At 42.4% G+C, this 288,358-nt stretch overlaps 2 protein-coding genes and 2 pseudogenes across 2 annotated transcripts in view; 3 read left to right on the top strand and 1 right to left on the bottom strand.

The window, feature by feature from the left end:
- Nucleotides 1-80,704: 80,704 nt before the first annotated feature.
- On the top strand, nucleotides 80,705-201,966 carry EFCAB2 (EF-hand calcium binding domain 2). Its single transcript, XM_056133017.1, has 7 exons — nucleotides 80,705-80,894; nucleotides 107,602-107,686; nucleotides 162,838-162,910; nucleotides 196,767-196,846; nucleotides 197,433-197,475; nucleotides 197,587-197,653; nucleotides 201,791-201,966. The coding sequence occupies exons 1-7, from the start codon at nucleotides 80,864-80,866 to the stop codon at nucleotides 201,904-201,906; spliced, it is 495 nt and encodes a 164-aa protein (XP_055988992.1). The 5' UTR covers nucleotides 80,705-80,863; the 3' UTR covers nucleotides 201,907-201,966.
- LOC130040913 (small nuclear ribonucleoprotein E-like) lies at nucleotides 115,649-116,088 on the top strand (annotated as a pseudogene).
- A 10,609-nt stretch (nucleotides 201,967-212,575) lies between the features above and the next one.
- Nucleotides 212,576-213,066, bottom strand: LOC130016281 (desumoylating isopeptidase 1-like; annotated as a pseudogene).
- Nucleotides 213,067-269,548: 56,482 nt separating this feature from the next.
- The window catches only part of KIF26B (kinesin family member 26B), a 510,214-nt gene continuing 491,404 nt past the window's right edge, over nucleotides 269,549-288,358 (top strand). Inside the window, exons 1-2 of the mRNA XM_056136915.1 lie at nucleotides 269,549-270,175; nucleotides 271,014-271,415. Of these exons, the coding sequence (XP_055992890.1) occupies nucleotides 270,113-270,175; nucleotides 271,014-271,415 (465 nt within the window). The 5' untranslated portion in view covers nucleotides 269,549-270,112. The remainder of the gene's footprint in view (nucleotides 270,176-271,013; nucleotides 271,416-288,358) is intronic.

The following is a 288,358-nucleotide window of genomic DNA, read 5'->3' on the forward strand; positions in this document are numbered from 1 at the left end:
CATCTGCTTTGCATGAGGAAGGCCCAGGTTTGAATCCTGGCAATACATGGTCCCCTAGCACTGCCGGGAGCAACTTCCAGCCACAGAACCAGGAGGAGCCTCTGGGTACAACTGGGTATGGCCCAAAACCCAAAAAGAAATCAACAAAATAAGGTAAAATTTCTTTTAAAAATTTTTAAAATATATTAGGAAACAAATCACTGTCACTGTCACTGTCCTTGGCAAATGACACAGTGTCCCTGATTGTCGATCGTCGATGGAGGTCAGAACTCCAGATTGCTTCTCTCACTTGAGAGACGCGTGATACTCCAAGCATAGCTCTTTCGATTCCTCTTTGGGAGACCCGAATAGTGTTCTAATCCTGTTTTCATAGGGCCCAGGTCTCTAAGGTGTATGTTAATGCAGGAAGAACAGTGGAGTCGAAGAGATGTGCCCGGAGCCGGAGGTTCTTCGTCCTCTTAGCTATTTCTTCGATGCTCTTGAAGGCATTCCAAGCCACTCTCTTCCTCCTGTGCAACTCAGGTGTCAGGTAATTCATCATGTTGAGTTCTCGACCTAGGTACACATAACTGTTGCATTCGGAGATGTTTGTTCCTTTGAGAGAATAAAATCCAACTCCCAGAAGCTTATTAGACATCTTATTATCTAGTTCTTATTCTGGAGGACCTGGCAGGCTACTGAAAGTATCCTGTCCATACGGCAGAGTCTGACAAACTTCCCGCGGCGTATACAATATGCCAAAAACCAGTAACAATGATGGATCTCATTCTCCTAACCCTGAAAGAGCCTCGAATGTGGCACTTTCAAAATCTCAGAGCTTGGACGAAGGAGGCATTACTGGTGCCTGCTCGAGACAATCGATGAACAACAGGATGACAGTGATACAGTGATATTCTAAATGCTCAATAGCCATAGCAGAATAGAATGTTTCCATCATCATAGAAGTTCTTTAGGACAGCTCTTTTATGTACTGTTTTGAAGGTACAACTTGCACCAAGGAAGTAACTCTGCTCTAAACATGGCTCAATGGTCAGACTTAATAGAAATTTGATGCAAAAAAAAAGGAACAAAAGTGTGTGTACAGACTAGAGATGTGGCTCAGAAGTAGGAGTGTAAAAGTGTGAAGCCCTGGGTTCAATCCCTGGCACTGCTGCTACCCCAACCTTGAGAAAAAAAAAGTATGTATGTCAGTTTGTGTGTGTGTGTGTGTGTGTGTGTGTGTAATTCACACCGTAATTTATGGACACAAGCATATACAGTCAACTCCCAATTCATTATTTTTTTTTTCATGCAACAAGTCTCACAATGGAGACATTACTGGTGCCCACTCAAGCAAATCGATGAACAACGAGAGGACAGTGCTATAGTGCAGTGCTACAAAGTCATTATTTAATGTTCACTGTTTTGAACCATATAAATAAGAATCAAATGTTTATAAGCAACAGAAGATAGCAAGTCAGGCAAGTCAGGGTACATTGGGCCCTAGGTTTGATCCCTAGCAACACATGGACTCCTGAGCACTACTGGGTATAGCAGTAGTAGCCCGGATCTCCCAGCACAGGTTGGCCCAGGCACTGAACTACCGGAAGCCCCCCCCTCCAGGAGTGGTCTCCAAGGCTCCCAATTCATTTATTTACTTAACAAATGGACTGGAGCAATAGCACATCGGGTAGGGTGTTTGCCTTGCATGCAGCCAACATGGCCAACCCAAGTTCAATTCCTCCGCCCCTCTTGAAGAGCGGCAAGCTACTGAGAGTATCTCGCCTGCATGGCAAAGCCTGGCAAGCTACCCGTGAGCTATTCAATATGCCAAACACAGTTAACAAGTCTCACAGTGTTACTGGGCCTGCTCGAGCAAATCGATGAACAACGGGAGGACAGTGACAGTGACAGTGACTTAACAAATATTTATTGAATTTCTGCTATGCTCTAAGTACTATGTAGGGGGGAAAAAGGATATAGATGACATAGTGCTATGGCTTCCGAGAATGTGCAGGTTGAAGAGAAATAAAAGCTATAGCCAGAATGTTATAGGACACTCATACAGCTACATGGGGAATTTGCTGAGTCGTTGTTGGAGGGTTCCCATGGAGTATACATGAGTAACAACCCATGAGCATTCATGTATGAAAAATAAAATAAAGTCACATACACAGTCAAGAAGTCAGTTGAATAATATCTGAAAGAAAACAATAACTAGATGCACTTATTTTATATTATATTCATTATTCTATATACGGGCTGGAGTGATAGCACAGTGGGTAAGGCGTTTGCCTTGCAATTGGCCAATATGGCCGACCCGAGTTCGATTCCTCTGCCCCTCTTGGAGAGCCCAGTAAGCTATCGAGAGTATCTCACCCGCACGGCAAAGCCTGGCGAGCTCCCCGTGACGCATTCAATATGTCAAACACAGTAACAACAAGTCTCACGATGGAGATGTTACTGGGCCCAATCAAGCAAATCGATGAATAATGGGAGGACCATGACCATGACCGTGATTCTATATACAGAACTTCCTCTCATTTGAAGGCTATCAGCTGGTAAGTCCTCCATTAAAAACTGTTAGGGGTGAGAGTCAGAGAGACAGCACAGAGGGCAAGGTGCTTCCATTGCATGTGGGGTAAGGGGCTTGCATTGCATGTGGCTGACCCAGGTTCAATCCCCATCATCTCATATGGTCCCCTGAGCCCCACCAAGAATGATTTCTGAATGCAGAGTCAGGAGCAACCACTGAGCATTGCTAGATGTAGTCCTCCCTCAAAGAAAACTGTTAGAGCTGTAAGAGAAAGGGAATTATTGCCTTTTGCCCAAATGCTATGTATATGGTGCCTAGGACCTCTTCTCCCTTTCTCAGCTTTCACGTTGCTCTTAAAGCCCACATTAGATGAATAGTCTTTGATGGCAGTGATAACTTTGTCCCAGTTCATTTCTTTATACTTTGAACATCTAGTAATTGAGTATCTGCTATACACAATTCACTACACTAGTTATTTAATTAAAAAAAATCTCTGTGGGAGGCTGGAATGGATACAGTGGGTAGGGCATTTGCCTTGCACGCAGCTGACTGGGTTGGATCGCCAGCATCCCATATGTCCCCCGAGTATGACCAGGAGTAATACCTGAGTGCAGAGCCCAGTGCAATTTCTGAATGCAGAGCCAGGAGTAACCCCTGAGTGTTGCCGGGTATGACCCAAAAAGCAAAAACAAAACAAAACAAAAAAACCTGTGGGGATAGAGTGATAGTACAGTGGATAGCACACAACCAACTCTGGTTCAATCCCTGGCACCACATATGGTCTCCTGAGCTCTGCCTGAACAGAGAGCCAGGAGTAAGCCCTGATCATGGCTGTATGTGGCTCAAAAATTATAAAAAGATCCCAGTAAAGGCAGAGGAGAGGGACAGATACAGAAAGGCCTCTCTCATATGTGGTATATAAAATAACATACTAAGGGCCAAATGGCCTAATGTGTGAGTGGAGAACTAGGAATAACCCCTAAGCATTGCTGGGTATGACCCTGCCTCTCTCCAAAAAAAATCCACACTATCTTAGCATGATCAGGACATCTCCCAAGGATGCATTCTCAGAACTTAGTGGTTCTTGAGGGATTATGTGGTACTGGGAGTTAAACCCAGAAGACTGCATTCTAGTCCTGTGTTCCAGTTGTTGAGTATCTCCCCAGCTCCTAAAGGAGTAATTTGTTTTGTTTTAATTAAAATAAACTTTTAAAAAACATTTTGGGGCCACTCCTAGAGTTATTCAGGTCTTACTCCTGTGTCTGTGCTAGAAGCTCTGGGGACTGTATAGGGTATCAGGAATCGAACCAGTTCACTACATGCAAGGCAAGCACTTCACTCACTCTCCATCACCCAAGACATCTTTTAAAATGTAGATAATAGCAATTTTTTTTGTATTCTGAGTAGCTAGCAGAGCTTGCCCTCAGAACAATAAAAAAAAAGAAATAGTTGAATGTCTAATAATTCATCTAAGTGATCTTTTAAAAATGTATTTAGGGGGTGGAGGATGGAAGTGATGGGATAGAACCTGGGGACACTGGCTCTGGGAAATGTACACTGGTGGAGGAATGGGTGAATGGGTGTTGGAATAGTGTATGACTGAAACCTGGTTATGAACGGCTTTGTAATGGTCTATCTCAGTGGTTCAATTAAAAAAATTTTTTAATTAAAAATGTATTTAGTCTTCCTGCTTTACAATAGTGACAACGATAAAGTTTCATGCCTAATGTTCAACATCACACCTCCCACCAGGTGTCTGTTCCCTTCACCGTCTACCTCTTAAAACCTCTCCTTGTCCCCAACATTTCTCCATTGGGGTAAGTTCAGTTCTGAAGATCACTTCAAAATTTCTATTACTTTAGGTCATGTGGCCCTCACTATGAGAGTTTTCTTTCTGTATCTGCCCCTGCTCTGCCTTCACTGGTATCTTTTTGTTGTTTTGAGCCACATCCAGCAGTGATCAGGGCTTACTCTTGACTCTGTTTCAGTGATCACTCATTCCTGGCAGATTTCCAGAGACCCTATGCGGTGCTGGGGATAGGACCAAGTCACCTGTTCAAGGTGGGTGCCGTAATGCTGTGTATTTTTTCTGGCCCTTGCTGTGATCTTTTGAGGACCTAGCTAAACCTCTTCAGCAACTTTCTACCACCTGAGGATTGAGAACATAACTCTCAGCTGGGCCCTTCAGGAGGTCTCCTGGGGCCTCTTTGGTGTTATCTCAGGCTTCTCTTGCTTTATGGGTGATAGGGGAGGGAGGTGGGGGTAGGGTTGATGTCGGTGGACCCCACAGGTGGCCCTAGGACAATTACCTTCTCCCACTCCGCCTCTGCCACCAGGGACCCGCTGGGAAGACTAGGACCGGTAAAGTCTGTGATAAGTCCCTGCTCGGCATGGGCCTGAGCCCCACCAGCCCCATGAGGTAGCCGTTAGGCCACACTTGAAGTCCGCTTGGTCTTCTTGGCACGGGAGTTGATCTCCACCACTCGATTTCTCAGGAAACCATGGACTCAGGCTGGAGTGAGGATTCGCTCTTTGCAGGAAAGGAAAGTCCCAGGCCTTATCCAGGGTTTTGAGGGTTCTTGTCTTGCTCGCATAAAAGAATTTCAGGAGACAGAGTAACATGCTCAAGAAAGAACATGGGCTTCTCCAAGGGCCCCTACACACACCCCAGCGTTAGATAGGAAAGCATAAAAGTACACATCTCAAGAGGAAAGATGCGGGCGACACATGTGCTCAGATATCACATGTGCTCAGCCACATGGGTGTGAGCAGCACGCTGGCTCAGGCAGCATATGCGTTCCCTTCCTTTGTTCAAGGTGTCTTTTATAGAGAAATTCTGGAGACTTGCAGGGGCTGGATCACATTTTAATCAGATTAAGGGAGAGGCCCGAGGGTTTGAGGAACTCTATGGGGAGGGGTCCAACCTCCTCAGGGTCTGCTGAAGGTCTTATCAGATCTGTTTTCTGTATCCACAGGGTGGATCAGTCTTAGGATTTTGCTCCCAGAAGTTTTGTTGACCAAGTTTCATTGCTGAGGGTCTTTCCCTATCTACCTGCCTTTATCAGGGTCACCCTGCTGTTCCCAGTGCTGCCCCTGCTGGAGGTTCAGCAGGTTTGACTAATACCCACTAATAAGGTCATCTTGAAGTCCTGACCAGTGCTGTCCTCCAGACCATTGTATTCCCAGGGCAGCTGGCTCCTCTCTTCTCCTAAGGCTGTCAGTCATTTGAGCCTACTTCAAAGCAATGTTAGCAAAGTAAAGTGACTGCTTGCTTGGGAGTCTGTTCAGCCAATTTTAGCTCTTCACCTTTTGTTGCTGGTCATGTTTTTCTTCTTTCCTATATGGTACTCTCAAAAAGAGCATTTCTGTGTGTTCTTTCTGTAACCTAGATCTTCCACACAAGGCAAATTGGGTTGACCCAAAGGAACTCATTTACTGAATTAAAAAAAAAAAAACTATGAAAAAAGTGCTGGAGGGCCAGAATGATAATACGGCAGGTAGAACATTTGCCTTGCATGCAGCACACATGGGTTCAATCCCCCGGCTGTTCATACAATTCCCTGAGCACCGCCAGACTAGGAGAGATACCTGAACATATAGCCAGGAATGAGCCCTAAGTACCACTGAGTGTGTCCCCAAAACAAAAACAAACAAACAATAAAAAAAAAACTTGTTGGATGGTGATTGGAAAATTGTCTAATGGATTCAAGAGTTTCTCTTTGATATCATCAACAACTTCTGGAGCTGGTGTTGTTGGTGCTAGAAATTGAGTCAGTGTCTTACTCAAGAAGTTTGTTTTCTGGGGCTAGAGAGATAGCACAGCGAGTAGGGCGTTTGCCTTGCACGCAGCCAACATGACCGACCCAGGTTCAATTCCCAGCATCCCATATGGTCCCCCAAGCACCGCCAGGAGTAATTCCTGAGTGCATGAGCCAGGAGTAACCCCAGAGCATCGCCGGGTGTGACCCAAAGAGAAAAAAAACAAAACAAGAAGTTTGTTTTCTGCTGTGTAGTTATTGGCATTTTCTATTTAAATAGGATAATATGCATCGTTGGAATTCTCAGGTAGCAGAATAAACCAGAGAGGCAGGATTGCCCAGTGTGTCTTGGGACCTAGGAACTGGACTCTCAGGTACTAAATCCCAGCTACACAATTTTTAGTTGTGTGTCTTTACACAAGATGCTACGTTTTTGTTTTCTTAATTACACCAGGGATATAGTAGTAGTTTACCTTTTCAGGCTGTTGGAAAAATTTTCATGAGTTAATGAATATTAAGCACTTAGAGCTTATGGAAAGCAGTCAGTTGATGTTGTCTACTAGCATTATGTTCTATTTTGCCTAACACCCTTATCATCCTTTTGTGTAAGTTAATGGTTTTCAAATATTTTTGCCCATGGCCTTCAGTATGAATTAGATTTATATTATAATACTCCCACATGAAACACTAATTTTAAGTTTTACAAGATGTTAATATTTTTTGGTATTCATTGTGCTCTGTTAATTTCAATTCCCTCTTTCAAAAGCTATAGGCAGTGTTCTATAAATTAGATTTTATGGTGCACTAATGGACTGTTTGAAAAACAGTGCTCTTGGACAATGACTGTAGCTCAGCAATAGAGCACTTGCCTTACCTGTGACTCCAGCTGAACCTGGAATTGCAAAAGGCAAGTCCCTGGAATTGCAAAAAAAGAAAAGAAAAGAAAAATAGAAACAAATCCAAACCCTGGTCCTTGATACCTGTAATAGGCATAATAATGTCACCCTAACACCCTAACATAACCCTAATCCCTGGAACCTCTGAACAAATTGCTTTAGGAAGCAAAAGAACCTTACAAATGTGATTAAGATTGTAGATTTTGAGATGAGAAGATTATACTGGATTATTCAGGTGGGCCCAGTCTAATCACAAGAATTCTTAAAAAGTAGAGAAACTTTCAAGAACATATCCATGTCAGAAAAAAGAGACATAACATTGTTAGGGGTTTTGTTGGTTTGTTTGACCAGGCTTGACTATGCTCAAGGGTTACTCCTGGCTCTGTGCTCATGGGTCATTTTGGGTGTTACTTAGGGAACCCTCTGTGGTGCCTGGGATTTAGCCAGGGTTGGTTGTATACAAGGTAAGGACCTTTCCCACTGTACTACTCCTCTGGCCCTGAGATGTGACAATAAAGGATTCAGAGATGAAAAATGACTTAGTCTGCCATTATAGGCTGGACATGTGAGGAATTCATGAGCCAAAGGGCAAACATCCTCCAGCACAGTATTTCTCTGTCTTTTTCTGACCTGGATCCATTTCTTCCTGTGGCTCCGTTATCCTACAGGTTAGTCCTTTAGTCTTATATATAGCCCTGAATTTCCATGGCTTCCACCTGTGTCAGCCTTGGAATATCCTGGGATTCCCTAGGGGCTAGTTAAGAAACGCTCTCTAGAAGTTGGAAAGTTTAAAGAAAGAGATTTTTCCATAAAGCTCCAAAAAGAAAATTTTGGAGTCTACTCCTGTAGACTGATTTTAGGCCAGTGAAACCTAGGAAAGTCATCTGTTGTATAAAGGTAAAGGTAAAGGCCCTCCCGTTGATCATCGATTTGCTCGAGCGGGCCCAGTAACGTCTCCATTGGAGACTTTGTTGTTACTGTGTTTGGCATATCGAATATGACACAGGGAGCTTGCCAGGCTCTGCCGTGCGGGCGAGATACTCTCGGTAGCTTGCCGGGCTCTCTGAGAGGGGCGGAGGAATCGAACTCGGGTCGGCCATGTTGGCCGTGTGCAAGGCAAACGCCCTACCGCTGTGCTATCGCTCCAGCCCCTGTTGTATAAGACTGTAAAATAATAAATTTGTATTATCTAAGGCATCAGACATGAATATTATACCAGTAGTAGGAAGTGAATATGATACCTAAATCAGAATCCTTGACTTTACCTTTGACAATTCATTCCTTTTCACTGAACTTTTTTCAACAAATTACCTCTTCCTTCTTCTTTTGCCTTTGAGTATCTTCAGAATAATCCATATGCTTTTTCAATTTTCAAGCCAGTGGCCCATATTTGGGGCCCACTTATCTTTCTCTTGGACTAGAAAACCTCCTCACTGCTTTTTCTAGTTCTAGGCCCCATCTGTTCACACCCGCCTCCTTCTGGTTTCCAGAGTTAACTTCCTAGACTACCAATATGAAAACCCTTTGGCACTTTTGACACCTTGTCAGGCCTACAGAATAAATCTGAAATCTAAAGAGTGATAGCCAAAGCCCTTTGGATGATCCCATTCAAATCTATGAGGTCACAGTTCCTTTCTGCAATTTTCCCTATTCTGGTTCCTCAGAATATTACTATTTATAGTTACTTTACCAACTCAGACTATTAGAGCTAGTTGTTTAAATTTTTTTTTTTGCTCTTAAAATTTTTGGTTCATAGAAGCTAAAGAAGTCTTGCCTGCCCCTTAGCCAGATTCTTTTGCATGCCAATAAAGATTTCAGAATTTGTCATTTATATTGTGGCTTTCCAATCACTCTAGGCTTAATTTTTTCCATAATGATATTCATGACACAGAGAACTCTCTTATTTCATGTTTAGAGAAAATAAACAAATTCACCAGGCAATATGATTTTATTGGTATCTTTTAACAAACCTCATTTAAAAAGCATATCAACCTGGGGTTGGAGAGAGAGAATAGCCTATAAGGCCAACCTGGGTTCTGGTTGCATGCAGATAAGCTGGGTTCAATCCCCAGCACCCCATCACATTCCCCTCACTACCACCACTATCAGGAGTACAGAGCCAGGATTAAGCCCTGAGCATTGGTGTGGCCCCCCAAACAATAAAAACAACAAAAAAATCATATCATCTTGCTGGATCTAACATCAACAGTCAGTGGAAACTAGTACATGATGTTGCCCTTCTGTGAGTAGAATCTGAGCTACATCTTGGTGCTAGAAGAGCTAAGAACCAGAACTCAGTTTCATGCAAATAAGACAAGGCACTATTACTAGCACTTTCCCTCATTATTTATTATTATTATTATTATTATTATTTTGGTTTGAGGCCACACCCTGTGGTGTTCAGGACTTACTCTTGTCTCTACTTAGAGATCACTCTTGGCAGTACTAAGGGTTTGTATGTGGCTCTGGGATTAAACCTTGGTCTGCTTGCAAGTTAAGCACCTAAATCCTATTTTTGACATTAAAAAAATTTTGACTCTTCTGGAGAATAACTTAAACATTTATATATGCAGATGTTATGGAGATGTTACTGAGATTCTATGTTTCACCCTTAGCTTTTTGTCTGTAAAGGTAAAGGTAAAGGCCCTCCCGTTGATCGTCGATTTGCTCGAGCGGGCCCAGTAACATCTCCATCGGAGACTTTGTTGTTACTGTGTCTGGCATATGGAATACTCTCGGTAGCTTGCCGGGCTCTCCGAGAGGGGCAGAGGAATTGAACTCGGGTCGGCCATGTTGGCCGCTTGTAAGGCGAACGCCCTACCCGCTGTGCTATCGCGTTTGTCTGTATCCCTTATTTATTTTATTTTTTTAAGGTAGTGAGGGTTGAACCACACCAAGTAATGCTCAGGAGAGATAGTACAGGTTTTAAGGTGATTGCCTTACACACAGTTGACTGTTTTCCATCCCTGGCACCATATATTGTCCTCTAAGCTCTGCTGGGAGTGACCTCTGAGTACAAAACCAAGTTAAGTAAGCCCTGAGCATCACCAGATGTAGCCCCCCAAAACAAACAGCAGCAGTAAAACAGATAGAGATAGCCAGTCACCAGATGCTCTGGCCGCACCCTCTGTCTCATCTCCAGCTCTATTTCCAACAATTGGGAATGAAGCAGGAGACACTGTCATCCAAAACCATATAATAGAGCCCTTCCTGAATCCTGACTCATGTAACCATGGGAGATAATACATAAAATAATGGTTAATGTCCAAAGAGTCAATATATTCGGACAATTTGTTATGTAACAGTAACAACCAGGCTACTTCCTGTTCTTTTTCATCTTTCCATCTCACTCTTCTGAGAGCAACCTCTTTCTGTTCTTTTAATCACTTCTTCTCCCTAGCAAGAACTTCTCAAGTATGAATGTGCTGATGTTGCCATCCAATCAGATGCATTACAATTTTATTGCTTAGTTTGGGAGATGAAGTTATCACTATATCATATTGCTCCCTGCCCTTTTTCTTCCTTACTCACCCAAATATAGATATATCAAAATCTTGGTTGTATCAGAGTTTATTTTTATCTTGTTATATTTACCTCATTCTTATTTACAATTGAGTCAAGTATTGTATTACCATTACATCCCCTCTTACCTGATTTAATTTTTCAATTTCCTTTGCAAGAACCACTATTTTCTACACTCTCCAGTTGATTAGCAAAGTCTCTAAGTAAGACTTTCTACATAGTCAAGCATATCCAGTAGAGGTTTGCTGGATTCCATTCTGCTGGAGCTTCTGGGTTCCTGTTCTTTATTGAACCAATACTACTAGGTACAGTTTCTGGGTTTTCTAGGATTTTTCCAGGCCTCACCTGACTACGCTCAGAGATTACTCCTGGCTCTGTGCTCGAGGGACCACAGGTAGTGGTGGAAATGAAACTTGGTTGAAATAAGGCAAATGCCTTACCTGATATGTACTACCTCTCAGGGCCCTAGGTGTAGCTTGTCTGGAGGCTCTTGGGATAGATCCTTTTTCCTGACTTTGGTATTCCACTCAAAAACTTGTGTGTGTGTGTGTGTGTGTGTTGTTTGTTTTGGGGGGGTCACACCCTTCAGTGCTCAGGGGTTAGTCCTGCCTCTACACTCAGGAATCACTCCTGGCAGAGCTCGGGGGATATTATGGAATACCAGGGATCAAACCGGGGTTGGCTGTATGCAAGGCAAGTGGACTATCTCTTAGCCCTCCCCTCACCCAATTGTATTACTTCCTCTCAATCTCTGTTCATGTCTGTCCTCTTGACAGTCACTACAGTTTCAGCTATTTATATATCTTTTCTGTCATTTAGAGCCAGCTTCAGAAGGCAGTAGACAGAATCACTTGTGCTGACTCTGCCATATTAAATCAGCAATCTCCCTTCTTAAGCTTTATAATATTATTGTGATTAAATTCTATAATTCCTGCAAAAGTGCTTCCAAACTTTATAATGTTAGACAAATGAGATTTATTATCATTTGCTTCTTTATTTGGAGAGGAAGGACTCTCAGTCAGTGCTCAGGGGACCCAGAGCCCCCTCCCCGCAATTTTTGACTTACCAGGTCGGTGACACAGTGCAAGGCTGTGATGCTGCTCTGGCCTTGCAGTGCTGCACTCAGCCGTGTTTGTGCTTGTGTTATTTTCTAGCCGCTCATTTTTTTTTTCTTTTTCTTTTTGGGTCACGCCCGGCGATGCACAGGAGTTACTCCTGGCTCATGCACTCAGGAATTACTTCTGGTGGTGCTCAGGGAACCATATGGGATTCTGGGAATCGAATCCTGGTTAGCTGCATACAAGGCAAATGCCCTACCCGCTGTGCTATCGCTCCAGCCCTGCCTCATTTGGTTCCCAAGAGATCTTTTGTTTGAGAAGAGGTGGGTTGGACCACATGGAGTGGTGATCAGGAATCGCTCCTGGGGGGTGCTGCGGGACCATGTGGTACTGCGAATTTAACAGGGCTGGCTACAGGCAAGGAGGTGCCTTAATCCCTGTACTCTCTCTAGTCTTTAAGGAATCTTGACAGATTTTTCTGTTATGACTTTCCTCTCATTCTGTGTGTGTGTGTGTGTGTGTGTGTGTGTGTGTGTGTGTGTGTGTGTTTAACTGGGATAGAACTCAGGTCCTCACACATGCAAAAGGCAAGTGCTTTATTGCTCAGCTCTATCTTCAGCCCCTCTTACTACTTTTGACAATATGAGCATTTCAACAAACGGCAACTACACACCAAAAACAACCCTTAAAAATCTTAAAGATTAAAAACAAAATGTAAAAAAAAATGTGCCTGATTATATGTGTTATATAAAACATGTTGAAAACACAATACTAAGTTGCAACCAGAAGGAAATGCATCATGCTGGGAGTTCTGACACCAGTCTTTCTGGCTCAGGTCAGAGCATCTGCCCCGAGGGACCCACTCAAAGCCCACTCATGTGGGTGGGCTGCTGCTCCTTAGACCTCCCAGCACTTTACATCTGTAATTGCTTTCTTCTGTCTTTGTTTCAGTCTCCAGCTGTGGACTCTGAACATCTCATTTGACTCTATCTTCGGTACCTAGTGCGGTGCTTGTGCTTAGTAGTTTCTAAGCATTGGAGACAACCAAATACAAACACTATTTTGGAAAAATACTTGCAAGAGAATTTCTTGGCTAGTCCATTTTAAATAGTAAAAAAAAAAAAAAAAAAACCAACCGAACAAACAGGGATCATATATTTTTTCCTTCCCTACAAAGACCAGGTTCGCACAAATTTCTTTCCCTAAAAGAATACCATCTGACAGATTGCTTCATATTTTCATGCAATGGAAAAGGGACAGAGAAAGAAACTACAGTTCTGGCAACACTAGACAGCCCAGATACAAGTGTTGAGCATAAAGGAGGAGGCAGCGTGGATCCTGGCAGCTTTCATGTTCCATGAGAAACACCTGCTCTGCTGGCAGCCTGGAAAGAAAGACCCAGAATAGCACAAGCACACCCACTCACGAAAACGCAGGAACTCCCCAGTACTGAAGGCATGTGGGGAAAGTCAGGAGAGAGGCCTGGTGGGCTCACTTGGACAATTTGCCCAACACCATCTAAAGGAATTAGATTTTGACTGGTAGAATACCTACCTTACATGGGCTGGACCCTGGGTTTCATGGGGTGCTGCATGCTCTCCTGAGCTCTGCAGGCAGTAGCCCCAACAAAAACAAGGACAACAACTGGGAAGAGAATGAAATTCAACACATGTCTTTCTCAGAGGCAGCTCAGCCTCTCAAGGCCACCCTCACAGAAAGCAGCTAAGCCTGCAGGTCACCCAGAGAGGCCTAGCACACAGGAAGCACGGGGCCAGGAGAGTATTGAGGCCACGCAATTATGAAAATGCTGAGGAATATGACATTCCTCTTTTGGCGACCCCACAATGAGTCCTGCACTCTGACTCCCAGGGGAATGGGGCTAGGCATAAAGAAGTCAAACTAACGTAATGAGAGAACAGCAAGCAAAACAAACAAGCCAAGAGACCCCCAAATGAAACAAGGGGCAAGAGGCAGAATCGGTGTTCTGAAGGTGTTATTATTAACCAGCCTGAACAACTCTCCTTTACATTAATCTCCAAAACAGTCCTTTGAGTTGTTCCTTGACCTCAATTTTTTTTATTTGTTTATTGTTTGGGGACCACACCTAGCAGTGCTCAGGAGTTGCTCCTGGCTCTGTGCTCAGGGATCGCCACTGGAAAGGTGATTGATTAGCAAAGTTCCAGGGATCAAATCCTGGATTGCAGTGTGCAAGGCATGTGCTCTAACCTCTGTACTTATTACTCTAGCCCCAACCTCAATTTTTACTTACTTATTTTGTGTGGTGCCAGGAATCAAGGCCAAGCTCTCACACATGCCAGGTAAAAACTGTCCCAGTAAACTACATTCCCTGTGAGATCTTCCTTGAGAAATTTGGGAACTATGGCATAGTAAGTCTTCCCTTCCCCTCACAGGGGTTCACCTTCAACATTAGTATCTAAGAGACCAGAGAACACTTAATTTTTTTTTAAACTGCTTCCCCTTCACACCCCAGTTTTTGGGCCACATCAAGAGGTGCTCAGGACTTACTCCTGGTTCTGTGTTCAAGGATCACTCCTGGTGGTGCTTAGAGATTTGTGGTACCAGGGATCAACCTAGTCAGCCTCATGGCAAGGCAAGTACCTCACCTGCTGCACTATTTCTCCAATCTTCAAACTGCTTTATTTAACCGAAGTTTCCCTGAGCACATTTCAAAAAGTAAGAAATATAACCATCTCATAGAACCATAGAACCGTGTTTTATTTTTTGTTTGCTTTTTTTTTTATTTATTTGGGCTGGAGCGATAGCACAGCGGTAGGGCGTTTGCCTTACACACGGCCAACATGGCCGACCCGAGTTCGATTCCTCCGCCCCTCTCGGAGAGCCCGGCAAGCTACTGAGAGTATTTGATATGCCAGACACAGTAACAACAAAGTCTCCAATGGAGACGTTACTGGGCCCGCTCGAGCAAATCGATGATCAACGGGAGGGCCTTTACTTTTACTTTACTTATTTATTTATTTATTTATTTATTTATTTATTTGGAGGAGGAAAACACACCTGACTGTGCTCAGAGCTTACTCCTGGCTCTGTACTCAGAGACTACTCCTGGTGTGCTTAAGGGACCATGTGGGATGCCAGAAACTGAACCCAGGTCAGCTGCATGAAAAGCAAGAGTCTTACCTGTTGTACTTTCTCAGAACCATGTTTTGCTGACCATAAAATGGGAACCACTTGCCTCCCATAGACAGAGGCTAGGGGTTGGGGGTGGGATATTGGAGGATGGTGGGAGGGAAACAGGGGTCATTTGTGATGAGAAATGTACACTGGTGGAGGGATGGGTGCTGGATCATTGTATGACTGAAACCCAATTATGAACAACTTTGTAATGATCTATCTCACGGGTATTCAATTTAAAAAAATTTTTTTAATGGGAACCACTTATTGTAGGCAGATAGGTTTGGGGACCCCTGCATAGCAACAATAAGAAAAAAACATAAGCAGAGATTTTCTAGCTCTAAAGTAGCCCAAAGGCATGAAGACCATTCCTTTAACATGCAAATCCTGTTTCTCCTCTTCTGAGAGAAGAAACAGGTACCACCCAAGTGTAGAAGAGTTTCAGCCAGAGAAGAATAGACCCCTCAGAAAAGGAAAAACTACAGAAGAAGAAATTATGAGAGGACCATCAACAGTGGAAGGCTTCTTGTGATAACACCCAGATTAACTTTTTATATGCAAAATCCAGGAGGTTGGGCAGAGCACACCTGGCAGGTCTCAGGGCTTCCTCCTGGCTCTGGCTCAGGAGACACTCCTGGCGGAGCTCAGAGGACCATATAAGATGCCAGGGGATGGAACTCTGGTTGCCACGTGCCAGGTAATCTTCCTACCCGCTGGACTTTCTTTTGCCTCCACCCCAGAGAAACCCATTTGGAAGAACTGCATACAATCTCCTTCCAAAGCCATTCAGGCCTTCTCTTCAAGCCCAACTTTTCCGTTGAACACTTGCTTCTCTCTTTCTGTGCTTGCCTTTTACACTCTGAAGAAGTCCGTGTTCTCTCTTGAATACACACTTCTCCCTTTCCCTCCCCTCACACCTCTGTAAATAAAAAATATGACTGTAATCAACAGTTAAACAGTTACGTTCACAGAGTTTCACCGCCCCCCCAAATTCTCTGTACTTTGCCTATTTATTCCTCCCTGCTCTCAACCCATAATAAATCATTTTCACTGACTCTATTTTTTTTAACCTTCTCCAGATGACATGTATGTGGAATCCTTATTGTTTTGTTGCTGTTGAATCTTACTAGATCTCTGTAAAGATATATATATATATATATATATATATATATATATATTTACTTTTTGGGTCACACCGGCGATGCACAGGGGTTACTCCTGGCTCTGCACTCAGGAGTTACTCCTGGCGGTGCTCAGGGGACCATATGGGATGCTGGGAATCGAACCCGGGATGACCGCGTGCAAGGCAAACGCCCTACCCGCTGTGCTATCACTCCAGCCCCCTGTAAAGAGAAATTTTTAATTATTATATGTTTATCATGTGTTATTACATGATTTATGTTAAAAATTTGAAGTCATTTGAGAATGGTGTAAGCTACATTTTGAAGAGGTAACATTAAATAAATTTTTTGTAATAAAATTTTTTTGAGGGGCCGAAGCAATAGTATAGCGGGTAGGGTGTTTGCTTTATACACAGTTGACCTGGGTTCAATTCTCTGGATCCCATATGGTCCCCCAAGCAGTTCTAGGAGTAATTCCTGAATGCAGAGGCAGGAGTAACCCTAGAGCATTGCTGGGTGTGACCTCCAAAAAGCAAAAAAGTAAAAATAAAATATTTTTGAAGGCCTGGAGAGATAGTACAGTGGTTTGGGAGCATGCCTTCCACATGGACATCTGGGTTCAATCTCTGGCACCCCATATGGTTCCCCAAGAACTCCGAGGAGTACTTCCCAAGTAGATTCTAGAGTAACCATAACCGGGTGTGGTTCTAAAACTAAAAATAATAACAATCACTTGATCATTTGATCACTTGACATCCCGTTACTCATCAATTTGCTCGAGCGGGTGCCAGTAATGTCTCCATTCATCCCCATCGCTAGGATAACCCAATGGCATCTGCTCGCACCAGGAACAAAGAAGTGTCTCAAACCAATCGTTCAGGGTCTTGACAAAGAAGTTCGACCATCTCGTATGTGGGCGGCCACTCGATCTTTTGACATCCCGTGGAATCCAGACAGTAATGGATCTAGTCCAACATTTGTGCTGCTGGGCTAATCTTTGGTGTTATTAGAACTATGTCATCAGCGAATTGGAGGTGGTGTAGTTACTGACCGTCTATCTTCACTCCCATTCCTTCCCATTCCAGTCGTCGCATGATGTTCTTGAGGGTGGCACTGAAGAGTTTCGGTGAAATGGTATCACCCTGCCGAACCCCTCTCTTGACATGGATGATCACTTCCTTGTAGAACGGTGAGATCCTGGTACTGAATCCTGGTACAGCTCACAGAGGATCCTGATGTATTGAGTTTGAACACCCTGTCTGGTTAGGGCTTCAATGACCGTTTCAGTCTCAAAAGAATCAAAGGCCTTCTTTAAATCAATGAACATTGGAAAAAACGGCATCTTGAACTACCGATAAACCTCAATGAGCTTGGTTACTATGTGGATATAGTCGATCACGCTGAATCCTTTTTGGAACCCGGCTTGCTCGCATGGTTGTCCTTCATCTAGTGTTCTGCTAATCCTACTTAGGATGACTTGAGTGAACATCTTGTAGACAACGGACAGCAGGCAGATCGGGCGATAGTTGCCAATGTCATGGATATCTCCCTTCTTGTACAGTAGAATGGTCCTGCAGTTTTTCATTGGGACGTAACTTTGCATTCAGACAGGTAGCGTGGGAAGAGCTGAGCCAGTGTATTGATGAGTACTTGCTGCAGATTCTTCAGGTGTTTGGGTCTGACCTTATCTGGGCCAGTGCTGCTCGCTTCTTTACCAACGAAATGACATGTCGGATTTTGGAAGGGAGAATGTTGGGATCGACATATCCATCCTGTGGAATTTAGAATGTTGGGCAGGTGGATGTGGCTATCAAAGAGATCTGAGTAGAAGTCATGGATAATCTTCTCCATTGCCCTCCTGAAAGATGTAATAAATCCATCAGGACGTCGGAGGGCAGTCATCTTGATCTTGTAGTTGGTGAAGACCATGGACGGTTTTGGTCGACATGATGAACTCAGACAGTCTCTCACTCTGTTAGTTTCACTCTAGACCATGAGTCCCAATGTGGAGTTCTTTGGCCGATCTTCTTGATCCTATCTTGGCATTAAAATCACCAACAATTATCTTATAGAAGGTGTGGTCTTCATACAACTTCTCTAGCTCCATGTAGAACTTTTCAATTTCTTCTTCATCATAATCGAATGTTGGTGCTTAGACAACAAAGATAGAAACTGCTGGCAGTGAGCCACATCTATTCAAGTGTAATCGTCCAATTCAGATTGTTAGGCATTCAAATGAATCAATGCCCATAGCCAAGTTTGTTTTGACAAGGACACAGACACCACCGACGCCTCTTTTGTCGCATGTTCTGAGGAACAGTTCTTCTTCAGTGTCGAAAATGGCATGATGTGATTGATGCCTTCTCGTCTCGATCAGACCAATGATCTTTCATGCTTGCACCATCAGGTCCTTGATGGATGCTTCCGATGCCAGCATACATGCATTGAAAGAACAGACGATCATTTTAGTCATTCTTTGTTTTGGCAGCCTAGTTCGGCCCTGAGATTTTATCAGCTTCTCTTTGCTCATCCCTCTTAATGCTGCCATATCAGGGGCTCTTTCAGGGTCAGGGGAATGAGACCCATTGTATTTACTGTTTTTGGCATATCAAATATGCCACGATAGCTTGCCAGGCTCTGCCGTGTGGGCAAGATACGCTGGGTAGCTTGCCGGGCTCTCTGAAAGGGATAGAGGTTTTTAGGGCGGCCTCTAATCATCCTTTCAGGTGCTCCCATGGTTCAAACCATATTTGAACCCCATCAAATATGGTGAGGTAATAATGAAAAATGGATATTCAGTGTCTTATGATGAGTCAGTCCGGAAAGTGGCCTGGAGCATGGCGGTGGCTGAGTAGTGGAGGTAGTGGTGGTAGTGGAGGTCAGCCGATGAGGTATTTATCTGGCTCCTGCAGGGTGGGTCTTCTGGGTGTGATCCCTGGGTTGCTGGAGATTGGTGGAAGCAGGCGGAGGACCTCTGTTTCCGAGTCCCATTGAGCCTGGAGTCCAAGGTCACAAAGTTCCACTTTACCTGGTTCTGTGGGGCTTCACTCATGCATGAGGCTCAGCTTGAGTGGTCCAGAAAGCAGCCTGGAGCTTGGTGGCGGCTGGGTAAAACATTTTTTGGAGGCAGAGTAGTTTACTGTTAGGGTAGAGCAATTCTCAAAAAGGAGTAAGCAGGGCTGGAGCGATAGTACAGCGGATAGGGTGTTTGCCTTGTAGCTGGCTGTCCCAGGCTCAATCTCCAGCATCCCATATGGTTCCTCAAGCATGGCCAGACATAATTCCTGAGCACAGAGCCACAAGTAACCCCTGAGCATCACTGGGTGTGATCCAAAAATAAATAAATAAATAAAACAGAGGAAGGAATAACCACCTTCCATGGCTGGATAATTTCTAAATGATTAATTTGGTTGGTTGGTTGGTTGGTTGGTTGGTTGCTTGCTTGCTTGCTTTTAGAACCACACTTATTTTTTTTAAGAACCACACTTATTTTTAAAAAAAATTTTTAATGGATCACCATAAGATACAATTACAGACCTACAAACTTTCGTGATTATGTTTCAGCCATACAATGATAGAATACCCGTCCCTCCACCAGTGCCCATTCTCCACCAGCAATGTTTCCAGTATGCCCCCTGCCTCTGTAGCAGACACATTCCCTTTTGCTCTCTCTCTCTCTCTCTCTCTCTCTCTCTCTCTCTCTCTCTCTCTCTCTCTCCTTTTGGGTGTTATGGTTTGCAATACGGGTATTAAGTGGCCATCATGTTCTGTCTGTAGTCTACTTTCAGCACGCATCTCTCATCCTGATCAAGCCCTCCAAGCATCCTTTACTTGGTGGTCTCTTCTCTATCTCAGATGCTCTTTCCCTCAGCATGTGAGATCTGCTTCCAAGCCATGGAGCAATCCTCCTGGTTCTTATCTTTACGATCCTTCAGTCTTCTAAGTCTTCCATCATGTTCCTTTCTATTTCCACAAATGAGTGCAGTCATTCTATGTCTGTCTCTCTATTTCTGACTCATTTCACTTAGCATGATACTCTCCATGTCAATCCATTTATATGCAAATTTCATGACTTCATCTTTTCTAACAGTTGCATAGTATTCCATTGTGTAGATGTATCAAAGTTTCTTTAAACAGCCATTTGTTCTTGGGCACTCAGGATTTTTCTGGTTATTGCAAATAGTGCTGCAATAAAGATACAAGTGCAGATATCATTTCTACTGTAATTTTTTGCATCTCTGGGATATATTCCCAAAGGTGGTATTGCAGGGTCAAATGGGAGCTCAATTTCTAATTTTTTAAGAAATGTCCATATTGCTTTCCAGAAGGGTCGAACTAGTCGGAATTCTCACCAGCAGTGAAAGAGAGTCCCCTTCTCCCCACATTTGTGCCAGCACTGGTTGCTTTTGTTCTTTTGAATGTATGCCAGTCTTGGTAGTGTGAAATGATATCTCATTGTTGTTTTGATCTGCATCTCCCTGATGATTATTGATGAAGAGCATTTTTTCATCTGCCTTTTGGCCATTTGGATTTCTTCTCTGAGAAAGTTTCTGTTCATTTCATCACCCCTTTTGCTGATGGTATTGTATGTTTTTTCTTGTAGAGTTCAACCAGTGGCTTGTATATCCTTGATATTAACCCCTTATCAGAGTGGTATTGGGTGAATATTCTTTCCTATTTGTAGACTGTCTGGTCACTGTTTATTTTGAGGTACAGAAGCCTCTTGGTTTAAAATAGTCCCGTTTGTTTATCTGGTCAGTGCCATCTCATCTTTGAAGATGCCGTTAGCTTCAATGTCGTGGAGGGTTTTGCTGACCTTTTCTTCAATGTACCTTATGGATTCTGGTGTGATGTTGAGGTCTTTAATCCATTTTGATCTGACTTTTTTGCATAGTGTTAGGTAGAGTTCTGAGTCCGTTTTTTTTTTTTTTGCACGTAGCTGTCCAGTTTTGCCAGCGTCATTTGTTAAAGAGGATTTTCTTGCTCTACTTCACATTTCTTGCTCCCTTATCAAAGATTAGATGATCATATATTTGAGGGTGTGTGTAAGGATATTCAATCCTGTTCCATTGGTCTGAGGCTCTGCCTTTGTTCCAGTATCATGCTGTTTTAATTATTACTGCTTTGTAGTAGAGTTTGAGGTTGGGGAAGGTGATGCCTCCTATCCTCTTTTTCCCAAGAATTGCTTTAGCTATTCGTGGGGGTTTGTTGTTTCATATGAATTTCAGGAGTGTTTGATCCATTTTTTGGGAAGAATTTCTTGGGTATACTTATAGGGATCAAATTGAATCTGTATCATGCTTTGGGGAGTATTGCCATTTTAACAATGTTAATTCTCCGAATCCATGAGCAGGGAATGTGTTCCATTTCATCGTTTCCTCTTTTACTTCTTGAAGTAGTGTTTCATAGTTTTCTTTGTAGAGGTCCTTTACCTTCTTAGTTAGGATGATTCTGAGGTATATGATTTTCTGAGGCATGATTGTGAATGTGATTGCTTTTTTCATATCACTTTCTTCTCTCTCATTATTTGTGTATAGGAAAGCCATGGACTTTGGGGTATTGATTTTATAACCTGTGACCTTACTATACAAATCTATTGTTTCTAGGACCTTCTTGGTAGAGACTTTCAGGTTCTCTAACTATAGTATCATATCTTCTGCAAATAATGAGAGCTTGATTTCTTCCTTTCCTATCTGGATGCCTTTAATATCTTTCTCTTGCCTAACTGCTATTGCAAGTACTTCCGGTACTATATTGAATAGAATTGGTGAAAGTGGATATCCTTATATTGTCCCTGATCTTAGAGGGAAGGCTCCTAGTTTTCTCCTTTGAGGATGATGCTTGCCATAGGCTTGTGGTAGATGGCTTTGACTATTCTGAGGAAAGTTCCTTCAATACCCATTTTGGTGAGAGTTTTCATCATAAGTGGGTGCTGGATCTTGTCAAATGCTTTCTTTGCATCTATTGATATGATTATATGGTTTTTATATTTTCTTTTATTGATATCATGAATTATGTGGATTGACTTGCAAATGTTAAACCACCCTTGCATCTCCAGGATGAATCCCACTTGGTTATGGTGTATGATCTTTTTGATGAGTTGTTGGATTCTATTTGCTAATATTTTGCTGAGAATCTTTTCATCGTGTTCATTAGAGATATTGATGTGTAATTTTTTTTTGGTGGTGTTTCTGCTTACTTATAGTATTAGGGTGATAAGTGCCTTATAGAAACTGTTTGAGAGTGTTTCTGTTTCTTCAATTTTCTGGAAAAGCTTGGAAAGAACTGGGAATAGGTCCTCTTTAAGTCTTTGGTAGAATTCATCTGGAACTGGTCTTTTGTCTTGGGGAAGACTTTTGATTATAGTTTCAATTTCCTTAATAGTAATAGGTCTATTCAGGTATTCCAAATCTTCTTGGTTCAGCTTTAGGAATCCAGGAATTTATCCATTTCTTCTAGGTTCTCTTGTTCTGTGGCATACAGACTTTCAAAGTAATCTTCAATGATATTTTTATTATTATTTTTTATTTTATTATTATTATTTTTGCTTTTTGGGTCACACCCAGCGATGCGCAGGGGTTACTCCTGGTTCATGCACTCAGGAATTACTCCTGGCTATGCTCGGGGGACCATATGGGATGCTGGGAATCGAACCCGGTCAGACCAAGTGCAAAGCAAATACCCTACCTGCTGTGCTATCACTCCAGCCCCTCTTTTTTTTTTTTTAAATGTAGTAAGTAGTATTGCTATTTATTCAGCCATTGATGAGGCTGATTGAATTGGGCATGAACTCCACACCAATGATCTTTTGAATTTCTTTGTGAACCGCCCTTTTGAGCAGTGCTTAGGGTTATTTCCAGGTCTATGTCCCCAGGGGTTGTTCCCACTATGCTTGTAGAACCATGCATGCTGGAATCTAACCAGGGTCTCCTAAAAAACATGTGCTCAACCCACCGAGCAATCTTTCTGGCCCTTTGCAGTTTAGTTTGTTTGTTTTGTTTTGGGGTCACACCCTGTAATGCTGCTACCACTCCAAGCTCATTGCTGGTGACAGAGCTGGGGAGAAGAGGATATTATTCCTTGTGGTGCTGGGGGATCTTGAGATGCCAAAAATCAAACACGCAAAGTAAGCACTCTACTACTGAGCTACATCACTGGCATGGTTCATTTTTCATCTTTTAAGCTATCAAGGTTTCTCAATCTCTGCACAATTGACATTTTGGACAGATAATTCTTTGCCGTGGGAGGCTGTCCTGTGTGTTAGTGTTTCTCAACCATCTGTTCACAGACCAGTGCCAGTCCATGAGAATAGAAAGGTTGAAAATGATTCCACTTTGGGTTTAACTGCCAGTCTGTGGACTGGGATGCAGAACAGATGCTAAAAGGCTGAAGGTATCAAAAGGTTGAAGTATCCTTCTGTATATTATAGTATATTTAGTAGCATTCCTGATCGCTACTCAATAGATGCCAATAGGACCACCTTTATCCAGCTGTGGCAATCAAAAATGTCTCAGTCATTGTCCTCTCATGGGTTTTTTAACCTTGACTGAGAACCACTAGTCTAAGGGAGATAGCCCTAAGTCATTAGAAAATTTGAAAGTATATTATATCTAGTCATTTCCTTCCACTGACATTTTTCAGCAGGAAAAAAAAAGTCAGACTAGTTGTAAAAATCAAGTAGTTTGTACAGAAACTTCAATATGGCCAATAATGAGGGCTTTTCATCTCATGTAACAAACTGCATTAATCCTTGGCTGGGCTGGTATATTCATGAATCAGATAATAAAATCATCCCAAGGAGCCTATTAAAAGAGTATTCATGAACTCTCATTTGGAGGCTTTAGTATGTCTTCTTTTGATTTACAAATTGTGTTTTTGGGGGCTCAAAGAGATATACAGTGTGGAGGGTCTTCTGCCTTGCACTTGGCAGGTTTGGGAGACCATATGGTATGTCAGGATTAGATCCCTGACATCCTATATAGTCCCCTGAGTCAGTCAGAGGTGATCCCTGAACTCAGAGCTGTAGTAAGCCCTGATCACAATTGGTTGTAAACAACCCCCCCCCCCCCCACACACACACACCAAACAAACAAAAAAACCATCGCAACAGTACAGTGCAAACAGTGGGGCATGTGCTTAGCTGATTCGGGTTAAATCCCTAGCACCACATATGTTCTCCCAAGTACCCCCACCCCAGAATAAAAGCAAAAATAAATACATTAAAATAGTTTTTTTCTTTCAAGTGTTTTTTGGTTGTTGTTGTTTTAGTTTGGGGGCCACATCCAGCTATGCTCAGGGTTTACTGTTCGCATGTGCTCAAGAATTGCTCCTCAGTGACCTCAGGGACCAGGTCCTGCTGGGCAGCACTCAAGGCAAGAGCCTTATCCACTACACTATCTCTTCAGCTCCTCAACTATTCTTTTAAAATGCCCATTGAGGGAAATGTTGCTCTCTTTTAAAAGTAAATAAAAATTAAATACTACTACTTGACTTAACCATCTTACATTGTAAGATCAACTTGTTTTAAAAATAGCTCTCAGGGGGCTAGAGAGACAGCATGAAGGACTGAAGCACATGCTTTGTTTGCAAGAGCCCTGAGTTCAATCTCAGCACTGCATTTCTTCCAAACCCATGGGGAGTGACGACCCAGCACTGAACAGCACACAACAGGGAGTGAACCCAAAACAAAACAAACAGACTGGCAAGAAAGCATGGTGAATTAGGTGCTTTCCTAGCTTGAGGCTGACTCTGGTTCCATCCCCAGCACCACCTGTGGTCCCAAGAGCACTGCTAAGAATGATCCCTGAGCTCAGAGTTAGGAGTAAACTCTGAACACCAACACCCACTCCTACCAAAATAAGCTACCTAAAAACCCTCTTTGGATTGGGGAAATATCTCAAACAATAGAGCATATGTCCAGCATGTGAGAGACTGCTTGTCCCCAAGCCAGTACCACTCAGTGTGGCCTCTGTGTGCTTCCAAGCTGGTCCCCAATAAGTCAGGCCTACATGGTGAAATATAGCCTCTAAACTCTGGTATTCCCATTTTAAAAACCAGTGGGGACAGGAATTAGAAGGATAAGGAGAAGGAGAAGAAGGAGAAGGAGAAGGAGAAGGAGAAGGAGAAGGAGAAGGAGAAGAAGAAGGAGAAGGAAGGAGGGGAAGGAGAAGGAGAAGGAGAAGGAGAAGGAGAAGGAGAAAAAGAAGAAGAAGAAGAAGAAGAAGAAGAAGGAAGAAGAAGAAGAAGAAGAAGAAGAAGAAGAAGAAGAAGAAGAAGAAGAAGAAGAACGATGACAACAACAACAACAACAAAAACAAGAAGAAAAAGAACAAGAAGAACAAGAAGAAGGTGGAGGGAGATAATACAGTGAATAGGGTATTTGCTTTGCACATAGCTGATGTGTTTCCACTCCCGATGTCCTATATAGTCTCCTGAACCTCACCAAGAGTTATGCTTCAGCACAGAACCAGAAGTAAGCCCTGAGGGCCTCCAGGTGCGACGTTAAAAAAAATAAAAATTTAAAAAAAAACCCACCCCCAAACCACCTTGACATCTAGACTTATAGGCCTCTGTTGTAATAAGCTATGGGTTTTTATTATTGTTTTTGCAGTGCTATGGCTGTGTTCGGAGCTTATTCCTGGCTATGTGCTCAGGGATCATTCCTGGTAGTACTTGGAGGACCATGTGTGGTGCTGGGTATGTAACCCAGGGTTGACTGTATTAAGCTATGGTTAATGAGCTACAGTTAAGGGTATGAAGCTGCACATTAAGGCTGGACAAAATATCCAAAGAGGGAATAGACAAAGCACTTTGGAAAGATCCTGGACATCTTTAGTCATTTGGATCATGCAAAACAAAACCATAATGAGAACCCACTTACCACAAATTAGTATGGCTATGATGAAAATGAACATGGAGAGAGGAACGGTAACAAGTGTTGGATCTGGAGAAATTAAAGCCTTCATATACTACCGTGAGGCTGCTTCATACACTTGTAGAGGTGCCTTGCACAACCTTTAGGCATTTCTTCAAAAATTTCAACCTACAGTCACTATATGACTTAGTAATTAAACTTCTAGCTATTTACAAAAGAGAACTGAAAACATACATGACACCAAAGCTTATACATTCACAAAAGCCAAGAAAGTAGAACAACTTAAATGTCCATCAGCCGATTTATGATAGGTTGTGATTTACTCACACAATAAAATATTCAGACAGAGAAAGCTTTAAAGCACAGATATATACTACAACTGAGAAAACCTTGAAAACATTATGTGAAGTGAATGAAGCCAGATTTAAAAGGCCATGTATTGTGCTTTCATTTACATAAAATTTCAAAAAAGGAAAATCTTATAAGAACAGAAAGTGCATTAATGGTTGCCACAGGCTGGGAAAAAGGAAAATGAGAACTGACTACTTCTACTAGGTATGGTATTTTCAAGGTATGGGTATTGATGAAGTTGTATTGGAAGCAGAAGGTAGTAATGGTTGTACAATAGTATGAATATGTTCTAGAAGTATTTACTGGTTTTGGCATATCGAATACGCCACGGATAGCTTGCCAGGCTCTGCCGTGCGGGCGGGATACTCTAGGTAGCTTGCCAGGCTCTCCGAGAAGGATAGAGGCTTTTGGGGCAGCCTCTAATAGCCCTTGTAGGTGTTCCCATGGTTCAAACCATATTTCACCCCTTTCAAATATGGTGCGGCAATCCTGGAAGATAGGCATTAAATGTCTTATAATGGTCCGGAAAGCATCCTGGAGAGTGGCGTCGGCTGGGTAGTGGAGGTAGTGGAGGTAGTGGAGGCCAGCCGATGAGGTATTTATCTGACTCCTGAGGTTGGATGGGAAACTTCCACAGTAGATTATTGTTTAGAAGAGAAGAAGCCAAACAAGCTTTTTCTTTTTTGTGTCAAACTCTTCTAATATTTGAAAAGTAGCTGGAGGAATTTGCATACTTCTGGGTGGTTGACCTCTAGCCTATATCATATATAAATATAGTTTTCAAATTGAATAGGATCTTAATTCCAAATTATGAGCTTTTAAAATTAAAATTAGTATAGTACTTTGAGTGAATAACAATTCTGAGGAAATCATGCAATCTATAATTTATTGCCTTAGGTGTGCATGATATTTGTTGTTAATTGCTCCAGTGACAACCTAAATAGGAGGAAAACAAATGCTTAGTCATTTAGTTATTGTTTTTGCTATGGTTGTTCTTGTTTATTTGTTGCTTTTTTACTCATAAGTATATTCTTACTTTTCTGTTCTTCAGTGTCTATTTTTGTAATAAGGAAATGAGAAATGTGATTAAAGGGTTTGGAAGTTACTTGAGTTGTGAGAGCAATGACTAATACATGGTGAACTCTTAATAAACGTTCACTATTGTTTCTCATATTATTGTATTAAAATACTGAGGACCAGTGATAGAACAGTGGTAAGGCACATGCCTTGCACACAGTTGACCTGGATTTGATCCCTGGTACCCCATATTATCTCCAGAGCACCACTAATAGTGGTCCTACCTGAGCACAGAGCCAGGAATAAACTCAACACCACCGGGTGTGGCTCAAAAATAAAAGAATAAAAAGCACATGCGTGCACGCGCACACACACACATATTTATACGCTTCAAATCTGTCAAATATTTAAATTTTTCATTATTTAAATATTTTTGGGAGGGGATCACAACCTGGTGGTGCTCAGGGCTTACTCCTGACTCAAAATTAAAAGCTTACTCTTGCCAGGACTTACCTGAGGGACCAGATGGGTTGCTGGTGATTGAACCTGGGTTGACCACAATGCAAATCAAGTGCCTTATCTTTCCAGCTTATTGAATACATTTTGTGAGAATAAATGCTGTTTTTCTTGGTGACTAGCAAATCCTTTGGGGGAGAGGGAGGAAAAAGAAATCTTTGTATTTCAACTAAATATATTACAATGATGAAAACTGGACCAGGTGAGAGAATTGAAGTGATTATAGGTAAAGGATAAGGAATCATTTTGTGAAGTTCTTATGGGAAAGTTGTATTTTCCTCTATTAATCATTCAACTATCTTACACTTCAAATATTCACCTGTTCTGCTTACTGGTCCACAGACTGGCAATTACAATCAAGGTGGCAGACCTGTGGTTTTCATTATTATTATTTTAACCCAACGTTTTTCAAGCTTTGTACATCTGTGAACAGATCGCTGGAGCGATAGCATAGCGGTAGGGCATTTGCCTTGTGCACAGCCAGCCCGGCGGAGCTGGGTTTGATTCCTCCGCCCCTCTCGGGGAGCCCGGCAAGCTACCGAGAATAACTCGCCCACACGGCAAAGCCTGGCAAGCTAACTGTGACGTAGTCAACACAGTAACAACAAGTCTCACGATGGAGACATTACTGGCCCCGCTTGAGCAAATCGATGAACAATGGAAGGACCGTGACCATGTACATCTGTGAACCAGAACTGTTCCATAGACCAGAAGTTTGAGGGCCACTGCTCTAGATCAAGTTCAACAGAAAAAAAAAATGGTGAAAATTGTAGGATAATATTGGTTTGTCTTTTCTCCCTTGCCACAGGGTGCTTAGGTTTATCAGGTTACACCCATCACAGTGCTCCCATTCCTCTGTGTTTATCTATAAACTCTTCTCTGGTGCTCTCTTCCCCAACTAGTTAATCACCTTTTCCCCCTAATCAGATTCTGTTAACTTGTAAGATCAGATCCTTCTAAGGACACTGAACTTGTATTGTAAGTTATGTCTTTTACATAGTTTACCTTAAAGCAATGTCCTTTCTGTATGAACACAGGAAGACAGTTAATATTATGCTTTGTAACGTGGGAGTTGATTAATTCCAAATAATATTAACTCCTGGACATCTACTTTCTGAACTCAGTTGTCCTTAGCTCCTAGCACCCCCAAAGCAGAGTCCCGACGAGTGACTTAACGGACCCAGGGCAAGTTGTGAGCTACCCTAGCATTGAAATGGGCCAGGCCAAAGTGCCACGATACTCAACTATAAGTTGAGTGCATGGTCATGGACAAATGCAGTCATGATCCAAAAGCAACGATGAGACTAGGACCCTGCTGGGGTTAGGAAGACTAACCTGGTCTGAGGACTGCGGTCTACATATAGTGAGACGTCCTCAGGAAGAACCAAACTGTAAGTTTATATCTCTTACTGTGCTCATACAGGATGGCATTGCTAGAAATATTAGAAGTAGATTTACTACAACTATTTAAGTGGATTACTAGCTGAGGAAAGAACACACCCTCGTTGGGATCTCACCCTTGAATAGATCTCCTAGTAATCTGGAGTAATCTCTTTAGATGAGATTTTATCCTTGAGTTAATCTCCTGGAGGAGTGGTTTTACCTCTCTTTGTTGATTTGTTAATGTTCAATCCACCTTTGTGTCACCACCCTATGTGATTGCTATATAAACTAAGACTGTAAACTCAGAGGGGGCTGGGACTGACAGAGAGAGAGAAGCAGAAGGGGAGTGGAGATTGGAATAAACTAAATTGATACCGACCAGCCTGACCCTCGTTCCTTCCTTCACCTGCCCATCACCATCAACCTCCCCAGGTTGCGGGGAGAGGCCTGAGATCACCGAACCGAACACAGGTGGCAAGAGAGATAGAGTGCTGCCGGCCTTTTGGAAAACACAAAAATAATGGGAGATCCAGCTTTCTCATCCAGATAAAAATACTGAATGCCCTGAACAAACACAATGGCCTCTTAGTACCCATATTGCAAACCATAATGCACAGAAAGAAAAGGAGAGAGAGCAAGAAGGAAAGTGCCTCCCAGAGAGGGAGGCTGGGGGTTGGGGGTTGGAGTCTCAAGGGATGGTGGGAGGGAAAGAGGGGACATTGGTGGTGGGAAATACACTGGTGGAGGGATGGGTGCTGGATCATTGTGTAACTGAAACTCAATTATGAACAGCTTTGTAATGGACTATGTCATGGATATTCAATTTAAAAATGTTTTTAAAAAAGTAATGTGGAGTTCATGCCCACTCTAATCAGCTTGATCAGTGACTGAATAAATAGCAGTACTCCTACATTAGAAAAAAAAAGAAGAAAAAGAAAACTATGGGAGATTTGCAGAGGACACAAAAATAGGTTGCAAGTTTGGTTATGTAGGAATAGGAGAAATTAGGATATTATAACTATTATAAAAAATAGAGATTAAAGACTGTACATAACAAACTGATTTTTTTCAGTGAAGTAAAATAATTTTATTTAAAGACATTTACTTAGAGAAGTGTGAAGAGAGAGAAATACATGTTTAAGGGATAACACAGAGGGGCTAGAGCAATAGCACAGTGGGTAGGGCATTTGCCTTGCAGGCAGCCGACCCAGGTTTGATTCCCAGCATCCCATATGGTCCCCAGAGCACCACCAGGAGTAATTCCTGAGTGCATGAGCCAGGAGTAACCCCTGTGTTTCACCGGGTGTGACCCAAAAAGCCTAAAAAAAAAAAAGAGAGAGAGAGAGAGAACATGGAATTGCAAACCATAATGCCCAAAAGGAGAGAGAGAGAGAGAGAGAGAGAGAGAGAGAGAGAGAGAGAAAGAGAGAGAGAGAGAGAGAGAGAGAGAGAGAGAGAGAGAGAGAGAGAAGAGGAAAAGTGCCTGCCATAGAGACAGGTGGGAAACTGGGAACATTTGTGGTGGGAAATGTAGACTGGTGAAGGGATGGGTGTTGGAAAATTATATGACTGAAACTCGATCGTGAACAACTTTGTAACTGTATTTCTCACTGTGATTTACTTAAAAAGTAAATCAATAGAAAGAGAGAACATGGAGTGGGTATGGGGGATGGGGGTGGGGTAGAGAGACAGGACTGAAGGTAAGGTGCCTGTCTTGCTCTTAGAGCACCTAAATAAGTACCCAAAATTCCTGATTCCACCAGAAAGTGATCCCTGAGTCCAGAGCCACAAGTAAGTCCTGAGCACAGCTTGGATATGGCCCCCAATCAAAATAAATAAATGAACATGGCTTCTCCAGAAGGCAAAAATCTAGCATAGCTTTTGTCAACATCTCAAAATTGGCCTGGAGTTTTGTGCATACATAAAAGGAACTGCTTGAAGCCCACTTGCTTTGCATGACACAGGAATGGGTCCCCACAACCCAAGTTCTCTGGGAGCTGTGGACTCAGGCTGGAGGGAAGAATTACTCTCTACAGTTTAGTCAGTCCTAACCTCAACTCAGATGTTCCAGGTCTGCCCCCTTCCCCTTGCAGAAAAGCATTTCAAGAGAGGCAAAATAGTTTTTATTGAAAGAAACTTAGGGACAGAGAGCCAGAGTGATATTACAGCGGGTTGGGCACTTGCCTTGCATGCCCAGCACTACATATGGTCCCTGAAGCTCACCAGGAATGATTCCTGAGTACAGAGTCAGGAGTCAGCTTTGAGCACTGCTGCGTGTGGCCAAAAAAAAAAAAAAAAAAAAAACAGCCAAATATGGGGCTGGAGCAGTAGCACAGCGGGTAGGGCGTTTGCCTTGCACGCAACCAATCTAAGTTCAATTCCCAGCATCCCATATGGTCCCCCAAGCACCGCCAGGAGTAATTCCTGAGTGCATGAACCAGGAGTAACTCCTGTGCATGGCTCGGTGTGACCCAAAAAGAAAAAAAAAATCCCAAAAAACAGCCAAATAAATGAAAGAAATTTAGAGAGAGAGAGAGCTATGAGGGAAGACAATGAGAGGATAATATAGGCTTCTCCAGCATGGAAAAAGAGGAGAAAAACATCCCAGCATTAGATAGGAAAGCATAAAAGTACACATCTCAAGAGGGGAGATGAGGGTGACACATGTGCTTGGGCACCACATGTTCCTTGGCCATGTGAGCACAAGCAGCACATGGACTTGGGCAGCATATGCATGCTCTTCTTTTGTTCAAGTTGGCTTTTATAGGGTTTTTCCAAACCTGCCTCATGTGGGGCTTTCTAGCTAGTTAAGAGCCCATTGCTATGTTGGTTACCAAGGTGGGTAGAGTTGGGGTAGTCTTCTTTGAAATTCCTTTTTGTTTTGCATTTTGGGTCACACCTGGTGATGCTCAGGGGTTACTCCTGGCTCTACACTAAGGAATTACTCCTAGCAGTGCTCAGGGGACTGTGGGATGCTGTGAATTGAACCCGGGTCGGCCTTGTGTAAGGCAAATGCCCTACCCGGTGTGCTATTGCTCCAGCCCTTTTCTTTTTTAAAATTTTTATTAGTGAAACACCATGAGGTACAGTTGTAGACTTACAAATTTTTGTGTTTGGGGTTCAGTTATACAATGATCCAGTACCCATCATCCCTCCACCAGTGCCCATTCTCCATCATTTACATTTTTTAAAAAACTTGTTAGTGAAACACCATGAGGTACAGTTGTAGATTTACAAATTTTTGTGCTTGGGTTTCAATTGTACATTGATCAAACACCCATCCCTCCACCAGTGCCCATTTTCTACCACCATGGATCCCAGTATACCTCCCATCCCCCATCCCCCCATCCCACCCTACCTCTGTGGCAGGGCATTCCCTTTTGTTCTCTCTTTCCTTTTGGGTGTTGTGGTTTGAAATAGAGGCATTGAGTGGCAATCATGTTTGGTCTGTAGTCTACTTTCAGCATGCTTCTCCCATCCTGGGAGGATCCTCCCTACACTCTTTATTTGGTGCTCCTTTCTCTGAGCACCCTTTTCCCCTAGCCACACACTCCAGCCCTTTTCTTGACCTTTGTTCCTACTGGATATTCTCTTGGGTGGGTCCAGCCTTCTCTGGTCTGGGCTAGCTCCAGGTAAAGGTCTTATCAGGTCTTAGTTGCTATTGCCATAAGGTGGGTCCTTATGGCCTTAGGGCTAGGTGGTTTTACTATCCCCAGGAATCCCATTGCCCTTCCCTAATCTGTCTGTCTGTCTACACCAGAGATAGATATATCTTTTTTTTTTAATTTTTTATTAGTGAAACACCATGAGGTATATTTGTAGACTTAAAAATTTTTGTGCTTGGGTTTCAGTTATACAATGATAGCTATATCTTTACCTAAAAATTATGTCATGAAGCTGGGTCCTGCAGGGTTGAATAAAATAACATGCCATCTATAGTATATTATATTAAATATATTAAATAATGACCCTGATAATAGTTCAATGGGATGGAAAAGCTTTGCAGTAAGGAGGTCCAGGTTCAATCCTGGATATCACACGGTACTCTGATCATTGGCTAGGAATAGCCCCCAGTACCAAAGCAGGAATAGGACTGAGTACAACTGGGAGTGACCCAAAAATCAGAAGAGAAAAATATGTTATTTGTGGTTGAGGTGTTGCTTGGTGCTTTAAAAAAATTACAGTAAGAAGCATGTAGGGTGACCTGGGTTCAAACCTCGACATCCTACATATGGTCCTCCCAACACCACCAGGAGTGATCCCTGGTCACAGAGCCAGAAGTAAGCCTTGAGCACTTCTGGGCATGACCCCAAAACATATAAAGATATAAAGTCAGTTGGTGAATACTAAATACAGTCTACGAATAAATCTATCTCTAAGTATTGTAGTGGGCTCAGATGCTCAGAATTGAAAGCCACATAACCAGAGACTAGAACGGTCAGTTTCAGTAAGGACATTATTTAGGGAAAGTAAGGAATGCAGGGAGACACCCAGATTATGGGAGGGTCTCCTAAAGCAGGATTCAAAAGAAAGACAGAAGTGCTTCTTTTAACAAAGGTGGGTGGATCAGCATTCTTTATTCTGTCCCAAGAATGCAGACCCTTAAAACAGGGATGAAGATGCTGAGATAATTAATCTTCTGGTGTCTAGATCCAGCAGGGCCTCAGTCATAAGCCACTCTTGTGACCTTCCATACCAGATGATTCCCTTGGTTCAGGTCATATGTCTAATTTTGTTCTGCCGGCTCCCCTTTTGTCCCTATCAAAAGCAAAAACTTGTTTGTTTTTGGACCACACCTGTCTGGGCTGTGGGCATACTCCTGGCTCTGGGCTAAGCGTTCATTTCTGGTGAGCCTGGGGGACTGTATGGGATGTTAGGGATCAAACCTGGGTCAGTTGTGTGCAAGACAATCAACTTACCAGCTTTACTATCACTCTAGTCCCCAGAGTAAAACCATTTTACAGTGTTTTCAATGTAAGAATCTAGGATCATTTTTTAAAAATTTTTATTAGTGAGACATCATGAGGGACAGTTGTAGACCCACAAATTCTTGTGCCTGGGTTTCAATTATACAATGATCAAATACCCATCCCTCCACCAGTGCCCATTTCCCACCACCACGAACCCCAGTATCCCTCCCACACCCCACCCTCCCCTCCCACCCTGCCTCTGTGGCAGAGCATTACTTTTTGTTCTTTCTCTCCTTTTGGGTGTTGTGGTTTGCAAAAGAGGCAATGGGTGACAATCATGTTTGGTCTATAGTCTACTTTCAGCATGCTTCTCCCATCCTGGGAGGATCTTCCCAACACCCTTTATTTGGTGCTCCCTTCTCCATCTGAGCTCCCTTTTCCCCTAGCATGTGTGGCTGGCCTCCAAGCCATGGAGTAAAATTTCTAGGATCATTTTTGCTTTGAGGCCACACCTGGCAGTGCTCAGGGTTTACTCCTGGCTCTGCATTCAGAAATCACTCTGGGCAGTGGTCTGGGGATGAGAGAGGGTGCCAAGGATCGAACCTAGGTCTGCCACATGCAAGGCAGTGCCCTGTCTGCTGTACTAGTTCTCTAGCCCTAGGAGATATTTTGGTATTGTACTTTAATTCCTTGTCACTTATTGTCTTTCTCTAATTCGTGTGATCCCTGAAATTTTAAAAAAAAATCATTGCTCTTAAGAGTACTAAACAGTGCCAATTATTTGTACATGTTAAACTCTGTTTGACGTCTGATAATGTAAGAGCTTGTGAGTTGTGGTTCTCAAGATATATGTGTTTAAGTTAGCTATTAAAATAGTCTCTCAGGAATTCTAAAATTTTAAATACAGCTGAGGTTATTTTTTTTTAACTTTGGGGTCTGGAGGCATCTCTATGGTGTATCATTCTGTGTTGCTCTCTTCCAAGAGATTTACTTGTGAGTCTCTGGATAGTGGCCATTTATGAGCATATATGGTACCAGAGGCAGTTCCTGGGCACGACTGCCAGGTTACCAGAAACACAGGGAGATGTGGGGAGGTTGCCCATTCCTAACTCCATGCGAGCCTGGAGATTTCAGTCACAAGTCCCACACATGTGGTCGTTTTTTAGCAGATTCACTCTGGATGAGGCTTGTCCAAGTCTGTGGGGACTGGCTGGGAGCATGGCGGCAATTGAGTTCTGGAGGTTTTTGGCTACTGGGACTCTGTTGGGGTGGCCACGCAGCATCACATATTCTACACTACAGATGTACCAAGAGTAGCACACCATATTTGCTGGAGTGTAAAGTAGAAGGCAACCTATTTCCAGAGAAGAAAAAAATATATATATGCACATATATGTGTATATATATATATATATATATGTATATACACGCAAGGTCCAAACTTTAACAGTATGTTGGTAATCTTTTTTATAAGGGCTTAATGACACCAGGGTGAAATACAACAATCGTCACACATTTTCCTCTAAGGAAATTTTTTGGATCATTTCAGTGGATTACTTATAACAAACAATACAATACAATAAAATAAATTGTTTAGGTTCTGCTTTAGGGCCAGGGCTTGGGGGTTGGGGTGGAAACATTTGAAATACTATGGTGGGTAGGTATAATGGTGGTGAACTGATGTTGGAATACTAAATGTAACAAATTATTGTAAGCAACTTTATAAAAATAAAATAAAATTTTAAGAAAGTAAGATAAAATAAAATAGGTTCTCAATCTGCATTCTCCTTTTCAGGAATTCAGGAGTTTGATACTGGAGAAGAGAAGAGAAGAGAAGGATGTCCATGGCACTTGGGTTTGGGATGAGAGGATTATAAATAACAACTATATAAGGAAATAATGAGGCAAGCAGCGTTCTTGAGGGGCCAGGTCCTCCAGGGGAAGCTCACGGCGGGGCCCAGAGGACAGGCACACACCCTTGACAACCACTGGCTCACAGGGACTTCTGTAGCTCCCTGCATTCACACAGCACCACGCATCTGTGGGGGGCAACAGAACTGCTCTCCCAGCGCTGCCATCTTGTCAGATTCATGACTCAGTTTCTCCTTCCACACCAACAGGGACTGGGCAGAAAATGTCATTTACTATCCTCCCCCAGCCCCCCTGTACACACATACCTTCTCTTCCTGATTTTTATTTTTGCAGTGTCAGGGATAAAATTCAGGTCTCATGCATGCAAGGCATGTTTGTCAACTGAGCCACAACATCCCTGGACCTTGTTTCTGCTGTTGTTGATGAAGACATGAGTCCCTACACTCTTGTTTGTGGTGCTCCCTGGGCATTGTATTTCTTTAATTGTAGTGCTTTCAAGGGATTGCTATGTTGCACATGCTATTGGGTGGGGTCACAGACCCCAGTGGTTGTACACACCTGCATGTTTGTGCATGTGCGCGTGGGTGCGCGCGCGCACACACACACACACACACACTCACACTTCCCTACATTGCTCCAGATATGGCACTCCTTATTGCAGCTTGGGATGTCGGGTGGCATTCCCAGACAGTAGTGCTGTTGCTGTTGGGACTTTGTTTGACATATGTGAGCAGTACCTGGGATCAAACTTGTGGCCTTAGTCTTACAAGGCAGGCACATTTTAGCACTGACTCAACTCAACTCCCAGGACCTCCCTCCCTCCCTCCATCATTCACTATTATATGTGATATTCACTATCACATACAACAGTCTAAAGCCTGGTCTGCTCAATTTTCACTTGTCATACACAGAACTATTCTGAATTCAGGAATGTAAAGGTTTTATAGTTGTGGGGTCTGTATTTACTCACTGGGATTGTCTTATAAACCCACCATTAAGAGCTTGGGGCTGGAGCAATAGTGCAGAATGTAAGGTGCTTTTCTGGCATGCAACTGAGCCTGATTTGAATTCCCAGCACCACATATAGTCTCCTGAGTGCTGAGCAGAGTGAGGAATAGCCCCAGAATACTGCTGGGTGTAATCTCAAAGAGCCAAAAAAGGGTACTCAGTTTGACATGTGCCTAATAATTTTTATTTATCTAATATTTTCTCATTTTGGAAAAAAGAATAAAGATAAAATGTGCAAAGTAACTTTTTTTTTAATGTAGGAGTACTGCTATTTATTCAGCCACTGATTAGCTGATTGAATTGTGCATGTACTCCACCTTACTTTTTTTTTCATTTTTTATAATTTTATTTATTGAATCACCATGAGAGCAGTTACAAAGTTTTTGGGTCAAAGCTTTTCGGTCATACAATGAAACACCCGTACCTTCACCAGTGCCCATTCTCCATCCCCAACAACCCCAGTGTACCCCTATCCCACACCCTCCCCCTACCTGTGGGGCAGATGATTTCCACATTACTCTCTCTCTACTTTGATCACATTCAATATTTTGACACCAAACCCACCATTATTATTTGAGATTTTACCCCAACACTCAGATCTGCTGAAAAGGCAACAGTAGACAATTTGTTTTCTATTGCTGGTTATGAATAACATATGATGTCGGCGTGGCTGCAGTAGTGTTCTCGTGATTTTGAAATTCCGAAATTTTAACACTTAAATCTCGAGGGATTTCTGCCCAAACCTGCTGGGTTCCGAGATTTCCTCCTGAGTCTCTGGAATCATGTCCATTAAGCAGCTTGATAAGGAGCCAGAAAGGCCATTCGTGGGTGATTACTTGGGGTCTCGTTGGGGTGGGGAGGACAGGACCAGCTCCACCCCCATCCCATGAGGCCCAAAATTCTCGTCACTGCGAGCCCAAACTGTCCAATGTCCAGTGGCCTCTGGAGGATGACGGCCACTGGGCCGCCAAGGGGAACAGGCCAAGGCACGAAACCTATTCCCACCTGGGTTGGCCCAGCACCGGTAACCTACTGCAGGGACCGGATGCATTTCTGCCAAAAGCCGCTGGATTTCAAGATTTGTTTCTGAGTCTCTGGGATCATGGTGGTTAAGCAGTTCAATCAGGAACCAGAGAGCCCATGCCTCCAGTTATATAGCTGAGCTGGAGGTGGTTTGTGGGTGTGTTTCCCACATACCTAACTTTTGGTAGTTTACTTTCTTGGTAAACTTTGCCCCAAGTTTTTGGGGTCTGGCCAAAGGCACAGCAACAATTTTGGGGTATCTGGAAGTCTGACGGCGCCATCAGGCTGCTGATGCACTCGCCTCACAGGTACAGACTGACCTGCTGGCGGCACCATACCCCCAAGCAAAGTAACTTTTAAGCTGAGATTTACATGTAGCGGCTTGATCAAATTTAGTTGAGTGTTTTGAGGTGTGAATACTTTCTGGGCTGCAGGACTGTCTGTGCGTCACAACAAAGGTACCTAATACCTGGTGACTTTTCATTTGTAATGACAGTGTCTGCTGATAGATATTACCTACATCATATGCTCATTGTTGATTTTCTTGCTAATTTATCACCTGTGGTATCAACAACCCCATGATAAGAATTTCTTTATTCCAAAGGTTGCCAAGTAGTTACATTTTCATTGTATTACCCCGTTTTTTTATTGATTGGAAGAATCTCTTCCCAACAATGATTTGATTGCTTTGAGATACAGTTCATATAGAAAAGGCAGAATTAATGTTTGATTATTTACTCATTTTCAGAATAGATCTGCTTCCAAAAGTGATCACTGAGGACCATATTTCAAAAGTGATCATCTTTCAAAAGGATCATCTTTTCTTTTGTTGTTTTTTGTTTGTTTGTTTTTTGGGTCACACCCAGTGATGCATAGAGGTTACTCCTGGCTCATGCACTTCGGAATTACTCCTGGCAGTGCTCAAGGGATCATATGAGATTTTGGGAATCGAACCCGGGTCAGCCGAGTACAAGGCAAATGCCTTGCCCTCCATGCTATCGCTCCAGCCTCAGGATCATTTTTCAAAAGTGATCACAGAGGACTGTGCATAACTCAGTGATGTAGTACATGTGGGAGCCTTGGGATGGTTCCCCGGCACTGCCCCGTTCCACCAGCCACGGCTAGGAACAACCATTATTAAGCATGGCCCTAAAAACTAAGCAAAAAACAGAAGTAGAGAACAAGTGTTCAATGTATCTACTTTAGAACAATGCCATAAATCCCTGGATGCTGTCATACTTGATAATTCAATTACATATTTCTATATACTATAATTATCCATTTACTTTTTTTGGGTTCAACTGTACTATCTCTTCATTCCCTAATCAAGTAAATTTTCCAGTTGTTCCAGTAGTACAGATTCTACCCTTTAAGATTCTAGATTGTCTTTGTTTTCTGCCTAACATTAATTGCTCCAGGAATTTTTTTGGTTTTGGTTCATACTTGATAGTGCTCAGGGCTTAGTCCATATGTAGTTCCAAGAATGGAATACAGGTTGGATAATTTGCATACAAGGCAAGTGCCCTACCTGCTGACCTATATCTCTGGCCCCTGTTGTAGGATTTTGTGTTGAAACTTTTGTTAGTAAGAGATAGTGAATTTTTTTGTTTCTCTTTTGGGCCACACCTGAGATATACTGGGGTTATTCCTGACTTCGCACTCAGGAATTACCCCTGGAGACGATGTGGGATCCCAGGGACCAAATCCAGGTCATTGGCATGCAAGGCAAGTGCCCTGCACACTATATTCTCTCTCCAGCCCCAGTACTTTTCTTTTTGAATGAGTTTCCTTGTTGGTAGCATATTTACATTGCAAAGAATTTACATAACTAGTCTTAGGGCACAGAAGACTTGGAAAATCATAGACATGCAACTCATTCTTTCTGGCCCTTTTGCTTTTCAGGTACAGTTATGAACTTCATAAGGTTTGTATTTTACCTTATATTTATAATTTGACTGTTTATAAATTCCCAGAGCTAGATGTCATATTGGAAACTACCTTGGTGTCATTAGTGGCCTGGCATTGGTTTCTGTGCCAGGCTGAGCACTAGATCAAAAAAAAAAAAATTTTTAATTAATTTTTTTTGTTTTTTTTTTGGGGGGGGGCACACCAGATTGTGCTCAGGGCTTACTCTTGGCTCTGTGCTCAGAGATCCCTTCTGCTAGTGTACAGGAAACCATATGTGTTGTAGGAAATTGAACCTGGGTGGGCTGTGTGCATGGTAAGGGTGTAACCCCTATATCAACTCTGTTAATGATGGTTTCCTGTGCACATAATTCCAACAACAGATTCCTCACCAGTAAACCTCATCTCCTTCCCCCAGGGAATAGTTTTCTTTTTTCTTTTTTAATATTTTTATTTTATTTTACTATTTGGGCTGGAGTGATAGCACAGTGGTTAGGGTGTTTGCCTTGCACAAGGCTGACCCGGCCGACCCAGGTTCCATTCCTCTGCCCCTCCTGGAGAGCCCGGCAAGCTACCAAGAGTATCTCGCCTGCATGGCAGAGCCTGGCAAGCTACCCGTGACATATTCGATGTGCCAAACACAGTAACAAGTGTCACAATGGAGATGTTATTGGGCCCGCTTGAGCAAATCAATGAGCAACAGGAGGGAATGAGTGACAAGTGACAGTGACACTTGTCACTGAGTGACAAGTGACAGTGAGTTCAAGATATCCACCCCCTTTCAGGCAATGCTTCTTTGCCATTTTGTATTCACCTCAGAAGTCCTTGACATCTTCCTTGTTTCTCATATGTTAAGATGATCCAGGGGTCAGTGGAACATACTAAAGGATATCATGGGGAAAATTATTTGCAACATTTATAATGTGGGAAACTCTACAGGACAAACTTTAATTTCTGCAAAGATAAATAGCAGGACCAGGGATATAACTCAGTGGCAGTATGCTTGCCTTGTAGGCGTGAGGCCCTGGGTTCAATTGCTGGCACTGCAAAATGAATTCATATATAGCAAAAGGAACGGAAGAAGGGTGTGAAACCTCAGATGGGAAAGACAGGAAAGAGATCAGAACAACACAATACCTGGACCCTGTTTGGATCTGATGATTTACTATTATTTTTTGGCCACAGACAGCAGTCCTTGTGGGTTTCTTTGACTGCTTGGGTGCCATTCCCAGCAGCGCTTAGGGGACCAGGGTATTGGGTTTGAACCCAGGGCTCCAGCATATAAAGCACATGCTTGCAGTTCTCTTTAGGCTATCTTCCCAGCACCTCCCTTTTTTTTCTGAAACTATAGAAAATAATGTCTGAGAAAATAAATAAAAACGTGTTTATTGGCTTTTTATTTTCCTTCTTAAGGTTGTTGAGGATCAAATCCAGGACTGCACACATGCTAGGCTAGTGCTTTCCTGCTGAGCTGCTTCCCCAGCCCTGTTGGGTGTTTTCATAGTATTTTTAACTCATAGCATAGTGGTAGGGCATTTGCCTTGCACGCAGCCAGCATGGCCTAGCCGGGTTCGATTCCTTGGCCCCTCTCAGAGAGTCCGGCAAGCTCCCGAGAGTATCTCACCCGCACGGCAAAGCCTGGCAAGCTACCCCTGACGTATTCGATATGCCAAACGCAATAACAACAAGTCTCACAAAAGAGACATTACTGGGCCTGCTCAAGCAACTCCATGAACAACAGGAGGACAGTACTACAGTGGTTTTAACTCATCATTAAGACAGGAGAAACAGCACAGGGGTTAAGGTGATTGCCTTGCCCACAGTTGACCCTGGTCCATCCCTGCTACTGAAGATGGTCCCTGGAACACTGCCAGAAATGATTCCTGAACAAAGAGCCAGAAATAAGCATTAAACACCTCCAGGTGTGACACCTCCCAAATCAAAATATAAAATAACACGTAAATCTGATCAAAATAACCTAGTTGTAATAGAAAAAGAAAGCTGATCTGATACAGATGGAGGAAAAGGTCACATGTGGTCCATTGGCTCTGGATATGATGGGTGGGAAGGGGTTTTCCTGTATTCATTTCTCTGGTTTTATGTATGTTCCTTTGCTCTTTCCTTCTGTCCCCCTCTTCTCCTTCTTTTCATTGTTATTATTATTATTGTTGTTGTGATCATTGGAGGGTACATGTACACTAACACACACCACCCCCCCCCCCGCCCACACACACACACACCACTTTCTTGCTGTGGTGCTTACACATTTTTAGCTGTAGTACTCACACATCAGGCTGCAGTGGTCACACACTGTCTCGGGGCTTGAACACTTGCTCACCAGGGATCAAGTTCTTAGTTGAAACACAGCTATGGTAATGATACTCTTTGGGAGTTCCTGTGCTATTCACACACATGCTCACCAGGTGTCTCACTTCTTACTGGGCCCTTCCTTCCTTCCTTCCTTCCTTCCTTCCTTCCTTCCTTCCTTCCTTCCTTCCTTCCTTCTTCTTTTCTCTTTCTTTCTTTCTTTCTTTCTTTCTTTCTTTCTTTCTTTCTTTCTTTCTTTCTCTCTCTCTCTCTCTTTCTTTCTTTCTTTCTCTCTTTCTTTCTTTCCTTCCATTATTTCTCTCTTTTTCTTTCTTCCTTTTTCTCTTTATCCCTCCCTTCCTTCCTTCCTTCCTTCCTTCCTTCCTTCCTTCCTTCCTTCCTTCCTTCCTTCCTTTTCTCTTTCTTTCTTTCTTTCTCTTTCTTTCTTCCCATTATTTCTCTTTCTTCCTTTTTCTCTTTCTCCCTCCCTCCCTTCCTCCCTCCCTCCCTCCCTCCCTCCCTCCCTCCCTTCCTTCCTTCTTGTTTTGGGGCCACACCCAGCAGTGCTCAGGACTTACTCCTGGCTTTGTGCACAAGGATATTTCCTGAAAGGGCTCAGGAGACCATATATGGTGCCAGGAATCAAACCTGTGTCGACCATGTGCAAGGCATATGCCCTACCTGCTCTACTATTTCTATGGCCCCTCACATTTCTTTTTTTCAGTTTCAGTGCTTGCTGGAAGTCACTTATTTTTTTTTGTGTGTGTGGGGGGGTAGTGATTACCAGTCTACAGTGTGACTGGATACTGATAGTGTTCAGGGACCACAGACTATACAGGCGCCAGGCTCAAATGGCAGAGCTGTTGCAATTGTGCTCAGCATATGTGGGACACCAGGAATTTGAACTCATGACCATACGTTTGCAAGACATATGATCTTAGTCCCTGAGCTATTTCTGCAGGTCCTTCATATATGTTTAAGAAGTACATATTAAAATGCTTTAAGTTTATTTAAAAATAGAAATCACCCTAGAAGGAAACAGATATGATAGAACTATACCACATCCATAAATAAAATCTTGCCTAATTCAGAAATGTGCTAGCCGCCTACCAGCTGCAGCAGCAAAGCAAAAAGAAAGACCTGGTAACTAAGCAAGGAAAATGATACCATCTTGTATTATTTTTTAGTCTTTTTTTTTCCTTTAAAATTTTAGGCCATACCTGGTTATACCCAGGGGCTATTCCTGATTCTGTCATCAGGGGTCAGTCCTGTCAGTTCTCTCTCTCTCTCTCTCTCTCTCTCTCTCTCTCTCTCTCTCTCTCTCCTCTCCCTCTCCCTCTCCCTCTCCCTCTTTCTCTCTCCCCCTCCTTCCCTCTTTGTATGCATCTCTCCTCTGTCACACACAGAGATATTTAGGGGTTACTCCTGGCTCTGCACTCAGTAATTATTCTTGGCAGTGCTCAGGAGGCCATATGGGATGACGGGAATCAAACCTGGGTCTGTTGTGTGCAAGACAAATGCCCTATCCGCTGTACTATCACTCTGGCCCCAGATCTGACAGTTCTCAGGGGGCCATATGTTGTGCCAGGGATTTGAAAAAGCATCAGCAACACAAGGCAAACACTTTAACCCCTGTACTGTCTTCCTGGCCCCTATTTTTTTCAGTCTTATTACTTATTTAATATTTTCTATGTAGTCCTGTACGGGATCAATTCTACACAGGATCAAAACCAGGGACTCAAACATGCAATCCAAATGTGTTGTAGCACATTTATAATTTCCTGTCTCAGTATTATTTTTAATAAAGCTAAAAGATATTTTAATAGAAGTATCTATAGACTCTTTTTTTGAAAACTCTTTAACTATAGATATGAATTTAAGGATGCTTAGATAAACATAATCATTTTGTCTGGTTTTATTGAGAAATAATTGATGTAAGTTTAAGGCATGTAGCATGATAGTTTGGTTTACATATATTATGAAAAAAGATTATCACAAAAAGTTCTGATAACTTCCATTTTCTCATATAGATATAAGAAATTAGAAAAGAAAGAAGAAAAATTGGAGGGAAATCTCTGTTAAAAGAACTCATAGAATTTACTCTCTTGACATTCCCACATATCACGCAACAGTGTTAGATGTAGTCATCATGTTATGTAGGGTATATTGGAAGGAGGTGATCAAAACATGGAAACTTCCAGTTAGAAGACAAATAAGCATCAAGAAGATACTGCATCTGTATTATTATTATTATTAGCGGGGATCACTCCTGCTGTGCTTGGGTCACCACGCAGTGCTGGGAATCAACCACAGGATTCTTACACGCAAACTCCAGTCTTTGTGCTATCTCTCTGGCTCTATCTTGTATTAGTAAACTATGCCACAGGCTGCACTAGGAGTTTTATAAGGGTTTAATTCATTTAATCTTCACAACTTCATGTGATTGATGCGATTATCACAACATCCATTTCAGAACGCCCTCCCACCCCCAGAGGTTTAGAGAGATCACTCACTTGAGAAACACAGAAATAGGCTTCAAACTATTGGGTCTGACTCTGGAGTCATTCTATTCATAAGAGCAACATAAATAGAAAACTATTTTTTTAAAAAATTAATTATTTTTTAATTGAATCACCATGAGATACACTTACAAAGCTTTCATGTTTGGGTTTCAGTCATACAGTTATCAAATACCCATCTCTTCACCAGTGCACATTTTCCACCACCAAAATCCCCAGTATCCCCCACCATCCCACCCCTTCTCCTGCCTGTGTGGCAGACAATTTCCACAATACTCTTTCTCTACTTTGATTACATTCAGTATTTCGACACCAGTTCCACTATTATTATTTCGAAGTTTCCCACCGCCACTCAAACCTGCAGAAAAGGCAGTACTAAATAATTTGTTTTCTATTGCTTATGAATAGCATATAATGTCATTCCTGGAATTCTAAAATTTTAATAATAAGGATCTGGAAAGATCTCTGCAGAGAGCTGCTCGGTTCCGAGATTTGTTTGTGTGTCTCTGGATTATGGCCATTTAGAAGCTTAATAAGTAGCTGGGGGCAGTTCGTGGGCATCATCTCAGAGTCAAATAGAAAACTGTTAAGGGTGCCGGCTCTGTTCTAAATGCTTTGTCTATTAGCTCATTCAGTGTTCACAAGAAAGATGCTCACGTTAGCCTCTTTTTACAGATGAGAAAGTTAAGATGGAGTCAGGTAATGTCAGCGTGCAAAACTGCACAATTGGCAAATGGCAGAGCCAGGTTTCAAAGGAGCTTTGGCCTCTCCATGCTCTGCAGTCTCTCACTCTATTAGCTATTGAGCTTCAGTGATTGCTGTCTGTGCAGGATCCTTCCTCCCCAGTGTAATAAACAAGTAAACATCAATCAAGCACTTGCAAGAGGCAATGTCAAAGGGCTAGGGCTGGGAGTTTGTGATGAGCAAGGCACTTTTATTTCCCCCTTCCAGTAGGTTAGTTTCCTAGTTCCTGTGTCTCTGGGAGCAATTAGAAAATAATAAGGTTGGACAGGTTAAAACTCTGAATCTTGAACTACCTTGTTGGCACTTCCATGCTTAAAGTTAGATTGCAGAAAGAACTGATGCAGTAGCCTCAAGAGAATTCCTTTAGAACCTTGCCTTCCTTCCTTCCTTCCTTCCTTCCTTCCTTCCTTCCTTCCTTCCTTCCTTCTTTCCTTCCTTCTCCCTCTCCCTTCTCTTGTTCACTTTCCTTCTCTTTCTTCCTCTTTCTTTTTCTCTTCTCTCTCTCTCTGTCTCTTTTCTCTTTCAAAACCTGTTGGTGCTCAAGGGCTACTCTCAGCTTTGAGCTTGGAGGTCACTGCTAGTTGTAAGGGTATCATATGATGCAGGGACAGAATCTGTATCTCCTGCATGCAAAGCTTTCATTCAGCCCATTGAGCTATCTCTCCAGGCCCTAATTTATAATCATTCGGAAAACAGAGACTAGCTCATGTGCTTCACTGATAGTCTCAAAGCATGGAGTGGATGGGGCTGGAGATAGCACAGCGGGGTAGGGTGCTTACCTTGCACATAGTCAATATGGGTTAGATCCCTGGTATCCTATATGGTCTTCCAAATCCCACCAGGAGTGTGGAGCTAGGAATAAGTGCATGCTGGGTGTGACCTCAAAACCAAACCAAACCAAATAAGAACAATAACAAAACCATGGAATAGGTGCTCATTAAATGTTATTTAAATGAATAAGTTGTGGTTCTAATAGTATGGTGTATATCAGATGGCAATATGTAGAATGGATTAGAGCAAAAGCTCTTACAGGTGGTATGCTTCAAATTCTCTTTGTTTTATGTTGCAGTGCTGGGGATTGAACCCTGGCTTCCCGCATGCAAGGAATATGCTGTGTTATTAAGCCACATTCCTGGTCTTCCAAGATACTTGTTTTCATTTTTTTTTTTACATCTTGATATCTTAGTTTTCTATGAAATAAATACAGAATGTTTTGTTTTAGTTTTCAGTGCCAAGGATTGAGACAGGAGCTCTCATACACAATATATGTGCCTTATTGCTGAACTACACCCCCACCTGTAAAACAGACTGAATAGTTCCTACTTATACTTGTAGAGTGTAGAGCACAGGGCCTGGAAGAGGTCAATGTTGAATATATGTTAGCCACTAATATATTCCATAATTTCTAATTGCCTAGCAAGTAAGGTTATATTAACTCACTAAAGCCTTTATCGAAAAATGTGAAAAATCAGAAGGTATGTATGCTTTATGTATGTATGCTGGCTATAAGGTATAGTGGGACAATAATGAGTACTAAAGCTGGGCCAAAATTCAATGTTCAAAGAATCAGATAGTCTTTGATATCTGGCTATATGGTTTATTGACTATGGAAAGAAATCTAATTCCTCGCCTCATTTTTTCCCAAAGAAACTGTAGATGGGCTCCTGAGACATAAAATATATATGTATATATATATTTTAAGTGAATCACCGCGAGGTACAGTAACAGACTTATAAACTTTCATGCTTACGTTTCAGTCATACAATAATCAAGTACCCACCCCTCCACCAGTGCCCGTTCTCCACCACCAATGTTCCCAGTATCCCTCCCAGCACCACCCCATCCCTCCCCCCACCCCCCGCCTCTGTGGCAGGTATATTCCCTTTTACTCTCTCTCTCTCCTTTTGGGTGTTGTGGTTTGCAATACAGGTATTAAGTGGCCATCATTCTCGTCGACCTAGGTTTGATCCCCAGCACCTTCCACATAGTTTCCTGAGCCTTCCAGGAGTAATTCCTGAGTGCAGAGCCAGGACTAAGTCCTGAGCGCAGCCAGGTGTGGCCCAAAACACAAAACAACACAAAAAATCATTTCGATAGCATAGTGGTAGGGCGTTTGCCTTGCAGGCGGCCGATGCAGCCGACCTGAATTCAATTCCTCCGCCCCTCTCAGAAAGCCCCGCAAGCTACCGAGAGTATCTCGCCCCCACGGCAGAGCCTGGCAAGCTGCCCGTGACATATTCAATATACCAAACACAGTAAAAACAGGTCTCCCGATGGAGACGTTGTGGGGGCCGCTCAAGCAAATCGATGAACAAAGGGAGAACAGTGTTACAGTGTTATAGTGTTAGGCCAAAAAGAATATAAAACTAAGCAGACCTATAGGCCTATCTAGGCTCAAAGATCAGCACCCCTTGGGCCAGAGCGACAGTTGCAGTGGGTAGGGTGCTTGCCTTGCATGAGGCCGACCCATGTTTGCTCTCCGGCATCCCATACGGTCCTCCGAGCCTGCCAGAAGTGAGTCCTGAGAGCAGAACCAGGAGGAACCCCTGAGCATCACTGGGTGTGACCCAAAAAGCAAAAATATATATATATATATATATATATATATATATATATATATATATCAGTACCCCTTATTTAGAGTGTCACAGATACACAGATATTTGATTTATAGTCTTGTTTACAGCTACATCCCAGCACCTAAAATAGTATCTGGTAAATAGCAGGCACGCATATGTGTGATAACTAAGTTAACACAATCACAATGATCTTTTTTCTCTGTTTTTTATTTGGAGAAACCACACCCAGGGATGTTCAGAGCTTTCTCCGGGATCTGCACTCAGAGGTCACTCCTGGCAGGCTTAGGGGACCATTTGGGATGCCAGGGATCAAACCTGAGCCAGCTGCATGCAAGACAGACGTCTTACCCACTGTACTATTTCTCTAGCCCCTAATATCAGAAATTGTTTACTCAAATAAATTTTCTCAAAGATAGTAATTATTTAAAAAAATTTTTGTTTAAATACCATGATTCACAAAATTATTTACAATAGAATTTCAGGTATAATTTAACAATCTAACCTCCAATCCCATCACTTTGTGACTCCAGCCCTCCATCAACGACCCCTGGTTTCCTTCCCTGCCAATTCTTTTTTTTTTTTTTTTTTTTTGCTTTTTTGGGTCACACCTGGCAATGCACAGAGAAAAATAAAAATCATGCAATTTGTTGCTGTGTTGGTGTATCTGGAGACTATTATGCAGAGTGAAGTTAGTGACAAGAGAGGGACAGATAGAGAATGATCTCTCATATGTGGCTTATGAAGAAACACAGCAAAGGAATAACTGATGAATAAACGCAACAGAACATGAGATGCAAACTGGTCTATAGAACTGAGTTTACCACAGCAAGGGGACAGAGGGTTGGTGAAAGAAGAGGGGAGACACTGAGATAATGGTGAAGGAAAGTGGATATGCTGGTGGTGGATAGTGTGGCGTTAGGATGTTATATGATTAGATCAATCTGACACTGTCTGGTATGCATCTGCATGACACCTTCTGAAGCAACAAAAAGCTTAATAAATTCTTAGACAGGGACTTACCAACCCTGAGATCATATATAATAATGCTCACATAAATTTATTTTCTAGATTATTAATTTTAATATTGCAATTTTGTTATCGAATCAGTTTTAATTGTGGAATTGTATCAAAGTTGCCCTTTTTTCTCATTAAAAAATTAAAACATTATTTTTTAAAAAGTAGAACCTTATCATAAATGGTATTATAAATCAAGGTGCTTCAAATAAAAATTTTAAATAATAATAAAAATCTTGGGCTGGAGCGATAGCACAGTGATAGGGCATTTGCCTTGCACGCAGTCAGCCTTGTTGAGCTGGGTTCGATTCCTTCACCCCTCTCAGAGAGCCCGGCAAGCTACTGAGAGTACCTTGCCCACATGGCAAAACCTAGCAAGCTTCCTGTGACGTCTTCAATATGCCAAACACAGTAACAGCAAGTCTCACGATGGATACATTTCTGGGCCTGCTCGAGCAAATCGATGAACAATGGGAGGACCATGACCGTGACCGTGAATAAAAATCTTCGGTGTAGAATCAGGTAGATAACTTAAAGGACTATCTGCCATTTTACCTTTACCTTGTAAGCATGAAACCCCAATTAGATCCTGAGCACCACACACAACCCCCCTGCCCCAGCACTGCCAGATACAGCCCTGGCAACTTCCAAGTACTCCTAGGGTGGCCCTGGTTGGCCCATGCACCACTGAGTCTCAGCATCTTTGAATCACCAGACCAATAATAGCTAGTTTCCCTGGATTTACTGAATGCCCTGAAACTGCTTGGGAGACTCCCCGGTAAATCGTAAATGTAACTGGTACAGCATGTCAAATAAAAAGAACATTAAATTGCAATTAAAACATTTTAAGGAGAATGTTTTAAAATGTCACTTTTGAAAAGCAAGTTAATATTGACTTACCTATTTTATTTTTCCCCCTCAAAGGTATAAAATAGAATTCAGAGACTCAGAATAGAGTATGTAGAATATCTGGGATACAATCCAAACTTGTTCAACAAAAAATTAAAACAACATAACCCATTCTCAAAAGAAAAAAAAAAATCAATATAGGCCAAGTTTGACTTGATCCAAATGTTTAACTGAGAAAAAACCCACCTATCATAATAACTATATCCAACAATGGAATGAAAAATACACTAATAATAAATTCATGTATATAAAATCTGAAAAAATATCTATTTAAAGAGAACCAAATAAAAATTTTAGAACAGAAAATACAATATCTGAAATTTAAATTTCTCGTGTGTGTGTGTGTGTGTGTGTGTGTTTTGCTGGAGAATAAAACTCAGAGAAGGCCTCATACCTGCACATAAGTGTTCTACCAACGAGCCACATCTTTTGTCCCTAAAATTTAAACTCTAAATGTAATAGACTGGCCACATAGCCCTAACAAGGAATGGTCCTTGCACCACTGAGTCTGAGCATCTTTGAATCACCAGACCAATAATAGCTAGTTTCCCTGGTTTTACTGAATTCCCTGAAACTGCTTGGGAGACCCCCCAATAAATATTTTCTTTTTCCTAATAAATCTTAAATGTAATGGACACAGCATTATCAAGTAAACTTGATAATGATGAGTTCCATTTTTTTTTATTTTAATTTTTTTTTGGGGGGGGCAATACCTGGCAATGTTCAGTAGTTATTCCTGGTTCTGTACTTGGGAATTACTTCTAACAGTTCTCAGTGGACTATACAGGAAGCTGGGGATCTGATCCAGGTTGGCTGCATGCACGGCAAGAGCCCTCACTGCTTTACTATCTCTCTAGCCTCTGATGAGTCCCATCATTATTCACTTGATATTTAAAAAAAATTAGGGTGGGAGTGGACCACACCCAGTGTGTTTGAGGCTACTCCTGACTCTGTGCTCAGGGATCACTCCTGATGATGCTCAGGAGACCATGTGTAGTACTAGATATTGAGCTGCATGCAATGCATCTACAATTTTACATCTTGGGAAAGTCTCCTGAGCACAGAACCAGGAGTAAACCCTGAGTACAGCAGTGTATATTCCCCTACCCACTAACAAACAAGGTTGAAGAGATAGCTCTATGGCCTATAAATACTATTTGCATGCAGAAGGCTAAGTCTGGTTTCCCCTAGCATTACATAATTCCCCTATCTCTAAGGTCCACAAACTTGATAATTTTAAAACATATTACTTAACTTTCCCTTTTTTTGGCCACACCCTGAGGTGCTCAGGGCTTACTCCTGTCTGGGCACAATGATCACTCATCACAAGGGGACCACATGGGATACCGGGGATCAAACCCATATATGCCATGTGTAAGGCAAACAACTCCTACTGTACTATTGCTCCAGCCCCTCAGCTATTATTTTTTGAAATAATAATTCTTTTCCTTTCTTTCTCTCTTTTTCTGGAAATAGTAAGATGTGAGTCTATTTCCTTTTTATGTTATCCCATAAAACTTTTTTTCTTTTTCTTTATTGCAGTGCTGGGGATGGAACTTAATCTCACAGATGCAAACCATACACTTGACTACTGAACCACATTCCAGGGGCTACTTCTCTTTACCGCCAAACCCCTATTTGGCCCTTATGTCATCTTCATTGCTTTTTTTTCCCTATTTTTAAAATGAATGAATTAAAAAATATTTTATTTTGGGCACTATGATTTACAAACTGTTAATGGTAAGATAAAATAAGATTTTATACATGAACGATTCCATTTTTCTTTTGTTTGTTAGACTTTTGGGATAGTTTCTGCTATTTTACTTTTTTTTTTCCTTTTTGGGTCACACCCAGTGATGCACATGGGTTACTCCTCGCTCATGCATTCAGGAATTACTCCTGGTGGTGCTCCGGGGACCATATGGGATGCTGGGAATCAAACCCGGGTTGGCCGCATGCAAGGCAAATGCTCTACCTGCTGTGCTAATGCTCCAGCCCCTCCTATTTCCTATTTTACTTTTAAGATTACTGATTTGAATTGGACTTCTTCCATTCTGCTTTGAGCCCCTCTGTTGTGCTTTTTAATTCAGCTAACGTATTGTTCCATAGTTTCTTTTAAGCTTTTCTCAAACTTTCTCTCATATTTTTCTGTTTTTGCTGTGGTTCTCTTACACTGTTATCTTCATTACACTGAGCATCATTAAGACTGGCTAGAAAGAGTGCTCAACTTCATTCAATCTCCCAGCCCCCCCTCAAAAATAAGGAAAAAACTTGAACAGACATTTCAAGATCATAGATATATACATGACCAACAATTAATTATCAGAGAAATACAAATGAAGACCACAATGGTATCTCAACTCATGCATACTGTGATACTTGCTGTGAAAGAAAAAACAGGACCAGAGTGATAGTACAGCTGGTAAGGTGCTTGCCTTGCATTTGGCCTACCCAGGTTTAATCTCTGGCACCACATATGGTTGTTGAGTGATCAGAAGTGATCCTGAGCACAGAACTAGAAGTAAACCCTGAGTACAGCAGAGTATTTTCCCCTACCCACTAACAAACAAGGTTGAAGAGATAGCTCTATGGCCTATAAATACTATTTGCATGCAGAAGGCTGTCTGGCCTAGCATTACATAATTCCCCAAGCACCACCAGAAGATACCTCTGAGTATAGATCTGGTAGTAGCCCTTGATTAACACACACACACACACACACACACACACACACGGCCCAGAAAATTTTGTTAGTAAGGAAATTGAAATGAATAAATTAGTTTTCTAGTCATTGTTGATGAAGTCATAAATTTAAAAAATGGAAAACAGGGCTGGACAGATAGTACAGCCAGTGGGATGTTTGCCATGCATGTGGCTGTCCCATGTTCAATCACTGCTATCCCATATGATGCCCTAAACACCGCCAGGAGTAATTTCTGAATGCATAGCCAGGAGTAACTCCTGAGCATTTCTGGGTACGGATCAAAAAATAAATAGGAAACAGTATAAAGTTTCTTTGAAAATTGCAAATAAAACTACCACACAATCTACTTTGCAGCATATACCAAGAGAAGCTGGAAGAGAGATTTATACACGCATATTTATAACATTATGATATCATTACATTATAATTATGACTGTTATGAGAAAAAACCCAAATATTCATTGATATATGGGTGGATAAATAAGCATAAGAATAGCATAGAATAACTTCAGCCTTAAAGAGGAAGAAAATTCTGGCACATTCTCCAACATGAATGAAACTTGAGTACATTATGTTAGATGAAATGTCAGTCAAGAAAGGACAAATAGTACATGACTACATTTCTAGGAGATACCTAAAGTAGACAAATTTATAGGAAAGGAGAGTAGGATGATGGCTAAGAGCAGCTAGAGGATGTTGAAGGGGAGAGGAATTGTTGTTAAGAGTTTCAGTTCTGGGGACTGGAGCGATAGCACAGCGGGTAAGGTGTTTGCTTTGCACGCAGCCAATCTGGGTTCGGTTCCCAGCATCCCATATGGTCCCCTGAGCACTGCCAGGAGTAATTTCTGAGTGCAGAACCAGGAGTAACCCTTGAGCATTGCCGGGTGTGAGTCCAAAAAGAGAAAAAAAAAAGAGTTTCAGTTCTGTGGGCCAGAGCTATTGTACAGTGAGTAGGGCCTTTACCTTGCATGCAGCCGACCCAGGCATCCCACATGGTTCCCGTCGCACTGCCAGGAGTAATTTCTAAGTGCAGGGCCAGGAGTAACCCCTGCACATCACTGGGTATGAACCCCCCCCCCCAAAAAAAAGAGTTTCACTTCTGCAAGATGAAAAAGTTCTGGAGTTCTGTTTCTCAATAATGTGAATGTATTTGACACTATTAAATTATGTCCTAAAATAGTCAAGATTGTCAATAATGTGAATATATTTGACACTATTAAATTGTTTCCTAAAAATAGTCAAGATGGTATGTTGAGAAAAGAGACAAATAACTTAAAGTCTGTTACTATTTCTTTAATGTACATGTGGTTCATTAGGACCCATGTTCTTTTGTGAATCAAGTACCTGCCATTCAAGCATGGGAGATACAAACATCAGCTCATGCTTAGGATCACAATTTTGTCAAAGAAAAATCTATTATTAGGAAAATAGGATGATACTTCTTATTTTTCATTCTTTGTACACCTGATACCTTTTCTTGCCACCTCTTCTCTGAAGTGATATCACACACTCAAAGGGAAGGAATTACACAGGATGTAATACCAGAAGGAAATTATTAAGGGTCATTTCAGAGATTGTGTAACACTCTCCTGAACAATTTTTACATACATATGTATGTATAGTAAGTACATATTGGGACTTATATGAGTAGCGTGTATAGCATGCATGCATGTACTGAATGTGCAATACATGCATGTATTTAGCACTTGTTTTTACCATATTCTCTCAAAAGACTTTTTTTGGGGGATGGGAGAGCAGTAATCATCCAGTGCCTAGGGTCTACTGGAGTGCCAGGAATTGACCCTCACATGTCCTCTTTTCCAGCCCTTTGAGACTTCTCAGCAGCTCTCCCATGGCTTTTATTTGATCTTTTAAAATAGCCATTTCATAAAGTTCCTCCCCTTTTCCAGCTGACTATATTATGTAATTTGTTGAGTCGTAGAGAAATAACTATAATTAGATCTCACAGGTTTTAAACTATTAAGTGTTCTATCCCACAGGGAATCTTTTTTATTACTATTAAACAAAGACCATCTTATTTAACATTTATGAAGAATAAAAAGATGTGCTTCATGACACTCTTATAACAGGTTTTGGAAAATTTGTTTTCCTTTTTGTTTTTTTTTTTTGTTTACCTGAGACTGTATTATTCCTCATAATTAGTTGCTTGAATGAAATCAAAACAAGATGTACACATTACATAGTTATTATTTTGGGGGGTTGGGGAGGGCTTGGGCCACATTCGGCAGTGCTCAGGAGTTACTCCTGGTGTTGTGCTCAGGAACACTGCTGGTGGGCTTGGGGGACCATATGGGGTACTGGAGATCAAACCTGGGTGGGCCATGTGAAAGACAAGCACACTTGTCTGTACTAGCTCTCTAGGTCTTATTTTTAATTTTTTGCTTGTTTGTTTGTTAGTTTTAGGCCACACTTGGCAGTGTTCAGGGATTACTTCTGGCTGGGGCTTGTGGGACCATATGGGTTTCTGGGGCTCGAACTCATGTCAGCCATATTCAAGGCAAGCATCCCGCCCTCTGTACTATTTCTCAGGCCCCATATGGCTCTTAAATGTCTCTTAGTCTGGCACAAAGTTTCCCATAGTGGGTAACATAGACTTTGGGCACTAGAGCTATACAAAGTGGAGGTATTAGCCCCTGGCACAAACTTTCCTGTTTGTTTGCTTAAAAGAAGATAGATTTTCAAAAGAGGCATTGAGTGGCACCCAAAAGGAGAGAGAGAACAAAAGGGAATGCCCTGCCACAGAGGCAGGGTGGGATGGGGGGATGGGGGAGTGGGAGAAATACTGGGATCAGTGGTGATGGAGAATGGGCACTGGTGGACGGATGGGTATTTGATCATTGTATAACTGAAACCCAAGCACAAAAATTTGTAAGTCTACTACTGTACCTCATGGTGTTTCACTAATAAAAATTAAAGAAAAAAAAAAGAAGGTAGATTTGCAGAAGAGCATTGAGTGGATTTTTTTTTGAAAGGGGATATTGGGTCAAATAGTTTGCAGGAACTTCTGTTCTAGAGTGTTCTCTTATTCCCTCTACATAGACTTTTTAATTTTTTTTTAATTTGGGAAGGCTTTGGGTTTTTGAATCATTTCCATACATACTCAGAGGCTACTTCTGATCCTGGGCTCAGGGGTCACTTCTAGCACTGCTTGGGAGACCAAATGTGGTGCAAACACTGGTTTACTTGTCTTGTACATATCCCATTTATATTTGGCCCTTTATTTTCTTCTGGGTCACTAAACTCATTCTTAATTGTCTCCCTTTCCCACGCTAACCCCCCATCCTCCATTGTCATCATTTCCTAGGAATGAAAGCTCCACTAGATTCTTTTTCTTCTGGCCAGAATATTTAAGAGATGGTATAGCAGTTTGGTGATTCAATAGAACTATCTATGAAAATCAAGCAAAATTCTGGATTATTGCTGGAAACAAATGAAATCTCATTTAAAATGTCACTGTGATACAGCATAAAAATAGTTCAAAGTCCAGTGACAAGCTTCAACATATTTTATAATGTCCTTTGCTAAAGCTGTTCAGCACTGATTACTTTTTTTTTTTTTTGGTCATTGCCAAAGTAGAGTTAGTAAGCCAAGGGCCTAGCTAAACACAGAATGAATATGCACTAAAGAATGAGCCGGTATGTATTCTTTGGTTTTTGAGTTTAATAGATATAAATTCTGCTCAACTTATTAAATATATGATTTCAAAAGGACATAGAATAGATTGTAGAGTCTGTTTTGTTTGGGGCCTATACTCAGCAGAGCTCAGGGCTTACTCTACTCCTGACTTTGCACTCACACACCGTTCCTGGCAGTGGTACTCAAGGGACCATATGAGATGCCAAGGATTGAACACATGCAAGGCAAGCACTCCACACACTGTGTTATCATGCCAGTCCCTAGATTCTATAGATAAGCTGGATAACCAGTCTCAAAAAGGAAACAGAAGTTCAGGATTTTAGGCAGAATCATCCAGAACCAAGGTTGTTGGCTAGGAACATAATGAATAGGAAGCTGGGGTTCTAATTTCACCACCCTCTGTATCAGACCATCTTGACCTCTACTGCTCCTAGATTCTCATTCAGTGAATGAGTTCTAAGCCATCTCTTTGCCTTTGTATCACTTCTTCAAAGTGCAGTGCTCTGGGTGTGAGCAACTAATTTGTTATCCTGCTCATATGTCTACACCCTGATCACAGATGGTTTGAGAGGGAGTACCTAAACTCTTTGGCACCCATGTAGAAAAACTGTTCTATTTTTAAGAATCATGATATATTCTTTTGAAAAATATTTATTTATTTTTGTTTTTGTTTGTGGGCCACACCGAGTGATGCTCAGGGGTTATTCCTGGCTCTGCACTCAGGAATCATTCCTAATGAACTCCAGGGACCATATGGGATGCTGGGGATCGAACTGGAGATGGCAAGCACCTTACTTACTGTACTATCTCTCCAGCCCCTGTCTCATGAAATATTTCTGAAAAAAAAAATCTCAGATAATGCTGTTACTACTGGTCTTTGGTTCACAGTGGTTCCATGTCAGTGACTGTTGTATTTTCACTGAGATATGTTTAAAAGTTCTGAGGAGTGGGGCCAGTGTAATAGATAGTACAACTCGTAGAGAACTTGCCTTGCATGTGGCTGACCTGCATTAGGTTTGCTTCCAGGCATCCCATATGGTCCCCCAACCACTGCCAGAAGCAATTCCTTAGTGTAGAATCAGGAGTAAGCCCTGAGCATCACTGGATGTGGCGCCCAAACAAAAACAAAACAAATTTTAAAATTCCAAGCTGTAATTCTAGCTGCAGATGAACAGGTGGATGAAATAATCTCTGAGGAGCTTTTGATCTCAGTAATATCCTAGATCATCTACGCTATTCCATAGAGCTTTCAAGTTTTCAATGATAGCTAACATACTCCCTCAAATTACTCTCTTGTGCACTAAAATTCCTACTGCCACCAATGATCCCTCATCATTCTAGTCCCTTTTTAAATTCCTTCCTTCCTCCTGTTGTTGGCACATACCTGGCAGTGCTCAGAACTTACTCACGATTCTGTGCTCAGAGACCATTTCTGGCGAGGCTCTGTGACTATATGTGGTTATGAGAATTGAACCCAGATCAGCTGCATTCCAGGCAAGCCCTTTTCTTGATATATTATCTCTTGAGTCTCCAGAGTCACTTTCTTATGCAATCTCTTCATATTGCTATTGCTTCTGTTAACACGAGGGACAGAGTTTGAAAAATACTTTATACAAAGTGACTATTGTGGGATAAGAATGTACTCTCTAATTTTGTCTTGTACTTGGCTATTCATTTCATTCAGTAGCTATATCATACTAATAATTTCAAAAAAATTTTTTTGATCTTTGGTCCATACCAGCAATTCTCAGGGGTTACTTCTGACTTTGAACTTAGGAATCACTCCTGGCAGCACTCAGGGGACCATATGGGATGTCAAGGATTAAACTCAAGTGGGCTGCGTGCAAGGCAAGCACCCTATTATTCATTGTATTATCTCTCTGGCCTCTGTTTCTGGACCAGACCTGGGGTTGTTTAGAACCTACTCCCGGTTCTGCACTCAAGATCACTCCTGGTGGGCTCAGGGGACCTTATGAGGCACTAGGGATTAAACATGGGTTGGCTGCATGCAAAGTAAGCACCCTATATGCTGTACTATGACTCTACCCCCCTTTTCAGTTTTTCTTAATTTTATTTCCCCCATTCAGTTTGTTCATTACATATTGTGGTTTATAATAATAGTGATAAAAATTATTACTAGAAAGCAAGCAAGCAAGAGAGAAAGAGAGAGAGAAAGAAAGAAAGAAAGAAAAAAGAAAGAAAGAAAGAAAAAAGAAAGAAAGAAAGAAAGAAAGAAAGAAAGAAAGAAAGAAAGAAAGAAAGAAAAAAAGAAAAATAAAACTGGGACCAGAGCAATAGTACAATGGGTAGGGTATTTGCCTTGCATGCAGTGGACCTCGGTTCAATCCCTGACACCTCATATGGACCCCTGAGTACTGCCAGGAGTGATCCCTGAGCACACAGAGCCAGGAGTAAGTCCTGAACCTCACTGGGTGTGATCCAAAATAAACACAAAAATTAAAGAGAGAGAAAATAAAAAGAACAAAAGGTATCATAATAGTATTAATATTAGTATTTAATGGGATACCCCTACCACTGAGTACCAATGCCTTTCTATCACTAGGGTCCCTTCTGTGTCCCCCTATTCTCCTTTGCAACCTCAGTTTTAAATATTTATTTTTGTTAAATTTCCTTTTTTTCAGAATTATCATATTTGCTTAATGCAATAGTTTCATCTTAAATGTCCATTTTAATATAATTATTGTGGCTTGAAACTTTGTGGCACTTAAAGACATGATTAATATATTATAAGTATTATTATGGTGAGATGGTTCAAAGGGCTAGAATGTATGTTTTACACGGGAACCCTGGGTTAAATTCCTTACACCACAAGTTCCCTCAAGTTCTACTGGGTGTCACTAGAAAGTAAAAATGCTGGGGGCTGGTGAGACCATTGCCTTGCAAATAACCAACCAGGTTCAATCCCTGGCATCAGGAGAGATCTCTGAGTGCAAAGCCAGGTGTAAGTCCTAAGCACAGTCAGGTGTGACCCCAAAACAAAATTTAAAAAAAAGAAAAAATAAATAAAAATCCTTAGTCACTCATTCATGCATTCTTTGATGGTCAGTGCTATCATTTTATAGTCACTGCTCAGGTCCCAAGCATTAATAAATATTGATCAGCCTATTGCACCTATTCCCCGTCATACCACAACTAAGGACATCAACAATTTAAGGACATACTGTTTTTTTTTTAATTTTTGTTTGGGGGCCACATCTGGCAGTGCTCAGGGGTTACTCGTAGCGATGAGCTCAGGAATTACTCCTGGCAGTGCTGGGGGACCAAATGGGATGCTGGGAATTGAGTCCGAGCCAGCGTTGTGCAAGCCAGCTCTCTATCTGCCCACTGTACTGTTGCTTCGGCTCCCTAAGGGCACATTACTACTTCAGAAAACTTTACTTTCACCAAGTTTCCTTGGGTCTATTTTGTTAACAAATGTCCTCAGTTTTCTGGTATATGTTTAATGAAATGAGTTCCATACTATTGAGCATTGTCCCTTTTCCTAGAGTAGTAGATCCTGTATTTCAAACATAGTGGGTCATGATTTGAATCTTTAGAATTAGGTGTACACCCCAACTTTGCACATACAATAGTGAACCTGTGGTAGGCTTCTAAAATTATTAGTCTCAGTTTCCTTATCGCCAAAGAGGGTAGCAAACTAATCCTGCATCACATTTCCTCTGAGCACCACTGTGAGGAAACCCCTGAGCACTGAGCTGGGAGGTCTCTGAGTAACACAGGTGTGACCCAAAAGTCAACAAACAAACAAATAAGTAAATAAATAAGGGACAACTGTCCAATGAGAGGAAATTAGATTTTTTTAAGTCATATAATTTTTTAAAATTTTTATTTATTTTTTAAGTCATAAATTTATTAATAGATTTTACTCAAGGATTTGCAGATCAGAGAATTAAAAAGTGAATAGCAAAAATGTAAACATCTAAACACTTAAAGTTTGTGTAAGACCAGTGCTTAACTAACCCTGAGCCTAGGAACCTAAATATTTAAATTTTTTATTTGCTTTTTTTTCTTTTTGTTTTTGGAACACAGCTGGTGATGCTCAGGGATTACTTCTGGTTCTGTACTCAGGAATTACTCCTGATGGTGCTTCGGGATCCATATGAGATGTCAGGGATCCAACTCAGGTTGGTCAAATGCAAGGCAAATGTCCTACTTGCTGTGCTATGGCTCCATCCCACTAAATTTCAACTATACATTTAACTTCAATGAAACCATGATTCTAATTAGTGAAAATATATAATAGAGTCTGTTTTTCACTCAAAATTTATACTGGAATTTATTATCATTGTGCAATATGCAAAACAAGATTTTTGCAAGGCTTAACAAATGTAATTTTTTACTTCATTTGGGGGTGGGCCACACCCAGTGTTGCTCAGGACTTACTTACTCCCAGCTCTGTGCTCAGGGATCACTCTAGCAGTGCACAGGAGGTTCCAGGGATCAAATCTGTGTTGCCTGCATGCGAAGCAAATGCATTACGTGCTATACTATCTCTTTGGCCCAGAAGCAAAAAGTTTCCCCTCTAGTTTTTTAAGTAAAGTAAGGATTTTATTTAAGATTCTGAGAGTAATAATTCTATGACAATTTTCTTGTTATTATCAAAGGAATTAATTATAAAATATAAATATTTATATTTGTCTTTAAAACATAGACACAAAGAAAACCTTTGAAACTATCTAGGGAAGGATATCAGGTAGGCGAAGGACAGGGAGGAAAAGAGATTATCTTTTTCTATACAGCCTTTGTACCTTTTGAATTTTGTAGCATGTGTACATATTACTGATTCAAAAATATTTAATCTTTTAAGTAGCAGGAAAAATAATTTTGAATAATACTGTCACTTTCATTGAGAACATCCTTGTATAAGAAGCTCAAAGTATAACTAGCAAAGACAAACTTCTTAGCCAAATTAAATTCCCTAAAAAGTCCTATTCAAATTTGTTAATATATCTGAATTATACTACTTATATAAACCACATTTAAATAAATTTACTTTATAGATGCTTCTAAGGTCTTCCTGCTGATCACTCAAATGAATATTAATTTCAACAAAGATGTCTGATTTACAGTAAAATTACTATGTAAAAATCAGTAAAAATTTGCAAAGACATTAACAAATTTAACAGAAAAAATTTAATGAGGGGCCAGACTAATAGTACAGTGTGCAAGGTGATTCCTGGTACCATATATGGTCTCCCAAGTGCAACCAGGTGTGATCCCTGAGCACAGAGGCAGGAGTCAGCTCCGAGCAGTCGGTTATGGTTCAGAAAATAAAAAAGAAAATAGAAAAAAAAATAAATGAATACAAATAATAAGTTCATTTAGGTTATAAGATTTACAAATTAATTTTTCTAAAATATTTGGAAAATACAACTTTCCCACATAAAATCCTTGTGACTATGGGCCTGGAGCGATAGTACAACGGGTAGGGCATTTGCCCTGCACGCAGCCAATCTGGGTTCAATCCCCAGCATCCCATATGGTCCCTCAAGCACTGCTAGGAGTAATTTCTGAGTGCAGAGCCAGGAGTAACCCCTGAGCATCACTGGATTGACCCAAAAGAAAAAAAAAATCCTTGTGATTATATATTTAATTTTTGCTGAAAAAATTGAACGATGTGTCCTCTGCCCATATTCTCCCACCCCCCCTCACTCTCACCCCCCAACCCCCAAGCAACTCAGCAGTAATGCCCATAAGCCACCCCTGGCTGGCGCCAGACAATCTCAGCCACCATCCAGCTCACATGTCCTTCTCTCCCAGAAAGGAGCAATATGACGTTTGCCATAACCATGCCACCAGACCCCGCACCCAGCTGTTTCACTTGGGGCACCCCAAAGTGGGGCAGGTGAGACCCCTCCCTGCCCCATAGGACCCAGACCCAGCAGCCAAAAACTCCAGAACTGAACCACTACCCTGCACACGGCCGCTCTCCACATGCTTGGCCGAGCCTCACCCACAAGTGAACCTTTCCCTGGACCATGTGACCACATTTGTGGCCATGAGACACTGAAGTGTCCTATGACTAGGACACACCCTACCCATACTTCAAGAGTATCCCACCACATTTGATGGGATTCAAAGTAGGAGGTAATCAATCTTAGAGGGAAATATATTGTTTCGGTTCTGCTTTGGGGTAGGGATTGGGGTTCGAGATGGAAACACCTGAAATATGGTGGTGGAAAGGTGTAATGGTGGTGGGATTGGTGTCACTGTCACTGTCCTCCCATTGTTCATTGATTTGCTCAAGCGGGCCCAGTAACACTGTGAGACTTGTTACTGTGTTTGGCATATTGAATATGTCACGGGGAGCTTGACAGGCTTTGCTGAGTGGGCGAGATACTCTGGGTGACTTGCTGGGCTCTCCGAAAGGGGCAGAGGAATTGAAGTCGGGTCAGCCATGTCAGTCTCATGCAAGGCAAATGCCCTACCTGCTGTGCTATCACTCCAGCCCTGTGGGATTTGTGTTCGAATATTAAATGCAATCAAATATTGTGAGCTACTTTATCACTGTATCACTGTCATTCCATTGTTCATTGATTTACTCGAGCGGGCACCAGTAATGTCTCCATTTGTCTCAGCCCTGAGATTTTACCAGCCTCTCCTTACTCCTTACTCTCCTTACTTTTCCCAACTATTGGAGGCTCTTTCTGGGTCAGGGGAATGAGACCTGTTATTGTTGCTGTTTTTGGCATATTGAATACGCCATGGGGAGCTTGCCAGGTTCTCCCGTGAGGGCAGGATACTCTCAGCAGCTTGCCATGCTCTCCGATATATATATATAAAATATATAAATTTATATATATTTTTATATATAAATATATATATATATTTCCCTCTATGATGATGTGTCATGAGGCCACAAATGTGTTATGGGAGCTTCATTTTATGCTCCCTTCCAGGAGAAGCAGCCATGAGTTCTGGAGGGTGGCTGATGAGATTATCTGGCGCCGGCAGGCGGTGGCTTATGGGTGTGATCCCCGGGTTGCTGGAGACTGGGGGAAGCAGGCAGAGGATCTCTGTTCCCAGGTCCCGTTGAGCCCAGAGTCCAAGATCACAAAATTCCGAATTACCTGGGTTCCATGGGACTTTGCTCATGCGTGAGGCTTGTCCTGAGCCTGTGGAAAGTGACCTGAAACATGGTGGGGGTTATTTAGTGGAGGTTGGCTGCCGGGGCTGGGTCCCTTGGGGTGGGAAGGGCTCTCACCCGTCCCCCTATGGGACGCCCCGAGTGAAAATAGCCTGGTGCAGAGTCCAGTGGCATGGTTATGGGAGCCTCATTTTATGGTCCCTTCCCAGAGAAGCAGCCGTGAGTTCTGAGCTACTTTATAAAATAAAAAAAAATTTTTTTAAATGGAACCATGTGAACAATCAATAATTTACATAAATCCTGTTTACTTGAAACAAATGAAGTAAGAGTTCCCCAAACAAGATTGGGTACAAGAGAAAGATATTAAATATATATGGGGGATGGAGATATAATACCATGGGTAAGGTACTTTCCTTACACATGGTCGATCAAGTCCTCCATACTTTGTATGATTCCCAGATCCCACCAGGAGTAATTCCTGAGAACAGAGCCAGGAGAAAGCCCTGAGCACAGCCAGGTGTGGCCCAAACTCCCCCCACCCCACAAAAAGGAAACATGTTTAAATATTGAGATATTAGATCATATTATTGAAACATTGAAATTTTTATTGTTTCAGTAACTTTTCTGAGGAAGAAAAGTTCGCAGAACCTAAACCTGTATTCGATGATTTGGGAAATGACAAGAAAATAAAAGCCCAAATTCTTGGGTTTGGTTAGTAATTAAAATAATTACCTCAGGATATGCTACATACTAAAAAAAAATCTACAAAAACAGGTAAAGCACCAGACAGAAAATTAAAATTATGTTCTGCATAGATATCTTGTAGACATACTATATTATAGTGGAAGACATGAGTTGTTAGTGAACATTCATTACAAGGTGACTATTGATTTCTTTCAATTTGTGCAGATAATCAGGAGAAAATTATCCTTAAAAAAAAATTTTAGCAGTCACATAAACTGTTGCTTTTACAGTGATTTCAGAGATGTGACTCAGTATTAGAGCACCAGGCTTTCATGTTAAATCCTGGGCTTGATCCCTGGCATTCCAAAAATAAAAAGAGGAAAAGATGAGGAGAAGGCAGAGGAGGCAGGGGAGGAGAGAAGAGAGAGAAGAAGAAGGAGGAATTATAGAAAACTATATATGTGATTTACTTTAGTTTTACAAATAGGGAAGTTGGGGATACTTTCTCAAACTATACCAGATTGATATAATGGTATTACCAACAGCATAAAGTTCTTGACACAATAACTAAGATTCATTAAAACTTCTTGCATCCTTTTTTACCAAGCTCAGTGGTTTAGGTCTCCTAATTCCTGCCCCAAACTGGAAAAAAAAAAAAACCAAAAACCAAAAACCAAAAAACTCTTACCAAGTTCTCCTAAGAAGATGGTCTGATGTCAGGTAGTAAAGAAGACTGTGTCAAGGAGTCACTTGAGCACCGGTGAAGAAAACTCTTACCTCTGTTGGCATTCAGGAAAACTACTTTCAGGGGAAACACAATTTGTGTGACTTCAGGTTACCCCAGGTTACCCTGCAGAAAGCCCTAAGGGTCCTTGAGTCAGAAATCATCTGTGTGGTCTCCTAGATTTCAGTACAGTGATTCTGAAATCTTTGCAAAGTGATCTACATCTGGACCTAACTGATGCAAATGTTAGAGCTAAAGATTTTCCCTGTAGATGTCCCTATCCAGTCCAAGCCCTACCTAGGTTGTGCTGAGATAGCACAGGCAGGGACACCCTCCTAAAGTTAATATTCGGTTAAGCGATTAACAGGGCTCATGAGGTTCCCACGGATGTCTGAGGTCTCTTTGGAGCAAAAGATCCCAACCTAAAGGGTTGGCAATTGTCCTGCTACCTCACTTGACTGTTGCAGCACCTGCTAACAATCAGATTGAAACTGTGCAGAACAAAATGTTTGGGAAACAGCACAGTGAGTCGTTACCAGAACACAGCTTCCTAATTCTTTGATGGTTTCTTTCTTTCCAGGACATAAAGAAACTCAGAACAAGGGGCTGGAGCGATAGCACAGTGGAGAAGGCATTTGCCTTGCACACAGGTAACCTGGGTTTGATCCTCGGCATCCCAGATGGTCCCTTGAGCACTGCCAGCAGTCATTTCTGAAGGCAGAGCCAGGAGTAATCCCTGAACATTGCCCGGGTGTGACCCAAAAAGTCAAAAAACAAACAAATAAACAAACAAAAAACCCTCAAATAAAACCTCAGTGGCATTCTTGTACAAACCTGTTGCTTTGTGCCACATTCAGTAGCAGCAGCTAACATGCTGCTATCTTTCTTCACAAAAATCTTAAGAGTATTAACATTCTCAATTTTCATTGAAATGCTGTTCCTAGGAGAGTTTAGTTAATTTGTTGAAAATCAATTAGCTAAAAAGCAGTAAATGAGGATTTGAACTCAGGACAGACTGGTATGCTCATGTTTATGCCACTCAGTAAGCAGTTTTAAGACTGCAAGTTAAGAAGTGACCAAAGAGATAGTATAATAAGTAAGGTGTTTCCCTTTGCATGTGATCAAACATGGTCCACCAGAGCACTGCCAAGAGTGATCCCTGAGCACAGAGTCAAGATAAGTCTTGAGCTCATAACCTAGAATATGAGTATTGCCAGGTATGACCCCCAAATAAAAACAAGAGAAAAACAGAACTACATGTAGACCATTATAGAATATGTTTGACAAAGGAACAGGTCTTCAGACACACAAGATTTTGAAAGAAGATTTATTGAGAGAAAATGAAAAGCTCATTGCCCATTGCCAGTCATACAACAGATACTCAGTAAATGTTTATTTAAAACCAACAACAATATCTTACATACTGACATATGTTCAGTGGAGTAGGATAAGCACACAATGGTCTGTAGAACTTTAAATGGGACCTAGGGATAATTTTTATGTATTTAAAAATAGGAACACTCACATGGCTCCATAGTAAGTCAGTTGGCCAAGTTAAAAATAGATTCTAAAGATAGCAAGAACAGAAATTCAATCTAAGATACTAAGTCACTGAAGCAGTCACAGAGGTTGCAACAGAAAAATAAAAACATGCACAAAATGTATGATTCATTTGTATGAAATTATCTACCTTCACAACTGATCTGTTCTATCCAGCTCCGGGATGTGGCTCAGTGGTACAGCACCTGTCTTGCATATGTGAACCCGTATGTTTGATCCCCACCATTGTATATTTGTGCTTTAAAATAGAGAATACATATTAGGTGTCTATGACAACATATGAAGATAAGCTAAAAGGACACACTCGGTTTATTTTTCTACAGTAATGTCACTTATAATGACATTTTTGAAGACTTGGTGTTCTTTCACACATATTTCCTTAAAACCTTTAGAAAGTTTTCTTTAAACCCTTAAATGTTTATGAGACCTAAAAAAAAAAAGTGTTTATGAGACCTAAGCTGCAACCTCTGAAATTTTGTAATGTAAGGGGGGGGGGGGGGAAAGCAAAGTGAAAAAATAAAAAGAAAAAAAAAGAGAAAAAATTTACAAAGAACATTTTCTTTCAAAAGAAAGAAAGATAAAAAGGAAACTTTGTAATGTGCCTGTCAAGTTGACAGGCAGGGATAGGGTGAGGATTGGGGTGGGGACAGGATCTGGGAACACTGGTGGAGGGACATTGACACTGGTGGTGGGATTGGTGTTGAAATATTATATGCCTAAAATTCAACTACCAATAACTTTGTAAATCACAGTTCTTTAATAATTTTTTAATCTGAAATGCTTAAATTGTGGGAAAATGCAATAAAATGAAGGTATGTTGATATGCACATGGTTGTACTAGTAGATAATGAGAAAGGATAAGGGACAGAAGTTACATTCACAGCTATTTCTTCTGTGCCCAGTGAGTTTACACTCACTGATTTAGCAAGTGGAGTTAACACTATGTCTTTCTGTTATTTGAAACTCTGGTAGCTGCTATGTCAGATAAAAAATCCAGTCACTGTGCCAGCTATTCTTTCCCTAAAACCTCAAATGGCTCTCAGAAAGGTTAAAGCTTAAGCTCTCCTTTAGTACCCCACTTAAAAATTGTTTAGAGCACACAATTAGCTTTCCTTCAGTTGCTAGAGTCCCCTAGTTGAACGACTGGTATTTTAACGAGGAAGTCATGAAACGTGTGTCCTTATTATTAATTTTTGTTGTTTTGGGGTCATACCCAGCGGTGCTCAGGAATCACTCCTGGTGGGCACAGGGTACCATATAGGGATATCAGGATCAAATCCATGTCTCCTGCGTGCAAGGTAAGTGTCCTATTCATTGTACTGTTACTCTAATCCCAAGAAATGTGTGTCCTTAAATCACATAAGCATATCCCATGAACATCAGGAAAAGAATGACAGATGGGTGACTAAAATAATAGCACATCATGTTAAACTTTTCCAGAAAAACACACATTTAAAATTAGATACATTTGAGGAATGATATTATTTTTGTGGGGAAGTGAGGGACCACATATAGGATTAAAAATAAATATGGAAAGACTCAACATAATATTGATTTATAGATCTAGATGGCTTAGTGGTAGAGCACCTGTCTTGCAGGCATAAAACTGCAAGTTCGATCTCCAGCACTACTCCACATGCCAGGCAAAAACCTTCTGGCATTGCTGTTTGGGATCTGGTGCAGCAACAAAGAGCATGATGTCCAGTGTACCACAAGCGAGTTCAAGCACTGTAACTATAGTGTGCAACTAACTCCTGGCCACCACTGCAACCAAATGTGCAGGCGCCATTACCAAGTGCACGATCCTCAATCATCACAATAGCAACAACAAAGAGAAGTGAAAGGAGAAAAAGAAATTAAAATAAAGATGGAAGGGATAAAAAGATTATAAGTAGGAACATTTATCTTCCTTTAAATAGAAACATGCTATCATCCTTCAGAAAGTATAAAAAGGAAAATAAAGGGACATTGGGTCTAAAACATAGGGATGTGGTTAATAGGGCAGATTAATTATAAGTTTAATAATATTATTAATAATAAGTCAGGAAACCTGAATTCATACCTGTTTAGTTAATACAAGCTACAAACAGTGAGAAGCACAAATCTCACTTCTCTGGACAAAAGATTCATAAAATATCAAGTGGGAGTAATCATAGCTCATATTTGAAAAGATCATTGTGAGTCTTAGAGTCCTATGTGCTCATTATAGACCTAGAATATAGGACCAAAGTATTAGTGATTACTATTTTATAAAAGTAACAGAGGTACAGGCATTGCTAAGAATGAATTACTATAACTGAGGGCTGACATCTCCCAAGATTTACTTTCTGGCACAGAAACAATGAATGTTCATCAACGAAAATTATTCTCACTTCACTAGATTTTAAACGAGTCCTTGAAAACAGGGCATCAAATGAAAGAACAAATATCTTCCATGGTAGCTTTGCACACCAAAAGAGAGATATCTCTGTTCACTCTCTGGAAGAGCTGAGAGGGTAGAGCACTATGTTGTGACTCAGGTACTAAGATACCTATTCATTAATTGAACAAAATTAAGACATGTTTAAATTCCTTACTTTCCGACTTACATAGATCAAGCATGGAAAATCCAGAAAAATGGATGGATGAAAAAAAATTCACAGGACCTATACCTTGAGTGTGATTTCAGTAGAATAACATTATAGTTTATTCATGTTTAACAAGTAGATTTTTTGGTTCAACAAGTATTTGTTTCAGGCATGGGGCAAAAATATGTGAGTTTCAAGGATGCTTAAATCACATTTTTCTTTTCATCATTCATGTCCCAGAGATAAATTAAAAAGGAACTGCTTGCTTTAGATATTTGAGATGAGAAAACGAAACTTTATGCAGAAATAAGAATCACAAGATGGGGCCAGAGTGATAGTACAGTGGAGAGGGCAATTGCCTTGCACGCTTCCAACCTGGGTTTGATCCCAGGTCTCCCATTTGGTTGCCTGAGTACCGCCAGTAGTCATTCCTGAGTGCAGAGCCAAGAGTAACCCCTGAGCACTGCCAGATGTGACCCAAAAAGAAAAAAAAAAAGGAATCATGAGACCAGGGGGATGGCTCAAAGGGAGATAGAGCACATGCTTAGTTGGCATGAATCTTGGGTTTGATCCCCAACACCAGTTAGTCCCCTGAACACTTCCAGGAGTAATCTCTGAGCACCAAATTAGCTGATATCTTTCTCTAGCACTTTATTTTAATAGTAATGTTTTGCTATTCAAAAGCATTAATTGCCATTGTATCTCAAAGCTTTACAGAGATAGAATTTAATAGATTTAAATGGCAAATTGTATGCGACTGCGGCCAGAGAGATAAGACAGTATAAAACACTTGTCTTGCATGCAAACAGCTAGTGTTCAATTCTGGTTTTATTTTATTCTGTTTTTATGAAAACAATGTTGTATGATCAGGGCATAAAGAATAAAATTGCCAGCTCTTGACGTGCCTCAGCAAATAGAGAAAACCTATTAGCTGTTAGCTTGTGTGTCTGCCCACTATACCTATTGGGCTGTGCTGCACACAACAGAAACCTCATAAATATTTTCTGATACGAGTGAATTGCCCTCCCCCACGGATGGAGAAAGAGGCTAAAATGAAGAAGATGGTACCCACCTACACACAGGAGTTAGCTATTGCCTTCCTTTCATTTTTTGGCTAGGAAGGGTTGCTTAATATATAATAAGAAATGAGGACTAGAGAACTGGGTAAATCAGTTAACCAACTTCCTCTTTATTTGACCTCCCCTCTCTCCTGCCTACTGCATAATTGACTTCTCCTTCCCACTAGTCTTCCTAAAAATAACTTCCTTTTCTAACCTCACTCCCCTGCTATAACTCTTCACTCTCAGTCACACCTTTTTTTTTTTTTTTTTTTGCTTTTGAGTATATAACTGACCTGAAAAAGCAAACCTGGGTGGATGTTATCTTCGTATGTCTGTATTGTCTGTGAGGCCCTCACTTAGAGATGGTTCGGCTGATTCTAGGGTAGTTCTAGGGCAATTACTGAGAAATGTGGAACTTTACCGAGGAATTAGCTTTCAACATTAATCTCAGTCTCGGGGGTGTGGGGGCGACTAAAACCTCATGGGGAAGGGGGCGTTCCAGCCTGTTCCTCACGCCCTACAGAGGTCACCAGTTGCCCCCCACGAGCAGCTCTCCGGCATGGCTACGACTCCAGAGCACAGAAACCAATCTCTTAATTATCTGACTTTCAGTAGAAATACTTCCAGGGTTAATAAGTAAAATAGCAGAAATACAAAACCGTGCGGCCGCGACAACATTTAATACTTGAACCCAGCTGTAGAAAGCAAATCATTGCACAATGCTTTTTCAGCATGCCTGATTTGGGGGGGTGTAAACTCTAAATAATAATGGTGCATCTTTTATCAAAGCAATGAATCTAGTCAAAGTAGATAGAGTGTTAACTAGAATTCATCTGCCTCACAGGCATTGGGAGGGGCGGGAGGTGGGGTTTTATTGGGGTTCTTCGAGGTAAAAAATAAGTATTGGTAAAGGGAAATGTGTTTGATATTTGCATGACTGAGACCTAAACCTGAAAGCTTTGTAACTTTTCCCACAGTGATTCAATAAATAAATAAATTATTAAAAAAAAAACAAAAACCATTAATTTCAGTCAATCATGAGTCACAGGTTTTTATTGAGTATAAGAGGCCATCATCACAGCCCATCCTCCATAGTCAAATTGAGATAATAGCACAAGGTCATTTTTGGTTTAATTCTGAAGTTTGCAATGCTTGGGGGATTGCCTATAAAATACACATGTATATTTTAGTGTCATTTGGTGAATAGAAACAGGAATTTTTAAAAATCCAGTTCTTTCCCCTCAACATTGTGTGCTGTATATGGTTGACTGTTCATGCCGTGTTTCTCCCAACTTTTTTTTTTAATTTTTATTAGTGAAACACCATGAGGTACAATTGTAGACTTCCACATTTTTGTGCTTGGGTTTCAGTTATACAATGATCAAGTACTCATCCCTCCACCAGTTCCCATTCTCCACTCCCACCAATCCCAGTATCCCTCCCACCCCCCATCCCCCTATCCCACCCTGCCTCTGTGGCAGGGCACTCCGTTTTGTTCTCTCTCTCCTTTTGGGTGCTGTGGTTTGCAAAAGAGGCACTGAGTGGCAATCATGTTCGGTTTATAGTCTACTTTCAGCATGCATCTCCCATCCTGGGCGGATCTTCCCAGCACCCTTTATTTGGTGCTCCCTTCTCTATCTGAGATGCCTTTACCCCTAGAGTGTGTGGCTGGCTTCCAACTTTTGAAATCAAACAATTCCCGGTCAAAAAACAAAAGCATAATCATCTTATTTCTCAATGGATCTGGAGGAAAACTCATAATGAAGTTGGGTACAGGGAGAGACATTGGAGTATAATCAAGCTAGGACTGTGAGGAATATTACATGGGATGGCACATACATTTAGGCTACAGAGAGGTCATGGGCATCTCCCTGTATCAGATTGTAGGCAGTTAGCACATTTAGACACACAGTGGAAACGAAAATTCTCTGCTTCTGTTCTACTGTACTAATCACTTAATCACTTAATCCCCGTTATTCATCGATTTATTCGAGCGGGTGCCAGTAATGTCTCCATTCATCCCGGTTGCGTGCTAGCGTAGCCCAATGGTATCTGTTCGTTCTAGGAACATGCAGAGCCTCAAACCGATCATTTAGGGTCTTGATGAAGAAGTCTGACCATCTTATAGGTGGGCGTCCACTTGATCTTTTGATGTCCCGTGGAATCCAATCAGTAATGGCTCTAGTCCAGTGGTTGTCTGTAAACCTCATTACGTGTCCAGCCCATCTGATTTTTGATGTCTTGGCAAATGAGACAGCGTCCCTGATTCTTGAGCGTTGACGAAGATCAGAACTTCGGATTCTATCTCTCATTTGAGTGAATCGTGATATTCCAAGCATAGTTCTTTCGATTCCTCTTTGAGAGACCCGAATAGCGTTCTCATCCTGTTTTCGTAGGGTCCAGGTCTCTGAGGCATATGTTAATGCAGGAAGAATAGTGGAATCAAAGAGATGTGCTCGTAGCTGGAGGTTCTTTGTCCTTTTAGTTATTTCTTCAATGCTCTTGAAGGCATTCCAAGCCGCTCTCTTCCTCCTGTGCAACTCAGGTGCCAGGTCATTCATCATGTTGATTTCTCGACCTAGGTATATATAACTGTTGCATTCGGAGATGGTGGTTCCGTTGAGAGCGAATGGAGTGTCAGGAATAAGGCTGTTTCTCATAAACATTGTCTTCATAAGATTCAGCTGTAGTCCGACCTTTCCACATTCACGGTCAAAGTCGTTCAGCATTTGTGCTGCTTGGTTGATGTTTGGTGTTATTAGAACGATGTCATCAGCAAAGCGGAGGTGGTGTAGTTGCCGACCATCTATCTTCACTCCCATGTTTTCCCATTCCAGTTGTCACATGATGTTCTCGAGGGTGGCACTGAAGAGTTTTGGTGAAATGGTATCACCCTGCCGAACCCCTCTCTTGATATGGATGATTACTTCTTTGTAGAATGGTGAGATCTTGGTAGTGAATACGCAATAGAGCTCACGAAGGATCTTGATGTATTGAGTTTGTACGCCCTGATTGGCTAGGGCTTCCATGACCGCTTCCGTCTCAACAGAATCAAAGGCCTTCTTTAAATCAATGAATGTTAGACAGAGCGGCATCTTGAACTCCCGAGATACCTCAATGAGCTTGGTTATTGTGTGGATATGGTCGATGGTACTGAATCCTTTTCGGAATCCAGCTTGTTCACATGGTTGTCCTTCATCTAGTGTTCTGCTAATCCTATTCAGGATGACACGAGTGAATAGTTTGTAGATGACAGACAATAGGCAGATTGGGCAATAGTTGCCAATGTCGTGAATGTCTCCTTTCTTGTATAGTAGTACAGTCCTGCTGATTTTCCATTGGGATGGAACCTTGCATTCAGACAGGTAGCGTGTGAAGAGTCGAGCCAATGTATTGATGAGTACTGATGGTAAGTTCTTCAGGTGTTCAGGTCTGATCTTGTCTGGGCCAGGTGCTCTTTGTTTCTTTACCGACGAGATGGCATGTTGGATTTCGGAAGGGAGAACATTGGGAACGACATATCCATCATGTGGTATGTGGTATGTGGGCAAGTGGATGTGGCTATTAAAGAGATCTGAGTAGATCTGTACTAATCTGTACTAATAACTGTACTAATATGTTTTCTTAATAATAAATAGGTGAAACCTTTGTAAAAGAACAATACATGTGGGGAGAGAGGTCAAAGCTCTGGAGTGCATACTTTGCATGCAGGAGACTCAGGCTTGATCCCCAACACAACGTGGTATCAACACAACAGGGATGATGCCCCAAGCACTGAGCTGGGAGTAGCCCCTGAACACTGCCAGGTATAGCCTAAAAACCCAAACCAAACAAAAACCACACATGTACACATATTTGTAATATTTATTTTTTGTTGGAGCTTTTCCTTTGTCCTATAAGAGCCACATGGACTATTGTTTTTCTGAATAAACCTTGGGAGGGAAAATAAATTTCAGTACTGACAGTACTGAAATAATAGGGTGAAACGAGCACTACACATGCCAACATTCTACCATCTCAGAGAGACTCAAACTTTATGAATAAAGAACCTTATCTATAAAACTTTTATAAGATTATAGGATGTTTATAACATTCATACATGTTAATTTAACTATTCTACTTCCGCATAGGTCATCAATGAAACCCCTAACCTTTAAACTATGCCCCCTAGGGGGCCAGAGTGATAAGAATAGCAGGCAAGGCACCTCTTACATGTGACTGACATGCAAAGTTTGATCTTTGGCAATGCATATGCTCTCCTGGGTACCATTAGGAATGACCTTTGAGTACCACTGGCTGTGGCACAAAAACCAAAAAGCCCAGCAGATTTGTATGTATTCAGGTACAGCAAGGAAGGTGGAGCTAGAGAGATTGAGGTGCTCCAGTCCCCCTCAGTCCCTACTCTTGACCATACTGGATGGACAATGCTTCCTTCTAGAGAGGGAGGTGAGCAGGCCAAGTCCTGAAGCTTGATAGAAAGGGGAAAGTGAAAAATCCAGAGTAATGTTCTGAAGCAGAATGCTCAGGTGAGGTTTTGAGGTTTAGCAGTGAAAAAATACCTTTCCTCTGAGAGAAGTAATTTTGTTGTCTACCTCATAGTTTTTTTTTTTCACATTAATGTGATAATGATACTAGTATCCTTCCTGCAGGAATATTGTGATGTTTAAGATAGACCATGCAGGGCCGAAGCAATAGCAAAGCAGGTAGGGTGCTTGCATTCCTGGCACCCCATATGGTCCCCTTAGCCCACCAGTAATGATTCTGGAGTGCAGTGTCAAGAATAAGTTCTGAGCATTTATTCTGGTCTGACCCCACTTGGTCTGGCCCAAAATACACAAAAAAACAAATAAACAAAAGATAGTCATGCAAAACGTTTTAATATGGTTCTTAGAATATAGTACATTCTTCACATGGTCTAACCACTGATCCTAGTCATTAAATAGTCACTGGTCCACAATCAACAGAAATCAAATCAGAATTCAAGGGAGAACAATAGGTGGCCTCCAAGTCACAAATGAGAATTCACCCCCTAATCATCCTGTAGCCTCAGAGTAAAAAATAAGATATCGAAACCTGAGTAAAAAACAAGATATCCAAAGGGACATGAAAGATAGTGCCATGGGATGTTGCACATGCTTTGCATGCAGGAGGCCTGGATTCAATTCCCCTGGCCTGGCATATAGTCCGCAAAGCACCTCTAGGAGCAATCCCTAATAAGCTGTGAGTAGTCTCTGAGTAGGCCAGATAACCACCCCCAAACAACACACAAAACAATAATATGTCCAATATAATATAATTAATGAACTACATGAATTGAGATTCAATTCTGGGTTTATTTATCTCCTAAAAACAATTTGCTTGATTCTTCTATACAACATTATCTCCTAATGTAAAGTTAATATGAGTGAAACTGAATTTCTTTTTGGAGCAGGAAGTTAAAAACCATCCTAAAGTCAATTACCAACATAAATTTACATTTTCTCTCAATTTGAGGTGAGCAAGCTTAAACATTTATTGCACTCTCCACTTTTCATCTTTCAGACATTGTTTTTCAATGAATAAAAAGAACAGAGTGGGGCCCTGGAGAAGGCTCAAAGAACGGGAGGGTATGCTTGTGCATGCTGGAGGCCTGATTTGGATCAGGACCCTGCAGCACATAGTTACTCCCTGCCTCTGACCACATCCATGTGCACCACTATCAAGAGGCTGTTGGTGTGTATTTTGTAGGGGGCGAGCCTGATGGGGGGACTACAAGGATGAGGGAAAATGGGGAGTAATCCCCAAACAGAACAAAACAAAACGAAGAAAGAAAGAAGAAGAAGAAAAAAAAAACCCAGAGATTCACCAAAAGTTGCTTAGCAATGAGTATCTCTGAAAAGATCTGCTTAGGACCGGAAATGTTGAAGTAATGAATTAAACAGTGATTTTTGTGTCAATGTGCTTTAAAAGGAATCAGAAAAAAAATTCTTTCTATGCGCTTTGATGTTTTTAAGTGGTTAAAAACATTTGGGAAGGATGGTGATAAATTGTTCCAAAAATGTTTGCCCTTATCATTCTTTAAATGTTTAGGTTACTAAGTAGAATACAAAATGATATTGTATACTTATTTTTTAAAATTTTTGTTTTTGATTTTGGGTTACATCCGGTGATGCTCAGGATTACTCCAGGCCCTGCACACAGAAATTATTCCTGGTGGTGCTTGGGGGACCACGTGGAATGCCAGGGATTGAGCCTGGATCAGCTTTGTGCAAGGCAAATCCTTTACCCTTTGTACTATCGCTCCAGCCCCAAAATTGTATACTTATAAAGAAGCAGCATAGAATAGTGGCTCTGGAATCAAAACTAGTTTTCTAGTTGGTGTTCTTATTATCTAAGAATTTATGCAGTCCTGTAAGTGATGATGTAGACCTTTGGTGAATTACTATTTGGGATTTTAAATTGTAAATATTTTTCCCATACTGCTTTTGTTTTCCTTTTTTTGTTTGTTTGTTTTGTTTTTGGGCCACACCTGATATTCTGCTCCTTGAGCTGTCTTTGATTCCTGATAATTATTTTATAAGCTAAAATCCACCTTCCGCCCCCTCCCCCAAGTCCCGCAAAAAAAGGGGGAAAAAAAAGGCAAAAAATCATAAGTGAAGTTTGCAGCATCACCTCAAGCAGATTCTAGTCAGGAAAAAATAAAGGTTTGAAGTCCAGTATGCTGTTGCTAACTGAAGCTCTAGAAGTTCAGCTTTGATCTCCAAGTATTCCTTCCTGGAAGGAAGTAGGGATTAAGAGAGTGATTTCCTTGCAGGTTCTTTGAACTTTTTTTTTTTTGAGAGGGGTGGTGGTTGAGGGGCCCAGGATGGATAGGAGGCACACCCAGAAGTGCTCAAGGATCAATACTGGTGGTGCTCAGGGGACCTATAGATAGTGCCCAAATTCTCTAAACTTTAAAAACATTAAGTTTATGGAAACTCTAAAATAGGGATTTTGGACATTGTTATTTCTATTTCTTTAGTTAATTTTAAAGTGATTATATAATTCATCAAATTCATGAGATCCGTAATAGCAATGCCTGAGAAAAAAATTTTTCTCCTTTATAAAATCATTCCTCATCTGAGGAAATTTCAATTATCACTATACTAGGAATGTAGACACAATTTGAATGTAATTTTTGAGCTACCGTTACATTCACCCTTTCTGGGCCAGAGAGATATTGCAGCGGATATAGCATTTGCTTGTACACAGCAGACCAGATTTCGATTGTTGGCCCCATATATGATCCCCTAATGTCCCCCAAGAAGTGAGTGATCCCTGAGTGTAAAGCCAGAGTATAGAGCCCTGAGCACAATTTGGTGAGGTCCCCAAACCAAAAAGACCAAAAAAAAAAAAACCCAAAAAACAAACCAACTACCCCCAAACAAACCATTCACTCTTTCTACATCATCTACGTATTTTCGGCAACCGAATTAGTATTCAAATGAGACATTTTATATGCCCCTCCTGGGATATAATTGATGCCAGTGTGAACAAATTTAACTCACTACAAATGTAAACATGCAAAGGACATAAATTGCATACATATGCATCCTTCCTGTTGAAAAATTAAGCGTCACTGTTTAAAACTATGCCATTGCTTTTCTGATCTATCATTAAAGTATAATATCAATGAATGGGATCAAAATTAATTTTGAATCTGATTCTGAGAAATTTTGAGAAATCATTGAGTTTAGTTGAAAGAATGCTCTAACAGCACCTGATATTTCAAAGCTACTCAAACTATTGTTCAGAAACAAATTGTACTACAAAGGAAAAGGAATTGTTAGCTACTGCTTACTAAGGTAAGCTAATATATGCAACTGGGCCAAAATGGTTAGCATAATGCAAATGTCTCTCACTGGACTTTGTGGGCTTTCATCTTAGTAACCTGTTTTTTTTTCCCCCTCCTCTGTGGAAAGTTTTCCAGAGAAAGCATATACTTCAATGTATAATTACCAACTGAAAACTATGTATTAAAATTTTAATACGTGTTCTTTAACTAGGCTAAGTAATACGGGTAACTAGTACCTATAAAACTTGTACATGATTAGGGACTGGAGCAATAGCACAGCAGGTCGGGCGTTTGTCTTGCACGTGACCAACCTGGATTGATTTCCAGTATCCCATATTGCCCCCCCCCCCCCCCACCACACACAGGAGTAATTCCTGAGTGTAGAGCCAGGAGTAATCCCTGTGTATCAGAAGGTGTGATAACACCGCCCCCCCACCCCCCCCCCCCCATGCACATGATTAGCTCTCTGAGGTCTCTCAGATGGAATCCTGGTCTGCCATGCAAAGCAAATGCCCTACCCACTTATCTCTCTGGGGTCCATACTTAACCCATATTTAAAAAAAAAACCATACTGTCTTAAATGTACTTTAGGAGTTTAGAGAAGTAGATAAATGTATTTGAGAATAATTAAAATATTTAAAAGCTTTGCTTCTGAAGCTATTGAAAGACTAAATCCTGTCTTAATTTTAAAAATAATTATTTTATACACATAAAAATCGAGATTTCTAGGCACTGGGGTTGCACAGGCAAAGCATTTATTTCCAGGGCTCAAGAGCTTAGTTTGGCAGGCGGAACCAAGAAACAAAGTTATTGCCAATAAACTCGAGGCCCATAGTGGACCACAGAGGAAGAGGATGACAGGAAAACGCCGAAGTATCCGACCTTCCAGAAGGTCATTGTCCTTCCCCAGCTAACAAAAGTGCACTGGTGGTGGTGCATGTTGGAGCAGGGAGAACAGAGGGAAAGGCTTTCCAACAACAAAAAAACGGAGCTGAAAACGTCTTGCTGGGGTGGGGAACCATTTTTCTGCCAAGGGCTATTTGGATATTTATAACTTCGCTGGAGACACCCAGTACAGACAGATGGGGCTTGCGGCAGCCAATAACAAACGGGCCAGCAAATATCGGGCTAGACCATGTGATTTCGGGATACCGTTCTCAACATTAGAGGGAGTGAAAGGTATACCTGAGACCAAAGTTGGGATTTCTTTTATTTCAAATCCTTTCATTATCTAAATGAATAGTTGAGAGTCTTTAAAAACAAATTAACTACACGAGTATTTTTAAGTATATAAGTATACTTATACCCAAACATCAATAATGTAACTAAATCCAATCTAAATTAATATAAAACTAACAATATAAATATCTACGTATATAAATATTTGGTGAGGTGTTAACTCCGCACCTAGTCATTTAATGTAACTTCTAACATAATTCACTTGTTCATATCCAGTTTCAAAGAATGCTGATAACAGTATCATGAGTATTTTTTCTAGAAATAGATTTTTAACGAATGGGCGAGTTTGCTTTAGGGTTTGCTAAGGACTTACAAAACACGAAGGGGGAATTAAAACCGTTAATGAGACCCTTAAGTAATAGTATCTTGCATTTAAAAGGCCTCTTAAAATTGCGTTATAAATTGCTTTTACATAACATTGGCATCACACATGCACATCAAAATCATGCACCATTGGATTTTGCATATATATATACTCGCTTGAACCACATCATTAGCCGTATTGCTGGACCCTTTTTGGAAAAAGAAATTCTAGCACAGTGAACTGAAGCTAAGAGAGCAAGTCAGCATCATCCTACAGAGCCGTTTCAGAAAAGCGGCCTTTACAACTCTCCCAAGAGTAGTTTTTAGTGCGGGACATGTCACATCTCACAACGAAAGACCAGTAGGACTCGGCGCCTTTGGCTACTAAAAACCTATTCTGTAGGAAGAATCGCAGCCTCAGTGAAGCCGCGCGGTGCTAGCGCCTCGGTCACACGGTTTCGCAGTTGTTTCTCTTCTCGGAGGGAGTCGAACGGCCCCGCCTTCCCCGCTTTAGCTCCAGCTCCCCTGGGCAGAGGGCCAGGCGCGGGGCCGGAGTCGAAGCAGCCCCGGCGTCCCCTGCGGGGCGGCGGGATTCTCGCCCCGCCCAGGGGGCTCGGCCAACGCACTCGACCGCCTGCAGTTCAAAAACTAGAGTGAAATGAAAACCGCGGGGCCGGACCACGAGTCCAGTGGGTCTGAGCGCTCGCCTCGCGGCCGACGCGAGCTCAATCGCTCGCCGGCACCCGACAGCGTCCCCCGAGCACCGCCACGAGTGACTCCCGAATGCAGGGCCTGGAGCAAGCCCCGAGCGCCGCCAGGACGGACCCCCCCCCCCCCAAAACAAACAAAAAATAAATCGGGCCACGTTGTACAAACTGCGGGGGCAGGGGAAGAAGGGGCAGCGTGTTTGTGTGTGTGTGTGCGCGCGCGCGCGCGAGAGAGAGAGACAGACAGACAGAGAGATCCTCAAAGGGATCGGAAATCAGAGGAAAGGAAAGGGCTCAGAAGTTCATTATATAAAAAGTTCTTAGTGGGGGCTGGGGCGATAGCACAGCGGGTAGGGCGTTTGCCTTGCACGCGGCCAACCCGAGTTCGATTCCCAGCGTCCCGTATGGTTCGCTGAGCACCGCCAGGAGAAATTCCTGAGTGCATGAGCCAGGAGTAACCCACCGGGTGTGACCCAAAAGGCAAGAAAAAAAAAAAAGAGGTTCTTAGTGCCCAGTGGCTTTTCACTTTTCTTTGGTTGGATCCCGGCGTCCGTGGCGGGCAGCGGGCCAGTGTTTGTGGGACGCAGCGGCAAGGGCGCCCGCCGGGCATCTATCCACAACCCTGTCCCCGGCGCCTCCCGCCCGCGGCCCGCGTCTCCGTCCCCCGGCTCCGCGGCGCCGCTAGGGCGAGCGATGGTCGCCGCGGGGGCCCGCGCCGGGGCAGGGACGCCGCGAGCGAGGTGAGCCCCAGGCGTCTCCCGGGAGACGGGCTCCGCCACAAGATGGCGGCCGAGAAAGAAACGGACGTCTCAGGTAAGAGGCGCCGGGCAGCCAAGGCCCTGCAGCCTCCCGCCCCGCGCGAACTGCCCGGGAAAGCCGCGTCCGCAGCTCTCCGCGGCCGGAAAGCGGGGATTAAAGGCTCCCGCCGCCTTCCCGGGGCGCCGCCTGCCCCGCCCGCCCGCGGCTCCCTCAGGGCCCCGCCCACAGTGCTCGGCCGCTTTTCCGCTCCGTTGGCGGCCCCGGGCGGCCATGGCGGCCTCCTTCACGGCGCGCAGCCGCCAAACGCCGCTCAGGGCCTGTGCGCCCCGCGCCGCATCCGCTGCAGTCGCGACTGTGGACTCGCGGGGGCGGGCTTGTGAGGTGGGGGGGGGGGGAGGGAGGCTGCGCCCAGGTCTCCTGGCGGGCCTCGGCCGGCTCGGGTCCCTGAGAGCCACCGCCACCATTTTGCCTCCTCCCGTGGAGACGTGGGAGGGAGGAGGCCTCTGGGTCCCGGGCGCCCCCTCGGGCGCCTCCAGCTCCCCGAGTGCTTGACCCGCGCAGCGCCGCCCGTCTGGCGTCTGGAAAACAAAACAACCCGAGCTGGACGCGCTGACGCGCGCGGGCACGCGGATGGGTCTCGGGTGCTCGCCGCCTGTCCGCCCGCCCCGCGCCACGAAGCGTCTGGGGCCCGGGCTTGGGGCGTTTCAGGTGTAAACCTGACGCCCCACCTTCATTTCTGAGACTTTTTAACCCTTTGCGACGGGCGACAAGATTGCAAACTGGATTCTTGGTTCTCTATCTTTTTCTTTGCTCGAGGCGGCTTTTGGTGTACGGTGACTGGTAAACAAATCAAAAGCTTTAAAAGCATTTAAAAGCATTGTGGAAAGCCTGAAATTGGGTTAAGATCGTGGAAAAGAAACTAACACTCCCTCTTCGGCGCTTTTTCCTGAATGCGGCCAACACTGTAGCAACTGATCAACCGTTTCTTAAAATGGAACCAAGTGTAATCAGGTTAATATTTACTAGTGACAAGTCAGATTTAGTCACTTGTCCTTGGCGGTCCCAGAAAAACCGAGAAACACAGGAAAATTCCAAAGATAGGGCTATAAATAGTGGCAGTGCTTTTTTAGGTGGTATCCTTTGAAAAAAAAATTGGGGCATAATTTTTTGGGGAGGGGTGGGTTGAGGGTGGAGCATTCTGAGCTCTGCTCAGGGCTTACTTGTGGCTGCGCTCCTGGATATCTCTGGCGAGCTCAGGGGAACTATCTGGGGTGATGGGCATCCAACTTAGGCTGGTGGCATGCAAATCGGCTGTCCCCCGCTGCTGTACTAGCATCAAATATTTTTATTTTGAAAAATGTAAGGAGAGCGAGTGAACGACAAGAGTACCTGCAGTTGTGATAGGGACAGCAGAGTGTACCTGAAAATAATGTGCTGATTTAAAAGAATGCTGAGTCCTAAGAAAATGATTAACTTGGGGGATCCTGAGTGATAGTACAACTGGTGGGGCGCTTGCCTTGCATGTAGCCCACCCTGGTTCAATCCCCAGCCATCCCATATGGTCCTCTAGGCTGCTCCAGGTGTGGCTCCACAACAAAACAAAAGTTAATTGTTTTAAGATTATTGTTTATACTTCCTGCAGGAAATCAAACGACTTTTTTAATTCGGGGGTCTTTGAGGGTCACTAATGTTTGGGCTATGATACTGGGGGATTTCTGACCTGTGCTAGGGGTCCAGTTGGGTCTGTGCATGCAAGGCAAAGTGCTTAAACACCTTGTGCCTCAGATGACTGCCTTTCATTTATTCAATTCTTATATTTACAAAAATCTGTTGATGTAAAGGAAAAGGCATTAGATGAATTAAGTTTAGTATGGCTATATACATATTAAAGTTTTTGATTAGATCAGGGGCTAAAGAGTTAGTAGTACAGTTGGTAGAACAAATGACTTCTGGGTGTGGCCCAAAAGAAAACAGGAAAAAATTATCTAATTTTATTAGCTCATTATGAAAAAGTGTCCTTGATTATGCTGCAGATAAGGTTTTATTTCTCTGCTTTTTGAAAAAATGGTTTTGGGGGTTAGCATTAATGTGAGGGTTAGTTTCCAATCTTTTGAATTGCCTCTCTGGCCTCTACCTTTATATTTAAACTTATTTGGAGGAAAACAGTTCTGTCTAAAATCATAGAACTAATGGCTGACAAAAGCTGGCATTCATTCAGCTGGAATAGGTAACATCTATGGAAGCCTTCTACTTAAGTGAGAACTTTGGTGTGTTGCTTGTAGGAATGGGGGAGCAAAGTGTCAGGGAGTGAGACAGCTACTGCCACTTGCTTGCCTGGGTCTCTTGACCTGAAGGGCCTGGGGAGTGGGTATAAAACTGGAAAGGTGTATGGCATGAACATTAGGACCCTTGCTTCATGCTGTTTCCACAGGCAGCCTTTAAGCGGCACCTGAGAAGTGAGTGGTCCATGTGGAGTGGGAATTCGTTCCTCCCACCTGAGATTGTGGGGGAGGCATGGTTCTCAGGCCAGAGTGAGGATTTGCTTTTTTTCAGGGAAAGAAAAATCAATCCCGATCTCATCTCACATTTCCCAGGTTTGTTGTCTACTCTAGCAGAAAGGAATTTCAGAAGACACAGAGTGAGGCCAAGTTCTCTTATTTAGGAAATATGAGAGAAATTATAGAAGAGGGAACCCCATAATGTAAGAGAAAAGAATTTACACATCCCAGATTGGGATGTGGGTTATTCCAGAGTGGAAGGCCAGCACTTGCTTTTGCAAAGTTGGTTTTATAAAGTATTTACAGATTGCTCTGGCTTGGGGATTTTTGTGTTAGGTAAGAGTTCTTTTTTAGGAAAATGGACTTAGAATTTTTGGTGATCTTCTTTCATATTCTTTTTGTTTTGGGGATTTGGGGCCAGACCTGATGGTGCTCAATGCTTAGAACTGAACCTGGGCTTGCCTCGTGCTGGGACAGTACCTTAACCCCTGTACAGTCTTTCCAGATTTCTTTCATCTTTTCTTTTTTTTTTTTTTTTCTTTTTGGGTCACACCCGGTGATGCACAGGGGTTACTCCTGGCTCAGGAATTACTCCTGGTGGTGCTCGGGGGACCATATGGGAATATGGGATTCTGGGAATTGAACCAGGGTCGGTTGCCTGCAGGATCAGCCCTACCCGCTGTGCTATCACTCCAGCCCCTTTCTTTCATATTCTCACTTTTTTTTCCCCTTAAATTCCTGCCGAAGTTTTTCTTCTAAGTATTTCCAGCCGGGTGCTGAATCCTTTCAGCCTCATCAGGCCTCAGTTTCTGCATCTCCAAAAAGCATCCAGCATTTGTATTTTGGGGCTGACAAAAGGGCTCTTCTTTTTTAGATCCTATCTTGGTTTTGTTACTTCCTAAAACTCATTGCCAGGGGACTGTCATCTGACCACCTGCCTGCCTCCAGAGGATACAAAGTTTTTTGTTGTTGTTGTTGTTGTTTTTTTTTTTGAAACTAAACATTTTTCTTCCTAAAAGGATCAACTTTGTTAGGGTCTTCCTAACAAAGTTGGGGGAGAACACTTGCCTGGTCTGAGCAACCTGTGTTCCAGACACAGTGTCAGGTGAGTGATAGCTTTGGTCTGTGCACAACAGTGGGCCCCACAGAAAGCTTATCAGAAAAGCAGCAGCACAGTCCCTGCCCTGCTGAATCAGAGTGCGTTTTCCCAGACCGACAACAAATCCATGCATATATTAAAGTCCGAGAAGCACTGATATATATATGCATATATATGCATATATATATATACCCCCTTTTGTTTTGTTGGATGGGGGCTACTCCCATCAGTGCTCAGTGGGACCATGTGGTACTAGGGAATCAGACCTGAAACTCACATATGCAAAGCTTGTATTCCCACTCTGAACCATCTGCTTTCAAAAAGTTTTATAAGTTAACTGTCATTATAGTTTGAAGAACACTACAAAATAAAGGTATGTTGTCTGAGGATAAATGAGAGACTAGGAATACCATGTTTGAACATTCAACTCTTATACTTCTCAGCTCTGGTTTCAGAAATTGCATCATCGGATTACTTAAGATTGATCAGGCTTTGAGGATTCACTCTAACTAAACTCATTCCAGAGTGATATGAACCTGAATGAATCATTAAATAAGGACATGGTAATATATTCACTAGAAAGCTGATCTTGGCAGCATTTTATGAAACTTTGGAAAGATGCACTTAGAGTTCAAAAGTTCCTTGATGATAGGCTAGAGAGATAGAACGTGGTTAAGGCATTTAACTTTCCTATGGCTAACGTGGGTTTGGTGCACGCCAGAACTGCGTATGTTCTTTTGAGCACAACCAGGAGTTGCCCCTGAGCACAGAACCCAAGCCACTCCACCCCTCCAACCACAGTTGTTTGATGTTCATGGAATCACCCAGAAGAAAGAATAGTGTTGAAGGATTTATTCATTACCATATAAGCTTCAAGAGATTGGAGACCATTTCTGTTGTTATACTTAGTGTCTTACAGAATACTTAAGCACATCAGAAACCCAATAAAGATTTGTTTTATTTAGACCACTTTGTTATTTATTTTTAATGAATCACGTTTTCAGACCACTTTGAATTAAAGCTGTTTTTATTTTAGCCAATTGATATTTTGCAAAAATCATTTACATATTTACAAGTACCTAAGTCTATTGTTAAGGTGTTTAGTTTTTGTTTTTTCTTTTCCTATTTTAGATCAGCAGTATACTTGTTTCTTCTGCTTCAATGAACACTTTTTTGAGAGCCAGATTGTTTATTGCATACTTCTCAAAACCACTATAAAAGTTCTTTGTAGCAATGTATCTTTTAAGTCATCTTTAATTTTGAACTTTTTTTTTTAAGTTTTACAAGTGTTGAGAATACTGTTAATAAAAATTAAGTCCATGGCAGGAGCTATTATACTTACCTTATAAAATTTTTAAATAATGTACACTAAAATTCTTATGCTTGTTTGTAGCATTTTAATGCTTTTATATATTGTCTTTTATTATCTTTTCCCCTAGATTTAAAATTGTACATAGTGTTAGCTAAGAAAAAAGAGAACTAAAATCTTAAAATAAAGTTAATAAAAATTTTAGTTGATTTCATTTGTTTTCCTGAAAGAAGAATGTTTGAAATAAAGTAGGAAAAGTCAATTTTATTTGTGTGTATGTGTGTGTGTCTGTGGGTGGGTGTTTTGGGCCACACTGAGCTCAGGGCTTACTCCTCGCTCTGTACTCAGGGATTCACTCCTTCAGGTCTTGGAGAACTATATGTGATATGGGGAATAAACCTGAGTCTGGAGCATTCAAGCCAAGGGTTCTTACCTGCTGTAACATAGTGTTTGGGGCCACACCTGTCCATGCTCAGGGCTTATTCCTAGCTCTGTGCTCAGGGATCACTCCTTGCAGTCCTTGGGGAACTATTTGTGGTGCCAGGAATTGCACCAGGGTCTGGTATGTGCAAGGCAAATACCTTTCCTGCTGTACAGCCTCTTTGACCCAGAAAAATCAATTCTGAAGGCCTATCATTCTTCTAAAGCTTTGTTGGTCAGAACATTTTCTTCCTTTTTGTTCTGTTTAAAGGAAGAATTGTTTTCAGTATCTTTAAATCTTGGGCTGGAGCAATAGCACAGCGGGTAGGGCGTTTGCCTTGCACGCGGCTGATGTGGCCATCCCAGGTTCGATTCCTCTGTCCCTCTCGGAGAGCCCAGCCAGCTACCGAGAGTAGCCCACATGGCAAAGCCTGGCAAGCTCCCTGTGACATATTTGATATGCCAAATACAGTAACAAGTGTCACAATGGAGATGTTACTGGAACCACTTGAGCAAATTGATGAACAATGGGAGGACAGTGACAGTGATCTTTAAATCTTATTTTATTGTCTCACAAACACTTTTATTTATTTTTTTGGTGAAGCAAAGTAGTTTTTACTGAAACTTGTTTAGAAAGATGTGAGGAGAGAGAGGGAAAAGTACATGTTGGTGAGAGAACACAAGCTTCTTTAGAGTGAAAATTAGCAAGCTAAGAAACATAGAGAAAAGCAAGTGAGATATGTGTTCAAGAGAGAGCACAGGCTTTAAAAGCAAGCTTCCAAACACTTCTATATAGAACTGTAAGACTTATTTATAATTAAAATCATGTCTATGAAATGAACTGCATAGACATAAGATACTAGGTTTTTGGCACACCTTTGTGTTTTGGGAAGTCATGTCAGTTATTTTAGAAAGTCTCAAATAGTCAAAGGTTCACGCTTAGATTTACTATTTTTGTTGTGCTAAAATATTGTTTCTTATTTTGCATAGTTTGATAATATTACTTAGCAAAGAGCGTCCACTTTAGCGATCAGCTAACTTCTGGATAGATGATATTTTTCACTTAATTTTTTTTAAATTTTGTGACTATTCTCTTAAAACCTAAAGTAAAAAATACCCTAGAAATTACAGATGAATTAATTTTGCATGTCATTAATTTTTCAAAGTGAACTGTGGATAGTACAAAGTGTGGAATAGTAAAACAGGTAAGCTTTGAATTCCAGCCTCCTTAAGTTCTTTCTGATTTTAGTCAAGATAGTAAGCCTTAATATCCTGAAAGAAATAACTATACTTGTTTCTAATATTGGAGGATAGTGTCTTTTTTTCATCTTTATTCCCCTAGCATCTACTACAATGCCAGGATTAAAGAAATGTTGAATGGAAGGAAAGTACTTGGCAAATTCTAGGGAATCTGTGTGATATGAAATCTAAGAGTTAAGAAAAACTTAAGTTTAAAAACTAATTGCTGACATGATATATTCGTGCATATTTTGGAAGTCACAGTCAGTTTTCTCAGTGTTTTTAGCTGATAGATATATAGATGACAAACTGAAGAAGAAAATAACTTATTGAAATATAATGCTATTTTTTCATTTTTGGGGTCTCCCAAACAGTGCTCAGGAGATTTAGAGGCCCTATTGGTGATTTTGGATGATTGGTCTGGCAGTTAATGTAAGAGCTCAAGGATATGATGCTGCTTAGGCTCTGTGGTGTCAGTGCTGGAGATTATCTGGGATACTCCTCACCCCTCCACCCTCTCCCGGTGCTGGGAGCACTGAGGACATGCTTGGAGTGGTACTTAAGGTTTTTCAAGTCTAAGTGGGATGTTCAGTAGGCCATCTATGACCAGAATTGAACAGGGCTGGGCATATGCCAACTCTAACACATTGTCCTGTCTATTGCCTCCTGAAACCTGACTGAGACTTAAATTTGCAGAATATCTGGACTAAAATTTATTTTTTGTGGGGGGGGTGATGGAAAGGAACCTGGGGACAGTGGTGCGGGGAAATGTACACTGGTGGAGGGATTGGTGTTGGAATACCGTATGACTGAAATCCAGTATGAACAGACAGTAACTCGAAAAAAATTTTTTTTACTAATCTATGTCTTTTCAGGAATTCATAATTTAAAAATTCAGTGAGCCCCTATGCTTTGGTTTTTCATTTTAAAATTTAATTTAATTTTTTGACTTTTGGATCACACCCAGTGTTGCCCAGGGACTGCTCCTGGCTCAGTATCAGTAATCATTCCTGGTGGTGCGGGAGGATACGCAATGCTGGAAATGGAACCAGGCTTCATGCAAGCAAAGAATGCATTCAGTCTTTGAGCTGTCTTTCTGGCTCTGTGTTTTATTTTTAGATTTTATTGCTGATATTATTATTATCATTAACCATCACATTTTTGTATGTGGTTCTGGGGATCAAGCCTAGTACCTTACACTTGGAAAACAGGTACTTTACTGCTGAGCTACATCTGCAGCCCTGTTTAGTTTGTTTTTTGGGTGGTGGTGTGGGATATTGATTTGGGTTTGGGCCATACTGGTTTGTGCTCAGGGCTTACTCTTGGCTTTGTGTTCAGTGGTTAGACTTGGGGTGCTTGAGCGACCATTTGTGGTACTGTGGATTGAGCTAGAGTCAGCTGTATATAAGGCAAGTGTCTTTTGGTTTGTCATATACCCCAATGTATTTATATTCATATATATATCATGATCACGACCATCCTATTGTTCGTCGATTGCCTCGAGCAGGCCCCAGTAACGTCTCCTTCATCCCAGCCCTGAGATTTTTTAAAAAAGTGCCATATTCAAGGCTCTTTCAGGGTTAGGAGATGAGACCCATCATTGTTACTGGTATTTGGCATATTGGGTATGCCATGGGAAGTTTCCCAGACTCTGCCGTGTGGACAGGTTACATTCGGTAGCCTACCAGTTTGTCCAAAGTAGGAATGAGATAATAAGATGTCGCGCAGCCGCGAATGCGCGGGTTTTATAGTCTCTGAGTCTTGGCCGTTGATGGGATTACACCGCGCCAGGGGGCCAGTTGGTGGGTGTGACCCCTGCCTACTGGAATTTGGAGGATCTGGGTGGAGGATGCTCAGCCCTGATCCGAGCAGGCTTGGAGATCGCAGCCTCAGGTCTAGACTTTGAGAAAAAGCTTTGTAAACATCTCATATACAACTTATAAATATGAAAAGTATAGTAAAATAACTTAATTTTCAAATACAACAGCAAATTTGGGATCAAAAGACCTGGGCTTGAATTTGAACACATTCTTTTTAAAAGATTTTACTTAGACTTGTTACTTAATTTCTCTGAACTTCATTTTATAGTTCATACTTCTAATGAATCCTTCTCTTAAGTATAGTTAGCCAACTCTAGTGACTACTAGCCTTCACACCTCATTTAAAGGAGCACAGAAACACTAGAAAACATTTGTGAAAGTCAGTCTAGACACGTAGATCCACTATAAGATTTAAATTTATTAAAAAAAATTTTGTTTGTTTTTGGGCCACACCCAGCAGTGTTCAGGTGTTACTCCTGGCTCTACCCTCAGGAATTATTTCTGACTGTTCAGGGGACCATTTGGGATGCTGCAGATTGAATCTGGGTTGACTCTGTGCAAGGCAAATGATGTAGCAGGTATACTATTGCTCCAGCCCCTGCTTTTTTTTTTTTTTTTTTGGTGGTGGGGGCATACCTGGTGTGCTCAGGGCTTAATCCAGGCTAAGAACATGAAATCTGTAGTCAATCCTATGGCTTCAAATTCAGCTCAGAGCTGGGCAAGGTAGCTTTAATTTCTTCATATATCCAGTGGAGAATAGTAGAGCCCATCTCATATGGTGGTGAATGTGGCCGAGTTCATGTATCGTAAGTCTGTTGAATGTCATCAGTCATTACACTGAGTCTGATACTATGTTAGAAATGTTGGAGAATAAAATGGATTTGGGCCTTGCATTTTTTTTTCCTTTTCCTTCATTTTGAGGCCACATCCAGCGGTGCTCAGCTAGTGTTCGGGGGGACCATATGTTGTGTTCAGGGGAACCACACGCGATGCTGGGGGTTGAACTGGGTTGATTGTGTGCAAGGTAAGCTCCTTAATTCTGATACTTTCTCCCTGAGGGCCTTGTATTCATGAACTATATTAAGAGAACCATAACTGCTTAGTTATTTATTCTCTGTTCCTTCCCTGTCTTGGTATTATGATAACCAACACACACTCCATTATGTCCCTTAGTGGGAGTCTCAATTGGACTGCGTGCTCATACCTTTAGTGGTTGTGCTGGCTGCAGGTAGCACTCCTTTAGAACCTCCAGGAGTGATTCCTGAGCACAGAGCCAAGAGTAAGTCCTGGGCATTTTGTTTTGGGGCATAGCCCCAAACAGAAACCCAAGGAGACAAAAAATATTTACTGTCTCACGTTTGCAAGCTGGTGCTTTAGCCACTGCCCAGATTTATCACATAATTAACTACTTTGGGGATGTCATTAAGAAATGTTTGGGTTCCAGAAGAGGAACACCGGCCAATTTTTTGTTTTATTTATTTATTTACTTATTTTAATAAATCACCATGAGATGCAGTTGCAGACATACAAACTTCCGTGATTGAGTTCCAGTCGAACAATGTTCAAGTACCCCTCCCTCCACCAGTGCCCATTCTCTACAACCAGTGTTCCCAGTATCTCTCCCCCTACCCCCATCCCTTCCCACCCTCTGCCTCTGTGGCAGGCACTTCTCTCTTACTCCCTCTGACCTTTTGGGTATTATGGTTTGCAATACCGGTATCAAACGCCCATCATGTTTGGTCCATAGTTTACTTTCAGCACGCATCTACTATACCGAGCAATCCCTCCAACCATCATTTACTTAATGCTCCTTTTTCCATCCCAGCTATCTCTTTTCCTCCAGTGCATGAGATCAGCTTCCAAGCCGTGGGGCAATCCTCCTGATCCTTATTTCTACTGATCTTAGGTGTTAGTCTCCTATTTCACAAAGATTTACTTTATATTCCACAAATGAATACAGTCATTCTATGTCTGTTCCTCTCTTTCTGACTCATTTCACTTAGCATGATAATCTCCATGTTGATCCATTTATATGAAAATTTCATGACTTCATCTGTTCTAAAAGCTGCATAGTATTCCATTGTATAGATATACCAAAGTTTCTTTAACCAGTCATCTATTCTTGGACACTCGGGTTTTTTTTTTCCAGATTCTGGCTATTGTAAATACTGCTGCAATAAACATACAAGTGAAGATGTCATTTCTACTGTACTTTTTTGCATCTCTGGGATATATTCCCAAAAGTGGTATTTCTTGGTCAAATGGGAGCTCGATTTCTAGTTTTGAGAAACGTCCATATTATTTCCAAAAAGGCTGGACCAGTCAGCATTCCCACCAGCAGTGAAGGAGAGTCCTTTCTCCCCGCATCCACGCCAACACCAGTTGTTTTTGTTCTTTAAATTTTCTTCCTTCCTTCCTTCCTTCCTTCCTTCCTTCCTTCCTTCCTTCCTTCCTTCCTTCCTTCCTTTCTGTGTAAGAGTATTGCTATTTATTCAGCCATTGATTAGGCTGATTGAATTGGGCATGAACTCCACCTTACTTTTTTTTTCTTTTTTATAAATTTATTTATTGAATCACAGTGAGAGCAGTTACAAAGCTTTCGGGTTTAAGTCTCAGTCAGACAATGATGAAACACCTGTCCCTTCACAAGTGCCCATTCTTCACCACCAAAAACCCCAGTATACCCCCCCATTCGACACCCTCCCCCTACCTGTGGGGCAGATGATTTCCACATTACTCTCTCTCTCTTTGATTTCATTCAATATTTGGACCCCAGACACACCATTATTATTTGGGATTTGACCCCAACACTCAGATCTGCTGAAAAGGCAACCATAGACAATTTGTTTTCTATTGCTGGTTATGAATAACATATGATGTCGCATGGCTTTAGTAGTGGCTGCGCGATTTTGGAATTCTGAAATTTTAACAATTAAATCTGGAGGGATTTCTGCCAAAACCTGCTGAGTTTCAAGATTTGTTCCTGAGTTTCTGGGATCATGACCGTTAAGCAGCTTGATCAGGAGTCAGAGAGGCTGTTCGTGGGCAGCGACGTGGGGTCTTGTTGGGGCAGGGAGGAAAGGGCCGACTCCACCCCCATCCCGTGAGGCCCTGCGTGTCTCGTCACTGCAGGCCCAAACCAGACTGTCCAATTGCCTCTGGAGGATGGCGGCCATCAAGCTGCCAAGGGGGAGCAGGCGGAGGACAGCACCCTTTCCCCCCTGGGGTCATTACCTCATTTTCTGATGGGATTAGATATTTTCTTCTTGTAGAGTTCAACCAGTGCCTTGTAAATCCTTGATATTAACCCCTTATCAGAGTGGTATTGGGTGAATATCCTTTCCCATTCTATAAATTGTCTTTGTATTCTTGTCACGGTTTCTTTGGAGGTGCAGAAACTTCTTAATTTAAGATAGTCTCATTTGTTTATTTCTGTTTCCACTTGCTTGGTCAGTGGTGTTTCGTCCTTGAAGATACCTTTAACTTCAATGTCGTAGAGGGTTTTGCAGACCTTTTCTTCAATGTACCTTATGGATTTTGGTCTGATGTTGAGGTCTTTAATCCATTTTGTGCATGGCGTTAGGTAGAGGTCTCTGCCCTCCCCTCTTTTTTTGCATGTAGCTGTCCAGTTTTGCCAGCACCATTTGTTAAAGAGACTTCCCTTGCTCCACTTTGCATCTCTTGCTCCCTTATCAAAGATTATATGCTCGTATCTTTGAGGGTATGTGTAAGGATGTTCAACCCTATTCCACTGGTCTGCAGGTCTGTTTTTGTTCCAATACCATGCTGTTTTAATTATTAATGCTTTGTAGTACAGTTTGAAGCTGGTAAAGGTGATGCCTCTCATCTCCCCCCTTCCCCCACCCAGAATTGCTTTAGCTGCTTGTGGGGGCAATTTTTTGTTGTTTTAAATCGGGGGCTTTGAATGTGCTGTTTCTTTTGCAGAAACCTCCTCATTTTTTTTTTTTGTAATAGAAAGTACAAATTAAAAACTCTGAGGTAAGGAGTACAAATTTATATGAGGATCAATGGAGCTAAAATGAGGAGGTGAGAGTGAGGAAAGAGTGGTGTGATATAAGTTTTGTAGTTGACAGAGGATAAGCAGGTCTATCCAAGAACAAGAAGAAAGCTCTGGAAGAGTTTTCATGCAGGATAGTAAAAATCAGTTTTTTTATTTCTGGAGGTGGGAGCGGGTGTGAACACTCAGCAATGCTAAAGGATGACTCCTGACTCTGCACTCAGGAATCACTCCTGGCGGGCTTGTGGTAGTGGGTGGGCGAGGGTGGGAGAGAGCAAATGAGGTGCCGGGGATTGAACCTGGTTGACCATGTACAAGGCCACCTGCCTTACCTGCTATGTTATTTCTTGGCCTATATGCAGTTTGTTTTTAAAAGGTCCTTTGCCTGCCTGGAGCAGGGCAAGGACATGATGGTAACTGTAACTTGGACAGGTAACAGTAGAGAAATGGAAAAAATTTTTGAGTCTAGAGTTCATAAATTCCATTGCTAGAGGTTTGAAGGATAGAGTTAGGGATGGATTAACATCCTCCATTTCAACTTCTCTTACTGAGCTCTACTTAAATCCTTCTCATAAGATTCAAGGAGATGCTGCTGTGGTGCTTTGATAGCATAGACTCGTAACTCATTGGATTTTAGGACATCTGCTGTGTGTTTCTTTTTGTTTTGGTGGGAGGCAGTTTGGACCACACCCAGCAGAGCTCAGGGGGCTATTTCTCACTCTTTACTCTGGTTGCTTCTAGCAGTGCACAGGGAACCATATGTAGTAAAAGGGATCAAATTTGAGTTGGCTTGCATACAAGGCAAACACCTTAACTCATCCTTTTTCTCCAGGCCTGATTTATGTTCTTTGTTTATTCTCTCCCTCTCTACCTTATGCCTTTAGGTCACATAATCTTGACTGGTGATTGCTTGCTTGCTAATCTTGCTGTGGTATTGCCTTGGGGTGCTCACCACTTTATAGTGCTAACTCGCACATTCAAACTTGGTGCTCTCTGAGGGTTACACTCTTGCAGTTCTGGTGCTTGTCAGGGGTGCACTCCTGGCTATGAGTCTCACATGTAATTTTAGTTGTGGTGCTCATTGACGGATGAACCTTTTTACTTGTGCTCACACATAGCTTCCTGTAGCACTGGGGATCACCGACCACACTGAACTCATGACCTTACACGTGCAAGCCTCTGAACTATTTCTCTGCCCTATGTCATCTGAAATTATAGCTTACTATAAATGGTATGTTTTCCTTCTGTTAATAAATTCATTGAATTTTTAAATAGGATGCACTCTTAGCTATTCTTGGCCATGTAGTGTGGGCCTGATGGTTTGGTGCTCACTCAGTGGCAGTGCTTTACTCTCATAGTGACTCTCACAGTGCTTGACTCTCAGAGCTCAACAGAGCACACTGGTGGTGCTCAGGGTTCTCAGGGCTACACCTGGCAGTGACAGGGTAGAGGGAAGGCAAAGTCAGAGATTGGACTGGGGGTCCTGGAACCTCATTCTTTCATTTTACGTTAGAACTCACTGGGCTGGAGAAATAGTACAGGAAGTAAGGTACTTGCTTTGTATGTGTCCACTTTGGCTACAGCCCTGGTTTGATCCTTAGCCCTGCTTATGGTCCCTGAGTTTAGAACCAGATTTAAACCCAGAATTCCACTGGGTATGGCGCCAAAACAGAACAAAATAATATATTGATAGTAGATGATCAGTGGACATTTGATAACTGATAATACAAATTAGCATAAAGCTGGAAGGAGAGTGAATACTGTATTTAAGTATCCTCCACCCTCCACATTTGTGTTGAAGTCAGATGTTTGGTGGCATATTGTTTCTGGATCAAGTTATTTATAAAAAATAATTTTTGGTGAGCCAGACCTATAGTAGGTCAGAGTGCTTGCCTTACACATAACTGACCTGGGTTCGATCCCGGCAAAACATTTGATTTTCCAAGCATTACCTTGAGTGATTCCTGAGCATAGAGCCAGGAGTGAACCCTAAGCATTGCTGGATGTGGCTTTTTTTTTTTTTAAAAAAAAGAACTATACTCTCCAAAATAACAAAAGAAAAAAAATACCAGAATTACGCTCTTGGCTTTGTTTTAAGCAGTCTGTCTCACCAACAATAGGTGTTGGTGCTACTTGAGTCAAACAGAGCAATAACATTATTTATATTTCCAGTTAATTATTCTGGAGGGCATTTCTTTATTTTTCTTTGTTGTGTATTTTAAACAGCTCTGGAGGTAATCATTCCTCCTGGGGCTTATTATTTTATCTTAATTTCTTTTTTTGCTTTTGAGCCACTACCTGTGATGCTCAGGAGTTACTCCTGGCTTTGTATTTAGAAATTATTCCTGGCAGCACTCAAAGGATCATATGAGATGTTGAGGATCGAACTCAGGTTGGTAGGCAGCATGCAAGGCAAACAACCTACCACTGTACTATCTCTCTGGACCCTTGTCTTAATTTCTATTGGCAGGATTTTGAGCATCTAGTTAAAAATTTAAATGTTTATGTTGACATCTTAGCTTTAGGATTAAACTCAGATAGCTTTTTCTTAAAACTATCCCTCCCTAGGATGGGGATTTGGGAGGGGAAGATGAAAAATAATAAATAAAAACTTCTCTATCGTATGTTGTGCAGTAACATTTTATGCATAAATATTAACATTATAAGTCATGTTACCCCAACATAAAAGTCATGAGAATATGATGAAAAACTTCATGTCAATAAAAATAAAAATTTTTGATGCCTACAGAAAAGTTGATAAGCTAGCATAAAAATAGAAAAAAATCTGTTTTTATTGAAAAATAAAAAAAAAACTAGATAATTTGACTTCAATTTGTTTATGACAGCTCCTTTGTTATTTATTATTAATTTCTTCTTTTGAAATTAACATTTTTTTATGATTTAATTTGATCAATGTTTTCTGTGGTTTTATTTTAAATTGATATAATAATTTTTAGCTTAGCGTTTCCACTGCAAAAAACAAATTTAATGTTAAATTGTTGGCTTTTGTTATTGCTTGATATAGAATTAAAGAGAACAGGAAGTGATACATAATTATATAACTAGATTTTATCAGCATAAAGGCATTTTGTTATATTTATATGTTAATTTAGCAGTATTTCTTTTATAATAAATTCTTCTGTTATGTTCTTTGTGGCCTGATATAGTAGATACAGCTAAAAATGTAAAGATTGGGCTGAAGAAATAGTACAGCATGTAGGTTGCTTGCCTTGTGTGCAGGCCAACCTGGGTTCAATCCCTGACACCACATATGGTCCCCCACACACACCAGGAGTGATTCCTGAATATAGAGCAAGGAATAAGCCCTGAGCATCACCAGATGTGACTCCAAAACAAGCAAACAAAAGCCAACAAAATTTAAAAAGGGATATATCCCTGGTGGTGGTCAAGGCACTGTTCCTGGTGGGGTTAGGGGTATGATGTGCAGTGATATGCAGGGATGCAGGGATCAAACTGGAATTGGCTGAGTGCAAAACAAGTGTCTTACCCACTGTACTATATAAGATCATTCCAACTGCTTCTTGCTTATGAGGAAATTCCCTCCCTGCCTGTGGGAGATCTGGCTGCTACCATCCCAGGACCTTTTACTTTCATGTTCAATGACACTATTCAGGTAGAGTAGCAGTCAGAATGGCTAGTGTGCACCTTGTGAGAAACAGTTCCACCAAGTGCAATGCTTATGAGCACTTCCTCACACTTGCATCCTCCTCATTTCCACAGTTACTTAGGTCAGCATCTTTGCTGTCTCCCACCCACCCAGCTTTTCCTTCAATAAGATTGTTGCATACATTTATAGGTAAAGGTAAAGGTAAAGGCCCTCCCGTTGATCGTCGATTTGCTCGAGCGGGCCCAGTAACGTCTCCATTGGAGACTTTGTTGTTACTGTGTCTGGCATATCGAATACTCTCAGTAGCTTGCCGGGCTCTCCGAGAGGGGTGAAGGAATCGAACTCGGGTCGGCCATGTTGGCTGCGTGCAAGGCAGACGCCCTACCCGCTGTGCTATCGCTCCAGCCCGAAAGTAGTGAGTGGTCTCAAGGTCAACCTAAAGTCAACCTGCAGCATACATTTATAATCTACTTTATTTCTTTCATCACAGCTTGCATTTCATCCTGAGACTTCCTAAACCTCTTAAATAGTTTTCTTTTTTTTCTAATTAATTAATTAAATTTTTTTATTAGTGAAACACCACGAGGTACAGTTATAGACTTACAAATTTTGGTGCTTGGGTTTCAGTTATACAATGATCAAGTGCCCATCCCTCCACCAGTGTCCATCCTCCACCACCATAGGTCCCAGCATCCCTCCCACCCCCCATCCTCCCCCATCCCACCCTGCCTCTGTGGCAGGGCATTCCCTTTTGTTCTCTCTCTCTCCTTTTGAGTCCTATGGTTTGCAAGAGAGGCAGTGGGTGACAATAATGTTTGGTCTATAGTCTACTTTCAGCATGCTTCTCCCAAATAGTTTTCTTTTAATTTTGCATATGTTGAAGTCCACTCATGGTGCTAAATAAATTTCTATGGATTTTAATTTTTTAAACATCAGCCATTTAGATTGGTGAGTTTTTATTTGTGATTCCTTAGTGGAACTGTTGTTACATATTTTTTCATAGGCTTTGTCATCATCTTTGATGAGGTCTTTGAACCCACCTGGCTGAGTAATTCAATGCATAGAAGGGCCTAAGCATGCAGATTTGCTTGTGCCTGCAGTGCTTTGGAACCTTCAGGGCTACCTAGTGCTCTTTGGGGTTCCCCAGGTTTATACCTCATGGTGCTGGTGCTGTGGGAGAGGGACAGCATCCAGTGTGAGGGTTTAAACTTGGATCCTGCATCATCTTTCACTGTTGAGTTATCTCTCCAACCCTAGTTTATAATTATTATTTTTTGGGAGGGGTTTGAACCACACCTGGTGGTGCTCAAGGCTTACTCCTGGTGGGCTCAGGAGACCATATGGGGTGCCATGGATCAAATGTAGGTTTGCCGCATGCAAAGCAAGTGCCCTACCAGCTGTACTATCTCTTTAGCTCCCCTACTTGCTGTTAGGGTCGGGATGGAGGTTGGGTCACACTGAGTGGTGCTCAGGACTTACTCCTGCCTCTGCATTCAGGGATCACTTCTCGTGGGACTCAGGGCACCAAATTTTACTTATTATCAGCAGTCAGTGTAGGGGTTCAAATTCAGGTCCTGAATCATCCCTAACTGTTGAGTCATATCCCCTTCCTGAGTTTATAATAATACTTATTTTTTGGGGGAGTAGAGCCATACCTGGTAGTGCTCAGGGGTTACTTCTTGGAGATTCAGGGCACCATATGGAATGCCAGGGATCAAACCCAGGTCAGCCATGTGCAAGGCATACTCCTTACCTCATGTACTATCTCTCAGGCCCCTCAATAATTTTGTAAAAATTGTAAAATTTAATGAGAAAATTAAAACCATATAGTAATAGCCAAGAGGGAGCTGAGAACTATAATACACTTTCTTGTAAACTATAAAATATAGTTGACAGATATCACGTTATAGACGTGCCCGTTATTGCATGCTGTTTCTAGACCTGAACATTCTTTCATCAGGGAAAACCTTTCTATATAATTTAAAAGATCTTTTTAGAATCTGTTAAGACTAAATCCTATCTAGCCCATTTAAAGCCAAGTTCATTTCATTTCCCTTAAGAGGTGAGGATTTTTTTGTTTGTTTTTTGGGTCACATCTGGTGGTGCTCAGAGATTGTTACCCCTGGCTCCTCACTCAGCAATTTCTCCTGGATATGTCTGGGGACCACATGAGATGCTAGGAATTGAACCCGGGTTTGATGTGTGGGAGACAAGCATTCTACTCACTGTACTGTCTCTCTTGCTTCCCTTAAAATGTGAACAACAACAGCTAAGGAACACAAACATCTATTTAGTGATAAAAAGTCTTATACTACTTTGAAAATAATTTTGAAATCTTGAATTCTTTAGAAAATTGAGAAAAATGACTAATCTATGAGAGAGAGAAGGAGATAGGGGGAAAAACTGTCACTGTCCTCCCGATGTTCATTGATTTGCTTGAGCGGGCCTAGTAACATCTCCACTGTGACAATTGTTACTGTGTTTGGCATATTGAATACGTCATAGGTCGCTTGCCAGGCTCTCCTAGAGGGGCGAGGAATCGAACTTGGGTTGGCCATGTTGGCCGCTTCCAAGACAAACGCCCTACCCACTGTGCTATCGCTCCAAAACTAATTTAACAAAATTAAAATTAAAGAAATAAAGGAATAGATTTGACATAGTCCTTGTTTTGTGTTTCTGGGGGGGGGGATATTTAACTGGGCCCAACTATGTACAAGGGAAGCTCATTACCTTCTGTACTAAGCTTTCTGGTTCTGAGAATTTTTTTTAATGATAGTATCTTTCAGATACCAACATTCTTTATTTTCTATTTTATGATAACAAGTTATCAGAAAGAAACCAGAACAATGTTTATTTTCACACAATTTATGAAATTCAAGAATTTGGGAGCAATTTTGTTCTGGTGGGAGTACTGGTTCTGGTGTTATTGTCAGGATGTTGCTTTGGGCTGACTGTTGCCTGGAGACTTCAAGTTCTCACAACATGGGGTTCTCAGTAGGCTGCTTGAATATCCTTACAACTTGGCAGCTGGTACCCCAAAACAAGAGAAAGAGAGTTAAAGAGAGAGGCAGAGAGATAGTGAGAGAGAAAGAGAGAGCGAGAGCACACTAGAGAGATTGTTAGTGACACGTGATCGGTCCTGTATGATGAGAAAAGGGGCATTAGGTATGTGTGAAAACCAAGAGATAGGAACCACTGGGAACCATCTGGAAATTGTTTGCCATATTCTTTCCTTAACCCTACACATTGTGTCATCTTAACTACATTTTTTAAAAAAATTGTTTAGATTTTTTCAATTATTGTTATATTTTGTGGACCATGTGTTCAATAGTCAAAAATGTAGTTGAAAATTTGCCACATACAAGGTAACTACCTTATCTATTCTCCTGCTTTCCTACCCCAGTTAAAATGCATAATTGTCAAAACCAGAAAATATTCAAGGTGTTGTTTAAAGAAAAATCTTTCTGTGAAGCAATAAACAACTGGTATACCCTTTAACAGACTGAAGAGTTATTTATTCATTTAATATGAATATTTTTACCTAGTGGCTGGTCTTCAAGCCTGTTCATATCGGGGCTGAGCATCCTCCACCCAGATCCTCCCTCTTCCAGTAGCCAGAGGTCACACCCACCAACTGCCCCCAGCGCCAGGTAATCTTATCAGTGGCCAAGATCCAGAGACTATAAAACCCAGCTCCCGGAAGCACGCCACCCGCATTCGCAGCTGCACAACATGTTATTATCTCATTCTTTCTTTGGACAACCTGGCAGCCTAACAAATGTAACCTGCCCACACGGCAGAGTCTGGCAAACTCCCCGTGGCGTACCCAATATGCCAAATACCAGTAACAATGATGGGTCTCATTCTCCTAACCCTGAAAGAGCCTTGAATGGCACTTTTTAAAATCTCAGGGTTGGGACGAATGAGACGTTACTGGTGCCTGCTCGAGGCAATCGATGAACAACAGGATGATCGTGATCGTAATCGTGATCGTGATTCTTGCCTTTAAGAATTTCATAATCATAGTGGGCTGGAGTGACAGTAAAGCTAGTAAGGCACTTGCTTTTCATGCAGCTGACCTGGGTTCAATCCCCAGCACCACATATTAGCCCCATCAGGCATGATACCTGAATGCAGAGCCAGGAGTAAGCCCCAGGCACTTGTGTATCCCCAAAACAATAAAACAACAACAAGAAGAATTTCATCATTATAGGGGCTGGGATATAACTCAATGGTATAACATTTGCCTTATTTTGTGTGAGGCCCTATTTCACACCCTGGCACTGCAAAAATTTTATTTTATTTTATTTTTAAGTATTGGGATCACACCAGGCGGTGCTCAGGGGACCATAAGGGATGCCAGGGATCAAACTGGGTTGGCCACATGCCAGGCAAATGCCCTACTCCCCTGTACTATTGCACTGGTGCTTGAAAAAAGTTTTACAATCCAGGACTGGGGCAATACCTAAAAGGGATGGAGCACTTTATATGCAGGAACCCCAACACTGCAAGGTCTTTTGAGTATTATTCTAAGGAGTAGCTTCCCAATGTTGCTGGGTTGTTGGTTCCCCCCCCCCTCGCCATTCCCCCAAGAATGTCATAATCTAGTGAGTATATTTTTAGTGCCTGCAGGTTCTAAGCACTGTGGCAGAATGCCATATATTATTCATTTGATATTTATAGTACTGAAAGGAAGTGCTATTCCCCGATTATATCTTTAAAAGGTCAAGTAACTTTTTCAAAAACTCACAAGAAGAATCTAAATTCTGTGGAAATTTTTGTGAATCTAGGGTTTAGGCTTTGGGAAAAAGAGTAATCTTTTTTTTTTTTTTAATTAGTGAAACACCATGAGGTACAGTTGTAGATTTACAATTTTTTTGTGCTTGGGTTTGATTATACAATGATCAGATACCCATCCCTCCACCAGTGCCCACTTTCCACCACCATGGATAATATCCCCCCACCCCCATCCCCCCATCCCCCCCTGCCTCTGTGGCAGGGCAATCCCCTGTGTTCTCTCTCTCCTTTTGGGTGTTGTGGTCTGCAAAAGAGGCATTGAGTGGCAAACATGTTCAGTCCATAGTCCACTTTCGACATGCATCTCCCCTCCTGGGAGGATCCTCCAAACACCCTTTATTTGGTGTTCCCTTCTCTATCTGAGCTGCCCTTTCCTCTAGAATGCCCGACTGGCCACTAAGCTATGGAGTAATCCTCCTGGTGCTGATCTCAGCTATTCTTGGGTATTAATCTCATATTTTGTTACTTTATATCCCACAGATGAATGCAATCTTTCTATGTCTATCCCTCTCTTTCTGACTCATTTCACTTAGCATGATACTTTCCATGTTGTACCACTTGTATGTAAATTTCATGACTTCATCTTTTCTAAGAGCTACATAGTACTCCATTGTGTAGATGTACCAAAGTTTCTTTAACCAGTCATCTGTTCTTGGGCATCCAGGTTTCTACCAGTTTCTGGCTATTGTAAAGAGTGCTGCAATGAACAAACAAGTGCAGATGTCACTTCGACTATACATTTTTGCCTCTCTGGGATATATTCCCAGGAGTGGTATTGCTGGGTCAAATGGGAGCTCAATTTCTAATTTTTTGAGAATCGTCCATACTGTTTTCCAGAAGGGCTGAACCAGTGGACATTCCCACCAACAGTGAAGGAGTGTCCCTTTCTCGCCACATCCATGCCAGCATCGGTTGCTTTTGTTCGAAAAAGAGTAATCTTTTTTTTTCCCTTTATTTTATTTTATTTTTTTTTAAAGTTGTAGATTTACAATTTTTTGTGCTTTGGTTTAAATCATACAATGATCAGATACCCATCCCTCCACCAGTGCCCATCTTCCACCACCATGGATAATATCCCTCCCACCCCCATCCCCCCATCCCCCCTGTCTCTGTGGCAGGGCAATCCCCTGTGTTCTCTCTCTCCTTTTGGGTGTTGTGGTCTGCAAAAGAGTCATTGAGTGGCAAACATGTTCAGTCCATAGTCTACTTTCGACATGCATCTCCCCTCCTGGGAGGATCCTCCAAACATCCTTTATTTGGTGCTCCCTTCTCTATCTGAACTGCCCTTTCCTCTAGGATACCCGGCTGGCCTCTAAGTTATGGGGTAATCCTCCTGGTGCTGATCTCAGCTATTCTTGGGTATTAATCTCATACTTTGTTACTTTATATCCCCCAGATGAATGCAATCTTTCTATGTCTATCCCTCTCTTTCTGACTCATTTCGCTTAGCATGATACTTTCCATATTGTACCACTTGTATGTAAATTTCATGACTTTATCTTTTCTAAGAGCTACATAGTACTCCATTGTGTAGATGTACCAAAGTTTCTTTAACCAGTCATCTGTTCTTGGGCATTCAGGTTTCTTCCAGTTTCTGGCTATTGTAAAGAGTGCTGCAATGAACAAACAAGTGCAGATGTCACTTCGACTATACATTTTTGCCTCTCTGGTATATATTCCCAGGAGTGGTATTGCTGGGTCAAATGGGAGCTCAATTTCTAATTTTTTGAGAATCGTCCATACTGTTTTCCAGAAGGGCTGAACCAGTGGACATTCCTACCAACAGTGAAGGAGTGTCCCTTTCTCGCCACATCCATGCCAGCATCGGTTGCTTTTGTTCGAAAAAGAGTAATCTTAACCTCAGTTTTCCTTCCAGAATGTTCCTTCTTTGGGAATTAAATTGAGTAAGGATTGTTCATTCACTCACCCATATTCTTTTCTCTTCAAATCAGTCAGTTGAATCAGCTCTTGTGGTCTAATATAAAAATCTTTCTTTGATATTTGTTAGCTTACTGTTGGCTTGGGACTGGGGACATCAGCCTTTAAGTAATCACGAGGCCTGAATTCCTGTAATTTGTAGCCTCTAACTTTAAACACATTTTATCAACATTCTCCTTTCGTTATCTTACTGGAAGAGCTGCTCCTTCTCTTGTTCAAGGCTAATTTTCTTATTTGTACTTATGATACTTATGATTTAATATATCCTAGATTTTCCAGGACCATCATTAGTTAAGGTTAACTTAAGCCTTTTAAAAGCTTTCTTTGTTTCAGTTAAAATTATTAAAGGTAAAAAAGGCCCTCCCGTTGATCGTCGATTTGCTCAAGCGGGCCCAGTAACGTCTCCATTGGAGACTTTGTTGTTACTGTGTCTGGCATATCCAATACTCTCGGTAGCTTGCCGGGCTCTCCGAGAGGGGCGGAGGAATCGAACTCGGGTCGGCCATGTTGGCCACTTGTAAGGCGAACGCCCTACCCGCTGTGCTATCGCTCCAGCCCCGAATTTTTAATTTTAATTTTAATTAAAATTATTAATACTTATATAAAAATACCAGGTATTTTTGAATGACAGTCATATGAGATAGATTTTATACCCTTGAAGGATTTGATATTTGGGGAAAAAACAATAACTGGGAGCTGAAGTGAAAATATAATGGGTAGGGTGTTTGCCTTGCACTTGGCTGACTGGGATTAGAATTCTATCCCAATACTTTCAGTTTGACTACCCTAAATACCTTGTAAAAGTTGAATTATGTCTAATTTATTTTGTTTAGTGTCATGTCTTAAGGGCTCATTATTGTATATATCAGAATTTTATTCTTTTTTTTTAGGTCAACTAATATTCTGTCATCTATATAGTCATGTATTGCTTCACAAAGTGATAACTCTAAATACTTTAGATGATTTTGTTGTTTTGTGACTGCAACAACATCCAACAGCAAAGGGAAGGGGGAGGACTGGGGGAAAGAAGGAAGTGTCACACACATAGGAAATAGTTCCTTCTTGGGTCAGTTTTTATTTTTCATGACTAAATTGTTGTAATTCCTATTCTTAAATCTTCTTCAGAACAATCTGAGTTAATTACACGAGAAACTCTCTGGAGTTGGGGATAAGGCTCAAGTGGTAGGGCATATGCCTAGGATGTGAAGGCCTTGAGCTTCATCCTTGGCATGTCCCCCCATCACTTTCTGCCTCCCGGCCCCGCACACACTCCAGCACCTCCAATATAGCCCTGCTGGCTCCCATCTAGCACTGTTTCTGAACATCACTGGGAGTTGCTCTGGGCCTCCTATGTCTGTCTGTGTCACATAATTCTACAATGCAAGGACAATAACCCATTCATCAATAACAGGATGTCTTAAGTATTCTCACTACAAATCTTGAAACATCCTTTATTTTCTGATATTTTATACTTTTCTATTGAGGCATCACCATTTACAATAGTATTAGTAAGATTGTTTTATGCCTACAAAGCTAGTGCCCCACATCTACCACCAGTGTCCATGTCCTTCTATCACTATTCACAAAGTAACCTACACAGACCTTATAGAATCTGTCCCCTGGTCCACCTTTCAGACCTTAGTTTCTGTCATTCTGCCTCGACTATTCTCGCTGCATCGAAACTCTTGCTGCAGATACTCACAATCTTGGCTCTGTCCTATCCTTCAGTCAGCACAGATGCTGTTTGTCACTGTTATTAATTCAGGCCTTGCAGGCACCAGCCCCCTCATTCTCCACTCTCGTGTCCACCAGACCTTATGGCCCATCCCCAATTAATTTTACTTGCACTATTTGATTACATATTTTACTGCATATATATATATACATATATATATATATATCATAGCGGGTAGGGAGTTTGCCTTGCACGTGGCTGACCCGGGTTCTATTCCTCTGCCCCTCTCAGAGAGCCCGGCAAGCTACCAAGAGTATCCTGCCCGCACAGCAAAGCCTGGCAAGATCTCCATGGCGTATTTGATATGCCAAAAACTGTAACAACAAATCTCACAATGGAGATGTTACTGGAACCCACTCGAACAAATAGATGAACAATGGGAGGACAGTGCTACAGAGCTACAGTACACACACACACACACACACACATACACACACACACACACGTCTCCAATAAACTAGCTTCAGGAATGGAGGAGTTAGAGTCTGGTTAGTTGGTTGATTTGCTGCTGGGGCTTGGACCCACATGTGCTTGCCACTGAATGACATTCTGGTGACATTGTTGCAGTTTGTTCCTTGCTATAATAATCTTAGCACCTAGAATAGTGTCTGGCACATGGAAGGTAGTCAATAATATAGTGAATACAACCAATTTGAATGCTCAGTGAGAGAGTAAGTGCATGTTGAGTTTGTGCGCCTCCGTCCCCATGATGGCTGCCTTCTCTAGGCATGAAAACACTAGAATTTCCCAATTAGTGCCCTGGATTTCCCCCCCTTAGACTAAAACTCTGCTGAAATTACTAGAAAGTCAAGGTTAGGGGGAAAACACAAGTGACAGAGCATTTGCCTAGCATACACAAGGTCCTGAATTTGATCTCTGGTGTGCACAGCTGCTGAGTACTGCCATATATGGTCCTACCCTTCCACCCCTCAACACCTCAAGCACTGCTGGGTGTGCCCCTTCAGGAAAGCCAAAACCTAACCAAACAAAGTACTTGAGACGGAGTTTAGCTGTGCTAGAAATCCACCTCCATGACAGTTTACACATATAAAAATAAATTTAACTGAATACTGGAGATTGGGGAGCATTGTATGTATTTTATGCCTCTTTAAAATAATTTTTATTTGTTCATTTTTGTTTCACACCCAGTGGTATTCAGTACTTAACTCCTGGTTACGCACTCAGGGATCACTCCTGATGGGCTCGGAGGACTATCTGGGGTACTGGCAATCAAAAACAAGCGCCCTACCTGCTGTACTGTTGCTCTGGCCCCTTGAAATTTTTATTGTCTGTTGTGTTCTTTGAGATCTTCAGAGGAAGGTCACTGTCACTGTCCTCTTGTTGTTCATCGACTTGCTTGAGCGGGCCCAGTAACGTCTCCATTGTGACAATTGTTACTATGTTTGGCAAATTGAATACATCACGGGTAGCTTGCCAGGCTCTGCCCCGTGGGTGAGATACTCTCGGTAGCTTGCTGGGCTCCCCAAGAGGGGTGGAAGAATTGAACTCGGGTGGACCATGTTGGCCGCTTGCAAGGCAAACGCCCTACCCTCTGTGCTATGCTCCATCCCAGAGGAAGGTAACTATGCTAAATGACATGATAAAAAGATTATGGAGGTAAGGTGCTGAGAGAGAGTACAAGGGTTAAAGCATGTGCTTTGCATGTACTTACCCCAGTTCAATTCTCTATACTAAATGGTCCTTCAAAACATCCTGAGGTGTGATCATGGAAGCCCCTGACCATTACTAGGTGTGGTTACCAGAGCAGTCTTGGAACCACAGGACCCAAGCAGTTGATTCCTTGCATTGACCAGTTGACCCCACCATCTCCCTCTGCCCTTGTCTCCCCAGCCACTTTGGCTAACAGTTGCTGCTGGGGTTGGGGGCGAGGGCCTGAGAGAGAGAACAGCAGGTAGGGTGCTTGCCTTGCATGCGGCCAACTTGGTTTCATTCTCTGGCATCCCATATGGTTCCCCGAGCTCCTCCAGGAGTGATCTTGAGTGCAGAGCCAAGAGTCACCCTTGAGCATTGCTAGGCATGGCCCCAAACAAAACAACAACAGCAACAAAAAAAGAATTGCTGCTGGGGCCCCTGGTCCTTGAGCACTGAGGAGGCACCTCTCAGACACCAACAACTCACCAGAATAAAAGATTATTATGAAAGGGTTCTGTTATTCCTTAACTAAGAATTTATGGTTAAATTATTAAAACTTTATTTTGAATTTAAAATTTTAAATAATTCTTAATTTACTTTTTTGCAGACACAGTATTAGCAGAATATCAGAAAAAAATTAAAGAAGCTTTTGAAGTGTTTGACCATGAAGAGAATGGTACAGTGGATGTGAGGTCTGAAAAAAAAATTTTTTTATTGTATTTCTAAAATTACTGGTACAATACATAAAGGTGATGAGGGCTCTTTTATTTTTATAGTCACTGGATTTATTGTACTATTTAAAGTAATTATTTTCTTGTGACCTGTAAATGGTTTGGGTCATATCAATACAATTTTTTCTTTCTACACAGTCTGGTCTGTTGGAATTGATACACACACATATATATATATATATATATATAAACATATATATAATTTGCTTCTTCTAATCTATTGACTGTACTCTTGTATAGACTGTGCTCTTGTTTACAGTAGCTTTAGTGCTGGACATGTAGTTGGCACTCAGTAAATATGTGAGTGAGTAAATAGAATATGCGTAAAAATACATAGGAACAAAAACAATCAGTGTTAGCTTGGATGTAGGAAAAGGAACCCTCAGCCACTGCTGGTGGTAATGTCAGCTGGTTCAACCTTTATGAGTATTACTTTAAAAAAATTTTTTTTATGCCTTTGAGCGGGCCCAGTAACGTCTCCATCATGAGACTTGTTGTTACTGTGTTTGGCATATCGAATACATCACAGGGAGCTTGCCAGGCTCTGCTGTGCGGGCGAAATACTCTCAGTAGCTTGCCGGGCTCTCCGAGAGGGGCGGAGGAATCGAACTCGGGTCGGCCATGTTGGCCGCTTGTAAGGCAAACGCCCTACCGCTGTGCTCTCGCTCCAGCCCTTTTATGCCTTTAAAAATTAAAAATTGAGCCTCCATGAAACCTAGCAATTCCACTTTTGGATATCTTCCCCGAGGGCCCCAAATTTCTGGTCAGAAAAGACATTTGTACTGTGTTCATTGCAGCAAAAAATATTCATAATAGCCAAAAATCTGGAAACAAGCCAAATGTCCAAGAACAGATGACTGAATAAAAAAATTATGGTATACACAATGGAATACTACTTAGCTTTAAGAAAAGATGAAATCATGCAATTTGCCACTCTGTGGTTGAAACTAGAGGGAATCATGCTGAGTAAAAACAGCCAGAAGGAGAGGGTTAGGCACAGAATGGTCTCTCTTGTATCTGGGATGTAAAGAAGCATAGTAGGGTAAAAATTGTAGCACTGTAGCTCTGTCCTCCCGTTATTCATCGATTTGCCCGAGTGGGCACTAGTAACGTCACCATTGTGAGACTTGTTGTTACTGTTTTTGGCATGTTGAATACGCCACGGGGAGTTTGACAGGCTCTGCCATGCAGGCGGGATACTCTTGGTAGCTTGCCGAGCTCTCCGAGAGGGGTGGAGGAATCGAACCTGGGTCGGCTGTGTGCAAGGCAAACGCCCTACCCACTGTGCTATCACTCCAGCCATAAAAGGCCCAAAGCCATAGAAACTTAAGAACTGGTCCACTGAACTGGTTTATCATGGCAGTGAGATGAGGCACTGGTGTGAGGGATGAAGGGGGTCACTGAGAGAATGGTGAGAGAGATGTGGTTTTGGAATGTTGTATTCATGAAACATTATCATTGACTGTATCATCACTGTATCATTGATTTACACTGTAAAAGTGTAAATCATGGAGATTAAAATTAAGAAAATATATGAACCATAAAAAAACCCCATAGGTATGTATTATCAAGTCATGAATGAGATATTGGTCGATTTCCTAAATTTTTTTCCCTCTTTTTTTGAGGAACTGTGCTTTACAATACTGTTAGTGATAGTTTTATGTGCACATTGTTCCAACATGACACCTTCAGAGGGTGCCTGCTTCCCTCCATCAATATCCTGGACCTTTCTTTCCCCCACCCCTACCCAGGTAGCCTTAGCCCTAGGTAAGCTCAGTTCTGAAGATCAGCTTTCTAGTTCTCTTGCCTTTGGTTATTTGCTGCTCCCTTTACTGTGTTTCTTCATTTTTATTTTGTTTTTCAGAGATTTTTAAAATTGTTTTCCTCTCTCTATCTTTATCTCTCTCAGAAAATTAATTTGTTTGTTTGGGGACCCCATACAGCAGTGCTCAGGGCATACTCCTGGTTCTGTGATCAGGGTCACCACTGATGGGACTTAGGGACCATATGGGGTTCTGGAGATTGAGCCATAGTCAACCATGTGCGAGGCAAGCTCCTTATTTGCTGTATTATCTCTCCAGTCCCTCAGGAAGTCCTTATTTAATAAGTTTTTTGTTTAATTTCCAAGAATTTAAGCTTCCCCCTCCCCCCGCAATTTTGTTTGTGATTAATTTCCGTTTTCAAAACACTGTGGTCTGAGAAGATAGTTGATGTAATTTTCAGCTTCTTGATTTTATGACTATATGTTTTGTTATCCACATTCCTTCCTTCAGGGGCTGTGTTTCCTTGCTGAGTTTTGCCTCGTTGACCTCTATCCAGCAGTGAGAGGAGTGTTGAAGTCTGCTACTACTATTGTATTGCTGTCAGTTTCTTCCTTCAAGTCTCTCTCCTTAAGCATTTACTTTATTCTCTTTTAATTTTTCAGAGGTTGAATCCAGTGCCTCACGAATGTTAGACATGAGTACTCTACTGCTGATTCATATCTCTGTCCCTTACTTTCCCTAAGTGAGATAGCAAAAAAATCCCCAAATCAAAGAAAATAAAATATGATATAAAGACTTAAATATGGGTGGATCTAGAATGGAGGACATGAGGAAAGACTAGAAATATTGCTGCAATTATTATTATTATTATTATTATTATTATAATATTGTTTTGGGGGCTGGAGCAATAGCACAGCTGGGAGGGTGTTTTTTTTTGCATATTGCTGACCCTGTTCCATTCCTCTGCCCTTCTTGGAGAGCTCGGCAAGCTACTGAGAGTATCTTGCCTGCACCACAAAGCCTGGTAAGCTACTAGTGATGATTTGATATGCCAAAAAGTAACAACAAGTCTCACAGTTTGTTGTGAGACTGGTGCCTACTGAGCTAATCGATGAACAATGGGAGGACAGTGCTACAGGATTATTATTGTTTTGAGCCACACCTGACAATAGTCAGGTTACTCCTGACTCTGTCCTCAGGAATCATTCACTCCTGCCAGTGCTCCAGGGACCATATAGGTTGCCAGAGATTGGGGACTGAACCTGAGTTGGCACATACAAGGCAAGGACCTTATTTGCTCTACTTTCTCTGTAGCCAAGATCTTTTTTATTTGGCAAGAGGGGCACTGGGTGGCAGCACACCTGGCAGTGCCCTGGGATTACTTCTGACTCTGCACTCAGGAATCACTCTTGGAGGGCTCGAGAGACCATGTGTGGTGCCAGTGATTGAACCCTGCAAGGCAAATGACCTACTGGCTGTACTATCACTCGGATTTTTTTTTTCCTTTTTAAATTTATTTTTCTTTAAAAAAATTTTTGAGCAACACTCAGCAGTGCTCAGGGCTTAGGCCTGGCTCTGTGCTCAGGGATCACTCCTGGAAGTGCTTGGGGGCCCATGTGGGATGCCTTGGATTGAATCTGGGTCAGCTTCTTTGTTTGTTTGTTTGTTTGTTTGTTTGTTTTTAAAGAGAACATCAAGGAGTAGGGGAGGTGAAAGGCCAAATTTACAGGAAACTGTGTAAGAATAGTAGAAGCAGAGTGGGCCAAGCCACATACCTTAAAGAAAGGCAATGGAAGTGTCTTCCAGGAGACCAAGCTAAGTGAGGATTATTTGATGGTCTCAAGTCTCCACAGAGCAGTAGGACGTGGTTTTTAAAAGCTGCTGGAATGTTCCCAGGAAAGTGGCTCTGTGTACACTGCATTTTTGAGGCCCTGGCTCAATCCCCAGCATGTGTAATTCCAGGCATGCTGCAGTGAATGTCCTCGCCTGGCACTGCCAGCAACAAAAATGGTGTTGGACAGGTGCTGTCTGATACCTAGTCCAGTTAGACATGAGTTAAATGGGATAAACAAAATCTTTGATTTCTGAGGCATTTGAACTATAGTCTTCCTTAGGTTTTCATTCCTGGGGGTGACAGGAGTGGTGGCAGGATAGAAGCCAGATACATGCCACCAGTTTCATAAGTTTACACTCCATGAAGCTCTGTTTTTTTACCTCCAACTATTTTTTCTTTTTGTTTTTGTTTTCAGGGCCATACCTGGCAGTGCTCAGGGGGTCACTCTTACCACTGAACTCAGGCACCTCTCCTGGCAGTGCTTGGGAAAGTCTATAGGATCCTGAGGATTGAACTTAGGTTGGCTTCGTGCAAGGCAAATGCCCACCCATTGTACTGTAGCTCCAACCACTCTACCTCCGCTATGTTTATGGACCTTACTGTGCTGGAGAAGGCGGAGCAGGGAGGAAATGCCAGCACCTCATCTATCTTTAGCCCCTTTTGAGTGTTGGCCAGCCATTGTCAAGAAAAGGTGAGGGCAGCATTCCGGGCTCTGGCCATGCCTGTGAGGACCACCCAGTAGCATCTGCTCCTTCATGGGGGAATCCTAGCAGGAGAATGAGGAGTGGTGCCATGATGGGAGCTGAGTGACCAAATCTGTGAGTTGACTTGGCAACTCCCACAAGGGTTTAGCATCTTCAGTTTGGGGACACTAGCAGGAGGAGGGAGGCTAGGAGAATACTTTGTTCAGAGTCACATCAGTTTTGTAACCTCCAAAACAGTCTTGCTGTGGCTTGTTGCGTTTCTCCCCAGTCCTCCCACCAATCCCCTCACCCCTACCCTTCTCTCTTCCTTCATTTTCCCCCATCCCCCACCCTCACTTCATACTTATCCTCGCCTTTAGGTTTCATGACAGTAGAAGTGAAAAAATCTCCCAAATGAATCCCTTCGAGCAGAGCAAGAGAACCATTTAGGGAAAAATAAACAGGTTTATAGGACTCATCCCCCCGCCCTTCAATATTAAAGTAATTTTATTGAAGCCCTGAAGACATGTGTATGATCTTCCAATTTAAATTGTCTACCTCACTAAACAGCGAAGAGTAGCATTATTGTTAGCACTAAAACATTAATGCTAAGCATATTTCAGTCACGAGACAGAGCCGCGTACTGCTGTCTAAGCGCTCCTCCTTCTGTTAAGGTATAGAGCGCTTTCAAATTGATGATGCGTGTTCTCAGGCTGCCGGGGGTATGAGCGTCCACTCTTGATAAATCAGACCTATGAAGGGCGGGAGACCACTCGCCCAGTTCTTTACAAAGGGTTTGCAGTGGTCAGAACAGAAATCCCTTTCCTCTGCCGGGGAAACGAAGCTGAAGTCTTGCTGAGGCTAGGGGTAGCCGAGGGGAATGAGGCCAGTTCCTGCCTGTCCTGGCTAGACAGGCCCTCTATAAAAGGATTATTTAACTGGATTTATTTTGGCATGCATCTAAAAGTGAATGTCTAACTAGTCTTTTTATTTTCATTTAAATCACTAAACCCTTGATTTTATTTATTTCATGGTTAGATTGACTTTAGTCTATAGTGTGTTTTCTGTAATTTGGGCTGATTTGGGTTCTGTGTTCTTTTTGATCTTATGCTTTCTGTGTTCTTTTTGATCTTATATTGATTTTAATTTGTTAGGTGCTTTAATACCTGATAAAACTCCTTACTACTCTGTTTTAAAAGCATTTTAATTAAGAATTGAAAGCAGAGAGATTAGATAGTGGGTAGATACGTTTCTTGCAATATACTAATCTGAGTTTGATTCCCATTCTATCCATCCCCTAGCACCACATGGGATCCCCTAAGGAGCACCAGGAGTGAGCCCTTTTCCCAGAGCCAGAAATAAGCCCTGAGGATCACAGGGTGTTGCCCCAAAACAAGATGAAGAATTAGAATTAAAAATAGTGTTATTTGTGACAACTTGGTGATGTTAAGTATGGAGTGAGTCCCAGAGACTTGGATAGTGACTTGGTAGCTAGAGGAGAAGGAACTGTTTTCTGAAACTCAAGTACCATGGGCTTTTTATGGCTCCTCTGTGTGTTTTATCCCCTAGGGCATTGTTTCTTCACCTTTTTCGGACCATGGCCTTCTTATGATCCTGTTTCCTTGGGTTTCCTTGGGCCCCTGTCCTATAGTTGACCCCTAGTCTTGGGCCATGGCCCCCAGTTTATATGATTTTCACCTTGGGCAACCCTGGGATATTTTGCAGACCCACAGAAGGCCCTTTGGTCTCTGTTGAGAAATGCTGCCCAAGTGGAGGTGAAATGTCATGCCCCTGTTGGGCATGTCTGGGCCCACCTGGAAGCGAGTTTTTTGCTGCTGCCATCCTTCCCCCATTCCTGTACTTCCTGTAGATTGAAGACTTCATTTATCATGGCAAGTCTGGTGTTGTAGTTGCCTGGCACCCAGAAGGTTTTCTAGCACGATGTTTTGTTTTTTAGCTTCTCAAGTGGTGCTCAGGGGATTTGGGGACCACTCCTAGCAATACTTGGCTTGGCTGTGAGACCTAATAAGCAGAGCTGGGTGGGAGTGCCAGGACCACAATGCTCAAATGGGGATAAACTTTCTGAAATGGACGCTGGCTGCTTCCCCCAGCTCTGAAGGCTGGAGTTAGGCATCTCGGGCTCCCTTCCTACCTTTGTGACTGTGAGTAACCTATTCACCCTCTCTGCACCTCTTGTTTTACGTTGACTCATAGGATTGGTGCAAGTAAGTTCCCAGGGTGTGGCATGGAGGCCCTCAGGTATCCCCAGAAGAATTTTTCTTTTTTTGCTTTTTGGGTCACACCTAGCGATGCTCAGAAGTTGCTTCTGCTCTGCACTCAGGAATTACTCCTGGCAGTACTTGGGAGAACCATATGGGATGCTGGGGATTGAACCCAGGTCGGCTGCGTGCAAGACAAATACCCTACCCACTGTATTGTCACTCTGCCTCCCCCCTGCCAACACTTTCAAGGGAACTGTAAAGTGAAAATGGCTTTCATATAAATCTAAGTACTTGCTTTTTTCATTCTCATCTTTTCACAAGTGTCTGTTGGAGGGATGGAGCGATATTACAGCAGGTAGGGGGCTTTCCCTGCATGTGGCTTACCCAGATCTGTACCCTGGCATTCCGTACTTCCCCTGAGCCTTTCAGGAGTGATTCCTGAGGGCAGAGACAGGAGGAAACCCTGAGAACTGCAGGGCGTGGCCCACAAAGAAACAAGTCAAACAAAGACAAGTGTCTATTAAAGAATATTTTCTTTCTCCTCGCTGGGGACCCTTGACCCTAGGACTGTCAGGTCTACTTCAGCACATTTGGTGGCTCTGAGGGTTAAGCTCTAGGCCTCATGATTGCTGCAAGCACTGAGCTGTCTTCTGCCCCCTTCTCCCTGGTATCCCAAAATGTGGACCTGCCAGGATTGCTTTGGCATGCATGGGTAGTGCTGGGCTTTGAACTTCTGACCTCTTGCTTGCTGGGCAAGCACACTGATGCAGTAGTTTGTGTCCTGGATCTTCTATCGGATTTTTTTCTCCACCTTCAGTTTCCTTTGCCCTTGTTGCCATGCCTGGGGTAGCAGGCCCCCATAGCAGGTCCAAAGTAATTTATTCTGTATTGCTTATTACACTAAATGGCTAAGGAAATTATAAAAAGAATACTTCGGTAAAATAAAATTTGTGAAAATTGTTGTATCTTCACCGTGGGGACAGTAAGTCCTTGTCTAAGGGTTTACTAAGCTGTTGTTGTTAGACAAGCCTTTCTGTGTTAGTGTTTTTGTTAATCAGGCTTAGTTGGCTTCTACATTACATTCCAATCTGGTGTGCTTCTACTGGAACACTAGTATTGTAGAGTTTGGTGATGTCATGCATTTAACCGGATGATGAGCTTATGTGGCAATAGTGGTAGAATGTGGGTGTGGCTTCCAGAAGTATGGGAGGGGATACAGGGAGGGTTTCCATCACCATTCTGAGAAGGCCCAGTTAGCTCGGCCAAAGAACCCCCTAGTGTACCTGAAATTTTCAGCAATTTGGTGTCTCTTCAATGGAATTCTTTTAAACCAGTCTCTAAAGAGATTCAAAATTTGCAAAATTGTGCCATTTTAAAAGTGAAATTTATTATTTATTTTAAAAATACAGTTATTGCTTTGTGAACTTGCACCATGGCATACCGCGGCCAAGGCCAGAAAGTGCAGAAGGTGATGGTGCAGCCCATCACCCTCATCTTCAGATACTTGCGAAATAGAGCTCGAATTCAGGTGTGGCTTTATGAGCAAGTGAATATGCGGATAAAGGGCTGCATCATGTCTTTGATAAGTATATGAACCTCGTGTTAGATGACGCAGAAGAGATTCATTCAAAAACAAAGTCAAGAAAACAACTGGGTTGGATCATGCTAAAACAGATAATATCACTCTGCTCCAGAGTGTCTCCAACTAGAAACCATGAGTGAAGTGAGAAATCGTTGAGAAGGCGCTACAGTTTGTTTTCTAGGTGTTTCTTTGGGGAAAGTAGTTTTAAAACATTTGTTCATATTGTTTGTATCACTGTTATGTTAATATTCAATGACAATAAATGCTGGGGGATTGTTTCTAAAAATAAATAAATAAATAAATACAGTTATTTTATTAAAATATATTATATATAAACATAATGGTTGTATTGTCTTTTTTTTTAAGTTTTTGGGACACACCTAGCGATGCTCAAGTGTTACTTCTATTTTGTTACTTCTATTTTGAGTTTTTTTGTTGTTGTTTTGTTTTGGGGCCATACTTGGTGATGCTCAGGGGTTACTCCTGGCCATACATTTGGGAATCAATTCTGGTGGTTCTCAGGATCCATATGGGATACTGGGAAGTGAGCCTGGGTTGGTCGCATGCAACCAAGGTAAACACCCTACCTTCTATACTATTTCTTCAGTCCCTTATTATTTTTTGTACATGCATTAATTACTTTCATTTGTTTGGGGTCATACCTGGCAGTGCTCAAGGCTACACTGTACTTGAGGATCACTCCTGGTGGGGTCTGGGGAACCATATGTGGTGTTGGGTATCAAGCTGTGGTTGACTGTGTGCAAGGCAAGTACCCTATCCGCTGTTCTGTCTCTCTAGCCTCTATTTTTGTTTTTAGGTCCACACCCAACAACACTTAGGCTTGTGCCCAGGGGTTACTCCAGGAGTTTCGGGGAACCATGTGGTACTGAGATCAAACCAAGATCATCTGCATGCAAAGCGTGTGTCTACTTTTCAAGGTTTTAGGAGCAATATCTTTTTATTATTATTATTATTATTTTATTTTGGGGCCATAGTTGGTGATTCTCAGAGGCTATATTTGGCTTGCTCCTCAAGAGTTGCTCCAGGCAGTACTTGGGAGGCAGGGACAGAACCTAGGCCTTCCACACATAGCACATGCTTAGCCCTTTGAACTCTCCCACCAACTCCTTATGAGAGTTTCATTTATATTAAAATATTGATAGCCCAGATTAATTAAAGGAGAACAATTCTAAATTATTCAACTGGGGAGACAGGAGAGGGCATGTGCTCACTACATTTGCTCTTGGCACTGAGTATTGTGAGGTTTAACCCCAGTGGCCTCCCAAGCACCACTGGATATGGCCTCAGAGGTCGATTAGGGTGGCTCTGGTGGTCCCTGGGACCGCAGAGTACACGCAGCACTGAATCCTCAGACCCTGACACTGAAGTGCTGGCCCAGTTGGCCAAATATAGCTAGGAGTGACTCCTGTGCCCCCTGAGCACCACTTGGGAAGTTCCCACCATCAAAAAGAAAATATAAATTATTTACCTCAAGACCATAAATTGGTATCATAATGAAATAGCTAATACTATCCTGAGTTTTAAATCCCAAACGAATTTGACCCTTGCATCAAACTGCCAGACCAGTTGGCTGAGAATTGCTGAGAGGGGCCCCTTTGAGCCCTGACCACCACTTGAGAGACAAGCCTCCTTGAAAAAGAAAGACAAAAATTTGAAAGGATACTATATAAGAGCCAAAACCTGGAATTTCAAGGCATGGAATTCCAAAGTATGGGATTCCAAAACATGGACTCAATCATAATATCCATCAAAAAATGACTGAAGAAGCTTTAAGACATATCTCATATTTCTCCGGTCATCTTCTTATATGAGTATACACACACACACATACACACACACACACATTCCTAGTCACACATACACACTCAGCAGAATGCTACTCATAACTAAAAATAGTGTGATTTTGCCTTTTGGGACAATCTGAATGGAACTTGAGGTGATTATACTAAGTAAGATGAATAAGAAAGTGAAAAAATATTACCAGATTTTCTCACTTGCATATGGAATATAAAAACTAAAGCAAGTGGTTGTCCAGTTATGCCACCACTATTTGTTAAAGAGGCTTTCCTTGCTCCACTTCACATTTCTTGCTCCCTTATCAAAGATTAGATGTTCATGCATTTGTAGTTGTGTGTAGGGATATTCCACCCTGTTCCATTGGTCTGCGGCTCTGCCTTTGTTCCAGTACCAAGCTGTTTTAATTGTTACCACTTTGTAGTAGAATTTGAGGTTGGGGAGGGTGATGCCTCCCATTGTCTTTTTCCCAAGAATTGCTTTAGCTATTTGTGAGTGTTTGTTGTTCCAAATGAATTTTAGGAGTGCTCGATCCATTTCTTTGAAGAATTCATGGGTATCCTTATAGGGATCACATTGAATCTGTATAGTGCCTTGGGGAGTATTGCCATTTTGACAATGTTAATTATTCCTACCCATGAGCAGGGGATATGTTTCCATTTCCTCATATCCTCTTTCATTTCGTGGAGTAACGTTTTGTAGTTTTCTTTGAGAGGTCTTTTACCTCCTTAGTTAGGTTGATTCCGAGGTACTTGATTTTCTGGGGCACAATTGTGAATGGGATTGCTTTTTTCATGTTTCTTTCTTCTGTCTCATTGTTTGCGTATAGGAAGGCAATGGATTTTTGGGTATTGATTTTATAGCCTGTGATTTTACTGTACAAGTCTATTGTTTCTAGGAGTTTCTTGGTAGAGGCTTTAGTATTCTCTAGATATAGTATCATATCATCTGCAAATAATGAGAGCTTGATTTCTTCCTTTTCTATCTGGATTCCCTTAATATCTTTTACTTGCCTAACTGCTATTGCAAGTACATCCAGTATTATATTGAACAGAAGTGGCGAGAGTGGGCATCCTTGTTTTGTCCCTGATCTTAGAGGGAAGGCCCCTGAAAATCACAATACCCTAATGGAAAGAGAGAGCAAAAGGGAATGCCCTGCCATAGAGGTGGGGCTGAATGGGGGGGATGGAGGGGTGGGAGGGATAGTGGGTTCATTGTTGGTGGAGAATGGGTACTGGTGGAGGGATGGGTACTTGATCATTGTGTAACTGAAATCCAAGCACAAAAATATGTAAGTCTACAACTGTACCTCATGGTGTTTCACTACATTGCATATGCTGTGGTAGTCACAACCCTCGTTCAAATATTTGCCACCATTTGCCAATATATGGTTCCCTGAGCACTGTGAGCTCAGAGCTAGGAAGAGCCTCTGAGCACTGTTGGGTGTGGCCCCCCAAAACCAACCAAACAAGTAAGCAAAAAAATAAAAAATGAACACCTTGACTCAGTGAAAGCTATGGAGAGACGTGGGTGGTGGTGGTAGAAATGGGTAAGAGGGTCTTTTTAGTGGTGGATTAACATTGGAACTTTGGTGGCGGGTGCAGTGAATCTTCTGTGTGTTAAGAAACTATTGCCCTGAAATACTTTGATATTTCAACCAAATAAGAAACAATTTTTAGGGGGTACGGTGCCGCCAGCAAGTCAATCTGTACCTGTGAGGTGAGTGCATCAGCAGCCTCATGGCAACGTCAGACTTTCAGATACCCCAAAATTGCTGCTGTGCCTTTGGCCAGACCACCTCAGAGCTTTTAGGAAAGCCAGGTACGAGCCGGTAGCGGTGACGGGGCAACTGCAGTCTTATGGGAAGGGGGACGGTACTGACTTGGGGCAGAGTTTACCAGAAAGTAAACGGCCAAAAGTTAGGTATGTGGGAGACACACCCACAAACCACCTCTGGCTCAGCTATATAATTGGAGGCATGGCCTCTCTGGTTCCTGATTGAACTGCTTAATGGCCATGATCCCAGAGACTCAGATATGAATCTTGGAACCCAAAGGCTTTTGGCAGAAATGCGTCCTGTGCCTGCAGTAGGTTACTGGCGCTGGGCCACTCCAAGTGGTAATAGGTTTTGTGCCTTGGCCTGTTCCCCCTGGAGGCCTGGTGACCACCATCCTCCAGGGGCAACTGGACAGTCATGTTTGGGCCTGCAGTGATGAGACACACAGGGTCTCACCACATGGGGGTGGAGCAGCTCTTTCTCCCCATCCCAAGGAGACCCCGAGTCACTGCCTACAAACGGCCTCTCTGGCTCCTGATCAAGCTGATTGATAGCCATGATACCGGAGACTCAGAAACAAATCTTGAAACCCAGAGGCTTTTGGCAGAAATGCATCTGGACTGCATACAAGGTGGCCGCAGGCTCAGAGCTTATTGGAAAGCCAGGTATGAGCCAGCAGTGATGGGGCAACTGCAGTTTCATGGGAAGGGGAGGCGGTACCGGCTCATTCATCACGGCCTACCAAGGTAAGAGTTGCCCCCCATGAGCGGCTCTCTGGCACGGCTATGGCTCCAGAGGCAAAAGGACTTAATCCAGATCCTGGAAGCTTGCGGCAGAAAAGTGAATGGACCATGCGTTAAACTATGGTGCCATGCTTCCCCAGGAGGGAAAGGGTGTTGCTCCCTTCCGCCTTTTCCCCCTTGGCAGCAAGGTGGCCGCCACCTCAGAGCTTATTGGAAAGCCAGGTATGAACCAGCGGTGAAGGGGCAACTGCATTCTCATGGGAAGGGGACGGTACTGGCTCATCCTTCACGCCCTACCAAAGTCATGAGTTGCCCCCCACAAGCGGCTCTCTGTCACGGCCATGGCTCCAGAGGCAAAAGGACTTAGTCCAGAGCCCAGCAGCTTGCAGAAAAAAAGTGAATGGACCATGCATTAAACTACGGCACCATGCCTTTCCAGGAGGGAAAGGGTGTTGCTCCCTTCCGCCTTTTTTCCCCCTTGCAGCAAGATGGCCGCCACCTCAGAGCTTTTAGGAAAGCCAGGTACGAGCCGGTAGCGATGACGGGGCAACTGCAGTCTTATGGGAAGGGGGACGGTACTGACTCGTCCTTCATGCCCTGCCGAGGTCACGAGTTACTCCCAACGAGCGGCTCTCCGGCATGGCCATAACACCAGACACACAGAAACTAATCTCGTAATTATCTGGCTCTTTGCAGAAATCCAAAATCGTGGCCGCGTGACATTATATGATTCTCATAACCAGCTATAGAAAACAAAATATTTCACAATGCCTTTTCAGCAATTCTGATTGTTTGGGGGAAAATTCTAAACAATAATGGTGCATCTTTTGTCGAAATAATGAATGTAATCAATGTAGAGAAGAGTTAAGTAGAAATCATCTGCCTCACAGGCATTGGGAGGGGTGGGGGGGTATACTGGGGTTCTTGGTGGTGAAAAATGAGTACTGGTGAAGGGAAAGGTGTTTGATCATTGTATGACCGAGACTTAAACCTGAAAGCTTAGTAACTTTTCCCACAGTGATTCAATAAATAAATATAAAAAAAAATTAAATTAAAAAAATTAAGGTGGAGTTCATGCCCAATTCAATCAGCCTAATCAGTGGCTTAATAAATAGCAGTACTCCTACAAAAAAATTTAAAAAAGGAAACAATTTTTAAAGAAGAGAAAAATTTTAACCAATTATACACCTTTTAAGTAGCACTGTCCTCCCATTGTTCATCAGTTTGCTTGAGTGGGCACCAGTAATGTCTCACAACAAATTGTGAGACTTGTTACTGTTTTTGGCATATCGAATATGTCATGGGTAGCTTGTCAGGCTTTGCAGTGCAGGCGAGATACTCTCAGTAGCTTGCTGGGCTCTCTGAGAGAGGGATGGAGGAATCGAACCCGGGTCAGCCACATGCAAGGCAAACGCCCAACCCACTGTGCTATTACTCCAGCCCATACCTTTTAAGTAGAGGTTTAATTTTTGGAAAGAAACAAAAGTCATTAAAGTTTCTTAGTTAAAATATACTTATTTACCCTGAATAAAGTTGGATTTTTTTTTTTAAAGTACAAAAATATATCCTGGGACTGGAGAAATTGCTCAAAGGATGAGTAAGCACCAAAGCCAAGTGTGCAAGCATCATGGCCTGCTGTGTGATCCACAGTGAACACCATGGCTGAAAAGCTCAAACTTTGGTCATTGCAACCGCAGCATCAACAAAAACAGCAAAGGGAAGGCAGGAACGAATATTTAAAAGTTAAAGAAACAATATTGAGAAAATTCCTGCTAACCTCTTTTCATCAGCCTTCCAGAACCTCCCAAAGTATCTGCATCTAATGTACTAATATCTAGGCATCACCAGAAGCATTGTGTGCATATATAGTGAAGTGCACTTGTATTTTTCTTAATCGCCTCTTTGTTTTCTTTTATTGAAATGGTTATAGTATAGTGTGATACTGTTTTCAAGGATAGGATGAATGCCATAATGAAGTTCATTTTTTTGACTTTTCAGTAGCATCTGAGCTGGAGCGATAGCGCAGCGTGTAAGGTGTTTGCCTTGCGCTTGGCCGACCTGGGTTTGACTCCTCCGTCCCTCTCGGAGAGCCTGGCAAGCTACCGAGAGTATCCTGCCAGCACGGCAGAGCTTGGCAAACTCCCCGTGGAGTATTCGATATGCTAAAAACAGTAACAGTAAGTCTCACAATTTGTTGTGAGACGTTACTGGTGCCCACTCAAGCAAATTGATGAACAACGGGAGGACAGTGCTACAGTGGACAGTGCTACAGTAGTGTCTGGTATCTATTCATTCCTACATCTAGTGTACAGATGTTCTAAGATGTGGGTGCCTAAGTAGTCCAGTAAACTGTATTCCAGACTTTAGAGATGGAACTTGGTTAATTGGGTTGTCAAAGACTCTTAGGCTCTCACTGTAAACAGAAAAGGACATGTGGCCAAGAAGACATTCTGACAGAATTATTTTGTTCACAAGTTTATGCACAAGGTAGATAGCCCATGGCAGTGTGTTTTGGCTAGCTCTCTGACCAAAGGCCAGGGGAAGTTTTTAAAAGGTTGGAGGGGGCAAAGGAGTAACATCTAAACATGAAGGGGTGAGGACATACATAAAGTTGCATGTGCTGTTCAGTGAGCAACCATGCTTCTGTGTGCACCACAGGTTAAGTCTTTACCTGTGCTAGGGTTTGACTTTTTGTATTAAAATGATGGGAAAAGTCAGGGATGGTGCCTGTCTTAGGCATAGTTTGGTTTAGTTCAATTTCTTTGTTAAGCTTCTCTCTCTAATAATGCCCTTCTTTTGCATTTCTTTGAGATACTCTGCTCACAGGTACATAGGTAGCTTAGTCTTTTCTTTGAGGTGACAAGCACAAGAGAGCAGACTTTGTGTTTGAAGTAAGGTGTGTGTGGTGGGGGCTGGGTCGTATCTCTGAGCACCATCCCTATTCTATCCCAATATGGCATTGTGACAGAAAAATAACATTTGGATTCAGACTCCCCTTTTCAGGCCATGTGTTTGGTTCTTCTGATAGATTCTATACTAGGCATATTTGGTGGTCAGTCGTGGTTGAGTATAGTATAGGCATCTGTCTGTTGTATTTACTAAGTTGTCAAGATCAGGTGCAGATGTATCTGTATGGATACAGAACTGGGAGTCAAGTTTTCTGAGGATGGGCTATTTCAGGGACTGTACTTCCTAAGATTCTGGGCATATAATTCCTGTGGCCACTGTGTGTGTACCCTCTATGGCTTCCAAGTTCTTACTCCTGCAGCTTCAGTCTGTTCTTCTTAACATAGGAAATGAAATCCTTGGTTGACCTAAAAATTGTCAGACCTATTTTATTTGGAAAACTATTCATATGCCTAACAGAGTATAGTTCATGGTGGTAGTATCTTCATTAGTTTCGAAAGACAATACAAACCAGTCATTACTGTGTGTTCAGTTGCCACAGATGTGTTTGGAAATTTCTTTCATCATTCTGGTAGATGAAAGAGAGTTCATCTAACACGTGGTCTTGTCAATTCAGTAAGTACAATAGACAGATGTCAATAATGTAGACAAATCGATATTGACCTCTGGGGTATTGGTATTTAGTCCAGTCTATCATGGGCTGGAGGGATAGCACAGTGAGTAGGGCGTTTGCTTTGCATGCGGCTGACCTAGGTTCGATTCTTCCATCCCTCTCAGAGAGCCAGGCAAGCTACTGAGTGTATCCTCCCGCACAGCAGAGCCTGGCAAACTCCCTATGGCATATTCGATATGCCAAAAACAGTAACAAGTCTCACAATGGAGCCGTTTCTGGTGCCCGCTCCAGCAAAATAGATGAACAATGGGAGGACAGTGCTACAGTGCTATCATAAAGCTCTGGTAGAGAGCTTTCAGGTTGTGTTTGACCCATACTTTCTTTCCTTTCTAGTTAGTGCAAGTATATGGCAGTAGTAGACATAAAGAAAAAAAATTCCTTTATAAAGTACAGAATAAATGAAATGCTGCACAATATTAGCATTTAAACTTAGTGCACTTGAAGAACTGATTGCCATTAAGGTTACACAAGGCTCTTGTATTTCCTTCAGTACTCTGTGATTCCACTTCAACTCCATTAGATCAATATGATAATGATTCTGCTTTTTTTCTTTTTTTTTTCTATTTCAGGTTCTTTTTACTTTGCTGATCAATTTTATATCTACTGTGTCTCTGACCCTGTTACTTTGATTTACTTATGACTTTCAAACAACTCATAATTCTGCTTATTTTTATATCTTCACCTTTTTCCATGGGTATCCCTCTGTCTTTATTTAAAATTTTCAAGGAAGCAAGGCCAGAGCAATAGAACAGCAGGTAGGATGCTTGCCTTGCACATGACTCATGTGGGTTCAATTCCTGACACCACATATGGTCCCATGGACCTAATCAGGAGTGACTCCTGAGAACAGAGCCAAGAATAAGCCCTGAGCACCACCAAGTGTTATTCAAAAAAACAACATAACACCCTATTCAATTTGGTGTGCTACTACTGGTTTATTCATTCCAGGAAGTCCAGAATTTTTAGCTGGGTGGTACAATTGGAGTTAAATTTTTAATTGGGTGGTGGCTTTGTGGATGTGACTGCCAAGGCTTCTGGAAGTACAGGGAGATGAGGGAAGGTAGCCCGTCCCAACTCCAAGAAACCCTGGAGATTTCAGTCACAAAGACCTGCATACCTGGATTTTCAGCAGGTTAATTTCGATGAAGGTTGGTTACAAGACAGTGGAGCCTGGCCTGAGGCATGGCAGCAATTTTTGCACCATGGGAGCACAGGGCTGCTGGGACTCTGTTTAGTGGGCCCTGGGCTGGCCCATGCCCCTCCAAGTGCCCCAGAGATCTCAGCAGTAAGTGTGTGTTTGAAAGATTTTTGGTGAGTAGCTGATCTCTTTTGAGATTTATTTATGAGTCTCTGGAGCAAGACCAGTAGATGAGCTTACATAGCACAAGATTGCTAGGGCTTCTGGAAGTACAAGGAGGTATGGGGAGGTAGCCCATCCTGACTCTGAAAAAGCCTGGAGATTTAAGTCAGAGAGATCCACATACCTGAATTTTCAGGTATGCATAAACGGCAACCAATCTCTACTAACCAGACAATAACACAGAAGGCTTAACCTGTAACAACATCTTAGTAATCCCTCATACAAGGACTTATTGTCTCCCTGGTGAAATATACACTAATTTTCTTCTAAGGAAATATTTTTTATCATTTTGTTAGCATTTTATTAATAAGCAATATAAAATAAATTATTTTGGCCAGTTATGGGGGCAGACTTGAGTGGTGGTTAGTTGGGGAAATTGGAGGCAGTGGTGGAGGGAATGTGATACTGGTGGTGGGATTGGTGTTGGAATATTGAATGATGTAACAAATCATCATGAAAAAGTTTGCAAACCACTGTGTTTTTATATAAAGTGTAGGGGGGAAATTTACATAAGTCGGCCTTATGTCATGTAAATTCCAAAATGTATTAGCACAGAATTTCTTTAAAAGTGTTATTAATGACAGGTAAACATGATTATTATCATAATGAGATCCAAATGAAAATAAAATTTAATGCAATATCCTTTTAAAATTTTTATTTTGGGGGGTGAGGGGATAGGTGGTGGTGGGGCACATCCAGCAGTGCTCGGGCATACTCCTGGCTCTGCACTAAGGAATCTTTCCTGAGGGTTTGGGGAACTCTATGGGATGCTGTGGATCAAACCTGCTGTGTACAAGGCAAGTGCCCTACTCACTGTACTATCTCTCTGGCCCTGTAATGCAATATACTTTAGATTCCAGAGTTGAAAACTTACTTATGTAAATGAGAATAAGCATTTTATTATATTGTATTAAAGGATTTTACTTTCCTTATATACATAAGTTAAAATGATATAGCAATCACAAATTGGCTCTTATTCATTTATTTTCTGATTGTTCCATTTGCCATTTCTTGAAGTTTTGTTGGAACAAGTAATATAAAGTAAATTTGTTTTGTGGCTAAGGTAGTAGGTTGGAGATGGGATGGGACTAAAATGTCCCCCACTAAAATGGGGATATTGGTGGAGAGAAGGTCACACTGGTGGTGTTGGTACACTAAATGCCTGAAACAACTATATAATGAAAACTTTGTAAATCATATTATTTTTAAAAAATTAATTAAAACAACAAAAATTCTTAAGGAAGAAGAAAACTATACTTTGGTGATTTGTAAATATAAAGTAGAGTGCTTTTATTAAATAAGATCTTAAATTATAGATAGTATCTTTCTTGTAGACCTGTAGAGAGAATTGTTTGGACTAAGTAGCTGTTTTTGGCTTAAACAACTGTATCTAAGGAGGTAGATTAAATAGTACAAAGTTTAACAATTTATATTTTAGAAGTCTCAGAAGGATTAAGAATTTGGTACCTTTCTGCCTGTCAGGGTACTGTTGCTTCATGATCCTGATTCAGTTTTATAAACCTAATATTAGATCATTGCAACTCAATTTCCAAGACAGCAGTTGAAATTCCATAATTAACTCGCTGGTTTCTCACCCCATCACAAGTCATAAGCAATGAATAGTAGATCAGAAAACCCAAGCACTGTTAGAAGTTTTCTCAAATTTCCTTGCAGGGAATAGTGAGAAGCCAGTGGTTTTCCCTCGTACATAGAAAAAGTAACTGTCTTCACCACAGTGAGTTGTAACCGTGGAACTCTGTATTTTGTATATTCTAAACAGAGAATGAAGGAAGTGTTATCCACTTCATCCACAGAAATTAGAAGACATGATATCTAAGGAAGCACTTTCCCTCGGGGGAGATGAGGAAGATAGAGCCTGTAAGGTGCTTTAATCAACTATGAAAGGGAGAAGATTTAATTACAGTAGCCCAAGATCCCAAGAAAAATGGGCTCTGTGTGTGTGTGTGTGTGTGTGTGTGTGTGTGTGTGTGTGTTTCTGGGTGGAGGTTGAACTCTGCACCTCACAAATAAAAGTAACTTCTCCTACTGAGCCACATCCCAATCCTGTTTTCATCTTTGAAGAACATGGAAGCACATGTGTGGCGGTGACTGTGTGAACTGTAGTCAGGAAACCAGGCCAGAAGCTAGGCTCTAAGTGCTGTAATTCAAGTAAGCTTCTGGTTAATTTAAAAGGCATGGTAACTACACTGCCCCTAATCTAAAGTCTTCTTCTATTTCATTTTTTTGAATTACTGAAAAGTGACACTTAAGTGTCTCCTTTTTTGCCCCCTGAAAACAACTGATATATATTTTAATTTTTCAGCCTTCCTCTGAGAACTCATTTAAAGTCATCTTGCCTTTACTTGCTCTCTCAACTCTGAGTATTGATGTTTTTAACATGAAGCTTATTATTTCTTCCTTCATCTAAGTTATAAACACAGGCAATAAATTTTAAGTTATAAACTTAAAGCATATCTAATTTAACTCCATAATGCATACTGGCAGTATCTTTGGTCTATTTACCATGGCAAAAATATTAACAAAACATAGTAACTAATTGGGTGGTCTTATCACGAAATAAATGTGTAAAGGGGATTAGGGTGACTGAACTTTCTGGCCTTTCCTAAGGAGTCTGGATTTTGTTCTCTGGGTAGTACATATTTGTACATGCAGAGAAGTGGTGAGATTAGATTTGGATTTTAGAAAGAAAGTGATATAGGAGGGCAGAGAAGATGGCATGTGACTAGAGCAGTGGTTTCCAATTTGGGGGCATGTTAGAATCACCTGAAGAGTGTCTAAGGGAAACCACATAGGGATATGAGCAAAGACTTGAACAGGGAATGAAGAACAAGCTTAAGTGGCACAAAGTCTGGGAATCTCAGAAAGAAATGAAGATCTGAAATAGAGAAATCTGCATACTCTGTCCAAAGAATTATTTTTTCACTGGGGGTGCAGGTTGGATCACAGCCAGCTCAGTGCTTGAATGTCTTCCTGGTGCTACTTGAGTGACTGCAGTTCCAGGACTCTAACAGGAGCTGTCCACATGCACAACAGATGCTTTAGCCTCTCTATTAGCTATCTGGCCCTGCTCAAATAAATCTTAAACTTAGGGGTTGGAGGAATTGGATAACAGTACATTTGTATGTGATGATCTGACCAGTAGTTCAAAAACCAAATGGCAAAGAATAGCATAATGATGGCTCTAAGATTTGTGCTTCATCCTGACAAGATCTGGTGACGTTCCTGAACCCATAACTTAAAACCAGACAGAAGCAAGGATGTCTTCACAAGGCAGGACTTGATTGTGTAAGTGCCTCAGCCCACACTCACAGATGATGATCACCTTGATAACTCAATTTTCCTTGTCTTTCTTTCTCATCTCTGTATTCTCTTGAGTTAACCTCTTCCAGAGACAGTGAATGCAGAATGTCCAGCAGATGCTTGGGTGGAAGGAAGAATTATGGATGGAAAGACTTATATTGTTTCAAAATATCCACTACACAAATGTATTCCATATAAAATAAAATCAAACAAGAACAATAAAATTAATCCATAAACTTCCCTTTACCCCAATCAATGCCTCATCATTGCCTTTCTCTTCATAATTAATAATCTTAATAGGAAAAGGAATTTGCTTTTCTTGGTAACCTTCACTCTATTCAGAATTTTGGGGGTGTGGGGTTTGGGCCACACTGGTGGTACACACGATTTACTCCTAGCTCTGTGCTCAGGAATTACTGTGATGGGTTTGGGGGACAATATGCAGTACTTAGAATTGAACTGGGGTTGACCACATGCAAAGTTAGTTCCTTAACCCTATATCATCTCATCAACTTTCCATTCATGGTGCTCTGGGACTATGGTGCCAGGGATCAAACCTGTGGCCCCTGCATGCAGAGCATGTTCTTCAGCCCAGCACAATATCTTCCTAGCTTTAATCTTTTTTTTTTCGTTTTGGGTCACACCTCCTGGCGATGCACAGGGGTTACTCCTGGCTCATGCACTCAGGGGTTACTCCTGGTGGTGCTCAGGGGACCATATGGGATGCTGGAAGTCGAACTTGGGTCAGCCAAGTTCCAGTCAAACGCCCTACCCACTGTTCTATCGCTCCAGCCCCTCTAGCCTTTAATATTAAGAGTCACTGTCACTGGCACTGTCCTCCCATTGTTCATCGATTTGCCCACTTGGGCCCAGTAACATTGTGAGACTTGTTACTGTGTTTGGCATATCGAATATGTCATGTAGCTTGCCAGGCTTTGCCATGCGGGTGAGATATTCTCGGTAGCTTGCAGGGCTCTCCGAGAGGGGCGGAGGAATGGAACTTGGGTTGGCCACATCTTAAGAGTATACTTTGTAATTTGATTTTTATCTTTCACTATCTTTCCTTTGTAAACTACTTTTTCTCAGGTCACTAGTTTCCTTCTCTTGTTTTCCATAACCTTACATTTTGTATTCATTCAACATTTCTGACTTTTCTTTTTTAACTACTTTTGGAGATAACTATCTCTGTATTTGGCTTATTAATATCCACTAAAATTTTATCTTCATCATTCTTTCATTTCATACCTTTTCCTGGGAAATCTGATTCATACCCAAATGTGGTTATCAACCTGGAAAAGAAATTTTCTTCATTTATTAAATGATTACTTAGTCAAAGGAGAAAATTTAGGACAATGAAATGAAAACATTTAGAAAATAATAATGGAAATGATATTGGAGTCTATGAGAAATGGCCAAATCAGTTCATTAAGTGCCTATGTGAAGAAAAATAAAAACATGAAAAAAATTTAATGTGACACCTAACTCAGTAAAATGAGAGAAAGCAGGAGGGAAGAACTGGTGAATGTAAATGCAAAATCAATGTGGTTAGAAAACAGGGAAATGGTAGAAAATGTTTAAAAAGTTAAGGTGTTTAGTTTTAACTTTTTGGAAAATTTAATAGGAAACAGGAAAATTTTAGACATTATGAGAGAATGCAAACAAAATTTTAAATTTGGCTGAAAAATGCAACTTTCTAGAAAAATATAATTTGCCAAAAACTTATCCTAGACTTGCGTATCTCTTTTAGAACACAACATTGTAAAGATGGCAGTACTTCCTAAATCAATAATATGTTAACTAACTATTTCAACACATTCCCTATCAAATCATAGCTGCCTTTTTTTCCTTCAGTAATTAGCAAACTGATCCAAAAATTTTGGAGGAGTTGTACCCAACAGAGTTTAGTGTCTACTTCTTTTAGGTGGTCCTCAGGGGATTGAACCCAGGGCTTCTGCATACACTCTAGCCATTTCAGTCATCTTCTCACCCTAATGGAAAATTTTATATGGAATCACAGGAATTTTATATGGAATTTATTTTCTAAGGATTTTTAGAATAGTAAAATAAGTTTTGAAAAGGATCAAAGTTGGACTTAAACTTTCTGACTTCAGAATTTACTGTGAAGTCAAAAGGACAGCATGATACTAGCATAACTACATGAGGATCAGATAGATAAATAATTGAAATAGAGTTGAGAATCTAGAAGTAGGCCATTTATGATCTATTGATTTATCACGTAATGGGCAAATCAGTTTAATGGAGAAAGAATAATCTTTTCAATAAATGGTACTGGGACAACTGGATATTCACGTGCAAATGAAATTGGACTCCTAAGACATAGCCTGTGAAAATTAACCAAAAATAGATAAAGGTCCTAAATGTATGAACTAACTTTATATAATCATTACAAGAGTTGTAGTTTATTGTGATTAGGCAGTGTTTTAGGTATGACCTAAACCACAAGCAACCAAAGCAGGAGGTATATTAAATTTCATCTAAATTTAAATGGCTGTGCTTCAAAAAACACCATTAAATAAAAAGACAGCTAAAGAGAGCCACTAGAGAGATTGTCCAGCAGGTATGGTTTTGCATGCCTCTGACTTGGTTGCCATCCCCATATGGTTCCCTGAGCCCTGGTAGGAGTGATCCCTAAGCAAAGAACCAGGAGGAAGCCCTAAAGCCCTAAGCACTGGCAGGTGTGCCTCCAGCACCCCCCCCCCCAACCACACGCGCGCGCTCGCTCGCGCGCGCACACACACACACACACACACACACACACACACACACATTTTCACTCAAAGACTCAAAGATAGCTATAGAGAGCTGGGAATATAACTTAGTGGTAGATCACTTATCTTCATGTTTGGAGGCTCTGAGTTCAACACCCAAATCACCACAAACACAGGAAGGAAGGAAGGAAGGAAGGGAGGGAGGGAGGGAGGGAGGGAGGGAGGGGAGGGGAGGGGAGGGGAGGGGAGGGGAGAGGAGAGAAGGGAATGGGAGAGGAAGGGAAAAGCTACAGAATGGGAGAAAACATTTACCAATCATATATCTATTAAGGATATGGCATTAAAGATATAACCATGTGGAGAAATAGTAGAGTAGATAGGGTGCTTGCCTTGCATGTGACTGACTTGGGTTTGATCCCTGGCATCACATTTGGCTTCAGAGCACTGGCAGAGGTGACTCCTGAGTGCAGAGCCAGGAGTAACCGCTGAGCATTGCTGGGTGTGGCAAAAATAAAAAAGTCTTAAACAATCATGTATTATTTATTAATGTGGATATATTCTGAGAAATGTATATTTGGGGAGATTTTGTTGTGTGAACATTATAGAGTGTTACTGTGTAAACCTTGATGGCCTATACACACCTTGCCTATTAGAACCTCCTTCATTTATTTGGTAATTGACTAAAACTTTGTTACATTATTCATGACAGTACCTAAAAAAGAATAATTACACCTCCATTGTAAAAACACAGATTGACCAGTTAAAAAGTTGGCAATATATCCAGGTAGAAATTCCTTCAGTGACTATTTCATGTTTCCAAAACACACATAAAAATATGCCACATTTCATTATTTCGTAGGGAAGGTAAACCAAATCCACAATAAAATATTGCTTCAAAAAGTGTGCCATAAAACAAATAAATGTAGGTGAAGAGATGGAGAAATTAGAACTCCTGCACTCTGCTGGTGTGAATATAAAATGGTGCAACCTCTTCTAAGACACTGGTAGCTCCTTAAGAAGTTATGCATAGGGGACTAAAGCAGCAGTATAGTAGGGATAGTGCTAGCCATGCACACAGCCAATCCTGGCACTGCATATAGCCCCCCAAGGACTGCCAGGAATGATCCCTGAACACAGAACCAGGAGTAAGTCCTGGGCACTGTTGGGAGTGACATCATTCCCCCCTCCCCCCCCCCCCCCAATGATACATAGTATTACTGCATTATGGGACAATTTAATTTCAGGTATATACCAATTGGGCCATTGCTTACTCCTTAGTTGGGGATCATTTCTAGTGGGGCTTGAGGTCCATAGGGGTTATCACGGATTGAACCCAGATTGGCTTCATGGAAGGGTAGCGCCCTTCTCATTATACTATCTTTTTAATCATCCATACAAAAATTTGTATATGAATTTTCATAGACAACTCAAATATCCACCAACTTAAAAATGAATACAGAAATGTAGTATTCCATATTATTGAATATTATTCATCTATAAAAATATTTATATGTGCTACAATGTGATGATACTAGTAAACCCTCTGCTGGGCCTGGGAAATCATTTAATGACTGGAATGCATTCTGTGCATTCAGGAATCCCAGGTTCGATCCCTGCTACCATATGATCCCCTAAACACCTTCAGAAGTGACCTCAAGCACTGAGCAGGGAGTAATCCCTAAGCATAGTTGGGTCTGAACCAAAACAACAACAACAATAAAATATTGTACAAAGATGTCAAGCACAAAAGACCACATATGATATGAAACCAAAAATATCCTTAGAGACAGGAAGGAGATTAATGATTTCTGGAAGTGAAGGTAATCAACAGTAACCACCAATCGGTTTGGGGGTCTCTTGGGGGTGAATCTAAACATAAATTTTCACAGAGCCAAGAGGCAGATTTTCAGAACCATTTTACCAAGCCTAGCAAGCTACCGAGAGTATCTTGCCCGCACGGCAGAGCCTGGCAAGCTACCTGTGATGTATTCGATATGCCAAACACAGTAACAAGTGTTACAATGGAGACGTTACTGGGCCCGCTCGAGCAAATCAATGAACAACGGGAGGACAGTGCTACAGTGCAGTGCATTTAATCCAAAAGGTTTCAGAGGAGAATATGTCTTTTTTTCTTTTCTTTCTTTCTTTTTTTGAATACTACTGGTTTATTAGTGTTTGTGCAGCTGCTAATGTGGCCACGTGCTCCAGGAAGTGCAGAATTTCTAAGGGGGTGGTACAGTTGGAGTTAGATTTATAACTGGACGTTAGCTTTGGTGTGTGTGTGTGTGTGTGTGTGTGTGTGTGTGTGTGTGACTGCTGGGGCTTCCAGAAGTACTGGGAAGTTTGGGGGTGGAGGAAGTAGCCCATGCTGACTCCGAGGAGAATCTGCCCCAAAACTAGAAAAAATATTTCCAATGGCACTGAATCTCTTACAGAAAATAAGAAGGACACTTTTTATGTTTTAGAAGTATAATATTGATCACTTGATCACTTGACACCTTGTTACTCATCAGTTTGCTCGAGCGGGAACCAGTAACATCTCCATTAGTCCCTAACGCATGCTAGTGTAGCCCAATGGCGTCTGCTCGTTCTAGGAACACGAACAGCCTCAAACCTATCATTCAGGGTCTTGACAAAGAAGTCTGACCATCTCATAGGTGGGCGGCCACGGGATCTTTTGATGTCCCGTGGAATCCAGTTGGTAATGGCTCTAGTCCAGCGGTTGTCTCCAAATCTCATGTGTCCAGCCCATCTGATTTTTGATGCCTTGGCAAACGAGATAGTGTCCCTGATTCTTAGCCGTTGACAGAGGTCGGAACTTTGGATTCTTTCTCTCATTTGAATGAAGCGTGATACATCAAGCATAGCTCTTTCGATTCCTCTTTGGGAGACCCGAATAGCGTTTTCCTAGGGCCCAGATCTCTGAGGCATATGTTAATGCAGGAAGAACAGTGGAATCGAAGAGATGTGCCCAGAGCCGGAGGTTCTTCATTGTCTTAGATATTTTTTTGACGCTCTTGTGTTCCAAGCCGCTCTCTTCCTCCTGCACAACTCAGGTGCCAGGTTATTCATCATGTTGAGTTCTCGACCTAGGTACACATAACTGTTGCATTCGGAGATGTTTGTCCCATTGAGAGCGAATGGAACATCAGGAATGAGACCGTTTTTCATAAACATTGTCTTTATGAGATTCAGCTGTAGTCCACCCTTTTCACACTCACAGTTGAAGTCGGCGAGCATTTGTGCCGCTTGGCTGATGTTTGGTGTTATTAGAATGATGTCATCAGCGAATTGGAGGTGGTGTAGTTGCCGATCGTCTATCTTCACTCCCATTCCTTCCCATTCCAGTTGTCACAAGTTGTCACATGACATTCTCGAGGGTGGCACTGAAGAGTTTTGGTGAAATGGTATCACCCTGCCGAACCCCTCTCTTGATGTCAATGATCACCTCCCTGTAGAATGGTGAGATCCTGGTAGTGAATTTGTAATATGGCTCACGGAGGACCCTGATGTATTGAATTTGAATGCCCTGTTTGGCTAGGGCTTTGATGACCGTTTCAGTCTCAACAGAATCAAAGGACTTCTTTAAATCAATGAACATTAGACAGAGTGGCATCTTGAACTCCCAAGAAACCTCAATGAGCTTGGTTATCGTGTGGATATGGTCGATGGTGCTGAATCCTTTTTGGAACCCGTCTTGCTCACCTGGTTTTCCTTTATCTAGTGTTCTTTCAATCCTATTCAGGATGACTCGAGTGAACAGCTTGTAGATGACAGACAACAGGCAGATCGGGCAATATTTGCCAATGTTGTGGATGTCTCCCTTCTTGTACAGTAGTACAGTCCTGCTGGTTTTCCATTGGGATGAAAAGTTGCATTCAGACAGGTAGCGTATGAAGAGCTAAGCCAGTGTATTGATGAGTACTCACAGCAGGTTCTTCAGGTGTTCAGGTCTGACCTTGTCTAGCTGGGTGCTGTTCACTTCTTTACCAACAAAATGGCGTGTTGGATTTCGGAAGGGAGAATGCTGGGAATGACATATCCATCCTGAGGAATTTGGTATGTGGGCAGGTGGATGTGGCTATCGAAGATTTCTGAGTAGAAGTCATGGATAATCTCCATTGCCGTTCTGGAAGATGTGATAGATCCATCAGGATGTCGGAGGGCAGTCATCTTGGTCTTGTAGTTGGCGAAGGACAAGCGGGCTTTGCGAATGCTTTTCTCAGCTTCTGCCGCATCTGCCAGCACTTCTGTCTTTGAGGTCTTTTATCACTTCTCTGCACTGCTTTGCAAGCTCGGACGTTCACTTGTGGTTGCCTGAGGCTTGCACCAAGCCACATTGGCGAATGAGCTCGAGAGTTTTCGAAGACAGGCGTCTTTTTGTGGCTATCTCTCTCTCGGTGTTCTTTGCACAGTCATGGATGTGCTGAACCAGTCGATCGTATTCCTCATCAATTTTGTCAATAATGGCATCTTCCCATGTTTCTGCAATAGTGCCAAACAGCTCCCAGTTGGTGGTCATTCTAGGAGTTCTCTTCTTAAACTTTGCAGCCCTTTCTCCCTTCTCTGTGAAGTAGAATTTTGCATGAAGGAGACAGTGGTCTGATCCCATTTGGAATTCTAGGACAACAGTGACATAGGTCAGGCAAGACCGTCGATTGAATATGATGTGGTCAATTTCATTGTGGAACCGTCCACTGGGAGACTCTCATGTCCAACGTTTATATTCAGCCTTCTGGAACTGTGAGTTACCATGGATGGTCTTGGTCGACATGATGAACTCAGACTGTCTGTCACCCTGTTCATTCCATTCTAGGCCATGGGACCCGATGTGGAGTTCTTCGGCTGATCTTCTCGGTCCTCTCTTGGCATTAAAATCACCGACAATGATCTTGTAGAAGATGTGGTCTTCTTTATAGAACTTCTCTAGCTCCATGTAGAACTTCTCAATTTCTCCTTCATCATAATTGGATGTTGGTGCGTAGACAACGAAGATAGAAACTGCCACCAGTGAGCCACATCTATTCAAGTGTAATTGTCCGATTCGGGTTGTTAGGCATTTGAATGAATCAATGTTTATGGCCAAGTTCGTGTTGACAAGGACACTGACACAACCAACGCCTCTCTGTCACATGTTCCGAGGAACAGTTCTTCCCCTGTGTCGAAAATGGCGTGATGTGATTGATGCCTTCTTGTCTCCATCAGACCAATGATGTTGTACTTGATCTTTCACGCTTGCACCATCAGGTCCTTGATGGATGCATCTGATTTCAGTGTACGTGCATTGAAAGTACAGACAGTCATTTTTGTCCTTCTTCGTTTTGGCAGTCTAGTTTGGCCCTGAGATTTTATCAGCCTCTCCTTTCCTCATCCTTCTTCGCGCTGCCGTATTGGTGGCTCTTTCAGGGTCAGGGTAATGAGACTCATTATATTTACTGGTTTTGGCATATCAAATAATATTGATACGAAAAGCATAATAAAGATTACATTAAAAACCCTATAGAGCAATCTTCCGTATGATTATCTGTAAAAACTGTAAATAAAATACTGGCAGTAAAATGCAAGAGCTCATTAAAACGAAATGGAGTTTATTCCTAGAATGAAGGAATATTTCCCTGTTGGGAGATATATTAATATATTTCATCTTTTTAATAGAGCTGAAAAGGAAAAATCATAGTATTATCCATAAAGATACTTCTATAAGAGACACTTGTCAGAATTTAACAGATACATACATTTGAAAACTCAATGTGTTAATCAGAATTCTCCAGAGAAATTGAACCAATAGGAGATAGAACAATATTTATTTCCTAGGTAGGTATTTAGATGAGACAGGTAGGTAGGTAGGTATTTAGAAATAGGTAGGTAGGTAGATATTTATGAGATAGGTAGGTATTTATGAGATAGGTAGGTAGGTATTTAGATAAGATCTGATATTGGAATTGGATGTCAATAACTTTTAGGACTGAAGAGATAGTGGAGTGGGTAGGGCACTTACTTTGCATCTAGCTGACCACTAGGAGTAATTCCTGAGTGCACAGCCAGGAGTAACCCTTGAGCTTCACTGGAATGGCCCCCAAAACAAAACCAAACAAACCAAAGGAAGTCTTGCAATTTTCTCTTGATCTGTTGTATGTAAGCTGGAGAGTCAGAAAAGTTTTGAGCATTCATTGAAGCTTATTTTATTCATTTATTTATTTTGGTTTTTGTGCCACAACCATCAGTGCTCAGGACTTAGTACTGGCTCTGTGCTCAAAAGATCACTCCTTTTGGGGCTTGCAGAACCTTATCGAGTTCCATGGCTCTAACCCAGGTTGGCTGCATACAACCAAATATATAAACATAAATTTTCACAGAGCCAAGAGGCAGGTTTTCAGAACCATTTTACCAAAACTTAGAAATGAATACAGAAATGTAGTATTTCATATTATAGAATATTATTCATCTATAAAAAGTATTGATACATGCTACAATGTGATGGGCCCTCTTACCCGTGAAGCAAGGGTTCTATCTACCACTAATCTATACCCCAACCCACTGAACATCCTTCTCTTGGTTTGTAATGCTTTATCATTTAGAATAAAGAATAATGTTATGGACATAGTTTTTTTTTTCTGTTTGTTTATTTTGGGGCCACACCCAGTAGTGTTCAGTGCTTACTCTTGGCTCTACATTCAGGAATCACTGCTGGTGGGGCTTGGGGACCCATTTGGGGTGCTGAGAATCAAATCCCAATTGACTGTGTGCAAGGCGTGCTCCCTACCTATCTCTCCAGCCCCCATGAATATTGTCTTTGTCTTCTAATTTTATTTTACTGATAGGTTTGCTTCGGTTGAATTTCATGAAGGAATTTTTTTGTTGCATCAGGGAGAGAAAAATCTAAAGTATTAAAAAGCATGGATGAATTCCTTTGTAAAATTAAAGTGGGGAAAATAACTCAAAGTAAAATTCAGAACTACAAAGATTGACTCATTCATCCACATTAAAACATTTTTTAGAAGCTAAAAATAATTTTTTAATCAGAGATAGATGACAACTTGAGAAAATCTTAGCAAAATGCTAATATTGCTAGTGTGTAAAGTTAGCAACTCTTAAAAATATCAGATTGACTGGAAATCTCCATTCTTTGACCACAGATAAGAAAGGAATTTAGTATGCTATTATTATTTTTCCTTGTAGACCACATGCGGCTATGCTCCTGCTGGCAGTGCAGGCTTGGGGACCTGTTTGTGATGATGGGTCAGCTGCCTGCAAGGCAAGAGCCCTGCCTGCTGTATTATTACTTGGCCACTTAATAATGTCTGCCAGGCAAGCACCTTATCCCATGTGTTCACTCTGGCTCCTAATGGTCATATCACATAGAACAACAGTCATTTTTCTTTATAGTATAGTTATTAACAGAAATGAACATTGTTAATAGAATTGCTAGAATTGTCACTTGTCACTTGTCCTGGTCATCGATTTGCTTGAATGGGGCCAGTAACGTCTCCATTTGTCCCTGTCACGTGATAGTGTAGCCCAGTGGAGGCTCTTTCAGGGTCAGGGGAATGAGACCCATTATGTTACTGTTTTTGGCATATCGAATACACCATAAATAGCTTGCCAGGCTCTGCCGCGCGGGCGGGATACTCCCAGTAGCTTTCCGGGCTCTTTGAGAGGGCCAGGAAATACTGCAACCACCTATTAATAATTCTAGAATTGCTAGAATTATTAATAGAAATTAACACTTTTTGCAATGTTATATAGCACAGTGGTAGGGCGTTTGCCGTGTGCGCAGTCGGCCTGGCTGAGCCGGGTTCAATTCCTCCATCCCTCTCTGAGAGACTGGCAAGCTACCGAGAGTATCTCGCCTGCACGGCAAAGCCTGGCAAGCTACCCGTGACGTATTCAATATGCCAAACACAGTAACAACAAGTCTCATGATGGAGACGTTACTGGACTCGCTCGAGCAGATTGATGAACAACGGGAGGACCGTGACTGTGACCGTGCAATGTTATATCCTAAACTATAGATTTTTTTGGATTTTCCACTCACCTGTCTTCTAGTATCCAAAGAGCGCTAGGTTATATTTAACTTTCTAGTCTGTTACTGTGTCTTGTTTTGTTTTTGATGCTGGGGATCAAATCCACAGCCTCATACATGTGAAGTGTGCACTGTGCCTTCAAGCCCCAGCCATGGCCTCAACTTTGAAACAAAAAAAGAGTGAATTTATAGACTTAACTTCAGGCAGGATTTTCTGATGAGATTGAGGTAAGGCATTTTGGGCAAGAATACCACTGAAGTAATTTTGTGTTCTTCACAGAGCATCATAGCAGGGGATTTGGGGGCTTGTATTTTGTTTTTAATGATGCTAACCTAGACCCCTTGGTTAAGTTTCTGTTTACCAAGTTTCTGCATCACAAAGTTACTATTTTCCTCTTTGCAACTTACAAGTGTCTGAGGGGAAATGCTTCAATACTATGCAGAGATCCTGTTCTCAAACAGGTCTTCTCTCTTCAGCTTTTGCTTTTTGTTAGCTTTGGTGCCAGGGAATGAACCTAGGGCTTTAAACATTCAAGGCCTGTGCTCTGTGACTGAGCTGCATCCCGGGCCCTCGCCTCAAACTTTCCCCCTGTAATTAGCATCCATTGGCTAATTTTGACCCATAACAATGATTACTATGGTGTTTACTATGTGGTATTTAATTTTTATTTTAAAATTTTAATTTCATTTTTTGGTGTGTGTTTTGAGCCACACCCATGCTTAGTAAACCATATGGTCCTGTGTACTGAACCCAGAGGTCCCACATGCAAAGCATGTACTCCTTTGAGCCACCTCCCCAGCTCCTCAGTGTTATTATTTAATTTTAATTTTTTTATTTTGGGAAATTTTGGGGGAGCCATATCCAACAGTACTCAGGGCTTACTTCCAGCTCTGTGCTCAGAGATTACTCCTGCTCAGGGATATTCTAGGGGACCATATGTGGTGCCAGGGATCAAGTCAGTCCTATCTCTCTTTGGGCCCAGTGCTATTATTTTAAAACTGCAGATCAATGGGCATTTTGTTTGTGTAGTTTATTTATATGGCCACTATTTGACAAAATTGAGTTTGGAATATTTAGACCTTTTACAACATTAAAAATGTGTTAGTAAATAATTGACATTTAAAACACAATTAAGATTCCTTAAAAATAAAAATAGCACAACGGGTAAGGCATTTGCCTTCCATGCGGCCGACCCGGGTTCGATTCCTCCGCCCCTCTCAGAGAGCCCAGCAAGCTACCGAGAGTATCCCACATGCACGGCAGAGTCTGGCAAGCTACCCATGATGTATTCAATATGACAAAAACAGAAACAACAAGTGTCACAATGGAGACGTTTCTGATGCCCACTCAAGCAAATTGATGAACAACGGGAGGACAGTGCTATTTTGAAAAACACAAAACACAAGCATTAATTAGTCTATGATGACCAAAATATTTATAAATAATCTTATAAATAAAATAATATTTATAAGATTATTTATAAGATATTTATAAGATTATTTATAAGATATTTATAAGAAGTATAAAAAAGGCATTTTATCAAAGGGTCAACATTTGAATGTTTTTCTCTGCTATTCACACACTAAATCAGCATGTGTTTAAGAACTTTAAGGAGTTTTACTGGGGCTGAAGAGATAGTACAGTTGAGAGAGCACTTGTCTTGCATACAGCCAACCCAGGTTCAATCCCCAGATCCAGTATGTTTTTTTGAGCCCAACAAGAAGTAATTCCTGAGCACAGAGACAGGAGTTACCTCTGAGCACAATGGATGGGTCCCCAAAAGAAGTTTTACTGGGGTAAGTGGTGAGACATAGAATCTCATAAATCAGATGATGGGGCCCAACTTAGAGTTTTGTTCTGTACTATTATGTTACGAGAAAGAGAATCAAATAGCTTTTCCAAGTTTAAGTTCATTCTTTTAAAATAGGGATTGTAATGCAGGTTGATGTCGGGGGCATGTAGTTTTGGGCCATACTGACTGTGCTCTAAGCTCTGGGATCACTCTTGGTGGGGATTGGGGGACCATATGGGATGCCAGGGATTGAACCTTGGTCCACTACATGCAAGGCAAGTGCATACCCACTGTAAATAACTTTGACTCCCTGAAATTATCTTTTGGTTGAACATTCATCTTCAAACACTAAAGTATCCTACAATTTTTTCAGCAAATATTTATTGAGTGTTTAATATCGATGGATGCATCTGATGCTAGCATACGTACATTTATTCGGGTCTCCCACAGAGGAATACAAAGAGCTATGCTTGGAGTATCATGTTTCAAATGAGAGAAAGAATCCGGAGTTCTGACCTTCCTCGATGGTCAAGAATCAGGGACGTTGTCTTTTTTGCCAAGGCGTCGAAGATCAGATGGGCGGGTCACATAATGAGATTTAGAGACGACCATTACCGACTGGATTCCACTGGATGTCAAAAGACCACATAGCCGCCCACCCACCAGATGGTCAGACTTCTTCATCAAGATTATGAATGATCGGTTTGAGGCTCTTCGTGTTCCTAGAACGAACAGATGCCATTGGGCTACACTAGCACGCGACAGGGACAAATGGAGACGTTACTGGCACCCGCTTGAGCAAATCAATGATTAGCGGGAAGTCAAGTGATCAAGTGATCAAGTGTTTAATATCTAGGTGCTAGAATATAGTAGTGAAAGAGATAGACAAGAGCCCTGCTGTTGGGACGGAGAGATAGTAGAGATAGAAGGTAGGACGCTTGCTTTGCATGTGTCCAACTAGGGGTTCATTTCCAGCATCCCATATGGTCCCCTGAGCACTGCCAGGAATGATTCCTGAGTGTAGGACCAAGAGTAACCCCTCACAGTTGCTGGGCGTGGCCCCCAAACAAAACAGCAGCAACATATTCTTGCTCTCATGGTATTTATATTTTAGAGAAAAGAGCTAGACAATATACAAGTGGGCAAATAAATGAACATAATTTCAGATGGTAATAAGTTCTCTCAAGTTTATAAATTTGGATGATGTAAAAATATGCTATAAACACTAAACAGGATGAAATATTAGAGAATGAAGAGGTGTTAGTAGGAAGAAGTGATTTTGATATTCTAATCAGAGTTTCTCGGAGATAATTCTCAAGTTATTTGTGTGTGGGGGGTGGGGGCACACCTGACAGTACTCAGGGCTTACTCTGTGCTCAGGGATCACTCCTGGTGGTGCTAGGGGGACCATATGTGACACTAGGTATCAAACCTGGGTTGCTTTCACCTTACCTCCTAGACCTTCTCCCTGACCCCTTCAAGTTAATATTGTTAAGATTAGAAGGAGCCAGCCACATGAAGAAGAGGGGAGAGCAAATTTATAGCTCCTAGAAGGGAAGAAGCTTCATGTGTAGAAGAAAAATGTAGAGGATAGTGTAACTACAATGTAGTTAGAAAGCAGCATTAAAAATCATGAAGGGAGGCTAGAATGATAGTACAGCGGGTAGGGTATTTGCCTTGCATGCAGCCAGTCTGGGTTCGATCTCCAGCATTTCTTATGGTCCCCCGAACACCACCAGGAATAATTCCTGAGTGTAGAGCCAGGAGTAATCCCTGAGCATCACTGGAATAACCACCCCCCCCCAAAAAAAAGAAAAACCAACCAAGCAAACAAAACACCCATAAATGTCCACAGTGTCCAAATCTTGTAGAATGTTATAGCCCATGAAGAGGAGTTTATTTTATCAGTACACAGGAAAGCCACGGGAGAGATTTAAACAGGGGAATTACATATATGACCTTTTAAACAGATTGTCCTGGCTTTTGTGAAGAAAATGGATTGAGGTCATGGGTTGTTAAGACCAGAAGCCAAATGACAAACATAAAGGCCCTTGTGATGGTTCAGGGAAGAGAGAATGATGTCAGAAAAAAAAAAGTGGTTATTGTTACTATAACAGGCTGTATTGCATCCACTCCCCCAAATGATCTGTCTAATGCCGTTGCCTCAGAGTAAAAATTTATTTGGGATAAAGTCTTCAAAGAGGTGATCAAATTAAAGTCAGGCCACTAGTTCAGGACTTAATCCAGAGCTATGACCCGCCTTTCCCTCCCCGCCCAAGAGCTGAGCCATTTGGATATTTATAACATCATTCTCAGGCCGTACAATGCAGACAGATGGGCTGCGGGCAGCCAATGAGAAGCATATGTGTCCATGCTGTCTTGCACTCGGGCCAGGCCACATGATTTATGGGCCTAACAGCCCACAGGCCTGCCACTCCCCACCCCTGTGGGCCTAATCCAATCTGACTGGTGGCCTTACAAGAAGAAACTTGGGACAGTGAGCCAAGGGCTGCCTCTATAGAGGACACAGAGAACAGTCATCTGAAAGCCAAGGACAGGGGCCTCAGAAGAAACCACACCTGCCTCGCCTGTACTTTGCTCCTGGGCTTCCAGCCTCTAGCATTGTGGAAAATAAATCTTTATTGTTGGCATCAATAACTGCTTTATACCTTATGGTTGTGGACGAGTGAGGACCTCGTCTTTCTGACTGTGATAGCCATACAGCACCTGCACAGTGTTTGAGCCAGAGCAGATACAACAGTAAAATGATTACATTATTTTTTTTAAATCTCTATATTATTTCTTATAGAACTTTTCTCTTTAATGGATAAGAGAGCCAGGGTTGTTCTTCAAGCACTAGATAGCATATAAGACTATCTATAGAAGAAATAATACCATAACAATTTAGAACCAGAATGTTTTCAAAAAGCATGTGATTGCTGTGGGAAAATGGCCCTTTTACTTGCTTAGAGAGACATTAGGAAAAAGAGACCTTAAAAAAAAAATCACAGTTCCATTTCATGGCTTTTCCAGTATTAGATTAATTTCTCTAAAAATTACTTTCCACAAAAACCCAGTCTGCATTTTATTGTCTGTTAAACTATTTATGATAACCTGGCATATTATAATGTTCAATAAATATTTGTAAAGTAAATGAAAATCATTTTAAATCCTGCTTGGTTTTCTTCTAAGTCGTTTTTTAATTTCTTTAAGCATCCTCTGATACCTAGCTGAATATGGTGTTTAAAAGGAAAGAAAACCACCTTGCCTGTTTTCTTCCTGGTCTTATGCAGAGCCACCTGACATGATGTTTTTTGACCTTAGACCGCCCTTAAACTGAACTCCCAAGCTAGTGCAATGACACTGGCTCCACCTTGTGTCATGAGTATAGTACTACAACCACCTCATTTCCTTGCCTGCCTGCCTCTGACCAAACATGCTGTAGTTATGTAAATCATACATGCTGTTTGTTGGCAACATTAGGCTGCTTTATTGTCATTTGTTGTTCTAAAGTGGTTTCTCCCCCAGGCATATTACTTTATGTCTTCTGGAAGTATAGAAACACATTTTTAGTAATTAAAGGCTTTTGGAGTTTGGGGTTTATTTTTTTCTTTTTGTGGTACCAGGGACCAAATCCAAGGTCTTACATATGCAAACCAAGTGTTTTGCCACTGAATTTCATTCCTGGCCATAGTTTGTAGTTCTTACTAAATGTAATATAGCATCCATTTTAACCAAAGGAATTAAATCTCTTAGCTGGTATATTATTTGGGGGGCAGGTTGGGGGTGGTAGGCATACCTGGTGTGCTCTGGAGTTACTCCCAGTGGTTCATGGAACCGTATAGTAATATACAGTGCTTAGAATCTAATCTGGGCTTCTTGCAGGCAAGCATGTGCTCATCTCATTGAGCTATTTCCATGCTCACCTCCCGCCCCCAGCAGATTTTATAGATTTTCGATGAAATGATTGTATTTGTATTTGAAAACTCCACCACAAACTGAGTTGTTTAAAAACCAAAGAAAATCTAGTGGAATAGACTTAAAAGAAAAAAAAAACTTTTCTAAAAGACATTGATTTCCTGGTTTGTTTTTATACAAGAGTAAGTAGTATTTGATATCTATTCTGTATGTACAATAGAGCAGTGAGTTAGTTGGTTTGAATAGATTAAATGTTGAGAAGATGAACCTGCCAGGTGAGCAGAGCTGGGCAATTCAGGTGGGTGCCAATCCATGCTGTCTAGTTCCAGCTCTAGGGAGCAAAAGAGCTTCAAGGAATTCTGCAAATCGCTCTTTAAAAAAATGATATTAAAATATATGCAGCAAAATTGGTGATAGATCAATATATATTTTATTCATGAACATGAAGTAAACCTAGAGTAAATTACATTATGAGGCTGGAGAGATCACAGAGTGTGTAGGGCACTTCCCTTATACATGGCTAACCCAGGTTTGATCCCCAGCATACCATATGGTTCCCTGAGCATTGCTGGGAGTGATCCTTTGAGCACAGAGCCAGGAGTCAGCCCTGAGCATCACCAGATATGACCCGAAAAACAAACCAAAAAAGAAAAGTAAATTACATTATGAACGAAGGTGCTTGTTTGGATGGCAGAAGGATGCTGAAATTAATACAACTGCACAGGGAAGATTCACTTGGCTCCAACACAAGGGATTCACAGCTCATTAGCATTTTATATGTTTTCTGGCTGTTCTGTATAAAGTGAAAAGTAAATATTCTTATTTTTATACAAAAACAAACACTGTCCTCCCGTTGTTCATCGATTTGCTCGAGCGGGCCTAGTAACATCTCCATTTTGAAACTTGTTACTGTGTTTGGCATATTGAATACATCACGGGTAGCTTGCCAGGCTTTGCCGTGCGGGCAAGATACTCTCGGTAGCTTGCTGGGCTCTCCAAGAGGGGCGAAGAAATCAAATGCGGCTCGGCTGGGCTGGCTGCAAGCAGGGCAAACGCCCTACCGCTGTGCTATCGCTCTTCTTATTAACTATGAAAATTCTTAAAAATTGCCACTTTGGGGCCAGAGCAATAGTACAGCAAGTAGGGCACTTTCCTTGCACATGGCTGATCCGGGCTCGATTTGTGGCATTCCATATGGTCCCCTGAGTCTGCTGTGAGGAGTGACCCCTGAAGACAGAGCCAGAAGTAAGCCCTGAGCACTGCTGGGTCTGGCTCCAAAATAAAAACAAACCCCAAATTTCCACTTTTTAATTCTAGAGCCAGGAAAGTGTTACTTTTGTTCATGTTCTGGAGGTCACTTACACCTGTGTATCTGGTGACTGTACTCTATGTTGGCATACTCTTTTTTTTTTTTTTAAATGAGCAGTGCTTAGGGCTTACTCCTGGCTTTATGCTTAGGGATCACTCCTGGTGGGGCTGAGGGCACCATATGTGATGCTGGGGATGGAACCTGGATGTTTTGGCATGCTCCTGTGCATCTCTTCCCAGCTTCACCTGGAGCACTTCTATTTGGCCATCGGGGGGTACTTTTTCAATTTAGAAGATCTTTTAAAGTTGTTTTCGTTTGGGTGCCACACCTAGCAGTGGTGGTGGGGATTGAACATCCAGAACACCGGCCCAACCCATTGAGCTGTCGCTTTAACCCTGTATTATGTGTTTACACAGTGGAAATACAAATGCTCATCTTCTTCAGGAACCTGTTGCTAACCAGTCCCTTTCTGTGGACAAGTGAGTTTATTTATGCCTCCATTCTCTGCTCTTCTAAAAACCTGACAAAAGGACTTTAGATGAATTCTGAAAATTTTAGAGACCAAACAGATAATATGCCAGGTAAGGCACTTGCCTTGTATGTGGCCAAACCTCAGCTTTAATCCGCAGCACTGCTTATGGTCCCTAGGCCCTGCCAGGAGTGATCCCTGAGCAGAGCCAAGAATAAGCCCAGTACACTGTAAGGTGTGGCTCGAACTTCCCACCAAATTTTTTTTTTTTTGTGCCACTCCAGTTGGTGCTCAGGGCTTACGTCTGTCTCTGCACTCAGTTATCACTCCTAATAGGACTAAGGGTACCATATAAGTTGCCAGGGATTGAACCAAGTTGGGCATGTGGAAGGCATATGCCCTATGTGCTGTACCATTTCCCTTGCCTCTCCAATTTTTTTTTAAGTTTGGCGGGGGGACAGTTTTATTTTACTGCATTGACTTTCATTGATTTAAAAAAATAGTTCTTTGAAAAGGTCATTTTAATAATTTAAAACACTTTACTAAGTTTAGTAAAACTAGAATAGTTCTGAATGGTTACTTTCACATAATTTCCATTTGTTTGATTCAAAACTCTTGTTTAGTAGAGCAAAGTTGGATAGTCAGCCTTCATATTACATATTTTTTTACAAATACTCTATTTCATATTTTGTTTTATTTTCTAGTTTCTGTAAAATACCTTTTTATCTGAACTTTTTTTTTATTACCACCATTTCCTTTTTGTCTCCTAAATCTACATTTTCATCTCTTTCATTGTCTTCTTATAACTTCCTTTCAGTTTTCTTTGTAGACCTCTGTCTCTTCTTCAGAATGAATGTCCTGGAAGTTGGGAATGTGGTTTAAGTGGTAGAGCAATTTGGGGGTGAGGGACAGGTCTCTATCCCCACCCTGATTGACCCCTGCCTGAGCACCTGAGCACACTGGGAGGGGACCAACAGCTGACAGGATTAGAATCAGTGGCCTGATCTTCTTCTGATCACTATTCTTTTTTGCCCTCTTTTTCAGCCTTCCTCTACAGGCCTTTCCAGAAGCTGAGGGAGCTGGGAGTTGTTTGGTTTCCTCTAGAATACCTTCTCCACTGTAACAACAAAGTCTCACGATGGAGACGTTACTGGGCCTGCTCGAGAAAATCGATGAACAACGGGAGGACAGTGATAGTGACAGTGACCTTCTCCACTGACCAGGACTGTGCTTCAGGGCTCTCCTGCCCTCTCCTGCTTTCTTCCATCCTCTTAGTGTAAGAGTTGCTCACAGTATCATGTGCTCTCCTATGCCTCTGATCTTGTGCTTCAGGATGTGGGGAAACAAGCAAAGTTCTGAGTCATCTTTGCTTCTGCTATATTTTCCCTCTCCTCTCCTCCCAGGGATTCATGTTTAGGAACTTGGGAGGCTTCTTGAAATAAATTGGTCTCTTTACATTTTCATTTGAAGAAAGAACACATTGGAAGAGAAGGGCTATTAGTATTTCAAACACCGCCTCCCACCTCCAGCCTCTTTTGCCCTTGCAGTATCTTCTTGCACCTTCTACAAGACCTCTATTGGGCGGTGCAATCTGCAAGAATGCACTAAACTGAAATTTCTTCTCATTCTTCAGTTCTGTTTTTTTTTGGGGGGGGAGGGGCAGGGGGCTCCCAACAGCATTAGAGGCCTGGGGATTGTGCCCAGTGATGCTCAGTCTACAAGGTCCTCATTCAAGTTGGGTTCCTGCCAACCAGGGTCGGTTACAATGAAGGCATGTACCTTATTTCCAGGCCCTGCTGCTCATTTCTTCTTATTTTTATTGTTATAACCACATTTTCATTTAGTAGTATTGTCAACTAGCAGGTTACAAAAATTGTATTATGGTATTGTGGTTTTTCTGGCAGAGCCTGGCAAGCTACCCGTGGCACACTTGATAGGCCATAAACAGTAACAGTGACGGTCCTCATTCCCCTGACCCTGAAAGATCCCCCAATATGCCATCATGCTATACTAGCACGCGACAGGGACGAATGGAGACATTACTGGTTCCTGCTCAAGCAAATCGATGAACAATGGGATGACAGTGATACAGTGATTGTGGTTTTCTTTTTCTTTTTTAAATGATTCTTTTACTGTGATTTACAGCTTATTGATAGTTGTGTTTTAGACATATGATATTTCAACACCAGTCCCACCACCAGTGTCAACTTCCCTCCACCAGTATTCCATATTCCCTTCACCCGCCACACCCCCGCCTGTCACTTTAACAGGCACATTACAAAGTCCCAGTGGTTGCAGCTTATTGTTTTCAGTGTTGTTGAGTCTGTTTTAAATAGATAGCTCTGCCACTCTTCCTCATCACCAGTATGACTGAAGCCCCAACCCCTGTTTGCCAATTCTTCTCTTTTCTTCCTTCCTTCCCCCCTTGATATATTTCCTTTCTGTTTTTCTCCTGTCTAAACTCTGGGGTCAAGGGTAATCTTGACATCCCCTCAATACTACAATAATTTCCTCATCCAGTTACTCTATATATCACAGATATGTGAAGTCATCCTGTGTTTGCCTGTCTTCTTCTGGCTTACTTCCTTACTTAATTCCAGTTCCTGCTGCTCACTTCTAAAGAACCTGAACCCAGGACCTGGCAGATGTCTCGAAGGACTAAAGACCTGGGTTCAATTCCAGGTACCACTTGGCCCCCAAGGAACTTTGGAAGTAACCCTGAGCACCTCAGGTTTTGGTCAACATAGTAACAATAAAAGAAAGAACTGAAGCCTAGTGTTAAAGAAGAGACTGTCATAAATGCCAGTTATTGTCCTGGAGCAGCAGGAAACAGTTCTCAGGGCTGCCTTCCTCCTCCTTTGCCTTACACAAGGGCCTTCATTTTTCCCATATTCTTTTATTAAAGGTGGAAGAGGTAACTCTCGCCCAAAGACGTAGTGTTCCCTGGGTAGCTCATGGATTCTCTGGCAGGTCACTTGACTCCTGGCTACCTCATCAGTTAGGTCGCAGGTAACTTAGTGAAATGGGGAGCAAGGGAGATGGCCTTGAGAAATGTATGCTTCTGCCTTTGCTCAATGTACCTCAGCTGCCCAGGAAATGCCTGGCATTTGTAATATATGTACATATATTTTACATGTATCTACTTGCATATAAATTATACACATTTAACATATTATTATTTTCATTTTACTGGACTGTTTGAGAGTAGAAGTTGTGAATTTTTTCCTGAATTAACAAGTCAGGACTGGTAAAGTCTACTCTGAGCACATGAGAGAAACAGATGCTCATGGCCCACTGTGAGTTCACAATGTATGGTGGTTGAGAGCCGCTTCCTGTTCTCTCTCCCAGACCTCCCCAGGAGAGAGACAGAGTCACAGGTGAAAATGGCCTGTTTAATGCAGAGCTGCTAGCATACTTATAGAACATCTGAAGGGGGTTGAGGTATAGCACCTAGGTGTGATTGATTATTTACAGAGACAAAACATTTGGCAGAGGAAATTCTCTTGGGGAAATTAACTTAAGGAGACACTTTGTCTCCCAGGGACATCTACATTGCTTTTGTCTTTCCCTGGAGCGATAGACTTGCACACAGGGCGTTTGCCTTGCACACAGCCAACATGGCCGACCCTAATTATATATGTTAAACAATTAAGCTTATTTCTTATCAATACTTGCAGTTGTTTGGATAAACACAGTAAGAGACAAAGATCCCAAAACTTAGTTCTCTGGGCTCTCTGAGAGCAAGCAAGGCTTTTACCCTAAATCCCAAACAAAGTCTACTCAGGCCAGTTCAGCTTGTCTTTCCCCATGGGAGTCCTGTCTCTTAAGTCTTAACAGCTTGCATCAAGACCGTGCATTTATGTTTTCTAGACTATCTCATTTCAATGCCGGATAGCTTTGCCACTTGCCCCAGGTTCATCCCAGTCCCATGGTGGGGCCTCCCTTTGGGGTGTTAGGAACTACAGCAACTGACACCTGAGTCAAGTAATTATGATGGTTGCCCAGAGTAGATATATTTCAGAGTTAATCAACTCCCAACTATTAGGATTATAGTGTAAGGGACAGGCCCAAAATGGACTACCACCAGAATTAATTTAGCTTAGCTTAATAGGAACCTGCATTGCAAAATAACTTGTCTTTCAAGGAACAGGTCTAGATAAGCTTTTTCAGATCCGCTTTATAGGAGCCTGCACTGCAAAATAACTGGTTTTTCTGCCCCTGAGCAAGGAATTCAGATACAGGTACTCGAAGGGTGGGGGTCAGACCAGATAACCGGATGTTTCTCACAAGACCCATGTTGCGAGACCCAGGACTGCCTTAAAAACCTGTCAGTTCCTAAGCACTGACGCAAAATGCTGATCTTTAAACTATAGGCTAAGAAGTGATGTACCCTTAATTGGATTGGTTAAGAAAGCATATGTTGTTACAAATCTATTGGCTATGAAATGCGCGGGCTTTGCTGTAACGGCCAGTGAAGGCCTATATAAGATCCCCTTTAAAGAAGTTCGGGGTCTTGCCTCACCTAACTGACCTGCGTGTCTGTGTAGGCGGCTTGACCCTGGCTAGCCAGTCTTACAATAAACTTGCTTGCTGTTTGCAGTCTCTGGAGTTTCTTTGTCGTTAAAGGGAGATCACGATCCGCGCCCTAACAATAGTATTAACGGTCTTTCTGTGTTTAACCAAAGAACATTGCTCTATAGTAAAATATAAAAAGGCTATAGAGAAAATAGAAAAGCAGGTATACAAACACACAGCACTTCAAATACAAAGCACTATAAATACAAAGTCCAGAATTACCAGAAAGTTTGTCTTGTAAGTAATCGAGACTGACTTGGGAAATTAAGACAATGAGAGATAAAACACAAAGGGAAGGTTAAAGATTAACTTTAACTAAATTAGGAATGCTAGCAAGAGCATGGATAAGCTTCTCTGGGAGGAGGAAAAGGGGCAATTAATTGATGAAGCCTAAAACACTTTGGGTTGATATCCAGCAGCCCACCGGTCCCATGAGGCAGCCATCAAGCTGACCTGAAGCCCACTTGAACTGGTCACCCACACCTAAATTCTCAGGGAGCTGTTAACTCTGGCTGGAGCCATGGATTGTTCTTTTCAGGAAAGGAAGATCGGTCCTAATCTCGTCCCTGGCATTCCAGAAACATCATCAAGAGATAAAATAGTGAAATAAAATAATTTTGTTTAAAGAAATGTACTTATGGGTCAGAGCAATAACCACTGTATCTAATGGGCAGTGATTAGGGCACTTGCCATGCATGAGGCTGACCCAGGTTCTAGGAAAGAGAGGTAGGTGTTCAAGAGCAAACTCAGGCTTCACAAGGGAGGAAAAAGCAGAGTACACATCTCAGGTCAAGATGCATGCCAGCCTCCAGGGTAGAGAATGAGCCCTGCCTGCCTTACCAAGTTTTGTTTCTTTGTTTTGAAATTTAATTTTAGGGATTATGGTTTACAGAGCTGTTAATGGTGGGTTTTTATGCATGAAACTTTCCAGCACCACACCCTCCATCCAAGTATCCTCTCCCCTCCTCCTCTGTCACAGTATCCCTTTGGAGTCACAGTATCCCTTTAGGCTTCTTCCAAACAGCCCTTGGCATAGATTTCCCTGCATACAGAAAAGCTAATCTGGCAGTTATCACAGGAGGAAAACAAACAAAATCCAACTTGGACTCTAGCCGGTCTCCTCATAGTCTTATTACAACCTTAGATTTTCTAGAAGCTTCATTTCTGAGGAGGCTCACTCTTCTCTGGGTGAGACCTCAATTTCTGTGGTTCAAGTGCTCCATCTCCAAAGAGCTCAGTCTTTGCATCGCAAAGGGATGTACATGGTCTTCCTGCCTTCCTGTAGGCTATTTCTTGTTGGTTTTATTCACTATCATAATCATCCTGTTGTCTGTCGGTTGTCTCGAGCAGGCACCAGTAATGTCTCCTACCTAGCCCTGAGATTTTAAAAGAGCCATTTCAGTGCTCTTTCAGAATTAGGAGGATGAGACCCATCAATGTTACTGGTATTTGGCATGTTGAGTACAACACGGGAAGTTTGCCAGACTCTGCAGTGTGGGCAGGATACTTTTTGTAGCCTGTCAGGTTCTCCAAAGGAAAGATAATAAGATGGCATTGGTTGGTTTTATTATTTCCCTAAAATTCAATGAACCCTCCAATCTGTATGCCTGTAGTACTTTCCTTTGAAGCAATGGGAGTGTGGCTGATGGGATCTGTGACACGGCCAGTGAAGAAGTAGGGTTCCCCGGTTGTCTGATGTGCAGTGGGGAAGAGAGAGGCAGTCTCGACCACATCCTTCTCTACCCCTCTACCCACCTTGGTCACCTGGGGAAATCTAGGACTGCTCTGAGCCTCTGAGCCCAGACAAAATACAGACCAGCTCAGGATGTGGTTGCAAAACTGCCCCTGGGTTCCACTGGTTCTGCCCTAACACCTGAATTCTCAGACCCGTGGAACCCAGGCTGGAAAACCATGAAAGGAAAGTCAGTCTTTCCAGGAAAGGAAAATAAGTCTTAAATTTTACCCAGGCTTTTCAGGTCTGTTGCCTTCCTTCCCAGAAAAGAATTTCAGGAGGTGAAGAATAGTGAATTTCAGGACAAGTTTATTTGATAAGTAAAAGGAGGAGATAGATACAGGCCTAAGAGAGAATTCAGGTTTCCCCAGAGTGGAAAGCAAATTATACATGGGATGTGCTGGCCTTTCCCCCAGAATGGGGAAATGCACCTTGCACCTTTAAGTAAGAAAGCACACATCTATCTGCAAGGGGGGGGGGGGGGGGAAAGATTGCAGGCAAATGTGCACCTTTCTCTCTACTAAGTTAGTTTATGTACAGTTCAACCAAACTGCCCCAATCCCAACCAAAATCTGTTGCTAGGGTGGTTGCCAGCGAGAGAGCTTGGAATTGTTGATGATCTACTCATGATATTTTAAGTGTGGCCTTATTTCTAGTAGTGGAGCATCAACTCCCAGGGGCCCAGCCTTGCTTGGGGCCTGTAGTTCTGCATCTCTGGCTTTCCTGCCTGGGCTCTTGAGATGGGTCCCGTGTCTCAAATGCCTTTGGGCTGGTTTATGTTCCAGACAATATTTTTCTGGATATACATTATCGCTGGAGCGATAGCACAGCGGGTAGGGCGTTCGCCTTACACGCGGCCAACATGGCCGACCCGAGTTCGATTCCTCCGCCCCTCTCGGAGAGCCCGGCAAGCTACCGAGAGTATTCGATATGCCAGACACAGTAACAACAAAGTCTCCAATGGAGACGTTACTGGGCCCGCTCGAGCAAATTGACGATCAACGGGAGGGCCTTTACCTTTTACCTTTTTTATACATTACCAGAGCTGCTCCACGCCCCCCGCCCCATCTCTCTGCCTGAAGCAGTAGGAAGAGAACAAGCCACCTCAGCTTATATTTTATGAAACAGCATTGAAAACTATATAGTGTTGCATGGTTTCAGTAAGAATGTTGTAACTAATATTTTACTGTGACACTGAAGCTTAAAATATCCTTAATAACCAACTTCTCAAGCCCTGAAAAAGAGAAAAATATTTTTAATTAGGCCAGATTTTTGTTATTTATTACTTTGATTTTAATTGCAGAGAGAGAAAGTGGGGGAGAGAGAGAGGTGTTCAAGATCATGGGCTTTTCTGGAGTGGAAAGACACAAAGGAGAGAAAAAAACACATGCTCAAGAGAGAATGGGCTTGGAAGGAAAAACTAGGATTCGGGTTTTTATATAGTGACAAACCTGGTCCTTTCAATAGAGGAGAAATGTACATAAGAAGTAAGTTAGCCACCCCCCCCCCCCGCAGCCCCCCACCCCCCAGCAGGTAGGACATTTGCCTTGCACGTGGCTGACCTGAGTTCGATCACTGGCATTCCAGGAGAGTACTTCTGGCTCTGAGCTCAGGAATTGTACTGCCAGGAATGATTTCTGAGATCAGAGCCAGGAGTAACCCCTAAGCATCACCAGGTGTGACCCAAAAAGCCAGGAAAAAAAATGGTAGGAAGAGACTGGATATTTGACAGGCTCCTGTTAATTCCAAAGTCTGTACTCATCTAGGATTGCAGTTACGTTTTGGGAGACTGAGAGAGGACATATACCCTCGGTGTGAGCCAAAGGTAAATATTTTTAAAGAATTTTAACACCTCGTAAAATGTTTCAAAAGAATTCCCAGGCCCAGTTAATAACCAGCCTGTTCCCAAGAATGATGTCCACTGGAGGCTGGGATTGTGAGTTGGGTGGGAGCTTCAGGCCTTCTGTTTTCAAGTTTCTCCTTTCGAAACAAAAAATATTTGCGGAAATGGTCTTTGCCCAATAAAAATATTTGAAAATAAGCATTTTAGAACTAACTTTTAAAAGGGAGAGCACTTTTTATTCTTGTCCCTTAAGGCTGAAAGCTTAAGGAGAGAAAAATAGCCCATCGGGTGCCAAGGTGCGAAGGTGGCACTGTAGTCTGAACGTTGGCGATGTCTCCTCCCACTTTTGGTCCTCAACCAAGCCTCTGCCTCTCCCTGTAATAGTATTTGGGGCAGGGGCTTGGTAGGCTCAGGGGATGCCAGGGATCGAACCTGGCAAATTCCCTACCCACTCTTCTATCCGTGCAGACCTGGTACTCAGTCTCTATGAGAACAGACCAGGTTTTCTTTTGTTTTCGAGAGGGGAGGAGGGAGGTTGGCTCACACCTGGCAGTGCTCGCGGCTCACTTCTGGCTCTGTGCTTAGGGGCCCATATGTGGTGTCCAAGATCAAACCCTGGTTGACCTCATGGAAGGCAAGGGTTATTTCTTGTAGTTTTAAAACTGGCTAATTTCCTTATTTGCTTTGAAATCCAAAATATCCAGAAGGTATGCGCTGGAATGTGTTCCTGCAGTCTTTGCCCCTCCCAGCTCCAAGTCCGTCCCCATTTCCAGTCGGTTCCCAGCAGCTTGTATATTTACATCTTTCCTGAGACAGGAGATCATTTCGTTTTCCTTTTAACACATTTACACATTTGGAAGCAAACTAGCTTTTTTTTTTTTTTTGGCAACTTACTTTTCTTACATAATTGTTTTGGATATCATTTCAAATCAGAATATGAAAAAAACTCATTTTTGTTTTCTAAATCTTAATCTTATTGAACTGCAGGCTCCTACATAAAAATGCAAAAACAAGCTTATTTATTAGACACACTATTGGACATTTGGTTTTGCTACAGATGACTTGCATAAAACGAGGAGCAAGGGAGCTGGGAGCCTCCAGAGAGGGAGAGACTGGAGAAATAGTACAGGGGTTAAGGAGCTTTGCCAGCTTGTGATTGACCTGGGTTCCACTCTTGGCACCATGTGCCAACCTGAAGTGATCCCTGAGTAGTCAGGAGTAAGCTCTGAGCACCGCTGAGGAGGTAGGGAGGGAGGGAGAGAAGGAGGGAGAGAAAGAGGAAGGGAGAGAGAGAGAGAGAAAGAAAGAAAGAGAGGAGAGAGAGAGATGAGAGAAAGAGAGAGAGAGACAGAGAGAGACAGAGAGACACACACACACACACACAGAGAGAGAGAGAGAGAGAGAGAGAGAGAGAGAGAGAGAGAGAGAGAGAGACTCCCTTCTGTTACGAGCACCTACTTTGGGACTGTAGCTCCTGAGCTCAGAACCTCTGAGCATCACCAGGTGTGACTCCAAAATAAATAAATAAATAAATAAATAAATAAATAAAAAGAGCACCTGCCCATCATGCATGTTTGTTCCACCTACTATCAAGCTGCACCTGAAGTTCCTCTGGTCTTCATGGCATGGGAACTACTCAGTTGCACCTGAGAAGCCATGGCTGAGAAGGGAATTGCTTTTTGCAGTAGAGGGGAGTCAATCTGGACCTTCAGGATTGGGCTCTGCCCCTTGCCCCAGTGAAGAAGCACAAACTATAAATTCCTCAGAGCCAGTTTAAACAACTTTCTCAACATCTGGTGCCTAAGGCCCAATACCACTCTGCCTGCATATTCTTCCAAGGCCTCCAGTTGACGGCAACTATGCCTCCAACTAGATGAAGACTTCCCAGCCTTCTCTTGGGCAGTGTTGCAATAGGGTTACACACCACCTTCCTGGGCTAGTAGGAATGGGCCACTCTGCCATCTTGGTGGGGCTGTGTGTAGTACATCAACACACGGTATGCACAGCTGGGAGTGCTGTGTACCAACTGGTGGGGCCAGGTGCAGCAAACACCCCATGAGACATGTAGAGATTAGCAGGCCTCCAGTTCCTGGAGCAAAGTGCACCATTTCCTGACAACAGACAAGAAAGTTGCTAGCTTGGACAAATACTTTCAAATTTTGCACCCAAAATTTTATTACACTCCCCTGGGAGCTCAGTCTGTGCTGCCTTCTTAGTGCTAAGGCGTGATGACCCTGTCCTTTTATCGAAGAGATTTATGAGACCTAGAGAATCTGGGTTTCTTTCTTCCTTCCTTGCTTGGGACTACTCTCATTGCAGTGCTTGGGGAAACCAGGCGATGCTGGGGATTGAACTGCTGCATACAAAACACGCACTCCCACCTTTTGAACCCTCTCCGTGGTCCCAGAAATTAGGTATCTCTAACACATTAATATCGCCCTACTTAAAAATTATCATGCTATTCCCTAGCCCTTAGGAAAACTCTCATATTATTGCTTCCAGTACTTTTAAACATGTCTCAAGACTAGTGCCCTTTTTTTGCTCTTCCCTCACTTATAGTTTATGTTCCAGCCATACAGAATTTTTTTTCAGTCCCTTATTTTTTTTCTATGGTGTCACTTCAGGGCCTTTGTATGTGCTTTTTGCTTGGAACAATTTTCTTCCTGTATAGGCATTAAGTAGTTTATTTTTTTGTTTTTGGGCTACACCTGGTGGTGCTCAGGGCTTTCTCCTGGCTCCATGCTCAGGGATCACTCCTGGCATACTCAGAAGACCATAAGGGATGCTGGGGATCCAACCCAGGTTGGCTGTGTGCAAGGCAGTTGCCTTAATTACTGTACTATCACTCTGACTCCAGCATTAAGTAGTTTAAACATTAATTTAAAAGAGCGAAATCTTTTCCGAGGTCCATCTTTTCAGTCTAGGGTAGTGTCTCTTTTCTGCCTACCCGTGACACTTTATCAGCACTTCCCTTCCTCCAATTTCTTTTAATTCTCATATTTCTCTGTTAGAAGATAAACTACAGTGTCTCTAGTACTCTCTCTAGCACGTTGTAGCAACTCATTTGTTTGTTCTTTGGTTTGGTTTGGGGGCCACATCCAACTGTACTCTAGGGCTATTTCTGGCTGGGTGTGACCCCCAAACCAAACCTAGGGCAAACTGGGTTAGTGATTAGGGTTTACTCCTAGTAGTGCTCAAGGAACTATGTGGTACAAGGTGTCAGACCTTGGGCCTTCTGCATGCAAAGCATATGCACTGGCCTTTGAACCATCTCTTCAGCCCCTCATATTGCTTTGTTGAATGAATGGGTAGAATCTGGAATGATTAACTATGCTTTTTTTTTAACTCGAGTGCTATCATTGACTCACTATATAATATTGAGCAAGTGATTTCTTTTCCAAATTTTAGTTTATTTATTTGTGAACAGGGTGAATAATATCTAGGTAAATTGTCATGGCTTTTGTGGTTATCAAGTTTTATACTATAAGTGGAGTATCTTGCAAATATTTAGTAGTAATTTTTTTAAGGCATAGAAAGGCATCACAATCTCATACAATGTACCTAAATAACCTCAATATAAAATTACTTTTTGTTTGTTTTTTGTTTTGAATTTTGGGTCACACCCTCGTGTGCTCAGGGCTTATACTTGGCTCTGCTCAGGGATCATTCCTGGTGGTACTCAGGGGAACATTATAGGTGCTGGGGATGGAACCCAGAGTTTGAGTATGTAAGGCAAATGCTTTTCTCTGCTGCTGATTTATCCCTCCAGCTCCTAGAAGCACTATGTTGAGCCTGATATTAACATTAGAAAGAAACCATGTTCCATAATACCTTAAAAGTTTGGAAAAGAAATTTATATAGTTAAAAATTTCTTGGACAGGTACTAGGGATTGCATTGTCCACATAGCCCCTGAACTTTGATCTCCACCCTTCATGCCATGGCCAGTTTCCAATGACCTCATGGTTGGGTCCTCCAAGAATGTTTGCCTTGACATAACCAGCATTTACCCTTGCATTTCTGAGTCTGAATCCCCTCCGAAGTGCAAAGCAAGTGAGCCTGGAGTACTTTGGACAGGACTCACAGCCCTCTTAGTCTCTAATGTTTTCTTCATTTTTCCCAATTCCTTTTTTCCCTTCTGTTCTTGTTTGGTTGTCTCAAGTATTTAATCCTGAAACATTTATCCTGAATTTATTCTTTGGCTTCTATCATTTATTCCTTGGCTCATGCTAAGCCCATTTAGTATGTGTGTGTGTGTGTGTGTGTGTGTGTGTGTGTGTGTACATTTTTAAAGTTCACCATGTTTTTCAGTCCAGTGATACCTAATTATAGTGTTCCCATAGTTTTCTCTCTCCTTGTTAGTGCTCAGAGTCTCCTGTTGCTTTCCTCTTTTCAGTGAACAGCTTTACCATTGTCACTTTGAAGTCTTCACTCAAGACAGGAGAGCCTAGCATTTTGCAGACCTTTCCTGGCTTTCTTCTTTATTGTGTCCAGTGTTCTGTGGGGGACTGGGACTGATGGGCTTGTTTTGTGCAGGCACGGGTGGCAGGCTAGGGTTCACACTCACTCATTCCATCAGATCCTGTGGGGCTGAGTTTGCCTTGCAGGCCTTGCAGGCTCTGCTAAGATTTAGCAGTCCAGTCCCTCCCAGTTTCTGGCGCCTTGCTGTGTTTTTGTTGTCCTTAGCTCCTGGCAGCGGCCCCCAGCAGAAGCCAGTTGTCCTTAGACTTTGGAGCAGATCTTCTCTCTGATCCTGGCCAGATGCCTGTGCTCAGCCAGAGGGGGTGTTGGTGGGGAGGCTGTGTTCCTGCAGGCAGGTCCCGACTGCCACCCTGGCTCTGAGCATCCACAGTTGCTTCCCTGCTTGGGGCCACAGGCCTGTGTCCACTGCATCTGCAGCCTCCTGAGATGCAGGTCTGATGTCCTGCTCAGGCTTCGTGAGGGTGAGGATTGACCGGGCTGCGGGGAGGTTTGCAGCTTTTTATTATCCTGGGCTCATTCTCTGCCTCTGTCCCTCCCATGATGCTGGACCCTGAAAACGCCCGTGCTGTTCCAAGGGCCCCTCTGTGGGGTCACATATGGGAGCCTGTGGTCACTTTTGTGTTGTTTGTTTAGGTTTGGGGGCCACACTTGCGGTGCTCAGGACTTATTCCAGGCTCTGTACTCACCAAACACTCCTGTAGCACTCAGAGACCATGTCAGGTACCCGGGATCGAGCTCAGCTCCACTGCATGCCTAACCGTGTTACTGTGTCCCTGGTTCCACTTCTGTGTTTCACTGCAGTTTTTGTTTTAGGGTCCAAAGCCTTGCAAGGCCCCTCCTCCTGCATACCCCCCTCCCCCGTTTTAACTTCTAGTGGAGCCAGTTTCACAAGAAGAAATACATTTTTTCCTTGTGGGGTTTTAGCTCTAGAGTCCTACTCTTCATTGTTTTTAATTTGTGTTTAGATCAAACCCGGTGTTAGTCCACTGCTAATCTCAGCATGATGCTCAAGCATCACTCCCTGTAATTCTTGGGGGTGGGGGGACACTATGTGTTGTGGAAATTCTCACTGAGAGTCAGTGAACATCCTGAGAGTTGGGAGAACTCGGGTTTATTACACTGTTGGACCCAGCTGAAAGGGAGGGATAAGGCAAGGTTCAGACTGTGACAAGGACATGCATTGTTAAAAAGCAAGGTTAGAAACCACCTCAAGTACACCCCAATGCATTCTGTGGTTATATGGTGTAGCCCAGACTTAACTGCTTTTGGCAGCTTCTGCTTCCCTTGTCAGTCTGCTTGAAATGAGGGCAGATGTTGATTTTCCTCCATATTTTGGATTGGGGGTTGAACCTGGGTCTCTGGCATGCAGATAATGACCTCCAGCCTGTTGAGCTATCTCTGCTCCCTGTTGTTATGTTTTAGCTTATTAATTAATTGTCATTGATGTTGTTGTCGCGGGCTGGAGCTATAGCATAGTGGATAGGGCGTTTGTCTTGCATGTGGCTGACCCGGGTTTGATTCCTCCGCCCCTCTCCTGGAGCCTGGCAAGCTACCTAGAGTAATCAGCCTGCACGACAAAGCCTGGCAATCTCCCCGTGGCATATTCGATATGCCAAAAACAGTAACAACAAGTCTCACAGTGGAGATGTGACTGGTGCCCATTTGAGCAAATTGATGAACAATGGGAGGACAGTGGACAGTACTGTAGTGCTACAGTTGTTGTCACAGTGACAGAGGTTGTACACATGCTTGGGCTGTGGTGTCTCCCCCACTTTCAGCTGTGATGCTTGTTGGGGGATGGGGGGTCATACATCAGGGTGTCTGGTGCTCAGTGTCGCTGAGATTCACCCTCCCCTAGTCCACAGGGGCTGGCACTCTGAGTAGCACCTAAAGAGTGGTTGTGATGCAGTGCTCACTCCAGTGCTTGATAGGGATCATGCTTCCTGTCCATGCTGCTATTTCCGTGAAGTTCACTGCTCAGCAGGTGGCGCAGTCCTTTCTGTGCTCCCACCCTCACTGCAGGGCAGCTTGAGATTACTAATGGTGCCAGGGATCACTAAGAGCAGGGCGCAAACTGAGCTATCAGGATCGTGATGCTTGGTGCATGGGGCTCACCAGGGATTGAATTTCTTTTCTTTTTTTTTTTTTTTTGCTTTTTGGGTCACACCCAGTGATGCACAGGGGTTACTCTTGGCTCTGCACTCAGGAATTACTCCTTACTCCTTGGGGTGTTGGGGGACCATATGGGATGCTGGGAATCGAAACCGGGTTGGTCGTGTGCAAGGCAAACACTATACCTGCTGTGCTATCGATCCAGCCCCCAGGGATTGAATTTCTGACTCTGTTGCAAGGCCGCCTCTCCAGACCATGGCGCCATTTCTTCAGGCCCAGGACTTCAAGTTGCTATTAAGCTTTTTCTGCAGGACCTGGGAGATAGCTCAAGGGCTAAAGTGCATGCTTTGTGTGCAGGAACCCCAGATTCAAGTCCTGGCACCTCATGGTCCCGTGAATACTACTGGAGCAACCCAACAACCCCTGAAAAATGGAGCTGGGTGTAGACCCTGAGCAATGATAAATGTCATAAAATTGTTTTTTCTATCAGTAAAAGTAGGGAGTCAGTATTGCTTATACTATGCAGAGAGATAAATAAATGAGTGGAGGGGCTGGAGCAATAGCACAGTGGGTAGCGTATTTGCCTTGCACGTGGATGACCTGGGTTCTATTCTCAGCATCCCATATGGTCCCCTGAGCACTGCCAAGAGTAATTCCTGAGTACAGAGCCAGGAGTAACCCCTGTGCATCGCCAGGTGTGACCCAAAAAGAAAAAATAAGTGGTTATTTATGTAGTTAAATTAACATTCAGATATTACAACTTCAATTTTAAACCTTTTAAGTGGAAACTTAATAATTTATTACAAATCCCCTGTCTTATCATCAAGAGAGTTCTGAATGTAATCTATATTTTTCATAGATTATAGTTTTTTGAACCAAATTGCATTATTATAGGGAGGTGGCTATTTAGTTACTCACAAGAGCTGTGGTTTGCGATGATTTGACTTTTGAAGTTTTCCTGGCCCAGTCCTTAGTGCTTCAGTGAGAATTGATGCACTGTGTTTTAGTTATCATGTAGGTTTATGCACATAGAGATTATTCTGCCCAATCTAGCAAGTTGCAGGGTTGGGGTTTGAGCCCCAGTGGACTGGCGCCAGCAGCTTTACAGGAAACTGAGGTTCAAAAGAATTAACACTGAAAAATCAGCCAGTAAGTGACAAGACTTCATTTTCCTTCTTCCTCCTCCATTCTCCTTCCTGAGGAAGTTCTATAATTTTTTCATCTTGACTCTGATAGAGGTTATAATTGCTAAACAAGGCAAACACTTCCTTTTCATTCTTTTGATTCACTTGTCTGCCTTCTTCTTCCAACTATCCGTCATCCTTGTGAGGCAATATTTATTGAGTGACTGTGTTTGATGTGATACATCTGCTCTGAAAAAGTTTAGAGAAACATAGCACTTGTCTCTGGCGGTTTTTTCCTAAAACTGTGTCTTCTTGCCCCCACCAGAGAAATCGGAACAATTGTCAGGTCTTTAGGCTGCTGCCCTAGTGAAGGTGAGCTCCAAGATCTGCTTGCAGAGGTAAGTCGAGCAAAGGAAGTCTTATTCACAGACTGATTTTTCTCCTTGTAAAGAAAACATCTCCAATTGAAGCTTACAACATGCGAAATTGAATGTGCTCATGAAAATATTAGGACAGCTATGAGCCAGCTAACAAGGTCTGAAAAAAGTAATATCAGATCTTGAAGAAGTGGCTCTGATTCAACAATACAGGGGATAATTAAGACCCCACTTTAGAATTTGTCCTCTATAAAATTTGCTGAAGGAAGGGCAGTGGACAAAAGACCATATGCAGAAAGAATAGTGACAAGTAAAAGGAGTAGAATAAATAATATATGTTCAAAAGGCTTAGAAGCAGAAATAGAAATAGTTATATATGTTTGTTTTATTTTGTTTTTATGTAAGCCGGTGCTGCTCAGGACTTCTTGCTCCTTGCTGTTTGCTCAGAGATCAGTCCTGGTGAGGCTGGAGGGGTGTATCATACAGAGTGCCAGAGGTAGAACCCCAGTCAGCTCTGACAAGCTGCATACAAGTCAACCGCCTTGCCCTCTGTATTATCACTCTGGCCTCAGGAATTTATATTTATTGGGGAATAAAACTGACTTTTTTAGTGTGTCTCACAGTGACTCAAAAAAAATCAAGTCATAAATAATGTAATGCTTAAATAAAATAATGTAATCATAAATAATATAATGTAATGTTCATTATTGCACAATCTTTTATTTAAAAAAAACAAGTTTTAGAGACGTGGTTTTCAAATTTTGTTTTGAAGTCACACTCTGAAGAATTCTTGGACTTTTTCAAGGACAGAAAGAGCAGGACAAGAGGAGGAAGCCATGTAGGCTATTCTTACTATAAACAGAATGAAAATAAACTATATGCAGATAAGTGAAAATTAAACAAAACCTGAAAAACAAAAGTTAACTTTTTCAGTAAATAATAAGTATAATACTGGGCTGGAGCGATAGCACAGCGGGTAGGGCGTTCGCCTTACAAGCGGCCAACATGGCCGACCCGAGTTCGATTCCTCCGCCCCTCTCGGAGAGCCCGGCAAGCTACCGAGAGTATTCGATATGCCAGACACAGTAACAACAAAGTCTCCAATGGAGACGTTACTGGGCCCGCTCGAGCAAATCGACGATCAACGGGAGGGCCTTTACCTTTACCTTTTAATAAGTATAATAAAATATCAGGAATTAACAATATTGATCAACTGGTTATGATTTAAAATGGTTTATATGTATCATAAATGATTATAATTGTCATAAATGAAATTATAATTTTTATAAATAAAATAAATTCTTTTCATTTATGAAAACAATTATATAAAACACTTATTTTATGTAATATGACTATTATAACTATAAATTATTATAAATGATTTTTATTTACCTTTTCTTAGGTACATTGACACTTTTTTTTATTTAAAAAGTTTTGTTGGGGAGGACTGGAGCAATAACACAGCAGGTAGGGTGTTTGCCTTGCATGTGGCCAACACGGGTTCGATTCCCAGCATCCCATATGGTCCCCCAGCACCAATAGGAGTAATTCCTGAGTGCAGAGCCAGAAGTAACCCCTGTGCATCTCTGGGTGTGACCCAAAAAGCAAAAAAAAAAAAAAAGGTTTTTTTTGGCTTTGAGGCGGTGCTCAGGGCCTACTCCCAGCTCTGTGCGTAGGAATGGCTCTTGGCAGTGCTTAGGAGACCACATGCAGTGCTGAGATTGAACCTTAGTTGGCCATATGGAGGCCAAGCACCCTACCTGCTATACTATCTCTAGCCCCACATTGACACAGCTCTTGAAAAATACAGATACAAATGCTCATGGATTAGATACAAATACAAATTAGATACAGATACAAATGCTCATTGTTAAGATAGCAGTTTCATCTATAGATTCAATATATTCTCTTTTTTTCCCTGTAATTTGGAGAACATGTTTATGGTAGTCACTTGACTTGATCACTTGACTTCCTGTTACTCATCAATTTGCTCGAGCAGGCACCAGTAACGTATGTATTTGTCCCTCTCACGTGCTAGTGTAGCCCAATGGCGTCTGTTCATTCTAGGAATATGAAGAGCCTCAAACTGATCGGCCAGGTTCTTGACAAAGAAGTCTGACCATAATGTAGGTGGGCGGCCACGCGGTCTTTTGATGTCCTGTGGAATCCACTCGGTAACAGTTCTAGTCCAGCGGTCATCTCCAAATCTCATTACGTGACCAGCCCATCTGATTTTCGATGCCTTTGAAGTGAGACAGCGTCCCTGATTCTTGACCATTGATGGAGGTCGGAACTTCGGATTCTTTCTCTCATTTGAGTGAAACGTGATACTTGAAGCATAGCTCTTTCGATTCCTCTTTGGGAGACCCGAATAGCGTTCCCATCCTGTTTTCGTAGGGCCCAGGTCTCTGAGGCGTACGTTAATGCAGGAAGAACAGTGGAATCGAAGAGATGTGCCCGGAGTTGGAGGTTCTTCATTCTCATAGCTATTTCTTTGACACTTTTGAAGGCATTCCAAGCCGCTCTCTTCCTCCTGCACAACTCAAGTGCCAGGTCATTCGTCATGTTGACTTCTCGACCTAGGTACACATAACTGTTGCATTTGGAGATGGTCGTTCTGTTGAGAGTGAATGGAACGTCAGGAACGAGACTGTTTCTCATAAACATTGTCTTCGTAAGATTCAGCTGTAGTCTGACCTTTCCACACTCATGGTCGAAGTCGGCCAGCAACTGTGACACTTGGCTAATGTTTGGTGTTATTAGAACAATGTCATTAGCAAAGCGGAGGTGGTTTAGTTGCCGACCATCTATCTTCACTCCCATTCCTTTCCATTCCAGTCATCGCAAGACGTTCTACAGTGTGGCACTGAAGAGTTTTGGTGAAATGGTATCACCCTGCCAAACTCCTCTCTTGACATGGATGATCACTTCTTTGTAGAATGGTGAGATCCTGGTAGTGAATCTGTAGTACAGCTCGCAGAGGATACTGATATATTGAGTTTGAATGCCCCGATTGGCTAGGGCTTTAATGACCGCTTCCATCTCAACAGAATCAAAGACCTTCTTTAAATCAATGAACATTAGACAGAGTGGCATCTTGAATTCCCAAGAAACCTCAATGAGCTTGGTTATCATGTGGATATGGTTGATCATGCTGAATCCTTTGCGGAACCTGGCTTGCTCGCATGGTTGTCCTTCATCTACTATTCTGCCAATCCTATTCTGGATGACTTGAGTGAATAGCTTGTAGATGACAGACAATAGGCAGATCTGGCAAAAGTTGCCAATGTCATGGATGTCTTACTTCTTGTACAGTAGTACAGTCCTGCTGGTTTTCCATTGGGATGGAAACTAGCATTCAGACAGGTAGCATGTGAATAGCTGAGCCAGTGTATTGATGAGTACGGATGGCAAGTTTTTCAGGTGTTCAGGTCTAACCTTGTCTGGGCCAGGTGCTGTTGTTTCTTTACTGATGAAATGGCATGTCAGATTTCGGAAGGGAGAACGCTGGGAATGACATATCCATCCTGCAGAATTTGGTATGTGGGCAGGTGGACGTGGCTATCAAAGAGATCTGAGTAGAAGTCATGGATAATCTTCTCCATTGCCCTTCTGGAAGATGTGATAGATCCATCAGGACATCTGAGGGCAGTCATCTTGGTCTTGTAGTTGGTGAAGGACAGATGGGCATTGCAAATGCTTTTCCCGGCTTCTGCCACATCTACCAGCACTGCTGCTCTTCTCTCTTTAAGATCTTCCTTTATTGCATCTCTGTATTGCCTTGTGAGCTCGGACATTCACTTGTGGTTGTCTGAGGCATGCACCAAGCCACGTTGGCAAATAAGCTCAAGAGTTTTCGAAGACAGGCATTTTTTTGTGGCTATCTCTCTCTTGGCGTTCCTCGCACAATCATGGAGGTGTTGAACCGGTCGATCGTATTCCTCATCAATGTTGTCAAGGACAGCATCTTCCCATGTTGCAGCAATAGTGCCAAGGAACTCCCAGTTGGTGGTTGTTCTGGGAGTTCTTTTCTTAAACCTTGCAGCCCTTTCTCCCCGCTCTGTGAAGTAGAATTTTGCATGAAGGAAATGGTGGTCCAATCCCTTTTGAAATGTTGGGACAACAGTGACGTCGGTCAGGCAAAACTGTCGATTGAATATGATGTGGTCAATTGCATTGTGGAACCGTTCACTGGGAGACTCCCATGTCCAACGTTTATATTCGGCCTTCTGGAACTGTGAGTTACCATGGATGGTCTTGGTCAACATGGTGAACTCAGACAGTCTGTCACCCTGTTTGTTCCATTCTAGGCCATGGGTCCCGATGTGGAGTTCTTCAGCTGATCTTCTTGGTCCTATCTTGGCATTAAAATCACCGACAATGATCTTGTAGAAGGTGTGGTCTTATTTATAGAACTTCTCTAGCTTCATGTGGAACTTCTCAATTTCTCCTTCATCATAATTGGATGTTGGTGCGTGGACAATGAAGATAGAAACTGCCAGCAGTGAGCCACATCTATTCAAGTGTAATCATCTGATTTGGGTTGTTAGGCATTTGAATGAATCAATGCTCATGGCCAAGTTCTTGTTGACAAGGACACCGACACCTCCGATGCCTCTTTTGTCGCATGTTCCGAGGAACAGTTCTCCAGTGTCGAAAATGGTGTGATGTGATTGATGCCTTCTCGTCTTGGTCAGACCAATGATGTTGTACTTGATTTTTCATGCTTTTACCATCAGATCCTCGATGGATGCATCTGATTCCAGCATATATGCATTGAAAGTACAGACAATCATTTTTGTCTTTCTTTGTTTTGGCAGCCTAGTTTGGCCTTGAGATTTTATCAACCTCTCCTTCCACATCCTTCTCGATGCTGCCGTATTGGTGACTCCTTCAGGATCAGGGGAATGAGACGCATTGTATTTACTGGTTTTGGCATATGGAATATACAACAGATAGCTTGCCACGCTCTGCCATGCAGGCGAGATATTCTCGGTAGCTTGCCAGGCTCTCTGAGAGGGATAGAGGCTTTTGGGGCGGCCTCTAATCACCCTTGTAGATGTTCCCATGCTTCAAACTGTATTTGAACCCTATCAAATATGGTGTGGCAATTCTGGTAGATGGGTATTAAGTGTCTTATGATGTGTCCTGGAGCGTCCTGGAGCATGGTGGTGGCTGGGTAGTGGAGGTAGTGGAGGTAGTGGAGGTCTGCCGGTGAGGTATTTATCTGGTACCGGTAGGGTGGGTGTTTTGTGCGTAATCCAATCCCTGGGTCTTCCTGTGGTTGGTGGAAGCAGACAGGGCAGGGTAGGGCAGGGCTCCTGGTTTTAATCCCTTTGTCACCTGTGGTTGTTGGGAACAGGCAGAGGATCTCTGTCCCCGGGCCTGTTGAGCCTGGAGTCCAAGGTCTTATGGTAGTATTAATGTTTATATATGACGTACACAGTTACTTCATTCCACCTCCACTATATGCCCATGACCCTTCAATAATGTCCATGTTACTTCTTGTTCACTTCATCAGGACCCTCACCTCAATAATCCATTAGATTCAATTCATTTTTTTTCCCCTCAGGTTTGCTTTTGGCTTTTCTATCACACCAGTGGTGTACAGGGCATACTCCTGAAAGTGACAGTGCCTCCTCTGTGCTCAGGGAGCATCAGGGATCACTCCTGGTGTTTTTCAGGGGATTGGGAATTAAACCTACATGTAAGACAAGTGCTTTCACCCCTGTACTATCACTCCAGCCTAGTACTTTTTGTTTGGTTTGGGTTTTTGTTGTTTGTTATTGTTTTTGGTTCACACCCAGCAGTGCTCTGTACTTACCCCTGGCTCTGCACTCAGGTATCACTCCTTGTACTGCTCAGGGGACCATATGGGATGCTGGGAATTGATAGTATAGTCCCTGCTGTGCAGCCTTAACTGAGAATACCTCCCCGAGACTGCCAGTGTGACCTCAAAACAACAACAACCCAAACCAAACAAAACAAAACATAAATAAACCTTTTAGAATAAAAAAAAGCTGTGTGATATTGGTGAGTGAAAGATTTCTGGGGTTCTCACCATAGCTCAAATTGTAGAGCACATGACTAGCATGGTTGAGGTTCTGAATTGGCTTCTTGGACCCCTGAATACACTGTACAGTCCTGGTGGCCCCGAGACTGCCATGTACGAGCACTACTATACCACAGGATTGAACGGATGGACTGGGCTTCCTATAGTGACCCTGTCCATTTGCAACTCTGGGCATGGCCTCTATTCCTATGCCCTGATTTTGGTGATAGCTTTATGACTATAAAATTACCAAAAGTAATCCAATCCATACATTCTGAAATGAGTAAACTTTATTGCGTGTACATTAAACCTTCATAAAAGTGGGAGAAAACAATAAAGGAACATAAGAGATATTTTTGTTCTACTTCTTCAGTCACTGGGCTTCATCTGTCAGGTTCAGGAGCTGAGCACAGTATCCTGACTGGCGTGGAGTAATGATCCTCCGCCTGCGCCTCCATTCTTCACTCTTGCCCCTTTTGGGGTTGGAGATGTTAAATGGTGCTTTGTTGGCTGCCTTTGTGCATAACCTTATCTCCATACTTCCCTGCAGCTACCCCTTTACTTTAGTGGATGTTCTCTGGGCTTTCCTGCATATTACTGGGCTTCTTGTGCTAATGATTGCCTAAGCCCTAGGAGACAGAAAGTGCAGCTAGAGTGTGGAGTATGGCATTAAATTGACACACTGAGGTCTGTGAGTGCTGCAGTCATCTGAGCCTGCCCAGGGGAGCTTTGGAAGCCAGCCTCAGAGTGTCTGGTGCCTTTGTCCCTGCACATTCCGATGTCCCTGCTGAGCGTTGGGAGAGGGTGGCGGTGTTCTGACTCATACTCTTTTGTCCAGTGGGCCTCTTGAGCCCCTTTTTGTCACCTTGATTTTTCTGATCATCACTGATGCAAATTACCTGAGCAGCAAGTTGGTCCCATATTTTGGGATTCCTTTTAGTTATTGGGTTCCGGGTCCTGAGAAAGCACTCTAAGTCAATGAATTCTTGGACATTCCATTTTAAATTCCAGTGAACTATTAAATTCCAGTGAACTATGAGAGTATAGTGAAGTGTGAGACAATTATCCAAGATCAGGGAAAATGGGCCAGGAGGATTGGTCAGTGATTGGAAGCTTGCCATAAGTATACGGAGGGCAAAGGGCAGGTAGAATAGAGAAGAGACCAGTATGACAGTAACAGTTGGAAATGATCACTCTGGAGTGTTGAGAGTATATATATACATAATATATATAATATGACATTTCAATATCTGTATTATATTTGTATTGCAAACCATAATGCTCAGAAGGAGGAAGAGAGAGAGAAAGACAGACAGACAGACTGTCATAGAGGCGGGGAGGGAAAACTGGAGGCATTGGGAAATGTGCACTGGTGAAGGGATGGGTGCTGGAACATTACATGACTGAAACCCAATAATGAAAACCTTGTTACTGTGTACCTCACTGTGATTCAATTGGAAAATAAAAAAAGAAAGAAAAAGTCATGACAAAGTGGAATTAAAAAAAATAAAAGAGGATAGTGAAGTCCACTACACTCTTTCTGCATATAGTATACATCCTTCTTCCTCAGTACTTCTCCAGCTCAGGAGTCAACCCAAGAATTCAGCCTCCCTGCTTGTGCGGGAGATGGGGATGTTGTCCCAGGATCATCCAGTGCATTTTCAGGGCTGTCCTCTGAAACACAGTAAAAGAGCTGCCTCCTACGAAGGCAGGGTGGGAGCAAGTCCACAGTATCTAAAGAACCTGCTCTCCCGTGTTCTAAAGGGGCTTCATCCAGAGATTTCTGCTACCAGACCCTTGATTCCAATATGTGTATCTAAACATCTCTGGATTTCTTCAGTTCTTAACTCATATCTTTTATTTGAGTATCCTGCCCTCATGGCAGAGCCTGGCAAGCTCCCCGTGGCCTATTCGATATGCCAAAGACAGTAACAAGTCTCACAATGGAGACATTACTGATGCCCGCTTGAGCAAATCAGTGACCAACGGGAGGACAGTGCTACAGTGTTAAACTATGGTTCAAGGCTAAATCCTCCCCACAGCATGTTTGGCATATTCTAGTTTACTGTGAACTGAGAATAGATTTTATACTTTTGCGTGCTCTGTGTGTGTGTGTGTGTTGCTTGGTTTTTTTTGGGGGGGTGAAGAGGGGGGTCACATTTTACTATGCTCAGCTCTTACTCCTGGATGTTCAGGGGCTAAGGGACCATCTTTGGTGGGGTTTGGGGGGACCATAGGATCCAACTGGGGTTAGCCCCATGCAAGACAAACTCCCTACTCCCTAATATCTCCCTGTTATATTTACATTCATCCTTTGGGAGTCTTATCCCTGTTTCTAAGTTGCCAGAGTCTCTTTTTCATTGCAGTTTATAGGGTTTCTTTGAAAGTTATCAGAGAAACCTCTAGCTCACATCTAGTCTTTAACAGCTTAATACTGACCCACGGTTCTCAGTAATATAACTAACATCATGATGTAACATCAGTATCACTGATAGCAAATTTGGCTTTGTCGGCATTGCCCCCATATTTTTCAAATGTTTGCATCATGGCACCTGCAAAGGATTTTCTTCTTCATTGGGATTTTTCTAATTGACCTTAATGAAATCTTCAGCAGTAGAGTCCCAGGAATCATCTGTGTCCCAAATACTACTCATGTCCAAATCTTTTTGACAAGCCTGTCTCAGAACCCTGTCTTCTGCTTGCCTTTCTGCTCATTTCTGGCTCTTATGAAATTCTAGGTGTTCTGAGAAGTAAACATTAAGCATTACATGTTCGAGAGATTTGTTGGGGAAGTTGGGATGGGGAGGGGTGGTGAAGCTGTAAGAAGAAAATCAGAGCCAGGGGAGGCTGGGAGAGCATGAGCATGTAACAGGAGAGAGGGGATGGAGAACGGTGGTTGAACAGGAGTAGCCTTGAATTGCAACAGTTCTAGAAAACATGGCCATTGCAAAGTGCTTGGTCCAAGCCCACCCACCAGAGGAGTCTCCCTTCTTGTAGAATTGGAACTTGTTTCAATATTGTTGCTGCATTCCATCAAGCCTGGGAACAGCCCTGAGGATGGTGGCCTTGGCCCTGCCCGAATGAGTAACATCATTCAATGATGGTTTCTGCAGCTGGAGATCAGTGGGGGGGGGGGGGGGGGGGCATTTCATGGTTGCCAAAGATATTTTTCACCCGGAGAAGCTGTAAAGTAAACCAGGTATTGGATATCCAGAAGAATATGATCAGAAAGAGTTGGCTGCTCTGTGTTTTTACCTCCATCTCGCCGACACACTAGTTTTTGGGATTAGTTCAAGGTAGAAAACTACATAGGAATAAAATGGAGGGCCTCATCAGGCCATGAAAGAATGAAGAGAAACTTTTCTTTAAAAAAATTTTTTTTTAATTGAATCACAGGAACTTTAGCAGATATTTTTCAGTAAACTTCAGAGTGCCTTGATAGTGAAAATTTTGTGACTATATACTTGGTAATGATTTTGCTAGTTTGGGGCTAAATATGGGATATTACATTCAAGGTTCTCATTATAAATTTTGAAAGACTCTTCTGGTCTTCATGCTTCTAGTGAGGTGATTGAGAAAGTGAAATTTTATTCTTGTTTACAGACCTTTGTATGTAAACTTTCCCTGCCCCAGTCCTCTTTCTGGAAACCTAGGCACTATTATTTTGTGTTTGAAATTTCACATTGATTAGCCTTGGTGTTGATCCTCTGTCAAATGTGTACTTGGTGAGCTTTTTCAGACTGGCAACTTCCATCTTTCGGTACCAGGAAGTTTTCATATCATTATTTTGTTAATGATTTCTAATTACTACTGTTTTTGCTTTGTTCTCTCCCTTTGAATACCTATTATTCATTCATATGCCATTGGACTTGATTTCTTATTTTTCACTGTTTTAGTTTTTATTGTTTTTATTTTTTCTACTCACTGGCAGAAGTGAACTCTCCTAGTTTACGTGTTGAGTGACTCCTTTCTATTGCATTTTTTGTTCCTTTTTGTTTTGTTTTGGGGACATACCCAGCAGTCACCTGGTGGTGCTCAGGGCTTACTCCTGACTCTGCACTCAGAAATTACTCCTGGTGGTGTTCAGGGGACAATATGGGATGCCATTGATTGAACCTGAGTGCATTATGCACAAGGCAAGTATCCAATGCAATAAGCACCCTACCTACTGTATTATCCCTCCAGCTCTTCTATTGCATTTTAATATAATGGAGTGATAGCATAGTGGGTAGGGCGTTTGCCTTGCAAGCAGCCAACTTGGCTGACCTGAGTTCGATTCCTCTGCCCCTCTTGGAGAGCCTGGCAAGCTACCGAGAGTATCTCGCCCGCACGGCAAAGCCTGGCAATCTACCCGTGACGTATTCTATATGCCAAACACAGTAACAACAAAGTTTCACAATGGAGACGTTACTGGGCCCGCTCGAGCAAATCGGTGAACAACGGGAGGACAGTGACAGTGACAGTTTATTTTATGCACTGTGATTTGAAATGCTGCTAATGATAGAGTTTTATGAGTACAGCATCCCAACACCACGTCTTCCACCAGTGCCCCCCTTCTCTCCATCACTGTCTCGGGGTCCCCATCACTTACCTCCTCCCCACCATGGTAAGATCAGTTCTCTAGACCAGTTCTAGGTACTGTTGCTCTTGACTATTTTTTATTCCCTTACTATGCTTTGTTATATCCCACATATGAGAGAGATTATTTTGTATCTGCCCTTCTCTTACTGACTACTTACCTTCACTCAGCATGAGATTCTACAGAGCCATCAACATTGCAACAAAAGGCATTATTTCATCTTTTGTTTTAGGACCACACCCAGTAGTGCTTATGGCTGACTCCTGGCTCTGTGCTCATGGTAACATATGGAATGCCAGGAACCGAATCTAGGTTGTCTGCCTTCAACACAAGATCTCTACCCACTGTATTATCACTCTGGCCCCTGATTTCATCTTTTCTTATAACCAAGTAGTCTTCTGTTGTGTCTGTATGCCATGGTTTTTTTTTTTCTTCTAGTCATCTGTTCTTGGACACTTGGGTTCATTTCCAGATTTTGGCTATTGTGAATAGTGCCGCAATGAAAAGGTGTATACATGTCTTTTCAGAATAGAGTTTTTGGAGTTCTTGGCATAGATGCCAAGAAGTGGAATTTTTTGTTCCTTGAATGTTTTAGCATCTTTTCTGGTTTTATATCTCAGAAGGCATGCCGTCCTCCCATTGTTCATCGATTTGCTCGAGCAGGCCCAGTAACGTCTCCATTTTTTTGAGACTTGCTGTTACTGTGTTTGGCATATTGAATTCGTCACGGGTAGCTTGCCAGGCTTTGTCGTGCGGGCGAAATACTCTCGGTAGCTTGCCGGGCTCTCTGAGAGGGGCGGAGGAATCGATCCCGGCTTGGCCAGGCTAGCTGTGCACAAGACAAACACCCTTCTGCTGTGCTATCGCTCCAGCACTGGAAGTTTCTTCTTTTTGAATAACTGGTTCTCTCAAAGTTTGGGTTGGTCTCTTTTTGTTAGTGGTTTTCCTCATAAGTCAAATAAACATTGACTGTCTGTGCATTCCACACATATGTGTATACCTCACATGGTCAGCTTTAACATCAACAGTTACCCAACAGTAACTGAGAATCATCAATATCAGACTTTTCTTTTGTGCTGGTTCACTTCCCCAGAATATTCCAGCATCTTCCAAGAGTTTTCCTGGGAGGAAAAACCATTTAGTGTTTGTTATTGATTGTGTGTGTGTGTGTATATATACACACTATATATATATATGTATATATATATATGATGTCTCTAAATTCTATTCCATTAATCTGTTAATCCAGGTGTCTACTTTTATTCTAATACCGCAGTATTTTATTTCAGTACTGTCTTAGTTAGGGCATGTGGCCGACCCGTATTCGATTCTTCCACCCCTCTCAGTGAGCCCAGCAAGCTACCGAGAGTATCTCGCCCACACAGCAAAGCCTGGCAAACTACCCGTGATATATTCAATATGCCAAAACCAGTAACAAGTCTCACAATTTGTTGTGAGATGTTACTGGTGCCCGCTCAAGCAAATCGATGAACAATGGGAGGACAGTACTATAGTGCAGTGCTACTGTCTTAGTTACTGTATAATATGGTTTGAAGTGGGGTAAAATGATTCCTCCATATTTCTTTGATGATGGTAGAATTCACCAGTAAAGCCAAATGGTAGTTGATAGCTGGCTTTTATTTTATTATTAAAAAATTTTTTTATTGAATCATAGTAAGATACATACTTACAAAGTTGTTCATGATTGGGTTTCAGTTATATAATGTTCCAACACCCATCTATGTCTTCACCAGTGTATACTTCCCACCAGGAGTTTCCCCAGTTTCCTTGTTTCCTTGCCTCTGCCTGTATGGCAGGCGTTTTTCTTCTCTTTGTCTCTGTCTCTGTCTCTGTTCCTGTGTCTCTGTGTTTGTGTCTGTCTCTGTCTGTTTGTCTGTCTGTCTCTATCTCTGTCTCTGTCTCTGTCTCTGTCTCTCTCCTTTTGGGCCTTATGGTTTTCAATACAGATACTGAAAGATTATCAGGTTTATCCCTTTACCTATTTTCAACACTCAGTTCCTGTTCAAAATTATCATTTCTAGCTGTTATTGTCATGTTGGTCCCTTCTCTATCCTAACTGCCCTTCACCCTCCATCTACATGTGGCAAGCTTCCAACCATTGACCAATCCTCCTCCAGTTTACCTTGGCCTTGGATATTAGTCTCTCTCTCTCTGTCTCTGTCTCTGTCTCTCTCTCTCTCTCTCTATATATATATATATTTATATGTATATCCACAAATGAATGCAGTCATTCTATGTCTGTCCCTCTCTGACTCATTTCACTCACCATGACACTCTCCATGTCCATCCATTTATAAGCAAACTTTATGACTTCATTCTTCCTAACAGCTGTGTAGTATTCCGTTGTGTAGATGTACTATATGAATTGGCATATAGTTGTTCACAGTCTTATAATTCTTTGTATTTGTATGATATTCAGTCATCTATTCTTGGACTCTTGGGTTGTTTCCAGATTCTGGCTATTGTGAATAGTGCTGCAATGAACACAGAAGTGCAGACGACGTATCTTTTGTGTGTTTTTGCCCCCTCCCTCCCCAGTATATTCCCAGCAGTGGTATTGCTGGGTCAAATGAGAGCTATATTTCTAGTTTTTTTTGAGGAATATCCATATTGTTTTCCAAAAAGGCTGCACCAGTTGGCATTCCCACCAACAATAAAGGAGAGTTCCTTTCTCCCCACATCCACGCCAGCTCTGGTTTCATTTATTCTTTTGGATGTGTGCCAGTTTCTGTGGTATGAGGTGAGACCTCATTGTCATTTGATCTGTAACTCCCTGATGAGTACTGATGAGTACTGATGAGTACTGATGAAGAGCATTTTTCATGTGCCTTTTGACCATTCAAATTTCTTTTTCTAAAAAGTTTCTGTTCATTTCTTCTCCCCAGTTTTTGATAGGGAGGGGATTTTTTTTCTTGTAAAATTCTAACAGTGCCTTGTATATCTTTGATATTAACCCCTTATCAGAAGGATTTTGGGTGAATAACCTTTCCCATTCCATAGGCTGTCTTTATTTCTTGGTCACTGTTTCTTTTTCTTTTTTTAATTTTGAATACCCATCCCTCCACCAGTGACCATTTCCCACCACCACGGATCCCAGTATCCCTCCCACCCCCATCCCCTCCATCCCACCCTGCCTCTGTGGCAGGGCATTCCCTTTTGTTCTCTCTCTCCTATTGGATGTTGTGGTTTGTAAAAGAGTTAAGCCTGAGTTTCAGGGAGAAACATTGGATGATTTACTTTCCATTGGTCACTTTGTATATAAAAGGAGACTTATGCGGCTGCGTGATTTGGAATAGAAGTCCTGGTTCCTGCATGCCAGAGCTATGCTTATAGAGGCTCATAGTCACCAGGGTTCCATCTGGAGAAGGTGGGATATGGCACCTACCCCATCTGGGACTTCCAGGTGATCTCGGCTCTGTTTGGGACCTGAAGCATTCTCCGAGAGCTGTGGAGCCTCCCAGCAGCCTTTCTTCTCTGCTGCTGTGTGCTGTAAAGATGGTGCTGGGGGGCGGGTTGTGGGCGGGTCACTGTTTCTTTTGAGGTGCAGAAGTTTTTTAGTTTCATGAAGTCCCATTTATTTATCTTTGCTTCCACTTGAACTGACTTGTATTTTAGAGCTTTCCAATTATTGTTTCAATCTCCATATTTGTGATCAGTCTATTCATGTTTTCTGTTTACTTTTGGTAAAAGTCTTAGGGCTGTGTTTTTCTAAAAAGGTACTTTTTTTATAAAGTGAATTGGCATATAGTTGTTCACAGTCCTTTTTTTAAAATTAATTAATTAATTAATTATTTTGGCTTTTTGGGTCATACCCAGCAATGTACAGGGGTTACTCCTGGCTCCGCATTCAGAAATTATCCCTGGCGGTATGGGATGCTGGGAATATAACCCGGGTTGGCCGCATGCAAGGCAAACGTCTTACCCAGCTGTGCTATTGCTCCAGCCCTAGTTGTTCACAGTCTTATAATTCTTTGTATGTGTATGATATTTATGGTGAGTTCTCTCTCTCTCTCTCTCTCTCTCTCTCTCTCTCTCTCTCTCTCTCTCTTTAAAGTATAGCAAGTTTGTTGAGAAATGAAGGAAGGTAAGGAAAGAGGTAAGGTAAAACAGTTGCTCAAGACTTCTCCTGAGTGGAGAGAGAAAGTGAGAACCCCAGTACACATCCCAGAATTAAAGTATGAAAGTCCACATCTCAATAAGGGAGATGTAGGCAACACATGTGCTCTTGCAATATAGGATTATTAGTTGTGCCTCAGTTGCTCTGTTGTAGGAGTGGCTCAATAAACCTTAAGCTCCCAGCAGGAGCAGCAAAGGGTTATTCAACACTCCAGCAGCTTTGCACATCTCTTTTATGATTCTGTTTGAGTTTCTGTCTTTCTTCTGAGCCTAGTTAAAAATTTGTCAAGTTTGTTTATTTTCTCAGCCAACTCAGTTTCATGGATTAAAAACAATTATTTTAAAATGAATTAGACCGATCCTAGGTTTAAAAAAATTTTATTTAATTTTTTAAAATTTTACTATAGTGAGGCCAGAAAAATAGTACAGAAGGTAAAGCACTTTCCTTGCATACAGAAGGTAGTTGTGATGCTGGTTTGAATCCCTGGCATTTTATATACCCCCTAACATCGCCAGGGGGCAATTCTGAGCACAAATCAAAAGAAAAAAGAAAAGAAAAAAAGCCCTGAGCACTGAGCACCGATGAGTATGGTTCGTCCCCTTCCCTGGCTAAAAAGCAAAAAAAAAAAAAAAAAAAAAAAAAAAAAAAAACCACTCACCATGATCCAGAGTTCCATCCCACACTCAACATTTGGTCCTGCAAACCCCGCCCGGAGTGATCCCTGAGCATAGAACCAGCAGTAAGGTCCAAGCATCGCTGGGCTTACCTCCTACCACCCACTCCCTGCACCACCTCCCAAATTCTCTCTTTATTCTAATGTTGACTCATGGGTTTGGTGTATAGCGGGGCTGGGGGTGGTGAAAGTGGGGGTGGAGGGAAAGAGATGCAGGGGAAATGCTTAAGAGAGAACAGATTGAAATATGGGTGAATCACCAGGGTGGAAAATGTACCTGCTGTACATTTTTAAATTGATATTTAGGGTGATTATTGAAATATAAGTATTAATCCTGTTCAATAATTTTTTAAATGTAGTTTGTCCTTTTGTTTTAAGAATCTCTTCAGTTGGACATCTTCCTTTTGTATTTTAAAATTTGAGTTCTTTTTCCAACTTTTGGGTTTGGTTTTGGGGCCACACCTGGAGGTACTCAGGGCTTACTCCTGGCTCTGTGCTTTGGGAGCACCTTGGTGGACTCTGGGACCCTATGTGGTGCTGGAGATCCAATTTGAGTTAGCTGTGTGCAAAGCAAGCACCCGACCCACTCTACTATCTCTCTGGCCCGTTTAATCTTTATTTTGGTAGCATTTTTGGATGTTTTTATATGCCCTGTGTTCCAACTTACTCTTTTGGCTAATTGTTCTTGTCTACTGGTGAGTCCCTCTATTACATAGTTTGTTTCAGTTTACCTGATGTGTTCATTGTGTTCTTTAGCGCTAATATCGGTATTTGAAGCTTTTAAAAATGTTTCTCTATTCTAGGTTTAATTCTTATTTTGTTCATCAATTGCTTTCTTTCTTTCCTTCTTTCTTTCCTTCTTTCTTTCTTTCTTTCTTTCTTTCTTTCTTTCTTTCTTTTTCTTTCTCTCTTCCTCTCTCCCTTCCTCCCTTCCTCCCTCTTTCTTTCTTTCTTTCTTTCTTTCTTTCTTTCTTTCTTCTTTCTTTCTTTCTTTCTTTCTTTCTTTCTTTCTTTCTCTCTCTCTTTCTCTCTTTCACTCTCTCTCTCGCTTTCTCGCTTTCTCTCTTTCTCTTTTTCTCTCTTTCTCTCTTTCTCTCTTTCTTTCTTTCTTTCTTTCTTTCTTTCTTTCTTTCTTTCTTTCTTTCTTTTTTTCTTTCATTCTGGGTCCCACCTGGCAGTAGTCAAGGCTTACTCCTGACTTTGTGCTCAGATTTCCTTCGTGGTGGAACTCATATGTGGTGTGGGGCACTGAACCTGCTTTGGCTGTGTGCAAGACAGGAGCTTTTCTGACTCTGCAGCCCTGTTTTCCTTGTTTCAGTAAGCATTGTGAGAATGATTACTTTGAACTCTAACGAGATATGGTACCTAGTTCTGTGTCACTGATTATTCTTCAATTTTTGTTTAGTTCCATTATTTGTGGTATATTCCTCTATTTCCTTTGCAATTGCATGGTAATTTCTATGGGTTGAGCTGACCAGTGTTCATTCCTTAATTTATGTTGGGGCCTACTAATAAGATTACTGGATGTAGAATATGCTTCTAGTTTGTCCTGCACTGAGTCTGGGATATCTGTTGCTGAGTAAACTGATGCCTTTCACTGAGCCAGGGCAGTAGGAAGTTGAAGGGATTGTGCTGAAGAGTTCATGTCCCTCTGGGTGCCTGTACTGGGCTGGGAGGTGGCTGCATTCATGCTCTCCTGTGGACCATGGCTCTGGTCAGAGCAGCCACAAGCTAATGACTCTGTTTCCTCAGCTGAGGTACAGCACTGGTCTATTGGTTCTATAACCAGTATTTTTCCCAAGGGTGGAAACTAAGATTTAATGTTAAATTAATAGTGGTGAGAGGCCTCTATGCTCTATCTATCATACTCCTCAGTAGCCAGTTAAAACAATGTAATGATTCTTCTGGGGCACTTATTGTACTTTTTACCATGATGAAAAATATCCTACCATAACAGACACACAGCCCCCAAGGTCCTAAATCAGTTTCACATTATTTTCAGTCAGTTAAAAATCCTCAGATTTTTTTCTTTGAAGTCTCAGAAATGACTACTTAATCATTAGAATTAAATGAGTATGTTAAGGGAATTTCCATCATTCAGCCTCAGCTACATCATGATGAACCTTGATAGATGAACCTCAGCTAGATGACCAAGATTCTCACAGATTGAAAAAAGAATCCATCCATCCTTCCTTCCTTCCTTCCTTCCTTCCTTCCTTCCTTCCTTCCTTCCTTCCTTCCTTTTCCTTTCTGGTCATTGTTTTCTTAATTTGGCGTAAGTGCTGACATAAATGTTTTTAGGGGTTGGAGTGATAGTACAGTGGGTAGAGCATTTGCCTTGCACGTGGCCAACCTGGGTTCAATTCCCAGCATTTTATATGGTCCCCCAAGCAGTTCCAGGAGTGATTCCTGAGTGCGGAGCCAGGAGTAACCTCTGTACATCACCAGGTGTGACCCAAAAAGCAAATATATATATATATATATTTTTATCAATTATTTTTTCTATGCATCCTATTTATCCTGTAGAAGGTGGGATAAAGGATTATATTTTCTCTGTTTTGTGTTAGTGTTATATGACAGTTGAAGAATATAGAATTGGAGGTATTTTGGAAAATCTAGTAATGGTTATTTCTGAATGGAAATTTGTAAATTTTTGGGAGTTTGTTGGGGGAATGTGATATACATAGAAAACACTGAGTGTATTGCTTATTTGTAGTTGAAGATAGTAAATAATGCAAAAGCAGTGTTCAATAGCAGGAAAACTGAACCCAAGGAAATCTGTAAAAATTATTTTTCTTCTCTGAAATAAATATATAATATTTAAAATAATTTTATAGTTTTATATCTACACAACCATGGCAATAAACTAAATATAAGTTTTAATTTAAAATTTTAGTTTGTAAGTAATATTCACATTACAGAAAATTTTCAAATAGAAAAAAATTCTTTCCAACAGCCCATCACCTTAATTTAATCATGAGTATTTTTTTTATTCTTGTTTTTGGGTCACATTGACTGTACTCAGGGCTTATTCCGGCTGTGTGCACAGGGATCACTCCTGGTGGGTCTTGGGAGACCTTTTGGGGTACTGAGGATTGAACCCTGGTTGGTCACATGCATGTCAAACACGTTACCCACTGTACTTTCTATCTTACCTCCATCATTAATATTTTATTATTTTCCTTCCATAACACTTTATTGAATTATTTTGTTTGATTTTTATTTTTCTGTCACACCTGACTGTGCTCAGGGCTTTCTCCTGACTCTGTGCTTAGGGGTCACTTCTGGAGCTGTTTGGGGGACCATATGTGGTACCAGAAATCAAATTTGGGTCAGCTGCATGCAAAGCAAGTTCCTTAACTTCTTACTGCTCTCTCTGTCCTTACATGTTGTAAAGTGAAATTGCTTTTAAACTTGTAAAAAATACTTGAAATGCAAAAATGATGAGTAATATTTAAAAATTACCAGGTTGCTACATTTATGATTTTACATATATCTATGGATTTAATAAGGCTAATGTTTTCACCTTGGCTAAAGTTCTTTTAGGGAATTTTCGCATTTTGGAGAAAGAGGAGCATTTTTTTTTAATTTTTATTAGTGAAACCCCATGAGGTACAGTTGTAGACTTACAAATTTTTGTGCTTGGGTTTCAGTTATACAATGATCGAGTACCCATCCCTCCACCAGTGCTCATTCTCCACCACCACTAATCCCAGTATCCCTCCCACCCCCCACCCCTCCATCCCACCCTGCCTCTGTGGCAGGGAATTCCCTTTTGTTCTCTCTCTCCTTTTAGGTGCTGTGGTTTGCAAAAGAGGCATTGAGTGGCAATCATGTTTGGTCTGTAGCCTACTTTCAGCATGCTTCTCCCATCCTGGGAGGATCCTCCCAACGCCCTTTATTTGGTGCTCCCTTCTCTGTCTGAGCTGCCTTTTGAGGAGTATTGTTTTTAATCCAGCACATATTTGGATATTTATTGTATTAACCACTGCATTTGTGCTAAGCCAAACATCAACCAGGGTATATCTTCAGCAAACTTTTTGGTTAGCCATTATTTATTAAGACATGTAATTTTGAGAATTCATTGATTGATTGATTGATTTTTGGTGTCCCACCATGCAGTGCTCAGAGATTGTCCCTGGTTCTAGTGCTCAGGGGACCAGTGGTTCTGGGGATTGAACCAAGGTCTGCCATATGCAAGCTGAGCTCCCTTCAAATCGCTCCAGCCCTATACTTTTGAGAATTTAAAAGAAAAATCTATGAAAACAGCTTCCCACCTCTTTAAAAAGGCAAAAAGATTTTAAACAATTGCCCTTGGTATACATTGACTGAAGAATATAGGGGGTATCAGTCTCTCTAGTATTTACTGCCTAAATCAAATAGGAGAGGCCTCTAGGGAGGGTGGGGAAGGACGCTCATACCTGGGAACTGGAGGCTAAGAAGCCAGCAATGTAGCTCAGGCCCCTGACTCACCCATCCAGTCCTCCACGAATAAAAGGTGGAACTTCAAGCTGCTGATCCCCCTCACTGCAAATTCTAGAAACTCATAGTTGAAAAGGACCCAATAAGTAATCTGGTTTATCCACAATGTTAATTTCTGAGAATCTCTGATGATCCTGCCAAGAGATGATTCAATCCATTCTTGGGACTTTCAGTAATAAAAAAGGGATTGTGATCCCAGAGAGCCACATATCCTAATATCTGCACAATATTCTGGCATGTTTGGAAAACTTTCACTTTTTTGTTGGGGTGGAGGGTGGTGGGTAGAAGGCAGACCTCATGCTTAGGAGGTCTTCTGGGCTAAGGGTCAAACCCAGGCATGTGCTCAGCTCACAGAGACATATTCCTGTCTCTGGAGTACTTTTGTTATTTGTTTGGGGCCAGGCCCACTAGTACTTGGTCTCTAAGATCTGTGCTCAGAGGTTACTCTTGGAAGTGATCAGGGGATTATGCAGTGCCAGGGATAGAACCAGGGTCAGCCGCATACTAGTGTCTTAACTTCTCTACTCTCTCTGGCCCTAGAATACATTTTTGTTGTTTTGGGGCTACACCCAGCTATGCTCAGGATTTACTCCTGACTCTAATCTCAGAGATCACTCTGGTAGAGCTTGGATGACCTTATGCAGTACTGGGGTTTGAAACTGTAGAGTGCATTTTTTTTTTTTAAGTATAAGAAGAGTAGTGGCTGGGGGCTTGAGGTATAGTAGACTGAGTAAGGCATTTGCCTTGCATGTGGCCAACCGGGGTGTGATTCCCTGTGAGGGCGAAACTGATGCCATTCTGAACTAGGCCTCGGTTTCTGTTTCTCCAAAGCAGGACTTTCAGTTTCTGGTAAACTCCCAGTTGAGTAATTTGCCAAGATAAGGAATTGGGCAGTTGGGTCTGGCTGGTCATGTACCCTCCTTAGAAACTGTTACTAGCCATTGTCTATTTGCTGACCACTGTTGTAATAGGGCCAATGCTAAAAATAACCCGGTATAGATAGACTGTTCTTACCTCCGAACACTATATAAACTGCTTGTGATTTGGAGTCGGGGTCCCAAGACTCCACTGTGTTGGATGAGACTTGGACTGTTGGATGAGACTTGGACCCTAGCTCAAGCTAGCCCTGGATTGGGCTAGTAATAAAGTTCCTTTGCATTATCGTGTGTGGACTTGGTATCTCCTCAATTGGGGATCTGAAACTCGGGCACAACATCCCTACATTTAATATGGTCTCCCAAGCATTACCAGGAGTAATTCCTGAGTACTGAGCCAGGAATAAGCCATGAGCACTGCTGGCTATTGCCCTCCCATCCCCATCACTAAAAAGGAGAAAAGAAAAAGGAGAACAATAATATTCTTTTCCAGGGAGCTCAGATAGAGAAGGGAGCACCAAATAAAGGGTGTTGGGAGGATCCTCCAGGATGGGAGAAGCATGCTGAAAGTAGACTATAGACCAAACATAATTGCCACCCATTGTCTCTTTTGCAAACCACAACACCCAAAAGGAGAGAGAGAACAAAAGGGAATGTCCTACCACAGAGGCAGGGTGGGATGGGGAGGATGGGGGGTGGGAGGGATACTGGGATCCGTGGTGGTGTTGGGAAATGGGCACTGGTGGAGGGATGGGTATTTGATCATTGTATAATTGAAACCCAAGCACAAAAATTTGTAAGTCTACAACTGTACCTCATGGTGTCTCACTAATAAAAATTTAAAAAAATAATATTCTTTTCCTAGCATTATTTTGTTCAGTGGAGAAATATTTTTTAAATTGTATTTATGGTTTGTTTGTTTTTGTAGTTTAGGCAGCTTGGTAACTAACAGTAGTGTTAGTTTGTGGTTCTGGTGTCCAAAGTGCACTGCACTTTTACCACTCCCACGGTGCCCCAGGTCTTGACCATCGGTGTCTTTATTCACTTCTGTCTCTTCCTGTGTTTGGTTTCAAAGCATGATTTATATCAAAATGTAGTTTTAGAGTCTAACTTGAAATATCACATGCTTCTTATATATTTTTTTCACTACTGTTAGCTTTAAAGATCCTACTTTATATCCTATTTGGTGCCCTGAAGTGAGTTGGAATACAGATGCCATATAAGCTAATTTACCTACTGATATTATCTTGATTTTGTGATGCTTGAAATAGCTTAATTTATTGACTGTTCTGTCACTGGGGAGAAATGAATTTTCACTGTGTGTTTTATTGTGCATATTCAGTGCGCTTGATGTTGCCGTAAATAATGTTGTAATGAGAAAAGTGACGACTCTAATGGGTTGACTATAGGAATGGGAGTGACAAAAACTCTGGACTGTGCTCCCATCAGAACAGTTGTTTGACTTTGAGAACTAAGACACTGCTTTATACTGAGTTTCCTCAGATGGCAAATAGACTAGGAAAATGGACTTTCACCAATAAAAGGAGAGAAAAGAAAATGGGCCTTCACCAAAGTAGAGTGAGGGATAATATTTGCTTTCTTCTTTAAGACTGGTTATTGTTTCTCTCCTTCCCTTCCCTTTGTTGTTGCTGCCTTGTTCAGGGGTGACACACTGTGTTCCAGTACCCCAGATCTCACCCGGTTGGTGCTGGGGAGCACGAAGGCACTGCCGCTGGAGATGGTATATCATGGTGTGGATGGTGCTGAGGTTGAACTTGGGTCTCATGTCTCTGAGGTACACACACTACCACTTAGCTGTAGGCCCTGGTACTCAATTCTGGTTTTCGAAAATTCCCACAGTATTTGATTTCATATTCGTTGATACTACTTTTTATTGGGGAAGCGTATGCAAAGAAGCATATGCCCTTAGGGTGTCCGAAGACTTTCTGTGTCTGAAGGATTGGACCCCTCTGTGTGGCAACTGGAGCTTCTCCATCGTCATTTATCCGTTGACACACTAGTAAATATCAATTCACTTCAAATGGTGTAGGTTAAGCTGGCTGGGGGATCTTCCTACAAAGAATTTTTATTGCCTTTATTTGTTTACTTTATTATTATTTTTTTTAGGGGCTGAGAACAAACCCCTGCATGCTTGTACAACATGTGCTCTGCCAATGAGCTACTGCCTCAGTTCCTCAGTTCCTTTCCACTCACATCCTCCTTCTCATATTTGTGTTTGCAACCATAGGGTGTGTGTGTGTGTGTGTGTGTGTGTGTGTGTGTGTGTGTGTGTGTGTTAGAGAAAGATGATGTGTTTGCTGTTTTGTTCGTTACTATCCTGGTTAGGACAGTCTCATGTAGCATTTAGAGAAACCTCAGGGTGGGTGCATCACTGCTAGTTCATATACCCTGTCCTTTGTTTTCCACTTTAAACACTGTGATTTATAAAGTTGTTCACAATGATTTGTTACAGTCAATCAGTATTCCAACCCCAATTCCACCATCACTGTTCACCTTTCCTCCACCATTGTCTTTGTTTTCCCAACCACTCTTCAAGCCCCTGTAGCAGGCCCACAATAATTGATTTTACAATGCTTGTTATTATTGAATGGCTAACAGAATAATCAAAAAATATTTCTGTCAAAGAAAATTTGCAAAGTTGTTGTATTTCCTCAGGGGACACCAAGTTCTTATCTAAGTGTTTTCTAAGCTGTTGTTGCAACTTAAGCCTTCTATGTAATGCTTTTTTGTTCATTGAAATTGGTTGGCTTCTATGTTACATTCCCATCTAATCTGGTGTGCTACTACTGGGATGTCAGTGTTGTAAAGTTTGAGATGTCAAAAATCTCCCCCAAAATCCAGGGTGTTTAACTGGGCGGTTCAGCCGGAAGTGAGGGAGCAGCTTTGAGGCGTGAGTGTGGTGCTTTGGTAGGCAGGAGCTGGCTCATACCCCCTCCTAGGATCTCCTTGGAATGGCTTAGCCGGGAACAGGTATCCCAGAAATTTTTGTGGCTAGTTAATCTCTTTTGAGATTTATTTATAAATCTATGGAACAAGGCCAGTAAGTGAGTTTACAAGGAAGCAGTGGGAAGTGGGTGTGGCTGCCAGGGCTTCTGGAAGTACTAGGAGGTCGGGGGAGATGCTCATTCAGAATCCAAGAAGGTCTTACACTGTCTTTTAAATAGAGATATAGGGCAAGAGTCAAGTAATTGTCTTTCAACTAATTTATTTATTTATACATTTTTTTTATTTTTTATTTTTTTGGTTTTTTGGGTCACACCCAGCAATGCACAGGGTTTTACTCCTGACTCTGCACTCAGGAATTACCCATGGTGGTGCTCAGGGGACCATATGGGATGCTGGGACTCGAACCTGGGTCGGCCGCGTGCAAGGCAAATAAATGCCCTACCTGCTGTGCTATTGCTCCAGCCCCCTATTTATACATTCTTACTATATTCCATGCCACAACTTACAGATAAGAAGCAGGGCTGGAGAGCTCGTACAGGAGATAAGGCTCTTGCCTTGCCACCAAAAGTGATTTTTGAGGAATCATGTGGTTTCAGGGATAGAATAGTGCTTGGCACCTGCAAATTGTGGTTGGCACCCTCCCCCTTCTACTCTCTCCTTCGCCCCTATCAGAGTATTTTTGTTGTTGTTGTTTGGGTTTTAGCCACATTTGACAATGCTCAGGGGTTATTCCTGACTCTGCACTCAGTAATTACTCCCAGTTGTGCTCAAGGGACCATATGGGATGCTGGGAATCAAACCTGGGTTGGCCACATACAAGGCAAGCTCCCTACTTGCTGTACTATCTCTCCAGTTCCAATCAGAGTATTTTTAGACTACTGTTGATCAGATATGGTGACTGTATTATTATCTTATTGCCAGTGTCTTTCCTTGTTATTTATTTTTATTAGCTGGAGCAATAGCACAGTAGGTAGGGCATTTGCCTTGCCTATGGCTGACCCGGGTTCGATTCCCAGCATCCCATATGGTCCCCTGAGCATCGCCAGGGGTAATTCCTGAGTTCATGTGCCAGGAGTAACCCCTGGGCAAGGCCGGGTGTGATCCAAAAACCAAAAAAAACAAAAACTTATGGGATATGGAACTGGAATGATAGTACAGCAGGTAAGGTGGCTGCCTTGCATGCTGTGGGTCTGGGTTCTTTCCTTGGCAATCCCATGTGGTCCCCTGAGTATCGCTAGGAGTAATTCCTGAGTGTAGAGCCAACAGTATCTGTTGAACATTGCCAGGTGTGACAAAAGCAAAAGAAAACAAAACAACCCTTATGGGACCAGAGAGATAATACAGTGGACAAAGTACTTGCCTTGCACACAGGCAACCCAGGTTCTAGCACTACTTGTGGTTGACCAGTTGATTCCTCAGCACAGAGCCAATAATAATCCACACCTGCCCTACCAGTTATGGCCCTCAAACCAAAACTGAACCTAAACAAGAGTTCCTGTCTTCTCTTTGCTGCCGTTGCTGTTGTCATTGTGATGTCAGGGTGTCTCACACACTTCTCGCGTATTTCATGCTGGAGGTCACGCAGCACATGTGCTCAGTGAGATTACACTTCTTTGGTTTTGATGCTTGTGCGTTTGTTCACTGGGACTCACAATATTTTCAGGCACACAGTTAGGGTTATGCTCGCTGGGGTCTCTCACCATTCATTAGCTGCCATTGTGCTATTGTGCCCACGCATCATTTCAGCTGTGGCAGTTGTCTGGGGTTGCACCTCTTATTGTGTTGCTAACACATACTTGACTGTGGTGTGGCCAGAAACTGTGTGTGGTGCTGTCAGGATTGTGCTCCGTGGGACATGGGGTATTTGAACTTGTGACAACAGGCTGTTTCTCTAAGCTCTTCTGCTGTTTCTCCAGAGAGGCAATATCTGTCTTATCATGTCCCTGTCTAATTATGGAAATGAGGCGGATGTTCTCAGTTTGACCTTGTTGTAAGTAAAGAAATGGGTCTGAATTATTGCCCTTTTCTAACACATCTTCTTTTGTTTAGGGAATATTTTCTGAATTTGTTTTGTTTTATTTTAAGTTGATTGAATGAGTTTCTTCCTGGAGAAAGTGGACCTGATGGACCTAATTTATTTATCTCTGCAAAATAATTTCTGAATTTTGAGTATCTGCTTTGCTAATCCCTAAATGGTAAACAAAGAAATTTCTGCTTGATGGTGGTGATTCAAATTTCCTAGCTGGGGCTGGAGCAATAGTAGCAAGTAGGGCATTTGTCTTGCAAGCTACAGACCCTGGTTTGATCCCTGGAATGAGCTATAACTCCCAAGCCCTGTCAGGAGTGATCCCTGAGCACAGAGCTGGGAGTAATCCCTGAGTACTGCTGCGTATGGCCATCAAAGAAGACAAAACAAGCAAAAAACCCCAAACAAAACACATACACACAAACCCCAGAATGCTTTCTTAAATCGAATAAACTTTGTATGCTTAGAATAAGCATGCTATATTTATAAAGCTGCTGCAACAATTATCACAGTCATTGGCTCAAACAAGAGAAATAGGTTGTTTCAGTAGTTTCTTCTGGCTTTGCACATACATTCTGCCTGTATGATACAGAAAATATTATGTTCCTGTATCCAAATTTCCCCCATTTCTAAGCATTTCTAAGAACACCATTCCATTTGAACAGGTTGGGGACCCTCCCTACTAACCCCCTGTTAACTCAGTTACCTCCAGTAAATATTACAGTTCCAAATAAGTCGTAAAGTACTACTGATTAGCTGATTATTTTAGTTAATTAAATTGTTCTTATTAACGTGAGGGGAAACTGGGCAGGGCTACGTAAAATAAATTTTTGTATGCTCCAGTAGTGTCTAGCATATAGGGGATAGTGTGTGAAATCTGCATTTGGAAGTATCCTACATTTGTAGTGTTTTCCCAGCCATTTCTTAGGCTGCTTTTGTACAGAGGAACACATAAGATTGGCCTCTAGAGGACAGTCTTGAGTCAGATTTCACAGTCTGTCCAAGTTCAAGATGGACTTTTTTTCTTTAACCAAAAAGAGGTTCTTTCTTTTAAAAAAAAAAAAAAATCAAAGAAAATGTGTACCTCTTTGACTACTCCAGCTAGCTGGATATCTGCTTAATTAAAGATCTTGGTGCATTTTTTGCTCTACAAAGATGCATCAGGCCAGCATGAGTGCAGTATTCAGCCTAGTGTTTGAGCCCTGAGGGCCTGAACAGATTCTGTGCTATTCTCAAGTTCTCTTGTGACAGAGATTTCTGGAGAGCCACACGCCCTTCATAAAAACTAAAAGCAGTATTGGATTGATGAGGACGCTCATACTAGAAAGGGGCTCTGAATTGTTCTGATCTGCTCTGTGGCAGTTTGTACGGGACTGAGGAAGGAATGCGAACCATGGCTCTAGCTTCTGGAAAAAATTTCTTGAGTCATCAACATATTCTTTCAAAAACTTATCCCTTCCCAAAGGTGATATTATGAGATTGACATTTTATTATTTGACTTGATCGTGCTGGGAGCAGAACCCAGAACTACACACCTGCAAGGCAAGTGCCTTATATTGGAGCTATGTGCCAGTCCTGACATTTTCTTTTACAGAAGGCTCTGGGGATGGGTTACAGAGGGCCACTTGCAACAGCAGTTTTCTGTGAGTAGTGCTTTACAAAATGTTCACCTTGGATTTAGTGACAGCCAACAAGGATTACTTGGTGTCGACAGGCTCAGAAAATTCTGAAATACCCCATTCCCTTAATAGGTAGGTGGCATTTTCTTTTGTTTTCATCAAGGTAATGTTGGTTTGCAAGGTGGTGCTTTTTATAAGCGTGGCTTCACACATCTTCAAAATGTCTGTTATCACGCTCATCACCAAAGTGTCACTGTTCCTCGGCCACCATCCACTGATGCCCTAACTCAACCCTTTGATCCCTCTCCCATCTCATTTTCTAGTAATCTCAGTTCTTTGGACAGAGATTAAGGTTTTTCAGTTTGTTGTTTTGGTTTTATCTGTTCCTTTGTTTTATTCCTTTGAAACCCCATATGGATGAGGTCATTCCGTAGAGATATGCTTCAGGTCTGTCACTGAGTGTGACTCCTCCCTTTCCATCTCCATTGCCACAAATGGCACAGTTTCATCTTCCTGCTGAGTGGCATTTCGGGGGCATTCACCATATCCTTTTGATCCACTTCTCTGCTGTTGGACACTTGGATTTTTCCCATATCTTGAGAGTTATTGTACATAGTGATGCAGTGAAATAGGTATGCATACATCTTTCCAGATCCGTGTCTTTGTGTTCAGTTCTCCACACCTCAGAAAGGAACTGCTGGATCACATGGCAATTTTTAATATTTTGAAAACTCTCTGTACTGTTCCTGGTAGCACTTGATCCAGTTTGCTGATTCCCATCAGAAGTGTATAAGGGTTCTTTTTCAATGGGCAGCATCTTCTGCCGAGAAGAGAATCTGAGAATCTTGCATAAATATTTTTAAAAATTGTTGTAATGTGGATGACAGCGCATTTCACTTTTCCAAACTGCATTTCATAGGATTTTTTTTGTGTGTGTTTTTTGTTTTTTGCAGGGGATTGGTGGGAGGGGGTGTTGGTTTTTGCTCCAAAGAATAAATCTGTAAAAAGTTTCTGCTTTTGGTTGTTGTTGTTGTTGTTGTTTTGTTTTGTTTTAGGGGCATGCCCTGCAGTATTCAAGGCTTACTCATGGCTTTGCACCAGGGATCACTTCTGACAGGACTCAGGGGACCAAATGTGGTGACAGGGATCATACCCAGATTGTCCACAAGCACTCTACCTGCTATGCAATCACTCTGGCCCCACCAGTTGTCTGTTTTTGGTTTGTTTTTGGATTACACCTGAAGTTCCTCAAGGATTACTCCTGGCTCTCAGGGGACCATATGTATTGCTGGTGATCAAACCTGAGTTGATTAGGTGCAAAACAAATTGTAGTATTGCTCTGCCTCCACTTCCCACCCCCCTCCACCCCTCCTCAAAATTTCTCTGTTGATTTGGAATTCACGAGCCTCATAGGAACATGTTGTGAAAGGGAGTGCAAGATTTTTCCCTCCACACTTTATTTAATCACTGTGGTTTACAAAGTCATTCATGATGATTTGTTACAAGCATTCAGTATTCCAACCCCAATCCCACCACCACTATTACTTTCCCTATACCATTGGCTACATTTTCCCAGCCACCCTTCAAGCCTGCCTCCTTAGCTGACCCACAATAATTTATTTTATATTGCTTGTTACTTAAAAATGACAAACAGAAAAATCAAAAAATATTTTCAGAGAACAAAGTTGGTAAAAATTGTTGTATTTCCTCATGAGGACATTAAATCCTCGTCTGAGGGACTAGTAAAGTGTTGCAAGTTAAGCCTTCTGTGTTAGTTATTTTTAATTGAGATTGGTTGGCTTCCATGTTACATCCCGTCCAATCTGGTGTGCTACTACTGAATTGTCAGTGTTGTAAAGTTTGGAGATGCAAATGCGGCTGCTCATTCCAGAAAATCCAGAATATTTAACTGGGCAGTCCAACTGGAATTAAATTTTTTAATGGGACTGTGTCTGAGGAATTTTTGTGGCTAATTGATCTCTTTCAAGATTTATTTATTAGTCTCTGGAACAAGGCCAATAGAGGAGCTTCCATGGTGGCAGAGATGGTTCATGTGATGGTTGCCAGGGCTACTGAAAGTACAGGGAGATGTGAGGTGGTGGCCCATCCTGATTCCAAGATGGCCTGGAGTTTTTAACCACAGGAACCCGTGTTTCTAAGTTTTTGGGCAGGCATAGTTCCCTTTGAGGTTCAGTCCCAAGATGATGAGGCTGGAGGCATGGCCATTGGAGTGTGGGAGCAGGCAGCTCCAGGGCTGGAGGCATGGCCATTGGAGTGTGGGAGCAGGCAGCTGCCAGGGCTTTGTTTGGGTGGGCACTGGCCTGCCCCCTCTAAGACTGCCTAGGATGTCACAGTCAGGAATGGGTGTGGGAGTGGAAGATTTATAGCTCCTTGTAAACAGATGAATTTGAGAGTTAAGAGCAATAGTATTTTGTTCAGCCACACCATCAAAGTTGAACCTGTGGGCAAGGTTCTCTCTCATTCCCTTCAGTTAATGCAAGGTACGAGAAGTTCTCTTCTTCAGTTAAAGAGTTTTCTTAATTAGTAGAGATAGTACAAAGTTCCAATTACCATCTTGGTATATATATTATTTAATAAATGCCACAAGGATTTGATGTGTACTGTTTCCCTAAAGATGAACCTGGCCCCTTATCCAGTGTTCCTTATCTCAGAGAATGGCATGACCCCAGGCCATTTGAGTAAATTTTAATCCTGGGAGATTTAGGAACACAGAACCAAGACACAGAACTAGGTCCTATTGACTTTTTCTTCTTAAATATATCTTGAATTTTTCCACTTTTTTTTCATGACCAGCAAAGCCTTTTAGATCATTTGTTTAGACTACTGCTGATTTCACTTCACCCACAACCAATGTGATCTTGTGTGAACACACATCTCTGAGGCCCTCAGAGGTTGGTCTTAGAAGAAAAATTAAAGTCACTTGAATAGACAGTGAGGTTCTAGTCTCTCTCTCTCTCTCTCTAGCCTCATCTGAAACACACTTCTCCTTAATGTTAGTGAATTAATCGGACTTTCCTACAAGTGGGAGTCTCTTCCCTGCTATCTTTGTCTTGTTTCATCCCTTATAAATCAGCACATGTGTGATCTTCTCATAAATGGCTTCCATGATCTTTAGAAAAGTCTTCCTCCTACCCTCCCTTCCTCCCTCCCTCCCTTCTCTCTCTCTCTCTCTCTTTCTCTCTCTCTCTCTCTCTCTCGTGTGTGTGCGTGTGTGTGTGTGTGTGTGTGTGTGTGTGTGTGTGTGTGTATGAGAACTGTGTCTCAGTTCTGTGTCTCCTTTTGGAGATAATACTTTTTTGGGCTACACCTGGCTGTACTCAGGGTTATTTCTAGCTCTATGCTCAAGGATTATGCTTGGCAGATTTGGAGACCATATGGGGTGCCAGGGACTGAACCTGGATTGGCCACATGCAAGGCAAGCACCCTACTTGCTTTATAATTATACTAGCCCCAAAAGAGTTATTTTGCCTTGTTCTTCTAGACCCATCCTTTTTCTTCTTCATCTTTCATTTTTTAAATAGAATCACTGTGATTCAGTTTAAAAAGATGTATGTGATTGAGTTTCAGGCATACAATGGACCAGCACCAATCCTTTCACCAGTGTCCACTGTCCTCCACCAATGTCCCCAGTTTCCTTCCTGTCCCTGCCCCCACCCATCCTGATCCTGTGGTAGGCATATTTCCCCTCCACAATTATCCTAATATTGCTTTCCCTAACTAATCCTTCCTCATCCCCACCTCAGTGGCAAGTTTTCTACTGAAAACCAGTTCTGCTCTTCGTTTCTCTTCCCTTTGGTATTTGATATTCCTGTTCGTAAAGTAAAAGTAAAGTAAAGGCCCTCCCGTTGATCATCAATTTGCTCAAGCGGGCCCAGTAATGTCTCCATTGAAGACTTTGTTGTTACAGTGTTTGGCATATCGAATATGTCACGGGGAGCTTGCCAGAGCGTAGTTTCTTTATAGCCCACATATGAGAGATATCATTAATAGTTTGTTCATTTCCTTGTGACTGATTTCACTCATCGTGATACTCTCCAGATCCACCCCACATAGCAGCAAGCAAATTTCATGACTTCATCTTTTATTATGGCCAAGTAGTATTTTCCACTATATATATGTACCACAGTTTCTTTATTCAGTTATCTGTTCTTGGATATCTGTAGAGCCGTCCTTCTTCACTTCGTTGTGCTTACATAAACTTATAATTAAACACCTAGCTTTGGTGTGAAATGATATCTCATTGTTGTTTTGATCTGCATCTCCCTGATGACTAATGATGTAGAGCATTTTCTCATGTGTCTTTTAGCCATTCGAATTTCATCTTTGATGAAGTTTCTGTTCATTTCATCGCCCCATTTTCTGATAGGGTTGGATGTTTTCTTCTTGTGGAGTTCAACCAGTACTTTGTATATCCTTGATATCAGCCCCTTGTCGGATGTATATTTGGCGAATATCCTTTCCCATTCTGTGGACTGTCTTTGTATTTTGGTCACTGTTTCTTTTGAGGTGCAGAAGCTTCTTAGTTTAAGATAGTCCCGTTTGTCTATCTCTGTTTTCACTTGCTTAGCCAGTAGCATGATATCCTTGAAGACACCATTAGCTTCAGTGTCATGGAGGATTTTGCCGACTTTGTCTTCAATGTACCTTATGGATTCCGGTCTGATGTTGAGGTCTTTAATCCATTTTGATCTTACTTTTGTACATGGTGTTAGGCAGAGATCTGAGCCCATTGTTTTTGCATGCAGCCATCCAGTTTTGCCAGCACCATTTGTTAAAAAGGCTTTCCTTACTCCACTTCACATTTCTTGCTCCTTTATCAAAGATTAGGTGATCATATGTTTGGGGGGAGATGTCAGCATATTCAACTCTGTTCCATTGGTCTGCTGTTCTGCCTTTGTTCCAGTACCATTCTGTTTTAATTATTACTGCTTTGTAGTAGAGTTTGAAGTTAGGGAGGTTGATTCCTCCCATTTTCTTTTTCCCAAGAATTGCTTTAGCTATACGTGGGGGCTTATTGTTCCATATAAATTTCAGGAGTGCTTGCTCCATTTCTTTGAAGAATGTCATGGGTATCCTAATAGGGATCGCGTTGAATTTTTTACAGTTGTTTGGGAAGTATTGCCATTTTGACAATGTTAATCCTCCCGATCCATGAACAGGGAATATTTTTCCATTTCTTTGTGTCCTCTTTTATTTCCTGAAGCAGCGTTTTGTAGTTTTCTTTGTACAGGTCCTTTACTTTTTTAGTTAAGCTAATTCCTAGGTAGTTGAATTTCTGGGGCACAGTTGTGAACAGGATTGTTTTCTTCAGTGCTGGCACAGATGTGGTGAGAAAGGGACCCTCCTTCACTGCTGGTGGGAATGCCAACTGGTTCAGCCCTTCTGGAAAACAGTATGGACGATTCTCAAAAAACTAGAAATTGAGCTCCCATTTGACCCAGCAATTCCACTCCTGGGAATATACCCTGGAGAAGCAAAAAAAAGTATAGTTGAAGCGACATCTGCAGTTCTCTGTTCATTGCAGCACTGTTTACAATAGCTAGAATCTGGAAAAAACCTGAGTGCCCAAGAACAGATGACTGGTTAAAGAAGCTTTGGTACATCTACACAATGGAATACTATGTACCTGTCAGAAAGGATGAAGTCATGAAATTTACATACAAGTGGTACTACATGGAAAGTATCATGCTAAGTAAAATGAGTCAGAAGAGAGGGATAGACATAGAAAGAATGCATTCCTCTGGGGAACATAAAGGAACAAAATAGGAGACTAACACCCAAGAATAGCCGAGATAAGTACCAGGAGGATTACTCCATGGCTTTGAGGACAGCCACACATGCTAGGGGAAAAGGCAGCTCAGATAGAGAAGGGAGCACCAAATAAAGGATGTTGGGAGGTTCCTCTGACGATGGGAAGTGCGTGATGAGAGTAGACTATAGTCCGAACAAGATTGCCACTCAGTGTCTCTTTTTCAAACCAAAGCACTCAAAAGGAGAGAGATAACAAAAGGGAATGCCCTGCCACAGTGGTAGGGTGGGATGGGGGGCAGGGGGGTGGGAGGGATAGTGGGACTGGTGGTGGAGAATGGGCACTGGTGGAGGGATGGGTATTCGATCATTGTATAACTGAAACCCAAGCACAAAAATTTGTAAGTCTACAAATGTACCTCATGGTGTTTCACTAATAAAAATTTAAGGAAAAAAAAACAAAAACAAACAAACAAAAAAAACCACCTAGCTTTGTTGTTTTGATTAAGCTTTCACTACGGAACCATAAATTTTGTGAGCAAGAATCATGCCCAAATTTATAGTCAAATCCTTAGTACTTGTCACAGAATGAAGCTTGGAAAAAGTAATTCCTCACTACACTTGTTGAATATGTGTGTTTTATTTTTAAATTATACACAAACACTCACACACATGTATTTCCTTATTGGCTATTTAGGTAGAGGAAGAAGAACCCACCGGATACATTCGATATGAAAAATTTCTTCCAGTGATGATAAAAGTACTACAGGAAAAAAGGTAACTGTGATTGTTAAGACAAAATAATGATTAGGATTACATTGATTTCAAATCTTTTTTTCTCATTGCATATTATATTCAACCCATATTTATCTTAGAGTCATTCTAACTTTTCACTATACTTCTGAACTGCCTTTTAGCATATGTGTATAAATATTAACTACTTCAATAATCACTAACATATATTTAGAGGGGAAATTAAGTGGCAAAATAATAGATCAACTATTAATTATTATTTTGAGTTATTTATGATAATAATTAACCCTAACTATTTTTCCAGAGAAAGAATAATTTAGCTTACCATGCTTAGTTTCTTTTAGAGATTTTTTTCCCAGATAAGTGTATTTTTACAATGATGAAAAAAGCAAATAGAAAACATTAAATATGCCAGTTAATTTTTAATTAAATATTTCTTGTAGAATCAGAATGTTTTCAACTTTTAGATATAGAAATCCAGAGATGTTTTAGTGAGGAGAATCATATTTTCCTTGTATGTTAGCAACTTTTGTTTAACTTTAAGTGATAATTTATTATGTAGTGGCTGAGCAAAATACTGTGATATTTATTCCTTTTATTATGTAATTAGATACAGACCAATTCCAGAAGATGTCCTTCTTCGAGCCTTTGAGGTATGTAAGCTTCAGCTTTAATATATATGTATATATTTATATAAAAATTTTATCACGTAGAATTTATTAACCAAATAAAAAGTATAATATCTATCTTTTCTCTTTCTCTAGGTATTAGATCCAAGTAAACGTGGGTTTCTTTCTAAGGATGAATTAATTAAGTATATGACTGAAGAAGGTAAGAATGATTGGCTACTTATAAGGGATTAATATTTCTGAAACAATTCAACAAAAATATAGACAATTCTTTAAAAATAATCACTCAGGTTAAAAAGAGTGAGTTTTGGTTGTGTGATAGCTCAGAGTTTGCAGAGGTGAAAGGACCAAAGGTAGGTTAATCACATGTCTTTGAATTGAAGCCATTCACTTAGAATTTTTTTTTAATTTTTTTTTCTTTTTGGGTCACACCCAGCAATGCTCAGGGGTTACTCCTGGCTCTGCACTCAGGAATCACTCCTGGCATGCTGGGGGACATATAGGATGCTGGGGATCAAACCCAGGTTGGCCGAGTACAAGGCAAACACCCTACCCACTATACTATCGCTCCAACCCTCACTTAGAATATTTTTAGAAAACTACTGATCAATCATTATTGTGTGTGTGTGTGTGTGTGTGTGTGTGTGTGTGTGTGTGTGTTTAATAGGTCAAAGATTTGTGTTGGAGTTAATGAAAATCCCACTTACCAAGCTTTTCAGTACAAGTATCATATAACACAGTCTCAATTAAGTAAGAATCTCACATTTATTTTCCATTTTTCATTATGCTAACATAACCGTATATGTGCTTTGGGTTTTGTTCTTGTTTCCATTTGAGCCACATCTGGCCCTGCCTCTGTGCTCGGGAATTACTCCTGGTGGGGCTTGGAGAACTATGCAGGGTGCCAGGGATCAAAACCTGGTTTGGCTACATGGAAGGAAAGTGCCCTACCAGCTGTTCTATCTCTCCAGCCTCACCATATATTTACTTTGAACTTGAATTATACACATATATATGAACCTGTATAGAATACCTGAATACCTGTAAGTGATGGCATTTTTTTCCTTAGGATTTCTACTTGCTTAGGCCACAGTCACCGTCACAGTCATCCTGTTGTTCATTGATTTCCTCAAGCAGGCACCAGTAACATCTCCTTTATCCTAGCCCTGAGATTTTAGAAAGTGCCATATTCAAGGCTCTTTCAGGGTCAGGAGAATGGGACCCATCATTGTTACTGTTTTTTTGCATATTGAGTACACCACAGGGAGTTTGCCAGACTCTGCTGTGTGGGCAGGATACTTTCGGAAGCCTGCCAGATTCTCCAGAGTAAGAACTAGATAATAGGATGTTGCGTGGCCGTGCGCTTCCCGGAGCTGGGTTTTATAATCTCTGGGTCTTGGCCGTTGATAGGATTACACAGTGCCAGAGGCAGTTGGTATGTGTGACGCCTACCTACTGGAAGATGGGGGATCTGGGTGGAGGAGGCCCAGTCCTGATCCCAGCAGACTTGGTGATCTTGGGACCTGCATGCCTGGGTTCCTCTGCCGGTTCCTTCATGCATGAGGCTTCTCTGAACGTGGAGAGTGGTATCAGCATGGCTGTGGCTGGTTCTGGAGGTCATCAGCTGCCGGGGCTCTGCTCAGGGCGGGGAGGGAAACTCAACCCTCACCCCTCCAAGGGGCCCCAGTGAGGACAGCCAGGCCAATGTGTAAATTTGTTTTTCCTTAATTTTTGTGTTTTCGGGGCTTGGGGCCATATTTGGCTTTGCTTAGGACTTATCCCTGGCTTTGTGCTTAAGGCTCACTCTTGGGACCAGATGTGGGGATCAGACCTGCGTTAGCCATGCACAAAGCAAATGCCTTAACCCACTGCACTCTCTGGCCCTGTTCCTTTAATGTTAATGTGAATAGCCTAACCTCCCATATACAATTAGAGTGCTGTTCTCTATATTTAGTTCACTGCTCACAAAATGAGTCCTGAATGATTCAGAGACATCACTTGAGACAGAATCAAAAGTTTGAGTAATAGAAAAGACTTATATGAACAACTGGTATTGACTTAATCCACCACTAGATGAGAAGACAAGGAATGAGAGGAAGAATGACATGAAATAGGTAATGAACTAGAGTAAGAATGACATGAACTAAGGTAATCACAACTAAGATTACCTTATGGATTAACTCTGATGGAAATGTTAGGACTTTCAAAATAGTAGCTTCTTAGTCCAAAGGATTAATTGAAGGGAAGCAAATCATAGTAGGCAATAAGAATTTTATAAAATGGCCCAAATCACCAGCCAAGTCCTAGGCATAGCTGGGTGTGACACAAAAAAAAAAAACCAAACAAACAAATAAAACATTAGATAATAAAGCAGTAAGGATCAGAAGATTACTGTGGGCTTGACTGGTCTGGAAAACCCTGTGTGGGAAGAGTTTAAAAAAAAAGTTTTGTTAGGATGGGACTGGAGCAATAGCACAGTGGGTAGGGCGTTTGCCTTGCATGTGGCTGACCTGGCCAACCCAGGTTCGATTCCTCTGCCCCTCTCAGAGAGCCTGGCAAGCTACCAAGAGTATGTCGCCTGTACTGCAGAGCCTGGCAAGCTATCCGAGATGTATTCAATATGCCAAACACAGTAACAACAAGTCTCACAATGGAGACGTTACTGGGCCCGCTCCAGCAAATCAATGAACAACAGGACAGTGCTACAGTGCTACAGGATGGTTGAATTCGTATGGGTGAATTACTGAAAGTTGGGACAAAAAAATCTTTTCCTTATATGACCCCTTATCATTGTAAGTCTCAAATGCTTGTTGAATGATGAGTAGGTGAAAGAAGAATGGTAAAGGGTACTGATGGGAGACACAGATTGATAATAACATGTGGAACAAAAAGTAGGAGGTAGGAATGTGTATATTTCAGGAACCCATAGACAGTAAGTCTTGGAGGAATGTTTGGGCAAAGATGTGGAGTAAATGTAAACAAATTTGCCAGGAGCACATTGTGAGAACCTGGGCTAAAGAGTTTAGAATTCATCCTGTGGGAAATGGAAGAGATATATTACATGGTGCAAGAGGGCTTGTAAATTGAATCCAACATCAATGGTATGTTAGATGTGTAAGAAATAGGTTAAATTAGGAAACCAGTTAGGTTATTGCAGCATTTTGTAGGCATCCTAATAAGGGCCTGTTCTGGCAGTGTTGGTGGAAATGGAAAGAAGAGATTGGTAGACTGTGCCCATCTATAACAGTATCAATGGTTCCTGATGAGTTACAGAGGGCAAGGGACAAAGATGGCAGCCAAGTTAAAATAAGAGAAATACTTTCACCTGGATGATGGGTAATTCCTGAGTATAGCGGGACAGGAAGTAACCCCTGAGCATCACTGGGTGTGGCTTTAGTCTACTTCAGTGGTTTCAGGTAACAGCAAAGGTCATTTTGGATACTGATTTCACCAAGAACATTTAGAGCCATGGTTATTCCAATTTCAAGTCTATTATCTACTCTTGAGCAGCTTTGCACAGTGCACTTACTCCTTTCTTCATATTCTAACCATGCATAATGATTTAGTCATCCCTGGATGACTGGGTTGCTTCCTGGGTGATTGCAATAATTTGAATTCATCTATTTACTTATTTATTTATTTATTTAATAAAGCAAGATAGGTTTTAATGAATGAAATTTGCTTAAAAGATATAAAGGAGAGAAATACATGTTCAAGAGAGAACACGGGCTTCTCTAGAGTGCAAAAAAGCAAGCAAAGATATACAGTGGCAAGCAAGCAAGATATGTGTTCGAGGGAAGGCACAACTTGAAGAGCAAGTCTCTTCAAGTTTAAATTCAGATAGAAAATCTTTTCATCATGTTTTTATGCCTTTCTGCTATATTGGCTAACTGATAGTTCTGTAGGTTGTTTGAGCTATGATATAGGTAAATAAATTCTAAAATACGTCCAGAAGGGGCTGGAAAGATAATGCAGTGGGTAGGGAACTTTCCTTGCACATCACCAACCCAGGTTCGATCCCGGGCACCCCATATGGCCCTCCAGGAGTGATCCCTGAGTGTAGAGCCAGTACTGCTGGGTGTGGCTGAGTACTACTGGGTGTTGTTTCCCACACAAAAATGTTCAGAATATGTCAGGTGCTCAAGAGCATACTCTCCAAATCCTTGGACTGCAATCCTGCATTTCTCTGCAGCTCCAGGGACAGTCACTAGTGTCAGAGATGAGTGTGTGTGGGGCAGGGGGACTAAGGGGGATTCAGGGCAATTAGCCAGGAAGCAGAGAGAGAAATAAATGTCTAGAAGACTGTAAATGATAAATTTTCCTTCTTGTTCTCCCCCAGGTGAGCCTTTTTCTCAGGAGGAAATGGAAGAAATGTTGTCAGCTGCTATTGATCCAGTAACGAACGTAATTTACTACAAGGATTATGTGACGATGATGGTGTTAGATGAGAGTTAGATGCTCTAATGACTTAATTTCTAATTGAAAGGGTAATAAAATATTGCTTATCCCTTAGAATTTCACATTTTTTATCTTATACTTCCTCCCTATGATAATTAATGCCTGAAGACAACGATTTCAAGATATTCTGTTCTTCAGAGAGGAGCATAGCAATTTAAAACATAATTTACTATGACTAGTCTTATATGATGACAAATGGATAGTTCTTTTAAAGTCTTAAAGCATTTTAATATTATGGACTTTTGTTAATTTTCTACAATAAAATTCATATTACCTTCAAATTAATTAAGTTGACAAAAATGAGGAATGATCCAAGGTTTGTCATACATTTCATCTTGGGAAGGAACACAATGGTTACAGATTGAAAATTCATAGAGCAGCTCAATGGAAATATTTTATTTAAGGTACTGTGATTTGAAGTGCTGTTAACAATAGGGTTTCATGCATACAGCATTCCAGCACCACATTGAAAATGTTTTTAAACAATAACACTTTATGTATTAAAAATATATATTTGCCAAGAATGTTGGGCTACACCCAGCAGTGCTCAGCATCTATTCCTGGCTCACTCAAAAATGACCCCTCAGGTACTTGGGGTAGCATATGTGTCCAGTAATGTGAACCAGGCTTCAAGGTGTTTGAGGCAAAGCATCTCTCGATCACAGAACAAACACTTGAGCAACCTGAGTGTGTAAAGTGAAATGATATTGATGAGTATTTTCTTATGAGTTAACAATGATAAATTTCTTGAGAGTATATAAATTGAGTTTAAAAATTTAAATTTTCTCATTTATATGTCCTCATTTACGGCTAACAAAGTTGAGATAATTGAATTTAGAGAAAAGAAGACTGAATGGAAATTCATAATATAAGAATGCCAGCAATTCTCTTCTAGTCTTTTGAATTCTTACCTATTCATATTATCTGTCATAAGAATACTGTCCTGAATACTGAGTAAGAATATTAAGAAGTTTTATGGACAACAGGACATACAGCTGTTGACAAAGCAGGATAAAGTTATCTGTGCAAAGAAATAGCAATGAAAAAGACATAGGAACTTACAAACAAAGGGGAAAATAAAGTAAAAGAAAATGGCCCTCCCGTTGTTCGTCAATTTGCTCGAGCAGGCCCAGTAACGTCTCCATTGGAGACTTTGTTCTTACTGTGTTTGGCATATCAAATATGTCATGGGGAGCTTGCCAGGCTCTGCCGTGTGGGCGAGATACTCTCAGTAGCTTGCCGGGCTCTCCGAGAGGGGCGGAGGAATCGAACTCGGGTCGGCCATGTTGGCTGCGTGCAAGGCAAACGCCCTACCGCTGTGCAAGTGGCTTCAATAACTAATATGTTCTTCACATACTTATGTATACAGGCACACACACAGTGGTCTCTGTAGATATTTCACTACTACATTTGCATATGTATTTGCATACGTATACATAACACACACATATGTAGATGTATAAATACTTAATTCTGCTTGTTGTATTTCTTCACTGGGAATACAATCTTGCCCTCCAAGAGAGAGCACAGGTAACCAAGAGATTATTTGTCACTTTCATTCATTCATGAAGCAGGTACTGAGTATTATTAGAAAGTGTTCTAGGAGCTGGAGTTAGGACGCAAGTAAATCCCTAACTAATCAAGGTCCAGGAAGTGTAGCCTTGCACCCCCCTGATATTCAGCAGCCACATCATTTCAGACAGGGCACACTCAGGGCACTGTAGAAAGTTGGGCAGTTGATATGGCAGAGGAACTTTCTGGACAGCAAAAGACTACTGAGTAGCGGAGCCTCCCCAGAATTCCAGAACAGGTACGCATGACTGAAAGAAATGCTGTTTGCTAAGCGATCATCAGGGCTCAGCAAATTTTAGCAGTGGAACAGAAGCAAAACTACGAGACAAACATCGAATTATCTGGGAGTTGAAAGCACTTGAGTGTAGTGTATAGGAGGCAAGATGAGAGATGATGCTGGTGTGAGTGACAGGAGCTTTATCATTAAGAATATTGTGTTAGGTATAGAGTTAGACATTATTCTGAAGATCTAGAGAAAGATGGAAGAAGCACAGAAATATGGAATGAAAAAGTTCCCACTGGGTAAATTATACTGCCATTCATTCAGAGATGGTCCAAGAAGCAAGGCAGGGATTGGTAGAGAAACATAAGGCTGGCTATGAACTACCTGGATTTGAGAAGCTAATGGGACACCCAGGGAAGGACGTCCAATAACTAATTGGCTCAGTAGAGGGAGAGCTGACTAGAGATGTGGATTTTGGAGTTCTAGGCAGGTAAGTAATAGTTACTGCCTTAGAAAGAGAAGAAGGTTAGCAAAACCATGAGAAAAATCAGCTTTGAAGGGAAGGCAGAGAAAGAGGAACTCCCGGGAGGAGAGGAGAAGCAAAAATTGAAGAGAAGAAGATAGGAGAGAGTCCGAAGGAGGCAGAAACTGACCAGGTCAAAGGCCAGAGAGGTGAAGCAAATGAAGGTGGGGGAAATGTTCACTCATTTTACGGAAAGAGTTTACTGGAAATCTCTGCCAGAGCTGATTTGCGGGTTTAGGAGTGACTGGATTTGAGGAAGTAAAGCATGGAGGTTTGGTTACTTGACAGTGAGGAGGAAGAACACAGGGCTGGAGAGAAACAGCAGGTTGAGGGAGTCATTTTCATTAAGGGCTATGGGGCAGATGCAAGCACCTTTGTATTCAAAGCACAGAGAATTTGAATACTCTGAAGAAATCAGAGGGACCAGTTTCTGGTGCAGAAAGATTTGGTTGGGGGTAAGGGCGTGTGAATGGTGAGAACAATGAACTAAATTCAACAATCTCTACCTACTGGCCTGTTTTTCCTTTTGAGTGAGGAGGAAGTAATAGGTTATAGAGCCTGAGAAGAATAATGACATTTCGCACTATCCCCTATGGGAAATAAGGGAGTTGAGAAAGTGCTAGGGAAGTTAGATTTTCAAGTAATCCTGCAGTAATCTGTTCAGAAATGCTGGGTCTGGAGCAGAAGTGGTACATTCAGGATAAGGTTTTGTCATCAGGTGACATGAAAGGAACAAAAGATCAAGGGAATTGAGGAATCCACAAGAAAGTAGTTAAAACGAAGTTCTGCAGATCAGAAGTATTGGTAATACACTATTATGGAGTGGCTAACTGATAGGAGAAAAAGGGGGTGGGAGTCTTGGGACCTCTAAAAGGATAAACAACTTGCGTGGTGGGAGCCAAGGATAACTGCCTTTCCTGCCACAACTGAGTAATTATGTGTTCAGCTTGAAATTTAACGTCATTGCTCTTAGTGTGTCTTTTTTTTTTTGCTTTTTGGGTCACACCTGGTGATGCGCAACAGTTACTCCTGGCTCTCAGGAATTATTCCTGGCAGAGCTCAGGGGACCATATGGGATGATGGGAATCGAACCCCGGTCGGCTGCATGCAAGGCAAATGCCCTACCTGCTGTACTATCGCTCTGGCCCCTTAGTGTGTCTTTTATTCTCCTATGTTAACATCACAACTAGTGACACTAGATTATATGTATTGCCTGCCTCATCTCTAGAGAGTTTACAGTCTTCACTCATTTAATCCTCACAATGATATTGGAACAGCCAGGCAGGTAGATAGGAAAGGACTCCCCTTGGCAATGAGTTCTTAGGAAGTAATAAAACCAATAGGCTTGAAGTCAGAGGCCCCTTCAGGTGACTTATGTGAGGCAGAGAAGAGAGATGACATTTTCTTTCTCCTGATCCACCTCTGCCACTCTAAAGGACCTACTGGTAAGGCTAGGACTGCTAAAGTCTGCAATGAGCCCCTTCACAGCATGGACTTCAACTCGTACCAGCCCCACTAGGTGGCTGCCAAAACACCCCTCACTCCCACTTGACTTTCTCAGCATGGGAGTTAGTCTCCACCGCCTGATTTCTCAGGAAGCTGTGAACTCAGGCTGGAGCGAGGAGTTGCTCTTTACAGGAAAAGCCAGTCCTAGGCCTTACCCAGACCTTTCAGGTCTTTGTCTTTCTCACAGAAAAGAATTTCAGGAGTAGATGAGCAGTGAAGTAAAAACAGGAGACTTTTTGAGAAAACGAAGGAGGGAGAGAAAGGGAGAAAGAGTAACATGCTCAAGAGAGAACGCAGGTTTCTCCAAAGGCAGAGAGAACCCCAGTAAACATCTCATGAGGGGAGATGTGGGCAGCATATATATATGCTCGGGCACCACGTATGCTTGGCCAAATAGACACAAGCAGCACATGGGCTGGGGCAGCATATGTACGTGCTTCCTTGTTCAAGTTGACCTTTATGAGGTTTCTCCCAAGCTGCCCACATGGGGTTTTCTAGCTAGGTAAGAGTGTTGCTAGGGTGGTTGCCAAATAGGTAGAGTTGGGATTGGTTGATGGTCTTTGAAATTCCTTTCCTTGACTTTTGTTCCTGCTGGAGGTTCTCTCAGTGGGGCCCTTGTGGGAGGGGGTGGTGGTGTCCAGCCTTCTCTGGATCTTTGGCACCAGCTGAAGTCTTATCAGGCCTTGGTTCCTATGTCAAGGGGCTAGTGGTTTTATTACTTCACTAAAACATTTACCTCAGGCCTGCACAGACCCAGAGAAGGCTGGACTCCCCTCTGAGAGGATGCTCCAGTAGAAACAATGGACAGGAACGAAATGCTAAATAAGACCATTGTCTACTCTCAACTCTACCCCCTTGGCAACCACCCTAGCAACAAATGCTTACCTAGGTAGAAAGCCCCATGAGGGGAAGCTTGGGAAAACCAACGTGAACAAAGGAAATGTGTTCATATGCTGCCCGGGCCCATGTGCTACCCGTGCCCATGTGATGCTGCAAAGAACATGTGGTGCTTGAGCATCTGTCGCCCACATCTCCCCTCTTGAGATGTGTACTCCTAGATGTGTACTTTCATACTTCTATATCTATTGCTGTAATGTGTACTGGGGCTCCCTCTCAACTCTGGAGAAGCGTTTGTTCTCTCTTGAGGATGTTATTCTCCCTCTCTCCCCACTTTCTCAAGATTTCCCAAATAAACCTGTTTTTTACTTCACTGTTTGTCTCCTCCTTAAATTCTTTTCTGTGATGGAAACGCAGGCACCAGAACTACCTGGGTAAGGCCTAGGACTGATTTTTCTTTCCTGCATGGAGCAAGGCCTAGATTTCCACGTGACAAGAGGTGGATAGAGAGAAAGTAGCAGATTCCCTTCTCCAGGCTGCTGCCTCTCTCCTTCCCACTTAACATAAGTCACCTGGGGACCCCACGGGCATCAATATGTATACTGTTTTTTTTGTTTTGTTTTGTTTTGCTTTTTGGGTCACACCCTGCAATGCTCAAGGGTTACTCCTGGCTCTGCACTCAGGAATTACTCCTGGCGGGGTTCAGGCGGTCATATGGGATGCTGGGAATAGAACTCGGGTCTGCCGCTTGCAAGGCAAATGCCCTACCCGCTGTGCTAGTACTCCAGCCCCATTATATGTAGACTGTTAAGCCACCTCCATTTTACAGAGGTGTTTACACATACTCTAAGGGGGAGGGGAGGTCATATTTATCTTTTTGCTAGATTAGGTTGTGATTACAACTCCCACACCTCAGTGATTACTACAATCAGGTTCATGTTTCATGTCATGATCATGTTTCATGTCACCTGAAGTTGCCAAGACTCTTTATGTATCTTTTTTATTCAGCTACTTCATAAGTGGAGTGACCATATGTCCCACATTGCCCAGGACAACCGAGTCTACTTTTGCTGTCCCGTGTAATTATCAGGAAAGCTCCCTTCTTAAGAAGTGTCCAGTTTACATGATTAGCATGTGGCGATGCTCTTTAAAAAACAATAAACTGGAAATTAAAAAAGCAACCTTCAGTTATAAGAAGGTTTATGGAAAATTAGCACAGAAGTAGTAGGTATACAAGATATTTCTTTCTTCCCTTCTCAATTTTCCAATCTTGGGCCAGTCAGACCCAAGTGGAGCACAGAGTGCCACTCCCTTAGCCACAGAAGTGCCACTTCCTCAGCATCACCACAGGGGAGTAGGAACCACGTGCCTTTAGGCCAGGATAGAACAGTATGAGGATGGGGGTGCAGTGACCCTCAGAGAATTAATAGACCAACTGTTCCTGATGACACACTGCAGGAGGAAGGAGGGTGGCAGATACATGAAATCCCCTCGTCATGGTGGAATTCTTCCCAGGGTGAATCTGTGGTGGCCTGCCCCAACATGTAGTGTGAAAGCGTGAGCACTAGTGCCTAACGCCCAGACCCAGGCACAGGCTTGTTTAGCACATGCAAGGCAGCTCTGAGTTATCTCCCATAAGCCCATTGCCCTGCCTAACCCTGGAGATGCCAAGGAAACATGACATGTGGATTCATCTCATGGCTTCAGAATCAAATGGAGACATTAATATTTTTTTTTCTTTTTGGATCACACCCAGCAATGCACAGGGGTTACTCTCGGCTCTGCACTCAGGAGTTATTCCTGGTGGTGCTCAGGGAACCATATGGGATGCTGCGAATCTAACCCGGGTCGGCCGCGTGCAAAGCAAACGCTCTACCCGCTGTGCTATCTCTCCAACTCCAGACATTAATATTATTTTCTGACTAGGATGAAAGCTCTCATCACCAAAGGCAGCAGAGGAAGGGAGGCTCGCGTCCTCCCAAATTGTACCTTTCATAAGTTCTGACAGGTCCACCTTTGCAGAGCCTGGCAAGAAGATTCTACCAGCTTAGTTGTCATAATTAGTTTTATGAAATGTGATTAATTTTTTTTAAGCCACCAAAAAGTAAAACAGGGAGAAATCCCATTTTATCTTATAGGAAACATTTGATTTTTTTTTGCCGGGTTGGGGGGCAGTTAATCATACCTGGGGTGATTCTGGGGGCCAATTGTTGTTCCCCAAGTCACAGTTCCGGGAATCAATCCTAACATTTCCATTCAAATACCTCCTGTACCCACACAGCTCTCAGCATCAGATTAAATGACAATGGCAGTTTCCTGGCAAGAAGAATGCCTGATCTACTGGAGGAAGTTTGCTTGTTGTGGACCCCAAATGCTTTTCCACTCCCCAGCTCCTCCTGGCCTTGTGGGAAACCAGTGGGATTCTCAAGCTTCTGCTGGGGCTGGGGAAGCCAACCTGTGACTCAGAGCCCAGCATGCCTGCAGCCTGCAGAGCCTGCCTGATCCCAGCCGGTGACTCAGGGGCAGGAAAACCAAAGGGCCCAATTCTAGTCCTTCTCACACTTTCTAGAAACAGAGTTAATCAAATTTGAGGCTTATGCCATGCGAGAGACAGAAACGTCCATGAGAGCAAGCTAACTTGGATTTTCACTAACAGAATTAGATGGAACACTTTAATATCTCCACTTCCTATTTTCTTTCTTTCCTTTTTTTCTTAATGCTGCTAGATGGGAAACGTCCTTGTTTGTATAGCCAATTCCTGTGGCTATACAAACCATACTTCCCCTCCAGACATTTAAGTAAACAGTGTCCTAGACCTGCATGTTCCTGAAAGGGAACTTGGCCATTGCCCACATTACATACACTGGGAGGGATTCCTTGCTGGAAATTCAGATTCCCTGAAAGAATTTCTGGATCTGGGGCCCAGGAACCCCTATTTAAAAATGGGTATTGTCAGATAGCACCCACACACTGGAAGGAAAGATGCATTACCTGGAGTGGTAGCATTATCTTGGGAAAGGGGAAAAGAAAGCATTATCTTTGGGGTGGGCTCTGTGCTTACTGGTTAAATCATTAGTGTAGACAATACTGTTGTTTTGCTTTTTAATTAATGTATTTTTGCTTTTAGGGTCACACCCAGTGATGCACAGGATTTACTCCTGGCTCATGCACTCAGGAATAACTCCTGGCGGTGCTCAGGGGAACATATGGGATGCTGGGAACTGAACCCTGGTTGGCCACATTCAAGACAAACGCCCTACCCACTGTGCTATTGCAACGCCCTACCCACTGTGCTATTGCTCCAGCACCTGCTTTTTAATTTGTAAAGGGAAAGAATACCTACCTTACTTGGCTGTTGTGAAAATAAAATGAGATAAAAGTGAAAATTCTTTAAGGGTTAGAAACTGGGCTGGAGATTAGTCCAGAAGGCAGGGTGCTTATCTTGTACACGGCTGACTTGGATTTGATTCCTAGCCTCACCTATGGTTCCTTGAGCACTGCCAGGAGTGATCCCTGAGTACAGGGCTGGGAACAAACCCTGAGCACAACCAGCTGTGGCCCCTGAAACCAAAATCAAAATCAAACAATGGTTAGGAGGCGTGAAACAAATTATTGTTGAAGAAAACCAATTAGGGAAAGAGGGAGGGAGAAGTGGGGTGGGGGAGATGGAAAAGGAGAAGGTGAGATGTATGCTGCTCGGGTATGGGGCAAAAGGAAACGGATCTGTGGAATGAGGGTGGTGAGCAAAATGATGAATCCCAGGAAAATGTCAGGAAATTTTCTCTCAGTAGTGGTATTCAATATATATTTTCTGAAACTGGTCCTATAATGTGAAATTAGGATGTTTTGGAAAGCAGGATACTTTGGTTGGTTGGTTTCTTTATCCAGCAGTGCTCAGTGGTCATCCCTAGTGGTGCTCAGGACCATTTGTAGTGGCAAGGATCTGACGGGGTTGACGGCAACTGAGTAGGCCTTGCCCCATCTCCAACCCCAGGCTGTTGTCTGCCTCACAGCTCCTGGAGGAAGCGCTTTAGGAAGATGCCCACACAGGCCCGGCCATGCTTCCTTAGGGAGTGGCAGGGGAAATGACAGGTCCCTTCAAAACATGTTTCCTCTCAGAAACATTGTGAGGTTTCTGGCTATCTTAATCCCACGTTTTCTTTGTTTTTAATTTTTAATTTTTTTTATTTTATAAGTTCACAATATTTGGTTACATTTAACATTCAAACACCAATCCCAGCACCATTACACCTTCCCACCACCAAATTCGGGATGTTTCCATCCCAAGCCCCAAGCCCTGTTGCAAAACACAACCGAAATAATATATTTTGTATTGTCTGTTATGAAGAACTGCTGAACATGCTTACAAAAAAGTGTTCATATAGGAAACAGTGTAAAGCTTGTTTTATGTTGGCAGGAGTCATTAAGACATTCTGTAGGATATCACTAACATGTTGTTAAAGTTTGGGTGGTGTGAGCTTTGGTATATATATCTGAAAATGTTCTTTTTGCATCAGGGATATCACCGTGGACCAGGGATTCCTTTCCCCTTGGTCCCTGCTTGATTACAGCACAGTGATGTGGGCGGGGGCCAGTTTACCCACTCTGTTGCTAGGACGGGCCGACCACGGCTATGCTCAGCAGGAGCAGACTCGGCACAGTAGGCAGGTTCTCCAGAGCTGGCGCCAGACACTTGGCAATTGGTGTGACTGGGAGGAGGAACGGCTTTACTCTGCTCTTTCAGGCTCTACTGCTGGCACTCTCCTGGGACCCTGAAGCAGTCTTGGCCCCGTGGCATGGTGGGTCAGGAGGGAAAGGGAGAGGTGGTGGTTAAAGATTCACTTAGGTTGGATTTGTCATCCTGGGTCTCTCAGGTACCATATCCTTTGGTTCATTTATTGCTGGAGGAAACTTCATTTAATGCTGGAGGAATTCTTCTGGGTCATGGATGTTGTCAGACTCACCTGGGTCCCTCAGGGGGTAGTGTGGGGCATACTTGGAAAGAGAGTCTGATTTGGGAAAGCCTCAGACTGCCTCCTTTTTTTTTTTTAAATAAAATTGTTTATAATAATTTATTACATTCAATATTTTCAACACCAATCCCACCACCATTACACTTTCCCACCACTATTATTTCAAATTTTCCCACCACCACTCAAGCCTGCCCCAAAGACAGATGCTAAATAATTTATTTTGTATTGCTTGTTATGAATAATTGACTAAAAATTATCCAAAAAGGTGTCCTTAGAGGAAAGTGTGTGAAAATTATTGTAGTTTACCTTGGAGCCATTACTCCCCTATATAAGAGATCACTAACATATTGTTAACAGGTTGAACCTTGTGTGCTAATATACATATAATATATTAATATATAAAAATATTTTTTTTATCAAGATCAGTTGCCTTCTACTTGACACCCCATCAAATGTGGTGTGCTTCTCTTGGTATATCAGTGGAATAAAGTAAGATGTCACATGGCTATAAAAGTGGCCAGATCGTGGGGCTTGAGCGATAGTACAGTGGGTAGGGCATTTGCCTTGCACGTTCATTTAATGACCCGGGTTTGATCCCCGACATCCCACCAGGAGCAATCCCTGAACGTCGCTGGGTGTGACCCAAAAAAACAACAAAAAAAAATCAAAACAAAAAAACAAAACAAAACAAAAAAACACCAAAAACGAAAGTGGCCAGATTGCGCCTCTTTTTCTGTTTCAACCACCCACCTCCCTGTCTCCAGAGTGGAAGTCATTCAGGAATCAGAAATGAATGCACAGAAAAGACAGCCTTAATAAATTAGTATGATGCTATTCCATGGGGGGGCGGGGCGGGAGGAAGAGGGGGACCATGCTGTCTCACCAGTGGTCTGACGGGGTCCCTCCTGGGAAAATTAGAAAGCCATACTCTGATGGCTAGTTCTGCTGTGAAGTTATAAAATAGAAATCTGATACGGTTTGTTTTTTCTATAAAGAAAAAGCCCTGGAGAGACAGGTGTCCCCGCAGTCTCATTAGCTCTGACCATTGGGCCTGTCCATGATTCTCGCCGGGGAAGGCTGGATCTGGATGGAGATTGGGATGGGCCAAAGGGCCTCTCAAAAGGGCGGGAGAGAACTTCAGAGGGAAGGTGAGTTCCCTGGGTCAGGAACTGGGCCATTCATTGCTGAAAGGGCTGCAGTTGTGTTCAAAGAGACTGTAGGCCTTCCCTCAGAATAGAGATTCCCCAGGGAGGATAGGTACTCCAAGAGATTTCTTCGGTGACTTCTGTCTCCCCACACCAACCACAGAGTCAGGGGGCCCAAACAATGTCCCTCCCGGGGAATAGGTGGGAATCCCACCACTGTTAAGGGAGAATTCATCCTGGGGCATGACAATGAAGGTCTACCAGATGCCTTCCAGCAGTTTCCCCAGAAGGATGGAGTCAAGGTGCTAGGATGGGATCAAGACCCTTGGATAGGTCATACACGTAGAGCTTCACCAGATAGAGATTCAGTGGCTTCATCCAACCTGTGGTGGAGACCGCCACAAAGTCCCTTAGGCACTGTGCAGGTAGTGGCTGCTGCAGGGATCTTCCGGCACCTGACGGGAGTTGGAAAGGAGGGAGTGTGAGGGGGGCCACGACACCCAGCGCTGTTCAGGTCTCCTCTGCTGCACATGCAATGACTAGTGTTTCTTTCTGTTTCTGTCCAACACCTGGTGATGCTTAGGAGTTACTTCTGGTTCTGTACTCAGGACTTACCCCTGGTGCTGCCTGAGGGACCATATGGGATGCAGGGATCCAAACCGAGTTGGTTGTGCGCAAGGCAAATGCCCCCTACCTGCTGTACTATTGCTCTTCTCTCCCTCCTCCCTCCTCCCTCCAAATTTATTTCTATGTATTTATTTATTTATTCTTTTTGGGTCACACCTGGTAATGCACAGTGGTTACTCCTGGCTCATGCAGTCAGGAATTACTCCTGGAGGTGTTTGGGGGACCATATGGGATACTGGGGATTGAACCTGGGTGGTCCATGTGCAAGGTAAATGCCCTACGGGCTGTGCTATAACTCCAGCCCCTTATTTCTTATTCTTTAAATTTATCTATTTATTTTGTTTGGAGGGCATTCCTAGTGGTATTCAGGGCTTATTCTTGGCTCTGTGCTCAGGAATAATAACTCCTGGTGGGATTTGGAGGACCATATGTAGGGCTGCGGTTGAACCGGGTCGACCTTGTGCAAGGCAAGCACCTTAATCATTATACTTTCTCTATAGCCATTCTTCATTTTTAATTTGCTTTTATTCTGTTAGTTATTTTTGAGGTTCCAGGAACGGAGTCCAAGGCATATAGTGTACTGCTAACCAGTATCCTCAGCCCTTGGTCAACGTAAGTCCCGCTGTGTATCCGATACTGTTCTGAGCGCCAGAGCTGCCAAAATGAATGTGAGACAGTCCTTTTTCCTTGAGAAATTGGAGTCTTCAGGGGGAGGCAGACAAAATTGTTCAGCAGTGTTAGCAAAGTGCTTTGGGACTACGGAACTGAGAATGGCCAGCTCTGCCTTTGCTACTCATAAAGGACTACATAGAGGAAGTGACAAGATGAACAAATGGTTTTTGTGTTCATATTATCAGTACTGCTGCCAAGGGAATGTTCTAGAATGAAATGGTTTGAGGGTCAGCTAAAATAGCTTTAGATTGGCTTAAGGGAAATAATGTCTCACTCTGGTATTCCAACTGTGCCAGGTGCAGCTCCCAGGAGATGTGAGACCTGGGAATAGTCTGTGCTTCTGTAGACCCCTGTACAATGGCAGAAATCACACATACCTTGCACATTACTCTGGGTACTCGAGAGTGCTATCTGTCCTTACAGAACACTCAGGAAATATCGTCAAGTGATAAAGATGTTTTTTTCTACACTTGATCTTAGCCAAAAGGCCAAGAAGCGATTAGATTTTTTTTCTTCATAGTAAATATTTTTCAATGGTATAATGGTTTTGGGTCCAGATACTTGCAACATTCCTGAGAATGAGGAAAACTTTCTCTCTAAATCAATGCCCTCAGGCTGTTCATGGTATACATGCCATTTTAATTTAATTTACTTAAATTTTCCATTTAAACTACAATGTACACTTAAATTCACTTAAATTTTCATTTTAAACTACAATACACATGTTTTGTAAAGTATTTTATTATAAATATTTAGTAGACAAAACGTACAAGAATTTCATGGAATAATATCTCTCTCCTAAACAATTGTTAATGGGGGCCAGTCTTGTCTCCAACTTCAAGTCCTGCCTTTCCATGCATCATTTCACAGCAAATCACATAACTTCATGATATTTTCAGCAGGTATGTTTTTAAAAAATAATTTTTTTCCTTTTTTGGTTTTGGGCCTCACCCAGTGGTGTTCAGGGCTTACTCCTGGCTCTGTATTCAGAGTTCACTCCTGGCGGGCTCAGAGTATCTTATGGGGTGCCTGGGATTGAACCTGGGTAGCTACATACTCTACCTACTCTTCTATGCCTCTGGTCCCTAAAAATACTATTTAAAAAACCACACACGCACACATACACACACATACATACAAAACATAATTTTATCAGTGATTGATTAATGTTATCAGATGTGCTACCATGTTCAAATGATCAATTTTCTTATAAATATGATGAGTATGTTTAATAAACAAACCACCACCGCTCATTGGATAATCCAAGATATATAAAGTACTAGTAGAACTCTACCAGATACAAGAGGAAAAAAACCCTAAAAATTGGGAGAAAGAAATGAACAGAAACCTGCTCAAAAAAGACATACAAAAGTATTTGAAAAATGCTCTGCATTAAAAATACAAATCAATTACAAATTACAAATCAATTACAAATTACAAATCAATTACAAATTACAAAATACAAATTACAAATTACAAAATACAAATTACAAAATACAAATTACAAATACAAAATACAAATTACAAATACAAATTGCAAATACAAATACAAATTACAAGTACAAAATACAAATTACAAATTACAAATACAAAATACAAATTACAAAATACAAATTACAAATACAAATACAAATCAAAGCAACAATGACATATCACCTCACACTAGTGAGACTGGCACACATCACAAAGAACAAAAACAACCAGTGTTGGGACTGGAGAGAGAGAGTACAGCAAGTAGGGTGTATGTCTTGTATGTGGCCTACCTGGGTTCAATCCCCAGTATCCCATGTGATTCTCTGAGCCCCCAAAAGTGATCTCTGAGCACAGTGCCAGGAGGAATCCCTGAGCACTGCCAGTTATGGCCCCAAAACAAAAAACAAAAATTAAAAACAACTGCTGGTGGTGTGGATGTGGAGGAAAAGAGACCCACATTCACTGCTGGCAGGAATATAGGCTAATCAAACCTTTTTGGAAAACAGTATGAACACTTCCCAAAAAACTATCAATTGGGCCTGATATGACCCAGCAATTCCACTTCTGAGCATTTACCCCAATGGTCCAAAAAAAAAATCCAGTTAGAAAAGACATTGGCACTCCTATGTTCACTGCAGCTCTATTAATAACTATCAAAATGTGAAACAACCATTATGTCCAAAATCAGCTGCCTATATAAGAAACTGTGATAGGCAGTGGATTGCTACTTGGCTATGATGTAGCACTGTCCTCCCGTTGTTCATCGATTTGCTTGAACGGGCCCAGTGACATCTCCATTGTGAGACTTGTTGTTACTGTGTTTGGCATATCGAATACGTCACGGGTAGCTTGCCAGGCATTGCCGTGAGGGCGAAATACTCTCTGTAGCTTGCTGGGATCCTTGTCTATAAGAAAAATTAAATCATGAAATTGCCATGTGGATGGATCTGGAGAGTACTGTACTCAGTAAAGTTAGAAGGAGAGGGACAGACACATAATGACCTCTCTCATATTCAGGATATAAAGAATGACAAATGTCCAGAGGCAACAGAAACTGAGAACTTATTTCAGTAGGAAGCTTACCAAGGGGGCTGGAGGAGGAGGGACACTGGGACAATGGTGGAAGGAAGTGAACACCTGTGTGGTGCTGAGATAGTTCATGTATGAAATCCTACTAATAACAGTTTGTAAACCATGGTGTCCAAAATAACAATCAAACAAGTTTGAATTAAGAATCAAACAAGATTATAATATAATTGCATTAATGTAACTTTAATGTATAACTTTTTGCTTCAATATTTAAATTTTTACATTTAATTTTTCAAAAAATCATATTGCATGTCTGGTGGTGTTTCCTCTAACCTGGATTTAGCTGGCAGCTTCCCAGGGGGGCATGCAGTTGAAGGTGGTCCTCTGTGAAGAAAGGGGGGGGGCAGGTAGGGGACATCAGAAAGGAGCCTGTGGGTTGAGCACAACTAAAGTCTAGTTACTTTGTTTCTGTTTTTTGGGTTTTTTTTGGTTCTTTGGGTCACACCTGGAGATGCACAGGGGTTACTCCTGGTGGTGCTCGGGGAATCATATGGGTTGCTGGGAATCGAACCCACGTCGGCTGCGTGCAAGGCAAACGCCCTACCTGCTGTGCTAGCTCTCCAGCCCCAAAGTCTAGTCACTTTGGAATGACCTTTGCAAGAGCCTGATCACCAGTTTAGATGACTATAAAAGGTGATTTTAAAACATTGCACTCCTGTGTTCACTGCAGCTTTATTAATAATTACCAAAATGTGAAAACAAGCATAATGTATTTAGAAATTTCAGTAGGGCTGGCAAGATAGCACAGGGATTAAGATGCTTGCATTGTTGAGGCCAGAGAGATAGTAGAGGTAAGGCGCTTGCCTTGCATGTGAAGGATCTGAGTTTGATACCCCTATGATCTCCCAGCACCACCAAGAGTGATATCTGACCACAGAGATAGAAGTAAGCATTACGGGTGTGCCTCCAAAACTGAAACCAAACAAACCACTTGAACAACAACAACAAAAACTTTTGAATTGCGTTCCTCAACCTGGATTCCATTCTCAGCTCTGCATATGATCTCCTGAGTACCACCAGTGATTCCTGAGTGATTCCTGAGCACAGAACCAGTAGTAGCCCCTGAGCACTGTTTGGCGAGGCTAGCAGTGGTGAGGCCACCATCCCCCCAAATTGAAATACAAAAAAATAGGATAAATGGACCCCCATGTTTACTTTGCCCATAAGTATATGATCAAGTTTGCTTTATTTCGTCTTTCCTACGAAATATTCCCTTTCCTTTCACCCTGACTTCACTATATTATTTAAAGGAGGAATTCCAGATTATAACATTTTATCTATAAGAACTTTGATGTTTTCTTTAGCAGATAATGCCCCCCTTCCCCCTGACCCAGAGAATCATGAAACTGTTATTATATTTTTAAAATATTTAAGTGACTCATTAATATCATCTGATACACAAATATTATTATTATTATTATTATTATTATTATTATTATTTCGGGCCACACCTAATGATGCTCAGGACTCACTCCTCTCTCTGCACTCAGAAATTACTCCTGGAGGTGCTCAGGGACCCATATGCTCCTGAGCATATGGATATGCCATGGATCAAACCTGTATCAGCCACATGCAAGGCAAGCACCCTATCTGCTCTACTATCACTCCAGCCCCTCAAGGTCACTCATACTTTGTTTTTTTCTTTTCAGTTTTTGGGCCACACTGAGTGGTACTCAGATGTTACCCCTGGTCTTATGCTTGGGATCACTCCTAGTGGGTCTCCAGAGACCATATGGGATGTACCAAGGTCAGCCATGTGCACTGCAAGGGCCATACCTGCTGTATTCTCTCTTTGGCTCTAGCTCCTATTGTTGTCTTTTTTTATATTTTGTATGTCAGCTCTAAGAAAAGGTATTTTTTACTGCCTTTCTTCAAGAACCACATAAAACCTAATTGTCTCTTTTCAGATATTGGGGTCCTTGCGGGGGTGGGACAGAGGTATACTACTGATAGGCATGGTGTTGGAATTCTGTACTTAGGAGAAAATCTATCAATAACCATTTTGTAAATCATGGATCCCCAATCAATAAAAAAGTTTTATAAAATTGTCTTTCTTTTCTTCACTGGTTCAAGTCAGTTGCTATCATGTCTGAAACAACTAATTAATATATACCCTCATTAATCTTTTCAGTATTCACCTAAAATTATATTTATTTGGAGTTGAAAAATATTTAATTTTTAAAATTTTTTTCTTTATTTTTAAATTTTATTGAATCACCATGAGATAGTTACAAGCTTCCATGTAAAAATCATTTTTTAAAAGAAAAATTAAAAATTCTTTTTTCTGCTTTTCTGAACTGAAGTTTCTCTAATACAGGTAACTTCCTTCATGGATTATTTGGCTTCTTTGATGCATAATTTACATAGTAAAGTTAAAACAGTTTTTTAATCATCACTGTATACATCATTGCCATCTCGTTAATCATCGAATTACTCCAGCAGACGTCAGTAACGTCTCTATTCCTCCCAGCCCTGAGATTTTAGCAGGGAGAACAGTTTTTTAATATTCAAAAGAAATGCTTCTTGATTTTTAAAAAAATGCAGATTTTTTTTATTATTGGTATTATAGGAAGAGCTTAAAATTGACTGTTCTTTTCATCCCAAAAGTATGATAGTAGAAGCAGAACTGGGTGACATGATTCTTCCTTTATCATTTTCTGGTGATTTACAGTGTTTGCATTAGCAGTTACACTGCTATTTCTGTCACAGAGAATCTTATTCATGTGGGTGGAAGTGAGATGTTTGGACTTGACCTGATATAATAAAGTTGTCACAGATGGATAAAATAGGTTTCAAACAACATAGTGCAGTAAAGGAAAAAAAGGATCTAGATTAACTATTTACATAAGTGATAATAATACAGCAAGAGTTTGTCAAAAGTTTGAATATAATATATTCAAATATTTATATATAATTTAATATATTGTATTAAATATAATATATTGCTTTAATATAATACTTTAATATATTTAAAAAACTAAATATATTAATCAGTCAATACACACATATCCTTTAGTTTCTTTTACTAGTAAAGTAAAAGTAAAGTAAAGGCCCTCCCGTTGTTCGTTTGCTCGAGCGGGCCCAGTAATGTCTCCATTGGAGATTTTGTTGTTACTGTGTTTGGCATATCGAATACATCACGGGGAGCTTGCCAGGCTCTGCCGTGCGGGCGAGATACTCTCAGTAGCTTGCCAGGCTCTCCGAGAGGGGCGGAGGAATCGAACTCGGGTCGGCCATGTTGGCTGCGTGCAAGGCAAACGCCCTACCGCTGTGCTATCGCTTTTACTATTTAATATATTTAAATTTCTATTCAAAAATTGCGTATTGTCCATTTTATTGGTTTCATTTTTAAGATCATACCATGTGGTGCTCAGGAATTACTCCTGGCTGGCTGGGGGGTACCATATGGGATGCTGGGGATTGAACCTAGGTTGGCAGTGCATAAGGAAATCGCCCAACTGTATTGCGCATTTTAAAATCAGAAAACCACTCAAACAACTTAGATTTGCCACCTGGCCTTCCTGTTTCTTCCACTCTAAATGTCATCATTCATTAACACACATTTGTTTCTACTGAATTTTGAGTTGTTAGCCAGGTAAAAATTGAGTACATTTCTCCAAAAATAAGGATAAACCAGATTGTTGCTTTTTTCCCCTTCTTTTTGGGTCACACCTGGCAATGATCAGGGGTTCCTCCTGGCTCTGCTCTCAGGAATTACTCCTGGCGGTGCTCAGGGGACTATATGGGATGCTGGGAATCGAACCCAGGTCGGCTGCATGCAAGGCAAATGCCTTACCCACTGTGCTATGGCTCCAGCCCCCAGATTGTCGCTTTTAACCTAGGAGCTCATGTGGTATAGGAAGTAGAACTACTTTCAAACAGTTTGAATGTAACTCCAAAGAAAGTTTGAGTTTCTAATTTTTGCATGAGCAGTATCCATCTACACGTCCTGCTAACATTCAGAGGGCCAGGACAGGAGCAATGATGCAGAGGTCTTAGAGTTGAGTGGGCACAACCTACAGAAGGAAGCACAAACCCTGGCCCAGAAGTAGACAATAGTTATAAACGATACCAGGAGGAAGATAATCAAGGCCTTATTTTACCAACTGGAGTGGAAAATGTGGCATCATGGTGCAGGGCAACTGAAGTCAAAATAGTGTGGTTTACTGCCTTTTGGTGCTCATTTTAGGTCCACAATGTTAGTATTTGGAGCAAGTCGAGATGTGAAAAAAATCTGTGTACATTCAGATAACAGACTAAACGATGCAATAGCTCTACAGTCCTTCTGGCGGTCCCGGCTGATCAGTGCATCAGAAGCCATGAGACTGACTGCTCCTGGGCCCCATCAGAAACATCTTTTAATAAACACCAACCTAGGACTGGGCATCTGTCTTGCACACATCTGATGCAAGCCCCTATCCCTGCCTTCTAGCCTCAAGCTTAACGTTACCATTTTGTCTATGACTAGAAGATTTGAGAGCAACAAGTCTAAAGATATCTATTCCCTCTGACGTGGCTTTCATAGGAACGAAATGCTCAGGGAAGGGGATAGGATATAACGATTTGGTGGAAGCTTTCATGCCATGTTTTCTACGTGGGGTTGGGAGGTGCACACTCAGTAGTGTTCGGGATGGCATTTGCATCAGCTATGTGCTCCACAGTCTACAATGGCCCTCACACAGCTCTGGCATCTGCATTGCCCCCTCCTGGTGCAGCCGCTCAGTCTCTACATGCCATAAGAGCCACCTATTCCTCTTCAACTCACCACCCCCCATTGAAATCTGACTTCTTTAAGCAGGCAGACAGACAGACCTGGATCCACCCAATTACACCAATGACAAAATGAGCTTATTGCAAATAGTCAATAGAAGAAGGCAGATTAGAAAGTGCACTCCTCTGAAAGTAGATAAAGGAAAGTAGATAAAGGACCAAATGTGATAGCCTCTCATCTGTATTGCAAGCCATAATGCCTAAAAGTAGAGAGAGAGTATGGGGGAAATTGTCTGCCATGGAGGCAGGGGGATGGTTGGGAATACTGCGGACATTGGTGGAAAATGCGTACTGGTGGAGGAATGGGTGTTTGATCATTGTATGACTGAAACTCAAACATGAAAGCTTTGTAACTGTATCTCACAGTGATTCAATTTAAAAAAAAATAAAAGAAGAAAGTGCACTCCTGATAAGACCCAGATGCTCCTCTCTAAATTAAAGCTTCACCCAGTAAGTATCCTTTATTCAAAGCATGCTATTCCTACCTGTGTTGTGGTGTAGTCATTCTAGATTCTTTTTCTTTCTTTTCTGGCCACACAGTGCCAAAAAAAGTGCTCAGGGGATTAGGTGTACTGGGGATTGAACCCAGGCTTCTTGTAACTAAAATATGCATTTCAGCCTTTTGAGCCAATACCCTGGCCCCAATTCTAAGTCTTAACGATAGTAAGGGCAATCACTCCTGAAAATATAGTCCAACAAGAAAAAAAATTATTAAAGCCTCAACAATCCTTTCATAACCTCTGGGTACTTCCCAGTGCCCCTGGCTGCCTAATATCACTTGTTTGGAATGTTGGTTCCTGTAGTTTGCTGACTTATGTGTGCATAGGTGCTCTCTCTTGAGCCTTCAGGCCTCATTAAAGAAAGTTACTGCTGCTGGTACGGAGAAAGGGACTCTCATTCATTGTGGGAATGCCAATTTGCCCAGCCCTTTTGGAAAACAATATGGGTATTCCTCAAAAAACTTGAAATTGATCTTCCATATGACCCAGCAATACCACTTCTGGAAATATACCCCTGGGGTGCGAAAACATAAAGAAGAAATGACATATGCACTTGTATGTTCATTGCAGCACTGTTTACAATAGCCAGAATCTGGAAACCTGAGTTCTCATAACAGATAACTGGTTAAAGAAACTGTGGTACATCTACACTATGGAATACCATACAACTGTTTAAAAAGTCATGAAATTCACATATAGATAGGTGAATATGGAGCGTATTATGCTGAGTAAAATAAGAAAAAGAGGAATAGACAGAATGACTGCACTCATTTGTGGGATATGTTAAAAAAAATAGTATGGGACTAACACCCAAGGACACTAGAAACAAGGATTAGAGGATTGGTCCACTGTTGGAAGCCTGCCTCAAGGGCTGGGAGAGAAGGCAGTTGGGATAGAGAAAGGACCATTATGACAATGATAGTTGGAAAGAATCGGTCTGGATGGGAGATGTGTGCTAAAAGTGGGTAAAGGACCAAACATGATGGCTTCACAGTATCTGTATTGCAAATCATAATGCCCAAAGGGGGCGGGGTGGGTGAGAGACAGACAGACAGACAAAGAATAAAAGTGCCTGCCATAAAAGTAGGCTGGATTGGGGAAGTGGGTGGCAGGGTGGTGGCAGGAGGGATATGGGGGATATTGGTGGTGGGAAATGTACACTGGTGGAGGGATGAGTGCTGGAACATTGTATGACCGAAGCCAATCACAAAAGCTTTGTAGCTGTATCTCACAGTGATCCAATAAAAAAAAATAAATAAAAAGAAATTTTTAAAACTGCATGGCTTTCTTCTCTTCCACCATCCATTTGCAAAGAATCCATTGCATTAATAACGACTTCTAAAAAAAATAAGTTCTTCATTTGTGTAGTATAAAACAACATTAACATGAAGCTGACTCCTAGGGATAGTAGCTACACAGGACAGGAAGATTGTTCCATAGCTGGAAGCCTGCCTCATGAGCAAAGGGGGAGAAGGCAGCTGGAATAGAGAAGGGATCACTAAGAAAATGATGGCTGGAGGAACCGGTTGGGATGGGAGATGTGTGCACTGAAAGTAGATAATGGACCAAACATGATGACCTCTTAGTGTCTGCATTGCAAATCATAATGCCCAAAAGTAGAGGGAGAGTATGGGGAATATTGTCTGCCATGGAGGCAGGGAGAGGGTGGGAAAGGGGAGGTATACTGGGGATATTGGTGGTGGGGAATGTGCACTGGTGGATGGATGGGTGTTTGATCATTGTGTGATTGTAACCCAAACATGAAAGCTTGTAACTATCTCAAGGTGATTCAATAACATTTTTAAAAAAGAGTTCTTTTATTTTAAAAATAGAGGTACAATGATATATAAGAGCCTAAATATTGATGTTTTCAGAGTATCATGCTACTGCAGGACATTGTGCAGTAGTAGGAATTATACCTAGGTCGACTGAGTACACTACCTGTTGTGCTATCTCTCTGGCCTTGACTTTTTCTTTATTTTTAATGTTAAAAAATTGATTGACTGCATGGGGCAGGTTTGGGTGATCATATTGTTTCAAGAGATAAAACCCCAACATTTCTCATGCAAGGAATGAAGTCTAGCTGTTTGAATTATCTCCTGGGGTCTCCATTTTCCTTGTGATTTTAAAACTTCCTGCATAAACAACAACTAAGGGGACTCAGCCCCAGGACTGGGAATCTCTTTAAAGCCAGCTGAAGCATCAGTTAATCTAGAAGATGTTTCTATTGCTTTATAGTAGAGATTCACAAATGTATTTGGCCTTCTGAACCCCTTTCAGAAAAAAAGTTATTTAATACCTCTCTGGAAATTTACCTTCTTTAAGGGAGCAAATAGAAAGCACCCACAAATTACACCAAGGTCACTAGAGTCCCCTTCAGTCATTCCAGTGGACTTGGGGAGACAGATAGTAGCAATCACTTGGGAAAACAGTTTTAGATGAATGAGCTTTATTACTTTTTTACATTTATGGTCACCTTTAAGACTGTCATTTCAAGGCTGAAGAGAGTACAGTAGGTAGGGTACCTGCCTTGCATGTGGCTAATCCAGGTCTGATCCCTAACACCTCCTAGAGCTGCCTGAGTTCTGCCAGGAGTGATCTCTGAGTGTATAACCAGGTGTAATCCCTGAGAATTACCATGTATTGCCCCCCAATAAAAAATAAAACAAAAGTTACTGGGAGTTTTAAAAGACATCCTTAGTTGAGTGAGAGAAAATTAGTGAAAATTTTACTACATATGTCTAGAGAAATATATACAATTGTGTGATTTTTAAACTTTTTTACTCTTTTTTCACTATGATAAAATGTACTTGACTTGAAAGTCATCATTTAAACCAGTTTGTCTGGGGGTATGGTGCCGCCAGCAGGTCAATCTGTACCTGTGAGGCGAGTGCATCAGCAGCCTCATGGCGCCTTCAGACTTCCAGATACCCCAAAATTGCTGCTGTGCCTTTGGCCAGACCCCAACAACTTGGGGCAAAGTTTACCAAGAAAGCAAACGGCCAAAAGTTAGGTATGTGGGAAACACACCCACAAACCACCTCCGGCTCAGCTATATAATTGGAGGCAAGGCCTCTTTGGTTCTTGATTGAACTGCTTAATGGACATGATCCCAGAGACTCAGAAATGAATCTCAGAACCCAGTGGCTTTAGGTAGAAATGCATCTGGTCTCTGCAGTAGGCTACCGGTGCTGGGCCAACCCTGGTGGGAATAGGTTTCGTGCCTTGGCCTGTTCCCCCTGGCGGCCTAGTGGTCGCCATCCATCTGAGGTCACTGGATAGTCACATTTGGGCCCCCAGTGACGAGACACACAGGGCCTTATGGGATGGGGGTGGAGCTGGGCTTGTCCTCCCCCCCCCCCAACGAGACCCCAAGTCATCGCCCACTAATGACCTCTCTGGCTCCTGATCAAGCTGCTTAACGGCCATGATCCCAGAGACTCAGAAACATATCTCAAAAACCAGTGGCTTTTGGCAGAAATGCATCCGGACTCCACAGTACATTACTGTCACCGGGCCACCCCAGGGAGGAAAGGGTGTTGTCTCTCCGCCTGCTCCCTCTTGGTGACTTGGTGGCTGTCATCCTCCAGAGGCCATTGGACAGTGAGGCTTGGGCCCGCAGTGACGAAACTTGTTGGGCCTCACGGGATGGGGGAGGGGGGTGGAGCCGGGCCTGTCTTCCCCACCCCAACGAGACCCCAAGTCATCGCCCACGAACGGCCTCTCTGGCTCCTCATCAAGCTGCTCAACGGCCTTGATCCCAGAGACTCAGAAACAAATCTCGAAACCCAGAGGCTTTTGGCAGAAATGTGTCCGGACCTCGCAGTAGGTTACTGTCACCGGGCCACCCCAGGGGGGAATGGGTGCTGTCCCTCCGCCTGCTCCCTCTTGGCAACTTGGTGGCTGTCATCCTTCAGAAGCCATTGGACAGTCAGGCTTGGTCCCGCAGTGACGAAACTTGTTGGGCCTCACGGGATGGGGGTGGGGGGAGCCGGGCCTGTCCTCCCCACCCCAACGAGACCCCAAGTCATCGCCCATAAACGGCCTCTCTGACTCCTCATCAAGCTGCTCAACGGCCATGATCCCAGAGACTCAGGAGCAGATCTCTAAACCCAGTGGCTTTTGACAGAAATCCCTCCAGATTTAAGTGTTAAAATTTCGGAATTTCAAAATCACATGGCCCTACTGCAGCCACACGACATCATATGTTATTCATAACCAGCAATAGAACACAAATTGTCTATTGTTGCCTTTTCAGCAGATCTGAGTGTTGGGGTAAAATCTCAAATAATGGTGGGTCTGGTGTCGAAATAGTGAATGTGATCAAAGTAGAGAGAGAGTAATGTGGAAATCATCTGCCCCACAGGCAGGGGGAGGGTGTGGGATAGGGGTATACTGAGATTTTTGGTGGTGGAGAATGGGAACTGGTGAAGGTACGGGTGTTTCATTGTATGACTGAGACTTAGACCCAAAAGCTTTGTAACTGCTCTCACGGTGATTCAATAAATAAAATTATAAAAAATGGAAAAAAAAGTAAGGTGGAGTTCATGCACAATTCAATCAGCTAATCAGTGGCTGAATAAATAGCAGTACTCCTACAAAAAAATAAATAAACCTGTTTGTGCATACATGTTGGTGACATTAAATATATTCACTTTGTTGTATAACCAGTATCACTACTTACCACCTATACAAGCCGAGAACTCTTTCCACATTCTAGAATGTTCCCTGTATACTTTTTAAAGTGTGACTTTTATAATAAAAATTATAGGTTGAAAAGAAGGAAGCAACTGACCTTGCTATTTAAATACTATGTTTACTCATTCTGCTGTGCTTCCAAGTTTACATTTTTCTGTAAAGAGGTTCCCTCCCGCCCCAACAGCACCCCCCCCAATAAAAGCATGTTATAGTGTCTTACAAGTGAGTCAGTAAATCAGACACAATTGAAACACCAACTTTATGAAATGTTAAGAACTATTTCAAAAAAAGATTATGAAAACTCTACTATGAATTTTTCTCGTTGCTTTTAGAGAATTAAATTCAATATAGTGGCTGTTGCCCAATAGATGTGCTATTAGACTGTATGCACTGTATGAACTGTATGCTTACATTATTCTTTTTCTTTTTGTTTCCTTACCTTTAATTCAGTACTATATTATAAAGTCCAATATTTGCCCAACACTATACCAAATGCTTTAAAAACATGATTATCACCTTAAACAATAAAGGAAATTTTCCTGTGAAAAATGAAAGAGGAAAAAAGTCTAGTCCTCCATTTAGAGCTGGTTATAGAAAACGCAGCAGTTTCCAACCTAAAAAAATTTGTCTTCCACCTATAAACATACAATATGAATGTTAGTATATTCAGTATAAGAATTGATCTGAGGGGCTGGAGAGACAGTACAAGTTGTTTTCAGCAGCCATGACTCTGGCTGAAATCCCCAGCACCACATTTGATGGTACTGATATAGATCCCAATAGAAATGAATCTTGGGAAGGATTAGGGTAGTAACGATTATATTAACACCTAACATATAGTAAGCATTTATCATGTGCCAAGTATCACACTAGGTGCTGAACTCACATTATCTCATTTAATCCTCACAAAAACCCTACAATTAGCTACTCTTAGTATCCCCATTTGACATGGAAAGAAAGAGCTGACACACAAAGAGATTAAGGGCATGGTAGTAGGAAGTGATGAAATGGGAATCCCAGCCCAAATCTGTCTGACTCCAGGGTCCAAACTTGACATTCGTCATTGTTGTTAGGACAACCATTGGTACATCACTACATCATTCATGGTGTCTACACTGTAAACAACTGAAAGCTGACTTTGCTCGGTTGTTTGTCACTGAAGTGAAAAAATGAAGACTTTTTTTTAAAAGAGATTAAGTCCCTCATTGTTTATGAATGGCAGGTATAAAAAGAATTGGTAAGAGGAAGTGAATTTGCAGAGGTTTTGACTAGCCCCATAAAGAGGAGAGGGAAAAAAAAAAACATTCTTCACTGTTCAGCTGTGAAGTACTCTGGCCACAAGCTCATCTGTCTTCCAATGCCTGCTGCAGGGACCCAGAGAACAGGACTGGTAGACAACAGTAGCTGTAAAGACCAGAGCCAGAGGGCATCTATCCAAATCTGATGATGAGGTTTTTTGTTTGTTTTTGCTCTTTTGGTGTTGTGGCTACATCCAGCAGTGTTCAGGGATTACTCCTCTCTTCTCTCTATGCTCAGGGCTTTCTCTTGGCATTGATTTTTTTTTTTCATTTTGAGTCACACCCATTGATGCTCAGGCATTACTCCTGGCTCTGCACTCAGGAATTACTCTTAGTGGTGCTTGGGGGACCATATGGAATGCCAGGGATTGAACCCAGGTTGGCCACTTGCAAAGCAAATGCCCTCCCTGCTGTTCTATCACTCGCTCTCCCCACTGTACTACCACTCCAACCAGGTAGAGCTGAAGGATTAATCCTGGCTCTGCACTCAGGAATTACTCCTGGCAGTGCTGGGGGGACTATACTTGGTGCCAGGATTTGAACCCAAGTTGACAAGACAAGCACTCTATCCACCGTACTATTGAAAGATAGGAGCTGATGCAGCACCTTGTCAGGCTCCATAGCGAACTTGCAGTCAGAGCCCCTAATCAGGAGCAACCGGGAAAGTTCCCGTTGTGTAACTTTGACCCTCAGCCAGTCAGCAAGTAGCAAGTAGTGAAAAGGCCCTAGATCATTGCCAGTGGAAAGCCCCTGCTATGTACTGCTAGAAGATAAATACCCTGCACTTTGTGGCTCGGGCCACTCGCTCCGAGGAAGCTGGTGTGTTGGTGAACCAGACGGGACCCCTAACTCGAGCTAGCCAAACTAGTCAATAAAGATCCTCCTGCACTTGCATCGGAGTCGGCTCCTTGGTGGTCTTTCGGGAAACTGAGTCATGGTCTAACACTATCTCTCCAGTCCCACCTCTTGCTACTGTTTAGGCTATATAACCCGGTCAGTCACATGCAAGTCACCTGTTGTTCTATCTCTTTGGCTCAGTGCTGATAGATTCTTTCACTACCTTTCTCCACACAGTGGACCTGTTTTTTGAGCTCATCTCCCTTCCAATAGGTGTTATTAAGTGATGTAAGTGGGTTTTTTTGGGGGTTGTTTTGCAGTCATATCTAGCCAGGTCTTACTCCTGACTCTGTACTCAAGGATCACTCCTGCTAGTGCTCACATCTGAGGTGCTAGGAATTGAACCCGTGTCAGCTGCATGCAAGGCAAGCTCTTTGACCACTGTGTTATTTCTCCAGTCTCTATAAAGGATTGTTTTAAAATATGTTGGCTACTCTTCTGCAGTGGGTCAAAAGTCACTTCATGTCTCCTTCACTTATCACTTAACTTCCCGTTAGTCGTCGATTTGCTCGAGCGGGTGCCAGTAACGTCTCCATTTGTCCCTGTCGCGTGCTAGTGTAGCCCAATGGCATCTCTTCGCTCCGGGAACATGGAGGGCCTCAAACCGATCGTTCATGACCTTGACAAAGAAGTCTGACCATCTGGTAGGTGGGCGGCCACGCGGTCTCTTGACATCCCGTGGAATCCAATCAGTAACAGCTCTAGTCCAACGGTCGTCTTTAAATCTCATTACGTGACCAGCCCATCTGATTTTCTGTCTCCTTAAGGTTAGCTATTACATCAGGGCAGACAGTTCCCATAAGGTATTTCAAAGGTATGATCTTTAAATTGGGAAGTGTAGTTGGCAGGATATGATTAGAATTGATTCTTTTTTTTTCCTTTATGGGTCAACCCAGCAATACACGGGGGTTACTCCTGGCTCTGCACTCAGGAGTTACTCCTGGCGGTGCTCGAGGGACCATATGGGACGCTGGGAATCGAACCCGGGTCAGCTGCGTGCAAGGCAAACGCCCTACCTGCTGTGCTATCGCTCCAGCCCCAAGAACTGATTTTTTATTCCCCAGTGAGCTGTTTTCCAACTTTGACGTGTGTCGTATTCACCCTTTAAATGCACTCAGTGCTTCATCAGTAAGGTCCTTCCTTGAGGGAAGCACTCCAAATGGTCTGGACACAGCGCACAGATGAAGCCACAGAACTCATCTCTGTCCATAAGACTTATTGTCTAATAAGAAAGACAGACCTGGCTGTGGATTGGTGGATCACAACAAGTGGCCAAACTCAGGTTTGGGTACTGCTGGGGCTCAAAAAACAGAGTCTGGAAATAAGGAGATAACATCTGAGCTGTGTTTTGAGGGACAAGAAGTTTCCAGATAAGTGGAATGCCCTTTATAGAATGCCTTTGAGTGGTCTTTGAAACCCACCTGGAAGCTACCATTGAAGAATAGGAAAGTGAGTTTATTTCAGGTAAAACCTACCAGCTGCATGGACTTAAAATCTCCACTCTCATCTCCAGCTGCAGGAATCAAAATTGAGAAATCCTTCAGGGCAAGCAGAAAGTGCCTGGGTTTCTTGTTTCTATTTTATATCATAAACATGAAACTTTTTTTTTGTCTTTCTAAAGCTTACAACCAACATGTGGATCTGGCTAAAACTGTTCTTTGTATTAAATTATAGACGCAAAGATTAATGTCAAAGTAGCATAAAAGCTGGTCTTGTAGAAACATTTTATCAACTAAATAAATGACAATCTGTATAGTACAATGCTGCTTCTTTCACTCTTCATTGTTGCTGTGTGCTACAACTATCTTTTTTTTTTTTAATCTCCCTTTCTGTGGCTAAGACTTAGAAGGCCAATAATGATTTTATCTGGCATTCAGAAATATCAGTGTAAAAGCTTCTAAGCAGTAGGAAGAAAATTACTAATTTCCTTTATTCTTTTCATCAGTAAGGAGAGGGATTCCAAAGATATCTAGAGCAAAGCAATTTGTGTTCAGCCTGTTGGTCCTGAATCTTACTTCCATTTAAATGATAATATGAAACTAAAGTACATGCACTTAATTTTACTTTTTTATTTGTTTATTTTTAAGCATAACAAGTTTATTGGGAAAATAAAGGGAGAGAAGGAGAGAGGTAGATTAAGACATGGGCTTCTCCAGAGCAAAGAGAGCCTTTATTTTATTTTTACTTATTTGCAGTTAGTTTTAAATATGTCTCAAGTGAGGAACAATGACTACCAGACAGGAGAATGGTTACTCAGGTAAAAGCCACCTTAATGGCATCTGAGCATTGTTACCATTTGAATAATTTTTAACTTACGGGATGACATTTCTCTGCTCCATATTGACATTATGCCAACAACAGGAAGATCTTAAAGTAAAAAATGCTCAAAATTTGCTGTAAGAAATAGATGGATAGGGAATTAGAATGAACTTATGATACCTATAATGTATTTTTTGTTAGAAATGGCCTCTTCTGGGAAGTCATTAGTAGGAAGCTTCCACTGAAGAATAGGAAAAATCCCACTTCCCACAATTAGAGGGTTTTTCTTTCTTTCTCTCTCTCTCTCTTTTTTGTTTTATGTAGGGGTATTGCTATTTATTTAGCCATTGATTAGGCTGATTGAATTGGGCATGAACTCCACCTTACTTATTTATTTATTTTTTTCTAATTTTATTTATTGAATCACCGTGCGAGCAGTTACAAAACTTTCGGGTTTAAGTCTCGGTCATACAATTAAACACCCGTACCTTCACCAGTGCCCATTTTCCACCACCAAAAACTCCAGTACAACCCGCATCCCACACCCTCCCCCTACCTGTGGGGCAGATGATTTCCACATAACTCTCTCTCTACTTTGATTACATTCAATATTTCGACAACAGACCCACCATTATTATTTGGATTTTACCCCAACACTCAGATCTGCAGAAAAGGCAACCATAGACAGTTTTCTATTGCTGATTATAAATAACATATGATGTCGCATGGCTGCTGTCGTGGCCATGTGATTTTGGAATTCCAAAATTTTAACAATTAAATCTGGAGGGATTTCTGCCCAAACCTGCTGGGTTCCGAGATTTGTTCCTGAGTCTCTTGGATCATAGCTGTTAAGCAGCTTGATCAGGAGGCATTCTTAACATTCATTTTTTAAAAATTTTTATTAGTGAGACACCATGAGTACAGTTGTAGACATACAATTTTTTTGTGCTTGGGTTTCAATTATACAATGATCAAATACCCATCCCTCCACCAGTGCCCATTTCCCACCACCAAGGATCTCAGTATCCCTCCCACCCTCATCCCCCCCATCCAACCCTGTGGCAGGGCATTCCCTTTTGTTCTCTCTCTCCATTTGGGTGCTGTGGTTTGCAAAAGAGGCAATGGGTGGCAATCATGTTTGGTCTATAGTCTACTTTCAGCATGCTTCTCCCATCCTGGGAGGATCCTCCCAACACCCTTTATTTGGTGCTCCCTTCTCTATCTGAGCTCCCTTTTCCCCTAGCATGTGTGATTGGCCTCCAAGCCATGGAGTAAAATTCCTGGTACTAATCTTGGCCATTCTTTGGTGTTAGTCTCCTATTTTGTTACTTTATGTTCCCCAGATGAATGCGATCTTTCTATGTCTATCCCTCTCTTTCTGACTCATTTCGCTTAACATGATACTTTCCATGTAGTACCACTTGTATGTAAATTTCATGACTTCATCTTTTCTAACAGCTACATAGTACTCCATTGTGTAAATGTACCAAAGTTTCTTTAACAGTCATCTGTTCTTGGGCACTCAGGTTTTTCCCAGATTCTGGCTATTGTAAAGAGTGCTGCAATGAATAAACAAGTGCAGATGTCACTTCGACTATACTTTTTTGAAGAGAGGACATTCTTGGGTGAGGAGGAAAGGGCCGGCTCCACCCCCATCCCATGAGGTCCCGCATATCTCGTCACTGATGGCCCAAACCTGACTTTCCAATGGCCTCTGGAGGATGGCGGCCCCAAGCCACCAAGGGGGAGCAGGTGGAGGGACAGCACCCTTTCCCCCCTGAGGTGGCTCGGCGCCGGTAACCTACTGCAGAGTCTGGATGCATTTCTGCCAAAAGCCACTGGGTTCCGAGATTTGTCTCTGAGTCTCTGGGATCATGGTCGTTAAACAGTTCAATCAGGAACCAGAGAGGCCTTGTCTCCAATTATATAGCTAAGACAGAGGTGGTTTGTGGGTGTGTCTCCCACATACCTAACTTTTGGCCGTTTACTTTCTGGTAAACTTTGCCCCAAGTTGTTGGGGTCTGGCCAAAGGCACAGCAGCAATTTTGGGGTATCTGGAAGTCTGAAGGCACCATCAGGCTGCTGATGCTCTCACCAATCTCACAGGTACAGATTGACTTGCTGGTGGCACCATACCCCCTTCTTTCTTTCTCTTTTAAAGAAAGAAATGAATGAGAAATTCATTTCCGATCGGAAAATGGCATGTTGTAAAATAATGATAATAACTGGTGGAGTCTCTGATTTCCAGTAGACATAGAGCCAACTGTGAGTCATGCCAGCTAGAAGAGGAACTCGATTCACCCACTCTGAGGGCTGAACTGAGCAGGTGAAGACCATCTGCTTTCCTGTTACTGATGGTGGAGAGACGTAGGTAAAGGTCATTGCAAGCTTCTGGCTTTTATACGAAGGTGTGAGAATTCCAGTTTGTTAGAACCTTTTATATACCAGTAACTTATAGGTAACAGAAACTGAGATTATGGGAAGGTATAGTAAGTAATTCTAGTTAATAAATAGGAAAAATGAATAGACAAATAAATTAATGGTGAATGAATAAAAAACATGTTTTAACTAAACCATAGTCATGATTTTCAAGTAAAATAATTTCGCCTTCAAATGACATTAGTAATCATAATAAAATACAATATTAAATGCTTCTTTGCCCATATCCTCCATTAGAAAGAAGTCAAAAAGTTGATTTCCTTTTTCTAATTAAAGTCGCAATTATGAGTAAGGAATTTGTGCCAGTATATATGCAGGGCCTCAGGGAGTTGCTATTGACCATTCAGCTGAAACAATATGAATGATGGGGAGCTGGGAGATGGCAGCTGCCTTACAAACTGGAGGTGGTGAGTTTGACCCCTGTTGTCTTCTGCATGTGCCAAGAGAGATCCTGGTAGCTCTGCTGTCTATGCTTACTGACAATGCTGTCTGAGATCTCCAGTGCCTGGCTGCGTGGAACCAGGGTGTGCAAGCATCACATGAGAGGATGGAGCCCTGGCAAGCACCACTACTAACACAGTTGAATGAGTACTGTGGTGCCTGGTATGTGAACATACAGGGACCCCTGGCAAGGACTATTACCAGAATATGTGTGAGCACCACAGCTAAATGTACAAGCATCACAATATAATATGTATGTGGCACTTAGTCATTGAAATAATAGCATCAACAAAAAGAAGAGCAGAGAGAAAAAAAGAGAAATGGTCAATGCTTATTTAAATTATCTAATCATTTTCTTAATGATTAAAAATGATTTTGACACAAACCCTCAAAAGGTGCAAAGTCTCAGAGAATAAAAATTAACTCCTCTTGGATTGAGGCGAGAGCTCAAAGGGCTGGCGACTATGCTTTGCTTGTAGGAGGCCTGTGTTCAATCCCTGCTACTTTATGGTCCCCTAAGCATTTCCAGGAGAGTCCTGAGCACTGTGCAAGAAGTAACCTTCATGCACCCGTGGCCCCAAAAAGCAAAACTCAAGAGAAAACAACATCCTGAATTCTTGCTTATAAGTATCTTTTAACCATTCAATCCCTGTCTCCCAAGTTCACCAATTTTGTAAGTTCTCCATCAGTGGGTGGGCAGGCAATATACTTGATACAGCCTTATGTCTCACACTACTCTCACTAAGCAACAGATTCATAAATATAAATTAATAAATAGTGAATATAAGTATCAGCATTCATTTCAATACCTGCATGAATCTATTGCAGGAGTATAGCATTTTATAACCAGTACCCTTGGAAGAAATAGTGAGGTTGTTTTTCAATTTTTCAGTAATTCTGAATTCACGGTGGTCTATATATAACCAAACCCCAGCTTTTCTTTTGGCTGGCAGTGTTTGCTCATCCTTTATTTTCAATGTTTTGCAAATATTTTGGTTTGGGCATGTCTCTTGTGTACTCAACTAGTAATGCTGTTATTTCTGACAATTGTTATAAGTTCTGTTTTAGATACAGAAACACCTGATTATTAGCATGTCATATGAAAACCCCTGAGCTACTTTCTGAGTCAAGAAGGCACTTAGGGGAACCGAGTCATAGTACAGTGGGTAGGGCATTTACCTTGCACGCAAATGATCTGGATTTGATCTTCGGCATCCCATATGGTCCCCGAACACTGACAGAAGTAATTCCTGAGCACTGAACTAGGAGTAACCTCTAAGCATCACCGGGTGTGACCTAAAAAGCTAAACCAAAAAAAGAAGACACTTAGGCAGGATACATGAATAATATGGAATGAAGGAGTTTGGGGGATATGGTGCTGTGAGCAGGTCAATCTGTACCTGTGAGGCGAGTGCATCAGCAGCCTGATGGTGCCTTCAGGCTTCCAGATACCCCAATATTGCTGTTGTACCTTTGGCCAGACCCCAAAAACTTGGGGCAAACTTTACCAAGAAAGTAAACGACCAAAGTTAGGTATGTGGGAGACACACCCACAAACCACCTCCAGCTCAGCTGCATGGCCTCTCTGGCTCCTGATCAAGTTGCTTAATGGCCATGATCTCAGAAACTCAGAAACAGATCTTGAAACCCAACGGCTTTTGGCAGAAATGCATCCGGACCATACAGTAGGTTATTGTCACCAGGCCATTCCAGGGCGGAAAGGGTGCTGTCCCTCCGCCTGCTCCCCCTAGGCAACTCAGAGGCTCAGGTTTGTGCCTGCAGTGATGAGACATGTGGGGCCTCATGGGATTGGGGTGGAGCCGGTCCTTTCCTCCCCACCCCAATGAGACCCTGAGTCGTTGTCCACAAATGGCCTCTCTGGCTCCTGATCAAGCTGCTTAATGACCATGATCCCAGAGACTGAGAAACAAATCTCAGAACCCAGTGGCTTTTGGCAGAAATGCGTCCTGACCCCTCAGTAGGTTACTGTCACCAGGCCACCCCAGGGGGGAAAGGGTGCTATCCCTTCGCCTGCTCCCCCTTGGCGGCTCGTTGGCCGCCATCCTCCAGAGGCCACTGGACAATCAGGTTTGGGACCGCAGTGATGAGACACACGGGGACTCATGGGATGGGGCTGGAGCCGGCCCTTTCCTCTCCATTCCAACGAGACCCCAATTCAACGCCCACAAACAGCCTCTCTGGTTCATGATCAAGCTGCTTAACGGCCATGATCTCAGAGACTCAGGAACAAATCTTGGAACCCAGCAGATTTTGGCAGGAATCCCTCCAGATTTAATTGTTAAAATTTTGGAATTTCAAAATTGCGTGGCCACTACTTCAGTCACACAACATTATATGTTATTCATAACCAGCAATAGAAAACAAATTGTCTACTGTTGCCTTTTCAGCAGATCTGAGTGTTGGGGTAAAATCCCAAATAATAATGGTGGATCTAGTGTCAAAATATTGAATGTAATCAAAGTAGAGAGAGAGTAATGTGGAAATCATCTGCCCCAGAGGTAGGGGAAGGGTGTGGGATGGAGGTATACTGAGGTTTTTGGTAGTGGAGAATGGACACTGGTGAAGGTACAGGTGTTTAATTGTATGACCGAGACTTAAACCCGAAAGCTTTATAACTGCTCTCACAGTGATTCAATAAACAAAATTATAAAAAATGAAAAAAAAAGAAGGTGGAGTTCATGCCCAATTCAATCAGCTTATCAGTGGCTGAATAAATAGCAGTACTCCTACATAAAAAAAAAAGGCTTGGTATCTATGGAAGCTATTTTGGATGGGGATTGAAAGCTTTGGGTTAATATTATAAATTAATTTATAACTTATAAAATTTGATAGACAAATATTTAAATGACCATATTCTCATAAACCCAAGTATATGTTACATAATTTAAAAAAAGCAGTTTGGACAGATTGTCAGTTAGAGGTAATGATAAGTGCGATAGCATGTGAAGTGCCCTAAACCAGAGCACATGGTCTCTTGCTTCCTATGAAATGTAAGTGTTGGGCTGTTGATAGGCATGTTGATAGACATGATAGGAAGGTGGCAATCTGGCTCTAATCTGGACTTGTTAAGTATAGAATTCTATTTTCAGAATATTTCAGGCAAATGCAAGTCAAAATTTGGTCAATTATATTTGTTTTAAGTTTTGAAGCATTATAGGTTGTTCAATTACCATAAGGAGACTTCTCAGAAACTTTATGCCCATCATAGAAACTCTAACAAAGAAGCAAACACTATAGAAAATAATGAGGTATATCTTGTATCCTATGTACAGTCAATATTGTCACTATAGTATATAAGAGTTGGGTGAGGGGGGAAGAGCACACCTGAGTAAAATCAGGATTGAAGTCAGAAATTTCAGCAATAGAAATATCTCCACCATTCCCATGTCCCCAAAGAAGAAAAGCATCAAGTCTTGACTATAGGCACTTTGGAGATAAATGCCTCAAAAAGTCACACAGCCTCCTCCTCCTCCTCCCCCTCCCCCCCCCTCCTCCTCATTCTTCTTTTTTTATTTGGGTCACATGTTTTGGGGAATGTATTATATTCCTTGATCGTGGGGGGGGGGGCAGGAATCAGGGAATCTTATGGAGAGTCAGGTATTGGACCCAGATAGGCCATAAGTAAGGCAAGTACCCTGTCCATTGTACTATTGCTTCAGTCCTAGATTTTGTTTTTGTTCTTGCTCTTGTTATTGTTCTCCTTCTATGCTTCAACCTCTTCTTCCTCCTCTTTCTTCTTTTTTGTTTTTGGGCCATAGCCAGTGGTGCTCAAGGGCTATTCCTGACTCTGTGCTCAGGAGTGACCCATGGTAGTGCTCGGAGGACCATATGTGTGTCAGATTGGCTGCATGAAAGGTAAGGACAGTCTTATCTCCTGTACTATTTCTATGAACAAAGTTATTATTTTTTTTCCATTTTTGTCTTCCATGTGATGCCCAGTAGGCCAGAGATTACTTCCTGAAATTCTCCACCTGGTGCCTTCATTTTAACCCCTGTAGTATTTCTCCAATTTCTCATCCTAGTTATTTCTTGATATAATTTTTTCTTTCTGAGTTCTTTACTCTGAATCTTGCCTTGTAGAAATAATCTCTTCTACCCACGTTTACCCAATATAGAACATAGAACATTTCCTTTTTACCTTGATTTGTTCCAAAGTCTTTGTATGCACATATAAATTCTTTATTCTTGCCCTTAGCTGAGGTTTGGAGTAGTAAGTGTGAGTTATTTAGTAGCATATTACAACATACAATTTAAATTTTAATATCAGGTCATTAAAGAAAACAGCTTTATAGATGCAGTTCACATACCATAAAATTCACCCTTATAAAGTGTATGAAGTGGCTTTTAGTATATTCAGAGTTGTGTGACTGTCACTACTATCTAATTACACACTATTTCATCATCCCTAATAGAAACCCTATACCCACTGGTTACTTCTTCATTCATCCACTGGAAACTGGTAATTTCTTTCCACGTCTATGAAGTTACCTATTCTGGTCATGTCACATCGACAGAGTCATACGATATGTGGCCTTTTGTGTCTGGCTTCATTTGCTTAGCAGGATGTTGGCAAGATTCATCCATGTTGTAGCATTTGGTATCTTCATTACATTTCTTGGTTGAACAATCGGTCATGGTCCTTCTGTTGTTCATCGATTTGCTCGAGGGGGCCCAGTAACATCGCCCTCATGAGACTTGTTGTTACTGTGTTTGGCCTATTGAATACATCACAGGTAGCTTGCCAGGCTCTGCCAGGTTGAACAATATTCCATAATATAAAATGCAATATTTGACTATCTATTCAAAAACATTTTAATGTCCATTCATCTATTGACAGATATGCATGTAGTTTGCCTGTTTGGGGTCTTAAGAATAATGCTGCTACAAGTTCTAATACTCTCAGAATGTACTCTCCCCTGCTTTTGTATTCTCATGGATTTTCTCTTCTCTGTGACTTCTACTTCCACCCAGGTTTTGTCCGTGTCTGGAATGACGGTTGCCCTCAGCAATGAATGAGGACAAAAGAGGAAGCATCTTTTGGGCCGATAACCTGGAGTCTGAGGTACTACTACAAAGAGAGTGGGAAGTAAGGGTCAGAAATCAGGGAAGAGGTGTGAATCTGGAAGTCAAGAAATGAATCTAGTCAGAGCTTCATGCTAGAATGAGACCCTCAAGGCAAGAGGGAATGCACTGGGGTTGGGTGTTCTGTCCTGAAGAGGTGGGAGAAGGAAGGGAATCGGAACAGATGGTTAAGAATGAGAGAACAGTGGTGGGAAACACTGGAGGCATTGCACAGCCTGGGAGCCACAACAGGGAGAAAAGGGTGGTCTTGGCAGAGAAGGGTGCTCAGGGCAGAGAAAGACCCTCACCCAGGCATCCGTTCTTACTTCTGTGGCTATCGCTGTTTCAGTGGCAAGAGAGCAGAATCTGGTGAATAATCTAAAATCTCATGCAGCTTTTCAAAGAGTAAAGAGCTGATGCTGAACATGGATAAACCAAGACTCAGCAGAAAGAGCAGTGGAAGCCCATTTAGAAAAATGGAGGTTAATGCCTCAAGAGGTTCAGAGTAGTTACACCAGAGCAAAGGGGCGCAGGTGGCGGGTAGAGAGAGATTTGGAGCAGGATTTCTAAAAATAAGCCTTTGGATATTATTTGATTGTTAAGCATTGCGCATCTATTTCTTTGATAAAGACAGGAGAACACAAAGAAGGACTTTTGCATTCATGCCCCCTCTGCATATGTGTGTGTTTGCGGGCACACGCACACACACACACACACACACACACAGACAGACACTCACACACACAAAGGTGATACATGAATGATTTTTTGGGGGGGAGGGAGGGGGAGTGGGGAGTGGTTACAGAGTTCAACTGTGGGACCTGGCAGGGCACAATCGCTCTCTTTTTTCCCCACCTAGGACCTGATTTCATAACATCCTCTAGCCACTCCTGGGACATTCATTGTGTTTGCTAAATTCTTTTCTGACCCAGTGAGAGAAAATAGACACCTGGGAAGAGTTGGAATCACTCGGGCAGCAGGGGACGAGAAGAAACCCCAAGGGAAATAATTAACAATCATTTCCTTCTCTTAGGCTTTATCTCCTCTACCTGCTCCCCACTGTGGAGGGTCCATCGCAAACAGTGCGACACTGCTACCCCCACCCCAGCTGGTGAAAGACCATGTGGCCTTTCCACTTTGGAAAATGAGAATTCTCTGAAGAGGGACAGAGACACATGTAGAAAATGACTAAAATTACTGGTTATCAGGAGAGAGGATGAACTATAGAGAAAGAGGATGGGGGTGTTGAGGGATGAGGTGGAAGCAAGCGAAGAGTCTGTAATAATATGATGTGTAGCTATTGCCTTATTTTCTGTGGCTTTTGCTCCAAATGAGAGGTTTCAGCTCTCAAACGATGAAGTGTGGCATATAAATCCAACATTCATTATAGAGATGGGAGAGCCGGGGTGAGGGGACTGTCAGGAAGTGTCGGGAAGAGGGTCTGGCATGACACAGGGGGAGGGAGCAGTGGGCACCTAAACCAAAAAACAAAGAGAAAGAGGATCCTTTTCATAGTAAATAGTTGTTCTATTTAGATAATTTTATTTAGAAAAATTTGGGGGAGGGGAGATTGAGAGAGATAGAGGGAGGGAAAGAGGGAGAGTGAGGAGTGGGAGAGATGTTCAAGAGAGAGCATGGATGTATCTCTGGAATGATACGATGTGTAGCTGTTGAACGAAAAAGCAAGTACACCATTCAGGTCAAGATGGGGCTCATCTGGAGGGTGGAGTGGTTGAGAAAGAGGTCTCCCATGCAGGGATTGTCTGTACTCCCACCCTCAACTCGTCTTGAAATCAATCCCAATACTTCAAGTGAAGGTATTGGGAAGTACAGGCTTTGGGTGAGGTCATGAGGGTAGAGCCCCCATGACAGAATTATCAGGCCAGAGAGGAAGGCCCCTCTTTCCTCACTAGAAGTCAGTGCCTACGAGCAGGAGGAGTGGTTCTAAGATGGGAGTTTCCAGAACTGTGAGAAAGAAGCCGATGTTGTGCTGGAGAGTAGTACTGCAGGTAAGGCACCTGCCTGGCTGACTGTCACAGAATCAAACCCCGGCACCACATATGTCCCTTGAACCACACCAGGAGTGATCCCTGAACACAGAATCAGGAGTAAGTCCTGAGCACCACCAGAAGAGGCCCCAAATTTCCCCCTTTGCCTCCCCCCACCACACAAAGAGAAAAGAATGTTGTTCAAGACACCTTTTTTGGATAGATTCGTTACAGCAGCTTTAACTGAGACAAGGACCAAGAAGGTAGGAGGTGGGAAAGAGAAAAGCCAAGTCAGAAGAGAGAAAAGGAAATTACTTTGAAAAATTGAAGGTGGGGTTGGTAGGGCCTTAAGGAAGAACGGAGTCTGGCTGAGAAACTGGAAGAGTGCTATTTGTGACTTGATATAAGGGGTCACTGTATTAGTTTCTTGTGATTGCCATAACAAATTGCCACAGACTCAGTGGCTCAAAACACAATTCATTCTCTCGTAGTTCTGGAGCCGTAAGTCTAAAATCAAGGCTTTCCCCATAATCGTCCCTCCTCCCCTCTCCCAGCTTCTGATGGCCAAGAGTTCCTCAGCTTTGCTTTGCATGCCCTTGCCACATGTCTGATTTAGAGCTCCTTCCCTTTATCAGGACACCAGTCTCTGGATACATGGTCTCCCCCAAGTCCAGGACAAGCCCTTTTCAAGACCCTTAACTTAATGATGACTACAAAAATCCTACTTTTAAATAAATTTTTGTTCACTGGAAAGATGGGCAGAATTGACTTGGACAGATCTTTTGGATTCCATGCTCCTACCTACCACAATTACTTATCCTTGTTTTATTTTTTGTTTTGTTCTTGGGCCCCTCCTATTGGCCCAGAGCGATAGCATAGTGGATAGGGAATTTGCCTTGCAGGAAACCGACCTGGGTTCAATTTCTCTGCCCCTGTCAGAGAGCACGGCAAGCTACCAAGAGCATCCTGCCCTCACAGCAGAGCCTGGCAAGCTCCCCGTGACGTATTCGATATGCCAAAAACAGTAACAACAAGTCTCACAATGGAGCCATTACTGGTGCCCGCTCGAGAAAATCGGTGAACAGCTGGAGGACAGTACTACAGTGCTACCCTTCCTATCAGTGCTTTTGAGTTACTCGTGGATTAGTGCTTGGGTTGTTCCTTGTAGTTCTTGGGGGATCCTGAGATGCCAGGGGTTAAACCCTGAGTTCATGCAAGCAAAGCATATGATTCAGCACAACGAGCAACTTCCCAGTTAACTACCCCTTGTTCTAACTTGAAAATTTTTCTACAGAGGGAGAATTTCTTGGTATTAGACAACCTGTAGATGTTTGTTTCCACAAAACTGTAAAACAATGGTTAATAGCAAAATACTTAAAATCATAGTGTGTGACTAAAAAAAAAAAAGCAGGGCAGCCAAGAACCTAAAAGTCAATATAAACCTATGACAGGAGTAAGAGTTGTTTTTTATGTTACCTCATGCATGCAGTAGGCTCATGGCCTGATGTTTTCAGGAATCCCTATGCTGAGCTATTTTCTAGTTGTGTATTTAGCTCAATTGAGTGCCTCATTTGTTCATTGATTTAAAAATATTTGAATTTTAAAAGAAATACATTTTTGGGCCTTTTGAGGAGAGCAAAAAGGAACATGAAAGAATAGTTTATAGACACAGAGAAGAGATAACCTTCTCTCTCTGTAGTTTCATCATAGGAAATCACTATGACGTGATAGGAGCTTACAGGGAGACTTGGGGAAAAAGACACCTGATCCAGAGGAGTACCAAAGCATGACTAGGTGTGACCCAGCCCCCACCCCCGATCTGATGGTATTGTGAACCAAGGACAAGGGTTTGATATTATCTGATACTGGCTGGAGCGATAGCACAGCTGGTAGAGTGTTTGCCTTGCACACAGCCAACCCGGGTTCGATTCTTCCACCCCTCTTGGAGAGTTTGGCAAGCTACTGAGAATATCTTGCCTGCACTGCAAAGCCTGGCAAGCTACCTGTGATGTATTCGATATGCCAAACACAGTAACAACAAGTCACACAATAGAGACGTTAGTAGACCCACTCGAGCAAATTGATGAACAATAGGAGGACAGCGCTATAGTCTATTTCCTTGTGTTTTTCCACAGATGAGCGAGATAATCTTTTATTTGTCTGACTTATTCACTTGACATGATGCCCTCCATTTTCATCCATGTTGCAGCTAACTGAAAGATTTTGTCTTTTTTTTTCTGTTGCTGCCTTGCAGTCTTCAATATTTACTTCTTGCTCTAAGTTCAAGGACCATTACTTGAGGGGTTCAGGGAACATGTGTAATGCCTGGAATTGAATCCAAGTTGGCTAATGCAAAACAAGTCTCTTACCTGTTTCACTATCTCTCTGGCCCACAAGATTTCACTTTTTCTTAAAGCTTCATAGTACTCCATTTTGATTTTGCATGTATACGACGTGACAAGTTACGCATTCATCTATCATTGGACATTTTGGTTGATTTGAAAATCTTGGCTATTGTATTAAGCATTTCAATGAACATAGATGCACCTGTATCATTTTGAATTAATGGGTCTTTTTTTGGTTTTTTTTGTTTATTTATTTATTTTTTTTTGCTTTTTGGGTCACACCCGGCGATGCACAGGACTTACTCCTGGTTGGTGCATTCAGGAATTACTCCTGGCAGTGCTTGGGGGACCATATGAGATGCTGGGAATCAAACCTAGGTCAGCTGCGTGCAAGGCAAATGCCCTACCTGCTGTGCTATTGCTCCAGCCCCATTGAATGAACGTTTTTGTGCATGTGATTTAATGCCAAGTAGTGATATCACTGGTCACATGGAAGCTCTAGGGGTTTTAAACTCTTGTGTTTGTAATTCTGGGTCATACCTGGCAGTGCTCAGGGTTTCTCCTGGCTCTGTGCTCAGGGTTCATACCAGGCATTATTCACGGGGATATATTTGATACCAGAGATCAAACAGAGGCAGCCATATGCAAGGCCAGTACATTAGCTGCTATACTATCTCCCTAGTCCATACCAACTTCTAAATAAGAACACCATTCACTTCTGATATTAAACAATAATTTCTATTCATTCATTTATTTTTCAACCTATTTGTTTCTGCGTAAAGATGGTTATTATCTATGCTGTCTACTTGGGTGCAAGATGAAAACCAGCTCCACTCAGGACACTCTTCTCACACAGATGGGGACAATTAGACATGCCAATACCTAACACGCACCTCTGTGGTGTACAAGGAAACAAGTCCTCCAAGAAACTCGCTTGCAAATTCCACACAGAAAGTGCCCCAGCCAGGAATCAATTGCTTTTCCTCATGAATGCAATAAAGACACCACATTGAGTGGTATTGGAAAAGTTCTTCAATAACCTGGACAGTTGGAAAATGTTCCTCCGGAGCGGCTGATCAGGCCCTTGGGATAATGTCCTACCCAAGATTCCCAGACTGACAGGGCCTACTGCCCTCTTTTCACATGCACACACTCAACACCCCTGAAAACGCATCGAATTAAGGCAAACAGATAGCACCCTCCAGAATACTGCCATGTCCATGGATCAGTCTAGGCCCCAAGGGTGGTGGGAGTTAGGGAGAATGGCCTGTCCCTTACTTTTGGAACACAACCCTGGACAATGGAATCTTAAGACTTAAAGAGCTGAGGCAAGCCCAGAGAGAGTACCTTGGGGACACCATCACCTGACTATCTCTGGGAAGAGATCAGAGGACTACGAGGGTGATGCGATCTTATATGTGAAGCATGGACAAAAGTGTCTGGATCTTGCACTAGGAGGAAAAATTTTACTTGTGGGTATACATTCCTTTATTTAGATGAAGGCAAAGGGGGCATGATTTTCTGTAATCTCATAGCATTTTGGTTGATGCAGAGCTGATTCTGAGAATGCATGGATCTGTGATTGAGATGCTCATTTGCTCTGATATTATTCTTCCCCTGAGTTACTCTGTTTTCACTTACATCAGGGGAAGGCAGGATGAGTATCCAAATGTCTATTTCTTTCATTTGGATGACTGAAGTGTCTCACAAGTCTCTGGTTAACATTCCAGCCACAGTAGGGCCCACAGAATCAGCTGACTCCTGGGACTGGGGAAGGGAGGGCAGTAGAGGTGAAAATCACTCTTGTCGCCTGATGTGTTAGCTTACCTTACTCTGCTAGCCCAGATCAACATTGTTGAATGATTCTTGCTCCTTTCTCTTGGTTTCTCTGATTTCTCATCTGCCACATTTCACATTCCACTTTAAATGGCCAATCCATGTGGATGAACTTGCAGGGCATGATGCCAACTTCAGTGAGCCATCATAAAAAGACAGATCTCTCTTTTAGAAGGAATTTCTTGAAATAGCTGACTTCCAGGGAACAGAAAGGAGAATGGGAGTTGTTGGAGCCCTGAAAACGTGGCAATGGGGGGGTTCATTTATTAGTGGGCACAGTATTTCAGTTGGGAAGCTGAAACCATTGTACAGATGAATAAGGAGAATGACCACAAAAATACTAATGTACTTAATGCCACTGAGATTTCACACATAAAAATGGTTATAGGGGTACATTTTATCTTAAGTGTAGTTTACAATTATCTATCTATCTATCTATCTATTTCTATATGTTGATTCCCCTCCAAACCAAAATATGGCCAGCAAGCTCTAAGCCTGGATCATTGCAGTGACATCCCACATGTTTTGTTTTGTTTTGTTTTATTGTTTTTTTTGCTTTTTTGGATCACACCTGGTGACACACAGGGTTTACTCCTGGCTTTGCACTCAGGAATGACTCCTGGGAGTGCTCAGGGGACCATATGGGATGCTGGGGATTGAACCTGGGTCAGCTGTGTGCAAGGCAAATGCCCTCCCGCTGTGCTATCACTCCAGCCCCCCCCCCACCTGGTTTTTGTTTCAGCCCTAACCCCCATGCCACAATTCCCAGCACCAGTTGAATAAAATCAGCCTTACTCAAAGAACCCTCCAACGGTTTCTCCTTTCACTTGGAGTAGAAGCCCAAGCACATACATGGCCTGCACTACCCTGTTAGGATTGACTCCCCATCTCTTTCCATGCAGATCTCAGCTTGTTGGTCCTTCTGATTCTGCACCCCCAAAGAGGCCAAGCTCACACCTGCCTGGGGCCTGTCCCTGACTGAATTGTTCCTCCCTGCATGACTCTCCTTTATTTGCTACGGCTCAGCTTAAATGCCTCCTTAGCAAGGAGACTTCCCGGAACTCTGTAAGGTAGGAACAAACACCCCAAAGATCCTTTTCATCTTTCCCATAGTTTTGTTGTGTATGTGTTTTTGTTTAGGGGCCATACCCAGGAGTGCTCCGGGATCACTCCTGATAGTGTTCAGAGTACCAGGCATCGAACCTGGTACAGCAGATTCGAATCAGCATATGCAAGACCAGCACCTTACCCACACTATACTATCTCTTTACCCCATTTGTTTAGTTTTTGGTTTTTCATTGATTTTTTAGGTGAGGAGTTGGGACCTAACTGGCTCTGTGCTCAAGGATCATTCCTGGTGGTACTCCAAGGAACCACCATGGTTCCAGAGATCAAACTGGGGTCAGCATCATGGAAGGCAACCACTTTCACCTCTGTAATATCTCTCCGGGCCTACCCTTTTTTTGTTTATTTGCTTATTTGCGGGCTGGAGTGATAACACAGTGGGTAGGGTGTTTGCCTTGCACACAACTGACCCAGGTTCAATTCCTCCATCCCTCTCGGAGAGCCTGGCAAGCTACTGAGAGTATCCTGCCCACATAGCAGAGCCTGGAAAGCTCCCCGTGGCATATTCAATATGCAAAAACAGTAACAACAAATCCCACAGTGGAGATGTTACTGGTGCCAACTCGAGCAAATTGATGAACAATGGGAGGACAGTGCTACAGTGCTATTAGCTTATTTGCAGTTGGGTTACTTTCCTAAAATTTAAGTTCTAGTAGGTTACTGAGGAGAAAGAGGAAATAGAGACTCAGCAATGTGGTTGAGGCTGCATGGGAAGGAACTAAGGTCCTCTGACTTTTGAACTGAGTGTTTTTTTCCCTTTTATTGTTGTTTTTTATTGTTGTTGTAAGGGCTGGGAGTCATAAACATGCACGTATATAACGCTTGTCAGGGTTGCACACTTTAGTAGTGGGGCTTACTTACACCTGGCTGTGGTGTAGAAGAGAAGAGCAGATTTCACAATATAGCAGTGTTGGGGGAACCCAGACAGCAGAGCTACTTTGCATGTGGGTGGCACTGGAGATCAAACTCTTGAATTCATGCTTACAAGCATTTAAAAAAAAATCACAGAGCTATCCCTGGGGCCCTCGAGCCCAAGCTTTCCTGATTTTGTTTTGGGGCCTAACCTGGGTGTTCTCAGTGCTTGCCTCTGGCTTTATGCTCAAGGATAATTCCAGTGGGTCTCAGAGACCATATCCAGTGCCAAGGATCTACCACATGCAAGGCAAGTGTCGTCACTCCTGTACTATCACTCTGGCAAGTTCTTAGCTATTAAATCATACCGCCCTCCAAGGAGGATTAACGCCACAAGGAGAGGACGGTTTTGTCAGACTCAATAGCACAAAAGCAAAAGGACCATGTGCCTGTCCTTGAAAGAGTTTCTGGGAGGTCTTAAAAAGGATGCATTCAGTGATAAGGGAATTGGAATTGTGAAATAGCCATTTCGAAAGGGAGCATAACATGAGGCCCCCATAACCATGCTACTAGTCTCCATGCTAGGTTGTTTCACAGGGGGAGCCCCAGAGGGTAGTGGATGAGAGCACTCCCTGCCCCAAAGGACCCAGTTCTGGCAGCCAAAAATATCCACTCAACCTCCAACTACTGCCATGCTCAAGGCCACTCCCCACACGCTCGAGCAGAGCCTCACATATGAGTAAATATATTCCTGGATCATAAAACACTCCCTACCCATTCTCCATAATTGCCACACTATATTTGATGGGGTTCAGATAGTAGGCAACAAATCATAGAGGGAAATATATATATATATTTATATATCAAAGCTCACATCACCCAAACTTTAACATGTTAGTGATATCCTATAGACTGTCTTAATGGCTCCTGCCAAAATAGAACAATCTTCACACTGTTTCCTATGTGAACACATTTTTATAAGCATGTTCAGCAGTTCTTCATAACACACAGTATGAAATATATTATTTCAATTGTGTTTAAAGACAGAGATTGGGGTTGGGGATGGAAACATCCTGAATTTGGTGGTGGGAAGGTGTCATGGTGGTGGGATTTGTGTTTGAGTAGTTGATGTAATCAAACATTGTGAACTAACTTATAAAATTAAAAAATGTTTAAAAAAAAGTAATGTGGAGTTCATGCCCAATTCAATCAGCTTAGTCAATGGCCAAATAAATAGCAGTGCTCAAATATATATATATATATATATATATATATAAGCAATAGCCATATCACCTGCTGGCCAAACACAGAGGGAGGTAAGAAGAGAAGTGTGATTTGTGATAAGGATTTCTATTTCTTCCCTTGCTTTTTTTAACCTCTTGTATGATATTGGCCTTCTTTTTAGCCTTCTTGTGTTTGGGGTGTCTAATAAGTAAATGACATAATTATGCTCACCTTCCCCAAAGAAGAAAGGGAATAGGAGGAATTCTAATAATTTTATATCAGTTACTCTACAGGAAGCCTGAGGATAACTCAGTGTTAAGGTAGTGGCCTTGACAATATGTGGTAACAAATCTGATCCTTTAGTATTGTCTCACGTGCAAGCACACAGTACCAGCATGGCCCAGGAGCAGCCCGTTTGCCGTCCCCAGTGCCATTATCAAGTGTGTGATCTCGGTGCACTGCAAACTAGTGTGCAAGAATCACAACCTAGTGGGTCCCCAATTATTGTAACAATCGCAATAGAAAGGGAAGGGGAATAACTGAATAACAAAAATTTCACATTTTATTCTAAAAATGCAGTCACCACAGAGTAATGATGCTCTCTGTTTGCATAGGATTCAATATCAGACTAAAGGAATCTCGCAGGTATCATTTAAAATTTGACAGTTCTGGGCCTGCCTCCAGGAGCTAAGGAAGACGATGCTGGCCTGCTGAATTTCATGATCATTATTTTTACCTTGCAAGCTTGCCTACATTTTCTTAAGCGTAACTCCCTCAGTAATTTTAATCTCTTCGAACTAGATGTGTTCTTGTCTTTGTTCTCACCCCTAGAAACGGACTTACTGAAAATGGTTTTGTTTTACTATCGCTATTTTTAGACTTCATACATATTCTAGCTCCTTCAGTCTCCACTTTGAAGCAATCTCTCCTAGGTTCTTTAATTACTTGCTATCATACAACTACATTTGTCTTTCGGGCTGTAAGACATTCAGAGCAGAATGCCATGTTGGAGAGTATGTCTTGAGTGAGTGATTTCACATGAAAAGCAAAACACTCTGATAAAGATAGACTTTCACTCCCCCCATGAATATGCATCAAAAGCCACACCCAGGATTATGCTGAGTGTGAAGGACCTAAGATTGAGCAGGGGTCCATGGGCCCTACGCTCCTCCTGGCAATGGGCGTCATGCACATAATTCTGAATGAGTAAAAGGAGAGCTAAACTTTGAAGGTGAACAGTCAATAATCATTGTGCATCTCTGCATAGCATAGTAGCTTTTGAACTCTAAAATTTTAGAAATTTTAAATAATTTTATTGATTTATAACTGGTTTACAATACTGTCAACTGTTCCGGGGGAATAGTTTCATAGCTGTTGTATGTCCATAGATAGACATATATGTTATACAGATATTCAAATAGAGTTTCACACCTCTCTATATGTCTCTGTATTTCTCACTGCACCCACCAAAGTTCTAGTACCTTTGCTTTACTCAAATCCCCCACCACTCCTCTTTCCTTTGGGACCCACTATGTACATATATATATTTTTTTCCATGAACGCTAGGAAAGGTCATTGTTATATTTTTCTATTTTTTGGCTTTGGTTATTTATATTGCACATGTGTGAAATGATCCAGCTGTCCAGTAATTGTCTTTCAAATTCTGACTTACTTCATTTAGCCTAATCACTTCAATTTTCATCTATGTTGTTGCAAAAGGTTGTGTTGCATGTATTTATATCATTGGTTCTTTCTTCTTTTTCTTTAATTGAATCACCATGAGATACACAGTTACAAAGCTTTTCAGATCCAGCACGATCTGGTTTCAGTCATATAATGTTCCATTTTTTCTTTATCCAGTTCTCTGACAATGGATATTTAAGTTGATTCTATGTTCTGGGATGTTGTGAATAAAGCTGCTGAGAACATAGAAGTGCATGCATCCAGTTTTTTTTTTTTTCCCCAAGCAGTGGTCAAGGGGACTGAAGGTCACTTTCAGTGATACTCAGCCCTATAGTGTGGGTCTGAAATTTCAGTGTAAGGCACAATGATGCGATGCTACTTACTGGCTGGCCACCAGGGCTAAACAGGTTTGAACTGGCGGCCTATCACAGACAAGAAATGTGCTCCAGCCTTTTGAATTATTTCCCCCAGCCCCTGCATAAATTCTTTTGAATGAATGTTTATGTATCTTTTGGGTAAATGCCTAGGGGTGGTTATTTTCAATTTTAGCTTTTAAAGGAAGCTCCACACTGGTTACTATAGAGGCTGTACCAATTTATAGTCACAGCAAACTCTTTTTTTCCCTAGGAGTAATCAACTTAATAGGAAAAGGGGGGCAAATAAAAACAGATTCATGGAAAGCTTATGCAGTGCTATATTTCAACACAGCTATATTCTAATGCTTACTAATTAGGGAGATTGAGAAGATAAGATTGTAGTTCTGGAGGGACTGTAGAGAAAGGGATATTGCTGCAGTCATATTAAAAGACCAAAGAAACCAAGCATAGAAAAACTGTTTAAACCATCCTCTATTTAGTTTTTGTTTTGCGGGCCACACCTAGCAGTGCTCAGGACTCAATCCTGACTCTACGCTCAATGATTACTCTTGGTGGGATTAGGGGGCCATATGGGTAACCAAATAGAGAGTCAGGAATTGAACCTAGGTTGGCCAGATTCGAAACAAGTGTCTTACCCACTGTGCTCTCTCTCCAGCTCTTGAACCATCCTCTTTAAATTGGATATGATCCTTGGGCCAACCTCCCACATTTCAAGAGGCCAGGAAGATGAAAATAGGCTGTTTCAAAGGACTTGAAGAGAACTTTGGCTAATCTCATTTTGTTATCTCTTCACCTGTCTCTCTTACCTTGACTCTTCAGCCAGCTCATGCATCCTTTTCCATGCTTTTACCCCTGACACCTAGGTCTCTTCTTAGGACACACTTTGGGTTTCTTTTCTTTTCTTTTCTTTTCTTTTCTTTTCTTTTCTTTTCTTTTCTTTTCTTTTCTTTTCTTTTCTTTTCTTTCCTTTCTCACACCCAGCGATGATCAGGGGCTACTCCTGGCTCTGTATTTCTGTATTCAGGAATCACTCTTGGCGATACTCAGGGAACCATATGGGATGCTGGGGATCAAACCTGGATCAGTCACATGCAAGACATGAACCTTTCCTGCTGTACTATTTCTTTGCCGCACCCCCCCCCCCCGCCCCACTTTGGGTTTCTATCCTGAACTTATACTTTCCCAATTGTATTTCTCTGCTTATCTCAAAGAAACATTGTTTGCTTGTCACTAGCCTTGCAGTTTTCTTAAAAACGGCTGACAGAATACTATGGGCAGCTTGGACTTATTGGAAAAAGTTTTCTGCAGGAAGTGAGCCTGTTTAATGTAGCAAAGATTATTAATTTTGAGTCAATTATCTCTTGTTTGGTCTTTAGGAAAAATGAATCTCATTCAGAGTCTATGGTTCAAACCCATCTCTTCGAGCAGTGATATCTGAGTGGCAAAAGCTTGATCCACAATGTGGTTCTGGGATCCCTGGTATTTGGAACCCCAAGTACCAAAATTATGACACCGTAACTAAAGCAAGTGACCTTCATGATGAGCCCCACAACTGTGTATGTTCATTCCTGGGCATTGCTACAGAACAAGAGATAAGAAGGGGAAAAAATCTATCTCACAGAATAAATTTCATGTTTAAATCCCCGCTCTACTTAGCATTTATTCTGGTAGGAAATAAAACCCTGGAAATCTTCTTTATATCTATTATTTTGGGGGATGAGGGTAGGGCTGCATCTAGTGGTGCTCAGAGCTTACTCCTGGTTCTGTGCTTAGGAATTACTCATAGAGGGCTTGGGGGAAATTATGGGGAGCTGGGGATTGAACCTGGATCAGCCATGTACAAAGCAAAGACCCTACCCACTGTACTATCTCTCTTGGCCCAGTATTCTCCTTCTTCTCTTTGAATCATCCTTAGATACATGGAAAGTTGTTCATGATTGAGCTTCAGTCATACAATGTTCCAATACCCATCCCTTCACTAGTGTTTATTTCAGTCTTCTTTTTCTTTCTAATAGCTATCCAGGGCTGGAACGATAGCACAGCGGGTAGGGCATTTGGCTTGCATGTGGCCGATCCAGGTTTGATTCCCAGCATCCCATATGGTCCCCTGAGCATCTCCAGGAGTGTGCAGAGCCAGGAGTAACCCCTGTGCATCGCTGGGTGTGACCCAAAAAGCAAAAAAAAATATAGCTATCCAAACAGAATTTAGTAAAGAATTCATGTTGTTTGTGCAGATTTGAAACACTGCCCTCATTGTGGATTGAAGTGCCCCTATGCTATGGTTCTGTGTCTGAACTTTCTGTTTTGGTCCTGAACTTCACTGGCCTATTTACATATCATCGTATTGCTTTTATAACTGTAGCTTCGTAATTCATTTTTATGTTTGTCCATCTTCAGATAAAGTTAGAAAATTCGGAGTCAGATGGCAGAGGTTAGATTGTTTTTATAAGATGGAAGTCAGATATAATGTGATATCTGGTGCTTTTTTTGGTATCACATCTTTTAATGAATCTCCACAAGTGTTTATTAAGAGACAACCCTGCAGAAAAATTTAAAAAGTCCATCTCCTTCATGTGGGAAGTTTGATGTTTTGGGCTTGCCTTTGTGCCTTTTATTTTCTCACACATTGAGGCGGCATTTTCACACATTATTTCACTCTCTTCACTGGTGTTGGCAGCACCTCTCAATTTAGCTCATCTCTGCATTTCATTTGTTGCTGATTACTCCTCCCTAAAGATCATTCATTAAGATAACAGCTCCCTGCCTCAGGACGGTGGGCCTCAGTGACAATCTGGGGCACATTGATTTGACTTGGGTGATAACTGACTTTTGGTGGGATTTCCCAAGCCATGTTCAGAGATTCTAGTCCCTAGACAGGTCCAGGGATTCTCAGCCAGTGGGCCAGTGGGTTCAAGGTGAGAGTCCAGGAACTCAGTCCTGCTCAGGCTCTGTGGTGCTGGAGATTACCTGGGACTCCTAGCAACTCTCCCGGTGCTAGGATTCATCAGAGTCAGTGGCAGCCAAGGTGAGTGCCTTAACTCTTGTACTAACTCTCCAGTTAGGGCATTCTACTTTCAGTTTATCACTTGGCTTTGTGAGTCAGGTATTTACTAAGCTTTATTATAGTGAAAACGACTAAAATACACATCTATCACCTCTAACAGTGTCAATCAAATGTAGTTACCCAAAGGTCATCTTGTATGCAGACCAGCCTTCTAGTTCTGAGACCTGGTGGTTTGCTTCTTTCTTTCTGGAACTGCTAGAGGAATTCTTTCTTTCTCTGTGTGCAATGTCTGCGGTTTGGTGTGAGTAGCAAAACTGCTCCAGAGAAGATGGTGAAACTGAGACCGCACAGGACTTTCTTCCTGTGTTCCTTTCACCAGCTCTCTTGAACTGACAATTCCAAGACCTCCAGTTTGTTTTGTTTTGTTCATTTTGGGGGGGGGGGCACACCCAGAAGTGCCCAGGCTTATTCCTAACTTGGTGTTCAGGAATCACTCCTAACTGGATTTGGGGAACCATATCTGTTGCCAGGGATGGGACCTGGGTCGACTGTGTACTAAGCTACTTTGGCCTCCACTTTTGGTCTCCAGATTTGGTGATTGCTTAAAAATATATATATACAGGTATCTTGATTTACAAAGTTATTCATAGTTGAGTTTCAGGTATTCAGGTATACAATTTCCCACATCTGTATCTATCCCCTCAATAGTGTCAACTTACCTCCATCAACCCCTGCTTTTTCTCATACCTGCCTCCTTGACAGCTTTTTCTTTCTTTCTTTTTTTTTTTTTTTTTGCTTTTTAGATCACACCCAGCTATACACAGGGGTTACTCCTGGCTTTGCACTTAGAAATTACTCCTGGCGGTGCTTGGGGGACCATATAGGATGCTGCAAATCGAACCCGGGTTAGCCACATGCAAGGCCTACCTGCTGTGCTATTGCTCCAGCCTCTGACAGCTTTTTAAGCACTTATTGGCGGTCGCATTAAGGATTTGGTGGGCGGGAGCAGGATGCTTGCCATGCATGTGGGTGACCCTGAACCCCACTAGGAGTAAGCCTTGAGCACAGTCGAGTGTGACCCCAAAATAAACAACAATAAAAAAATTAAAAAGGGAGAAAGAGTGAAAAAGAAAGGATTTGCTGGCAGGACCTGGCACCCATGTGGCACCACCCTGCAGCTGATGCTTCATCCTGATGCTTTCTGCCATGTGGACCATCTGATTCGCCGAGTCTTAAGGCTGGGGTTTCTCTGGGCACATCAGTGTTCTGGGAACTGTGTTTCTCATCCTTAATGTGGAGTGAGACTGCTGCCTGCCTTTGAGGTGGCTGCAAGGAATTATAAACCAATAATGTGATAGCTTAGCATATGGCTGAATATCAAGGGCAATATAAAGGCTTAATCTAATTTCTTTAATGGTAGTTGGGTGACCACATGAATGTTGCTGTGGAAACCATACTTCTGCATTCCCTGACACTTATTTATGTTGTTTTAAATGAAGCTTTAAATTTAAATTGTGTGATTTTCTTTTATTAGAAAAGTAACAGTCATAGTCTTATATAAGAAGCAGTGTGAGCAACCACTGTGACATCACCCAGGAGCATTGAGATGATCTTCCCTGAATCTGCTATTTTTCAAGGTCAGATCTCTCCTTCCCTCCCTCCCTCCCTCCCTGCCTCCCTCCCTTCCTTCCTTCCTTCCTTCCTTCCTTCCTTCCTTCCTTCCTTCCTTCCTTCCTTCCTCTCTCCCTCCTTTCCCCCTCCTTTCCTCTTTCCCTCACTCCTTCTCTTCTTCCTTCCTTCCTCTCTTCCTCTGCTCCTAACAGCCATTGGTTAGTGTCTCCTTGTTGCCTCTTCTTGTGCTGGAAGTCATTCAGGTTGATGCAATAATAGTCATTCCCTCTGTATACGTCAGAATTCTTGAAATGAGTATCCAGGTTATTTCTCTCTGAGGATCTTGCCTCAGAGGAAAGATAATTGTACTGTTGTGACTATGACCTTTTCCCTGAATAAAACATGTCACCTTCCTCCCATTTTCCTTGTTTAAGAGGCTGTTTCCGTTTTATTCCCTCCTTGCTCATTTGCTTGAAAACTGTCTTTAACTGATGGTTTCCTCCTCACTTTTGTCTCTAAGTGTCCCTGTGTCAGTAGTCATGAAACAATCCTACTTCTCATCCCATTTTACTCTGTGATTTCCAAAGATCAGTTCATTGACATGTATTTTACATATAGTAAAATTATCCAATTCATCCTGTTTTTTTGGGGTGGGTGGGTGGAAAAGGGGTATATTTACTCAGCAGTGCAGTTGCCACTATATTCAGTTTTTTTTTTGTAGGAATACTGCTATTTATTCAACCACTGATTAGCTGATTGAATTGGGCATGAACTCCACCTTAATTTTTTTCTTTTTATATTTATTTATTGAATCACTGTGGGAAAAGTTACTAAGCTTTCAGGTTTAGGTCTCGGTCATATAATGATCAAACAGCTCTCCCTTCACCAGTACTCATTTTTCACCACCAAGAACCCTAGTATACCTCCTCTCCCACCCCTATAATCAGTTTCAAAACACCGTCATCACCCCAACAAGATTCCTCGTGCCAGTACTCAATACCTGCTCCTACCCCCAGCCTGAGGCAACTACTCATGTACTCTTTGTGTCTTTATAGATTAATTATTTCTGATCCTTTCATATAGGTACCATCATGCTGCATGTAGACACATGTCTATGTCTTTCATTTAGCAGAATGTCCTGGAGTCTTTTTTTCAGATTGCAGAACACTTAGTGCTAAATAATATTCCAGTATATAGATAGGCCACATATCCTCTATCCCTTCACCAGCTGATGAGCATTTAATAAGAATTAATGTGGCATTAATTCTTCTTTTCAGATATTATTAGTAATACTGAGGTGAACATTCATCTCTATTTTCTTGTGGGGAGAGGTGCTCAGAGGGCCTGGAGGTCTGTCCCTCCGATATTCAGCCCATGGGCCTGAGGATGTGATGCTGCTTGGTTCACCAGAGTAATTGCGGCAGTGTTCAGGGGCCCTCCAGAGCCACAGGAAGTGACGCTTGGAAGGTCATGTGGTGTCAGGGACAGAACCAGGGGCAGGTACAAGCAACGCAAGTGCCCTAACCCTTGTACTAAATTCCCAGCTCCTGATGTGAACTCTTGTGTGCCAGTTTTTTGTGGATACATGTTTTCATTTCTCGTGTATAAAAATTGCATAGTGGACTTGATGAGTCATATAGCAACTTTTTTGAGAAGCTACCCAACTATTTTCCAGAGAAGGCACACCATTTCCATTCCCACCAGCAGTACCTGAAGGTTCCTAACTTCTGTATCCTAAGCAATAGATGTTACTGACAGTCTTTTTTTTTTTTTCAAGTTTGCCTCAGTCGACCCGAGTAAGATTCCTCCGCCCCTCTCAGAGAGCCCGGCAAGCTACCGAGAGTATCTCGCCCACATGGCAAAGCCTGGCAAGCTACCCATGAGGTATTCGATATGCCAAACACTTAATCACTTAATCACTTAATCCCCGTTATTCATCAATTTATTCGAGCGGGTGCCAGTAACGTCTCCATTCATCCCGGTTGCGTGCTAGCGTAGCCCAATGGTATCTGTTCGTTTTAGGAACATGTAGAGCCTCAAACCGATCATTTAGGGTCTTGACGAAGAAGTCTGACCATCTTATAGGTGGGCGTCCACGTGATCTTTTGATGTCTCGTGGAATCCAATCAGTAATGGCTCTAGTCCAGCGGTTGTCTGTAAACCTCATTACATGTCCAGCCCATCTGATTTTTGATGTCTTGGCAAATGAGACAGCGTCCTTGATTCTTGAGCGTTGACGAAGATCAGAACTCCGGATTCTATCTCTCATTTGAGTGAATCGTGATATTCCAAGCATAGTTCTTTCGATTCCTCTTTGAGAGACCCGAATAGTGTTCTCATCCTGTTTTCGTAGGGTCCAGGTCTCGGAGGCATATGTTAATGCAGGAAGAATAGTGGAATCAAAGAGATGTGCTCGTAGCTGGAGGTTCTTTGTCCTTTTAGTTCTTTCTTCAATGCTCTTGAAGGCATTCCAAGCCGCTCTCTTCCTCCTGCGTAACTCAGGTGCTAGGTCATTCATCATGTTGATTTCTCGACCTAAGTATATATAACTGTTGCATTCGGAGATGGTGGTTCCGTTGAGAGCGAATGGAGCGTCAGGAACAAGGCTGTTTCTCATAAACATTGTCTTCGTAAGATTCAGCTGTAGTCCGACCTTTCCACACTCACGGTCAAAGTCCGCAAGCATTTGTGCCGCTTGGCTGATGTTTGGTGTTATTAGAACGATGTCATCAGCAAAGCGGAGGTGGTGTAGTTGCCGACCATCTATCTTCACTCCCAGGTTTTCCCATTCTAGTCGTCGCATGATGTTCTCGAGGGTGGCACTGAAGAGTTTTGGTGAAATGGTATCACCCTGCCGAACCCCTCTCTTGATATGGATGATTACTTCTTTGTAGAATGGTGAGATCTTGGTAGTGAATCCGCAATAGAGCTCACGAAGGATCCTGATGTATTGAGTTTGTACGCCCTGATTGGCTAGGGCTTCCATGACCGCTTCCGTCTCAACAGAATCAAAGGCCTTCTTTAAATCAATGAACGTTAGACAGAGCGGCATCTTGAACTCCCGAGATACCTCAATGAGCTTGGTTATTGTGTGGATATGGTCAATGGTACTGAATCCTTTTCGGAATCCAGCTTGTTCACATGGTTGTCCTTCATCTAGTGTTCTGCTAATCCTATTCAGGATGACTCGAGTGAATAGTTTGTAGACAATAGGCAGATTGGGCGATAGTTGCCAATGTCGTGGATGTCTCCTTTCTTGTATAGTAGTACAGTCTTGCTGGTTTTCCATTGGGATGGAACCTTGCATTCAGACAGGTAGCGTGTGAAGAGTCGAGCTAATGTATTGATGAGTACTGATGGTAAGTTCTTCAGGTGTTCAGGTCTGATCTTGTCTGGGCCAGGTGCTTTTTGTTTCTTTACCGACGAGATGGCATGTTGGATTTCGGAAGGGAGAACATTGGGAACGACATATCCATCATGTGGTATGTGGTATGTGGGCAAGTGGATGTGGCTATTAAAGAGATCTGAGTAGAAGTCATGAATAATCTTCTCCATTTGCCCTTCTGGAAGATGTGATAGATCCATCATGATGTCGGAGGGCAGTCATCTTGGTTTTGTAGTTGGTGAAGGACAGGCGGGCATTACGAATGTTTTTCCCAGCTTCTGCTGCATCTACCAGTATTGCTGCTCTCCTGTTTTTGAGGTCATCCTTGATGGCTTTTCTGCACTGTTTTGCCAGTTCGGACGTTTGCTTGTGGTTGCCTGAGGCACGTGCCACGCCACGTTGGCGAATAAGTTCAAGAGTGTTCGAAGAAAGACGGTTTTTTGTGGTTATCTCTCTCTTGGCATTCCTTGCACAATCATGGAGGTGCTGAATCATTCGATCGTATTCCTCATCAATGTTGTCAATGACGGCATCTTCCCATGTTGCTGCAACAGAGCCAAAGAGTTCCCAGTTGGTGGTTGTTCTGGGAGTCTTCTTCTTAAACCTTGCATTCTTTTCTCCTCGTTCTGTGAGGTAGAATTTTGCACGAAGAAGACGGTGGTCTGATCCCGTTTGGAATTTTTGGACAACAGCAACATCGGTTAGGCACATATGTATATGTATATCTGTCCCTCTCCTTGTCTTTTTGATTCTAGTTGTTTCAGTGGGTATGAAGTTGCATCTTGTGTATTAAAAAATAAATTATGAAGGCCACGGTGGCTTTTGCTCTCTCTTTCTCTCGCCACCTGCGTTATTTGATCTAGCAACACTTTTCCCAGGGCAGCTGAGGGCAATGTGCTGACAAAGAAGAAAATGAGGGCCAGACTGGTTGGTATCAGTTGCAGTTTATTCCAATCTCGTCTCCGTTCTCTTCCTCCCCTCTTCCCCGATACCCTTCATTCTCCTTCTTCCAATTATCTTCCTTCATTCTTCTCCACCCTCCTTCTGGATTTCCTGATTCTTCTGGATTCCCCTTGATTCTCCCTCAGATCTCCCCCCCCACCCCCCCGCACAGCCTTAGTTAAATCCCAAATCATGAGGGGTTGGGGTAATAATTACACGTAGGTGTAATCATAATATCAACAGAGGTACAGTCCTTTCCTCAGGGGAAGTTTCTTCTAGGACAAACTCTCATTCAGCAGGACGGCCCACACAAGAATGACATTCTATCTATGGGTGTGTTTCTCTTTTCCTTAGTCCAACAAACATATAAATATTCATAATATTTAGTCATTTTGTAAGAACACAGTAAGAGGTACATAAAGCTTATAGGATGATTCTCCTGGGGGCATCTCGCTATAGATCTTAGACTACAGTGCTCAGGCCAGATTGGTCTTTCCTAACCCTAGCAGGGTCTAGTATAGTTGTAACTTTTTGGATCATGACAGAATTTGTCCATGATCATGCTCTTAACTTATAGTTAAGTATTGTGGTGCTTTGACCTGGCCCATTTCAATGCCAGGGTAAGTCACAGCTTGCTCTGGGTCCATCTAGTCCCTTGTTGGGACCCTGCTTTTGGGGTGCTAGGAACTAAGGGCAACTAAAGCTTATGTTGAGAAAGCAGATGCCCAGAAGTGAATATTATACAGTCAATTAACTCCCAAGTTACAAAAGCATAGCATAAACTGTCTTCCTGTGTCTATACAAAAAGGACATTGCTTTAAAGTAAACTGGGTAAAAGGACATAAGAGAAGGAAAAAAGTAATATTTTACTCATGAATACAAGTCCAATGTCCTTAGAAGGATCTGACCTTATAAGTTAACAGAGTCTGATTAGGAGGAAAAGGTGATAGACCGGTTGAGAAGCAGGGCACAAAGAAAGAGGTTACAGATAAGCAAAGGAATGGGAGTAACGCGGAAGCACTGTGATGGGTGTAATCTGAAGAACCTCAGCACCCTGTAACGAGAGAGAAAGGACAAACCAGTGTTACCCTACAGCATCTAATTGTGGTTTTAACATTAATTTCCATAAGGATTTTAACATGAACATTATTTCATGCATTTATTAGTCATTTGTAACTTCTTTGATGAAATGTTTCTCTCTTTGGCCTGTGCATTAGGTTGTTTTCTAATTGTTGACTCATAATACATTACTTTTTATTATATATTTTATTTTCATAAAAGTAGTTCACAATAGTTCATTACAGATAATATTCAAACACCAATCCCACCGCCGAGCACCTTCCCACAACCATAAGAGGGAAGTGTGTGAAGGTTGTTGTATTTCATTCTGGAGCCATTTAAACCCGAATATAAGGGAATACAAAAAAGTATGTTAAAACCAAACGAAGGTGTGCTACTTTGATAAGTGAGATAGAGTGTAAGAGGTCGCATGGCCGCAAATGTGGTTGTGCGCGCCAGGAAATTCTGCAGCACTCTCTTCCAGGAGCTTTAGTTTTATAGTCTCTAGGTCTTGGCTGTTGATGAGATTACATGGCATCTGGGGCAGTTTGTGGGTGTGACTGCCAGGCTACTGGAGAACTGGGGAACTGGGGGTGAGGAGGCCCAGTCCTGGTCTGAGCAGGCTTGGAGATCTCAGTCACGGGTTCCAGCATACCTGGGTTTTTCTGCTGGTCCGCTTTAGAGTGAGGTTCATCCCATCTCATAATACATTCTATCACTTGTACCTCCTAATGGGTATGCCAGCTTCCAACTACTATTGCTTCCATCTTTGTTACAAACTCCTACCAGATTAACATTATTCCATGGCCTTCTCCCTATTCCTCATTTGCTGAAACCCTCTTGTATTCTCCTTTGCCTAAAGTTTCAACTCCCAACTTGACATTCTATTACATAATGTTACCTCATCCTTCCCTGATCACACACATACTCTGAGTTCTGGATAAATGGCTCACTTGGGACTTTCCTGTTCTTTTCTTCTTGTTTGATGTCTTTTCTGATCGCTGGTTCATCCACTCAAAGTCTCTTTCTCCAATGATTTCTTCCTGATTCTTCCTATGAAAATATCTCACCTTCCTCTGACCTCCCCTGTATTCCCTCATCATATTAGCTTGTAATTCACCTCCCTACAAGTGGAATGTCGTTTAGACATTTTCAATAAAAACTTTTCCAAGCACAGCCAGCAATGACATATTATAGATCTGTGGTAACTCCATTGCAGTAGTCATCAAATGGAGAGTGGTGTGTGTGTGTGTGTGTGTGTGTGTGTGTGTGTGTGTGTCTGTGTCTGTGTGGAGTTTAATGAACAAAGTTGTTTATAATACTATTTCAGGCATACAATTCGCCCCACCCCATGACCCCATCCATTCACCAATAACCCCAGATTTCCTCCCACCCCACAATCTAACTTCTTGACATACATTTTAAAATTTGATCATTGTAGTTTGAGTTTTGTGCTTTCAGTAGTGTTGGCTCTATGGTTTAGTGATCTAGATACCTTGTCTCTATACCACAGTAGTAGTAGTAGTCTTCTCAAAAGAGCAATTGCGGGCTGGAGCAATAGCATAGCACGTAGGGTGTTTGCCTTGCACGCGGCCAACCTGGGTTCGATTCCCAGCATCCCATATGGTCCCCTGAGCACCGCCAGGGGTGATTCCTGAGTGCAGAGCCAGGAGTAACCCCTGTGCATCGCCAGGTGTGACCCAAAAAAGCAAAAAAAAAAAGAGCAATTGCACTGATGTTCTATTTTATTCTACTGTTCTATTTAATTCTGTTTTTCTATTTTATATCTTGGATGTTCACAACCTCCTTTGCCCCAGGTGTCACTACCATATAAGACATGTGGATATTAGTCAGAGACTAAGGAGTCTATTTTCTACCTGTTATTCATTTTTTTTTATGATTTAAAAACATTTTCTTTTATTTTTTCATTTGTTGATGGCTCTTTTGTGGTATAAAGTTTTAGCTTGATTCCTTATTTTTGCACAAAATATCCTTAAAATATGAAATAGTTCACTTCTATCCATATAGATTATAAATCATTTTTTTTAAGTAGGAGTACTGCTATTTCTTCAGCCACTGATTAGGCTGATTGAATTGGGCATGAACTCCACCTTACATTTTTTTTCATTTTTTATAATTTTATTTATTGAATCACCATGAGAGTAGTTATAAAGCTTTTGGGTTTAAGTTTCGGTCATATAATGAAACACCCGTACCTTCACCAGTGCCCACTCTCCACCACCAAAACCCCCAGTATACTCCCATCCCACACCCTCCCCTTACCTGTGGGGAAGATGATTTCCACATTACTATCTCTCTACTTTGATTACATTCAATATTTTGACACCAGATCCACCATTATTATTTGGGATTTTACCCCAGCACTCAGATCTGCCAAAAAGACAACAGTAGACAATTTGTTTTCTATTGCTGGTTATGAATAACATAAGATGTCATGCGGCTATGGTAGTGGCTGCGTGATTTTAAAATTCCAAAATTTTAACAATTAAATTGGAGGGATTTCTGCCCAAACCTGCTGGGTTCCGAGATTTGTTCCTGAGTCTCTGGGATCGTGGCCATTAAGCAGCTTGATCAGGATCCAGAGAGGCTGTTCGTGGGTGGCAACTCCGGGTCTCATTGGGACAGGGAGGAAAGGGCTGGCTCCACCCCCATCCCATGAGTCCCCGTGTGTCTTGTCACTGTGGGCCCAAACCTGACTGTACAGTGGCTTCTGGAGGATGGTGGCCACCAGGCCGCCAGGGGTAACAGGCAAAGGCATGAAACCTATTCCCACCTGGGGTGGCCCAGCACTGGTAACCCACTGCAGGGACTGGACGCAATTCTGCCAAAAGCCTCTGGCTTCTGAGATTTGTTTCTGAGTCTCTGGGATCATGGCCATTAAGTAGCTTGATCAGGAGCCAGAGAGGCCGTTCATGGGTGGCGACTCGGGGTTTCATTGAGATGGGGAGGAAAGGGCCAGCTCCACCCCCATCCCGTGAGGCCCAACGTGTCTCATCACTGTGGGTCCAAACCTGACTGTACAGTGGCCTCTGGAGGATGACAGCTACTGGGCTGCCAGGGTAAACAAGCCAAGGCACAAAACCTATTCCCACCTGGGGTGACCCATCGCAGGTAACGTACTGCAGAGACCGGACGCATTTCTGCCAAAAGCCATTAGGTTTTGATTTGTTTCTGAGTCTCTGGGATCATGGCCGGTTAAGCAGTCCAATCAGGAACCAGAGAGGCCATGCCTCCAATTGTATAGTTGAGCCGGAGGTGGTTTGTGGGTGTGTCTCCCACATACCTAACTTTTGGCTGTTTACTTTCTTGGTAAAATTTGCCCCAATTTTTTGGGTTCTGGCCAAAGGCAAAGCAGCAATTTCGGGGTGACTGGAAGCCTGAAGGCGCCATCAGGCTGCTGATGCACTCCCCTCACAGGTACAGGTGCTGGCGGCACCATACCCCCACTACCTGTCATTCTTTGCTAGATCTGTGTCTTTGGTTAAACAAGCTCATGCTAAATAATAGTTCTTGCATTCACTTATAATATTCTTCTTTTTTATGGTGCCATACCCTGTAGTGCTCAGGGCTTACTCCTGCCTCTGTGCTCAAGGATCACTACTGAAGGTCTCTGCAGACCCTTTGCTGCAGCGGGAATCAAATTGGGATTGAACATGTGCTTGGTGAGTGCCTTAAGGAATGTACGTGAAGAGAGTCACTTGGAGAGAGTGTACTGTCTAACCCTTACCTCACAGATTTGATTCTGTCTCTATCCCTATGCCTTTATCTTTTGAACTATCAGCTTCAGGCTGACATCACGACTTAGAATTTGGGATGAGATCTATCAAAGTGCCTGATGACTGAAAAGACAATCTGAGAGTGTAAGCCTTCTACAGCTTGCTGAACAACCACCTCTCTCTTACACTACGGTAGTGACAAAGTATACAGATCAGTTACCAATTTGCTGATGACTCTTTGGCAGCTCACACGGGATCACATGGTCCCCAGAACCCCAGCAGATCATATGCAAATATTTCTAGCATATTCATCAAGATACCACATGGACAGTGTGAGTTGCCTTAATTATCTCTCAAGGAAGAAACACAGCTGTTTCTGGTGCAGGCACTCCATCGGCTCTTGGGCTGTGGGTACCAGAACTGATATGGAAATTATTTCAAAAGAAAACTATTAAAAATGAATTAAATCTTTTGAATTTGGTATTCCTTTGCTTAGCAATTAGAAAACCTCTAGTTTTCTTTATTTATGGTATTGACATTATCCCTGGTAGTGCTCTGGGCTAATTCTTGGCTCTGTGCTCAGAAGTGATTCCTGGTGGGGTTCTGGAGATCCTATATGTTACTAGGGATTGAACTAAGGTTGGCAGCATTCAAAACATGTGCTTTACCTATTATACTATCTCTCTGACTCCTCATTATTATTTCAACCTCTGATTTATAATTTTAGACTTTAAAAGGTAGGATGCATAATATATTTTAGTTATATAATATAACAGAGACACACCCCTGATTTCTTTCACCATAGTTTATTTTTACTTGGTTTTGATGGGGAAATGGAATTTCCCTTTCTGAAAATATAAAACTCCCACGAAACATTTCCAAGAAGTAATGTTAATTTAATAATTAGATAATAAAGAATACAAAAAAAGAGTTTCATTTCTAGCCAGGTAATAGATTTTAATTTTCTTTATAGTTTGTACTTATGTATATAATATGGAGACACTATTTTTTCACTCAGGAATTCAATGGTATTAATAAATTGATGTAGAGAGAAGCTTTGGGCTTCTAGAAGATGGCATAAAATTTTTCATTCATAAAAGGAATTTTTGACTTCCTTAGGGCTAGAGAACAAGCATCAAGGTCAAAGTAGTTTTCTTAGGCCTAAGGGCAAAAGCTAAATATAAATAATCTAACAATGCATAAAGACAGATTTCTACTAGTTTGAGGTTATCTACCAGTAACTTAAAGACCTGCTAGAATAAAATCAATACTCTTAAAGGAAGATAACAGCATCTGGCATCCCTACAGTGGAGCATCCATAATATTCAGCATAAAGTTAAAATTCACAGGATTCTAGGTATTATTTACATTTTTGGACCAAAACCAGGTGAAAATAAACTATGGTGAAAGACATCAGAATGATGTCTGAATAGAAGGATTTTCTAAAGTCTAATAAAAAACTTTAAAGTTGTGGAATATTCATTTCATTTATCAAAATTCAAAGAACTGTACACATAAAAAGTTTATGTGTCTCAACCACAATGCCTAAAATGAGAGAGAAAGAGAAAGAGAGAGAAAAGAGATGCCTGTCATAGAGGCAGGCTGTGGTGATTTGGGGGAGGGAAACGGGGCATTGGTGCTGGGAAATTACACTGGTGGAGGGATGGGTGTTGGAACATTGTGTGACTGAAACCCAATCACGAACAGCTTTGTAATGCTCTATCTCATGATGATTCAATAAAATAAAAATTTAAAAAATGTTCTGTTTCTCATTGTTGGGGTTGTGGTGAGACAGGAACCCTCATCCACCGTTGGTAGAAATGGCATCTTGTTCAGTCTCTATGGGAAGGAAAATGAACATCTCAGAAAAACAGTAACAGAATTTCCATGAGGCCCAGTAATACTACCTCTTGGCATCAATCCCCCAAACACAAAAACATTAATTCGAAGGAGCATATGTATACCCATGTTCATTGCAGTGATTGATGCAATCAATAACCAAGACATAGAAACAATCCAAATGCTCAACCACAAATGAATGGGTCAAGAAGTTGTGATATACACACACAGTAGAATACTGTGCATCTTTAAGAACAAAATTATGACACGACATGCATGAAACTAGGATGTAGAATATCATTATGATGTCAGGAGGATATCATGCTGAGTGAAGCCAGTCAGGAGGAAAGGGATAAAGAATCATATCTCACATGTATGAATCTTAAAGATACACAGCAAGGTAGCACATGGGGCCACAGGCAACACAATAGGAGAACTGATCCACAAAACTGAGCTTTTAAGTGTGGAACATTGGGCTCCTTAGGGAAGAGAGAGGGGTACACAGGTGATGGGTGTGTGTGTGTGTGTGTGTGTGTGTGTGTGTGTGTGTGTGAGGATTATATACATGGGAAATCATCATAAACAATATCATTATTCACAGAACCTCTGCAATTTTTAAAAAACTACATGCACTTCTACAAAAAAAAAGTTCCTCTGTGTCATATCTATTGTCAAAGGCTAAAATAAAACCTAAGAAGAGGACGATTAATTTCTTAAAGTCATTGGTGTTGCTAATTACTCCTACCCTGTAGATGGACTGTTAAAGTGGAAAATACTATATACTGGGCAGATGAATTTGTCAGTTGCAAGTTTACTCTGGTGATGGTAGTTCAAGACCAACATAAAGTCTTAGAATTCTCATTGTTTTAGAAACCTCACTACCTTTTCATTTCATTTCATTTCATCATCCTGTTAATCGTTGATTGCCTCGAGCAGGCCCCAGTAACATCTCTTTCATCCTAGCCCTGAGATTATATTCACGGCTCTTTAGGAGAATGAGACCCATCATTGTTACTGGTATTTGGCATATTTGGTAGGCCACGGGGAGTTTGCCAGACTCTGCCCTGTGGGCAGGCTACATTCGATAGCCTGCAAGTTTGTCCAAAGTAGGAATGAGATAATAAGATGTCACGCGGCCGCAAATGCGGCCGCGCGGTTCCGGGATCTGGATTTTATAGTCTCTGAGTCTTGGCCGCTGATGGGATTACACGGCGCCAGGGGGCCAGGTGGTGGGTGTGACCCCCGCCTACTGGAATTTGGAGGATCTGGGTGGAAGATGCTCGACTCCAATTCGAGTAGGCTTGGAGGTCTCGGCCCCGGAACCCGCGTGGCTTTGTCCCTCTGCCAGTACCTTCATGTGTGCGGAGAGTGGTCTCAGCATGGTGGTGGCTGGTCCTGGCGGTCTTCGGCTGCCGTAGCCCTGGTCGGGGCGGGGAGGAAAGCTCAACCCGCTCCCCTCCAAGGGACTACCTTAAATATTCAAATCTCTAAGTCTACCAGGTAAAGCCTACCTATATTTGTTTACTTTTGTAAAGTTAACTGCAGTTATACTTGAAAAAAATTGCTTATTTGATCATGTACAATGTTAATTCGGGGCCACTGTTAATGTACAGAAAAGTGAAACATGTTATTTACAGAAAAATGAAACAAGAGCGATTGCTCGCCTTGCCTTCCATGAGAAAACCTTGGTTACCTGAATTATTGTAAGGCTATTTGTTGAAGCTTAAATTTAAGGATGGAATAGAGTGATAATACAAAAATATAAAGGTTTCACTGTATATGATTGTCACATCAATTTTTTTAAAGACGCCAATCCAACTTTCCGGTTAGTTGCACATTTTGATCAACAGAGGGCGCTCAGAGCTCACCCAACACGCATCGAGGCTGCAACTTCTTCGGGATGCAAATCAGACCAGCTCGGGTCGGTCTCCAAGGTGGATCTTGCAGCTCCCCAACAGCTCTCCCTCGACACCCCACCTTCCCTGCCCACCGCGTCACAGGCCAGTCTCTTTCACCTTGCCACACGCTGCTTTTCGGCTGATAAGCGGCGCGTGGCTAATGGCAGTGATATTTTCCGCGGCCCCTGGGTGGAATACAGATGCGTCTGGGAGCAGGCGCGTGCTGCCTGCAGGCGTACCTGCTCCCCTAAGGTCTTCTCTTGTTACGATCGCGTTAAATTGGAAGTAGGAACGTAATGGAAACTTCCACACGGCTTTCGATGTCTTCATTTTGACCTTAGCTCGCCGTAGGGGCTGTGAAATATTCCCACGCAAGGGTTGCGGCGGGAAGCTGGTGGTGCATGGCCGCGCGAGGGGGGCGTGGAAGGCATTTCCCCCGAGGAACGCGGGGGTGGGGGGCGTCGCCCGGGTGATATCGCACCCCAGAAGATTACTGGCTTAGCCTCCATATCTCAGAAGGAGGATAGCGCTAGGAAAACCCCCGGCGACCCCCGTACCTTCGCCTTGCCCCGGACCCCGTTTTGCAGGGGGGCGAGAAGGGGGCGCGAGATGCCATTACACCTCACGTGATCCCCGCACCAAGCAGGTCCTCCCAGAGGCGTCTCGCGGGGTGTTAATTAAAGGTCACAACAAAACAGACCTGCCGGCTCACCAGAAGAAATGTCCTCCCGGGAAATGAAAAATGACACCCTGGAGCAGCCACGTGTGGAGCCTGGCGTACGCCGGCTTCCTGCGCCCCTGGGCGCCGCGCGGGGGGCGGAATCGGGGAGAGGGGCGTGGACTGGGTGCTCCCGGGACTCCGCCAGCCCCCCGGTGCGGGGAGGAAAGCCAGGAGGGGTGCCGAGGAACCCGGCCCGGCCGGGCGAGGCGAAGGGCAGCTCTCTCTCACACACACACCCCCTCCTCCAGGCCCGCGCCGTCCGCGCCACGCGTGTGCAGCGGGACGAGCCCCTCAGTTTGCCCAGCACCCGCCGAGGCCCGCAGGAGCGCCGGGCTCACCTGTCCCGGCCGCGGTGGCGGCGGGGCCCTGCGAAGGCGGGGCCCCGAAAGGGGGTGAACCCAACCCGCATTTCTCCCGCTGGGGTGGGAGGGCGACCCTCCGACCGGCCGGGGGTGGGGTGGGAGGACCATCCCAGGAAAGGTTCGCCCGGCAGGTCTAGGAGAACAAAGGGCGGGGGGGAGGACCCGGCGTGTTTGTGGACTTGTTTGTGACTCAATCCCTTGTACTCGGCGTTTCAAAGGCAGAACTGCAAGCCCGGCCAGGAAGAGAAAGCACTGGGGGGCGGGGGAGGCTCCGCGGCGCTGCACTCGGGCCGGCCAGCGCGCGCGCCGCGGCCCCGGGGCTGGCGGGCGGGCGGGCGGGCGGACGGGCGCCGTGGGGTGTCGGCCGAGCCCGGGACCCGGGCTGCACCCCGGGAACTTCGCGGCCCGGAGCGAGATTTACGAGCCCCCTCCCCCGCTCTGTCAGGGCCGGAACGCCGCCGCATAAAATGGATCCTGGCCGGCTCCGCGGCCACGGCAGCCAGGCGGCGGGCTCCCGGGCGGCTGGCCGGTCGTGCCCGAGGCTCCGCGCTGCGCCCCGGCGCACCCGCGCGCGCTGACCGGCCCCGGCAGCTCGCCACGCCGAGCCGCCCCTCGCGCTGCCCTCGCGCAACTGTCAGGCAGGGCGGCCCGGCGGATATTGGCTCGGCGACACGCCGAGGCTCCTCCCCAGTCTGGATCTTTTATATTTTGGGAGAATTTCTTTGAACTCAGTTCCCAAGCCCGGTGCGGGAGACAAGTTCCCACAGCCTGGCTGGCAGGCGGGGGCCGGCGAGGAGGGGTCGCCCCCCGCCCCCCGTCTCCGCGGCGGCCGCGTGCCGCCTAGTATTTCTCGGTGCCCTCTTGGAGGCACACCGACCGGCTGGGCAGAGGGAAATGCCCACGAGCTGGATGTGACCGGGAAAGGAGAACGTGGGACCCGAGGCAGCAGCTGAAGAGGATGCGGAAAAGCATTCTTTGAAGAGAGCAAACCAGCTCCTCCAACCCTTTTGCCAATTGGTGCTATTACTTCTGGGGTCCATTTGCTTGGATTCCCCGCCCCTCGCATTCACAAACCTTTGACTTACGGACCGAGGAGACTGCCCCAGAATTGGAGGACACTGCTGGGTCGGAAGACCCTGTGGATGTAGCGTGGGTTGGAACATTTAGACCCTCTGCTCTCGAAAAGCCATCATGAATTCGGTAGCTGGGAATAAAGAGAGGATTGCAGTCTCCACCAGGGGCAAGAAATACGCGGTAAGTGGGGACGGGCACTCTCCGGAGACGCGTTCCCACAGCCCCTGCCGGCCCGGGTCCCCCGGTGGCCGAGCCCGTGGCCCGGCGGGGCGGCCCCGAACCCTGCGGGCGCTGCAGCGGCGCGGTCTCCAACCGAGCCCGGGAGGTGTGCGTGCGCGGAGGCGGCTCGGGGTCCGGGATGCCCGCACGCCCGCCCGGCCCTGGGATTTTTTGTCTTTCCATCGCTTCCCCCCGCACCCCTAACTTTTGCAGCATTTCTGCACTTTTAGGCAGAGTTAAACAGAGGTTTAACAGAGAGGGTTTCCCGGTGAAATCGCTGCCATTCCCTGGGACCATCTTCCCAGAGCCGAGAGAGCCTCTCATTCACCTTCAGGATCCCGACCAATGAATCCGCACCCCAAATGCCTCAAAATTAAAGAAATCACAGCACCTACCCACTCCCTCCACTCCCCCAACCCCCACTCCCCGCATTCCCCTGGGGATAGCGGCTTCTAGGATCTCGAACCCGGGCTGTAGCAGGTATGCCTGCCCAGTACCAAAGCGCGAGGGGCGGAGTAGATGGGTTACCCCGGCAGGAAACCACGACACCCTCCAAACGACCCTCTAGGCCGCGGGGAACCGTCCCAGGGGCACCCGATTGTGGTGGGCGTGGAGGGCTCACTTAAGGACCGTTGAGGTGGCCGGACGAGGCCGATCTGGCCGCCCGGCTGGGAGCTGACCCGGACGCGCGTCCTGGGCGCTCAGCCGGACCCCCGCGGGGCGCAGGTCTCGGGGCTGGCCAGAGGGGCGTGGAGCCGGCCCCACCGCGACCCCCTGACAGCGCTGTCTCCCCTCGCAGGTGAATGAAGTCTGCTCGCCCACCAAACCCGCGGCGCCCTTCTCCCCCGAGAGCTGGTACCGCAAAGCCTACGAGGAGTCGCGCGCCTCCAGCCGGCCCACCCCCGAGGGCGCGGGCTCGGCGCTCGGCTCGTCGGGCACGCCGTCCCCGGGCTCGGGCACCTCGTCCCCGAGCTCGTTCACTGGGTCCCCGGGCCCCGCCTCCCCGGGCATCGGCACCAGCTCGCCGGGTTCCTTGGGCGGCTCGCCGGGCTTCGGCACGGGCTCCCCAGGCTCGGGCAGCGGCGGCGGCTCATCGCCCGGCTCGGACCGCGGCGTCTGGTGCGAGAACTGCAACGCCCGCCTGGTGGAGCTGAAGAGGCAGGCGCTGAAGCTGCTGCTCCCGGGGCCCTTCCCCGGCAAGGTGAGCGCCCCGCCTGCGTGTCCCCCACCGTTCCCGCCTCCCGGGCCGCAGGGTGCAGGCCGTGGGATCTCCGAGTCCCTTTGGGGGCTTCCTGACCCCTCGTCGGCTCACCTGCGCCGCGTGGCGGGCCAGGGACCCGGCGACACCCGCACCAGGATTCCTTTCCACCTCCTCCCGCCGCCACTTGCCGCGGATTACCTGACTCCCCCCCACCCCCACTCCCAGCCCCACCCCAGTCCCCCAAAACATGTCCATATTGATGTGAGGGGTTGAAAGCCCCCTAGGAATGGGTCTTTACCACCGCGCATTTGTGGTCCTCCGTTTTGATAGGACAAAAACACATGTTTGAAAATAGCCCAATATTTCGGAGCATATATTCCAAAGGCAGCATTTCCCAGTTTCCCCGTCCCCCACCCCTCCCCCCATACGTCCCTACCTCCCCACCCCCGTTTTCTTGGTTTTGTTTGTTTGGGGCTTACGCCCAGCGGTGCTTAGGGATTACTCCAGGCTCGGTTCCCAGGGACCACGCCTGGTGGGCTCGAGACACCGTGAGGGGTGACGCGGGTCGAACCCTGATGACCTCGTGCTAGGCAAACCGCCTCCCCGCTGTGTACTCTGGCTTTCGGCACAGCATTTCCCAGCTTCACATGAGAGGAGAAGGGGGGTTGAGGAAGATGAAGGTGTGGGGCGTTCCTCCCGGCCGGCTACCTCTTGGCCTACCCCTCACAAAACGCTTAGGTTCCTCCATAGCAACCCCGTGGGCACGTGCTTCGTGCCTGGAGCCCCCGGAGGGTAACACAATGCAGTGGTATTTGCACTGTTGGGTCCAAGTACTATCAAATGATAATATTTACTCTTCCACTTCAAAGAGTTTTTATCAGTGCTTAGAATTATCTAGAAAACAGAGAGAAGTGCCTTGGAGATTTTGGGCACTATTCAACAGCCCGTTCTCTGATTTATTTTTCTGCAACATTTGAAATGAAATATTGTGATTTCGAGTAGTGGAATTTAGGAATAATTGCATCTGCTTGCCTCATCTGTTCCTCCAAACACACACACACACACACACACACACACACACACACACACACACCCTGATGGTTTCATATGCAAGGGTTAAATTTAAACAAATGCCCACAGAAGTTGTAAAATTTTAAATGTGGAAAATCACCACCAAGTGAATTGGTTTTATGAGCCTCATAGTTATTGCAGGAATAATTTACTTGTAGATTGGTGTCAATATACCATTTCTTTAGCTTGATATTTAAATCTGTCAGGACACCCCAAGAATAAATCTCAGGAACTCTGAAAGCTTATTTCACCTTTGCATGCTATGTCCTCCAATGTAACACTTTTTAAAAAATTATTATTCTCATTGTTCTTTTTATTTTCTACTGTAAATAGGCCACTGTGTTGGGCATAGAGTGAAATAGGAACATGGAACCTTTGCCCACAGGGAGCTTATATTCTAATTGAAGATATAGATATTAACCACAAAACACATAGTTCCTAATACATTCCCATTTGTGGTTAGCTACAAAGGAAGAGTATGAAGGCTGTGAGGTTTTATTACTTTTTTGTACCATCAGATAACTTTGGAAGAACCTTGGTTCTTAAAGATACAACATCTGATACTTGACAATTCTAGTAAATTGAAGCCTACCAGATTACTCTTGAATATTCTTGAGGATCTGTTTATGTACTAGCTTCTTTGTGTTAATATACTGCCCTCCTGATCGAGCGGGCCCAGTAACATCTCCATTGTGAGATTTCTTGTTACTGTGTTTGGCATATTGAATACTCTCGGTAGCTTGCCAGGCTCTCTGAGAGGAGCAGAGGAATCGAACCTGGCTCAGCCAGGCTGCCTGCGCACAAGGCAAACGCCCTACCGCTGTGCTATCACTCCAGCCCTATGTGTTAACATACGCTTATGTTAAATTTATGTGCAGAGGTAAATTAAAAAAAAAAACTTCATAAAGATGGAGTAAAGAAGAAAGTCTTCAGAAAGAAACACTAAAATTTTAATCCCTTTTTTGTACACTTCGTGGAGCCATATGACAAAGTCGACTTTTGTCCTTTATTAAAGTAACCTAGATCAATTTATTTGACCATTTTATTTCTCCGATGAAATAAAAATTGTCAGAGTGACAGCTCCAAAAGAAGTATTAGGTCTGTTAACTCTCTGTAAGTAAGTGGAACACACATGAACAACACTGTGTCTTCTTGCCTGGAGTTTTATGTGTGAAGTAAAGCTCAGGGAAAGTCAAGTTTGGTATGGAGGAATGTCTGACGTTTTGCCATAAATGGGGGTGCTTTGGATGACCTCATAGCTAATATATTACAGGACCTCAATTTTTTTTATTTATTGGGACTATATTCAGTGTATATAATGGGCCTCCAGGCTCACCTCTGGCAGTGTCAGGTTGGTGGGGGCAGGTGATGCCAAGGGAATTGAACTGTGGCACATGTGAGGCATGTGCATTACTGGTTGAGCTATTTCCTTGGCCCCTACAGACCCTCAATTTTTTATTTATAAATTAAATCAATTTTGTTATATTTTTGGGTCATGTCCTGCAGTGCTTGGGGATACTCCCTTCACAGTGCTCTGAGTTGCTCCCAGCAGTGCTCAGAGTACCATGTGATGCCAGGGCTTGGGGCTCTCACATGGGAGGTATGCCTTCCAGCCATCTGAGTCAGCTTCCAGCCCTAGCATCTCAGTTTTTACAGCAAATCTTCTGCATGTCTCTAGAATTAAAAGTTTAGTTTTATTCCCTTAGATTCTATTAGATAAGATACTATTCCCTTTACACCTTTAAAGTTGGCACATTTACACCAAACTGCAGTGCTCTCTGGAGCGCCATAGATAGAGCCTGTGTGAATGGGAGTAGAGTCCCTTCTTCCCACAGCAGATTTATGAGCAAACCCGGAAACTTGACCGCCATCGGGCACAGAAGTTAAGTTTCCTTAGAATAAGGGATGCCACTGAGATGCCAGCATGTAGTTTTTTTTAGGACAGTAAGGTTCTGGAAAGAAACATAATTTTGAGGCTTAATTAGTAAAAATTGCCGTTTTAGACTTTAGATGCTTAACTATATTTGGGGAATATTTTCTTAAATGGAATGTTAAATTCTACTAACTGGTGTTAGAAGTAAGGAGTTGCAAGTCAAAGGCACATACATATGCTTCACATGTGTGAAGTGGTAGGTTTAATTATCTGCATTGCAAAAGAAAAAAAAGTCAAAGACAGAATATCATGCCCAGGAACTTTAATAAGTTAGGATGGATATGGTTTTATTTCTATTTTTTACTACCTATTGATGGACTGGAGCGATAGCACAGCAGGTAGGGCGTTTGCCTTGCACGCAGCCAACATGGCTGACCCGAGTTCGATTCCTCTGCCCCTCTTGGAGAGCCCGGCAAGCTACCGAGAGTATCTCACCCGCACGGCAGAGCCTGGCAAGCTCCCCGTGACGTATTCGATATGCAAAACACAGTAACAACAAAGTCTCACAATTAAGACGTTACTGGGCCCGCTGGAGAAAATCGATGAACAACAGGAGGACAGTGACTACCTATTGATGATTTTCAGGAAATTGGCTTTCTTTTCTATTTAAGCTTTCCTATTAATACACTAAGGAAAACTGTTTGAACTATCTGAATGTCATAAAAATTATTTGAGATCAAGTTTGAAAAATACTTTTGTTCTATGAAGGGAGGTTGGTGACTATAAATTAGACAAGATTCTATTAGATTTGTTTTCTAGATGTTAGATATTTGGTTTCTAGGTTTATTTTAGTTAACAAAACATAATTCACTCTTTGTTTCTGATTTTGTCAGTACATTTCCCCAGTATCTTATTGTTCTCATGCTGTAACCACGGGCAGGTAGCAAGACAGGTTAGGTTTCCTATTTTATCTTGGGACAAGAGTTGGGAAGGGGATGGACGTGAGTGAGGGCTCTCTACCTGGTCTCAGGACCTGATTTTGGAGAGTATCTCTGGAAACCTGATGGGTGATCTTAATTCTGAGAACTCTCACTCCTGAAACTATGGGAGAAAGAGGCTTCTTGGCAGAAAGCCATGTGATTTGGTGGTTTCTAGGTTGGGTAAGGGGTGGGTGGAGGCAGTACTAAGGGAGGCAAGAAATAGAGGTGATAAAGATTTAGATGGAGCTCAGAGAGCAGGATGCTAATGGGCTTAGGTTTTCATACTCTGGAATATAAAAGTGACCTCTGTGAACTCGCATAATTCTAAATCAGGCTCAGGATTCCTCTTTTCAAATCTCAACTTACCTGGGAGAGTAAAGATTTGTGCCTGATGGCGGGTTGTAAAACATTCAGGTTGACTTTTATTACCTTAGTAAAAAATATACTTTCTGGGTTTATAGAATTTGTTTTCTAGGGCTGGTAAGTGGTCAGATAAAAAAATGTGTATTTGTGAAACGTTGGAAATTTTTGGGTTTGTTTTTTGTTTCTGGGCCATACCTGGGAGTGCTCATGGTTACTCCTAGCTCTGCTTTCAGGGATCATTCCTGTAGGTGTTTGGAGGACCCGGTAGAACCTGGGATAGAACCCGGGTTGGGTATATTCAAAGCAAGTATCCTACCCACTGGACTATATTTCTCTCTCATATTGGAATTTTTTAAAGTGAAACAATACTTAACCCATTGTTGTATTCAAATATGTGAATATAAAACCATTTTATATTTCCCTGGCAAAAACACCTTTTCCAATTTAAATATAGTTGAGGCACCAAACCAAAAATAGAAGTCAAGAAACAAATGTCTTATTTTTGATTATCTAGAGCATTCTGACATCTTTGCAGAACTTTTGAATTGATAGTGTAAGCCTGATAAAACGTCAGCCCAAAGAAATTCCCTAGAGTAAGCAGAAATGTTCCTGGTTGACGAAAGGTTATCAGACATCTTTTCATTTCCATATTAATAAAAGAAAATATTTTATTTAAAAAAGGCCCCAAACTACATTCCTATCTGATTTTTTTCCCCTCAGTCACATATTCTGGAGTCACTTATGCCCCAGATATATCTAAGATTAGCCAGACATACTGAAAAGGGTGAACAAGATTCAGAGAGATGAAGGAAAGGAATGTATCCTAGGGGCTTAAAAACACCAAACATAGACTTGAGTAAGTCTAGACTTAGGGTATATATATATATATATATATATATATAAAATATAATATGTATGTATATTTGTGTATTTTCTCAGCTCAAAAACAGGGTATGAAAAATAACTTTATTTGAAAGACCTTCTGTAGCCATTGTAAGAAACATAACAAATGGATAAAAAGACATTGCATTATCAATCAAGAGAAAATTCTATTTGAAATCTATAAAGAATGTGTGGCTATTTTGAATATTTTCCATGTTGTATTTTAGATAAAGTATTAATTAGTCGATACTATTAGTAATGGAAAAGTATATTATCATTTGGCATCAAATTTGTCAATACTAGGAAAAATTAAATTAATAAAATATAAGCAAAATTGGTTGCTCTTTGGCATTATACCACAGATTTTTACCATTCATTAAATAATATAGTAATGATGATATGATGATTTTTAAATGGCTCACAGTTATTTTTCTTAGTCTGTATAGGCACCTAAGATATATAAACACACACGCGGATCCATAAACAAACACATTATACATAGATAAAGTCTCATATAGAAAAATGAACCTGATTTATTTTCTTTCCCCTGGGATTCCAGGTGACCAGTATGATTAAGGTCATAAAAGGAATCTTGAGTGAAGATGTAAACTATCAGATAATGATCTGAGCAGGGAACCTCTGCTCCAGAGAAAGTTCTTTGCATTCACTGATGGTCACTTCGTGTGTGTGTGTGTGTGTGTGTGTGTGTGTGTGTGTGTGTGTGCTTACGTGAAATTGTAGCTGTGTAATGATTCTTAGCTGAGTCGTTTTCTTGGCTGGGAATGTAAAGGAGGGGAAATAGGAATATCTTCATATTTATGTTCACTTAGTTGAGGCCGTTGTTAGTGCTTTCTGGAAAACTCTGCCCACAGGCCCTTGTTGGTCTTCAGAGAGGAATAATTCTTCAGCTTAAATATTTTAAATATCTTTTATAGGAGTAAATGAACCAGAGATTTATCTTTTTACTAAATTAGTTTTGAAATATTCATCAAAATAGCTAATCAATTGGTATCCATCACCCTGTTTTCTACCTTTTTGGGGATTTTCCAAAATCCATCTAAGAAAATTAGATTTTGTATCTTGATTATAAAGCTATCTGTCCCCCATTTCCAAGTTTTAAAGAAATTCTCCTTTGTTTCCTTTGGTGTATCTAGGATTTCCTTTTAAGAATTTTGATCTCTCTTCCTTTGGGAGATTATTTTAGTGTATAATGAGAGGCAAGGACCAATTTTATACGTTTCTCAATGTGTATCTACTTGTTTCCAGATCTTTCATTAAAATATCCATTTTTTCTCCCCCCTAGTTTGAGATAACACCATTATTATAAAACCAATTTTTAGTTGTATTAGGATCTGAACTTTTTGGTATGTTCTATTTATGTGTCTCTTCACATATCAAATTTACAATTTTCCAATTATACTTTGTTTAAATATTTGTAGGACTTGCTTTCTCTTTCCCAAACAGTGCCTCTTTTTAAAAAAAAATTTTTTTTTAGTTTCCTGGCTTTTCTTTCCTATTGTATTCCCGTACAAACTTTAGAATCAATGTGCATAACTCAAGGAAAAAGCATTTCAGTTGTGGGTTGGGGATGGGGGGGGGCTGGGGAGGGGGGAGGGGGGATGGGGAGGTGGCTGAGAGATAGCTCAATGAGCTGAACACATACTTTGCATGTGGGAGGCCAGGTTCAATCCTAGTATCATGTGGTCAGCTGAGAGTTGGGAGTAGCTCCCATCACCACGAGATGTAGCTCAAAGGGGGGAAAATCTTGTTTGGTATTTTGTTCAATTTTTTTTTTGTTTTGCTTTGGGGCCACACCCAGTTGTGTTCAGGATCTGCATTCAGGGATCCCTCCTGGCGGGCTGAGGGGACCATAGACAGTGTTGGGGATCGAACCCCGGTCAGCCTTGAGCAAAGCAAGCACCCTACCTACTGTACTATCTCTCCAGCTCCAATTATGTTTAATTTATATATTAATCTGGAGGAATATGTGGCGTACTTATGATTTTGTATCTTTCCTGAGATCATGGAATGTGCTTTCATTTGAGCAAATCTACTTTTGTTTTTCAGATAGCACAGCGGGTAGGGCGTTCGCCTTACAAGCGGCCAACATGGCCGACCCGAGTTCGATTCCTCCGCCCCTCTCGGGGAGCCCGGCAAGCTACCGAGAGTATTGGATATGCCAGACACAGTAACAACAAAGTCTCCAATGGAGACGTTACTGGGCCCGCTCGAGCAAATCGACGATCAACGGGAGGGCCTTTACCTTTACCTTATTTTAATTTTTTGCTTTTTTGGGTCACACCCGGCGATGTACAGGGGTTACCCCTGGCTCTGCACTCAGGAATTATTCCTGGGGACCATATGGGATGCTGGGAATTGAACCTGGGTCAGTTGCGTGCAAGGCAAATGCCCTACCTGCTGTGCTATCACTCCAGCCCCTACTTTTGTTTTTTAAAAACAATTTTAAAGGATTTTCTTTTATAGGCTTTGCACATTTCTGTTAAATTTATTCTTAGGTATTTAGATATTTTGTTGCTATTACAAATGAGTTTTTGCTTCTATTATCTTTTCTAATTGGTAATTATGAGTAGGCTATTGATTAATATATTTTATGTTCTTATATATTTATATCCTATTGCCTTATTAAATTCTACTAATGTATTTGATTTCTTTTTAATTTGATTCTCTTGAATTTTATAAAGAAATTACCTTTAGTGAATAGACATACTATTATTCTCTCTTTGCTATTTTTATTTCTTTAATCATTTTCTCATGTTTGTTACATTGATTAATATTTCCAATACAGTGGTAAATAGTAGTGATGAAGTGGACTTGTGGGTAGTTTTCCCATTAAGAAAGAAGTTAGCTTTGGGTCTGAGAGCTATCCCTCAGGGAATAGTTATTCCTATTTTTATTTAGTGTTTTTAATAAGGAATGGGTATTATATTTGCCAACTGCCTTTTCAGTGTTTAGGTAGATGATCATATGAGTTTGCCCCTTAGATTTATTAATATTGTGAATTGCTATCATTAGTTTTTAAATAATGACCTATTTTTTACATTCCCATAATATACCCCACTTGGTCACAAAAAATAATGCTCTTGTATTTAGCTTGTTAAAGTTTTATTTATTGTTCTTGTTTTTATAGTCGTAGGCAGTAGGATAAGGCAATCGGCATGCATCTCAGCCCATTGAGTCCTCTCACCAACTCCGCAATAGGCTGTTTTTAGTTCTGCTATGTACCAGCTATAATACTATGCCACGTTATAAGCAAGATTGGAAAAGGCTAAAATTCCTGCCCTGGAGCAACTCCCAGTCTAGTATATAGCAGGTGCTCAAATAATGTTTTTCTGTTTGTTGTAGTTTCATTCTGAATTTGAGATAAAAAGCAAATCAGTTCCCTGCTGGGGCCACTCACTGTGTGGAGATTACACCTCCTCCTGTTGACCTGTTTTCTCTCATTACTCCAGTTTCTTGTTCTTTGTTTTTTAAATTTTTCTGCTTCTTTTATTGGGCCACTCCTGGTGGTGCTAAGGGCTTGCTCTTGGCCCCATACAGGGGATTTGTGGTGCCCGGGACTGAACCAGGAGTGGTGGCACGCAAGTCAAGGACCCTGCTGCTGGACTATTGCTCTGACTCCCCATCACTCCAATTTCTGTCCTGAAGGTTCATTAGTGCATCTCACTTGTCCTAGCACAGGTAACTGTGGGTGTGTATGAACGTCTCCTGTGATGGAAGTTTCCATCTTGTAGCCCAAGCTGCTTTGTCTTTCATGAACTGAACGAGAATTAGTAGGGAGGGAAATAAATGAATACAAATGACTGCTTCATATAAGAAGTGTTTGCGATGTTATTTGGAAGTTTGGTGATGTTATTTAGACCAAGAGCTTATATTGACCGGAAGCTTATCTCGTTCCTAGTGCTTAACCTGGGGTAGAGTGGTTTCCTTCTATGCCTTTTCCTTTAACATTACCGTTTGTCAAGAACCATTAAATGAGCACCTACTATAAAGAGAGTGTGGACCTTGCCTCTGCAGATTTCTAGGGAGCACAGAAAGGTAAGACTGGAAATGGTTTTGGAAGAATGAGAAAGAGTTTAACATATGAACAGGGTGAAGCATAGGCTGTCCAAGCTGAGTGGACAGTGGGCACAAGGTCCAGAGAGACTAGGAGTGTTCGGCACACCAGGGAACTGATGTGGCCCCCTGTCACTTTAGTATGCGGTGTGAAAGGATGAGTGGAAGATGGAAAAGGGAAGACCTTGCAGGATCGGAGTACAATAGTCTATTATTACCTGGGATGCTGTGGTCCACCATTGAAGGGCCTTGAGGAAGGGAATGAAGAGCTCAGAAACTCATCAAGAAAGAGTGCCCTGTTGGTGATAGAGGAGGATTGGGAAAGTGTTGTCACGGAGCCCACTGTGACAGCCCCTTCTCAGCAGTGTGAGTGGGAAATGGCCCAGGCCTGAACTCAGGCAGGAGCCATCAGAATCAAGAGGCAGCTGGAACATGGCATATCTTTTTTTAGAAGGTTTATGATGGGTGTCAGCTTAGATAGGCGGTAGCAGGGAGAGATTTCCCCAAATTACCCCCAATTTCTCTATAGGCAAGTGGACAGTGCTACCCTGTGGTGGGACAGAAATTGTACATAGGGGGAGTAGGGTAGGCTTGATTTTTTTTTTAAGGAAGATTGTGAATAATTAAATAATTGATTTGGACTCTTTTGTGTATTTGTGAGGTGAAATAATTTCTTTTCAAAAGATGTAAGGTATACAACACAGGATTTGATGTGGGCAGCAGAGAATGTGCCAGTTTTGTTTGTATGAGGGCTACACCCTGTGGGGCTCAGGAATTATTCCTGGCTCTCTGCTCAGAAGTGAACCCTGGCAGTGCTTGGGGGACAGTATGCAATGCAGGGCAAGTGCCTTAGCCCCTGTGCTAGCTTTCCTACCCAGATTAGGACATACTAGACCCTGAGGTGTCATGATCGACTAGAGTCAAGTTGGAGCATGAGGGCAGATTTAGATCTGGGGAATGTCAGCATTTAGGAGGTGGCGGAATCCAAAGATGTGGTCAAATCTTCATGGAAAAGGCTCCGTGGAAAGTTAACCACGAAAAGCTGAGCATTGGGTGCTGTTGACATCAAGGGGGTCAACAGCATAGAGGAGAGGTTAGTAAAGGGCAGAGGAAAAGAGCAGAAAGTGGTATGCTGGAGACAGTGGGAACAATGAGTTTCAGAGGCTAGGAGTAAAATGTGATAAAAAAGAAAAATCAGGGGGCTGGAGCAATAGCACAGCGAGTAGAGTGTTTGCCTTGCATGCGGCCGACCCAGGTTCGATTCCCAGCATCCCATATGGTCCCCCGAGCACCACCAGGAGTGATTTCTGAGTGCATGAACCAGAAGTGACTCCTGTGCATCACCAGATGTGACCCAAAAAAGCAAAAAAAAAAAAAAAAAAATCAGATACTATGGAGAGTAGATAAAGGAGGTAAAGGTTGTTGCCTTCAAATCAGTCAGTAGGAAGTCCTTTGGGGATCTTGGTTGAAAGAGTTGCTGGCTCCCTCTCCTGGATCACGAGAGATGAGGATGTCTGATGCAGTCGTTGAATTGTCGAGGATACCAGATGGATCGGAAGCTCTGTGATCTTAACAATGAAAGTTAGGGGGTTAAGAAACTGGGTGCAAGAAACCAGGCCAATTATGATCTTGGGCAAATCACTTGATTTGGTTCTTCTCACTTGGGGGCAATGTTAGGGCCCCAACCAAGTTACTATGAGATGTTATTGCATCACAGCTGTCTGTTTTTATGCTATGTTCCATAGGAAGTTGAAATGATGGAAGCCTTCTTTCTTTCCCTTGCCCACTTTTCCTCTCCCCATTTTTTCATGTTTTTTTTTCTTTTTGCCGTTGGTCTGACCCCAAAATAAGAAAAACAGTTAGAAAGGAATGAATCTCATCTTTCCCATTTCTTCACCTTCGAGTGAATAAAGCGACTCCTATTTACTGATTCATTAGTCAGGGGTTCTACAGAAATCTAGTTGATGGAAATAAACTGAGCCTTTTAGTTGAAATGTCATGAATATGGATTAAGACTCTTTGCACCGATGAAAATCCCTTCCCTAAGCCCTGCCTCTCACAGGGACCTCCAGGGAGACTGCAGATGCCACGTTTGGCCTTTGAGCTCCAGGGAGCGGAGTAGAGCAGAAGTCCCTCCAGTGACTGCGCATGCGATGTGCGGCTCTGAGCGGCACCAGGAATTTGGGCTTATCTACTTTCCAATCCAGTTTTAGCTTTCTCAGACAGTTTTCTTTGCAGTTATACTTAGCTGATCCTATCGCACTGATTCTGACCAGACCCTGTGGAGAAGTCTGGAAATAAAGACACTCTCCCACACCGGCATTTCCAGCACTCACCACAAGGCTCGGAGCTGAGCTGATAGCAGGCAGAGAGGGTTCTTGCAAATGCTCGCATTAACGAAACAGTTAAAGTCACAGAGGACTCAGAGATAGTTTAAATTCTCTTGTTTTTGTTTTGGGTCCTGGTGGTGCTTAGGGATTACTCCTGGCTCTTGCACTCAGGGATCACCCCTGGCCGTGCTTAGGGGACCTTAGAGGGTGCTGGGGATCAAGTTTGGGTCGTCCTTTTGCAAGACAAGTACTCTACCTGCAGTACTATCTCTTTTGTACTATCTTTTTCCCAGGGGAAGTTCTTTTGAAAGGCAGTTCTATGCCTAAATATATCCTTAAGTGTTATGGATATATTTGTTACAGCTGAGGAGCTATTTTTAATTCATCTTTTTTACTTAACCAAACTTCATGTTGTTGCTGAATTCAAAACATTCATCGCAAAAGTTTAACGCGTTCCATAGGGCACAAATACACACACACACACACACACACACACACACACACACACACACAGAGTTTAATTTCTGAAGTCCGAACTGCAGACGGCAACAAATTCCAACATATTTGCCAGTATCAGGGTGATGAACACAAGTGTGTAATAATTTGTTCATTCATGTGATGTGTGAGATTGGTACTAATTCAGAATGTCTTTCCCCCTGCAATGACATAGGAGCTTATGGTATTTGGTTTTTTTCTGTAATAGAATTCTGTCTTTTCATTGGCAGCTAGGCTTTCCAGGAAATACTATCATCTTGTTTATGCTGTTGTTTACTTTGGAATTGTAGCCACTCCTCTCTTGCCCTCTGCTTTCTCTGACTGGTGGTCTCATACAGCAATAGGAGACTTAGTAACTGATTGGAAACCGATGAGAACAACAGCCAAAAGCCTTGGCCCCATCTATCCAAGTGGTCTTGTGGGTGTGGCTCAATAAACTTTAAGCTCCCTGGAGGAGGAGCAAGGACAACCCAATGTTATCCAACAGGTCACCACCACTTTTTATATTTGGGCGACACCCAGTGGTGGGTGCTCAGGGCTTACTCCTGGTTCTGTGCTCAGGATCACTCAATGGCAGGGCTGAGAGTGTGTGTGTGTGGGGGGGGGGTGGAGTAGGGGGAAACCATATAAGGTACTGGGAGATCAAAACAGGTTTGGCTTCATGGAAGGCAAGTGCCTTACCTGTTGTACTATTTATCCACCTTTATGAGACTTCCCACCCTCAGCTGTTTAGAATGCGACCACCTTGTTTGCCCACCCAAATCAGGGTACTGTGGGCACCATACTTACTCCTGTATCTACCTTTGAAATTTGGATCAGAAATTAACTGACAAAGTTCTTCTTGTTTTCAACATGGCTTTACTTTACGGTCATCTGTGTTTGTAAGCAGAAATCAGCTTGGACAAACAAAGGACAATTGATGTTATAAGGGGATTTGCTAAGGAACGTTTAGAAAAAGTATTACCTTAGATACGAAGATTGCTTAGAGTTAGCTTTACATTAAAAAGTCTGCAATACTGATTAGAATTTAGAAATAATTTGTGAAGAGTTTATCCTGTGTAGCATACCAGACTTTCAAACATTTTACTTGTGATCCTTAAAAAAGTCTACACATTCCCCTCCCAAACCATCTCTCTCCCCCTTTGATTTCCTTTTTTGTGCTCTTTAAGTACCAAGATAGGAGAATATTGTTTAGAGCAATATTAACATCTCACATGCCCATGATCCACCTTTATTATTTTTTGTTGACACTAATACTTGTTTCATGCATACAACATAATTTTATCATGAAATGATCACCATAATGACTTTATTTTAATGTCCATCACTAATCAGTCACAATTTTTTTCTTCTTTTTGTTTAACTTTTGAGCCACATCTCATGATACTCAGGGCTTACTCTTAGTTTTGTGCTCAGGGATCACTCCCTATAGGGCTTGGGGACCATATGTGATACTGGAATTCAAACCCAAGTTGACTGCATATACGTCAAGGAACTTAACCTCTCTATTATCTCCCTGGCGCCATTTTGTTTTCTCTCAGTGAGAACTTTTAGATTTAAGTTTCAGTAACTTTCAAGCCTAGCATATGGAATTACTAATTATAATACTTTAATAAGCCTAGAGTTTTGAGGTTCAGGAAAAGGCTCTAGCAGGCTGCTGAGTCTGCAAGGTTCATTTCATTTCATTTTTCCTGGTCACATTCACTGGTTGGCTCTTTAAAAATGTTTCCTGTGACATGTTTCTTTCTTATTTCAACCATAATACTTTATATTCATATTTTAGTCTACACACAACTCAGAGAGCACAGATATTTTAAAAAGCAGAACTTCAATTGTCCTTTACTGCTCAGAGCTCATTAGGCTTTTGGCAGGGATATGGTGGAGAGCAGGCAGAGTGGCAAGAGCAGCTGGAGGGCCCACTGGTCCTCTTTCACACTCCACTCAGTTCTCTGCACTTGCTTTCAGAGAGAGCATCACTCGGGGATCCCTCAGCTACCACACCCTCTCTAAGGTTTAGTCTTCAGACTTCATCACCTGAACGTTTTCCCTTCAATTTGCTCATAACTTGTGAAATTTCTAAAGTGGATTCTTTCTAAGGGACCCTGTGTGGTGTGTGTGTGTGTGTGTGTGTGTGTGTGTGTGTGTGGTGTAGTGTGTGTGGTGTCTGCTTTCTAAGCATGCGTGTATGTGTGTGTGGGGTGTGTGTGTGGTGTGTAGTGTGTGTGGTGTGTGTATTTGTGTGTGTGTGTGTGTGTGTGTGTGTGTGTGTGTGTGTGTGTGGTGTGTGTGCTCCCACACTGCTGGAACCCTGAAGAAAGCATAGAACTTGCCAATGTGGCAGACATCCTGTCTCAGGTTTCAGACAATTGTCAGGCCCAAGCTTTTATTGGAGGTCAAGGCAGCTAATAAAGTGAGTCTGCTATTGAAAGGGCTTTCAGTAGAAAGGGATGGCTAAAGTATTTCACAGCCTGGAATGGAGGAAGTGTTGGCAGCTCTCAGTCTGCTAATGATGACTTTATGAGCATTTTTGTAGCCCATGTGATCAGTGTCATACAAAAGCAGGATTTTAATATGCCCAATCAGGCCCTCTGCTTCCTGTGTGAGACATCACTTGGTGAAGGAAGTTACTAGTTGTAGACTTGTATGTTTGTGTGTGTGAGATGAGGGCTTGTGCTAATTTACTTTCTTTATAGAGTATTCCTTTTTTCTTTTTGAGTGATTCTCTATAATGCCCCTTTATGGCGGTCAGAAAAGAGACAAAAGAATGACAGAAGACTTTAGGAGGCACCCCCTAAGGTCATCCAGACAACCTCTGACCTCCGACTCCGACTCCTGAATCTCATCAGATTCTGAAAGCATTACAATGCAGTGGTTTTGTCCACGGGCATCTCCTTGATTCTGAACTCTGAGAGTCTTATCATCAGATCTTTTTTGATCAGGAGACAGACCTGGTGGTGTTGGGGGCCACTCTGGGAGGTGCTCAGGAGACTGGTGCTGGGGATCAAATCCAGGGCTCCTACATGCACAGTGTACACTCTAACCCTTTACAACATTCCCTGGGCCCAGTGGTCATCAAATATTACTAATTTTTCTTTCTTTTGGGTGTCTGTGCACCCACCATACAATACTTTATTTTTTGGTTTTGGGGTCACAACTGGTAGTGCTTAGGGCTTGCTCCTGGCAAGATCACTTTGAGCTTGGGGGACCAAATGCAGTAACAGGGATCAAACTGGTGGGGTTGTGTCCAAGTTAAGACCCTTAAACAGTCTCTCCAGCCCCAAAAGTTATTTACTTAAATCTGTGAATTGTGCAGATTGTCTGGTCTTTGGATGGGGAGGGATAGGATCTTTCCAGTGCTATGCAATGACAATGCCATAGGGATGGGGGTGAGGGGAAGGCTGATGCTAGAGGAGGGAGTGCCAGTGGTCTGGAGATGGGTGGGAGCGGAGGCCTCCCCAGCATGGTTCTCTAGGAAAGAGGGAAATCCACAGGGGCCAAAGCATGAGAGAGAGCAGTGCCTCCTCCCAGGTAGGTCTTTTTTTTGGGGGGGGGGTTACACCCGATGAGGCTTTGCACTTAGGAATTACTTCTGGCGGTGCATGGGGGACCATATGGAATGCTGGGAATCAAACCCGGGTTGGCCACGTGCAAGGGAAAAGGGAAGCGTCCTACCCAATGTGCTATCGCTCCAGCCCCCTCCCAGGTAAGTCTTGATCTAGGTATTGAGGGCTGACTGGCTTGGAGGTCCTTGAATTTCTCAGTTGTTCATCTGTCTTTGCTTTTATTTTCTTGTTACACTTTACATATACCCTGACAGAATTACAGAGTTGGGAATCCTCATAGCATGCATAGAAAGGGTCCCAGGTATCCCAGAGAGAAGTATTATTACTGGTCAGAAGTAAATGGAGGGGCCCATCCTGAGGACGCTGAGATGTCGGGCCTCCAGGGTGACAGTCTCCCTTTATCAGACAGAAAAGGGATGTGCCCGAGTTGATAATTGCTTCTTCTTCCCTGATTTGGTGAGATGGTGACACATAGTCTCATCCAGGATGGAGGCAGGTCAGACTAATACATGAAGCCTCTCCTCTTCCAGGTTTAGAATTTGAAGTGGAGGAGAAATGCTGTGGGTGGTTTTGAATCAATCAGAGCAGACTAACAAAGCAGCAGGAGGAGTTTTCAGAGACATTGATGGGGTCATGCTTCTTCTGAAAAGAAACGGAGTAGTTAACCATCATTAAGATACCACACATCCCTTTCACTCATAGAAGCCTCAGAATATTCCTTTAAATCATTAGCATTTTAGAATCATAGCACAGTAGCAGAGATGGAAGCTTAAAGGTTTATCCAGCATTGTATTTCCTTTCTTCCACTGAATCCAAGCTAGGCAAGTATTCTACCTCTGAGCTGCAATCCCTTGTCTCTGAACAGCATGGTATTTCTTCATGATTAAGAGTGCACAATTCCTTGGAGCCAAATCATCTGAATGTGAATCTTTGCTTGGTGAATCAATATTTTTGGTGTTTGGGGGCACCAGGCTTGTCTGTATTTAGGGTTTACACCAGGAGGTGCTCTAGGGACTCTATGCAATGCCAGGATGGTACCAGGGATGGCCTCAGTCCCTAGATTATCTCTCTGACTCTGCTCTGGGAACTTAAAGAACCTTCTGTTTTCTGCTTTAGTTTTCTGGTGTCAACAACAATAATAATTGGGGTAGGGAGGTAACTCAAAGGGTTACTGCTCATGTTTTGCACATGGAGGGTTGGCTGGATTCAATCTCTGGTACCTCACAGTTCCCTGTCCACTGCTGGGAATGACCACTGAGCGCCACTTGGAGTGGTCTAAACGTCAAAACCAAACTAAAACACAACAAAAATT

The sequence above is a fragment of the Sorex fumeus genome, unplaced genomic scaffold, assembly GCF_029834395.1.
Source record: "Sorex fumeus unplaced genomic scaffold, SorFum_2.1 ptg000007l, whole genome shotgun sequence".
Classification (NCBI taxonomy): domain Eukaryota; kingdom Metazoa; phylum Chordata; class Mammalia; order Eulipotyphla; family Soricidae; genus Sorex; species Sorex fumeus.

Excerpts from the sequence above, each read along its gene's own strand:
- EFCAB2 (XM_056133017.1), top strand. The coding sequence starts at position 80,864 with ATGGCGGCCGAGAAAGAAACGGACGTCTCAG. Across the intron at positions 162,911-196,766 it reads TCCAAGATCTGCTTGCAGAG|GTAGAGGAAGAAGAACCCAC; the intron begins GTAAGTCGAGCA and ends TTGGCTATTTAG. Across the intron at positions 197,654-201,790 it reads TAAGTATATGACTGAAGAAG|GTGAGCCTTTTTCTCAGGAG; the intron begins GTAAGAATGATT and ends GTTCTCCCCCAG.